A 202,500-nucleotide genomic window follows, 5' to 3' on the forward strand; every position below is an offset into this window, starting at 1 on the left:
TTAGACTCAGGTTCACAATGCTGGAGCTTATTCCAGTTTCTATAACGTAGAGACTTGAGTGTTGTTACTCCTGGTGGAATTGATGTTTGTTCATCACAGGCAGCCTGCAAAGAAAGTTGTGCATGATAGCCTGGAGCTAGTGGATTTACTGCTGGGTTTAAGTTTGTTTCTAGGTCACTAAGTGTGGTGTTTACTTTCTTGACTAATTTTTTTAATATCATTGCAGTAACAAGTACACCAAATCAAAGTTCAGACAGTGTTGAGGGTCTAGGAGGACAATCCTCAGACAGAGATTGGTTAGTCGACTTTTTGCCAAGAACTTAGCTTCAGTAGTACACTATTTTGAAGACAACCAAACTTGTGTGGTTTTTAAAGCAACTTTTCCAGGTGGAGGTGACTTGCTAAGCTGGGTCCTTTGATCTTGTAGTCCTTGGGTAGGGATAGTAATTTATGGTGTGCCAGCAACAAGACTGCTAGGTCCAACACTGTTGCACCACAGATTAAAGTGGTAGGCATTTAATAGCTACCAGGAAATGATAGAAGCAACAGGTCGGTGCCTTTAGTAAGACTTGAAGAAGGGGGCTGCTCTGGTGCAGTATACTTCAGGGAGCAAGAGAGCAGTTCAGTATCAGCTTCCTTTAGAGGGTCCATTTTGAACAAACCCAACATTATACAGTTTAGTTGGAAATTCATGACAGAATACTCACCGTAGACAATTAGTGGATGCTGGCTCTTATTGACAGCAGTGGTCATAGAACAAATGAGTTCTTGAACAAAAACATGACTAAACAATGTGGGTAAACTTGTTCTTGCACAACGTGTTGGATGATCCTGGCAGGAACATACCCAGGCCCTGAACTCCCAGTATAAGGGAGACTTATTTATAGTGATTTGCTATGTAAAAGATAGATTTTCCAACAATAAGTTCTTGTTGTGGCAAAAAACCTCCCATAATCACTATATCAGCTTATAGTTGCATGTGCATGTACTAAGTACTGTCATTTCTCTTTCTGTAGGGATAGTGAGCTGATTAATACCATTGAAACTCTTCAGCTCAATAACAAGCGCCTAATAGAGCAGCACAATGTTATACAGGCCCAGGTAAATGTACATGTAGTTGCATGTAATATACAAGCTGAGCCATAAGTACATTGTATCTGTGGCAAGTAAAATCAAGCTCATTACGGTACAGTAAAGAAGTTCACTTATAAGTCAGTCAAATCATGATTAACAAATATTAATAATATAATAATGACTGTATTCTGTAAATCTTGAAGCATTTCAAAGTTGTTAAATAAATGGAATCCATCTGTGTTTCCTACCATTTATAGGGAACTCATGTGAATTTGCCTCTGATATAAGAGACTCGGAATTTGTATGTAGAAATACATGTACATGTATATGACTTGTGTACTATGTTAAAGTTAAGGAAGCTCACATACATTGACTTGTATATACATGTACATTGTTATCCAAATTAATCAAATAATGCCATATTTGTAGAGTGTTCTTTCAATTGATGTTATTGTTACCCTTTTGCTATAGATGGAAAGTACAGAGGAAGCAAACAGCCAACTTACTGCAGAAATAGAGGGTCTACGAAAGCAGTTGAGAAGGTGATGCACATTTCATGTGCATTCGCATTGTGTAATGTTAGACCCTTACAAACATGTGCATGTTTAAGATTGGGTGTATAATGATATATTTTTGTTTTGTGTGATCATACTCCCAATCTGAATAAAAGGCACGTAAAAACATATTGTAACTGGTTCTATCATGAAATTTTGATAAACTGGGAAGCAAGTTGTTTAAAGTTTATTTATAATTCACATATATATTTCTGTAGCCAAGTATTTATGGTCTCTTGAAGCTCTACTCTTTATGTTGCTGAACTGTTATTTCCAGTTACACTTGTTACTTGTACATGTATGTCTAGCAATTTACTGTTAGTAAGGGTCTGCATGTGTAAAAGTACATGTACTTTGTAAAACTCTGCAGTAAATGAAGTGGGAAGAAAGCCATGTTTTTGCTATAATTTAGTTCTCAGCTGATCATTGAAAAGAGCAAGGGAAACGATAAAGAAAATGCAGAGTTAAGACAAGCAGGTTAGTGACAACCTACATTACTTTGAAATTATTATTGTGTTTAGCAGTGTACACAGGTGTGTACATGTATGAATTAATTCAACACCTTTCTGTGAATAGTTGCAAATATAAGATCTTTTATGTTACATGTGTCAAGAGTATTGGTTACATGCAAATTTAAGTGTCATGTCCCAAGAATATTATGTGACAAACTTTCTTTGACATTAATCCTGAATAGACCTTCATTTGCTTCGGTGATCAACAGTATTTGCTTCTCATTTGTCCTGGTAATTGATCCATGTATGTTTGTTGAATTATGTTTACATACTAAGAACTTGTTATTTGATTCTTTAACCAGTTGCTGATGCTTTGGAGGCAAATCAGCACCTTCAAACAAAAATTGCACAGCTGGTGAGTGGAGTCCTGTTAATATATACAGTTTGTAGCAGTGTCCTTCATGATGTCACGCTTTGGTTCTCTCATTGTGCATATGTATACCCTATTTAACTAATTTAAGATTTCATTGGCAGAGCAGGTGACTGGTAAAATTCATTTTCTTGTGCTTGGCTGGACCTCACCTGAGTTTGCTGCCCGCTTTCCTCAAAAGTAGTTTCTGAGTAATCAAGTAAATGTACATGTACAAGGAAATCGAACTGCATGCATCAGCTGCCTGGTTCCATGATAATTACTTTTAAAAACTTTCACTTTAATATTTTGTAGTTTGCATACATGTATACAAGTGCAGAATACTACCTAATTTTATCAGGTCCATTACTAACTTCTTCCTTCTCTGCCTCTTTCTTATTAGGAGAAAGAGCATACCTTATATGAAAGTAATATAAATGAGGTTGAAGAAAAGGTAGGAAAATAACTTGCTCAATTGTTCACCGTAACTGTGCATACCAACTGTATAATGTACATGTGTTTGTAGGCCTTTGATGATGGTCAGTTTACGTGAAAATATCCAATTATGTACATTGCTATAATTACAGTATGTAGAGTCAATTACATTATGGTACACTTTTGTTGTACCTCCCAGCTTCTGGAGACTCAAGCTCAAATAGAACTACTTGAGGAAGAAAGAAAACGACTTATTACTGATTTAGCTGAACAAAAGGTAACACATGCCTGTACAAATATGTGCATTTTAAAATAAACAACTAGGATACTTTTGCTCTCACTTGAATTTCTAGCTAACAGTCGTACTCTTAAAACATTGAATGACCCACTGTGTGCTTGTGATTCCCACTGTCATAGAAGTAACAATTATTACATTGTTCCTTCTCCAAACGTGTGAATCACTATAAGCTCTATATGATCATTTAGGTAGATTCATGAGGGAGTTACTATTCTCAGATCAGATCATGGTTAAAGTGATCAGTATTGCTGGTTTTAAACAAGTCCTGTATAACAGTGTGATTTCAACTTCTTATTTCCATGGTAGCAATATTGTAGTGATCTCCAAGAGATTCAAGGAGTTAAAAATGACATGATTGCTAAGGTACATTAGTTCCTGCTTTTTGCATGCTCCTGTAAATGAAAGAGTGATTGATTGAAAGTGCTCAATGTTAGTGAAGGGATAAAACCACAGTTTCTACATGTACAGTACATGTGTAAATATGTCTTTGTACTCTGACTTACAGGCTGTACAGTCGTAACATTTTGGGACCAGAGGTGCTGCAAGTCACCAAATAAAAACATTCTGTCAACTTACATGTACATGTATCGAGGGAGGTTTAACCAAGTCATAATTATTATAAGAACTGCAGATCTATGAACCTTCACTAAGGGTCACCACTCTAAAAAAGCCACTTGTTTCGGCCCAGCAGATGGCCCATATGTCTACTATTATTTAACCTCTCTACATGCACTACAGCCACCTCACCACAATGGTTATGGCTACTAATTTGTAAAGTGCATTCCAACTGCTCAAGTAATCTCTCAGTAGCAGCCAGTTAAGCAACGACGGTCTATAGAAGCCCAGTTTTTTACTGTATATGGTTGTGAAACTTGAACTGTACCACATATTGTTGGTCTCTGTTTCTGTTTGGTTTGTTTTACTGATTTATTTTGACTTTGTTACGTATTTATGTGCTTCAATGAGCATTTTTTTCTGAAGTCTGTAACTCATGTTTCTCTTTACAGGAATCATCTACAAACTCTTCAATGATTGCAGGTCTGGCATCAGCAAATGAGGTACAATGTGTATGTTGTGCAGTGGACATAGTGTAGCTTTATTAGTACCTTAATAATGTAATGAATTTTTTTTTTTGTATCATTTTTCGAATATTCAGTTTATACTTCAGTAGTAATAAATCTACATGTACAGGGTATACTGTTAAACAAGTGTAACAATAATACTCCAGGGTACCAACCTGAGTTGAGTCTCTACTTTTGTTTCATCTACATGCGTGCACAGTATGTTAATAGTTGGCTAGCCATTGCACGGTAACAGCGTTGGTCAGTCTGTAAGACCCCCTAGGAACTATGGTGCAGTATTCAATTGAGCATTATTTCATTAAATTTCCTTTTTCACAGAGTACAGGCCACAATACACTATGTAGAGACAATTTGGAAGGAATAATGAGAATGAAAACAAATTCAAGTTACACTCTGGTACAATTTTGGCTGAAGCAAAAAATTCTGCTCCTGCTTACAGTGTTACAAATGACCTTACTTTGCAAACTGGCTGAACAGAAAAATAAGGTCCTTTGTCTAGCTTAATGTAAATATGTTGTTGCTTCTTTCTTTTCCCCAGGTTTTAAAATGCGAAAAAGGCAGATTACAAAATCGTATTTTTCAACTGGAAGAGGACTTACTCAGGTACATCTCCAAGTTTTAGTTTTTAATGGCACCCAGCTCCTTTTTTTCCGAGCTAAACAAAAATTGAATGTTGATGAATTAATGAATTCAATTCAACAAAAACTACGAATCTGGAGGTGGAGGGATCTGATCTATCGGAAGAATTCAAATTGTCAAAACCCTTATCATTCCTATTTTCCTATATCGTGCGAGCTTGATATCAGTAAATAAGGAATTTGTGAAAGACGTGAACAAAGTTATCTTTGATTTTACCTGGAAGGGAAAGGATAAAATCAAACGTTCTGCTCTTATCAGCAACATTGAAGATGGGGGACTTAAAGCTCCACATTTAGATTCTATAATAGAAACTCAGAGAGTTCTTTGTTGCAAGAAATTGGCAAGCGAGCAACTGGAAAAAAATTCTTCTGCATTATCTTGAACCTGTTGGAGGTAAATTTATCTTACATTGCGATTTTGATTTGAAGAAATTGCCTGCATGTATAAAGCTTCCAGCATTTTACGAAGACTGCTTTAAAAGTTTCGCAAAATGCTCTGCAGCAAATCGCATCAGTTTACAGGATCAAAATAGACAAGATCTTTCAAAAGCTATTGTATGGAACAATAAATTTATTTCTATTGGAGGCAAATCTGTGTATTTTAGAAATCTCGCAGAAAAAGGAAATCTTAGAATGGGAGATCTAATCTCTGATAACAATGAGTATATTGTCAAAAGTAATGAAAAGTTGAGAGAACTAAACATCTTGCCATTAAATATCTTCAGACTTATTTCTGTACTCGATGCCTTACCAGCTGAATGGTGTAAATCATTAACCACGTCTGTTTCTATAGTCAGTGACGAGCCTTTCAATTTGCATCATGAAATTAAGTTAAGTTTTGGTAGGAAAAATGTTTTAATAGAAACAGTGGTTTCAAAGACTATCTATACGGAACTTCGAAATAGAATCGTCACTCCACCAACTGCCCAACTGAATTTTAATACCCTTTTTATCATTGACGTTCTAGAATGGAAAGAGATTTACAGCTTGCCATTTTGCACTTCCTTGGACACAAAATCGCGGGAACTTCAGTATAAATAACTTAACAGGTGTCTGGTAACAAATTCTTTTTAAGCAAAAATAGGTATTATTCCATCTCCGGCATGTTCCTTTTGTGGTGAAATGAGCGAATCCTTGGAGCACTTTTTTATTTCTTGTCACTATTCTAATAATCTGGACTGAGGTTGTAAAATGGCTTGATAATCAAGGAGTTAAGATAGAACACCTTTCTAATCTCCTAAGAATTTATGCTGAAAAGAACTTACCATTCTGAAGGAGGTCCACTGTGCTCACCTGATTTACATATTATTTACCATTTGCTTTATAGACATAAAAGAAGCGATCTGTCTGCAGAAAAGAGTCAGTTGGTTCAAAATGGACCAGCTTTAACTAGCACACCATTTGCTCGGCAGTCTTCTCTGCAGCAGGAGCTCCAAGCCCAAGAGGTAAACGAATGAACATGTAAAATGTTAAGGGATGAGCTACATGTATAAAGAGTTTTGTACAATACTTCCACTCATGGTTTGTTTCCTACAGAATAAAAGTAAACAAGGTTATTTATTTGACCTTCCATCTTTTTGTTATTTTTGACAAAATGACAGTAGAGTGCAGTATAGGGTGGTTGGAGAGGCTGACTCTGATCCTGGTGTCCTTTAGATAATTAAGCTAAAATAAGAAAATAAATCATTTGAAAATTGAAACCTCTTAAAATTTAAAAAAAGACAAAATGTAATGTAGTCTTGAGCTATGCCCACAAAATTAGACTCTGATACCTCTTAATTAGACTCCAGGAATCACCCCAGACAAGCTAAATGCACCTAAAAAAAAAATGCCAGAGTGGGTACAGCAAATACATTTTTAATTGATTTTCATGCAGACCAGTGAAACCAAGGGTCTTCCTTCTCCAATGGTGGGTGGTCAATTCAGTTTGAATGATAGCCTGGATGGTAATGAGGTGGATACGTCATTGACTGACTTGGATCAATCATGGCTGTCTGGATTGTCAATAGACTCAACCAGTACAAATGCCACTTTTGAAAAATACAGTATAACAGCAACACAACTGGTATGTGTATTGCAGTTGCATGTGTACATCTTCTAAATTCAATATCTCTTTCTCAACTTTACGTTTACAATTATTGACTTGCTTAACTTTCTCTTTTCAAGGCGAATGAATTCAATGAGAAGAAAGAAAGGGCTCTGAAACAGATCGATGAATTAGCAGCACTGGACAGAAGTGTAGAAGTTAAAGACAAACAGGAGGTAATAAAGATGTTTGTTGTCATATCTGTCTGTTGATAAGACAGTTACAGGTGCCAAGAAGATTTCTTTTTACCAAGTACTTTTTATGACCCTTGAAGAATTACAACTACATGTAACAGGATTTGACTGTGTTAGTTTTAACATGGCAAGTGATTTTGATACATTGTGGGTTTATTTGTGCATGATCATGTGTACTTCTTTGAACTGTTAGGTTCTAAGGGAGCAGTTAACCCAAGAGCTGGATACATTTGCTGACAGAGTGTCAACTCTCTGTGCAAAAAAGAGAGCTGCAGAGAAGAGGTACGTTTTGTGAAATACAGAAATGCTTCGCTGCTCTGTTAAATGCTAGTCTTTACTTACATGTATTGTGGTTATTGTATTAGAGTAACTGCACTTTGCTTTTATTGCCATGTTACATGTACTATAAATAAATAGATACATGTGCACGTATAAACGATTGGTTTGAATGTGTGTATAATTGTAAATAAAGCAGTTTATAGGACCTTATGTAGAAACCAAAAAACGAAATATCCTGTAGCGTGTGTACTCACAACTTTATTTAGGAGCTGGAATCACACTACAAAAAGCTGTTGCACATTTTTCAGTTATTGAGTTCTATGTATTTTATTATCTTTATTTTGAAAATAAATTTCAATGAGAATGTACTTTGTTTCTACCTGTGTAGGACCATGAAACTTTTAGCTACTGTGAAAAAGCTTAAAGGTTAGTTAATGTAAACAGTGCCGTTGTTTGAATTTGCACATCTCATTCTTTCCGTTCGTTTGAAGTCGCATTAACTAAGGAACAGCAATTAATTTTTGGTCTGTCACCCAACCTTTTTTGTTTTGTTTTGACCCGACAGAAGAGAACAAGCAGTTTTTTGAGGAGAGAAGTAAAGCTTATCAAAAGTTAGGAACAATGTCTCTTTGTAATGACGAAATGAGTACAAGGTAAGAGTGACTGGAAGTGAAGAATGATCATCGCAGTAAATTTTCCAAATTCTGGATCTGCTCCCTGGCTCCAGTAAATCAGTCACAAGAAAATTTTGCAAACATGTATAAAATGTTTCACATCGATATTTACATTTTGTAATCTGCAAAGGGATAAACCCATCAGGAGGAAATAATAGGAAATAAATGTAACTAAATCGCTTTGTTATACCCCCAACTCAAATACGTTTTCCGATTGGAGTAAAACGTGTCACGTGTCGTGGGTCAAAACTCACCAACTCTCTAGGGCGAACAAAACTCACTAACTCCCTAGGGAAACAACAACATGAACTTTCGACTCGCACGTGATCAGGTCGTGCTCCTTGAAACCGCGCCGGCAAATTTGTGAGCCAGTCGGCGTAAAGCAAACGATTTCTTCGCAGTTTTTTTCTACTTTGAGTTGGGAGGTCGCCGAGGGGAACATTGAGGTCGAGGGGAAACAAAACTCACTGTCTCCCGCGGGGCCAGTCACAAGTGCTTATTGTTATATAGCTGGCGTTTTTCCCGCTACTTCGCGCCCATTTATCGGCTAGTTCATGGTCACATGACATCTAACAATGAAACTGTTTCCCGCCAAATGCCACGAGCGAGCAACATAGCGAATACTATGACGTCAAACGGGAAACAGTTCACTGTTACCCGCGAAATGTTGACCGCTGTTGCACGTCAATTGTCAATAAAGTGATTATTTGTTTTCCACCGGTTTGACCCATCTGTTTTGCTATATAACAAATTTCGTCTCGGGAAACATTGAGATTCTCGGGAAACAAATTCACTGTTCCCCTCGGGGCCAGGCATTAAGTGTTAAATGTTCCTCCCAAAGATTTATGTAAAACATTTCTTTTAGAATGTTGGAGCTTGAGGGGAAACATGAACAAGACATGAAAACTGTCACACAGCAGAGTGAAAAATTGGGATTTCTTGAACAGCAGGTAAATGTGCAGTGTAATGGATGTCGTTAATTTATCCAGTAAATTCTTGTACCTTACAAAATATTGAATTTTATCCCACAGCTATCAGCAGTCACTTCGGATTTGTTTAAAACTAGGTAAGTTTGAAAAGAACTGTTTGTAACTGATATAATTTTGTAGCAAGGTATTTTAAGTGTTTCCCTTTGAATCACTTCAGGCTGCCACTTAACCTAGATGTGAATGGAACCCCTTCTGTAATATTGTCTGGGCTACTTTATAAGCTTGCAAGACTTAAAAATTTGACCTTTCCTTAGGTAAAAGGGAAAACGATTGTTTTGACAATGGAAACCACTCTGCCTTTGAGCCATCTGGTTTTAAATAACGGCCACATTTTTGTGGGCCAAACCATAGATCAGTCGAGTTAATTAGTGCGGCCAGTTACTGGTCAAAGGGTTTAAACTGCAACTGAAACCTTTTCCCCATTTAAAATCAGGGACGAGAAAGAAAGTCTTACAAGATCTCTGGAAAATGAGGTAAAGGTATCATTATTTACACCTGTTGACAATGAGGCAAGTTGCTACTCTGGGTATTGAATGCATCCGCCAGTCGTAATTCGTTGTTAATACACGTGAACAGCTGCCATGTGAAGAAAATTAATACATGTTTACATAATCACAGTTGAGTCTTACTTGTTGATTTTCTTCACTCTCATGACGTTTTTCTTTTTTTCAGAAACTTTTAAGTTCAACACTGGAAGATGAACTTGTGAAACTTAGAAAGTAAGGGCGTGCTAGGTTTCATGTAGTGTAGATAACAAACTGTTTTCATGCTTGGGTTGGTGTGTAGAGTTTAAGGTGTGCATATCCTAGTCACAAAAGACAAGAGATTTGTGCCTTTTACTTTGTTAAAAGAACGTTATTGAACATTTTCAGACTCTCAAATTATCATTTGTATAACACAAATTTAGTGTAATAGAATAATCGCAATTTTTTGTTGATTGGTTGTATTTACAGAAGCCAAGATGAGTTGGAAAGTCAGCAGACAATTTTGTTAGGTAATCATACGATGTATTCATTTCATACTCGATACTTAGCTACAAGAGTGTTAAACATCTACTTTTGTTGTGCTTTGCTTCTTAAAGTGAGAATAAAAGAACTGGAAAGTGAATTGGTAAAAACGACGTCGCAGCTTAATATGGAAAAGAGAAGAACTTCAACATTAGAGGTGAGTGTCGCGTTTCCCCCTTTACAACGGTATTTTTGAGAGCAAGTCATTAAAATCACCGTGTAGTGAAGCCCTTCAGTAACTACACGCTGGTTTCCATATGATCGCAGACGATCGCGGATCGCTGATCGCAGATCGCAAAAAGTTCTGCGATCGTCTGCGATCATGTGGGAACACACTTCTGCGATCGTCTGCGATCCTGCGATCGTCTGCGATCCTGCGATCGTGATCGCAGACGATCGCAGAAGATAGAACCATGTTCTATCTTCTGCGATCTTCTGCGATCAATTGCGATCGTGCGATCATATGGAAACCAAAGTTCTGCGATCTGTGATCGAAACGTATCCCATAATATTTTGAATTCCGACCCATGATTCAACGCCTAGCAACAAAGCAACCGCTTATTTGTTGTAAACATGGCTGGCATTGAACAGTGTAATATTACTAACGAGAAATTTATGGAGGAAGTTGCGCGATATGAGTGCGTTTACCACCGTAACAGTAAAGATTTCAAAGACAAAAACAAAAAAAATGGGAAAAAATCGGGGAGAAACTTAATTTATCGGCGGCTGAGGCGGAGGTCAAATTCCGCAACATAAGAACTGCGTGTGGTCGTTATCTGAAGCGATTGAAAACGCTACCTTCTGGATCGGGGCGAGATGCAGTGCCAAGGGAATTTCAAAATAGGTTGACTAAAAAAAGAAATCAATTTGTTTGCAGCAAAATTTCCTCCTTGACGTCCGCCATATTGTTTGCTGCGATTTTCCTGCCAGCACAACGCGCGTGTAATTTTGACACTGTCCGAAATGTAAGCAACAGTCGGCTCTGCGATCGTTTGCGATTGGCGATCCACGATCGTCTGCGATCATATGGAAACCAGCCTTACGTGCTATTACAGCTCTCGAATTCTGGAGGAAACGAAAACTCCTACGAAATGTCGGGGGCTGTATTGAAAATATATATCAACTTACATATGAACACATCATTCCTCATCGCAGGGATATAAACAACTTAAGCTGTGATGAATTTTTTTCCGAGGCTTTAATTTCACAGCTGCTTACAATGTAAGTTGTGCAATATCTGCGATGATCAATCATGTCTTCATATCTTTCTCCACAGTTCACACATATGATCTTTTAGTATATATCCACTTGTACATGTATCAACTTACATATGTTACCGTGTAAGTCAACTTGTGATCTAACTTCTGCCATTGCCAAACAGGAGTCTATTCAGCTGTCAGTTTCAAGGCACTCAGATGAGCTGAAGGAAATATTTGAGGCAATACCTAACAATGATACAGAGGTTCTCAACAGAAGTAGAGAGGTACTCTTTTCAGCATACTCAGTTCAAATGCATACTGTATAATTATTGCGGTGATTTCAGTATAGAACGTTACTTGCTATGCCGTTTAGAAACAGCAGTAAAAATGTGTACACTTTTTTTTTATAAGAATATTAATATAGTTTATAAGAATATCGAGGCTGAAGTTTTCGAAATTTTAAGAATAAACTCGAGGCTAAGATTTTGAAAAGAATGTGATTTTGTGTGTTGAAAATTTGTAAATACAATGCAATTACATGTTTTTAACTGAACCGTATAAAATTCTCCCTTTCTGTAAACGGCAAAACTAGCCAAAAAGCGACAAAAACAGAACTAGCCGCACGGTTGATGCCAATAATATTTTTGCAAGAAGTTATGTGTGTCATATCAGGCTTTGATGCCTGCAGGCTGGCTTCAAAATTACTTTAACACCATCCAGACACCAAATACATTCCAAAACAGAATGTCATACGCTATAATCTAAGAATATTCACAAGAATATTTTCAGCCTTAAATCGGCAGAAAAATAAGAATATTCACCCTCGGCCGGAAAAGCAATTTGTTCCGATAAAAAAAAAAAGTGTGCTGTGGTCTATCCCTTACCGTTTTGCGCTTGTTTACACTTGTAATATGCTGTAGCTTGTTTTCTTTCTTTCTTTCCTTTCCTTTTCCTTTTTTTTTTTTTTTTTTTTTCTCATTTTGTACGGTAGGTTTTGTAACTACTTGCGTCGTTTTCGTCATCTGTTCACTCAATGTTTGGATTTTTTTCAGTCACCCCGTTGTTCGTCGCCTTGTATCACTGGTCACATGGTGAGGACAAAGTTGTATGATTATGTTTCACAGTCTGATACAAGCAGAAGGATACAGGTTTGTTGGCTTCTTTTTTCTAATTTCAGTTACTTTCAATGAACAAGGTTTAAATTAGATACAAGACCAAAGTGTGTTTGGTACTTTGTTGGCCAGTCCTGTTACAAAACTTGGCTCTTGGCGAAGATAGCATACCCTGATGTCCTTAATACTCTTCACTGCATGGCTTGGTAGTCGTCAATCGCTGATTTTAAGCCCCTGCTATTCCTCTATAATTGAACATTATTAAGGGCTTTTAAATTATTTAAGTGGGCATAGTCGAAATATTAATGCTGTGGGATAGGGTAGGGGATGAAAGCTCTGATGGACTGGTGTCCGATCCAATTGGAGCAGCGGTTATACTCCTAGTCACTTTATGTGTTCCTCAGTAATTGTGGTTTAGTTGCTTTACACCTGCACTTTCAGGGCGTCGGAAGAGACTCTCCAGATGGAAAGCCTGTGAATGAGTTTGAAGAGAAAATTTACCCTACTTATCAAGAGGTTACTATGGTCCATCAGAAAGAACAAGCCACTGAAAGTTGGTTGAGCAATGACTTGTATAAGCGGCGATCTTCTTCTCTCTCCAGTGACTCTTTAAGTCCAAAAAGTGGTAGACATGAAGTAGATGGTACTTCTGAATCACCTAGTGGTAAATTTTTACAGCTTGTTGAAAATACTGGTCGAGAATTGACAACGTCGAGTAGTCAAACAGAATTAAAGGATTTCGTAACGACAGGCTCACAAACGGACCTTCTAAGGGAAATCGAGTTGATCGAGAGACAGATTAGTGTTGCCGATAAAGCGACGATTACTGACGAAGATACTCCAACTGACGGGAAAAACCGACGACGAAAATCAGGCGTAACGGAGTCTCAAGTTCCAGAAATCAGGACGATAGAAAAGGAAAGTAAGACTGATAAACCTTCATCAGAGGATTCAGGCTCTGGTAAAACGAGTCTAGCTGTCGACAAAGAGAGGTCTGCCACAAAGTTATGGAGAAAGAAGCTCTCTGTGGCATTTAAAATACCGGAAGAGTTTGATTCTTACGCGAGTGAAACAAGCATGGCATTAGAAAGTTCAGTTGGAAGCAAGAATTTTGTGGATGGAGTGTCCTTACGTGTCAGGTAAGGTGTGCTTATCTTGGGAGTCAATAAGTTATGTATATACCTATTTTGTCAGTCTCACCTATTGCATTTAGACTTATAAATTCAATGACAAATCTTATTTATATGTTTTGTTTTGTTTTTGTTTCTTCTAAGTAAGAGTGAAAACGGGGTTTTCTATTTCTGCGTCTTTGCCCATAAGGAGATTCGATGAAGGGTTAAACTTTTCGTGGCACTTGTTAGTTCCAGAGACTATGATCATAATCTCTTGGTTAGTTTTCAATTTTAGCGAAAGGTGCATTTGTAAAACGTAATGATTGTCGTATTATTGGTTGTGTACTTTACCAATATTTTTTGTTTGACCAAGTTCACGTATTATTTGTCTACAGGCCAGCTCCAAGTGAAAAAGAAATCGAGGTAAAGAGCAGTGAGTCTTTCAGCCTATTGGTGTCTTTGATAACTAACGTCATAAGACGGCTTTGCACCATTACAAAATAGGAAGAAATGCCAATTGGCATGTACCTATAAATTCAGTGGGCGGGTTCTTTTCTTTCACTGCAATCTTCTCGCTGGTATTGTTTTGGACCTACTATGAAATTTCAACCGAAACGTAAAGAGAGACGTAAAACAAAAATTCGTATTTTTTTCCATACATCCATGTATTTCTTTGAAAGCCTTCGGGTATTTTGTTGTTTTTATGGGGAGTTTTTTTTTTTTTTTTTTTTTTTTTTTTTTTTTTCCGATAGATAGATATATAACTTTTGAATTGGGTTGGTGTGGCTGATGACAAGTCTGGCTCTACTTGGTCAAAAACATAAGCAGGAGATAAATATTTCACCTTCACTGGTACCTGTTTGACAATTAGTGTATGTGTAAGTGTCATTTTGGTTTATTTTGTTTTCTGAACAGAAACAGTTCAAGACTCTGGTGTTAGCTTTCCAAACAGATCAAGATACACTCAACCGACGACTGGAAATTCAGGTAAACTGATTGTAGGAGAATTGATTTCGTGGCCTTTACTGATAGCTACAATGTCACTATCTATTTAGGCATTGCAATTACTTACTTCATCCTTGTTTTTTTTTTTTTTGTTACGTTTTGCGTACAGGCTCGAGCCAGAGATAAGGCGGAATCCAACATGAACAAAGAGCTGGAAAGCATGTCAAATGTCCTTAAGGTATCGAGTAAAAATATTGCTTCCAGACTCTAGTTGACATAATAAGAAACAAGATGCCGAGGCAGAGTCATATTTTTTGGCGATCACAAGCTTTCTACGTTGTCACAGCGTCTTTATCAAGTGAATCGATTCCCGTCACATTCACTTGAGAAAAACGCCGTGACAGCGTCCAAAACTTGTCACGGTGATCGCTAAAACATTGACTCTGCTTCGGTATCTTATTTCTTGTCAAGTCCGTAAGGTACTTTGTAAAAAGACATCTTACCCATTCATTCCAGGAATGAAACAGTGAGCTAGATCCTTACATTCAACATGCGTGTCAAGTTTTAATCGTTACAGTGCTATCTTAGTAGTCAACAAACAGTGAGATGCAAAGAAGTCTTAAAAAAACGTTTTAAATTCGCTTTGTGTTTTTGAATATCGTTCAGTGTTTTTTGTAATATGTGAATAACGGTAGTGACACTCACGTTTGTTCTTATCTCTTTCGTGTGTTTTTTTTTTTTTTAATTTTATAGGAGTTTGAACAAATGTGTTTTACTAAGGATATGCAGGTACGTCGTGGAAAGGAGGCAGAAATTGTAAACTTCCTTCGTAAAAAAAGCGTTGGTCTGGAGTAACATATTTTTGGTCTAAACACAATCTTCGTTATAATTAACTGCGGTAAAATCTCGCACGTAACGTCAAGCGCTATACTGCTTGTTATAAAGTAGCGACCGGATAATTAGATTAATGGCGAACGTTTTTATGACAGGATATGTTGTCGGTATTGAAGTCTCAAGTAGAAGTAATAAAGAAGTCTTCACAACGGGTGTCAACTCAAACAGAACAACATGGTTGTGTTCAACAGGTTAGCTATACTGAGGTTAACAACTAAAATAACTATCTATAAAGGTGGCACGTAACTCACTTGACTCATTTATAGAATATCTGAGAACCTTTAACCTAAACGTTTATGAAGAGGACGTTGTCGGTATCAATCTTCTCCAATCTTGTTCCCCGATAGACTTAATGATTGAAACAGTCCATATATTGATGTGCGGTTTCCCCCGATTTGAAGAACGTTTGGTGTATTGTAGAAAAGTAACTCAAGGAAAAATAATGCTGGCAACATTTTCTTGTAACTTGTATTACCCGTGTGTCACGTTATGACAACTTTGTGGCACTTGTGTCTGCTTAGCGCAACATACAGGTTGCTTCTATTTCCAACTAGCAAGAACACTTTTCAACTTGCATTTCAACTTTGTCGCACGATAAGTTGCTAGTAATGTTTCCTTTACGTAACCTGACTTTGTTTTAACTTGGCTTATGTAGGAAGCTCGCATGTCATCCGGAGTGGAGGTCATGATAAGCCACGCCGAGAACTTGACGCGACATTTGGAGCGTGTACGAGAAGACCTAAATGAATTGCGTCTGAAGGAAAGATTAGTTGCTGATGAACCCGTGACAGCTGGAACATTAGCTAATGGACCTACCAGACTTGGTAATAATAACGTTGGAATAAATGTTGGCTGTCAATCTCACAAACAAAACTGGAAAAACAATCCCTTGGCAGTTACTGATTGTAATAAATCAACAAAAGAAAATTCAAATTACATGCTCTTCGTGCTGTAAAAATGATTATCTACTGTATCGCTTTTTGGTGTATCATTCAAGAAGTTTGTGAAGGTTACAACTTATTCCCCATCTATAACGGCACTTTTTATTGCTTCCACATCAGTCACCAATTCCGGCATTTATTTATTTGTTTATTTATTCATGTATTTGTTTGGTTATTTATTGGTTTATGTGTTTTTATTTATTTGCAATGTTTAGATTCTCAGAGGGTTGACGGTCCTTCATCTTCCCATACTCGTCAAGTAAGAATACTTCTTGGTATCTTTCCAGAAATTTGGAAAGACTGTTTTGTTTACTTTACTTGTCTATCAGTTTGTCTTATTTTATTTTGCCAACCATTCTACTCTTTAAGTTCAACAGAATGATAGGTCTCTGGTTCATTTCGGTACCATTTTTCTCACACTCCTTCAATGTTCTTCCTTTATTTTATTTACTGTTCTTGTCACGAAATTTTTAAAATCTCTTTCAAAGTCTGTGCTAGCTTGTACATTCTTCTTGTCACGATCAACAACATGAGGAGAATTTTTCAAGATTGGCATTCTTTTGTTTCAGCCTGAAGCAGGAGGCGATGGTACAAAACAAAATAGCCTTCTTAACTTCGTCATGGCCTTTCACACTACCTCAATGCGTGCCAAGGAAGCTCTCCGAAGCTTTAGGCGTCGTACAGAAGCTAACAGACAAGAAAGAGAGGCTTCAGGAGTTTCGCTGCCCCGGGCTGTAGAGCCATCTACAGTGAAAACTGATTCTTTGACTGAGAGCACCTCAGAAGACAAGACAAACGATGTTCCAGAAGTAGTTGTCAGTGGTTCCGAGGGAGAAAAAGACACAAAAGATACACAGGAGGAAACAGACGAGGGAGAAGCGGAACAGGAAGAGCAGGTCGCTCCTGAAGATAATTCATCAGCATCTCCAGATTCGGATGAAATCAAGGAATCCAGTGAGCATGAAAGTGAAGGCGGAGAATTCGAGTCAGAAGAAGATTCAGTGCAGCCAACGTAAGTAGAGACTCTTTTTGTGTAACTGATAGATTTTCCTACTTTCAGTTACGAACGTTGGCGGCTGACTTTTGTTTTGAATTCTACCTGTGAGAAAAGTTCCGGTGTCTTTATTTCTACTGCTATCTTGAGATAAATTGGGATTTTATTTTCTTTGACAGAGTGTTCAGTAATTTGCAAAGTTGCAAGAAGAATAACGGCCAATTTAGACAGAGCGATTTTTGCCTACAGCTGTCACATGCGACGAGGTTACGACACAACATAACAAACGAAATCAGTCCCAAATGCTTCCGGTCCAGACATAACTGGATCAGGTCGGTTTACTCGAGACCGGAAATGGGAGCGGTTTCGGACTGGAACCGTTAGGAAAGGCCCTGTGGGTCAATAGACTGAGTTGCAGATTATTCGTGGACGGAACCAGAATTAAGTTAGGAAGCATGTCTTTAGCATGTTGCGTGCGACAGTTCTAATCAAGACTGATCGAACCTTCTAAATCAACCCTCTCGCAGGGAGTGAAATGGTTGAGTTTGACAGATTTGGAGTTAGTCAATAAAGAAATCTATTTCTACTGGGGAGCAGGGCTGGCGCAGTGGTGAGAGCGCTCGCCTCTCACCAATGTGGCCCGGGTTTGATTCCGCCCTGGTGCCATATGTGGGTTGAGTTTGTTAGTTCTCGCTTTGCTCCCATGGTTTGTCTCCGGTTTTCCTTCCTCCACAAAAACCAACATCTCCAAATTCCATTCCGACCAATGTAGAAGGCCCGCATGAAAACCTGCTAATTAAGGCTGATGTGGCTTCCTCTTTAAACAGTTGTAATTTATTTTTGTTTTATATTTCCTTGAATTGTATGGCAAACTGCCCTCCCTTATTTGAATACTCTATTAAATTATTTTCAGAGCCAAGAGACCAGGTGTGTGCTGGAGATGTTTAACAGCTGCATTCAGGTTTACGGTTTCTGTCATCATCTTGTTGGTGGTTTTGGTGATTGGAATAACCATCGTGAACAGGCACAGCAGCGTCATGGTAGACAGATACTCTATTTTAGCAAGAATACGTGAACTGTTGGAGCCCGTTGGACAAGTTATTTATTATCTTAAACCACCTAATTAAAGAGTTAAGGTTAACTTTGAAGTCAGTCACAGAATACATTATAAATGTAAGAAATTATTTATATTTTCCTTAGCTGTTAGTAATGTTTGATAATAATATATACAAGGAAATCTAAAGTATGTGGTTGTCTAAATAATCAGAATAAGCGAGAGAGAGAGAGAGTAAATAGTATATCAGCAAAGCTGGAAAGTTGTAAAATTACTGACGTGATGAGATGTGTTATATATAGTGCAGAAGGTTTTTATGACAGTTACAACAATCACATTCCTCCATCGTTTTTACACGCAATTTTGTCCCTCAGTTTTCACAACTTCATCGCTATACTAGACCTCAGGATAATGCTCGCGCACGATACCATGTACCGCAATGATTTATTAAGAAGAGGTTAAATATATTTATATATCGCATGTAATTGCAGATTTTATACAACTATGAATTTTGCTAGTTGAGCAATTAAGTTAGACATTATAGATAATTGTGCTATCGTTGTTTTATAAAACGCTTAAATCTCCCGTTGTTTTATGCAGTTTGTAACGAGCTAGCTTTTGCCTGTGGTTCTACAGGTGAAAAGAGACTAATGTAAACTACGATCCAGTGGGTCGCAAAATCACTCTGCTAAGCCATTTCAGTCAGTGTTTGAATGTTTCATGAAAATGTGAAATGACAAGTGTTTCCTGTGGTTCAGCCATCTTGCTGACACGCTAAGCCGTTTTAAATGTCAGCTTCATGACCTTCACGATGTTCGTTTTGTAACAGTGCTCCTGGAAGAGCCTGTAGGTTATTCGCATAGACCATTCTCATTGACCACTTACAAACCACATGTAGGCCATTTTATTCGTAGGAACATCTCACTCTAAACACCGCAGGTCTCTACTTCCTACCGAGAGATGTAACTCTCTGTGTTGCGCTGTTCTGGGAGCAGGTGTAGTTTTAACTTGCCTCAGCATATTAGCACGTAGCAGTCTTCTGTTAGTGAAAATTTACAATGTTTTCTTTATTATAGAGAAACTCACGGTCACATACATGACGACTTTGATTTCACATTTATAGTTCAGTGATTGTGTTCAGTACGCATTTAGCACCCCGAGACTTGTTCCAAACTCAGTTAACTATTTTAAAAATCAGAGCTACTATTAGATACCGATTCACTAATATTAGTTCGTGGCATTAATTTATTGAATAAACAGTTGTGCGTTTTCAGGAGTGCTAATTCGTTTATTTATATTTAGTTGTCATTATCCAAAGATGGTAACTGATACATGCACATATACATCTCTTGCTTTAATACTTAGCGGAATTAAGTTTGGCATTGTTGATGTTGGTGACTGAGTGTACGTTATGGGCATCGATAGATGCGCAGTTAACCATTCGGCTAAAAGGTACGTTTCACTGTACTGTCAAATACTGCTGGGTATGTTGACAAAAAAAAGAGGAGCTGAAATCCCCCCGCTTGCTTGGCATGTTCTGTTCCTGTTTAGCTTTGGCTTACGTGTCAATTCTCGAAACAGCGTGTAACACAAGACGTCAATAGCGTGACGCGATCTCGTTAAAAACGGGAAGATATGAGGTGTCATGGGTCAATTAGTCAATCTTTCCCTCCATTTCAAAAGAAACCTCTCCGCACCAAAGTTCCAGCCTCGTAACTAAGGCACTGACACGAAAGAAATGACAGCATTTAAGCCATGAAGGGACAAGATTTATTTGAGTACTAACAATCGCTGCATTATGAACTTCCTTTCAGTACAGCTCGCTCGAACGTGTCTCAGTGAAGTGAACAATATTAGACAAATCGGCTTTGTGGTAACATCCAGTGAAAACTGACCAATCATATTCTGGTTAACACTGAAAGAAAGCTGTAAGAAATACAGGATGGAGAAATATCTCATTTGGAAGGTGTAATGTTTCACTTCGTGAATCAGTCTTTACCCTTCGATAGAGATCCGCCCACCTCATTTTCAGCCTGCCAGCTGAACCAGTCACACAAATAAATACATTCATATTTGTGACTACTGCCCTGCTTGTACAAACGAGCGAGGAGCGAACCTGACCTCAAAACATCTGAAGAAAACGAAGATGCTGAGGAGGGCAGTTCTTTTGAGGATTGCGACTTTTCTTGTTTCCTTAGTAGCATTAAATCTTGAATAATGTGGTAATTTCGGACGTGCCTCGAAGGACACAGTATCTTTGTGCTCTAAAATGGTTTGGTACGTGATGCCTTTGAAACTGACCAATCGCGTTGTACCAACTAAACACTAGGGAGTTTAAGCGAATTACTACGGCTGGTGCTACTACGGCTGCCGTGACTGAAAAGGTCTGGGGAGAGTACGACTCTGTGGTCTGCCAAATTTTAAGTTTAGCGAGTAAAGCGAAATACAAAGACGAAAGAAACATCGGCTAAGGAGTTTAAAATCTCTTTTATTTAGTTTCTCACAGCCAAATGGCTTCGCTCAAAGGACGATGGCCGTTATTCGGTAGGACGAACAGATTATTTCTGAGCGAACGCGAATGCCATACACTTTGTACCATAACAATTTGATGGATGAAATATGTAATTTCAGAGAGAAATATCTCAAAGAATATCGCCTGAAGGACATAAATATAACAATACTCAAAGAACCAAAATAGCATCGTATAGTTATCCAGATATAAAACATATTCACTAAACCCTCAAACCAAACTTAACCGAAGAAAAACAACCTCGTGCCCAACACGAATATTTCACTTGACTCACTTCGCCATTCCAACACCTTTGCCAAAACTTATCGTAAATTCAGGATACGGATTAACAAGCTTATGAGAGGCAACCTTGACGCAATCTTTGACTTAAATTGAGTTTAAAGGATATAGTATCCAATGGAATTCTTAAAATGCCGAGATGTCCGTTGTCAAGGGCCAGAGAAGCGAAATAAACCCGTCGAGTAAACACTACGGCAAAACATCCTGGATGCAACCGACGTACATGCGCAGTGACTCATTTTGGGGGTAATTTACTTCCGGCAGCCGTATCAGCGCCAGCCGTAGTGATTTGCTTAAACTCCCTACTGAATTAGTAATACGGGATGAAAAAATTCTGAGTCGAGAGCTGTAGGGACTAGTTATTGTAATTGTTCTTTTAGTAGCGAGTACCCTATGAACTTTAAAAATACTTCAAAACATGCTTGCCCGGTACATGTAATTAGTTTTTTCGCCCTACTCAGAAGAATGTCATCAGTTGTAACCATAATGAAATTCACTGATTAGTCTTAAAATAAATTTGTTTCGAATATTTCTAAATGGTAGGTGAACGAATGCAGTCTCTCCAACTGCAAAGATTGACTTTTCTGCCACCTTATCGCGGGAGTTAAGGACTGACAACATCTGGCTGTATATATGTTCCGATTACTGCTAACCAAGCTTTCAAGTTTCTAAGCCTATACACTTTTTGTCATTTTCGCTATTAAAAATATAATTCTACCTATACTCGTTGACTTTAGCGCAGCAAAATTTTTGCACAATATTTCAATGAAAACTTAAACATTAATGATTATCGTAGAAATATCTCCATACCAAAGAAAGCTGTGTTTGATCTTCCACATGCAAGTCACCTGCACGTAAGAATCTCCTTTGACATATTGCCCTGCCACATTTCATTTCACGATACGCTGAATTGTTTCCTTATTTATCTCTTTTTTAAACATTTCCTTATCCATAGCTACACGATTTCGTTTGTTCAGTTTCTGAGGTACCTTGAACCCTGCGACCGGGAAATTGTCACAATCATCAACTGATGATGAATGCATAGTCGATACTGTTTTCTGCCGCCTCCATTGCTTTTAAAAAAGGCATAAATCGACTCATCTTGCTGGAAACGAAACGTTACAAATTCTCGGTATTTCAGTTATGACGTTTCCTCGGCAGGTTGTCCCTGTTTCTGCGGTAAATGTATTAACTAACAATTAGTTTACACACTCACCAATGCTGATGGATGTCAGTTGAAACTCTTCGTCCTTTTTATGATTTCAAAAATAGAGATTGTAATATTAAGTTGATTATACTTTATTGATCTGATCTGAGGTCTGTTTTGTAAATTATGTTCGCTACTTTGTCTTTATTACACGATATATTTTATAGATTTACCGTTGAATTCAATTCAGTACTAGGGTAAATTCTTTCATATACTCAAACAAATGAGAAATTCTTTCAGTTCTTAACTGCAAGAACATGCATACATGTTTATTTCCTATGCAATGGTTTAAAGACATGTCTCGCCCAACTCCGCATAACCTTTAAGAAATATAACTATGATTTTCCACAGAATGCCTCGTTGTATCAGTCATATAATTCTGTTATGTCTGAAGTATCTTGCGAAAAATACTTTATCAATTGGCTGTATCAGGCTTTTTATCGCTCAAAGGTCGCATGTGATACTCCCTCCCCAATAGCGAAGTCTAATGTATTCAATCTTTTGATATCATTCTACTTTGGTTTCTGGTTCCTGAGGTTTACGTGCAATAAAAGTTTTTTGTTTTGCTTGAATTCGGCTCTGGAATAAGAGAGAAAAATCGCGTGTTGGGTACTAAATGAGGAAGTTAAAAATGAGTGTGCCAACTCTCGAGATGTGGTATCGTTATTCCGATATTTACTGCGGGTAATGATAAAAGAATTTACCAAAGAGGACAAAACATAGGACGTAAAAAGAACGTAGAAACGTCCATCTCTCAGTATTGTAAATAAAATCCAACAGCTTTCTTCTGAGACTTCTGACAAACTTTTACTCTGTTCTTGGTTAATTTGTTGGCCATTCCTTTTCTCTGCCTTCTTGATATGGGAGATGCTCCGTTTTTACCGTAACATTTCAGACATTTTACCTAACTTGATAAACAGGACGTGTTGACAAAAAATGGGCGCTGAAATCTGCGGTTTGGTTCAGCGGAACACAAGATTGTCAATCATTTTCTACCGTTAAATTATAAACACCGTGGCAGAAAAACGAGCAGAGCTGATTTCCAACTTTCGAGGTTTATCGCAAAACAATTATTGATTTCAGTTTCAACTTGCAAAGAAAGAACTAACCCAAATGTTATGCTTGAGTTTTCCACTGGGTACAAAGATTTATTATTTTTTTTCACTGCGTGAATACTTCCTCTGTAACTCTCTAGCAATACGTGCTTTTGTAACTTTAGATATCAGCAAGGTGTTGTGTTATACCTTTAAATTAAAACTGGCCAATCACATGTTACTAGATACGGAAAAGCAAAACAGGATGAAGCTTCTAAACAATGTGTTGTTCTTCTTAAATGTAACATTAGCCATGAATATGGTTCAGTATTCACTTCCTCCGAAATAACATATCGCGATCAAATAAACAAGCCGATGAACAGGTAGAAGAAACTCCAAGTAATTCTGCCTTTACATAGCCCTCGAAAATTACAATCCACCTCATTATTAGCGTTGCAACAAAACCAGGTGCATGCACTAACATTGTGTCTCGAACTAACTGGCTCTGCTTGCCGAGAAGATTACAACTAACTGTAGAACTGATTCTCACTGGAAGAGGAGATGTGTAACAGAGCAGTGCTTGTGAGGAGTGTGACTGTACTGGTTTCTTTAGTAGTGCGTACTTTATGATTCTTTCTTCTTTCCTCTCCTAAATTGACATTTCTGTCAAAATAATTGGAGGAAATCGAATCACTTCTTAAAAAAGAGTTGCTTGCGCTTGTAATTACGACGTGATCAGCTGCTCATACATGTCATAACTAAGCGGTAAATGTTTAATTGATGTTTGCAACAGACTTTTCTTAGATGCACTAAAGGGGAAGCTTGTTGTTGCGGAAGTTTATAAACTTTTGACTGTACCAGACACTTATAATGAATTTCTTGTGTTACCGAATGCAAGTCTCTAAAAAATTATGGTTTTATGGTGCTTAAGGTGTTGCATTTCAGTTGTACTGTTCCTAGACATTATGTTCGGTACATAGTAAAGTGAAATTGATGTAAAAAACAAATCTCCTTGGATAGCAGGTCGTGGCCTGCTGACATTCTAGTGGTACTTGAGCCAGGTTTCCTTTTTCCATTACTTCTGCGTTAGTTTTCATTTTAGTTGTTCACGTAATGCTGAAACTTTTCACCAAAGAAAACAAACATTTAGCGAGAACGAGACCGTAAACTTTGCTTAAAGAAACATTAGTGATAAAATCCAAATCTTACTATTGTTTATACATATTATAGAATCCAAAGCGTTCTTTTGATCAAATTTCATTTAGTTCTTGCTTGCTATGATTCTGGATCGGAAAGAATTCACGCGAAGGAATTGAATAAAGCTATCATGAATAAGGCAAGATCTGAGCGTGCCATTTACTCTCGAGATTATCATTTTATTAAGTCTTACCGTGTATTTTATTTTCATGTTTAAACTTACCTTAAGTTTATTCAGCCTTGTACCATAACACCAAAACAGCAAAGTCACGCAAACAGATTTATAGGTTCAAGAATGTAGGATGGTGATTTTTATAATGCAAAACAACAGGATAATAACAAAAGCCGCATGACAACATAAGGAAATAATCTGAACTTTTTAGAGTTGTTATATAGTTTTATGACTTTATGGTGCTAGTCAGTTAGTGTGAACCTGGCTTAAGATTATGCATGAATACTTCCTCTGTAACTCTCTAGTAATACGTGCTTTTGTAACTTCAGATATCAGCAAGGTGTTGTGCTATACCTTTAAAACTGGCCAATCACATGTTACTAGACACGGAAAAGCAAAACAGGATGAAGCTTCTAAACAATGTGTTGTTCTTCTTACAAGTAACATTAGACATGAATATGGTTCAGTATTCAATTCCTCCGAAATAACATATCGCGATCAAATAAATAAGCCGATGATCAGGAAGAAGAAACTCCAAGTAATTCTGCCTATATATAGCCCTCGAAAATTACAATCCACCTCATTATCAGCGTTGCAACAAAACCAGGTGCATGCACTAACATTGTGTCTCGAACTAACTGGCTCTGCTTGCCGAGAAGATTACAACTAACTGTAGAACTGATTCTCACTGGAAGAGGAGATGTGTAACAGAGCAGTGCTTGTGAGGAGTGTGACTGTTCTGGTTTCTTTGGTGGTGAGTACTTTATGATTCTTTCTTCTTTCTTCTCCTAAATTGACATTTCTGCCAAAATAATTGGAGGAAATCGAATCACTTCTTAAAAAAGAGTTGCTTGCGCTTGTAATTACGACGTGATCAGCTGCTCATACAGGTCATAACTAAGCGGTAAATGTTGAATTGATGTTTACAACTGAACAGACCTTTCTTAGATGCACTGAACGGGAAGCTTATTGTTGCGGAAGTTTATAAACTTTTGACTGTACCAGACATTTATAATGAACTTCTTGTGTTACTGAATGCAAGCCTCTAAAAAATCATGTTTTCATAGTGATTAAGGTGTTGCATTTCAGTTGTACTGTTCCTAGACATTATGTTCGGTACATAGTAAAGTGAGATTGATGTAAAAAACAAATCTCCTTAAATAGCAGGTCGTGGCCTGCTGACATTCTAGTGGTACTTGAGCCAGGACTCCTTTTTCCGTTACTTCTGCGTTAGTTTTCATTTTAGTTGTTCACGTAATGCTGAAACTTTTCACCAAAGAAAACAAACATGCAGCGAGAACGAGACCGTAAACGTTGCTTAAAAAAACATTAGTGATAAAATCCAAATCTTACTATTGTTTATACATATTACAGAATCCAAAAGCGTTCTTTTGATCAAATTTCATTTAGTTCTTGCTTGCTATGATTCTGGATCGGAAAGAATTCACGCGAAGGAATTGAATAAAGCTATCATGAATAAGGCAAGATCTGAGCGTGCCATTTACTCTCGAGATTATCATTTTACCGTGTATTTTATTTTCATGTTTAAACTTACCTTAAGTTTATTCAGCCATGTAACATAACGCCAAAACAGCAAAGTCGCGCAAACAGATTTATAGGTTCAAGAATGTAGGATGGTGATTACCATGCAAAACAACAGGATAATAATAAAAGCCGCATGACAACATAAGGAAATAATCTGAACTTTTTAGAATTGTTATGTGGTTTTATTATATGGCTTTGGCTTGTGGCCGATATAACGCGCGCTCTGATTGGTTAATTGTCACTGAATTGTAGGGCATTATTCTCCCGTAATGCCCACGGGCCGATTACGGATTATGCAAATTAGGAAGAGCCCGGTTCTGAAAATTCAAGCGCATTGAAGCGATGAAAGCCGATTAAAATCAGTACGAGAATATCAGTAGCTAAAAGTTTAGAGATATTTCTTTAATAAAATTTATATAGATGACTTACCAGTCGGTAACCTTGGCGGGCACTAGTGAAAAACAATCAAAGTTTGCCTAGTCTTAAGTAAAGCTAAAATCGCTAAGTAAAAAACACCATCGGCAGATCTGCCATGCATCCTGAGCAGAACACCACAAAGAAACTTATAAGTTATCATCTTAGTCACAGCAATTACCGAAGTATTGAACTCCGTCAAAGTTCTCGTCAAATAGATTCCCTCGCTTTGACATAAGCAAGTGTAAATCAGCTTCCAGGATCATCAGATGTAAACAATCGGGCGGTTTCTGTCGGTAGCAGTGTTTCTGATAACTGCAGACGTTCACAAGGCTTGAAATGTTCATCCATAAATCCCAGAATGAAGAAGGCGAAGATATGTTGTCGAAAGCGAATGCGAAGATCGAGTTAAGCTTATTTTGAGCAGTGCATTCTGAAGCATTAGTATCTTCTTTCACCGAAAGACGGTTGGTTTGGACAATTTTGAAGCACTTGCTGTCTTTTCTATATGCGTTGACGTTTCGCCCCAAAAGTCGGAAAAACTTCCCCATCAACTTGTGGTACCACGATACTAAAATACGTTTTTGAGGCTGTGACAGTGACTTTTCCGTAAAGAAATGAGTGTTTTTAACGGAATACGTAATACAGTGGTGAAATTCACTGGCTGTGTAGTTTTGCCCTAGGTTTGAGACGATGAATGAATCGGTAAACGCGCGCATCGCCGGATGTAAATTGACGACTTCCGCTCGAATGATTTTTCTCTTTATTGATGAGCCATATAATAAACAACTTAATAACCTCGACCGTTCGGTCGTTACGGGAAAATCTCAAACCTCGGCCTACCGTATTGACCTCGCTATCGCTCGGTCAATACGGCAAGGCCTCAGTTTGAGATTTTCCCGTAACGACCTCGCTCTCGGTTATTAAGTAGTTATTATAACTTTATGGTGCTAGTCAGCTAGTGTGAACCTGGCTTAAGATTATGCATGAATACTTCCTCTTTAACTCTCTAGTAATACGTGCTTTTGTAACTTCAGATATCAGCAAGGTGTTGTGTTATACCTTTAAAACTGGCCAATCACATGTTACTAGACACGGAAAAGCAAAACAGGATAAAGCTTCTAAACAATGTGTTGTTCTTCTTACAAGTAACATTAGACATGAATATGGTTCAGTATTCAATTCCTCCGAAATAACATATCGCGATCAAATAAACAAGCCGATGAACAGGAAGAAGAAACTCCAAGTAATTCTGCCTTTATATAGCCCTCGAAAATTACAATCCACCTCATTATCAGCGTTACAACAAAACCAGGTGCATGCACCAACATTGTGTCTCGAACTAACTGGCTCTGCTTGCCGAGAAGATTACAACTAACTGTAGAACTGATTCTCACGGAGGAGAAGATGTGTAACAGAACAGTGCTTGTGAGGAGTGTGACTGTACTGGTTTCTTTAGTAGTGCGTACTTTATGCATGATTCTTTCTTCTTTCCTCTCTTAAATTGACATTTCTGCCAAAATAATCGGAGGAAATCGAATCACTACTTAAAAAAGAGTTGCTTGTGCTTGTAATTATGACGTGATCAGCTGCTCATACAGGTCATGAACTAAGCGGTAAATGTTTAATTGATGTTTACAACAGACCTTTCTTAGATGTACTGAAGGGGAAGCATGTTGTTGCGGAAGTTTATAAACTTTTGACTGTACCAAACAGAATTAACTTCTTGTGTTACCGAACGCAAGTCTCTAAAAAATTATGGTTTGATAGTGCTTAAGGTGTTGCATTTCAGTTGTACTGTTCCTAGACATTATGTTCGGTACATAGTAAAGTGAAATTGATGTAAAAAAAAAATCTCCTTGGATTTCAGGTCGTGGCCTGCTGACATTTTAGTGGTACTTGAGCCAGGATTCCTCAGTTTTTCCGTTACTTCTGCGTTAGTTTTCATTTTAGTTGTTCACGTAATGCTGAAACTTTTCACCAAAGAAAACAAACATGCAGCGAGAACGAGACTAAACTTTGCTTTAAAAGAACATTAGTGATAAAATACAAATCTTGCTATTGTTTATACATATTCGGCAGAATCCAAAAGCGTTCTTTTGATCAAATTTCATTTAGTTCTTGCTTGCTATGATTCTGGATCTTAAAGAATTCACGCGAAGGAATTGAATAAAGCTGTCATGAATAAGGCAAGATCTGAGCGTGCCATTTACTCTCGAGATTATCATTTTACCGTGTATTTTATTTTCATGTTTAAACTTACCTTAAGTTTATTCAGCCTTGTAACATAACGCCAAAACAGCAAAGTCATGCAAACAGATTTATAGGTTCAAGAATGTAGGATGGTGATTACCATGCACAACAACAGGATAATAACATAAGCCGCATGACAACATAAGGAAATAATCTGAACTTTTTAGAGTTGTTATGTAGTTTTATGACTTTATGGTGCTAGTCAGCTAGTGTGAACCTGGCTTAAGGTTATATTTTCTTTTCGTGAAAGGCACTGAATGACTTGGCCACAGTGACAGCATCAGGAAGCAAAGGCAATGTGTCTACAAGCGGTACGTGTAGAAAGCAATTGAAGGTCTTCTACTTCTTTTACTGTTGAAAAAACATTGTTTTTCACTGGTCTTTCTGGTTTAACAACTGTCAGCGATTTTGACGCAGCGATCATGCGTGCTGTAGTTGGCTCACTTGAGTTAGCAGACTATTAGAGCACTTGGATAATCATCTTCACTTTTCGGGCCACATTGTTGCATAGGGCGCCGCGATAAATGCGATCAGTTGCTATGGCAACACTAAGACCGAAAATACCTAATTTGTCCTTTGTCAGCAATTCTCTAATTTTCGTTCAGTGTCATTAATATTCAGTTTTTTGATATAAGTATTGTTTTTGCAGCGGGTTTGTGTTCACAGACCTTCTGTAAAAAGGGAAAGATGTGCGTTGAGCGGAAAGTTGGCACAACAGTAACAGCCGAATGCGTATGTCCAACATCATGTGCAAGTGAAAACCTTCCTGTATGCAGTGTTTATCACGTCCAGTTCCTAAACCTCTGTGAGTTACACAGGTTTGCTTGTGCAAATGAAATCCATATTCAAGTAAAACATCAAGGAAATTGCACTGAGCAAGGTAAAATACGCTCTGAGTATATTCTGTGTAACATAACTTGTACCTGTAAATAAATTTAACTTAACCCTTTTGCTCAATTTCAATGCGCCACCAAAAACGTACCAACTTGACAATATTCTCTCATATTTCTAATAGTTTGTAATCACTGACCATTTCTTTAGTCAGATTGGTGCTTAGCATACCACATCTAATAATAGTTGGTAAAATTAGCATAACCGTTCTATAAATAACAGCTTTTGATGAGTTTCGTGCTGCTGGGCAATGCACTTAAATGGTCCCAGAAACAAAATAGGTCTCTTGTTTCTTAACATAACTACCAAATGATATAAGTAAATCCAAATAAGTAGTAACAGGGCTTTCTGTAGTGTGATTCAGCGGTGATTATGCTCATGTTTCCTATCAATTTTGAAATAATTTGGCTGATTTACCCTCAGAAATGTACTTACTCAATTTGGTAATGTTGCCAACCTCGCCCTTTCTCGAAAGCCCCGGTAACCTAACGGTCCCGGAGCACCATATTTTAAGATCTAAATCTAAAGAATGGTAGTGCAGGTTCTAGCTTAAAAAACAGTCCATTCTGTTTCGTTTACTGATATTTATATTGTTTGAATTTAAAAACTACTCAATAATATGTAGATCTTGAATGTAAACAAGGTAAACGAAAAAAAGCTCTTCGGGAGCGGTAACTACTGGGTCTTTCGAGAGTCGAAGGGGCCTCAGGTCAATATTCCCTTTAATACAAATGAATATATGAAAGACCATATATTTGAGCTGCGGAGAAAGATATGAAGACATGACTGATCATCGCGGTTATACACACAACTGAAGTAGTTTTGAAATTAAAGCCTGAAAAAAACTCAGGCCTGAACGGGATTCGAACCCATGACCTCTGCGATACGGGTGCAGTGCTCTACCAACTAAGAACCAGGACGGATTGGAATAAAGTTCTCGACTGATAATGCTATTTCGATACTCATTCCTTTTGTGTTTTGTAATACCGGTGCGGAATGTGATAATTTCTCCATTTATGTCTTCAGAGGCTAAATCAGCTTGCACCAAGGCAGGAATCATCAATTTTCAAGACAAGTATTTGCAAAGAAATTTCAGAACCTACAAAGCCGACAAAGTGTATTCTTTGGTTGAAAGGTTGAGACATGCAAAGGTAATCAGACAATGCCGGTCTTCTTATGTTTACATGTTATTGTAAAAGAAAGAAACAACAACAAGGAAAAAAATAGGTACTGATCAATGCCAAGTTTTAATTACGTTGTTTTATCCAGAATCCTATTAAACAATGAATTTAAATCCAAGTATCGTTCATTACTCGTAAAAATTATAAAATTAAATAAATAGTTATTAATAAATAATAGTTTCGAGTGGTGTACCGTGGAATATCCCACAAGTCACTTGTATGTTCTCAGTAATTTACCCACAAGCCTTCAGGCGCTTAGGTATACCAACCAGTGGGATATTCCTTGGTTGTAATGCAGGCGAATATACGACTTTCCCATACTCTGATTGGCTGTAGTTTCTATGGCATGGTATAAATATATGTATGCTTTCGTAGCGATGAAAACGAAGTAGGTTTCCTTTTTTCGTTTAGCGCGATTTTGAAGATTACTGGGACACAAATAGGAACAAAAGGCTGGACGAGGATGAAATTTTAAGAATCCTTCAGGAGACAATACATATCTCTAAAGCATGTACAACCGGACTTATTAGATCATGTGAAATTGACGGGAATCCAGGAATAAGCAAACAAGAGTGGTTCACCTGCTTCAAAACAGAAGGTACCTCAATTAGACAAATTTGCTTCACTGCTTTGCTCGTCCTGAATTAGTTATATTTAATTTTGGTCCTGTAATCAAACTTGTTTCAGTGATGTCTATTGTGAAACGATATGCATTCCAACTTAACCTTAGGGTTAGGACATTTTGAAGATACATAGGTTATCAACGGGGAGCAGGGATGGGTGGTTGAGATCAACTTCGTTACCAGGGCTTGTCCCTAGCTCCTAGGAACAAGGTTGGGTTGAGATGCCCATGGATGGCATCTTATGTTGACAGCAGAGTAAAAAAAAGGATCAGTTCTCGAGCTATTAGTTGGGTTTTCCCGTAATCTTTCCTCTCAGTCCACACAGGGTGTCACACGCTGACTTTATGTTCCTGGTTTATTGTTTGTTTTATCAGGGGGCCAGTGGCGCTGGTCTCCTTGGACTGACTGTTCAGTTTCATGCGGAGGTGGTAAACAAAGAAGAAGAGGCACGTGTATTTTACCCAGTACAGGGCAAAAACTAGAAAGACGACTGTGTGACGGATACAATCATGAAACAAGAAAATGTTCCAGCGGGGAATGTCCTGGTAAGCTACTTATCAACGATATAATAAGTTTACTTTTTTAGCTCTTTCAGGCAACAACAACAACAGCAATCTTTCTTTGTACTCTTTCTTGTCCAAAATTCATAATTGAATACATAATTACTCAGGAGAAAGTTTTCATGATTACACTCCCACCGATCAAATCTTTTGCAACATTCTTCCCTGCGCAAAACATTATACGCAAGAGAGATATGAAACAAGAAACTAGGGTGCGTTTTTCTGGGATTCTTAAACCCCTGAACACTGGTTTTGCGTTTTTAACTACACAGGCTAAAGAACATGGCATGTTTTAAAAACATCCGGTCATTGGTGAAACTAACTATCAGTTTGTCTTCACTGTTAGTGGCGCTGGTTATCATGGACTGATTACTGATTATCTTATATTATGCTACAATACTGTTTATACGCTTATGGTCCTGATTATAATCTCTCAAATAAACTTTTCTCTGCTTCATCTTTTTACCATGAAAATGTTTTTTTTTTGTTTCCCTCACGACATGATGGAAATTTCACGCAGACTGGATAAGTTCAGCTACCACTGGTAAGTAATTCTAATAACAACTTAAAGCATCGTTTTCTCAACTTTTCACTCTTTGTCAAGCAGAATATGTACAACATAAGAAATGTAGCAGGTAAAGCCGCAAATACAAATCATTTAAAACGAAGTTTCAGTTACGTTGGAGCAACTGTTGTGGAACAAATTGCCTACAAATTTAGAAATGTCGGTTCTGCTAGATAGTTTAAAAAAATCAGCAACATCTCTGATACATCAAAATCCCGCGTGGCAATCATGAAAAACAGTTCTAAACTTTTATCACCGCATTTAAATAAAGCCTATGTATGAACGCGTGTGAGAATGATTGTCACCAACACGCAAAGTGTTCACTTCTTTTATGTGGACCTGTCAATGAATCACCAGCCAAACTTAAAGGTATCAATAGTTCAGCTCTAATTACAGAGAATCAAGGACAAGATAGTTCATCTCCCATACAAGCCTTATTCACACGGTAATCCCTCTCAAGTTGTTTTTAGATCACTCCGGGTTAGGAAACCCCAGTAAAACAGACTGTGACGCGGATTTTGCTCAAGTGGACAACACAAACGACTTGACACGCATTTTTGTTCTCCAACCAACTCGAGTGGTAAACTCCTCGCCGAAGAAAATAAGCTGTCTAAAAATAAATAAAGATCGATTACCTCAGTGGAGGCGCCGTGGCTTCATGGCTATTGCGCTTGCCGCTGGATTGAGCGGTCTAAATTCGAGCCCTCAACGCGGACTCTGTATACTCTGTGTTGTGTTCTTGGATAAGAAACTTTTCTCCCACAGTGCCTCTCTCCACCCAGGTATGCATATGGGTACTGGTGACATTAATGCTGGGGATAACCCTGCGATGGACTAGCATCCCATCCAGGGGGAGTAGAAATACTCCTAGTCACTTCATGCTACAGAAACTGGAAATGAGCACCAGCCTGTTGGGTCACTTGGCTCGTATGCAGACTTTATCTTTCCTTAGGAATAGGGCCCATATGGGAGATTAGCTCTCTGACTAGTCATCCTCTCTGGGTCAGCAACAAAAAGAGGTAAATGGTGTCATCACGTATAAAGACCCCTTTAAGTTAGACTCTAAATAGTTTCCTTTCTGCCCTGGCTTTCTGATAATTTTGACGTCTTTCTCACAGTGTATTTGTTGTTTTTGTTTTAGAAGGCAAATGGAGCCGCTGGTCACCGTGGACTGACTGCTCGCGCACTTGTGGGAAAGGTGGACAGAGTAGAAGTCGCATCTGCAGAAATAAAGTCACGGGAAAAGCCCTGAAGAACGGCTGGTGTGCGGGAAAACCGCTGCAGGAAAAAAATTGTGCTGATTGGAAATGCCCAGGTACGGATTCACTCACTAAACTTCGTAGCTTGAATGTATTTTGTTGGTTGAAGGTTGTAGCAATTTTCAAAACTGCAATTCAACAGCGGTATCACGTGGAGGGTGGGAGTCGCGGTGGCCTCATGGTTAATTCACCCGTCTCCGGATCAAGCGGTTCGGGTTCAAGCCCTAGCCGGGGACTTTGCGTTGTATTCTTGGGCAAGACACTTTACTCTCACAGTGCTTCTCTACATCTCTACACCCAGGTGTATAAATGTGTACCGGCGAACTTAACGCTGGGGGTAAACTAGCGATGGACTGGCATCCCATTCAGGTGGGAGTAGAAATACTCCCAGTCGCTCCATGCTACTAGAAACCGGGATAAGCTCAGGTCTGATGAGCCACTTGGCTCGTATGCAGACTTAACCTTATCGTGCGGACGGATTCGCGAATTTCTTATCAATCACTAGGTCTCTTGAAATCACCGTGATAAATATATATATATATGAAAAATTTTTGTTTTGGCCTTGCATCCAGCTGTGTAGGTGTTTTTCATGTAAATATTAGTCTATATACTTAAACTACATTTTTGCAGACGCAAGGAAGTCAAGGTGTCCATCAGATAAAGAAGGTACTTTGAAGGGACGAGTGTTGTCGTTCCGTGATGCACCTCTTGCTGGAGCTAATATTTCACTGGCTGAATCTCCGTACCTAATTTTGAGTCGGAGTCAAGACAATGGCTATTTTGTGGTCGACCTATTCTGCTTCGAAAAAGGAAAACCTCTTTTGATCACCAGGAATGGATATGTCCCTCAAATTGTTGAAGTGTCAAACTCGAGATCTGTCCTAAAAGTCAAAATGGAGAATGCAGGTATGTTTTTTTATGATGATGGAGCGGTTTTCTAAAGAATAATAAACGGCGGCCTAGAGTAGTATACAGCGACAGGGGTTCAACCAGGGTTCAACAGCCGTTCAAGTTGGTCGTTTCTTTGTCACGTGGTAACCACCATCACATGCTGGATACAATGCATTCCAGTACATAATGTGTCGGGGGATCCTTACATCATTGTTTATTGCAGCATACGACTTTGCGTAGAGAAGGTACGAATGGACTCCAAACATTTTAAAGAGTTTGCAACACTCAGTAATTTTTGCTCTTTGGCTGCAAAACTGAAGAAATAGGGGCTTATATTGAGTTTATGCATTCTTTATAAGATGTTGACTTTTTAAAGCTGACAAAAAAACTATCCAAATCCATCGCAATTTCTATAAACTAATTATTCATTTTGATTAACCAAACAGTTCACCCATCGGTGACATCCCACCCAGAGGACAGGAGGCGTTTCGTAGGACAAGATGTAACATTTTGCTGCCAAGTGGAAGGAAATCCTCCACCAGTTATAGAATGGTAAGCACGTCGTTCCCAAAACTGCCGTTTACTGGTATACAAATCAGCATATCATGTACTGTTCTTGTTTTCGTTACTTCCTTTACGATGGAGACGCTTTGCTGCACGAAATTTATAGGAAAGAAATATTCAACTCATTTAAATTCTTTACTTGCTCTGTATAGGGCATTTAGATATATTTTATAAGGTGATTAATGAAAATAGTAAAAAAAAAATAAATTAGGAAACATGAAGCCGTAACGAAATAAAATTTATATGTGAGCGGTGGCCAAAGTAGCAAGACCTTCTGGTTGGACACCGCCATGGTCAAGTAAATGGCAGCATAAAGAATTAACATCACATTGTCAAAATTGTATAGACCGTGGAATATTATACGAGGCATGGCCCAGGTTACATTAGAATAAAACTCGATCTACGGTGTTTGGTTGATTGACAGGTTCAGGAATGGAAACATCTTGGACAAAGAAGAATATAATAACAATGAAACTTTAGTGCTGACAAAAGTTGGAAAGAACATGGCCGGAGATTTCCGATGCCGTGCAGTAAACGAATTCGGAGCAGAATTTTCGGAGCCAGCGACATTAACAGTTCTTGGTAAGTGTCTTTATCTTCAACGTTATACCTGTTTCAAAGCTGCCTTTCCATCTTATCAGCCCCTCTGCAGTGGTTTGACCGGACAAAAGAGCCCTCCGCATCAATTAACGTTCTATGCATGCATCACATTTTTTCCATAGTGGTAGTTAAGAAGTTTTGTTTTATGTACTTAACGTATGAACTGTTTTAATGAAAGCGAGACATTAACTAATCCGTTGGTCTCAGATCCAGTTGTAGACACCTGCAATTCTACGCCATCCGACCATTTTGTTACTCTACCTGATGGCTGTTTCGAGGATGGAACTAATAAAAACAAGGTTAACATTGGAAAGTGCAATAGTCATCCTTGTCTGAGAGCTGATACACCGTTCCTAAAGTCATGTGACGAAGCAGAGCGTTGCTGCCAGGCTGGAACTGTGAGTGAGACTACCGTTCGCTGTGGTCGTGGAGAATTTAAAATGAAACGAGTAGTGAATTGCCGATGTGATGTTTGCGGAGAGAGGAACACCATAGTTAAAGGTGCAGTTTACGTTACCAGTTGCGTTTTTGAAAAGTAAGCCTAAAAATAACTGAATACGGATCGTAAATTCATGATATCAATCAAACATGGCACGAGAAACCCGCCGATAACCGCTTTTTGCACAGAAATATTAGCACATGATTAATAATGTCTTCACTGCTTAGTTTGTTCCACAGACCGTCTATTTTTTCTTATAAGTTCATCGAGAAAAAACGCGGGGAATTCAAAAGAGTGAGAGCGTAAAGGGGTGAGGGCGGAAATTAGCGAAACACGCAAGCCAATGGGAAGTCTCCTTTCCAGTTTTTCCAAAGAAGTCCACAGACCGTCTATTTTTCTCTTTCCCGACCCACATCCTTCGCATTCTCCTTCGTTCCAATTCCTTTCGGAGTCAGTAATTTTTCCATGATTTAGCGCCGGATGTGGAAATGAAACGTCGATCTGCTAAGATACTTCATAGCAGCAATTGTCACTGACCAAAGCCTTGTATGTTATCTTCCAGGAATTGTAGTAGGTGGACCTGATGAAAAACCAGTGGAATATTGCGACATTTTGGTCAACGGTACTGTTGTTACATTCTCCGATTTTGACGGGACTTTTGAGGTACCTGTGCCAAAGTCTATAAAGCGATTAGTGGCGACATTTCGAGATTATATGGAGGAATACGAAGAATCAACAGTAGTGCTTCCTTTCCGAAAAGGCACGACAACATTTCACAAAATTCACCTCCGCCCGGAAGCGCCACCAGTCGAGTTTGACGCAGAAGAAGAAAAGGCAGTGCCGATTGCGAGCGATGAAACAGCAGAGGTAATCATACCAGCAAATAGTTTGATTGACAAGGACGGAAATCCTAAAAAAGGCAAGGCTAAGGTGAAAATACAGTTCAACGATCCCAGGAACGAGCGAGACATTCTAGAATCACCTGGCGATTTCACTACTGTAGACGAAGATGGTGAAGAACAACTGCTCAGAACGTATGGCCTTTTCAAGATTAAAATACAGGATGACAACAACCAAAACCTTGGCCTCACTAAGAATCTTCGCATTAACATTGATCTTGAACAACTGACCGGTGAGAAGTTTGACGAATCTGAACCCTTTCCCCATTTGTGGTGGCTAGATGAGAAAACCGGTAGATGGGTGGACGCAGGAGAACTTAAACGAAACCAAGAACTAACACAACGTCCCAAGAGACAGTTAAGGAACAGGGCATTTTCTGGAGAAATAACACCTGAGAACTTAGGATATGTATGCAACGTGGATAGAATTCAACAACGGTGTTTAGCCAAGGTTAGAGCTAACGCTGAAGGCGAAGGAATAGACGGTGCAAAAGTCACCAGTATTTTCGTAAATGAAGAGAATAGTGCGCGTCAAGTCCTTCAAGGGTACCGATACGCACACACTAACTCAGATGGGTATGCATGCATCTTGACACAGTGCAACAGCAAAGGCTATCTCGAAGTGGAGAAGGATGGATTGCCTTTACTGCCAATAGAAATGGACCGCCTCCCTCCCAAAACAGGTGCTTCTGTTGTAGATAAGCGAAGAATCAAATTTAATCCAGGCGCACAGACTGATAATGGCCCAGTTTACCAGGAAAGCGAAGAGGGGTCTTGTAAAAGGGAGAGTGTGGGCCAGAGCTTCTTCGCATTTCACAGTCAAAACAACAGACAAGGAGTCTTCAATCAAGGATACGTTGCGGAACCTAATTTCCGAGGGCGATATTTGCTTTCTTCCCGTCGCCAACGATGTTTCTTAAAAGTCTTGACCACTGGAACCACAAGAACCCTGATAAAGGCAGAGAGCTATTCCCAAGATGGGCAAACAAAGTTTGGAGAAGAGACTAAACAAACCGAACCAGTTAATAACAACCGTAATTTATTTGCAACATGCTTAGAGCACAGGTGTCCTGAACGGGATGCCACATTGATTCGCTTTACAGTGTTAACGGGAGAATGCCAAAGAAGTCTTGTACAAGACACTTTAGGTAGCGGTAGAAACAGCGGCCTAGCACCAAATGTGGCGAGAATTTTAACACCAATGGGCGACGAATTGTCCGGCACTTCTTTAGGAATCTGGCAACCCAGGGGTAACTTTGATATGCAGCAATTTGAGACTACCTGTCTCAATTCAAGAATAGAGATTGCCGGTGGGGTTTTTAAAGGTTTTGCGGTTAGATTCAGTTGCAACAACTGAACCCCACAGAGACCCAACTGACAGCGCACAGCTTTTATTAGGGATTGCCATGCATGTTACAGTTTTATCTAATGCTTCAGCTTACTGAAACCTATAAATAGAAAATCATGTCACAAAGGCCAGAATAGGAACTGAACAGATGGTCTACAAAGGATAATGCAAAGACTTAGGGAGACGAATGGTTGTTTAAAAAATGGTTCTCGCAAACTTTTTATCGAATTTTGATGGGTCTCACAGTCTCGATTTTTTTACCAAGCTGTCTCTTGTTTTCGACTTTTTGCAAGCTTCAGGAAGTCTCGAGTCGCTTGATATATTGAATTTCAATAACGCAACTTTTCACAGAGAAAAGGTTAAACCTAAATTTTGCTAAATTGTCTGGATTCCAAAAAACGTACTGTCACATTATTTTCGCTCCAGAAAAACAGCCAGCTTGTTCTAGAATGTGGTGACGTAGCGTCATAGTAGAATTACCCGGGCAACTAGTCTCGGTCTCGCAATTTAAGGGACCGTTCATTTTTTATAAGGTAGGGGGGGCTGGTGGGATTTGGGGGGGGGGGCCATGCGAAAAAAAATGGCTTTCGAGGGGGGGGCCATCCCAAAAAAATAAGGGAAAAAGGGGGGGTCACGTGAAATATTTTAGTAAAACTTTAAAATGGAATAATGTTTGAATATCAAAAAAATTGCTACAGAATAAACATAGAAGGCAGGATACAAATTTATTACAAACTTTCCTACTGCTTTAAAAAAACGTTTGGCGACAAAAAGCATTTGTAGCTACTGAAAAGAAGTATTTAACACTGTTATTTTCGAATGCAACTTTCACTGGCACTCATCTTCATCTTCGCTGTCGTCGAGTTCTTCGTCGCCGCTTGTGCTGCTATGGGAGTCTCTTTCACCAATGCTACAAGAAGCAGCAATGCTTTCCGTCAGAGTGTACTCTTCAGGGTACATGAAGGTGTAAACATAATCTCTGACTTCCTGCTCAAGATTGGTGGTGATTCTGCTTCTTGCAGCATTGGTAAAATAATTCCCTTCCAAGAGCTGTGCGATGTATGGCCCATCTCTTCTAAATAACGACGCGGCAACATCCAACTTTAATACACTCTTCCGGGACGGCCGTTCTAGGAGGGTACACAAGACATTGTGGAAGATCATTTCCTAGCGGGTTTCCAACACAGATTCCATAAACTCGTTGGACGTTGTTTTCAGTCCGCTTCCTCTTTCTTTCATTTGACTTTCTGCGGTTTTCTTTTTTCGTTCTCCTTTTGTTGATTTGTTGTTTGAATATGCCCTTGAATATGCTGTTATAATTGCTCTTCTTATTTTCTAGTGCTTCCATGTCCTGGGTGACCTTCGTCAACTTAGCTTCTATACATTTGATCTGTTTTACATTAAAACTGTGGGCAAATTCTTCGTCCTGCTTTAAAGCAAGCCCATTGGACTGAAAGAGTGTGGAATCGTGTTCCTTTACATCTTTCAATATGGCATTCAACTTTTCCACCATTGCTCTGTGCTCTTTGATGGAGAAGTTCAGTTTTCTTCCATCACTGGGCTTCAACCAGTACCCTGGCATGGAAAACTCACTCGCCCTTTCTGAACAGCCATCCGCACTTAGAAAGATTGCTTCTTTTGTTTGTAAGATGTCAAACTGCCTGAATCGTTCAGCTGTAAACCTTTTCTTAAATGACTCGTCGCTTTCGCCATTATTGCGCATTTTGGAATGAGCCTCTTTCATGATGCTCATGTAGCAATGCGCTCTTTTCCCGATTGGATTAACAATATAGCCAAGGCTTGTTTTCCGGAGACCGTGAGGTATGGTTGTATCATCAGCAGAGGAGGAACTAGTGACCTACCAGAAAAGGAAAGACGATTTTTTTATTTATTATATTGAACTGATATTATCGAATGATCATGGTTCGTGTAACCATTTAATGTTGTATTCGTGTAGTGAAATGTAGACCTAAGTCAAACGATGTATTAAAAGACACATACTATTTTAAAAATGTTCAAACAGTTTTAGGTGCTATCTTTACAATAGGAAAATACAGAAGTTTCTCATTATAAAAGTGAAGCATACATGCGTTTTTAATGTCCAGATAAAAATTGGAACACTGACAAGAAATTAACACTTACCGGCTCATCTTCTTGTACTTCAACAGCTTTCTGTTTTACCTGCACAGGGCAACATTTATACATGCCTATCACTAGAGTAGAGGTAAAAACCTTCCAAATAAAGACATCTGTAAATTAAATGTAAGAATGTGTTTCACACAACACATCAACAGATTTCCAGGTTTTTCACAACACTTCATACTTGGTTCAGTATCACAATGCAGGAGCAAGGAAAGACTCTGTTCCAGGCCACTGTTACTTCCGTAAGATTGAGAAGTTTATGAATGAGCACTATGAGGAGGGGGAGAACAACAGGGAGTTTCTAAAGTTGTCCTGTCAAGAAAAGGTAGGAGAAATTTGTTCTTTTTGTTGTGAATGGACGGGACCACCCATAGAAAGATACCCTAAACCAGTTCCTGACCATTCCTGCCTACCGGAATACCCCTACCTCTCCTACCAGAAGACCCCAAAAGAAGGGTGTGATCCAGATGACTGGCAGCCAAGGGTCCAAGCGAAGAAAGAGCATGGAAGTGGCAGGCTGGTTTTATCTGACCCAGAGAGCGTTGCTCTATTTGCAGATAAGTTTATTGTCAAATCAAAGTTTGTGGTGGATTATCTTCAGCATCTTGAAGTGCTGGAATTTAAAAGAAAAAAGAGAGCAGAAGAAAAGGCAAAGTTAAGTAGGGACGCAAAAGATAAATCATATGAGGATTATCCTTGGACTGAGTTGTGCGAAGATCTAACCAAGCTTAAAAAGCTACGTGTTCCAGAACTAAACAAGTACTTGAACCACCACGGGCTGAAGCAGCATTTGAAAAGCAGCAAGAGTGAGAAAGTAAAGGCAATTGTAAGACATTCATGTTTGCAGCAGAAGAGTCCTCTCAGAGCTGGCCAGCCAACACTGAGAAATGCAAGGACGTTGACCCAAAATGACAACAGGGCAAGTGCTGACAGCAGTGAAACGGATGAAAGTGACAATGATGAGTATGACAGTGATGCCATTAACTCTGGGGGAGAAGATGACTCAAGTGATGTCATTCTTGCATTCATCAATTCGGATGAGAAAGATGCCAATGAGAGGCCAAATGCCACACGCTCAGGGCGAGCCATAACTAGGAGATCCGAAATTGACTTCTCTTTCTTTTGATTTGTTTTTTAAACAACAGCTCTCTGTAGTCTACTACAGAGAGCTGTTGGGATTGTCAATATTGTCTTCATAGTGAGCACAACAACGTGAAGTAGGGGGATAATAGAGAAATATTAAAAAAGTTGAAATCTAAATATTGTTTGTTCAATTTTTTTTTGTGGGGGGGGGGGTCATCCCAAAAAATGACCGCTATAAGGGGGGGCCATGTGAAAAAAATTGGTAAGCTGAGGGGGGGTCATGTGATTTTTAAATGGTGCTTCCCAAATCCCACCAGCCCCCCCTCCCTCATAAAAAATGAACGGTCCCTAAGAACTCAAAATGTCTCAGGCTCATCAAAGAAAAATGCTAGTCTTGCCTTCTCGCAAAGTCTCGCATTTACCATTCGTCACCCCAAAGAGTGAAGACTGGAAACAAAACCCTTGATTCAGTTATATGCATAATTATCGTAGAACAAAGCCTACATGTAACGTAGCATTTGTGAGGAGTGTTCACATGACCGATTTAGAAAAGTCAAACGATAACTTATAGTATAGGAGTTAAACAAATTTCTTTTGAGAACTGGTATCTTGCGCTTCCTCCTTTTTACACCATTTTGGTGTAAATTGTGACGTTTAAAACACCATCAGTCCTGACACATAATGGACGCAGAAAATCAAATGACAAGAAATCAGTTTTTAACAGCATAACGCCAAAAATGAAATCTATCCCATTTGAATCATAAATACTTCCAAGCAGGATCAAGCATGCTAAACTATCAAAAGTTAAACTTGTGCGCAAACATACAGAAGTCTCCTTCTTACGTCACTTTATATCTGATTTTATCGCATTATTTTGTTAATCAATGTGTTACAATCACCAGCTATTAAGTTGTCGTGATATGTTTAGCAAAAACTATGGCAGTCTTCAGTAGTGCATGCAAAGCAGATCCAAGGGTGATCAAATGGAAGAGGGAAGAGGGGAGGGGGTGGTACAAAGTGAGATGGCTCTTTCTTACTCAATTCTTGACAAAATATGTGGTAGAGAATTTGGGCCCCCTCTTGCTTTAATGAAAAGGGTGTGGCAATTTTGGCTAGATTTTAGATTATAAATATACACCTTTTATATATTAAAAATAATGTCAAATAAAGGAGCATGATCGTTTTTATTGACATAGCTGTGTTGGAGAGCCTCATTGTATGTATTTTGAAATCAGATAATGCTTCATTTATTCAGTGCAAGTTCCATGTATTTAGCCTTGATTTCTGCCACTCTCTTGGGTCTGATTCTTGGAGAGTGTGCGCTCCTTTCCCAAGCAACAGCTAGAATTGAGCCTAATGTGCATTACATTTCATGCTGAGCATGACATCAGAACAGGGCCAGAGAAGTTTGAAATTAACCCAATCTGTACAGTGAATGGTTACCCTGTCAATATTAGCATAAAAGCAGGCAATTAAGTCACACTAGCTCAGCGCAATTGAACCGTCAAAAATGTTGAGTCAAAATGTTTGGTAGGTGAAACTAGAGTTTGCCTAGCAGGACATATGGTCTTACGCCTTATGGTGTAATGTTTTGGCTTTTAAGAACCATTTCAAAATGTTTTTACTTAAGTTCAAGAAGGGTAACATCATGTTACATTCCAGAACATTGTTTTGCTGTCATTATTTGGAACATGTTGCAGCCTACCAGAGATTTCTTTTTATCAAAAGGTTTCTTTTGCTTTTCTAGCTATGTGGCAAGAACGTCTTTAAAATCTCTCATAGTTATTTAAGGAAGAAAAAAAATACTGTTTAAATGTTGCGGACGTTATGTAACGTCCACAAATCAGATTTTTGTTATATCTATTTTTAGAAAAGTTCAGGGTAAAATTTATATCTCTTATACATTAGCCCCAGTGAGGGATTTTTTCTTATACAAACGTTTGCAGTCCAATATATTTTCCAAGTTTTATACAGCAAGTTAAAACTTTGCTACTTAATTATACGTTGTCAATTTTTTTTTAAAATTAACCACCGTACTTACTTTGGGACCCCCCTGAATACATAGTTGTCACAAGGGAGCTGAAATATATTTTTCTGTGTAGTATAACTTGTTTTCAATGTAGTACAGGGTATAATTTCAAGTCCAACGTCTTTTTTAAAATCTTGATTCTGACACCAATCAAGTGGGTGGAAATAGACAACAGCGATCTTTAATGAAGATGACTGCTTAAAAAGTGTTACTAAAAAGGGTCAGGTTCCACTTCACAGGTTCATTTATATCACTGGAGCCACACTCTTTCAGTTCCCAGTTCAACCTAAAACTTCTGGCAAACCCACCACAAAGTCCCTCCTTAAACATAAAAGGCAACAACATATATATTTTGCTGCCCAAGGCATAGTAATGTCTGCACTCCACACACCTTGGTTGATATCATATCGCTCAGCCACTTTTCGTTGTTCTAAGGTCACATTAGCTCCCCCAACTCCCCCAAAGACATAAATTGTCTTCCCTATGATAGCAGCCCCAGCAAAGTACCGCGGAACATGCATTGAAGCAACAGATTGCCATTGTTCAGAAACAGTAGAATACACTTCACAACTAGGAAGAGCAATGCGCACATTACACTCGTTACCCATAACAAAAATAGATGACCCTGAAGATACAGCACATGCTCCACCTCTAGGTTGTAACATTGAAGGAACGTCTGTCCATGTGCCTTGTTCTGGGTCATACCTCTCAACAGAGCTAAGATATTCGCCATCTCCAGCTCTCATTCCACCAATCGCGTACAGGAACTGCCCGTCACTTACTGCACATGTGATTTCTCGTGGGACATTCAATTGGGTTCCCAGAGTCCAGATGTTGATGGAAGTAACATAAATTTGTAATGTTCCTCTGTTGACCCTTGAAGCACCAATAACATAAATGCAATTTTTTAAGGATGCAACTGCTGGAAATAAAACCTCTTTTAACATAGGCGACATGGTGGTCCAGGTGTTTATTTTCAGATTGAACTTCTCAAACGCATTTGATACCATGCCATTTCTTTCTCCTCCAACAGTATACAGCTCTCTTTCATGCTCAACAAATCCATGCCAGTTAATTTAGTTTGGAAAATGCTCCAATTCAAACCAATTGTATTCCTCTGGGACACAACACTGGACTGAAGTTTGTTGAGTTTCCCTGCTCCTTTATGCACCGCAAATGGTAATAACAACATCAATGGCAGGTTGAAGACATTTCCTCGGTTTTTGAGAAAACAAAACTTCAGATGAAGCATTACTGTCTACGGCCTGCTCAACCAGTTCTATGCAAGAAGAATAATAACAATGAAACTTTAGTGCTAACAAAAGTTGGAAAGAACGTGGTCGGAGATTTCCGATGCCGTGCAGTAAACGAATTCGGAGCAGAATTTTCGGAGCCAGCGACATTAACAGTTCTTGGTAAGTGCCTTTATCTTCAACGTTATACTTGCTTCAAAGCTGCCTTTCCATCTTATCAGCCCCTCTGCATTGGTTTGGCCGGACAAAAGAGCCCTCCGCGTCAATTAACGTTCTATGCATGCATCACATTTTTTCCATATTAGCAGTTAAGAAGTTCTGCTTTATGTACTTTACGTATGAACTGCTTTAATGACGGTCTATTTTTCTCTTTCCCAAACCCCATCCTTCGCATTCTCCTTCGTTCAAATCCCTCTCGGAGTCAGTAATTTTTCCATGATTTAGCGCCGGATGTGGAAATAAAATGTCCATCTACGAAGATGCTTCACAGCATCACTTGTCACTGACCAAAGCCTTGTATGTTATCTTTCAGGAATTGTAATAGGTGGACCTGATGAAAGACCAGTGCAATGTTGCGACATTTTTGTCAACGGTGCTGTTGTTGCATTCTCCAGTTTTGATGGGACTTTTGAGATACCTGTGCCAAAGCCAGCAAAGCGATTAGTGGCGACATTTCGAGATTATATGGAAGAATACGAAGAAGAAACAGTAGTGCTTCCTTTTCGAAAAGGAACGACAACATTTCATAAAATTCACCTCCGCCCGGAAGCGCCACCAATCGAGCAGAGGTAATCATACCAGCAAATAGTTTGATTGACAAGGACGGAAATCCTAAAAAAGGCAAGGCTAAGGTGAAAATACAGTTCAACGATCCCAGGAACAAGCGAGACATTCTAGAATCACCTGGCGATTTCACTAATGTAGATGAAGATGGTGAAGAACAATTGCTCAGAACGTATGGCCTTTTTAAGATTAAACTACAGGACGACAGCAACCAAAACCTTGGCCTCACTAAGAATCTTCACATTAACATTGATCTTGAACAACTGACCGGTGAGAAGTTTGACGAATCTGAACCCTTTCACCATTTGTGGTTGCTAGATGAGAAAACCGGTAGATGGGTGGACGCAGGAGAACTTGAACGAAACCAAGAACTAACACAACGTCCCACGAGACAATTAAGGAACAGGGCATTTTCTGGAGAAATAACACCTGAGAACTTAGGATTTGTATGCAACGTGGATAGAATTCAACAACGGTGTTTAGCCAAGGATAGAGCTAACGCTGAGGGGGAAGGAATAGACGGTGCAAAAATCATCAGTATTTTCGTAAATGGAGAGAATAGTGCGCGTCAAGTCCTTCAAGGGTACCAATACGCACACACTAACTCAGATGGGTATGCATGCATCTTGACTCAGTGCAACAGCGAAGGCTATCTCGAGGTGGAGAAGGATGGATTGCCTTTACTACCTAATCAAGTGGACCGCCTCCCTCCCGAAACGGGTGCTTCTGTTGTAGATAAGCGAAGAATCAAATTTAATCCAGGCGCACAGACTGATAATGGCCCAGTTTACCAGGAAAGCGAAGAGGGGTCTTGTAAAAGGGAGAGTGCGGGCCAGAGCTTCTTCTCATCTCACCCTCAAGAGAACAGACCAGTAGTCTTCAACCAAAAATATGTTCCTCTGGTAGATGAAGAGGGTTTCCGCGCGTCGTCGCGTTTCAAACGATGCTTCGTTAAGATCTCGACTTCTGGAACGACAAGAACATTTGTGGAGGCAGAAAGTTTCTCCCCAGATGGACAAACAAAGCTTGGAGAAACGGTTAAACAAATCGAAGAAGTCGATAATTTATATGCAGCACGCCTAGAGTACAGTTGTCCCCAAGTAAGGATGACGCTAATTCACTTTACTGTGTTAACGGGAGAATGCCAAAGAAGCAAAGTGCAAAAACGCCTGGGTGCGGGAGGTGTCAGTGGCCTAGCACCAAACGTGGAGAGAGTTGTCATACCAACTCGTGATGTTTTGTCTGGCAGTGCTTTTGGAATTTTCGAATGGTCGTCCGGGGTCGCCAGCCCAAGTTTGGAGGAATTCGACTTAATTTTGCGATAGACGAAAATGGTGGAGGTGAATTAAAAGGTTTTGCAGTAACCTTTATTTGTGCAACGTAAATTCCTTATGGACCGCTAAAACGTCAATTTATAGGCCTAGAGTAAGCTTTTAAAGGCAAAAAATGTTACATTTCTACTAAAAGTGAACGGACGTAGAGATATTAGTTGAAAAGGACTAACAAACGTGTAATTTGATTTGTGTTTCGTGGTCTTGTATCTGTAGAATACAACAGCGAAGTAAGTCATGATCTTCTGCTCCTGTAAGGACGATAGTGTTGACATAGCCCGATTTAGCTTGTTAAACAAAAACTTCCACTACAAACGCCCCAGCAAAACGGAAACAATTAACAAACAACCTCTATTAAGAACTGGATCGTTGGATAATGCAGTTCGAGAGTTTTCATTGGCTTGGCCATCATGGGTTCTGAGTCAATATAGAATACTCTGCAAATATGGTAAGCGTCCGCATGATTTTTTCTGGCGTTTTTGTTTTTATTTTACTCTAGTTTCTATATTTTGGGAGCGTTTTTGACAAAACAATGATGTCACTCGCGTTTGTTGAATATGAGAAGATTATAGCCAATTTGGCGCTACGCGCGTCTTTGGCTATCTGCCATCTCACATCTAACACGCGCTCGTGGAATCATTAAAAATTATAAACAAAAAGCAACTTCTCTTTTCAAAACCTTAGGATTTATTAAAATCTTGCTTTGATTAAGTTGTGCTTCTCCGAAAAGATACAGAAGTTCACTCTATTATTCCTGGATTATACATCTTCCAATTGAAAGAAAAAACCCTCTCGTGAGTTTTCACCCGTTTGCCAAGCGTTACTACCGTCAAAGTTTTGAAAGCTAGGTCTGGTTTTCGAGTGATAAATATGTGTTACATCGACCGCCATCTTCTCTCGCGCGTGAGTTGAAGACACCCTTCCCGGCATGCATTGCGATAACGTCGCATGGACGTGGCATAGTAAACATCGATGAACTCTTGGCAATTAAATATGAAATACGTTTTTGCAATGAAAGTTGACAAATTTAACTTGTCCTGCTCATACGTATTCAGCTCAGCTAAAATTGTTTAATATGTGTCCATGTTTAGCCCCAAACTCTCTACTTACCGAAAAGCTCACATGTTCAAGCTCAGTTTTACCATGTTGAACATTTGCAGGAGCCATAGTCGGGGACGGAGACCGTTAGTCTTGGGATCTGCGCGCACCTATGATGTGGAACAATTTTTCTATGTATTTTTAGAGCAAATTGCGCCATCCTAACGTCATATATCCGCGCGGATCCACGTACATGTCAGGGGCTCTCGCGCGGATGTTGCCACGTTGCGTGATCAAATGGTGAGAGTTGCGAGATTCTCTTGCAGCGTTTTCACAGCGATGACAGGGAATAAGAACCAGGGCTCTTATATGTGGTTTTATGCTCTGAGCTTATGGAAAAGGTAAGTTTTTCAGGGCCTAAAACATGACTTTAATTTCGCGCTGTGAATGAATAATATCTGCTCGCGCTAATTGTACGCGTAAGCTTTTGCGTTTGTTCTGTAAAGAAAAGTTATGTAAGAAAACTCTTTACTCTGGTATCGAGTTAATTTGTGAGTTTCCCAAACAATGCTTAATCCTAACCAAACCCTGTTTTTGATAGTTTCTTATTGTTCCTGTACATGTTTGTTTGGCGAGTTTGCAAAAGTTTTTGAAAGGAAAGTCTCATTTGCATATTGCAGCGCGTGCACTTTCAAATCCGAGTCGGTGTTTTCAATTGTCAACAAATCTTGACAAAGATTTCTTTCGTTGTTTTTTGTGCCGAGATGCTGCAACAATTTTCACCAGCACCAAAAGGCTACTCATTTCATGCGTGTTTCTTTAACATAGTGAAAATTTACACTGCGAAAATAAAATAGACAAGGAGTTTTGATAACTCAACCAACAAAATCGGAATCGTTATTCGAGGTGATTACAGAAAGCGTCATCGCAATTTTGCTGATTATTTCTGCTGTATTCACCTATTTACAGCTAAGCTTTTAATATGTTCTCAAACATTTATCAACAACCTTAAACATAGTTAAAAACTAAGGATATTATATGAGTTCGATGTACGTTTTTATACGAAAGTGGGAAGTCCAATTTGTCAGGGTTTACTGACTGTACAAAACACGCATCGGCGGGCGCTCTTATTCATCGACAACAGACAATTTATTGGATTTTTACACAAAAAAGGCTAAACAGCATCTACACATTCTCCTTTCCTGCTTCCGGGAAGCTAAAGTGATTTGTTTTATTCTTCCTTTGCTGAGTACAAACAATGAAACAATGTCTGGTCAAATTTGGCTGCTGATCTCCGAAATTCTATTCCTTAAAAAAAAACGTTCGTTTTTCCCTTCCTTGTTATTCAGGATTGCGAGAACATATCGTGTATTGAGTAACCGAAGATCTCTGTGACACTGCAATTCGACATTGGGCTAAACTGCCCGCCTGACGGTGACCTGTATGCGTGACTTCCTGTAATATTTTAAAAAGGATTTTTTTAAGGGAAATAAACATCAGCATAGGCATCCAATAAAGTTCTTGTTAGCACAATCTGTTCAAATCCCGAGAATACTCTAACCAGAGAACTAAAGATCTGAGGCACATACAACTCGTTTAGGCGTGTCTCAGTGAATTAGACAACATTAGACATCTATGGGCTTTGTGACAAAAACCAGTGTACCGTAATCCTCGAATTAGCGCCCCGGGCGCTTATTTCAAATTTAGTAGAAGACAGGGAGCACTTATTCAAGGAAGGGGGCTAGGGGGGGGGGGGGGGGGGGGAAGTTATTTAATTTTTCCCAAATCGTGGCCTGACATGATAATTTTTTAATACATCATCTGCGCGTAAACACCAACATAAGTTGTTTATTGACATGGAAAGCTGCCGTCCTAAAGTTTAAATCGCGGCAAAGTCAGTACTTAACGTGTTCAACGTGTTCACTAAACGTGTTTACAAACTGAAACAACGTGCAAATCTAATACTACATGACGAAAACTATACATCCTTTGTTGTCTCATGACTCGTGCAGAAAATGGGGGGAAGGGGAAGGGAGCGCTTATTCGAGGGGGGACGCTTATTTTAAATTTCGGCTGATAAGAGGGGCGCTTACCTGAGGGGGGGGGGGGGGGGGCAACGCTAATTCGAGGATTTACGGTATTTAATTTTTTTCTTTGGTATTCGGTTTATGAACGTCCGGATTGGTCATACTCTAGTAAACCCGTGCATATAAGAAAAACAGGATGACAGAATACCCAGCCTCTAGATGTAATATGTAACTTGTTGAATCTGTCTTACCCATCGATAGAGAACTGCACACCTTATTTTCAGACTCACAGCAACCGAACCAGTGGCACAAATTAATCAGTGCAAAGTTGATTATTTGCAACGCGATATACAGCTAACTGTGTTGACACAAGTGAGGAGCTAAAATTTCCTGCATCTCTGGCATGCATGTTGTTACGTATTTAGTACCGCGGTTTTATGCCTCACAATTATCATAACACAAGATGTGGATACCGTGACTTAATAATACTTCCCAAACTAGCAGAGAAACAGGAAGAAGAAATTCTCGACGTACAAAGCCAATTGAAAAACAACCGCGCACCTCAATTTCAGCCTTGTAGCTAAAGCAAAACAGGAATATAATGACTCAGTTTTTCTGCCAGGGAAAAAATGTTCTTGAAATCTTAGAAAAAATTTACTTCCTTTAAGTATAACTCGTTTGGACGTGACTCGGTGAGTTAGACCGACCAGTTTATGACTGACCAATCGTCGTCGAAGAAAAACGAGCTGAAAGAATACCCAGCTTATAGGTATAATATGACACTTGGTAAATCTGTCTTAGCCCAGCGATAGAGAACTGCCCACCTTACTTGCAGTCTTTCAGCTGAGCCAGTGGCACAAATTATCTACATCGCTTTGCAAGATGTTTAGAGTTTCAGTGCTTTTGAGAAGTGTGGCTATTCTTGTTTCCTTTGCAGTAAGTAGACCGCGAATATTCTTCTTACGAAGATTGAGTTGGGTTTTTTGTTTTTCAACCTTTGTGTTTGAAGTCCTTTAAATCCAGTGAGTAATTTAACAGCGACTGCAACAAAATCTGTTTGGCGAGCCCATAGACTTTATGATGTGATGTTTCCATATAGATGATGAGAGGGCTAAACTTGTCCAGTAAAATTAAGATTTCGTAGCAAAAATTTAAATTCTTTGAAGAAAAACAGTACAATATCTGCTCCACTATAATTCGGATTCGTAGATTATTTTCTACAGTTTACATTTTAAGAAGCATACTTGACAGATCCACCCCTCTGTTAACTTCTCTTGCCAAGAATTATAGCAACATCGACAACAACTGATACACTTGATATACCTGACGCTATGATCGGAATTCTTTCCTGTTACTTTGTACATCAAGCTCATTTAGTGTATCTTTGGTACTCAAGAACCGGTGTGCTCTCCAGACTTAAATATGAAGTCCTCAATTCCGTATTTCAGTGGACACAAAGCTAAATAGTGAGAAACGAATTCTATTTGTCGCTGAAATCAGAATGCGTGTCTCAATACCGGTTGAGATGTTTCATTTCAAATTTCCATATTTGCTATATGTTACGTAAGACCACTCGGTTAGCCAGTTTTCCTCTCTGCACTTTGTTGCTTTCCGCTGTTCGACATCACTGATTTTAAGCTGCCCGACTGACGGTAGCCTGTAGTCGTGGCTTCTGCAATACTAAAGCTTCTTACTTAAGCAAACTAATCTAACAAGACGAGATCGAGTATTGTTAAGATCATTGTTTAGACCAACTTTTTTTTTTTTTTTTTTAGAATGAGGAAGTGTTTACAATGCCTCAGCTCTGTTTCAGAGTCATAGTCATGTAATTAAATCAAAGCAAGTGCGCCGCTTTTATATCAAGGCTAATAAGGCATATAAACAAGCTAGCAATGGCATAATCTGATGAAATCAAACAGATGAATAACAACACTCACTCTCTAGAAGCTTTCCATGATCCCCTCATTAATGCTAGGCTTTAAGCTCTTGATGTAGACAACCTCGAGAAATACTAATTGCGACCAATTGTCATGACGCTCCATGACCTTAAAATTAGTGTGAGCCGCATTACACGTAAAAATTTGTTCGTTGAGATTGACAAATCATTGTGGCAATCAAGTAATTTGTACAAGTGACTACCTCATTGAAGCCATTAAAATTGCTAGGGCGTTTATGCATTGGTTTTTCTGTCCTGGTGACGTATTTACGAAACCCAAGAGCTAACGAGCGGTCTCTTTTACCCACGTATCGTTGTAGATAACCAGGACTAGTAAGTTTATGAATTAAACTAGACTTAAGCAGTGCAGGAAGGTGGTCCTTGTTGGAAGAAAACTGCGAAATGTCAGCTGTATCGTAATGTATTACAGACTGCTTGACCTTTTCTCTAAAAAGTCTATGTAGTTTTTTAATCCTGTTGTTAACTAGCACTGATTTCGCCTCTTTTGCCAGCATAAGATAACTTAATTGTCACATTCAGTTGATCTTTATTTTATTTTTATGTTGTCGATGTTTTTTTCCCAAGACGACTAAGGATAGAACGACAAACTCTACTAGGAAACCCACCCAAGGCATATTAGCGATTCGATCCTTTTGACCTGGTTTTGGAATAACTTGGAATTGCTACAGATTTTGAACACAAAGCTTTTACCCATGCGGTCTTTAATTAAGATCCCAAGGTGTAAAACATGAAAAAGAAATGTATTTCCCAGGGTGAGTTTCTTTATAATAAAGATCAGTGGGGGTTCTTATTACTGTATTCAAAAGAATTAATAAATGTATCTAATGGTCAGGAAACTTGTCAGCCGTAAAGCATAAGTTCTTATGGAAGCAATCAAGCTTATTCTTCGCCATGCCTACCCAGACCATCCTTATATAGAACTTGATTACACGGTTTGAAACAAGTGTAGAGAAGACTTGATTTACTTATTCAGTCATGATAAATATGTCAGCTAAAACGGCGCTGAAGCTGAAAGCTTTCTTACTTCATGAATCTAAACTTGTTGTCTCCAAGGAACTTTTACTTAAGGACGTTGAAAGGAGTTTCGTATTACAGATACGATCTACAATAATATAGACAGTTTTCAAAACAAAAACAAAAACAAAAACAAACAAAAAAAAATTGCGAGACTTTAATCAAAATACTGAGCGTCAATTTAATAAGTCTTTTGAGCTACCTCGAAAGAGTCTTTGAAAGCATATTAAAGAAGAAAACAGTGGCAGGCATGTGCATGTGTAAAGTCAGAGATGAAATCCAAATCATAACAGTATATTACAAGTATTCAATAAAGATCTTGTGAGCATGTTCTATTCCTTCAAGCAAAACAGAACAATTTCAGCTTTAATATTTTATATTTCGGATCTGTAAATTACTATTCTCCTTTACATTTTACGAAGCATATTTGACAGACCCACCTCTCTCTTAACTTCTCTTGCCAAGGATCATTGTTAGATCGACCACAACTGATTCACTTACATGTATATACCTCACGCTACGATCGGCATTCTCTATTGATCGAAAATCGGTGGAGCACTATTTCTCGAAGTTACTTCCGAACTCGAGGTTATAGATTTGCAACTAGAGTTATAATTCTTTCGATCTATTTCTATAACCCTCTACTGCGCTATGGTTAGATAAACCACCAAAAAACGGAACGCTTGCGTTCACGGACGGGAACAGAAGGTACTGAATCCGTTGGATTTCTGAGTTTTGCTACACTTAAATGCATCCTTGGTTTACGGATCGAACTGAACAAACAATTCGTGGAAAAATCGCCTAACTGAAATGCTATATTGAGACTCAGATCACTTCTGTAGCTTTTGAATTCTTCGATAAAAAATAATATTAGTACAATTTCCTTGTACAACTTAGAAAAGTCTCTTCTCACTGACGAATTCTACCATGATCAATAATTTTACCGTGTGTCATATTTGCTGTGCCAGATCTACAACATTGTGGTATTATCGGTGATATTTAATCAAATCTCACGTTTGTGACACGTTATTCTTTGAACGAGTTTTATGGCAAACATTTCGATTCAACTTAATTGAACTGTTTAGCGTTTAACCTACAACGGTCTTTGCATGATGATGTGCTAGGAAACCTGCTTGGGCGTGACACACAACGCGGCTTTTGTATTCAAAATTGAACATTAGCCATAAATAAGGTTTGGTATGTGATGCCCTTGAATCTGACCAATCGCGTTTTAGTATTGAATTACTGAAGCAGATAAACAGGATGAATCCTGAACGTGTAAGTTGTCACATAGTTAACAAGCACGAACCTAACAATAATAAGCTATCCTTGAGACTAAACCAGAAATAGATTGGTTGCACAATTAAATTGCACCGTCTACGAGTAAGGCCCTAATACTCAAAAACGTTAAGCATTGAAACCGAATGTGTCACCGATTACATTGGAAAGAGACGGATAATCATGTCAAAGAGAGAAGTACTTTTGAGGATTATGGCAATTCTTATTCCTTTAGAAATTATTATTCGGTGACTATTCTTGTCATTGTTTAATGGTACCTTGTAGTTGACATTACACCATTTTACAACCTTTTTCAAAGTCTGTTGACCTAAATATTGCTTTAATTTGATTCATATATTCAAACGGAATTGCATCTTACACAATCGAAGCCCTGTTTTAATAAATCGCGAGAAGAGAAGAACTTAAACACTAGCTCTGCTTCAAGACTAGCTCTGCTCTGCTCTGCTCTGCTCTGCTCTGCTCTGCTCTGCTTCTTTTGTGCGAAATCAGTCAAGAATAATTTCATGTATGTTTTTGAAATGGCTGTTGCCAAATGTAACTTGTTCTGCTCGTACATACAGGGCCGAATTAAAAGCGTTTATATCAGTGTTTGGCCCAAACTCTCTACTTAGCGAAAAGCTCGTTCCCGCTTTTACGACATGGAACATTGGAGAATGGCTTCATGCTTAGCGTGCGCATATCGAGTTATAGATGTAGGCGGTCGTTTGAACAGAGAAGCTTCAGTAATGCTCTAAACGTAGTCTAGGCGTAGTAGAAAGTAGAGAACAACCAACTTGTCTAATTTGGCTGCTGATCCCCGATTAGAAATTCTAAAGTCTAAAGATCTATGCTGAATACCAAATCATATAAATTTACGAAAAACGTTGGTTTTTCCTTGCTCGTGATCCCGGATTGAGAGAACACTTCGTGTAATACATTGAGTAATTTTACCAATAATATACTTCTATTAGAAGAAACTACAGAGATGACACCGCTGTTCGGCATTACTAAGCTGCCCGCGTGACAGTGACCTGGAGTCATGACTTCCTGAAATGCTAAGACATTTTACTAAAGGGAACTAAGAATTAGCATATAATGTTAGTGATCAATTCCAAATTATAAAAGTATATTATTAGCATCCAATAAAGTTGTTGAAAGCTAGGTCAATTCAAGTTCAGAGAGTACTTTTTTAAACCCCAGAACAGAAGACGTGAGGCACATACAACTCGTTTAAAATTAGTTTATGACTAACCAGTAATGCTAAAGGATTTTGGAACAAAAACATCAACATTTAAAGTCCAGATGGTACAAGTATATTATCAGGCATCCAATAAATTCTATTCAGAGGATACTTTTAATCCTGAGAAACAGACGAAGACCTGAGGCACATAATGATCATTTTAGAGATAATGGGCCCACCACATTCGGAGATCCACCATGCGTTATCTCCTATTCAATTCTTGATAAATTTGCGTGTTATTGCTATTGAGTGGACTTCTAAAAAAAACATCAAGAAAAAAAAAATATTCGGAAGATGTTGAATAAAGCTGGTCATGTAGTTATTTTTGATACTATCATTTTATCCCGCGACCCTAGCATTTTATCACTTCTTACAAAATATTTTCTCTACTACAGCTACTGGAAATTTACTTCAGCATTATTATATTTTCCTTATAGGCACCTGATGCATCAGGAAGGAAAGACATTGAGATTACAAAAGGTATGGTACAGAAAAAAATATTTTATAGCTTATGATGTCTTTTTTTTTTTTTTTTTTCAAATATTTATTTATGATCAACATTTACCGCTCCGTCTCTTCCGGCAACTGTGTTTTTTTAGACCTGTCAAATCAGTGATTTCGGTTTTGTAGTATACTTTAATACTCGCCCTTTCGCTAGACGATGATACTCTTGATTAAAACTTATCGTCATTTCGCGAAACAAACGTTATCATTATTGAGTTAAGCTAGCTGTATGAGACGAAGTCAAGGTTTTAAATACTCTCGATATTCGCTGATCCTGACGCGAATAGTTGTTTTGGTATAATTTTGTAACGAGTGTAATGTCGAGCTTGACTTTTCATTGGTGTTATCAAGATAATTTAACTCTCCTCCTCGAATAGCGCCTTTCTAGCTTTGTAATTGGTTCACCAAATCTCGACTCCCAGCCATTATACTGTGTTTGACCTTGTGTGGAAAATGAATGCGTCAAGTGTTGTCTTGGTAATCAGCGATGTCGAGCCCTTTCTACGATTTGAAGTCAATTTAATTCATTGCAAAAATGACTAAAACCATTGTGACAAAGTTAGCTAAGAAAACCTTTACTAGATAGGTCTCCTCGAGACTGATTTACTGAAGAAACAGATTTATGCTTTTTGCGTTTGAGAGAGAGATGGGAAGTGCAAAACAAATCGACTACATTTCAGCGTCAATACCTGTGAATATGCAATGTAACTGCGTATGTCAATCTGATTTGAACAGATTTATTAATCGTCTTTTAATATGACGTAATAGTTAATAAGAACAATTCTCTCTAGTAATAACTACATTGATAAAATAATATCTCAAAAGGAGGCCTCCAATCACCTTGTGGGGTATTTTAGGAGGATCCTCTAAAAGATAAAGGTCTAAAATACATTTTAATGTAAAAAGTCTAAAATACACTATAGTAAGAAATTTAAAAACTTTAAGATTACAACTATATTTAAAACTTAAAAAGGGGTGTAAATTATATAAAACGTAAATTGTTCCTATTTTGATTTATCTATTTTTAATCTTTTAGCATTTGGTTGCAACTTCGATACATCCATTTGCGGATTTATTCAGGACAACAATGATAATTTCAACTGGACCCGAAATATGGGAGACACTTCGACTGCTGGTACGGGACCATCCGCTGACCACACCACCGGGAATGGTATGAAAATGTTACCTTGATTGCATCTTCCTCCTTTACTTCTTTTGAAAATAATAAAAAAATGATTTCATTTATCTTTACGCTGGAATTTTACCCGCAAAGGAGGGGATCTAAAAATACGTAGAACGAGGTAATAGACATACCTTTTCAAACAAAATTCCTGTAATTATTTATCATATATATGGTAGGAGGCTCTTTCAAACTCAATAGAGGTTTTAATTGCTTCTATGTGATTGGTAACCCAAACACTATAAGTAATCCAAGTCGACAAGTGTGACATGCAACGACAAGCAAATGGAAGACCAAATATCAGCTCTTTTACGTAGATCCTTCAGTTATGGGTACTTGAACGGTGACTACACGCCTTGGTTAGTATATGTGAGCAATGACAGCTTCACAAGAAAACAGTGTGAAAGGCTAAATCTGTAATCTGGCTCGGTTGACTGAGTCGATGAAAATTAAAATTTGGCCTGGTGGTCCCCCTGGAAAGCTACTGACTGTCCTTTTAAAATCTATACTATCAGATCTGAATAGCATTATAAACACATTAGAATTGGATGAATGCCAAAAACTTTCAGTAGTGTATAAATGCCAAAGAAAATTTCGTCATATGGCATTTCAAGGCACTTGTAAACATTTCCCACTTGCTTACCTCTACAGGATACTACATGTACATAGAAACATCAAGTCCTCGACAGCAAGGAGACAATGCGAAACTAACAAGCCCCTGGCTGCAATTCAGCGGGAGCATGTGTCTCAAGTTCTACTACCATATGTATGGTACAGGCATTGGAACGTTAAAAGTGAACGTAAATGGAACCCACGTTTTTTCTGTTAGTGGGGACAAAGGCAACAAGTGGCTGATAGCGACCATTGATGTCAATTTATCAGGAATGTTCGCGGTAAGACAAATTATCATGACTTCTGTAAGGTGCCTTGTGAGTTACGTGACCAGCTCTCAGCTGGCTTGATAGCTAAGTTAGTAGAGCATTGCACCGGTATTGCAGAGGTTATAGGTTCGAAACCCCTTCAAGCCTGAATGTTTTTTTCTTTTTTTTTTTTTCAGGCTTTATTTCACAGCTGCGTTGTGTGTATAACTGTGATGATCAATTATGTCTTCACAGCTTTCTTCGCAGTTCAAATATAGATCGTTTTCACTGTGACGCAGTAAAAAAATATTAATAAATCGAAAACCACACAGTGGATAAAGTCCAGAAATTGTGATCTTATAGGAAATAGATAGAGAAGACAGTTCTCCAAGTTTTAGGTTTGTGCGTTTTCCCAGACTCCAGATATTTGTCGAAATGTTTCGCAGAAATTTACAGAGCCCAGTATGGAGACGCCATGTTATTGCATCTCTGTGGTGCACCAATATGGCGGCCGGAAAATAGTGTACCATGCTTCTGGAACTCACTTTGGCTATCTAGGCGACTGATTATCTGTACTGAACAAACAAACATTTACATAAGCACTTTTCCTAATGATCTAACTTCTAAAAAAGGTAAAAATCATGAGATAGGTATATATTTCTCGACAAATGCGATTGTAGCTTTGTGTCACGCACCGCCATAACTCTGAAATTAAAAATACGCTGGTTTTCAAACGAAATACACTATTAAGCTGTAACATTGTAAACAGATACAAATTTACCCCCGTTTATACCTGATGGGGATAAAAACTTTGGTGGCTCTTTAGTTTTCGATTTTAGAAAATGATGACGTCACACGAAAACGATCTATATGATCTTTCATATATTCACTTGTAGTTACAATTTATTTAATCAGAGAAACACTTACAATGAATTTAATCATAACAACACTTACAACTTTTACAAAGAAATGTGCTCCAAGGGGCAAGTTTAGCCCCCTGGCATACATTTCTTTGTAAAAATTCGCGAGTTTGGGTCCCATATATTTTTTTCAGTTTCTAACGGATTCTTATGAATCTTCGTATAGTTACTACAGCGAGCGCTAAGGCGTAGTTGTTTGAATTAACAAACCGAAAAAGCGTGGCATCGATAAAAAGGTGCATTGGTCGTGTAGCACTGTGCTCCTACTCAGATTTTCTGTTACAGTTTTAAACGCTAACTTCCGTCTCTTATTATTATTATAGGTTACATTTGAAGGAATACGGGGAAGTGATTCCCAGGGTGACATCGCAATAGACGATTTTGTGTTGGAACCAGGATCTTGTTCTTCAAGTGAGTTTAAGAGAGTGTTCAAAACTAGAGTTTTTAGGGCATTTTCGATGACTGAATTGAATATTTGGAAATAACTGAGTTTAAGAACTGGCAATAATGTCAATAACACGTCCAGAAACCGAGTTTCAGAAGTAAAGCCATGGGAACGTCGTTGCTGCTATACAGTTACGTATTACAGCGATGATTTAATTTCGGTGTATTCTCCGACCTCTTTTGAGGCGGGTGGCGGGTGGCGGGTGGCGAGTGGCGAGTGGAGAGTGGAGAGTGGAATTCTTCTACGCCAAGCGACTCGGTCACGTACAACCACTGCTGCCGCGCTCCACAACGGTGTGAGTCTGTGGGTCTGCAGTTCTGCCTGCCGGGTTAGTCGAGGGATAGAAGCTTGACAAAAGGTCAGCACCTGGTCCTGGAGGTTAGGCTAATCAACTGATCCTGTACCCTGTGATTACGGAAACCTTACACATTTTAGACAGTTTAACAAGTCTCAGCGACACGGTGGTATGACACTCCAAAGTTAAGGCCGGGTGGAAACTCTGGAGCCGAGGATGTTACTAGGGCACCCTAAAACACAGCTGAGGTTAGGGAATTGGAACGTGAGAACCTTGTACGCACAAGGGAAAGCGGCCCAAGCGGCTAAAGTGCTGGTAGAGCATAGGTTGCAGATTATGGGTATAAGTGAAAGTTGGTGGTGTAGATCGGGGAACTAAATATTGAGGAATATTGTTTTCTGGATGAGCTCAGGTGTGGCGCATTTGCTTCCTTTTTTTCTCTCTCTCTCCCGAGCAATCTGACTGACTTTCTCGTCTTTAACCATCAGGGAACGTTGCCATTAATGGTTTTGCAAAACAGTTGTCTAGGGGTTTGCCCGGGGGGAGGGTATTGGGCATTGCCGGGATTGAGTGACGCATTATACCCTAAGAAATCAGTAAATTAAATACATCCTTGTAAAAATGCATTTCTTAAAAATGTTGCCAAAGCGCGAATAATAGGTTCAGGTCACCACAAATAGGATAAAAGGCACCTAGGGACAAGATTACTATAATAAAAATATTAATGCTAATTACTATCAAGATTACTAGCGTGGTAAAATGCAGTGGCCAAATGCGTCAATCAATTATATCATGTAAATTAAAAACCTTTGCCAAGTGGACAGACTCCTTCGTAGGGAAAGCCAACACAGAACTTATTACTCAATGAATTTCACAACTCTGTTGGCTCGTCAGCGCTATTGATGTTCTCACAAAATCAAGAGGGGCGATGTTTACGAGGCCATGTAATGACCCTCTCCAAACCAGAACCTCGTGGCAATTTCTTCAAATAACGTGTTAATTTTCGATGTTTCTTTCTTAGTTTTCTTTCTTTCTATCTCATATGATTCAACTCTACTCTACCATATAGATTAATTACTTTTTCATTTCCCTTTTCAGAGGCCGGGTTAGCTTGCAGTCCGACAGAAATAATCAATTTTTCCGATAAGGTTTTGCAGAGTATATCTTATTTCCGTACCATAGCCTACCGGGCTGGCAGTGAGCATCCTTTGGTTCAAAGGCTGAGAAGTGCAAAGGTGTGTAAAGTGTAATGGGAAACAAGTGATGTAGTCGAGTGCCTTTCGCTACTTCTTTAGTGCTCTACCGCTTCCTAAGTGCTTTACAACAGAACATAGCACAGCCGAAGCTTCTTTCTTTCTGTTTGATAAAGAATCCTTTAATTTCCCCACACATGCATTCGCCAAGTATTTTAAAATCAAACAATATTTTCCAATACCAAACGAGTAAAAACGGCGCAAGCGTATTTTAAAAGTACGCTATAATAAGCCAATTACAATACTTTTTAGAATTGTTCAAATAATTTGAACAACGAGGCAACAGCTGTCAATCAAACGCAAGACTTAGAGAAACTTTAGGTTTGGAGTGACTTTCGAGAGAAGAACAATCGCTTCAAAGTTCGCTTTTTAGTTTAAAGATGATTTCCAGTCCGTAGTGCAGTCTCAGCAGCCCAATGTTTGCGAGTCTCACTCTATGGAATGCGAAATTTTAAATTCTTTTTCCGACAGTTTCTTTGATTTTTACAGCTACGGAGTTTTTTCACCACGTAATATCAGTAATATCAGAAAGAACGACGAATTGAATAAACCTTCGCATCCATAATGGCGGTTGATTTACCTCATGTAAGTAATTGCGAAATGTTACATTTTGTGACGTCTTACAAAAGTTAAAACAGAAAACATGAACGAACTCTTGAGAGTGCGCAGACGGGACTGGAAATCCTCTTTAATTTAAAAATGAAGGATCTAAAAGTTTCTTGTCTAGTGGAATCTGACCGGATTGTGGCTCATGAAAATGCTCACTTTTCTTACGGAAATTACGAAACAAAGAGCTCAAATCTCGCGATGAAAATGCGAAACGGTTTCACAAGCGAAATACTGCCAGTGAAGTTTGAATGATATATAATCGCCTTTTTACGGTTCACACGGCGAAAAACATGGTACGCGGCTCCTGATTGAACATATTGTTTTTTCCACACGTGAAAAACCCGATACACACCATTTGATTGGCTTACAGCTACTGAGACCAGCTTGTGAATGAGAATTTGCTTCGCGCCTTTTCAGTGGGTAAAGATAATCTCAGTATATATGAAATAAGTTGTGTTATTCTGTTTACTACGTGATTACCCTTATACTGTTTTGTGGGAATCTAGCACATTTTTAACTCTACTGTTGCTAACAATGGCCTCCATGCATCTATGCTCATTGCTGACAAATCCGTTTTGAAATTTGAAATTCGGTAGCTTACCGCCCGCGTGCATCTGCACTCTTTTTCAACCAATCCGAACGCGTGTTATTTCGAACGATTATTGTAACATAAAACACGGGGATATTTTGCTCATTGCTCATATTTTTCCGAAGCGGCGACGAAAAATTATCCAACATCAGATTATACTACAGCAAATGCTTCTTTCTCCTTAGCATCTTTGCTGTAGCTGAATAAAATGTCGCGTTATTACTGAAGTCAACCAAGTCTTGTGTCACCTTTCTCACATTACTGAATTCCATCACGTTTGTCTTGGCCTCACAGCTTCGCAAAATGAAGTTCTAAGAGCTATAAGTTTCACCGCCCCTTCACCCTTAGTTCTTCTCGTTCTTTAACCCCCTTTAATTAATTTGGTGATTGTATTACGTTCATCGTGCCACGCCTTAATTCCTTCTTCGGCTAAGTGTATAACTGTCCTTGAGAAATGAAAGAAATAGAATTGCTAATGCCCTTTTAATCTTGTCTGTACCTTTGATATCTGGCTACTTGGTTGAAACTTCACATATCGCGAAGTCCATGCGTTTTTGCATGACTCTTTTATTTATTACAGTGTATTCTTGATTGCTGTGATTCTTCTAGTTAAAAAGTCAAAACTAATATTTGGTCATGGGAACCTGGTAGTTCAGTGGATTCCAAATGTTAATTAATTACTGACAAGCCCATGCATGTGTAAACAATTGTATCGTAATGACTTGAATACCGATTACTATTCTCTATCCACTTTAAAACTTAACCATGGTAGATGCCTGATCCGTAAAGCATATTTAATAAATTTTATCGCAATGTGACACATGCACGCTATCCTCCCGTTTGTTTTCATTTCGTAAGCTTGGGCTTGCAAGGCTTGAAGAGCAAAACAAAAACAAGAAGAAAAAGAAATTAGTAAGCCTTTGAAAAAAGAAAATTAATCAGATTTATTATTTTCTTTCAGTGGTTTTTTAAACATTGCGACTCAGATTGGAACGGATTGCTGGAATTGGGAGAATTTTTTTTGTGCTTTCGGCTCTGGTTTTTTCAAGGCTTGCTACGGTTGCTGGAACATAATCCAAATTGCCTACACCGGTTTATAAAATCATGTGATAATGATGGAAATCCAGGAATAAGCAGACAGGAGTGGTTCACTTGCTTCAAAATAGAAGGTATCTTAATTTTTATTTATTTCACTGCTTTGCGTTATTGTAGCCTTTTTTAAAGAACTTGTTCATGAAAAAACCAAGCAGAACCAGGCAGGAGGTGATACAGCTCAAATTACCGATTTCGCTCAAACTTGGTACAAATGTTGGGTTTGGTGAGTGAATGATAGTGGCAGAACAGTGGGTCAAAATATTTTATTCCTTTCAAGTTAGGGGGACCCCTTGCAAAATTGGCCATTTGACGCCAATTTATGCATGTTTAATTGGCCTTCTTTTGGTTCAGTTTACCTGTTTTGAAAACAGAGAGCGATGTCAAAGGAGCGGTAGCCTGTTCACAGTCCTTCTTTGTTTGGCATTTTATAACCCGAAACAAATAAACGATGCGACCGCCAATATTTCAATTTTAGTTTTTAAGAGAATCTTATAATACTATTAATGAAAATTTTTAGGTAGAGTTAATACAGTTTCTCCAATTAGCCCACATGGGCTAGATACATTGACACTTAAATAAAGTTCTTACATGCTATCATGAGGTTGATTGCACTCTTGTCTTATCATTTGTTTTATAAGAGGGCCAGTGGCGTTGGTCGCCTTGGACTGACTGTTCGGTCACTTGTGGAGATGGTCAACAGAGACGAAATGGCACGTGCATTTTACCCAGTACAGGTCAAAAACTAAACCGACAGCTGTGTGACGGACATCATAATGAAACAAGAAATTGTACCAACGGAGAGTGTCCTGGTAAGCTACATATCACAGACAATCATACATAGTGTACTTTAAACTTTTTGAGTTTACTTTCGTATTGTAAGCTTTTTTCGTTGTTTGTTTACGCCGTCAATGACCTTTTTCCTGTAAAATACCAGGTCGTTTTCAGTTAAATGCAGCTGGAAAAGTAGAGGAAGTTATAGGAAAAAAGAAACACATCTATGGCTTTACCGGCCTGTTCTATGTTCAACTATACATCAGCAAGACTGGTATAAAACCAGGCATGGCGTCGATAAACATTTGAACGACATCGTGGATAATGAAAAGGACAAATCTGCATGCTGTTATCAGTCAGTCTTGACCTCTATTCCCAGTTAAGTACATAAGCAAAACTAAACGAAGGAAACATTGGACCTAACGAACTTGGTTGGTTCTGAGGTCTAGATGAGGTCTTGTTTACAAGAGAGATTATAATCTCTTGTTTTTATTAAAAACTGGATCTTTAGATAATGCATTTCAAGAATTTTCACTGGCTTAGCCATTATGGTATATGAGCCATAGGGGTATCGAATGGTCGGCTTTGAAAGCATTTGCGAGCATGGGAGCAATGCGTTTGTTTTTGCGAACACGAGCGGTGATCAAATCTGTCTTTCGAGCAACGAGCACTTTAGACAATACAGATACCGAGCAGCGAGCACTTCTTAAATTTTCCGCTAGGCGGAATCTCTCGTTTTGCGCCAAGTAATCTGGCTGACACTGTTCAACCAATCCCAGCAGCTTACAGCCAATTATGCCTTGTTGGGTGCAAAATTACTTCAGGTGGCTTCACGTGAGCTTCAGTACGGTACACTGGGTGGAAGCTCAAGGAGATCTATAAAGCTTTCTAATCCGACGTTGTGAACACATCACAAGAAGAAGCTAAAAGTTGCCGGACTTTGAAGTGTTATGACATGGAAGGGTTTTTTGGTTACATTATTCTTCGGAAATGTAAACAACGTGGCATTTAGTCTAACAAGCATTTCGAGTTTCGGTTTCAGTGATAATCTCACTGATTGACTTAAAAAGATTCAACGCAACGGAAGCTTTATTTGGAGGCTTCTAGAATCTAACCAATTGAAGCCATACAGATCTGACAAGCTCTGGAGTTCGAATAGTAATAGTAATACTCTATATATCTTCATGTCCCTAGATTATGTTCTACCTTTGCGGGTGCCTTTCGCGAAGAATTGTTGCGCTCGTCAGTTTCAATAAAACGTCAGCAAAATGATTGAAGCATGTTTCCGGAAACATTCATAATGCGTGCAAGCTTCCCCAATGTTTCCCAGTTTTGCCTTACGGGAATTTAGCAAATCAAGTTTTAACGAGAATCCGAGCATGCGAGCAGTGGCAAAAATTTTGGGAGCTCAAGCAAGCGAGCACTCACCTGATTTGTGCGAGCAATTCGAGCAAAGGCCAAATTTGGCAAGTATTTTAAATTGAATGTGACCTTTTGATACCCCTGGCCATTATACCGGAAATCCTGCGCAAAGAAGGCTTACGAGCGGAGCCCCGTACCTCAGAAAATTTGGCAACCCATCGATCTAAAAAATTTGGTCGTCACGTGACTGTCCTTACGTCCGTCTGCATGCCACTAGCACTGCGCGTGCGCGAGCTGAGCCCGATACATTGAAAAATAAGAAAGTAGCACCATTACCATGGGTACATCTTTGATATTGGACATCCATGTTATGGTCAATTGACAGCTGTCAAATCAAGGTATCCGCTGACCCGTATCACTTGACCACATCGCGGGTTCAGATACCGGTCTTCGATTAGATCGCGGGCTAAAGCCAGGCTATTGCTCTGCATGATCTGAGGGAGAAGGGGGGGAGGGGGGTACGTACAAAGGCAAAATTTCCGCGCGTTGTTGACTTTTCTTCTGAGATGTTCCTTGCATAATCGTCTCTTGCAGTTTCCCTGTCAAGTTTTTAACTGGAAAAAATAGTGAAACCCCACGCTGAACAATTACATTCTAAGAAATGACAGGAGCCCGTTCATTTTTTTTTTTTTTTTTTTTGAGTTTCTGATCCAAGAAAAACACGTAATTTTGGGGATCGATGTTTTTTACTTCAGTTTTCTACATTTTGGCGGCGTTCTTAATAAAACAATTATTCCACTCACGCTGGTTATCTGCCATCTCATATCTTACGCACGCTCGTGGAAAAACTGTTAATTGTTTCCCTCACTGTGTGAAAATCTCTGGCGACAACACTGGATGGATTCAGTTACCGCTGGAAAATAATTTTAACAACTTTCTCGCAGTTCCAGGCAAATGGAGCCGCTGGTCGCCGTGGACTGACTGCTCGCGCACTTGTGGGAAAGGTGGACAGAGTAGAAGTCGCATCTGCAGCGACAAAGTCACGGGAAAAGCTCTCAAGAATGGCTGGTGTGCTGGAAAACAGAAGCAGGACAAAACATGTGCTGATTGGAAATGCCCAGGTGCATTTTTTAATTGAGGATCATTACACTTTATGGCTGTTATTTAAAAATAGATCATAGACTGAACATAGACTGAACAATTTATTGCAAGTTTTACGTTTGTAATTCGACGTTAACTCATGCGAGAGATGGATTCAATCGCGATGTGCAAATTTCTTGTAATGCGCATTACATGATTGAGAAATATACTCCCTTGTGACTGAGAGCAAGCCAATTTATCGTCAATAAGTAATTCACAATGCACTGCAAATTTATGGTAGGTTCTAAGGTTCGTAAGTTTCCCAGCAAATCATTTAGTGATAAATAATTTTCTCAATAAATGATTAACTGTATGGAAGCGCGAACAATTAAGGATTTACTCTACTCGTGCTATTTGAAAATTCTTTCAAATTAGACGCCTAATTAGCTTAAGTCCCGTGCAATTTTGATTTTGGTAACTATAACTACCCTCACTATATTTTGCAGACGGAAGTAAATCAATATGTCCAGCATACAAAGAAGGTACTCTGAAGGGACGAGTGTTGTCCTTCCGTGATGCACCTCTTGCTGGAGCAAATATATCAATGGCTGAATCTCCCTATCTAATACTGAATCGGAGTCAAGACAATGGCTATTTTGTGGTCGAGGCATTCTGCTTCGAAAAAGAAAAGCCCATTTTAATCACCAGGCATGGATATGTACCTCTGGTTGTTGAAGTGACAAACTCGAGGTCTGTGCTAAAAGTCAAGATGGAAAATGCAGGTATGTTTTTTTTTTCTTTTTTTGGTGATGGAGGGGTTGTCTAAAGAGTAATAAAATTGTCTAGAGTTGTATATAGTGGCAGGGTTAAACAGCCGGTCACATTGGTCGTTTCTTTGTCACGTGGTACCCACCAACGCAGGCTGGATACAATACATTCCAGTACGTGATATGTCAGGAAAATCCTTACTTACATCATTGTTCATTTCGCCTCACCAGCATACGACTTTACGTACAGAAGGCCTCATGCTAGATACGAATTGACTCCAAACATTTTAAAGAGTTTGTGACACTCATTAATTGGTAAATGTTTTTGCTTTTCAAGGAAATATTGGTTTATATGAGCTTATACATCATACTTATAAAATGTTGAAATTTTAAGGCGGACACAAACAGTATCCAAATCCATCGTAATTTCTACATACTAAGTATTTATTTTGAACTAAACCAACAGTTCACCCATCGGTGACGTCCCACCCTGAAGACAGAAGGCGCTTCGTGGGACAAGATGTGACATTTTGCTGTCAAGTGGAAGGAAATCCACCACCAATTATAGAATGGTAAGTCGTTCTTAAAACTGTGGTTTACTAGAAAACAAATCAGCATATACTGTTTTCGGTTTTGCTACTTCCTTCACGATGTCGACGAATGATCCATAAATGTACATTGTCGCCTAGTTTCGTGATAAGGCCATATAAAGAACGAAATTTATTGGGAAAGAAAGATCTCATTGTCAAAAATGTATGTGAAGACCGTGTGATATTATATGAGGCATGGCCTAGGTTACATTAGAATAAAACTCGATCTACGGCGTTTGGTTGATTGACAGGTTCAGGAATGGAGACATCTTAGACGAGGAAGAATACAATAACAATGAAACTTTAGTGCTAAGAAAAGTTGAAGACAACATGGCCGGAGATTTTCGATGCCGTGCGGTAAACGAATTCGGAGCAGAATTTTCGGAGCCAGCTGCATTGATTGTTCTTGGTAAGTGTCTATACACACTGCTACGGATCTGCCTTTTCATCTGATCAGCCCCTCTGCATAAGTATGGCCGGCCAGAAAGAGCCCCCCCCCCCCCCCCCCGCATCAATTAATGCTCTATGCATGCATCACATTTTTTTTCCATATGAGCAGTTAAGAAGTTTTGTTTGATGTACTTTACGTATGAATTAATTGTTTTAATGAAAGCACAACATAAAATAATCTGTTTGTCTCAGATCCAGTTGTAGACACCTGCAATTCTACCCCATCCGACCATTTTGTTACTCTACCTGATGGCTGTCTCGAAGATAGAACTAATAAAGACAGGGTTAACATTGGAAAGTGCAACAGTCATCCGTGTCTGAGAGCTGACACACTGTTCCCAGAGTCATGTGACGAAGCTGAGCGTTGCTGCCAGGCTGAAACTGAGAGTGAGACTACCGTCCGATGTGGTCGTGGAGAGTTTAAAATGAAACGAGTGGTGAGCTGCCGATGTGCCGTTTGCAGAACAAGGAGCACCACTGTAAAAGGTGCAGTTTACGTTATCAGTTTCTTTTTTGTATTGAAAGCTATATGATGAAGAAATCCACAAACAAATTGTACACTGAAGATGTTTATTCTGTTACTCGTCCTTCCGTCGGTTCGGTACAGCTGAAAGTTACAAATGTAAAGCTTGCGACTCGAACAAATATTGAATTACAAAAAAAACAATACAAATGAGCGACCACTTACATATTTTTGGGCATCTTCAGGCCTTATCAAGATGTCAACATCGAGAAAGTAAAAGGCGAAGGTAAAAGCAAACTTTCCGCCTACACACAAACAACGCACATCAAACTGCTTAGAGCACATGGTCGCAGAAATCACGTGACCCGCCCAAGCGGGGTACAGAGGGGCACGGTAAGGCAAACTGTCTCTAACACCATACAATGGATCCTAATTTCGTAATCGATCAAAAGCTTTCGTGCGGTTGTATGGTCAAAGATGTGTGGTTAGATATCCACCGATAACCGCTTTTTGGATAAGAAAACTTAGCAGTTACGTGCCTGTAATTTTTCGATGAGTTAGCCCAGGGATTTAGTTCCAGGTGTGGAAACAAAATATCTGCTTGACATACTTCATAGCAGCAATTGTCATTGACCAAAGCCTATATTATCTTCCAGGAATTGTAGTCGGTGGACCTGATGAAAACCCAGTGGAATATTGCGACATTTTGGTCAATGGTACTGTTGTTGCATTCTCCGATTCTGACGGGACTTTTGAGATACCTGTGCCCAAGTCTGCAAAGCGATTAGTGGCGACATTTCGAGATTATATGGAAGAATACGAAGAATCAACAGTAGTGCTTCCTTTCCGAAAAGGCACGACAACGTTTCACAAAATTCACCTCCGTCCGGAAGCGCCACCCGTCGAGTTTGACGCAGAAGAAGAAAAGGCAGTGCCGCTTGCGAGCGATGCGACAGCAGAGGTTATCATACCAGCTAATAGTTTGATTGACAAGGACGGAAATCCTAAAAAAGGCAAGGCTAAGGTGAAAATACAGTTCAACGATCCCAGGAACGAGCGAGACATTCTAGAATCACCTGGCGATTTCACTACTGTAGATGAAGATGGTGAAGAACAATTGCTCAGAACATATGGAGTTTTCAAGATCAAAGTACAGGACGAAAATAACCAAAGCCTTGGCCTCACTAAGAATCTTCATCTGAACATTGATCTTGAGCAACTGACCGGCGAGAAGTTTGATGAGTCCACACCCACGCCCCATTTGTGGTGGCTAGATGAGAAAACCGGTAGGTGGGTGGACGCCGGAGAACTTAAACGAAACAAAGAACTTACAACACGTCCTAAGAGACGATTACGGTCCAGGGCATTTTCTGGAGAAATAACACCTGATAATGTACGTAATGCCTACAACCTCGATTACAGTTATGATAGGTGTTTTGCAAAGGTCAAAGCCTTCAGACAAGACGGAACAGGCGAACAAAATGTTAAAGTCACCAGCATTTTCGTGAATCCTCGAGGCCAAGCAATTCAGGGGTACTTAATCCGAAACACTAACTCAAATGGTCACCTATGCATCTCAACTCAGTGCAACAGCGATGGTTACCTCGAGGTGGAGAAGGACGGATTGCCTTTGCTGCCTAATCAGATAGAAGTGGACCGCCTCCCTCCAGAAACAGATGCTTCTATTGCAGATAATCGAAGAATCAAATTTATCCCAGGTGCACGGCTAAATAATGGCCCTGTTTATCAGAGAAGCCAATCAGGTTCTTGCTATAGTGAGAGTGGAGGTCAGAGCTTCTTCGCATTTCACAGTCAAGACAATAGACAAGCAGTCTTCAATCAAGCATATGTTCCGGAACCTAATTTCCGAAGGCGATTTTTGCGTTCCTCCGTTCGCCAACGATGTTTCTTAAAAGTCTTGACCACTGGAACCACAAGAACCCTGATAAAGGCAGAGAGCTATTCCCAAGATGGGCAAACAAAGTTTGGAGAAGCAACTAAACAAACCGAACCAGTTAATAACAACCGTAATTTATTTGCAACATGCTTAGAGCACAGGTGTCCTGAACGGGATGCCACATTGATTCGCCTTACAGTGTTAACGGGAGAATGCCAAAGAAGTCTTGTACAAGACACTTTAGGTAGGGGTAGAAACAGCGGCCTGGCACCAAATGTGGCAAGAATTTTAAGACCAATTGGCGACGAATTGTCTGGCACTTCTTTCGGAATCTGGCAACCCAGGGGTAACTTTGATATGCAGCAATTCGAGACTACCTGTCTCAATTCAAGAATAGAGCTTGCCGAAGGGGAGTTTAAAGGTTTTGCGGTTAGATTCAATTGCAACAACTGAACCCCGCAGAGACCCAACTGACAGCGCACAGCTTTTATTAGGGCATTGTCATGTTACAGTTTTAGCTAATGCTTTAGCTTACTGAAACCTAAATAGAAAATAATGTCACAAAGGTCAGAATAGAAACTGAACAGATGGTCTGCAACGGATAATGCGAAGACCTGGGGTGACGAATGGTTGTTCAAAAAGCAAAAAAAAAAAATGGTTCTCGCAAAATTTTAATCGAATTTTGCTGGCCCTCACAGTCTCGATTTTTTTACCAAGCTGTCTCTGGTTTTCGACTTTTTGCAAGCGTCAGGAAGTCTCGAAGTCCCTTGATATATTGAATTTTAATAACGCAACTTTCCATAGAGAAATGTTTAAACCTGAATTCTGCTAAATTGTCTGAATTCCAAAGACGTACCGTCACGTTATTTTAGCTCCAGGAAAACAGCTAGCTTGTTCTAGAATATCGTAACGTAGCGTCATAGCAGAATTTGCAGGGCAACTAGTCTCGGTCTCGCAATTTAAGAACTCAAGATGTCTAAGGCTCATCAAAGAAAAACGCTAGTCTTGCCTTCTCGCAAAGTCTCGCATTTACCATTCGTCACCCCACAGAGTGAAGACTGGAAACAAAAAACTTGATTCAGTTTTACGCGTAATTATCGTAGAACAAAGCCTAATACAACTTCGCAATAGTGACACGTAAACGTAGCATTTGTGAGGAGTGTTTACAGGACCGATTTAAAAAAAGTTAAACGATAACTAATAGTATAGGAGTTAAACAAATTTCTCTTCAGAACTGGTATCTTGCACTTCCTCCTTTTTACACCATTTTGGTGTAAATTGTGACGTTTAAAACACCATCAGTCCTGACACATAATGGACGCAGAAAATCAAATGACAAGAAATCAGTTTTTAGCGGCATAACGCCAAATCTATCCCATTTGAATCACAGATACTTCCAAGCAGGATCAAGCATGCTAAACTATCAAAAATTAGGCAGCCTGCTTCAGCTAAGTTAAACTTCTGCGCAAACATACAGAAGTCTTCTTCTTACGTCACATTAAATCTGATTTTATCGCATTATTTTGTTAATTAATGTGTTACAATCACCAATTATCAAGTTGTCGTGATATGTTTAGAAAAAACTATGGCAGTCTTGAGTAGTGCATGCATAGCAGATCCAAGGGTGATCAAATGAAAGAGGCGAAATGGTGGGATGGGATTGTACAAAGTGAGATGGCTCTTTCTTGCTCAATGCTTGACAAAGTCAGGGAAGAGAAATTGGGCCCCCTCTTGCTTTAATGAAAACGGTGTGGTGATTCTTGGCTAGATATTAGATTATAAATATACATCTTCAAGTTGTCGTGATATGTTTAGAAAAAAAACTATGGCAGTCTTGAGTAGTGCATGTAAAGCAGATCCAAGGGTGATCAAATGGAAGAGGTGGGGGGGGGGGGGGGGGAGAGGGTGGTACAAAGTGAGATGGTTTTTTCTTGCTCAATTCTTGACAAAAGATGGGGAAGAGAATTTGGGCCCCTTCTTGCTGTAACGAAAAGGGTGTGGCAATTTTGGTTAGATATTAGATTATAGACAGACACCTTTTACATGTTAAACATAATGATGTCAAATAAAGGAGCATGATCATTTGTATTGATATACCTGTGTTGGAGAGCCTCACTGTACACATTTTGAAATCAGATAATGCTTCATTTATTCAGTACAAGTTCCATGCGTTTAGCCTTGATTTCCGCCGCTCTCTTGGTTCTGATCCCTGTGGAGTGTGTGCTCCTTTCCCAAACAACAGCTGGTAATTGAGCCTAATGTGCATTACATTTCATGCTGAGCATGACATCAGAACAGGGCCAGAGAAGTTTGAAATTAAGCCAATCTGGACATTGAATGGTTACACTGTCAATATTAGCATGAAAGCAGGAAATCCAGTCACACTAGCTCAGGACAATTGCACTGTCAAAAATGTTAAGTCAAAATGTTTGTTAGGTGAAACTAGAGTTTGTCTAGCAGAACATATGGTCTTATGGTGTAATGCTTTGACTCTTAAGAACCATTTCAAAATGTTTTTACTTGATGTCAAGAAGGGTAACATCCACAATGTAATGTCCAGAACATTGTTTTGCTGCCATTATTTGGAAAATCTTGCAGTTTACCAGAGATTTCTTGTTATCAAAATGTTCCTTTTGCTCTTCTAGCTGTGTGACAAGAATGTATTTAAAATCTTTCATATAGTTATCCAAGGAAAGAAAAAAATTATTGTTTAAATGTTGCAGATGTTATGTAATGTCCACTAATCAGGTTTTTGCTATATCTATTTTTAGAAAAAGTTCAGGGTAAAATTTATGTCTCTTATGCATTAGCTCCAGTGAAGGATTTTCTCTTATACAAGTGTTTGCAGTCCACTGTATTTTCCAAGTTTGATACAGCAAGTTAAAACTTTGCTTCTTAGTAGTTGCTCATTTTTTTAAAAAAAATCGAATAGTCCCCTGAATACATGGTTGTCACAAGGGAGCTGAAATATATTTTTCTGTGTAGTATAACTTGTCTTCAATGTAGTACAGGGTATAATTTCAAGTCCAACTTGTTTTTTAAAGTCTCCATTCTGACACCACTCATGTGCAATTGCCCCTCAAACAAAGTGGAAATAGACAATTCTAGTGACCTTTCATGAAGATGACTGCTTAAAAAGTGTTACTAAAAAGGGTACGGTTCCACTTCACAGGTTCCTTCATATCACTGGAGCCACACTCTTTCAGTTCCCAGTTAAACCTAAAACTTCTGGCAAACCCACCACAAAGTCCCTCCTTAAACATAAAAGGCAACAACGCAAATATTTTGCTTCCCAAGGCATAGTAATGTCTGCACTCCACACACCTTGGTCCATGTCATATCGCTCAACTACCTTTCTTTGTTCTAGGGTCACATTAGATCCCCCAACTCCCCCAAAGACATAAATTGTCTTCCCTATGATAGCAGCCCCAGCAAAGTACCGTGGGACATGCATTGAAGCAATAGATTGCCATTGTTCAGAAACAGTGGAATAAACTTCACAACTAGGAAGAGCAATGCGCACATTACACTCACCACCCATAACAAAAATAGATGACCCTGAAGGTACAGCACATGCTCCACCTCTGGGTTGTAACATTGAAGGAACATCTGTCCATGTGTCATGTTCTGGGTCATACCTCTCAACAGAGCTGAGATATTCGCCATCTCCAGCTCTCATTCCACCAATCACGTAAAGGAACTGCCCGTCACTTACTGCACATGTGATTTCTCGTGGGACATTCAGTTGGGTTCCCAGAGTCCAGATGTTGATAGAAGGAACATAAATTTGCAATGTTCCTCTGTTGACCCTTGAAGCACCAATAACATAAATGCAATTTTTTAAGGATGCAACTGCTGGAAATAAAACCTCTTTCAACATAGGCAACATGGTGGTCCAGGTGTTTGTTTTCAGATTGAACTTCTCAAGTGCATTTGATACCATGCCATTTCTTTCTCCTCCAACAGTATACAGCTCTCTTTCATGCTCAACAAATCCATGCCAGTTAATTTGGCTTGGAAAATGCTTCAATTCAAACCAATTGTTTTCCTCTGGGACATAACACTGGACTGAAGTTTGTTGAGTTTCCCTGCTCCTTTGTGCACCGCAGATGGTGATAACAACATCAATGGCAGGTTGAAGACATTTCCTCGGTTTTTGAGGAAACAAAACTTCAGATGAAGCATTACTGTCTACAGCCTGCTCAACCAGTTCTATGCAAGAAGAGTGCTCTTGGACGAGCGAATTATTCAGGATATGTGTTTGAATGTATTCACGTGACACAGAGCAGAATCGAATGCATTCTAACAAGCTGGGAAAATAACATTCCCGTTCATCTCGATCGTGTTCAATCCAAGTTAGAAGGCTCTCGTAGACCATTTCTTCTTTCTCCACAAAAATATTATCGCTTGAAATTATATCTTTGACTTCCTTAGCACCAAGTTTGAGAAAATCCTCGGATAGCGTGACCTCCTGAAAATGTTTGTCAAGAAATACACGGCTCGCTTGAGCAAGCCTTTCACAGTTATAACGCTCAGCAAAATCAAGATAAAAAAGGCAGTTAGAGACATCAACGTTAGATACTAACTCTTCTGACGCCATTAACTTCGCCTCGGGGATAAGAAAATAATCTGCTGATATTAAAATTTCTTCGGCGTTACGTTGCGTGACATCGATGACGCCAGTGTAAAGGTAAGTCAATAGTAGGTCAATCACATTTGCAGAGACTTCCAGTGCCTCAAGGTTAACAGTTTCAGACGTCTTTTCTCTCATGTCACTAGTGAATAGTTTGTAAAAATAGGGACAGCTCACAGCCAGCACATTTCGGTGGGCGAGAAATGTCTCCCCACCAGCGAAAAGTGTGACATCACACAGGACTTTCTGTTTTCTCAAATCGTTAAGTTTCGCCGTCAACTCTAGGCAGTACCTGTTTTTTTCTGTTGTCTCACTCATTCTTCATTCAGGAGAGATTAAATTATCCACCAAAAAGGAAACGTCTAGAAAAAATATAAACAATCTTGCCTGTCACAAATCTCTCTGTCGGTGTTGAGCATTATATCCCAGCACCCTTTTCGCGACGAGCACGACGTTCCCGAACGTTTTCCCGTCGTTCTTTGCTGTCACTTTTTTCCGCCATTTTAGTTGATTTCACTGCTGTTCTTGAACATTACCTTGGTCAAAACGGATTGAAAATGGCGTACAAAGGACAGAAAGTGCAAAAAGTCATGGTGCAGCCTATTGTATCCTTTTTAATGGTAGTGAAGGCGCTTTTCTTCCCGCTACAAAGCGTTCAAATGGCGAGCCATCGGAGCACGTGTTTGGTTTGACATTAGCTTTGCATTAACTATCTTAATTTACGTTTTGTTACTGGAACGACTGCGAAGCATTTCAAGGCTTGCATGATATTGTTATCTTCTTTGCATTGTTTATTTGTAGTAGAACGCTTATCGTGTGTTTTAATTTAACACCTTTCAGTTTGAATGTTTGCCTCATGAAACTACAAAGCAAATGTTTGTAGCATAAGTAACCTCTTTTCACTGGTATTACACCAGTTTCTACATGTACATACTTTCAAGTTTGAAGTGATATTCCTAGGTCTTTGCTAGTCAGCATTCTCCATTTTGATTCTTGAATTACGATTCTATGCTGTGTACTGTATGACCTGTATAGATTTCCAATCAATTTTGATAATTTGTGTGGATTGTTCCTTAACTTTTGCCTCAATAGAATTTGATCTTTAGGTATTTGCAGAATGTAAGTAGTGTTTGATTGTACTGAGTTGTTCCAATCATTTTATTAACCATCCATTTATAACCCAAGTGATAGTACGTTGTTAAAACAGTAATGTTAAAATAAATGTAGTGAATTGAAAAACTTCATTACCATGCTCTTGTATTTGACAGCAGTTAGAATTGTTGCAGTTGTTTTTTAGAAATTACACATGTTGTCAACATATTTAATATGTTCATTCAGGGGCTTCCTTAAGGGCCGGGTACCGGGCAAATTGACTGGCTGTGAAGACGATTTTTCCTAGCTAGTTTGACCACCTAGTGAAAAGCTTTTCTTAAAAAGAATTTCAGATCAAATAGTTTTGCCCGCCTGTGAAAACCAGTTAACCTCCTGCTGAAAATGTTATAGACCGCTGTCTGTTCAATGAGTATTGTGGGAGATATACATGTGTTAGGAGTTACAGGTATCCCCTCAGTACCTAATAATATTAAATTGTCTGTGCAAGCTATTAAAGTTCTGGGAGCCAAGGTTACATGTATTGGAGTAGCATGGCTGTACCATGCTACTTGAAAAAAGCAATGACAGTTGTAGTTTTGCTTCATTGAACCCAATCTTGTACAGACTTGTCTGTATGGAGTAGCAGTAGTAGAAGAAATGGCTTTATAAATTGCATGACCGTAAGATTTTCAGTATTGCAAGAGCATAACTATTCCTAATAATTATTAATAACAAGACAAAGCTTAAATTTCTGTAACATATCAAAAATTCTAAGCTACATCATTTCCATGTGATAATAATCTACCACATATAATCATGCATGAGGAAATAAACTGTATTATTTCATGAAGTAGTGTAACCTCTTTGAAACTGGACTGTGCTCAGGCCTGTATGTTCTATTTTATGCAAATTCCTATGTGTTTATTTATTAGTCTGTTTGTTATCTTCAGAGATCAAGAATTCAGATTTGGCTTTATGAACAAGTTAACATGAGGATTGAAGGACACATCATTGTAAGTGTTTAGACTACAAAATTAATGTTTGTCTGACATTGAAGTTAGATTGAAGTGCTTGTGCAATATTTTTGCCCACAGCTTCCAAGGGTATTTTCCACAAGAGGTGAAACAAGCAATGTGTCATCCAGAACTGCACTTTTTATTCATTGCTATACAGATGGTCAGCCATTTTTGTTGTATACATGTGTGAATATATTTTATGAAAGGTCCACTAAGCTTCTGGACATGAAACACAATTGACTCATTCCAATTCCAGTAAATTTCCACAGATATTTCTTTTCCATCAAAACAATGTGTGACATACACGTGTACAGTAATACAAATAAGGAAATCTAGATAGCCTGTGTGACTTGATAAATGCGGGAAAGCACCATGGTCTATGGTTACTTGTAGCCCTTCAAGGGTGCCTTCTGTCCTTATAATTTCAAGGTGATTTAAATGTTATGAAGTAGCCTGACAATACTTAGGATAATTCTTAGTCACAAATTAATGTGAAATATTTTGTTTATAAAGGGTTTTGATGAGTACATGAATCTTGTGCTAGATGATGCCGAAGAAGTCCACCTTAAGACCAAGAAAAGAAGACCACTTGGTAATAATGTAACTTCTTAATATATCTAAAAAAAAAAAAAACGAAAACAAAAGCCAAAGCCTTGTCTTTTAGCCTAGTGCAGAATGACATTTGTCAACATGAAGGCATTGCAGGTCTCATGCTTAAAGTTTCAATGAGAAATTCAGTGAAGAGCATCAAATATTGATTTAGGGCTACGTGTAGGTTACAATCTATCCTCGGCAAAATAAATAAACTTTAACCATGTGGCTTTTTCCTCATCTGGAGTTCTAAACAAAGAGCTAAATCTTGTTTTTTGACTGTCCACTTAATGCTTAATTCTCAAACAAGACTAGCATCTGACAGTATGTTACTGGTACAATACCTTTTTATTATGGTGAAACTGGTTGTTAATTTTTGCTTTTTTATTGTTGTTGGCTCTTGTAGGGAGGATTTTACTCAAAGGAGACAACATCACTCTTCTAATGAATACACAGTCAAGCTGATCATAGCAGGCTCCATCGCCGGACATCATTTGTTGTCCAAAAACTTTTGTAACTCCATTTGGAGTCTGTAGAGTTTGCATAGTTCACTTGGTGGTCTTTACTTAAGATATTCTCTGTTTTGAGGAGGATTTATTTTGAAAGGCTTGTTTCATGTGATGTTTGTTAAAGCGCTGTGTCACTTTTTAAATATTACATATGTTGTATATAAATGTATGACAACAGATTGTTATTTGTTTGAATATGAGCAAGCTTTTCCTTTTGCCTCAACAAGGACATGGCAGATTCTTTGATCAGCTTTGACAAAGGATCTTGTTGGCATATACTGTAGGTAGTGTTTTGGAACTAATGTAGAGTCATTAATTGGCAATAATAATACTTTCATATAGTGTTTCTTTAATTTATGTCAGATCTACTGCATTTTTACTAATAGAAAAAGGCAGCAAGAATTTGCAGACATATATTTTGTAACTGTTGCATTCCCTTCTTCTCGTCGTACTTCTGTCAGCTTTCATAAGCTGTGTTTCAGATTGTTTAGCTACTGTGCTGTTAAACCTGTCATCTTTTTGCCAATGAAAAGTACACTTGGCCATTAAGTTGATTCCATCCCAAACAATAAATTATGTTAATCCCACAACAAAAATGAATACTGCATGTACATGTACTTGTCATTTATAATCACATATTTAAACTGAATCACTTACGTGAATTGTCAAATGGCATCTCTTCACACAAGAATGTGATTTATGTGTCTTCTTGGGAGAAGGGTCACCCACTACCTCTTAGAGTGAGGCCCATGACTGACTCTTGGAACAGTTAAATAGGGAACAGGTGACAACGCCACCAAATTGTGATAACTTATGTTTGGAACAGAGGTTTCAAAGAGATTGGGGCTACTGCAGGAAACTGCACACACCAACATCCAAAGAAGCGAGCCAACCAGACAGGGTACAGGAACAAAGAAAAATAGTCATTAGCTTTTAGTTCCCCTTCTCTTAATCTCTTAGAACCATCAGGCGGTACCTACGTGTGCTAGTGCATGCGTGTTCTGAGCTCTAATAAAAATGAGGGACCGAGGTCCCTCCCTTATAGGATTCCTCAACACGTTACGGGTTGATCCTGCGGGAACTCAGAGACTGTTAACGATTGGCTTTCTGGATGAAATTTGTTCGGTTTAAGTTATACAGTAGATCTGAAGGATATAAATTGCTCGTAGCATGCCGCCTACAATAAAAAGCCGTCAGAGATGGCGTAATGGTACATTTATACGAAATCACGATTCTGTGAGGCGCAGATTTTTTTTTTAACATCTGTACTTAGCGCCGTTTATGGTGTCTCACAACTGTTGTCTCCGAGCACCCACTCCTCCCCCAAGGTCTATTGTCTTCACAAAAGGATAAACTTTGTCCTTTCACGCGTGTTTACTAACAGCTTTACTGAATAGCTGAGCAGTTTTACAGTAGTGTATCAAGCCAAACAGTCTATCACAGTCGCCTACAACGTCACGTTATCTTATCGTTGAAACTAAAAAAAAAAAAAAACCACTCGTACAAGTGAAGTGTAAATTACACATCTGATCAACTGGCTTTTACAGCATGACGCATCACACTAATCTGTATCTCATAGACAGTACGAAACATTGAACTCACGAATAGCAGAAAGCTATGGCAGATAAGTTCCACTACACACGAAGATTTTCGTGTTTTCACGCCTGTGGTTTAAATATCTGTTTCCAACAAAACAAGTTCATTAACCGAGCGGGTACGCAACGATAGTTCCGACCACTTCGTGAATCCACTTAAGAGATGTTTGATCGCCATGCCACCAGATCTGAAGGAGGTATCCCTGTTTTTCGTTTCTTGTTGTCGGTACTTCTTGAAAAGTAATACCCACAGGTGTATTTTCCAAGGGTGCTGAAAGGCGCCAGCGAATTAACTTGCCTCGTCCATGGTTCCGCCAGGCAGTGAACTGGAATATCAGGTTTCTTCAGGGCTTCTCCGTGCGACTTGGTGGTGTTCTCGGTGCGTTGACTGGAGACCGATTTCGTGGCTGCCTCTCTGAGCTCGTTGGAAATATGCCTGGAGTAGGGAGCTTGCTGTGTGCCCCATGCTGCGACTCGACAGCAAACGTTGGTTGGCAACCACACCGCCTTAAAATCCTTTCGACAGTCTTCGCATTTCCAGCACTGGCCAATTAACTGTCCAGTATTCGGCATTATGCCCGAGGCGAAGGCTGCTAGACTCAAGAAAACTCTCACACCAAATAGACTGACTGATATTTCTGGACAAAACCTATTTTTTTTCTTGTGCAGTCGATACCAACAATATATCAGATCTCTGTTGGCGCTCGCGACGTGGAATCGCGAAGCATCATAATTAAGGTGGCGACATATTGACGTCACAATTGTGTTAACTAACCAATCGACTGATTAATCATTGACGACTTTTTAAGTAATTACGCGATTACTTTGTGACTGGAACTGTAAGCGATATTAAAACTTGTTTCAGGGGTAGGAAGCGTTTGCGAAATCAGAGCCTGAGCAGCCACATTTCTAAGCTAGACAGTTTAAGCATTTTTGAGTCTGGTTTGTAAATAACTTAATGGCTTAGAACAACGCACTAAAATAACCTTTCATATTCGAGATTTATTTGCGTTCCAAATTGTAAGGAAGCCAGGTGTCAATGGATTCTTTTGTTTCCTTTGTTCATTGGAAGACTCTCGCTAATCCGTCTCCCAGGAGTCGTTTGAATAACTGACACAGGTTTATCACTTGGAGAGCAAACATTTCTAATATCAGCAATCACCGTCTTGAAAACAAATTCAGTTCACAATTAAACTTTTCACAAGGATTCTTAATTTACGGCATGAATTCGAGGAGCAAAGGAGACCAAAGGTGTTCTAGATTCTCGACCTGAATAGAGAAAACCCACTGGGCTTGTTCGGCGATTATTTTTCAAGTGAAAAATAAGTGGTATTTCAAAAGTCCAAGGCAACAAAAAAATGGTTTGTTTCAAAACGCACTTGAAAAAGAAATCATGTGAAATTTTTGAAGAAATAGTTCGTTTATTTAAGCACTTTGCGAATGGAATTTTGTCAAGTAGGTTGGCTGACAAAGAGGCTTGCACAATTAAATTGTGACAAGCCCAGAGTCTCTCTGGCTCGGGGAGACTCTGGGAGTGAGATTATGTGGGTGCTTACCATTTGTCAGAATAAACCGGTTGGGATGACCGTTGAATAATGGTAAGGGTTTTTCCAAAATCAGCAAACCAACCGAACGAGATGGCGCTTGCCATTTGCTATTCGATTTCTCGTAATTGTTTTCGGCTGATGAGAGACTGGAAACTGGAAAATTTAGCAAATGGTAAGGAAATTTCCACCGTTCCGTTCCGAACAGAAAAAGAGGACTAACTCTGGAGGTAGTCTACAATTTCCGAACGGATTTTCCACAAAAGTACTGTTCCATTTGACTTTCAACCGAAATTTCCGGATTTTTTCGCTAAATGGTAAGCACCCTGTGTTTCACTTTGGTCAGCGGTTTTCAATTTTCAAGTAACCTTGGCAACGGCAGTAAATTTAGCCGCCATTTTGTTTTTCTATCCGTATCAGGCTAGACTGTGTATTTTACGCAGTTTTGAGACGTAAAAATGCCTGAAGGAGAAAAACCCGTGATACCCCCTCCTCCAGCTATACATATTGAACGGACCTTAGCGTTAATTAAGCCAGATGCTATTCACAAGAGCGATGAGATCGAAGAAATAATTCTTCAACATGGATTCACGATTCTACAGGTACGCAAAACTTACGACTTATCTAGTGTATTGTTTCTATTAAAGCTAGCTTGTTTGCCCTTCGATTTAATCTTGCTTTGATAAATCATTCCTTGGCAAATCGTTTGGTCTTTAGGCAAACATGAAATTGAACCTGATGGCTTATATGCCATAAATTACACTATTTGTCAGTAAATGTGACCCATTTTCACACAAAGCTGAAAATGGTAGAGATTTGACTGCAGCTCATGTATCCTAATAAATATGATTGGGCTAATTTTGAGACTTACAACTAACATTATTTTCCGAGCTGCAGAAAGCCAAATCAAAAGAATATATAAGACCTAGTATATTGTAACTTATGCACAAGAGAGTAGAGACTAAAAATGTTCGGTGTGTAGCCAGGCATGTTAAAAATTGGTAAAAAAGGAATTAAATGGTTGTCACTGGCTAAAAATATGGTTATCGGACGTATCGGCCACTACTGTTGCCTTCTTCAGCAAAAGATGGAAAATGCAAATGTTAAACGGCGTCCTACTAGAATATGTAAAAGATGTGTGATAAAACTAAATGAGCAATCGTCTCTAGAGTATTCTTAATGAGTGTAAAAATTCTTAATGCCATTGTACACGTTCGGTAGCGCTATGTGTTCGTTTATAGCGTTCCTGTCTCGCACGGAATGCCAAGCTTCAAGAATTAGTCTTTGTTTCATAATATATATCATGTTTTAGAAATGCACCTCTGTTGTGTGGGATTTTCAGTTGCAAGTGGCCAGTCACTATCCAGAAATAAAAAAAAGCTTGCTCTTTTGAGAATCTCAGTTGTTTGTTAGACTTGGTTCCTAAGAAACAATTTATAATTGCCTCAAGAATCAAGGCTTGTATCAAGAGGGAACAAAATATTCTGGCAAGTTACTTTTCAGCAGTGTGACTTCACTGATAACAATATCAGTGGCGGATTTAGGGGAGGGATCTCGGAGGGCCCGGGCACTCCTTTATTTAGGGTAAAAAAAGTCACAGAAGGAAGAAAAGCTGGCAGGGCAAGCAGCCCCCTCCCCCCTCCCCTTAGCTAAGGTCTGGATCTGCCACTGAATATACAGTATAAGCATGTAACTTATCGAATGGCTATGCTATAAATTATAATCACACAAGATTATATTCTTTTGGCCCTGAACAGAAAAGAAGAGTTCACATGACACCAGAACAGACAAGTGATTTTTATGCTGAACACTATGGTAAGATGTTCTTTCCAAGTCTTGTGGCCTACATGAGCAATGGACCAATCTTAGCAATTGTGTTAGCAAGGCAGTCAGCTATTTCATACTGGAGACAGTTGATTGGACCAACAAACACACAAAAGGCAAGAGATCAGGCACCAGAAAGGTAATTAACCTTGAATAGTAACATGTTTAAATTGTTTTTACTAATCTGACCTTTGTGATTGGTATAATTTTTGGGAAGAGTGGTTGTTTAATGGTTATAGCAATAGCATGTTCAACTTAAAAGTAGAATTACTGCATGCATGCACAAGCAGTAATTCAAAACTACCTGTAGGTACTAATTATGTCAATGTGAATGTCTGGAATTTTTAAACTTAAAAAACAAAAATAGCACTAGGTTTAGTCAATGAAGGCTCGCATGTAGTTACAGTATCTAGTTGGGTTCAAGCCATCGCAGATATCCTGTGGCAATACAGTACCATTGGCATTGTCGTTGGTGCTGGTGCTGGCATAAAGGTGCCATTAGATCTTACAGCTGACTTGGTATTAAATGTAGCCAAACTTTCAACCAGCTGGGATGGACAGCTGGCTATGGGTATTCCCTGAAACTTTAGAGTATCATTGTCTTCTTTACAGAGCCAATATTAATAATAGCAATTACAATAAACATAAGAATTATAATGCATAAAAAATAGACGTGGAACAAAGTAAGTCAAAAAATACATAAAGGTTTGTGCACATGCATGAGCACCGTTTTAAGGGTTATCTGCTGGAAGTATTTTTTGTTTGATTTCATTATTTTTAGTAGAAAATATTTCTTATACAACTTAAGATAAGTAAGGCTCAATACTTGACAACTTCTGCTTTCAGTCTAAGAGCAATCTATGGTACAGACAGCACTAAAAATGCTCTTCATGGAAGTGACAGTTATTCCAGTGCAGAACGAGAAATACATTTCTTTTTTCCTGACAGTAAGTACAATGTAGAAAGCTAATTGTCAAGAATTTTGAAAACAATTTAAAAAATACCCAGGTCTTAAAGATTTACACAACCCTTACTACGGAGTGAGAAAGTTATCATAATATTCCAATATATAAAAATTTCTTTTTTGAACTTCACTTAAAAGCACAACTTTGACAAGACTTCCAGCATCAAGAGGCATGGGGAATATGAGAATATACATGTATGTTGTACTATAAACTGGTAATCAGTGGTTGGTGTGCCGGACTCCGGATCAAGCAGTCCAGACTTGACCTGGCCAGGGTCATTGTGTTGTGTTTTTGAGTGAGACAAATTGTTGAGGCAACCTGACAAAATGCTTAGGGGTAACCCCGGGGATGGGGGGGGGGGGGGGGGGGGGACTCCTATTTTAAAAGGACAGGGGTACTTGTTGTACCTTTTAGTAGCCTGCAGAACAGGCAGATTAGCAGGACAGAGCACAAAACCTGATACTCGAACGCAAAGCAGAACCACTTGCATGTGAATCACACTTTGCGGTCTGCTGCACTAATCCGTCTGTTCTGCAGGCTACCTTTTAGGGGCTAAAAAAGTGCTTTTGATACCTCTTAGGGTGTTCAGTCTTGAAAGGTGCATAGCAGGAGCTTTTACGGTACTTCTTAGGGTATTGAGCTGAAAAAATATCGTGAGATTATTTGTTGTTTTAGAATTGGTACCTCTTGAGGGCCAAAAAAATTTCAAACCACACCCACAAAACAGGATCTTGGTATCTTTTAGGAGTTTTTTTTCAAAATTTCCAATGCGCAGCCCCTGTCATTTTTATATAGGAGTCCTGCCCCCCTCCCCCCACCCAGGGTGTAACTTATCATGGACTAGCATCCCATCCAGGGGAGTAGCAATACTTCTAGCTCCTTCATGCTATAGAAACCAGAGTTAAGCACTGAACACTTAATGAGCCAGTTGGGTTTAAGAGGCTTTACTGACTTTTTTTTTAACTAGTGAAAGCCTCATTACTCTTGGTAACTACAATATAATAATAATTATTATATTGTAGTTATTATTAATAATAATAATAGTAATAGTAATAGTAATAGTATTAGTGATAGTATTAGTGATAGTGATAGTGATAGTGATAGTGATAGTGATAGTGATAGTGATAGTGATAGTGATAGTGACAGTGACAGTGACAGTGACAGTGACAGTGACAGTGACAGTGACAGTGACAGTGACAGTGATAGTGATAGTGATAGTGATAGTGATAGTAATAATAATAGATTATAAGTATTTGATTGTTTATAACCAAGTGTTGAATTTTCTAGGTATTGTGGAACCAGTTTCAACAGGGCAGGCAGCAAACGATTACCTCACAAGAACAGTAACCCCAACATTACTAAAAGGGCTCACAGAATTATGTAAGATGAAACCTGCAGACCCAATTGTAAGTTTGCATTGCAATCTGTATATGGATTAAATTAATTATTATGCAATAAAGCTTTTTTTCATTTCAGTTTAACTTCCTCTTACATGTATAAGCATTTGCAAACACCCATCCCACCCTTAAACAAACAAATATTTGATGTGGACTACTACAGCCAGCTGTCAATCAACTAACAGCCAGGCCAAGCAAAAACGCTCCACAAGGAATTCTGGGACTACCTGTACACCTGTACCTGCTAAGTTTTGAGTGAACTGTAGCCTTGATCTTCACACCCATAACTTGTTACCTGTTAGGTGAATTGTATCAACTATAGTCCAGTTCACCCGTAACATCAATGGCCCATCAAAGATATACATCTGTACTCGGCCGTAGCAGGTGTTACGGGTAACAGCCCTTAATGACAGCCCTGCATCATTTACTCAGTCCAAAAATTTGTTGACTTGAAAGATATTTCATATCTTGAATGCTCAAAAAACTTTTTAGTTAATTCACATGCATCCATTCATTATTTCACACTCCATGGTGTATTTTTCTTGTGCTAAATTTATAATTTGTTTCATTTATTGAATATTTTATTCAATGTGTGATAAATTATTTATCAAACTGATGAGACTTCTTCTTTGTAGTCATGTTGGTCAGATAGAGTGACCTGTGTTCAAATCAATTTGTTTGTTGACAGATCTGGCTGGCAGACTGGTTAGTAGCTAACAATCCAAACAAGCCCAGGGTGCAGGAAGGTGACTACATTGTCGAAGAACCAGACGACTAAAGCTTTATCTGAGTTTTTTATTTTAATTACAACTTGTAAATACACACGCTTGAATAAATAACAGTACTTTGAACTGTAGTAAAGAGCAAAACAAACAATGTTATAGAGAGTTCACTCTCTCAGTGATAAAGGTTATTCCACATCTTATACATTTATGTCCCATGTGATGTATCAAATAGAAGGTAGAACTTTCTTCTTTAAATTATTTAAGACTTACTGTGTACTGCAAAAATGTATTTTAAGCGTTAATGTTAATTTGTAGAGAAATACAACTGTTACAATTCTTGTTGTTGGATACTCTTCAACACTAATAGTGAGCATTGCTTTGAGCAGTGATTTTTATTATGTAGAGTTGTAAATACATCTATTGGTTAGTATGCCTGGAGACAAGTAACTGAGTACACTTCTTTTTTTCGTGCCAGTTGTAACACCGAGTTGTACGACATGGAAATTATACTGTTTTATAGATAAATTAATCGAAATCGTTTTTTGCTCCATTGTTCTCTTAAATTGCAAGTTAGAGTCAATAAGGTTCAACTACAGGGTCACTACAATAATAATAATAATAATTGTCGCGGCTAATCTCCGTCGCAAAGTACAGCAACGACGCAGCTCAACAAGGTCGAACCGAAAGCATACATTGGCGCCTCTGGCAGCCGCTATACGGTCCATGTGTGACCTTGGAGCACAGCTTACAGTCAGCTGGAATCAGCTGTATGTTGGTTTTTCCTGAGGGGGGAAAACCGGAGAACCCGGAGAAAAACCCTCGAAGCAGAGAAGAGAACCAACACAAACTCAACCCACTTATGGCGTCGGGTCCGGGAATCGAACCCGGGCCACATTGGTGGGAGGCGAGAGCTCTCACCACTGCGCCATCCCTGCTCCCCTAAACAGTAGTTGGGTTCAAAATTTGTCATCTGAAAAGAGACTTTCTATACTTAACTAGCTGCAATTTTCTGAATATTTTTCTATCTTAAGTGTGATATTAATTCCTCTTTTAAATTTAGCTGTACATCCGGTGCTGACCTAATTATGCGCTTACGTCCACTCTCCCAAGACTTTACCCCTGAAGTGCTTTTTGTCTACTTATGCTAAAATCACCCACGCCAGGAGAACCTATAGCTGACCTATAACCTATAAGTTCTTTAAGCTTCTTGTTTACAAGCCGAGTTCGGAAAGTGGAATGTCTGCGATGCTCGAAACGGGTGTACTAAGAGCGCGAGGTAGAGGACGCCGGGAGAACCTATAGCTAACCTATAACCTCGATACCGTAAAATTCCCACGTTAAAGCCCTGGGCTTATATAACTTCATAAGGGGTTTTGGGTGGGGGGCTTATAAATGGGAGGAGGGGGGGCATATAAGCGGAATAAAAAAAGTTTCGGAATGACGAGATAAAACGTATCTTGGAAACGAGTTAAAGCTAACGTACCATTACATTTAGAGCTGTCACCTCATTACCTTATTATTACCCTATTACCCCGTTAGCCTACAACCTTCCATTAAAAATTTTGATCTTTGTAAAGAAACGCAAAAGGAACGCACTTTAAAAACATTAGATGGGCTTATATCCGGTGGGGGCTTGTACCCGGAATATAGAAATGATCCTTTTCAAATAACAATTATTCCATTTATTTACCTTTGTTATACACGAATTCGAAGATAGGAGTAAAACTGCCCAACGTTTAGAAAGATCTAAAAATGTGGACTCTTTTATACTCGTTCAAAGTAAGCCACCAATGCAACTTGATGATGTGGATGTTTCAGTTTTACCTGTATACGAAACGCGTTCACTGTGTCTCGTTCAGACCATGGGAACGAGGTTGTCTTTTAATGAGTCGACAATTTTCTTCCGACATGTTCCTCGTTACCCCGCGAGACAGTTGAATTCCAAGAACAGTTTCTTCTAAAGTAGTACCTGATATCCTCGAAAACTATGATAAACGATTATGGTATTCGGAAACACCGGGAACATATTTTGCTGCGGAATAATTATGTTCCTTGCGCAAGTCAAAGGTTCGACTTGGTTTACTCTGTCATCTTCAACTGAGCTCAGAATCTGCCAAGTTCACGGAAGTAAAGTCAAGACCCAAATGCAACTGAGGTAACAACAATTGCTAAGCCTAATTTTATGGAAAAAATCTGTTTTCACTTTTTGAACGAAACTGTTTCGGTTTTCAAAACTTCCCGCCGAGAATTCTCATGAATCTAGTCACCTTTTCATATTTCTTCTCAGGAAGAAACTCATCATCCATCGATTTGCCAAAAATGGTTAGGTATACGGTAAAAGCCGATAGTTAAAACAACACACCAAAACTGTAAAAAACAAGACCATAGCTGGGTGGCTGATAAAGGGCAAATTGAAGGGATTTAAAAACTGACGGAGGTAGTCAAATCAAATCAAATCAAATCAAAATCAAGACTTTATTTATCCACGGTAAAGATTAAAGCTATAGGCTTATGGTGCCGTGCACTAAAATAAAAGAAAAAATAATAAATACTGTAACCTACTATTATTATAATTAATTCAAAAATATGTTCTAAAAAAATCATACAATTAAACCTTCTATCTACAATAACTAAATCTTCTTTTTACCGTTCCCACCCTCCCCTAATCTATTTAGTTTATATTCCACCCTTCCACCGGTACCTCCCCGAACAGTATATATTAAAAATACGCAAAATCTGGGTCCATTGGTTGCATGAAAGAAGGTGACTCGGCTGAAAAGTTCAAGTGTATAAGTTTCGTGGACTATACCAAGCCTTCTTTATGAAGGCTTTGATTCCTCTGCCATTTACAAGAGGTGAAAGGAGGTTCCAAAGTCAAAGAACTATACTTTTTCTTTTGATCACAGCCGGCCGCTACTGAACAGATTTTTTTGTATTTTGACCTTTCCCTATTTTAGGGACTTTGGAGGTTCAGGTGACGATTACTACAGAACTTATTTTTCGTCTCATATCGTTATCTACTTCGATCGTTGCACAACGTTTACAAGTCCCTATAAAGCTTCGAGGGTTTTACCAAGCCGTACTGACCTGATTCTTATGCGCATCTAAAGTGTTCAGATGTTGAATCCCTTCCTAGTGTAACTAACTCCTTTATCGTTTATTGAGACGCAAACGGACTCTTCATTGGAATTTTACGATATGACAAAAAACAGTCGATCATTCAGATAGCCACTGTTGCTTCTCAACGGAATAACCGTAGTCTTTTTGCTCGTTTTTTTTTTTTTTTTTTGTTTGTTTTTTTTTTTAAAATTGATGCTTCCAGTCACGATCAGTCTATGTAGTGGCATATTTTGATGAGCGCTTGCCGCCTCACTATACTGTTATGCGCTCAGACGCACGAATCGAAGCCGTACTAATCGGCGAAAGCTCGAACTGAACTGAGAACACGTGAAAAATCAACTCGCGCACGACTCTGTCGGTGAAAAATTTGGTTACACATTTTACTTTACTATTCTGTCGTATCTTTGCTAAACATAGTTGCTACTTTAATTTGCAATTGTCGATCGCGTCTAACGTGCATGACAAACCTAAAATCAGCGAGAGGTTGTGTTCACACAGGGTGCAGAAAACCAACATTTCTGTTACTGTACGGGAACTTACAACTACAATATGAACCATACCAAACTGCAAAGGGTATTTTAATTTGTCTTTCCTCATTATAATTCACTTATAAACCACAATTACACAAATAGGAAGAAAATCGTCTCATCTCTTATGGTAAATTTAACAACCAAAGGAAGAAACTCTAGCGTGACTAGCGACACTGGACCTAGCCTCCCAGCAGGCTCTTCACGTGGTAAGAAAGAAGGAGAGGAAGGGGGAGGAAGACTTCTTCTCTTTTTCCTTTCCTACTTTCTTTTTCCGCTACTTTTTATCTCCGCGAAGAGCCTGCTTGCAGCCTATACTGAATTCGAGACTGGAGCCAGCGATTTGATAGTTCTTTGGCATCTTAATGTTGTCATGTTATTTTATACAGTTCGATACTCGGAATCGATACAGTCAAATAGATTCAATTTCTTCCAAGATAACCATTTTAATTGTTCCAGTGGTAAGTTTGTGACCGGAGGCTTGTGGTTGTCTCCACTTCAGTACAACGAACGAATGACGCCATTCCGGTCCTTGCTTTTCTTAATAAATTAGCATATAATTTCTCTCCCTTTTCACCCTGGGTCACGTTTTACCGATATTATGATAAATTAAAAGCCTCATGACATTGTATTAAACTATTGTAATCAATCTTCGCACATCCTCAGACACATTTGTATATTAACGCAACGTGAGTTTTGATTACGAAGTCCTTGGCATAAAAACTTCAATAAAGAGTCTTTGTTGAATAACTGTAATTCTAGCCCCGTCCTCCATCACTGTAGTAGATTCTTTATCACGCGATGACTTGTTCTCATTGCCAAGATCGCTGCCCGTCTTTGCTGGTGAGTAATCCTGTCCATTTGGTAGCTTATCTAACGATTTCTCCGACTTGTTATCAGTCCGCAAACAAGAGGGACAGTTTCCCTTCTTCAAAATGAGCGGTAACCTTCTTGATCTGCTCTCCTTCCTAGAGTCAATTGTTGGTCGAGCAGCTGAGTGGCTGTGATCTTCTTTAACAGATTTACAAGAGAGAAAATTACACTGTTCCTCTTCTTCTTCGCTTTCAAGGTCAATCAAACGTTTTGTAGTTTGTTGCCTTGGGCCGTCCTCTGGAGTTAGAGTTCTTCCAGTAAGTGACTCAGGTATCTTAGGAAGAGAGACCTCTGAAGACGCAGCTTTCGTTCTCCGTTTCGCGTTGAGTATCTCCTTTGGTCTTCCCAAAGAACATCTGTAAGGCGTATGGCTCATTAGAAAGTTGTTCAAAGCATTCTGCTTTAGTTTCTTGTCGAAGCAGACATGTAAATTCACACCATCACCTTTACTCCGCGTTCGAACAGGCCGATTTACCGCGAGGTCCATGAACACTTGTGCTGCTGGGAATTCGTGTGTAGTCTCACGAGCCATTTCCATCGATAAACAAGATGTATCCTGCCACGGAACAATTAACGTGGCACTGCCATAACAGTGCTCGGGGTCTTTAAACTGTTGTTATCCATTTAAACCATCCTCGATCCCTTAGTTACACGTTGTGTTGTCTATTCTGGTTCGCGTGTTGCGGTCCGACTAAGCCAGAACTAAACGTAACAAATAAGATCACGCACAACATGACCTTTCGTTGACACGAGAAGTGTTCGTTACCGAGTTCTCAATGGACGCTTACATGACACTTCGTCACTGAATAGTAAACAATTCCACGATAAGTCGTCACTCCTTCGCTCTTGTTGACTTTACTAATATTACTGGCAAACTCCTCAATAATGCAGTGTATCTCAATCCTTCCCGAAAAACTTCCAAGCTTCGTTTCACGTAGACTGATTTCACCAAAAGCGATGAATTGCTCATTCAAACATTGTTTCGATCGACTTGGCCAGAGGGCAAATTCTTCTAAAATGAACAAATTGTCGACAAATCCCGTAATTATCATAGCCACGATGTTTGGTTCGGTACCGACACGGGGAACAATTAGCTCATTCAAGCACTTAAAAGTTTCTAAACAAAAGGAAGGCAATTGTTGAAATAATAACTCCAGTAAGACTGATAAGATATCGCTTTGTCCGTTGTTTCGTTTGGTCTTTCTTTTGAGTTTGATCGTTAGCGTGTTCAGGCACGGTATCACTGTAACTCTTAGTGACGATCTATTTAGCATTTTTGATCATCCTTTTTAATTAACTTGTTTGCCTTTTTCGATTTTAATTTCATGCAGCTCAGTCTTTGAAAATTTTAACAAAAAGCAATTAGGCAATCGGATCAACTTCATTGCCAATAAAAAAAGGCTTACGGAGTTATCAGCGGGACGTTTGCAAACATGTACAAGAAAAGTGAGATACAACTTTTGTTGTTCATGTGTGCAGAAGGCTCGATTACCACCCGCTGTTCGGGAAAGGAACCCAGCTCACAAACTATAGAGCTTAATTCTCCACACGTCATGCTCCACACCGTCACCCCAAAACGCAGACCATGCAGACTGCAGATTACGGACCGTGCAGACCGGACTAATCTGACAACGAAACAAGAAAGGGGATTTCTTGCTAGCTTGAAACACCCAGTACCTATTATAATATGAAAATTACACCACAGAAAATTCTTTACAATTTTTATTCACTTTGGCTTTACAAGAAGACAATACCTTGTTCTTATTGTCATAACTTGAATAAAGATCGTATGCGCGCACTTTTCCTATTCAAGAGAGACGACTCTACAAAATCAGCAGACGGATCAAGTTGGAGATTTTATTGACGCCACGAGATTAACATAGCTCATAAAGGGTTAACAATAGATTGCTATTTCCAAATAGGTGGAAGATGAAACTTGTTAAGTTCATTTAAGAGCATATCACGTGTCATGTCACGTGGTAAGTCGTAAAATCTTGAACACCTCCCAGAACTATCTCCGGACTTCACTGACGTCATAGAGTCGTTATTTAGGCTGTGTAGAGCTGATGGGGATTCTTGGAATGATACTGGAGTAGCTGTGTTAGGGGGAGGCGGAAAGTCTGTGAAACTTCCGGGTAATAAATTTCCATTTTTGTCCAAGAACTTCTTCTTTATAATGTTCTTGTTCCTTATGAATTCACTAAGTGCTGTCAGGGAGTCCTTGTTATGCAGTCTGTTCACCGCTCGGAACATGTCTAGCTGTTTCTCTACAAACGGTTTTACTTCACGATGAGAGAGAGGCGGGACACTAAGCGATTTTGGAATTTTAGGTTGAGAATTTTGCTTTCCTTTGTCTAATATGTACTGTTCCTTGAGTTCAACTGGTTTACCCGAGAGTTGAGGAACATTGTTCGTTTCTGCGTTGTTCGGAGTCTCATCATTTGCCTTTGGAAGTGGCGTTCCAGCCCGCCATGTTAACTCCATTATTCCAAAGTGACTTTCTCCTTCAATCTTTTTGCCTAAAGATGGATGAAGTAAAACTTAGCCGTGTTTTTTCACTGCGTGGAGGTGTCGAGTAACTACAGTAATTTATCAGCGAAGCCCCTGCAAAGCGTATACTTAAAGGTTGAGTTTCCCCTCAGCAAACTTACAGTGGCATACAATTATAGTGAAGTTTGATGTCAGCAATCTAAGAGACTGGTCGCGTTCTCTTACCAGTTAATACACATATAGCCATGATGTTAACTGATGTGACAGCCATGATGTTACAGCCATAACTGCATCTGTACATTAGCACAGCCCGAGTAAACTTAGGATGAATAACACCATAAAAATCTTACCAGTGTGAACTGAGAGCCTATGGGGGATTGAAGTCACCACAAAATGTCGTGTTTCCTTTGAAGACTGCAACCGGAAATCACTTAGTGCTCTTCCTCTGATCAATGTGGAGTTGAGCAGTCGCTGACCGTGAGTGCCTGGACCCAAACTATGTTGAAGCGATAATTGCTCAAAAATTGGTCGAGTTTGTTCCTCCTTTTTCTGATCAAAGAGAATGAAAATAGAGAGAAACCTTTCTTTTTCAAAGTCTTAGAGGTGTAGGCGTTAAAATTTTAGATTTCATGTACTACAGCATGTCTTCATTACCAGCAAGAGAGTGGAAAAGCCCATGGAAATTTCTGTTTGATAAAAGGCAAAATCAAGCCGGCAACTTTATTTTGCAATCTAACAAAAAAATTTAATCCAGTGTTGATTGAAACGTGATGACACGTTATTCTCTCATTTCGTCGTTTCGCTAAAAGTTTGCAGCTTTTTATTTTCATTTAATTTTGAACCACGCTTAACACTCCATCGTTAATTTTTTTTATCGCTCCGTTAAATGAGCATCTATTAAAGCGCACGATATGATTAGTAATCCTACGGTGCTGTTATGGGCTATACTTTCCAAGTAAGTCACGCAAAATAAAATTGAATTAAACACGTCTACTTCTTATAAACAACAACGAAAAAACATTGATTCTACAGTTCAGCTTATGCCGACTCTTAAGTTTATTTCTACCGGTTTCACCGATTTATCTTTCTAACAAACTAGCAACTAAGGCATGCCTAACCTTTTCATCGCTCATGTTATATAGTGAGGAAAGCAACGCAGCTAAATTCATTTACACCGCTTTGAAACGGCCTAAACCACCACATCGTGGAGGAGCAGTGGCTTCATGGTTAGTGCTCTCGACTCTGGATCAAGCGGTCCGGTTTCCAACTCTAGCCGGGAACATTGTGTCGTGTTCTTGAGCAAGACACTTTACTCTAACATTGCCTCTTCCACCCAGATATATAAATAGGCACCAGCGAATTTAATGCTGGGGGATGCGCCTGCGATGCATGGACTAGCCTGCCATCCAGGCTAGGGGAGTAGAAATACTTCTAGTCGCCTCAAAGCAGAAAACGGAGATAAGCGCTGGCCTGATGGACCACTTGGCTCTTATGCAGACTTTACCTTTACCTTTACCCGTCTTGCCCAACAAAAGAAATACACAAGGGAAGCCGGCGAGGAAAGGCGTTGCTTGTTATTTTTCCCGCCTTATTCTACGAACTTAGCTTATATTTACTTGTTGCGCAGTATCTTACACCGTCGCTTGCACCTAAGTGTGAACACGTGACGCCGAAACATGCTCTAACTGGGTGTTTAACGTGGCATGATTGGTCATCAAACATTTTAAGTTTAGCAGACCGTAACGCGAACTTTCGCGCTCTGAAAGACTCTGAAAGTCTTGCTCCCGCCAATATTTCATGGCTATACTAGAAGTAAAACCACTTTCGCGAAAGGCGTATGTATATTGACACAAGTCAGGCTCAATTTCTTTGAAGAAGTCTTCAATTCCCAACCTTTCTCCCACTTCGTGTGCTGAACTTTGAGCGCGAAAGTTCGCGCCACGGTCCTCTAAACTTCAAATGTTTGATGACCAATCCTGCTACGTTTGACACCCGATTAGAGCATGTTTTGGTGTCACGTGTTCATGCTTAGATGCAAGCGACGATAACACCAAGCATTCACTAATATTTCATAAACGCGTCTCACTGCAGCACAATGGTAACTTACCTTTCTTGCAACATCAGTCTCTTGAATCTCTGCGATCGTCGTATACTCTTGTTTTCGTTGCGACGTCAAGTTCGACCGAACAAAGTGATCATCCTCTCCGTTGTCAGGTTCTAGAATGGCGCTAAACCAGAGGCCGCTTTTAAGCAGACTTATGAATGATTGAGATACGTCAATGCCACTAGGAGAAACCGAATCACCATTTCCTAGATATCCGTTAATGCTTTCAAACACATTACGCCTGAGGTCCAACAGACTTTCCAAGTAATTTAACGGAAGTCTTCCAATGCCGTTTAAAACAACGCGATCGCCCCTCTGAAGGGTATTTAAGGACTCCCACCTAAAGAGAGTTCTCATGTTCATCAAGATTTCCTCTTTGCTCTTCGACGTGTTATGTGCCAAACGTAAAAGACCTTCGGCAAGTGGGGACATTTGGCAAAGCACTTCAAGTAGGTCACCCATGGTATAAAATTTTTGTATGGTACCGTCTTCCTGCGCAATCTGTTTCGGGGTTATTCTTTTGGTGCGCTTCAACTTAAGCAAAAGCAACATAGCACTTGGTTCGGTTAATCCAATGACACAATCCATGACTTTAAGGATTTGTGTTAGAGAAAGCAATTGTGGATGACGGTTTAAAGAAACTCCTGTGCTACTTTCGTCGTCGAAGCATCGATTCCACGGTTTTCGTGTGGGTTGTGAAGGAACCCGTTGCAGACTTGAAACCTTAGACTTTGGTAATCTCTGTTTGTTGCATTCTTGTGGATAACACTTTTCTGACAGGACTAACAATGAAAGAAAACAGTTCACTTTTAACTACTTGACTTCAGCTGAGTTGGTAAAAAATTGAACGAGTAAGAGAGAGATCAGAATGGACTGATAACGGCTGCCAGATACGCTTTGTATTAAAAGCAAGCGACCTCTCTCGTTATCCAGGCTGTAAGGTGCATCAGTGTTAAACATATACGTGAACATGTTACTGTGTAAATGTGTTTCCTTAACCGTACTTGCGAAATAAAATTGAAGTATGTTTAAGAGTAATGCAAATAAAATATCAGAAATTATTTTAAAAAAGAAGCATTTTTTAGCGCTTTTTAAGAGCTTAATGGCTTGCGGCCACTGGATTTCATCTATTTTGCCATGTCCGAGAAATATGGTAAATTGATCGTCCTCCCTTATCCGGCAGTTTTTGTTATTTCTTTATCTACTTATCCCGGACTCATTCATTTGCAAAATGAAATCAGCGAGATTTAGCCGATTATTTCATGGCTGTTTTAATCAAATAATTTTTCCACTCATGCTTGTTGGATGCGAGATGGTTATTGCTAATCCGTTGCTACGCTCCTCGTTGACTATGTATCATCTCTCAGACAACGCACTCTCGTGGAGAAGATGCAAGGGGCGTAGCCAGGATTTTTAAAAGGGGCGGGGTGGGGGGTCACATTGTGTCAAAGTGAGGGTACACACCAGATTGTCATGTCGTTTTCGCCACCTGTTGCAGGTTGTTTGCTTAAAAAAAGCTTACAAAAGAGGGGTCACAGGCACCCCAGGACCTCGCCCCCCTACCTACGCTCCCGAGATATAATTCATTCGGTAACGCGGTAAATAGAGTTTGAAAGGAGTATTTCCTAACCCAGAGAAATTATAAAGTTTATAGTGCAGTGAATACTTAGTAGACAATAATTACGAAGCCTGCTCATGTTTTTCAATGAAATTTAACACCAGCTTATCAAATACCTTATTTTGCACATGGAGAATAAAGTAGGTAAAGCATATCGTACCAGGCTAATTTGTAACACTGTTTATTTCACTTTGATCACTTCATTACCTGAATCTTGATCTCTGGCAGGAGAGGTTTGCAGAGATATACTAGTCTTTTCTTCTGGAGTGATTGCTAAAGGGTTTTTAGCTGAGAACATAAAAAGAGGACAGAAAACTTATTCTTGTCTAGTTGGTTGACTGGTTCTTCCAAAACTTCAGTACGTTTCAAATTTCCACGAAATATAAGTAAAGATATCAAACTAAGTTTACTAGTTTTAATCTAAGGAACAGTTCAGCATCTTAAAGTGTAGAGGGAAGCTGGAATGCTTCATTTACGAGATGCTGCTAATCAAAGAGAAAACACACGAGCGGACTCTATATTCGGGCAAGAGTGTTAAATTAACTGACATTGTTGTTCATTTTTCTTGACTTCTTAACACCTAAGCTAGTATGTATCTGAACTGAACGACTTAAATCTGCGTTTGATAATGGCGATGAGATGACGCCGAAAGGTCATGTTACAGCGTTTATTTTATTATTATTTTTTTGTTTATGTTTAACGTTATCGCCTAAATTCGCCTTTGTATGTGATTGAAACACTTGGTACTAAAGGAGTTCCTCCTGCTCCAGCGCTGTAACTGAAAACACAGGGCAGAAACATCAATCATAATACGTTTCACGTCCTGCATTACATATTTTCAGGAAAAATGATGTACAATAATCTCACGTACAGAAACTCTGCGACTAAATCGTCTGCTTATAGAGACAGCAATGAAAGGTCCTTCCTTTTTGCAATCGAAGAAGAACTGATATCTTGAAAAAAAATACCAAAAATTTGCGGAGTCGAACAACTTTCTTCATTTTTAAATCAATGTATAAAGGCATCAAAGTACAAAGAAAGATCACTTCAAATAGTGTTGCACGTGAACACATTGGTTGCCTGTCTCATATCGGATCGTGTTTAAGCATCTTCTTTTTGTCTACAAGTCATTGAATAGTCTCTGCCCACAATATCTAACAGAACTCCTGGAACAACGGAAATCAACTAGGTCTCTTCGCTCGAACTTTCAAGACCTGCTAATGCAGCCAACTTGTAAAACCAAAACATACGGTGATAGGGCTTTTTCTGTACGCGCTCCGAAGATTTGGAACACTGTTCCTTTGGAAATACATCGATCCAGTACAGTTTTATTATTTACGAAAAAAAGGCCAATACCTTCCTTTTTACTAAATTTATTAAGCGTAACTCTTTATCATATTCTTAGGTATTTTCCTAGTGCTTTTTTTTTTCTTTTTCAGTTTTAAGTTTCTTAGAGTAAAATTGTAGTTTTTAGGGATAGTTTTGTAAAGCGCCTCGGGCAAATAGTGGATGTGCGCGCTATATAAATGAACTACTATTATTATTATTACTATTACTATTACTATTACTATTACTATTACCGTTACCGTTACCGTTACCGTTACTGTTGTTATTATTATTATTATTATTATTATTATTACTATTACTATTACTATGATAATAAATCATTATTATTATTATTATTATTATTTTGATATTATTATTACTATTATAATTACCGAAAACTTAAGGAACAACAGAATTTCTGAATTTTTTACCAGATACATGTAAGATTCAAGTTTGTATGAAAAGTGCTCAATAAAGTTTGCTATTTAAAAAAAAAAAAAAAAATTACTATTACTATTACTATTACTATTATTATTATTATTATTATTATTATTATCACTATTATAACTATTACTATTACTATTACTATTATTATTATTATTATTATTATTATTTATTATTATTGTAGAGTGAAGGCTTTCCCTTCAGGCTAGAAATATAAAGGCGTGTACACCCTAACTAAATGAACACCTTTTGAATCTACACGTTATAATACGTGCTGATTATAAACCATTTCTGCACTTTGCTGTGATAACCCAGGCACCGTAGCCTACTGCTGTTGAGTACACTGACTTAGCTACCAGAGTTTTTAATTGTATTTGCAAATAGGCTTATATACTTGCTGATTTGATTTCTATTGCATACTGAGGCCATTTCGGAAAAAAGGCTTGATAATTACTTCACAAAGTATCGTACTTAATTTCCTACTTTGTCGTATTTTGACATCCTCTCTGCTCCAGTCATCCTCTACTTTAGCCTTAGTAACAGAGACAGATAAATGTTAAGGCAACCGTCATAATATCGACACCAGAGTGCTGTGGTTAGTGTTAATTCAGCTTACAACTTCAATGTCAGTGTTCATGGAATTTTTCCGGGAATGAACACCTTTAGGGCTTTATTTAACCCCAGTTATCCCATCGGGGCGTGGAGTGGGGAACAAAATGCCCGCGCTGATTTCAATCGTATCTAACTAAGACAGAATTAAAGCTATAATCGTCAAACAGTATGACCTTTCCTAAAAATTGTCAGGGAGCATTCGGGCACATCAATTGCTTGGTCTCGTGGCGACGTTTCTATGGCAAACGCGTTTTCAAAGGTTAATTTATCTGTTTTTATTCAAATTTGGATTTTATGCCAATTTTATTCCAAATTCTTCTCATATTTTTTCTGATTTATCTAAATCAATTTTGGAGCTGTTCTAACAGATTTGAAAAAGTTTTGAAATCCAGGATGGCGATTATGTAATCTGTAGCGTCAGTTTGGTGTTCTTTGACGTCATTATTGACACACGCTAATGACTCAGTGAAATAAACAAGATTGGACACTATACACAACATATAAGTTTGATCATTAGTGAGTTTATACTAGTTTGGTCATTAGTGAGTGTATACTAGAAAAACGAGGGATGGGAGGGTGGTCACAAATTCCCCCCCCCCCCCCCCGCCCTTAAGGATCAGGAGCAAAATAAAGGGACAGGTTAAATAGGGTTAAGTTCCACCTTGTTGAATTACAATTAACTCCGAAAAACTCATCTGATATTGACCTTATGCTAGACCAAAGATCTGGGCCAAGTTGTTTCAGTGTGATAACTTCGTAACGCCTGACCTGTTCACGGCCCAATCTGCCTTCAGGTTTCTTTTAAATAATCATTTTCCATCCGGAAGTATTAAAGAACAACCAATATAAACGCAGCAATAGCAATAACACTGAATAGTGGACGGTCACTCTCGGCACTAGCTAGAGCACCACTTTTCCTAAAATATATTTTATAGAGAGCATACCTCAATCCCCGTTGAGCCTTCTCCATCTTTTCCTTCGGTCAGTGTGATAGCATCCTTAAAAGGCTCCGTTTTCTGTAGTAGCTTGCATCCCAATGTTGATTCTTTCATCTTATTCTTAAGTTTTCCTGTGTTAGATAAAGATGCTGGTTCCTCTAAGATGGATGCCCTGCGCGTGTGCGGAGTACGTGTTCTAACCTGTCAGAAAAAGACAAGAAACAACTGTTCTTTCATAATCACACAAAACAACTTGTTTCTATCGAGTCGTAGCATAATTCTAGTAGTATACTGATCCAAATACTGCAACCTGCTTGACTGATGGAGCCATCGTACACTTTGGCCCTGTCCACACTATGCCGGAGAAATATGAAAACGGCGTTTTCACCTTCTGTCCACACTACTCCGGAGAAATTTGAAAACGCAACAATCACCGGCAATTTGGATTCGTGCTTGAGGAAGACTCGGGCAGTGGAATCACATGACTATCGTAACCTCATCGCTTTTGAAAAGCTCCGTTTTAATAATGTTTTCCGTCCACACTAAAAGGCTAAGCTGGCGTTTTCAAATTCCTCCGGTTGGGCCTTTGACTGTCAATATTGTGCAGTGGCTAGAGACATCTTCGTACTAAAAAACATTTAGATTTTACGCTCTCAGTTTCTACCATCGTGAAAATATCCTTGTGGAAATCTCGAGTACATAATCTAATTGTTTAATAGCACCACGAGCGGGAGCTTTGGGAGAACGAGAAATTCTGTACAAACATGAGCCTTGGGCAAGCTGTACAAAAATGGCCCAAACTTTCAAGGGTGTTTGTATAGCTCTAAAAAAAGGAGATTCTTACAAGGATTTAACAAATAAAAATATAAAAAAAGGGATGATTCGAATTTAGTTTTCATGCTTTAGTGACAGAGGCTGCCTGAAGCGTTATCACTTTGCTCCAATTGAATCACCTTGGCAGGACATTTTGTTTTCAGGAATTCCATAGCGCAATCATTTTATTATATCTTATTTCATTTATATCGTATTTCATTCAATTTTAGTATGCAATTTAATTAGGCTAGTTTGGGGCCGCACTTAAATTTAAATTTTATTTCTTAATTTTTTTTAGAATGTTTAATATCGGAGAATTTTCTTTGTATGGGAATTTAGTTTCCCCCAATTATTCTCCGGTCATGTACTTTTTGTTTTTCATGACGAAGTATTATTAAACTTAAACTTAAACTTTTTACTTGGGGGGTAAACCGAGAAAATAAGTGAAAAGATACTATTCTTATTTGTCCACTTCCCAGTGGGGCTTTTCTAAGCCATTGGAAACAAACAATGAAACAAATCATGCAAATGAGCGTAACATGATTAAAAAAATCCCAACTGACAGGAGGCAGACCAGTTGGGCATACCTAAGTGTGGCAGAGGCGTTGAAGCTGGGGCTACCGAGAACAACACCAGCTAACGCTGGTGGTCAGAACGGGACTTAAGCCCGTGACCTCTAGATTTCAAGTCTGGCTTTCTAAGCACTCGACCACGCTGCCTGCAATAAACGACGGAGAATGGTGCGGACCGACACTACAACGTAGTGTCTTGAAGAGTTTCTCTATTTAGTGGAGTACATTTTCCAATTTGGCCTCGTCCTATTTATTTGGCCTTAACAATTCAGTTATCATCCCTCAATCTTGATCGGCGTCTCATGGACACCCTGTCGTAGACCATTCACAGCTGCTGCAAGATATAACAAACCAGTCTGGTTCACGTACCATGATTTTCGCCGGGTGCCTGAACTTGGCCTTAAAGGGTCTTCTCCTCAGTAACGTCCTCAAGTTGTCAATGTTATCGTCGTCTTCTACCAATACTGTCTTATTCGCTCTTTTCTTCCACTTGTTTATTTGCATTCTGTCAACCAGCTCAAGTAAGACGGCATTGTCGTTGCATGGAAGATAAAGAGACACCACCCCGCTTGTTATAATCAGACGGCTAAGTCCCTCCATGGTGTCCACACCTGAAGACGGCAAGTATGAAAGTAACTGTCATGGACATTATCTGTTGTTTTGACAACTCTACCTTCACTGATTTATGTTTTAAGTATCTAAAGCGGACCTGCAATATAGATAGCAACGAGCACAGTCTTGCATGTTCAAATGGTAAAATAAGTCTTGTTTCATCAACAGTTTATGCACAGGACAAGCGATAATTTGGCAGTTTCTTGGTGTTGCTATGATCCACAGTGTTACTAGCGATGAAGAGTGAAATATTATTTTCAAAGAATATTAGAAAATGTCTACATTGAAAGTAAACCACTATTTCCGCATCACCAGATAATAACGGATTGTTTGAATTTGTCATAGATTACTGGACCAATTATAGGAGCACATCAGAAAGTGAGGTTGACCTATACACTCTTGATCCCTGTATTTGTTCACACTTTTCTTTAAAACTGACCTTTGAGGTGCTTGCATCATAAAGTAAGTTGGATTCGTAAATTTGTTGTAGACAACTACAACAACAAATGGTTTTTTAAAAGCTTTGTAGATGGCGTTGCCTTCAATTCATTACTAACGAAGAAGGATGACACGGTTCTTACTGGATCTCATATAAAATACCTGTCAGATTCTTTAGAACTCTTTTTGCCTCCTCTCGGGTGTCCTTATCATCGTCGATGAGTCTGCGTACTACAGCGAGATAAGCATCCTTGCGATGAACGTTCAATTCACCTAGTGCCCAGACGGCTGCCTGACGGACTGAAGGTTTCAAGTTGTAGGTCAGTTCAATGAAGCGATCTTGGATTTCGACCATCTTGTCATCTGGAATTCCAAACTCTCTGAAAACAGACCATAACAATTCCATTTTGTGTTATTGGGTGGTGATCCTTTCAGGAATGCGGCGCTTAAGCCTGGTTTTCACTACGACGTTAGCACAAGCAAAAGCATAACGGCAATGAGGACGCCCAAAACACAAGCAGGAGCACGTAGGCATGCGCAGAATGAATAATTGCGTTATTTTCGGTTGAATACCTCCTCGACACAGTGAAAAAGATGGCAGACATAACGGTTATGCTTTTGCTTATGGTTACCGCCGCGCGTTCTTACTTGACACAAGTATAAGCACAAGCACAAGAAGAAGAAAAAAAACGTTTGTCCTGCTTGCGCTTATGCTTGTGTTGTGCGCGTCCACACTACTGGTCGTCCCCAGTTCCGTTATGCTTATGCGTGTGCTTGCGCTTATGTCGTAATAAAAACCAGGCTTTTTTGTTGCATATGGTGATGATACGTAGTAGACAAAATTGAAACATTGCGTAGGCCGGGAATCGAACCCGGGTCAGCTGCTTGGAAGGCAGCTATGCTCACCTCTATACCACCGACGCGACATGTCTCTAATCATTTTGATTTGTTTGGAAAAGACTTTACATCCATTCTTCTCCTGTTCGTTTTCTCTTGTCAGGTGTCTCTTACCTATGAACGTTCATGAACTGCTCACAGATATCCTTAATGGTCTCTACACTATCCATTCTTGGCAGGGTTTTCAACATGTCGTCTAAAACCTCCTCCACTTTAACATGACTTGATTGCCCGGAGAGGCTCTCCAACGTCGGATACCACTCCTTACGTTGGATGCGAGTCAGCAAAGGCACCTCAACTGGTGTGATCTCAAGCTGGGATGAAACAGAATGAAATCAACTGCATTGTTATCTATGTGGTTGTTCGATTTATAAAAACGAAGTAAAAGCCACGTCCAAAAAGAGAACGATGTACAGTCACTATATGATAAGCACCAGAGAGCAGTTAACAACGATCAGTATGTCTGTAGAAGCATACTTTGAGATAACTTGATGTGTATTCGGGGAATTCCATATTTCAAGTATTCTGGAGATATTTTGACTTATAATGTAGCTGGTTGAGCTTAAAGGTTATAAAGTTGCACAGTGTAAGGCTAGAAAAACTTGAACCTCGCCAGGGAAACTTAGATACCAAGAGAGATCAGAATCTGTGCTCACATGTAAGGTCTTTTGAAAGTGAAGAATGATCATCGCAGTGAGGTCTTTTGTTGGGAAACCAATTGCTTTTTGAAAGGTATTTCTCAGTTGTGGGATCAGAGAAAACTGTAATTTACTAATTTATGGACTATTTGATCAAGGCGCACGTACTCATATATATATATTTTTTATACTTTCAAGCACACCTGGATACTAATCAGTTTCATGAGCCTCATTAAAACCCTTGCTTCGTTGCCTAGTCCCAACACCTTCAAGAATCTTTAATTTCTAATGAACTTTGCCAAGGCAAAAGTTGCCCATTTCTTCAACTCTCAACGGGAATCATCTCCAACAGAAACAATGCTATAAACTTTCCATCTATCGAGTTGTATTCTTCCATCGGAAAACAACCCTTAAAGTTATTTCTCATTATACAAGTTTTTGCAAGTTCAAAGAAATCCCAGCTGACAGTTTCCATTTTTCGCATAAGAATAGTTTTATCTCTGAAAAAGAAATACCAATTAGCCATACGGGTTACTGAACTATGAACCAAGCCTGCTATTGTTGTCAACGAGCGTTTCGATCATACGAGGTTTAATGGCCGTAGAGTCATATCTGCAGATATCGAGGGTGAGTAGGTTGGACTTGAAAGAGTATTTAATATGAATTACAATTAAAAATATAACTTTTTTGATGTTAAAATAACAAGGAGATCCCAAAAAAACCCTGGAGAACGAGAGATTTTTTAGCATAGGTTAGCATAAGGACTGAGAATTTTCAACAAAAAGCATTTAGTTATCTGGACTATGAGTAGTCGGTTTTTTTCCTGAAATCCTCCGCGCGCGGAACTTAGTTACATGTAATGTTATGCAGAATAAAAGAAAAAAAAAAGAATGAGAGAAAGAAAGAAAGAAAGAAAGAAAGAAAGAAAGGGAGAAAGAAAGAGAGAGAGAGAGAGAGAGAGAGAGAGAGAGAGAGAGAGAGAGAGAGAGAGAGAGAAAGAAAGAAAGAAAGAAAGAAAGAAAGAAAGAGACTGCTTGCAGTCTATTAGTTATCAAACGTCATGCAGGTTCCGTATGATTATTAGGATACACTATACACTAACCGCGAAAGCTTGAATCAGTTCGTTACCTTCATAACACTTGCCGTGCCTTCACTTTCACTGGAAGACTGAAATTCTCCATCTTCAAAAGATCCGTCTCCGTCTTCATTTTCTTCTTCGTCACTGACGTCTGCAATTGTTTCTGGTGATTCTTGTGCCTCTGTCACTGACCATTCGGGACTGCTAGCTGGACTCTCTTCGCTGGTTTCCTCCTCGTCCATTTCTTCCTCCTCCTCCTCCACCTCCTCTTCCTCCTCTAAGAATTCATCAATCTCTTGAGATTCCTCCTCCTCTTCCTCTTCCATTTCTTCCCCTCCGTCAATTTCTTCGAGTTCCATCAGTGGGGTTTCACTAAAAGGTAAAATATGACTGGGTCCTGTTCTGTTTTCAATCCACAAAATAAAGGCTAGACAGTGTTGTTTTCTTTCCTGTTTCATAGAGATAAAGGAAACACGCTGAACCAAAGGAGAATGAAACATTCTAACTGCGAGTTTCACGAAAGACTATGGCATAATTTAAATTTTGTTTAACTTAATGTACGTGAAAGACAGTGGAAGCATTTATCTGTATTGAGATAGCGTAGCGCAACCCAAACAAATATACTTGTCTAGATAATATATAAAAACGGGTTTGAAACCGGCTTAAAAACCGTTGAAACAAACGGTTTTGTTAAAAACACTAAAAAGACTTTTCGACCGAAGAACTTCGGGCTTATCGGTGGATTATATAAATGGTCCAAAATTATACAAATATGCCGGGTGTATGATCATGACCGGGATTCATATTTTTCGTGTATACTTGCCTAGAATCAGGGTGAATTACAAAATCATTATTTCAGTACCTAAATTTAGACCTAGGAGATAATCGACGTCCTAACTTGGAAGAAGCTCGCCCAGGAACTCTGCGTCTTCTGGACTTTGTACTTCCTTGCTCCTTTTTCGTAGCACTCTCTTCTCTTATCTTGGTCTTGACCAGTTCTTTTTGCATTGTTGTAAAAAGAGTCCAAAAATCTTAAAAGAGAAAATAAGTTAAAAAAAAAAAAAACGTGCAAAAATCGCTCGTTACACCATCCTCAAATGTCAAAGTTGAGAAGAGGATTGGGTACACATCCAGTTAATAATGCTGATTGCCATCAGTTCTCTTTGAAAAGTTACTTTTTTTATTAGTGTGACCAAGGTCAATTGCGGTGGAGATAAATTTTCACCTTTATAATCGGCCTGATATTTAATTCTTCTCACGAGCGATTGGTCTAAAAGTGGAGAAAGTCCAATGATATCCCGTAGTTTTTAAAGTTTGTGTTTTTAGTTAACCTGTTCAAAAAATCTGGTCAATTTGAATACAAGTAAACGTTTTCAACAGGCTAACAAGGTTTTTGTCCAAGAGAATTATTTTTTACATTAACTACTTGGCCACAAACTGACAGGCTCAATATGAATATACTTGAAAGATAAAAAAAACACAATAGTCTCCATGTGGTTCAAAAATATGAAGGGATGTACCGCAAAATCATTTTGTTTCAATAGCGACAAATAATCGTGTACGTCTTCACACCAATAGAATAGTACGGAAACGAAATGCGAAAAATATATTAACCTCTAATTCTTTTTCTATCTTGAAGTTTGTCATCCCCTTCCTCCTCTTTGGTCTCTTCCTTTCTCAGTTCTCGACGTTTTATCCGGGGTATTAGCATTGGAGGTGGTCTCCTCGGTTTGATGAGATTTCGCACAACAGAATTAGGAATGTAGCCGTCTGGTGCGCATGGCCAATAAACTCCAGTGGTGGCCTTTTCACTTTCTAACGATGCTGGAACTTGGCCAAGCTGAGAATCTATCTTGGTTGCTGGTTCTTCGTCTACGTTTCCCTATTACAGGAACAAACATCGTACACAACTTAGAAATGAAAGGTAAAGTCTGCATACGAGCCAAGGAGCCCATCAGGCCGGTGCTTATCCCGGCTTCTGTAGCATGAAGCGACTAGGAATATTCCTACTCCACCCTGGATGGGATGTTAGTCTATCGCAGGGTTACCCCTTAGCATTAGATTCGCCGGTACCCATTTGTTCACCTGGTTGGAGAAAGGCACAGTAAGAGTAAAGTGTCTTGCCCAAAAACACAACACAAAGTCCCCAGCCAGGGCTTGAACCTGGACCGCTCGATCGGAATTCGAGCGCACTAATCATGAGGCCAACGTGCCTTCACCTGTACACAACTAAAACAGATGTACAAATAAAGCCTGAAAAAATCATGTTTTTACATTCACGTCTTTACATCTTTTTCCGCAGTTCAAGCATATGATCTTTCATATATTCACTTGAAAGAAAAAATATCACTTTATCAATAAATGGGCAACGTTATCGGTTCCTAAAGAAATTCTTGGGCTGCGTCGGCGAGAAAGTGAAACATCTGGCAATTAGCATTTTTTTTGCGCAAGTTTAGAGTGGACGTGCCAAATGGCACGAAAATTTGTTTTTACCTTAACTGACTTTATTATCTGTGAGATGTTCATAGTTTTTGAACGTGATTTCGTAGAAAGACGCTTCAAAGCCATCATCACGTGAACCTGAAGAATTGAAATTTGATGATTAGACCATCTACATAGACTGTTTACAGCCCTCTCTTTTGTCGTATTTTTATTCGATCGTTGAAGGCGCGGATAGAATCGCGAGAAAACTGGACGCCAGCGCAAACCGGGAGACCTGGCGGGTGAGGACCGAAGCTCGCTTCGCTCACCTCCCCGTCTCCACCCCCGCTTGCTTCGCGCTTGCTTCAATCGCTTTTTCTTTCGCGTGTGTTAAAAATAGAGAGGCCGTGAACAGTGTACTATCTACAAACCAACCAGATTAGAAGATTAGATTTAATGATACTTGACGGTTGACAGTTACTTACTGGTGAAAACTGTTTTGACGGCGTTTAAATGTCATTGCATTTTCATTGCTAGAGATAACAGCTTACCAAACTGAATGATCGATATAACAGTCGTGTTAAAAAATGATTACATTCTATTATGTTTTTAATAATAAAAATACTAAAGCAATACTCATGCCTGAGTCGACAGCCTCCTGGATCGTCTTCTTTTCTCAAATACGTCCATTTCCCCCTCTCCTTCCTCTGTTTTGGGTTTTTCGATAGCTACCTCTTTCTGTCGGGAAAATAGAAGTTCTTTTAATATGGCTGTTATCTCCTAGCGCCTGTTGTTCTACGGGTTACGGTATATAATCATTATGGTGCACCGCATTGCTGCACTATTGTATCAGTTCTAATCAAAAGTGGGAAGAGGTTTCCCAGTTTGAGAAGGGAAATTTCCTTTGGTCCTGACTTGAGTAGCCCTCTTGTAAGTCAATCAGTTTCGTAAAAAGGGGTTGCTTTCTGAGACAAAAAACTAAAATTGCATGCAAGCAACATTTGCCACATACGGCAAGAGAAGAACGTAAACTGATTGCAGTAGCTGCTCTAATAACCACAAATCAGAGTTAAATAAATGACATGTTTGCCTAACTATACCTTTTTCCTCTTCCTGGTTATTTTTATTTCGGGACGTTCAAGCGACCGTCGCTTGCTAGCGTCAAGAGGCGTCCTGGGAACTCGTTCGGGATCGTACCAAAACTTCAACATATCATTGAACTGCACGTGCTCTTCAAACGGATCATTGTCGAAATGCATCTTAGACAGAATTTCCAAATATGGCAGTGGCAAGTAGTTTATGATAGTCACCACGCTTATATGAGACTGGAAACCCACTAAAAGGTCTCCTCGTGAGTTTGCGAAGCAAACACCGCGCAAAGATTCGTCAAAGCACATCTCTCGTACCAGCTGATTGTCAGTGTTCCAAATTTTGACACTGTGATCTTCACTAGAAGTTGCAAACAAGCCAAGTGACGAGCAACAAGAGAGCTGTTGAAGACAAGGATAATATTCAATCGCTGGTTTGCAAAACCGCAGGCATTGCGCTGCACCTTTACAAGAAAGGATTAGCGTGATCAAGCCAAGGGGAGAGAGATCTAGACAGTAAAAGTGAAGGACTACTCTTGAGTCAACCTCTTGAGTCCACACTGCTGACCGGAGATTATCCCGAGTTTAACTAGCAGGTTACGCAATGCAGTATTTCTACTCCTTCTGGATGAAATGCTAGTTAAGTGTAAGTGTTTCAATGCATTTTAGCCGTTGTTTTGCTTGGTAGCATTAACGGTACTGTTCTTAGAGGCAGTGTTTCCTTACCCCATTGATTGGCGCGGTGTGCCGCTCATCTTTAGAATGCGTTAGAAATTCGTGAGACTTTGCCACGGTATTGAGTATGCTGTTTCTATCTTTTCTCTCGTCTTGGACTCTGTAAATAATCAAATGAAGATGAATCACAAACGGATCGAAAAAGTCTATTAAATCATCTGCCAACTATGATTTAAACTTCAAGATTTTCTTCGGCTTTTTTGCATACTGGTCTCCCATATTATACAATTTGTTTTATGTACAGTATGTACAAAGAGATGTAAGTTTTTATTCAAAATATACACAGTTAAATATAACTCGCCATTTGCACCGTAACTTCTCTACATTGTCTAGAATAATCTGAAACTGTCAACTTTGATGTAAAATTTGCTTTGCTCTCAACAAAGGGAAACAAAGGTGAGTACTATTATTGCGTCTCTCAGGACAAGAAAAAAACCTTGAAAATTAACCTGCACATAATGACGTTGTTATCTGCCATTGCCATGCATAGCGTGTTGCCTGCCATTGCAAGGTCCCTTGGGGATTGCAGTAGTTTGACAAGGGCCACTTGTTGAATGGAAACTCGATTGATTTCAGGACGGATAAGCTGCCATATTCTGACGGTACGGTCTGTACCGCATGAAACCAGGTGGTCACGTGATGCAAGTTTGTCAGGTGACTCGGTGAATGAGTTGGAAACTCTCAGGAATGTAACCTGGCCTTGGTGGGCTTGGACGTTTTCCTTCATGTAAACATCTATTTAAGACAAAAAAAATACGTCTGAATATGATTTCTTTTGCAAGGAGGCAAACCGTTTTCTCTAGCCAGATGTGACTATAATTAAATCGCTGAGAAAAGTTAAGTTTTTTAACTAAGGAAGCTTGGGATCAAGTAATAATCACGTGGTTCGCCAGTGGAAAAACTCAAGGTGTTAGTCTGTTAGCTTTTATTAATGAAGTCAATGTGCCCTGGTAGCAACATTTCTACAATCTTCTCCCAACGACGTCATATAAGTTCTGAAAAGTAAAACCTCCTCTTTGGTAGCTTTGCCGGGAGACATAACTTCACTTTCTATGAAACACGTGGTTATATGCAACAAAGCGAGTCAACGTGCGATTTAGATTACGATCTAAAAAGAGTTTTGCGCCTATACACGAGCCGATAACACCTTAAAAATATATTGTTTTTACCTTTTCCGCTGACCAGTGATATTTGTCCGTCGTAGTGTCCAGCGAAGAGCAATCCAGACTTCAAATTTATTTCATTTTCATGAAGGGCAAACTCTGCATTGATCATCACTAGACTACAGACTCCTTGATCAGGGCTCTCTGGCACCCACAGTTGATAGGCGCTGTGAAGAAAGAGAAGGAAAGTTACCACAATTGTATCCTATGAGAAAGTTGTTTTTTTTTCAGTGTTTATTTACATTGATAATGAGGTACTTATACTGTTACTTTAAACCTTGTAAAAGCAAAACAAAAATCCCTTTGATAGCACTGTTGTTGTCATGTCTAGGAGAGTGTGGTAAACAAATACAAAATATATTTTCTACATGGCCCATGCAGCTTCTTAAGACTCTATAAACGGATACACACTTTACTCTACGAACACTTTTTCCAGACACGACGAAAATCTCGTGTATCTTCTCCGTTTGAAGTTTCTAGTGATAGAAAAAAGTGTTCTGCGAGATATCAGAATTTTCTTTCCACTATATATCTTCAAAGCTTTATAGTTTAGGGGAGTTTTCGCTCGTAATCACAGCCTTGCGCAGTGTTCGCTATAATTAAACTCCGAATAGACAACGACCTTTGTTCAGCGTTGGACTATTCCGTTAGCAAATTCAGAAATTTTATGGTTTCCAAATATACTTTTTGTATGGTATTGCAACCCTTCCTGTCCGAGAAAAGCTCAAACCGTACGTCCGTTGTATTCTGCCTACTTTAGTTAATTAGTTCTGTGTAAACAGCTTCTCTAATAACTGTGGTTTAGTGACGAAAGTAACCGTAGTAAACCTCTCTGGTGAAAACTAGGCAATCCGAGTCAACTTGCACGTGGAATGTTATTCAGTTATTCAGATTATTCGTCTCGTACAGATGTGATTTCAGATTCACCTTGGCTTCACCTTTATCCTTAAAGATAACATTTACTTATATCAAGAAAGACGGAATGGGGATTATCTGCATGATAACTCATTCTTTCTTATAATAAATGCTAAATGGCAAAATTGTACCCCTCTATTCTTTACAAAACTGATAACGGTCACCAATTTGTACAATTTGATAACAAACAAATACTAGGAAAATGAATTTGTCGACTTATGAATGACTTTATTGGAAAAAAGTAAACAAATGCGTCGGCCGGGAATCGAACCCGGGTCAACTGCTTGGAAGGCAGCTATGCTCACCACTATACCACCGACGCGTTCATGTTCAACAAGTGAAAAAAGTTCAGTGAAAATTTGCTTCGTTGATTACGTGTTTTTCAAACTCATTAATAATTTTATGGTTTCAATTCTCCGTTTTCTGCTTAGTTTAAGTTTCGATTGAGAAGATATATCAAACACTCAAGACAGTGTTTGACCACATTTCCAAACACGTCGAAGTTCGTCAAAAATTCTCCGCTGCGCGTCGTATGTTCAACTCTCTTTTCGGTGTTGGAAATGTAGGAAACACGGTTTTTCGTGTTTGATAGATTACTTCATTACTTTGCTTACAAAGAGGATTGAAATTTAGTTTTGTTCTATTCTGGAAAACCGGTAAACGCACGATGACTTCCCGTCTCTCGCAATTTTGTAAATATTGCTCAGTTTGTTCCATTTAGCGTGAGGTAGAGGTAAAATTGCCAATCATTCAGTTAACCTACGGATCAAATCAATCAATCACCGAAACTCTTCCTTATGCGCTTCTTTTAAGAAACTAACCCAGTTAGCTGGCCCAGTTTTTCTTGTGCAACGATCACAAATAACGATTTCCAAGAAGTTCATTCCTTCCTTTGTTAGGAAGGGCACAACATTATCTAGAGACAGTTTAAACTATTAAGTATTCCTTGTGGGTAATCACTGATATTTAATATTTTGTAGGCGAAAATAGAATATTGAAATACAAAACTGACACTTTCAGGTGACTCTTACCAACATGGGTTGGTATCGCTCTCAAATACAAGAACTTCTCTTGTTCCAAGCACCAGGTAGATCTTTTCCTGTCTCGGGTCATGAGCCACGTCAACTATATCCGTTGTCATGGTAGTGATGGGCAGCACAGTCGTAAGTTCGTAACCATGAACGGGAGAAACAAGCCGCACCCCACCATCCTCAGCATGGACCAGTACCCTTGCGGGATACCCTGGGGATTTCACTCTGGTCCATCTTAAAATGCGCGAGCTCAGAGCGGTAAAAAGACTATGAAACAAATTCAGGCTCCATATCTTCACGTGATGGTGCGAGTGATAGTATAGCAGATCACCACTGAGAAGATCCATTTCGATAATCTCTTCGCCTGTCTCCAGTTTGAAGGTCTGTGCGCATGTGTCCAGGTTCCATATCCTGATAGTTTTGTCCAAGGAGCTGGAAACAAGCAGCGGTTCCTGAGGGTGTACCAGCAGTTTCGTGATCTCAGCAGTGTGGCCTTTGTGTAAAATCAATACAAGCCTTTGTTATTTCAAGTAGCAATTGAGTGAGACAGAATTATCTGGCTTTCAAAAGATATACAACTGAAAAAAAGTAAGTAAAGAATATATAGTTGTGGTCAAAAAAAAGTTGTAAATTAGGTTGGACTGGAAAAGCATAATTGAAATACATTTGGTAACAGCAAACATATCTATTGGTAAGTAGGGGTACAAATTTTATTAATGCCTGTTGAGGTGTTAGGTCTCCCCTCATGGACTGTCGCCTTGTAATGGTAGGGGAGCTTGTGTGTTTCTATGTGTTTCTATGATCCCGAGACTATACCGGCTGTGAGATCAATCTCCCTGGCAGATTCAGTCATGCCGGACAGGTCAGAGGATAGAAACCAAACTAAAGGACAGTCACTGGCAGTCACTCCAGGTTGAGGGTTTAGCGTTGGGCCAATCACCCTGCACAGTAAAACAGAGCCTGATTACGGAAACCATCATGGCCTTAGGTGTCCTGCTGGGCACGATAAGGGATGAGATGAGATGGAGAAGGTGTTAGACTAAAAACTATACGTTTCCTACGCTGTTAACCTTACCTAGAAATTGTGTTACCATTGGAAAACTGTTAAGACTCGTACTCCATGCTCGAATCGATCCATTTTTGTCACCTAAAGAAACCCATAACATGTGAAATCAAAAAAATCCTTTGAATATGATTCATGGTAGAATTGAAAACTGCTTTATTAATTGATTGTCTAAAAATCATCATTTTAAATAATGATTGTCGAACAAGTTGTTTTAGTCGAATTTCTCATAGTAAAACAGAGCCACTCGGTTTCAAAGCAGTGCAAGAAACCAACTCCGAACATTTACTGAACCTGAGACCAGCCGGCAGGCCCAACAAATTGTGTAGCATCCCGCTTATACTGCAATTTGGGCTCTCGCATGGCACTCGTGTTATTTCGTGCTTATCCCGGTTACTGTAATCTGACGAGTGATTAAAAGGAAGAAATATGATCACACTTTCCAGAACAAGGAGTAACTACCCCGGTAGTAAGCTGGTCCTGACAGAAGAGAACATGTCTATGAGTGTGTACTTACATTTCCTGGACTTACCTGTTATGAAGTAGCTTGCAGGGTTATAGAACACACACGTGGTAAAAGAAAAGTCGCATTTCTTTTGAAAGAAACATCTTTCTCTGTGAGTTTGAAGATCTATCATGGATATCGTCACATCTGATATTGCTAATATCTGCTTTGACGCCTCATCAAGCGCTAATGACATTACCCAATCAAACGGCGTGAAAGAACAACTTATTAACTGACCGGGTATTAACGAATCTGTTTGGCCAATCGGAAACTTCCATGTCATTATTCCGCCGGCAATTCCAGTAATGATTTCATCTCTCATTTCATTGTAAGCGAGGCTGAGAACAGTTTTGTTCGCCGAAGTCGTGGAAAGAATATGGAACTTAGCACTGAAAATTCTCATCGACAAATCCGTGCAATATGTCACATAAACCCAACGTCTTTGAGCAAACAAAATGTGCAAAAACTTAAGATCTGTGGGAATCGTTTTAAAACTACCATTTGTTGCATTTCCGGGTTGTTTTTCCTTCGAGAAGTTCCAGATGTTAATTTCGTTCTTCTTTCCAACGCCGTGGTGTGATACAAAGCTGTGTCCTGAAACGGAGTTAACATGAGCTACTATTCGCAAGCGTTCAGGGTTCCAGATATCGTTTTGTAGTTGAAGTCCGTAAGGAATGCCAACGCAGAAGGGTGTGTCCTTTTGGTCTGCCACCATGTCCTCAATCTGAGGGAAAACCTCACCCCACGGAGGAATTTTTGCTTTGAATATAAATGTCATCGTGAAACCAAATTCTGAGTAGTTGTCTTCTTGTTTTTTCCTGAATGTGTGAAGATCTGCTTTAGTGGCTTCCTCTTTAGCGAAAACTCTGATTCTTGTGGGCGCTTTTGGCGATGAATTCTATGCCCATTGCTAACAAACCTTTAAGTGAAGTCACTTTCAGCTGAATTGAACTACTGTATGAAAGTCGTTGGCTAACGTTTTTAACTCGAAGCTCAGATACAACAAAGCATTGTGTACGTAATATTCTAATTGACTGGAAAGCATTAGATGTGACTGCTGTGACATAGCTTGTGCATTCGATTTGCGGCGCGCGCGCGTAAGCCACGCCAAAAAACAATTCTTTCTTTTTAAAAAAAAAAAAAAGAGAGAGAGAGAGAGAAGAAAATAATACTAGTCATTTTTGCACAAGCTCCATGAGCATGGTTTTGGACAAAGCTTTCCTTAAGGTGATTCCTCAGAAACAAGTTGTCGAACAGTTTTTTTGAAACTATCTCTGAATGTTTCCTACCAAGTCCTGTTTCGAAAAATATTCTTAAAATGATAGGTCACTATGCTTACAAAAGAGATATGAAGAAACAATTTTACCCATTTAAGCCTAATCACGTGCGTTTTTTCAGGGGTTCACGTTACATTTTCCGGTAGCTGGAGGCAAAGTTAAAAAAAAAAAAAAATACTTAGCAAAAAAACTTGATAGTTAGAAAGAATCGAGCATACCGAACAATATGATATAATTTATGGATCACTGCACAATTTTAATTTCGCTGTCGAGCCTCGCTTGAAGGAAAACTCTTGAATTTTTTACATGTACAAGCGCTTATGAGCGCGCGCTAATGACGCGAAATCGTGCGCAGTACTTCGTTTATGTCTCAATAAAGGCTAGAATAAAAATAAACTTTAAAAGGTAGGTTAATTTAATTTTCCTTTAATATAATTGAAAGTTGTCTCAGTCCCGATCCTGGACGCATACTGAAATCTCATTTGACCCGCCGAAATTTTAGCAATGTTACTGGTTAGCACCAAGAATCGAGAGAGATCTGGGGGAAATCCGAAGGTGAGCCAGCATTACTCACAGAGGTTACTCTCTCTACGCTAGCCCAGTACTTTAACGCATGCGCACAACACAACCGGAACCGGAAAAACATTTCCTCTTTTTGATTTAATCACGAGGTCGTTGTTGACTGAAAGGACACGAGATCGGCATTTTAGGCGTTACGTTTAATCCAATTAATCACGATAATAAGAAGGCTTGCGAACGCGAAAATCCGGGATTGTTTACATATAGCTACAGATTGTAGTTTCATTGTCACATAACCATCATTGAACAAAAACGAGAATGTGGTCTGTGATTCTTGGTATCCCGAAAGTCGAGACCTGGAGAGGGATATTCAAAAGAAGACGAAAACGTGGAACTTAACATACAAACAGAAGGACAGCATGCTAAGAACTGGTCAGTGGAATTACTGTAAGAAAAAAAACTGAGTGGGAAAGTTATCAAATAACTAAATTACGTAGTTCGAAGTTTTACTGAACTACGTAAATCGATTTAGTCTATGGGGAATTCCCTCTATGTTCTAGAACACACCTTTCTACGTAATGACACTGTTGCCTTGGGATGAGAAAGCATTCATGACTATTAATTAAATACGATAAAATTAGTCCGCCGAGAGTTGCTAACAGTATTTAGGTCTGCTACATGTCGGAAAAGTGTAGAACGCATATGAAAAGATTTCAAGCGGAACACACCCCTAAAACTCCGAAGAAAAGCACGTTCTTTTTGTGGTTGCTCTGCTCAGGTTTAAAGAGAGTGCGCCAAGTGATGAAGGCAAACCAATTGCCAGACATGCTTCCTTCTATCAGTTGAAATTGTATTCTCGCTTTCCGTTGAGCACGAGACTCAAGGTTCTCAAAGATAACGATCAACAATGCAGGTTACTTCCGACTGTAGCCTGAGGCCTTCTAACCTTCTAAAACTACATGTTAACAGCATTAAAAAAATGCGTTTAGGAATGTTTCATTCTCCCACTCTCTGAACTGAAGCAAGTAGAGCTTGTAAGCTACTTCAGTGAAAGTAAAGTCGTTACTATTTTCCGGAAATGAGGTTGTTGTGGTTTGACTTATCATCCTAGAGATAACTGCGGTTGTGATCGGCATATAAACCACATCACCTGTAGTATTTAGACAATCACAGCTTACCCATTGAGTATGTTTCTGGTCTAAGGCAGCCGGACAAGTTTTGGAGGGGTCGGGACCTAGCTAGACACATAATCAACACCGAGCCTGCTAGATGTAGTATGCGTCAGTCCCTTTCAACAGGTGATCACTTTTATTCGTCCTTATGTCGTTCTATTTTAGCATATAAACACGACAATCCGGTAGCTTACAAAAATACAAATTCAGTGGATTCCTTTTTGGGAAACTCAACTGACTAAAGTAACGATAAGATTGCATTGCGTTTCCAATTTGCTATTTTTCAGTCATATGATTGTCGGCATGTATTCACATTGTCAACAGCCTCTTGTCTCTTTTTCTGATTCCATGGTCAAACATTGATCCAGGCGCGGTCGGGAAGTCGACATCGCTATATATGACGCTCGCAGTGAAGAGAGGAACAACAACAATAAAATCTGAAACCTGACACTTTGGTTTGTCGTTCAAAAATTCATCGCAGATTAGTAAGGCAACTTAGTATCAGAGCTTTAGATCCTGTCTTAGAAGCATCTTCATATAGTCTACATTCGAGTGCTTTATAAAGCTTCCGGCAATCAGCGATAAACAGGCATATTCGCCTTACTTATCTTCCCATATTTGCTAGATACTAGCTGGGAGAATTTGAGAATGAGGCCTTATAGGTCATCATGATCAGTTGCAATTCCCACAATATTCAAACAGCAAGTTAGGTGTCCAGAATTCTTTTATGTCATTACTTAGGCAAGAAGAAAGAGGAAATTTAAGTGAACCTATCGACTTATTGCTTGTAACAATAGCAATGTCGAGTGTGATCGCTTGTCTTAGAAAGCAATTACCACCAAATATTTTACACGGTAATGTACGCTGTGTGAGTTACGGCAGAAACGAAATCAGAAAACCCGATGATAAATAGTCAGTTGAGTGTGGTGTAGTTTTCCTGTTCGTACTTTATGCAAAGTCAAACACACGATTAAGGATTTACAATGTAAAAGGAGGTCAGTGCTCTTCGAGGCTCCCCATACGTGATGTTGCTGGTCGCACCACTCAATTGAGATTGCTGCATGCATCAAGTACCACGAGGACCTTTGTGGCTAGGCACTTGATGCAGTCACGTTTGGAGGATTGATAGTGTTGATAAGAAGCTCGGATTACCCTCGCAATCCGAGGTCGCCAACTCCTCGAATTTTAGTCTTTTGGTTTTTTTTACTGCTTAATAGAAAGAAGTGCATGGGTTTTGAGCTTTTTTACTCAGATAGCCAACGTTGTAGATCAGAGTTTTTGTCTTAATTTCCTAAGGTCTCCACGGAAGAGAGAATGATAAAGAGCGACCAAAAACCGCATGTTTACCCCGCAATCAGAAAGCGTAAGACAAGAGAAAACCGCGTAGCATGTCTTCCCTCCGTCTTCAGCCTGCAAGCATAGGTTACGTCTCAGTTTCTGCCCTCGAGAACCCAAGAATTCAAATCTACCCACCCTATATATAGACAACCCAAGGCTAGTGATTGGTTAACTTGTCTTTCAACCCTTTGAATCTGTTCAATATTATCCTTATCCTTTCTTGGGGGAGGCGGAAGAGAGGGGAAAAAAAATGCCTTTCTATGCAATTCCGCCCAGCAAAAGAACAAAAAGAAGGCCTTATGTGAGGTCTGATGCCAGGTTAGATAGACAGCGAATACGAGCTAATAAGGCGATAAGGCACTTTCTCTCCTTTCGTGCCCGCTAGTATCTTTATATCTGACCTTACTGTCCTTTCTACTTACTTAAAATACACTATAAAGGAATAAGCAAACTAGATAAGTTTGGGCCGGAGTGGTAGGGTGTTCCGGAGACCTTTCTGTGTTTTTTTTTTTTTTTTTGTCCACTTGCCCTTGCATTTAATTTCGAACCATGAAACCTAGCAGCCGTTCTCTGTGGTGATTAATTCAATGAGACGAAAGCTCTATTTCTCTCGAAGGAACGTTCATATCTGTGCTCTTGAATTAACGCTCTTGGGAGAAGTTAATTTATGGAAATAGAACAGATATGAGGATTCCTAATCTGGTCGACCATGTCGTTATGTAACGACTCAAAACTGTAAGTTTTTATCACGCCCGAGTGCATGAAATCTGGTTTTTCCTAGGGATAAATGAACAGTGTTGTGGTTTATTACTCAACATGTTATTCACGGTATTTTTGTTTGTTTTTTGCTGAACAAACATCAGCAACTTTAACTTCTCCAGGTATGACAGAATGCAATAATTGAAATGACACAAGCACGTGCGCTAAAGAAAGCCATGTTGTCTGTCATTGCTTCTTACACTGAATAAAACTTTCAGAACTTTATTACCGAACACTCTAGAGAATAGATGTAATAAGTGGGTTTTCTAATAAGTAATTTACTGTAGGTTCCATTGCCATCAAAGCATAACTTTTGAGAACAGATACCATGTTAATTCTTGTTATCAAAAAGAAACAGTCACGGTCGTTATTTATACACATGAAAATTGAATCACTATGCAATAATAGCGATTTGATACGGCTGAGCTACGTGCCTTTATATGTCCTGGTCCCGTTATAAAATCTACTTATCTTTCTCAGATGCTAAGTTGGCGTAAGGTAAGGTAACCCTGGAAGGGGTTTCACGTTGTTTATTGCTATAGGCCAAAAGGCGCGTTCACAAATGTCAGATTTGGTCGTGTAAATGAATTCATCCTTCAAAGGCTTCCCTCTAAGCATCCTGTGTGTGCTCGCAGTGACCCCGCTAGTAAACTAATTTTGTGGAATATAATATGATGAGTGACAGAGTTGCCCATCGCATTCAATATCGAATTTGTTTCAGTCATGTTTGTTTACGATTAGCAAAGCTGTCTGGGTACATTTAACTTGCGACGGTTCAAGTGCGGAGCAGAATCACTTAATTAAAGCCGACTAGTGCTCGTAATTCCAGCGGCGAAGACGTCGTGATGTTTGCTCGCACGTTCGTTCACCAGAAGAGTAAGAAGTCGCTTACAGACGGCAGAATAGCAGATGCGATCGGTAAGAGCCTATCTAGACTATTTAGACTATTTATTTCAGCTTAAAGTGATCAATTCGTGAGCATCTTATCTGCAGATGAGACCATCGCAAGTGTGAATGAAAGTTGGTGCCTTTTCTTGTGTTTGGAAGCATACTTGCAAAAGAAGTTTTACGAATTTCTCATTGGATGCAGTAAATTACATGGGAAGCTTAAACATGTGCACTTATGCGTAAAATCCAGGGTCATCCAAAAGAGAACCTGGGGCACTCAAAAAAGTCTTATTTTAAGTTGCAAACAATGCTTAATCGACGACCGCCATAATTCTTAAATTTATTGGTCATAAAACTCTGTAAAAAGATGGTGTAAAGAAGATTGTATCCTTGTTAATCCATGGAGATCTGATTATTTTCTCACTTAACTTGAGGGAGACGCGATCAAGAGGTCCTTTTTCGACATATCTTGACCATCCATTCTGTCGCGTTCTTCCCATGGGCAAAGTGCTCAGTTTACTCTCTGTAGTCTCCAAACAGGAGAATAAATGGGCAGTGACAACTTTGGGGCAACCTGACAACACTTAGGGGTACTAGCATCCCATCCAGGGCAAGGACAATACTCCTGGTCGCCTTATCCTACGACCGAAAACCATAGTTACAGAACAGGAGTGATGAGCCATGAGACTTACAATGATCACCTCAATTTTAGCACTGGCACGGACCTAAATTACATAACAGAGACTATTTTTACAGCCTAGGTCAAGCTGGTCAACTATTTTCTTGTTTATCATGTACAGGAGGTGAAATCTTGACCAATGTGTTGCTGACAGGATGTTAAAACTATAAACGAAATAAAAAAACAGAGAATTCTGGTTTACATTGACGCATGTAAACATTCGAGGGCAACTTAGAAGTAGACTTCTCGCGTGCACCGGCTGGGCTCGTTTAGACATTAAACGTTTCGATCCTACTGCCACAATTCCATTCTTACACGACTGATTTGCACGCTATGAACATTTCATTCGTATCTTCAGGGATCTCCGGGAGTCTATATATTCGAAGTGGGCATATAATGAGTATGACGGACGCCTTGACTAAAACTGAAATCCTCCCAATGAGAAAATGCAGCAAGAAACGATGCATGAGCTAAGGAAAATTTAGAGATTTATCAACATTTGAGAATTAAAAACTATCAAGATCCGAAAATTTATCCGTGCCTGACCTGATAGATTGTCAAAAGACAAGTCAGTGAATGAGAAAGAAAAAGAAAGATCGAATTAAAGAAAATCTATTGTCATATATTGTTAGGCTTTTTAATAGTTCATTAGAAAATAGTAGTAGGCTATTAATTATATTCAGTAAGTGTCCCCAATTAGTGGAGGGTTTTTTTCCCCATCGGCTAGATGTTAAGACACATCAATAAAGTTTTATGTATGTATGTATGTATGTACGTACGTACGTACGTACGTAAAAGTGTTGATGTCAATATTGCCAAACTCTAAGAACTGGCATTAAAAGAAATGACAAAAGAATCTAAATCTTGCATGTCTTATGATTCTAACGATGGGTAACTCGATACTTTTATAAAATTGTGATCACATAAGGCTAGTTCTGATTGGCTTGACGCGGTCAAGTCATTCGCCATGAGGCTAGGTAGATGTAACTATAACGACTTAGTTATAATTAGACTATCATGATTGTATCTTGTTGGTTTTATCAGTTAAAAAACAAATAGAGTATCAGCTGCTTCCTGTTTACATGCTCTGATCGAAACTTGAGAGAAACTTTCTCTTGAAAGCACTTATGGCTAAATCGATAATTGTTTGTATAAGTCTCAAGTACTTATCTTTAAATGAAATAATTGTTTATTTATGCTATATGTATCTATCAAGAACTTCATCTTCGTTGATGCTAATCAACCCGCCCCCATGTCAAATGAGCAGTTCAGGTTCGCCAATTTTTTCAATTTCGTGTGAATTCCACCGGAAAATATTAAAACATTCTTGGTCATTTCGTTAGCCGAAAGCGTCGTCACTGCTCGATCATACAAAATGACAGTTCTACTTTACCACTTCTCAAGTTTTACCTTTGCAGTCCCTGTATATCTTCAGGGGCTGTTGGATAAAGATCGAGATAATAAGTGCGGTCACAGTAGAGAAGCTTGACCTTGGGACGAAAAGTCACTTACGCGTCAAAACTGTGCTCACTCAAAGCACATGTTTACTTGTTTCTGCGCTCCAGTTAAAACAAGAGCAAAATTATCCTCACGTCTCTTACAAAGCCCGATTTGGTCAAGATTGTCCATTAACAAATTCAATTCAAAATCCATCGAGCTTATTCACTTTTCAAGAGAGTTCAAAACCCAACACAAAGGATAGCATAGAGCAAGAACAACAAACGGGCTCACATACCACGACTAAGCACAATAACTACATCTACAAGATCACAAAAAGACTTTTGTATCCTTCCAAAACAAATAAATCAACCGGGCATCTCAATTGAATTCCACAGAGACAAAGCGATTGGATGCCGGCTAAGCAGAGCTACCCGCATCGAAAGGAAACGAAATGAAAATGATCTCTTCGACGCGTTCACGCTTTCGCCGCACAAATTCGGTTGAACATTGACGCCCATGCAAACAGAGACCGAGTCTGTTCGTCTCGTTCGAAGTCCAAGTGCTCAAAGTTTCAACAAAGAGGAACCGCGCAGGCGTACTTCGCGTGTTCTTACAAATCCTGGTGAGTAAATATTCTCCTTTTCGAGCTAGAACGCGCATAACTCGAGTCACTTTTCTGTGCTCGTTCGTCTAATTTATTTGTGGGCCAGTCAGCTCTCCACAATCCTCATAAATTTTATCTCTTGCGCCGATGCAGCTCTGATTCAATACATGGATTTCTGAGCTAAACTTTTCGCAGTGTATAATTTGAAGTTGCCTAATTAAGGTTACAAAAAAAAAGCCTAAGTAAATTCAGTGTACCTCTCGAGTCCATAGCACATAAGCTTTGTTATTCCACTGTTTCGCGACACGGGTCGCCAATCAAATACTTGGTCCGAGACCAATGTTATACTTGATAAACCGCTATCCCGGGAAACAAGTCATTGTAATTCCTGCATGATTCAGGGTTGTCAAGCTGAAACGTGCACAGCGGAGCACTTGATCCTCTACACGATTACTTAATGGCGTCAGACGTTTAATCATCTAAATATAGCGCTTTCTCTTTTCCTTTCCTCTACCTGGGAATAAGCAGCGGCCAACGCGAAACCTCTGCTTCTGTGGCTGCTGCACATGTATTCAACTAACTTGCATATTTATAAGTTATGTAACTTGCAGTTGTTTACTACTGTTTTGTGAATCTTTATCTTTTTAACCTCTGTAATCAATTTGGTATGGATAAAGATTTGATTTGATTCTGTAAGAAGCCACTGATAGAAGGAACTAGTGTTTCTTTCCAACTAGAAATTGGAGCATCTACTAGTACAAGTGTAGAAAAAAAAAAAAAGAGCGTAACTGCAGTGATCGACGTTTTTCGGTAGGACACGAAAGAAACTTCTCGGTTCGGTTTTGACGATCGCTTAATTAATAGGCCACGTTTGATATATCAATATCGTATCATGGCTCTGAGGCTTCCAGGACAAACTTCTACATTTGGTGTTGTTTTCTTTGTATCTAAGTCTCTTTTGGGAATTGAGATTGACCCGAAAGCCTTGGAGCCATGTTATAATATTGATATATCGAACGTGGCCTACAGTGAACTGAAAATGCTGATGAAGATTCGTTGACTTAATTCGTCCAATTTGCAGTCTTACAACCAGAGAGGAAATTGACTGACACAATGCGCTGATGAAAAATTGAGGCTTGTTTTATTATATAAATAAATGTCTGTCTGATTTATAAGGGAGCACAATTCGAGTTCATTGCTTTACTCATCTAGTTGTTTATGAAAGAAAACCCAGCCTTGTCAAAATAACGACTTGGATTATCTTTAATCCGCATTAATGGTTACATGATTGGATGACTGGGTCGGGGAGTGTCGAAAACAAAGATTTAATCACGAACTGGCACAGCTGGCAAGTCGAAACGAAGTAACCAAAACCCGAAAAAAAGCAATTAAAACTCAAAAACCATCGAGACTTTCACCCACAACTCGAGAAGGAAGCAAACGAAACGCAAGAGAATAACCATGGCAGAAAAACTTAGTCACATAATGAAAACTCTCTTCCAGTTATTTTAGCGGCTCTTTAATTTAAGTTTGACCAAGAGGCCAGGTCTTTCCCGCCCAAAGATTGATGCGTATCAAACTGCGGCTTATGCTGATTTTGCAAGCGTCGACTGAAAGGAAAAAAACAAACAAACAAAAAAACCAAACCAAAACAAAACAAACAAACAAAAAAAAAAAAAACAAAAGCAAAAACAAGAAAAAGTTTGCCCTTTAATGTTTCTAACTAGGTTGGCAAGGTCCAATACACGACACTTCAATTCAAGGCCCCAGTCGGCACCTTTACCAGTCGTATAATGTGTCTTTCTTACACGCTTTTGTAACTAATCAAGAGCACCTTTAATAACCTTTGACGTAATCAAACTAACATAATCCAGCACAATTTTGCCATCTTTGATCGAGTGTATGGCCTTCGTCCTAGAAATTTTCCACCTTTTGTTTTCTCAAGCAAATTTGGGTTGCAACAGTGAGACGCTACTGCGGACGACTCTTTTTGGTTGAGTTGAAGACAGTAGAAAGAAAATGAAGCAACTGAAACTTCTGGAGTGAGGCCGACTTATAAAGATAGTTTATTGCGTTTACTGGCAGACGGCACTAAAACGCCTCGGAGGTCTTGTTTATGAATAGACCCCAGTGGGGTTTAGGGCGAAAAAACAAGAAAAACAAATGGTGCACAACAGAGGTTTTCAAAAGATTGCCTTAGTAGGAAAACTGAAAAAGAAAAAATCCGGATGGTAAGATTCACTTCAAAACTGTAAATTGCCACACCTTAATGTACACATCTCTAATGAAGCACGAATAACATTTGACAGAACTTGGCTAGCTCTGCATATTTTCTGCAAAAAAAACTGTATGAAGAGGACACCTCTATTACGAGGACATGACATAAGTGAGGGTCCCGTGCGAGTCCGCTTAAAACTGGTTTCGCTGTGATGGGAAAGGGCTGCTTTACGTAATTGGAAGATTTAACAATGCATTACAGTAAGGGACTTTCTGAGTTACTGCATAGCCCCTATGTTTAACGTGAATAAGAGGTGCCACGCAGTTGAAAAATACAGGCACGACTAGTTATTAGTGTTTCAGAAAATAAAGAGGCTCAGTGATTCGCTGGGAGATAATTCATGGTAGGACACATATATAGTTTGCTTTTATTTACTGCCGTTTGCTTGCGGTTAGCATTTATATACTGTGTTTGCTTGCGGTTAGCATTTATATACTGTGTTTGCTTGCGGTTAGCATTTATATACTGTGTCTGCTTGCGGTTAGCATTTATTTACTGCTGTTCACTTGCAGTTAGCATTTATTTACTGCTCTTTGCTTGCGGTTAGCATTTATTTACTGCTGTTTACTTGCAGTTAGCACTTATCTGCTGCTGTTTGCTTGCGGTTAGCATTTATTTACTGCTGTTTGCTTGTAGTTGGCGTTTATTTGCTGCTGTTTGCTTGCGACCACTCGGCCCTGCCCTAACGTGAAGAGGAGGTGCTGCGCCGTGGAAACTGAATACCGGTACGACAAGTAACTCTATATCGGTCATGAATTGGAGACAGCTAACTGACTCTTGAATCGTCAACTAATTGATGTACGTTGACGGTTAAAGATATCACCAGTTTAGAAGAACAGCTTACTAGACCTACTAGTCTTCCTATTCAATATTTTTTCGTAAGTGAAAACCTGTATTCACTTTTTGGTATACGAGTAACGAGAAAGCTTCCGTTCAGTTCGATCGCCTTGATAACATCCACTTCCTAAAGTACGTGCAATGATAGCTGTGAAGTTAGTCAAGTTAGCCTCTATGAGGGGAGGCCTACAATAAAGAACGTTTTGTGTTCCTGAAGAAGTCTTAGTGCTTACTGCCTTCAAGATGAGGAGCAGAACTGAGCTAGAGCCTATACCTCTGGCATTGAGTAACGATTGCCGGCTTCAAGTTAGTTGCGTTACAGCTTGTAGTGATTGAAGACTCTCTGAAATAACAAACCTCACCCTGGGAACGAGGTTGGGAAATAATTATAAGTTTGTCCACGAGTGGCCTACAAAAATTCCAGAAAGTTCCAAGGAGTCCTGCACAAGACTAGGCTAAGTAAGACAAAATAGCCTGGGACCGAGATCCTGAAACCGGTATGCAAAAATCGCGCATTTTGTGCAGCGGACTGACTAGTAGACAAGATTGTTCAGTGCAGACTTCGTCCATTGGGCTTACAAACCGTCATTTAATTCTTCTTCGCGTGCTTTCAGTTTTCTCTACTATTGTCAGAGAAAATATACCAGAAAACAGAGCAAACAAGCCACAAGTAACTCAAGAACGATTTTCGTATTTTTTTTTTTTCAATAAGCAGCTGCAAATAATCAAGATAAGCAATGCAATCAACCTTAAAACGACCGCGTTCACAAGGTTTTCATGCAGGTAATCGCTAGCGACAGTTTTTTCACCTGGCAATTATCGAGTTTGTTTTCTTGAAATATTTGTAATGGTTAAAATTTTTCAATCTGTCCTACAGTTATTACCCAAAAGTCATTGCATAAAAAAACCAATTTAAAGCATTTTGTTGACAACAGATGAACCCTAACGCACGCAGAGTTGGTCGTGTGTAAAGCGAAACACAAGTGTGACGGGCCTTCATATGTTCTGTTAGTCTGTGTGAATTTCAGCGATAACCTGAAGATCACTAAAGTCCTGAGATACGTAATGCGTTGTTATGCAGTGCACCTTAAACCAAGGTTGGTAAATGCCTTCAATTTATTTCTATTTTATCAAAGTAAATAGCAAATTGCAGCTGTTTACTTTGTGAACACTCGTCTTGAATTGAGCACCGGTGTCAGTGAATACAAATTGAATTTGTTTCGGGCATCAGCAATTTGATCATTATTGAGCAAGGTCAGTGGGGAACATGGTTTGGCTGAAAAGATTTCCTTTTAGTCGATCAAAGGTATATAGCAGTTTAAAACAGTTCATTTGGCCACCCACTATGTTTGATCTTCACGTGATAATACAAATCCGACTGGGGCACTTGTTTCTTTACAATATTTTGCCCGATTCATTTCATTGTGCTTTCAACTTGCATTAGTATTCAACGGCGTTAGTCAAGCACTTGTCGTACCAAGAAATGAGTGCAGGATATTTTTTCAATATTTTGCTAAGTTCACTCCTTTTGGAATAACCTGCATTTAGATGCACCCGCGGTTGGATCATGAATTTATTAGAGTAGAGTGAAAATTACATGTTCCCTGATTGGATCGTGTATGATAGAGCAAGAAAAAACGACAATTGAGTCTGCAGCTTTCATTCAGTGCACGGCCATCATGACATTAGCTCTCTCAAGCTCTTATTCCAGTAAAAAGGTTAACTAGAAACTAACTACTGTATCACAATTCCCTAAGAATTCAGTGATTGATGGTATGTTTGTGATTTTAACAGTAACAAAAATGTCAGGGGCAAGGCAGATGACCCTCAGATCGGCTTTAAGCATTTTATCACAGTCTAAATGAAGCGAAAAATCGATTAAGTTTCAAGTTACTTTATTGACACTGCAGTATGTGTTCAGCAAAAGTATCAAAAAAAGCTTAAGTGAAGAACCCTTCATCAGAAATTCTCAAGATGTTGTTAATTAAGTGATGCAAATGGTCGGCGAAGCATAGAACTCTTTGGTGTTTTTCGCCAAGGCTTTTAAACCTTTTGTGACTCTTCCATCGAAGATTCTAGAAGGAATTTGCCGATGCGTATCGTAGCTTCAGTTTGATACCAAGCGATAAACAAGGTATTAATACGAAACGTAATCGGGTTGTTGAGCTAGTCGATAACCACGTTGTCGTTCATTGTCATCTAATGTTGTAACGCAATAAGTCAATCTTGTTTTTCTGCAAAATCGAACAGAAAGCGTGTTTTGTTGAAACTGCTAAAGCTACTTAAAGTAAGCGGGAGGTCTAAAAAGCATTTGTGTTTTGATCTATTTACATGGAAATTAATGTAATCCCACCAAACTCAGTTACTGTACCGGACGAGAGGCACTGTTGATTACGTGTGGTTTTGTTTCTATTTCTATTATTAAAGACAGAAGATCCAAGGTTACCTTTCACTTTTGTTCACAAGCTGTTTTAATGACAACTACGTTTTACCTCTATAAGAAAAAAAAGCTTACAACAGAGTTTTAGTTTCATTCAATTTTTTTGTATTTCTAAGGGAGTTGAGTTGAGATAGCTATTGCCAATTAATTAATTTCTTCACATACCGTTTGAAGCGTCGCAGTACAAGAACCAGTTACTCTGTTAACTTCGTTTTGAAAAGACAAATTAAGTGCCATTTCAAGTAAAACAGTCGACAAACTAAGACTACTTTGAGTTGACAACATTTATAAACTATTAATCCTGAAAATTTTAAAAGAACGCTTCATCAAATTGAAAGGGATTCAACACGGACATCAAGTATGGACTACAAGGTAAACTATATGCTGTTTTCCTTCAATTATATGCTGAAGGGTTTTAGAGATTATTCACTCGTGTGTGTTCATGTTGCTCGCACGCTGAGATTTCCAAAAGACTTCCATTTGTGGGGCAAATCACGCTGGATTCAACAGCAAAGGCAATATCGCGTAAACAGGTTATTAAATTCCATTAGTCGGTCTTATTTTCAAGGCAGTTCATTGTGATTAAGGAGTTCGATTTGAGAACAAAAGAAATCAAGGAATGGGATTAAGGCGGTTTTGTCTGGAGAAATGAGCGTAAGTGAGCGACGCTTTCCAATCTCGAAAAGACGAAAGCAGCTTATTTTAAAGGAGATTCCAAACTGCACTGTTAATTCTATTTTTTTTATCTTTGTTTCCATTTCTACCTAGGAGCCATGTCACGGTCTATTTTGAGTAATGCTTTTTTTTTCTTTTTTTATAAGGGTTAAAAAGTGAAGGAAGTACGTAATAATGAAACAAAAAGGAACAAGAATAGTGTTTATGACGGAGATGGACTACAAATGACAAAATTGAAATATCTAGTGTACATTTCTCTGGAGGCGCCATCCGTGACACATCGCCGAGACACATCAATTTCTTGGTTGGGACATCCAAAGACCACGAGAACAATAAGCATCGATTTGTAGGCTAATTAGCGTGGGAAGCCACTACTGAAAAATTTACTAAACTGCACACAAAAGGACCATCAACAAAACTAACGAGGATTGTGTATGCAGTTTGAATCAAAATTATTCAGGGGGCAGAGTTATCTGGCCTTTTACTTCAAGAATTCAGCAGCAATAACAAATTCAACCGAGATTTTTCTGTCCAATCGTAGACCGCCAGAATCACGCTAGAAAGCAGAGGCAATATCACTCGGTAGGTTATATTGTTGTCAAATTTCTTGACTGACACTGCATGCAAAAGAATTAAATTCCACGACAAAGAGTGGAGTGAGATTAGACACGGCGTATGTGTCCAAAAGTGAATTCGACCTTTATTTTCAAGCACATTCGCACAGGGAAAAATATAACGGAGCGTTCGACTTCACTTCACTTCGCTATCATGCCTAATCTTGCATGAATGCTCTTCGACAAAAAACCCTCCAACTCTTTGATCGATTTTGTTTTTGTTATTAATCAAAATGCATTTCAATTGTTTGGCCTGACAAGGTGACGGCACCGCTCCACACCGATGGTTTCATATGCGATTTGCGACATAAATGGCTCGTCACTCACTCGTTCGCTGACAAAAGACACGTTCGATAGCCGATACCACTAATATTGACTGCTGCGAGTTAATATTTAAACCGGTAATGTGAAAGTGTTGTTTGCGCGAGTTAAAGCGGTGCATGTTACCGGAATGATAACAACTTCTCTCTAATTAAGGTTGATTCTAGATCGATGCTTGAGGTGGTGAGTGTTATGTATCGTCTGTGGTCGAATTGTGAAGTTTCCGAGCACCACCAAAAACAGTAATGCACAATGCCAATATCCAACTAGGTACAGACGTCTCGTTGTGAAATAACTTAGACGTGTAATAGCCCTGAAGACCTGTTGCTTGTCGACGAACAGGACGAGTTGTTGGTTATTCACGCCGTACGCTTTGTTTTGCTTACAGGAGAAATGGGAACAAGCTTGAGTACACATGGCGCAATAACGCTAAGACTGAAGAAAAGAGACATAACTACTCAAGCTGCGCCTGAAGAAACTAACAAAGAAATCGATCGAGAAGTTTCCAGTTCAGGGGAAAGCGGAGTACAAAATTCCTCCGGTCACGGGAAAAGTCACTCTCCAAATAAACACCGTCGAATCGTTCTCAACGTGTCCGGATTCCGATATATGACTTACTTGCAAACGTTGGAAAGATTCCCTACGACTCTCCTAGGAAATAGAGAGAAAAGGCAACAATTTTACGACGAGGAGCGAAATGAGTATTTCTTTGATCGAAACATTCAAGTGTTCGAATTAATTTTGTATTTCTATCAATCAAATGGTCGATTGGTCTGCCCGCCGGAGCTGGCTCCAGAGATTCTACTGGAGGAGGTCGAGTTTTTCCAGCTTGGAGAGCTCGCTATAAATGCTGTCAAGGATATCCTGAACGAAGATGAACCTCCCGATAAACCAGTGATAATGCCAGAGAAAAAAGCACAGAAGTTTATATGGAGATTATTTGAATATCCTGATTCGAGCAAAGCAGCGCGTGTGTTAGCATTGCTGTCTGTTTCAGTAATAGTGGCATCTATAGTCGTTCTGTGCATAGAAACTCTTCCCCAGTTTATCGTTCTACCAGAGGATGACATTCATAGAAATGACACCGCCAAGATGCAAGAAATTCGCGAACACAACGACCTAGCGTCAAGGGTGAAAAACGTGTTTGGACAGCTTGAAATTGCATTCATAAGCTGGTTTACCTTTGAATATCTGGTGCGATTGATGTCTAGTCCGCAGAAATGGCTGTTCGTTCGTTCTTTCCTAAATGTAATTGATTTACTTGCTATATTACCGTTTTATGTGGAACTAGGGCTCAAGAACAGCAGCGAGCAGAATTTCTCGCTGGCGTTTCTCCGAATTCTAAGACTGGTGCGAGTGTTTCGTATTTTTAAGCTCTCGCGACACTCTAGCGGGCTACAAATTCTCGGACTAACGTTGAGGAAGAGTTTGCGCGAACTCGGCCTTCTGATTTTTTTCTTGGCAATTGGCGTGGTCATTTTCTCCAGCATGGTTTATTACGCAGAAAATGGCGACGAAGAAACCTTATTCACAAGTATCCCGGATGCCTTCTGGTGGGCGCTAGTTACTATGACAACGGTGGGCTACGGAGATATGTATCCCAAGACACTTTGGGGTAAGCTTGTTGGGTCCGGTTGCGCTCTGTGCGGCGTACTAGCGATTGCTCTGCCTGTGCCAGTCATTGTCTCCAATTTTGATGCGATTTACAAAAAGTACCGAAGCAGGAAGCTGAAGCAGCAAGGCTTACAAGACGCAGAAGACGACAAGTCGAGAAAACTGAGTCTAATGTTTGGTTCTAGGAAGACGTCTGAAGCTGTACTGAACAATGACTCCCTGAATTCTCGAGAAATCGAGCTTAAGTTACTGAATGGAAAGGATGTAGACATCAGTGATGATAAAAAGAACGGAAATGTTCTCCAAAGAGAAGAAGAGAAGGAGGAAGTCTCAGAGAGCTCGTGGCACCAAAGCTTGACAAATGGAAACAAGAAGAGGAAAGACCTCGAAGGAGAGGCGGAGAATCCTTCCGAGTTCCTATCACTGCTTGAAGATGACGAGTCGTCTTTCTCTAAGCTAGATCAAACAAATGTTTGAAAACGAGCTCAAGATGAAAGTTAGCTTCATTTTTCTCGTAAATTCACTTTGTCGGAGAATATTATTCCGAAGCGTTCTCTGTATGAATGGGGAGTACAAACATTTTAAACATCTACGAGTCTTCGCTGGCTTCCGCGGGCTTTTTAAAACACAAACAACAATAACAACAACAACAACGACAAAAACGACAAAAACAACGACTACGACAACAAAAGTAACACGACCGTGTCAACACCAAACTAAAGGACAGTTTCTATGTTGACCTGGACATCTATAGTATAGTTTTCCAGAAAAGGACAATTTTGCACTACACTAACATTGATATTGCAGGCAAGCTATTATGTTTTTCGGTGAAAAAACAATCAATGATAGTATTTTTTTTTTGTGTGAAAACAAAATTGCAGTTGTTATTGAAATCTCCATGTTATCTGGAAATCTAAACAAACAGCCAATGAAGAGTGTTCTACAAAAAGAGTAGTTTTGAAACGTGATAAAATAGTATTTTTCTATTTATATATGACGCCTCGTTTTCTATTCCAGTAAGAATTTTGTAAAATAATTTAGCTCGCAGCACGAGGAAATAAGAATGTTTGACTTGACTGGTTTAATTCCTTCTCTCCATTTGGTGAATAGGGCCATTAGCAGTAGTGTGGATAATTTGCTTTCCATGTAGTATTACTAGGCGATAATTACTTGAATTAGAGCTCTGGGTAAACTTTAGGTTTGGAACAGTTTTCATTGCACAACGTTTGAAAATTAATGACCATAATTTGCAGCAACGGGGAGTGCAATGCAAACGACAAATTTTTGTAACTGCGGGTGGTCATTCTGATGTAACATTAATTTATGGAGTATTTTGTAGCACAAGAACCGAAGAACACTATTTTCTGAATTGCGGAATTTGCGTCTCGTAATAAAATGTCAGTTTTGATATATTGTAGTCCCTGGGCCTTGGACTTTTCCTCTCTGTCAAATACAAAACTGAATCAACTAAACGGTTCGGAAACAAGCCAATCGCCCGCGAGAGGTTAGAGAGTCACGCACGGGTGAAATGGCGTAACGGACAAGCTGCTTTAAAATAATCCTTGCCGGCATTTAAGCATGTTTTCAGTAGGCTCCGACACATACCTACAACTAAACTTTACCGAACAGAACCCTACAAATGATAAGTATCGCAAAATTTTGGACCGACCCGCCGAAAGTGACATCAAAAAAATCGTCGAAAGTAGCGAGCCCACCCCTATCCCCCGAAAATAGCGAGACCACATTTATTTTTTCAATCAACAGCCAAGTAAAAGTTACTTACGGCAACTTAATAACGATGATTAAAGGTCCGGTAATACGGGCAACATTTTCCTTCAACTTGTCTCGCAACACATTGTTGCGCGTATTACCACGTTTGTGACCAACTTGTCTCGCAGTAAAATACAGTGTTGCAAGTCTGCAGAATTCTACACGTATAATTACTTAATCGTGTGTAAATAAAGATGGCGCCTTCTTTAATATAATTTAGCATTTCGACGAAGTTCCACGTCGACTTCTGGCCGTCATTTTCTTCTTAATTTTCCGTGCCAGCGAAGTTCTCTCAGTATGAAGCTCAGTGTCGTTTCAGGTAGCTAGGCGAAAAGTTGCATTTTTGCGACAGTTCCTCCAAGCCTTTTGCCTTTTTTCCTGCCTGTTTTGAAGGGACAAACGAGGTGTCCTAAAGACTATGATAGCCCTCGAGGACTTAGTAAAGGACAAAGTTATGACTTTCCGAGAGTTACTGGTCCATTTCGAATTCAGGCTCGCCTTCACCGTCCGTCTTGTTTTTTATTTGCCGCGCTTCGCGACAGCCAATCACAAGCGTTGAATTTAAATTTGTTGCGAGACAAGTTGTAGCTTCAGTAGTAATACGAGCAGCAAAACTAAAATTTGTTGCAGAAAGTAGAACTCGAGTCTACTTTGCGCAACATGTTGGCTCACCTTGCAGCACTGTATTTTGCTGCGAGACACGTTGGCCACAAACGTGGTAATACGCGCAACAATGTGTTTCAACCTGCAATGCAACAATGTTGCGAGACAAGTTGAAGAAAAATGTTGCCCGTATTACCGAACCTTAACGCGCTCTTAACAAGGGAAGGCAACCTTTTTGTCTCGAAACGTGATGAAGTATCACCAACGTTATGTAACGGTTTTTGCTCCCCGGAAGCAACGACTCCCCGAAAGTAAATTCACCCGAAACTGAAGTCCCCCAAATTGGCGAGCTCCAAAGGCTAGTAGTTCCGAAAGTAACGAGGGTCGTTATTTTGGGAATTTTACGTTATTTCTAAATGAAAGGAAAAAGTTCGTTGCTTATAACACACACGGTGACAGTCGCCTCGTTTGCAAGCGTTACTTGCGTCGTAACGTAACATTTCCCTTAGAAAGAAATGATACGTGGCAACCGAAATACCGGCTGGACTGGTATTAAGAGCTCCTCACCTAAATGCCTCTACTCTTATGGAGAGCAAATCAGCTAACCTATCAGATTTGCCACAAGCCGGCTTCTTAGTTGAGTTATGATGGAAAAGACAAGATTTACGTCGCCCAAGAACGACGAAGGAGTCTAACAAGCTACAGGTGAAGGGATCCTTGATATCTGACGACGGTTGACGGTTGACAGAACAAACAAATAACAGGGAAGAAAAGAGACGAATAAAACAGAGAACGTATTTCTCGCCATGCCCATCAATGGACTTTATTCACGGATAAGAACTGTCAAATAGTGATTTGAGTTTAGACACGTATAGGAAGTTCTGCTGTTACCACAGTTACTATTACTAATACATGTATATCTATAATCTTACGCAGTGACGACGGCGACACCGAGTACAACGCCTATTAGAAAATGTATTCATATTTCGCTTAAGAATTTTTCAGTTGTTTACACGGTTTGTAGGCAGAACAATAGCTTCCACAGGCTCAATAATAGAAAGCCGTAATGGTTCACGTTCTCCAAAATACTCGGAACGTGGACATTTCCTGACGCTGTTTTGTAGAAGACGGCAATTACAGAGGTACATAGTGCACTCTGCTCATTAAGCATTTTGTTTGGCGATGTTCTCGTTGCCGTTGCCCTCGTGGTTTGCGTAAGGTCCGTCTTAAAAATTCGACAACGTCCCGGACGTTTCCCTGTATGTCCCATATCCGCGGGTGTCCCTCGGGTGTCCTTCGGAAAGCACGCGAACGGACGAGAATAACTAACTTATTCGACGCAGCATGATATTTACACACTGAGCGTTCAAAATAGTAAACAGGCGAAAAACGTTTTCAAACTTCTATTTACACTACTTTTACTACGAGATAAAAATTACGAAGACGCCGTCCAGTTTCCACGGGACGGAACAGCGCGATAAAAATCCGATTAGGGATGATAAGTTACGTGTAATCTCCGCACCCTGAAAACACCGCACCGTCAAGTGAAGGAATCATTCTGTCGAGACAAACAGGGCAACGAACAACAATCAAAACATAGACACATGTAACAAGACATGCCAACAGCAAAAACCTGTAATTCCAATCTAACAACATGCACAAAATCTCTTTTATTGCGTTACGTATCGTGTAGGTTTGCCTCCCTATATCAAGAAGTATTGGAAGGGGAGGAGAAGGGAGTGGAAAACGTGTATGCTGTTGGTTAGAAGAAGTGTAACACAAACAAGCAGGTAGAAACAGACTTGCCTTTAGTTCCATTGGCTGTATGAATGATCTGTAGTAAGCACCGTCCAAATTCTTCAAGAATCATCTTTTCGGTCACTGCCTGAGACTTTCCCACCTGATGATAGAATCACGAGGCAAGTCTGAGGAACGCTCAAGGTTTGAAGGAAAGGGCAGAGGGGTGGGTAAGGGAGAAGCAGAGAGTAGAACCTCTCACTCTGCTGTCGTATGGGGAGTTTCGACGTTTTCTTGTTTTCCAGGGATAATTGACTTCAGAAGCTCAAGACCACCTGACATATTCCATCTACACGGATAAAAAATAATGACAAGGAGAACCTCCAGTGATGTCATTTGACTGGAACAGTTTAAGTAGCGTTTCTCTTCTCATCTGTTCCTGTTGATTTAGTTTTCAAATCAAGGGCGCAAACAAAGAAAAAAAAAGAACATACACTTTCCGCCTCTGAGGCTTGAGCCAACAGACACTGACAAGTGGCTTGCACTACTTCGTCTGTCACGAACGAGAAAGGAAGTCTGCAAAAATAACACACAAATTGTTGCTGAAAAGCTATCCAGCAGATACTATAATACAGTCCAGTTCTCTAAACCACAAATTAAATCTGAAGCCAAGCCCCTTGTCAAGTTTACAAGTCCTTCCTGGATGCAAAGGAGATTGTGTCCCACTGAGCACTGTTTCGATCATAGCCTGTGGCAGGGATTTGATTAACTGGGGAACGTGTTTTTAAGCTTCATCCCAACAACGTAACACACGGAATAGGCTATGATTCAATCAGTGTTGGAACACGCTAGCCGAGTTTGATCAACGTTATATAAACGATGGTGCGATCTTTTGATTAGCTCCACTCACAAAAAACTATGAAACTCGTATCATTTTAAAGCACCCAAATTACATGAGCCAATCTTGAAATGCTACTACGAGCAATGGCACAAAATGAAAATCTCCTGCACATACTAACCTCTCTCCAGAGCTGGACAAGAAGGTTGGTCGGGATGGCAGGTCTTCTATTTGAGACTCCAGTTTAGTTCTGGCAGCATTCTGTTGCTTTACACGAACCTCTGTAAAGAGCAACAACAACGTGCGATTGACTTCTACGTAAATGAAATAATTAACTGAGACAAGACCTCTCAACCTTTAAAACAGGATCTCAGTTGAAAAGCTGCCTGGTTTAAAATTACTTCCTAACTTAACATTTTCCATGAGAGGGTTCTCATTTATTTAGGGAGTAGAGGGCTACTTTCATGAAGGAGACGGCTGACACCACTTTGAGTGCCGAAGTCAAAAGCCTCTAGGGAGGTTCCCTCAGAAAAGTTTGAAATTGAGAGGCTCCAACATGCGATTTTCAGCATTCTCTTGGAGATATTTCCTTTTCCAAAATCAATTTTGGAAATGCTCAAAATGCCAGGATTATTAAGGGATTACAAAGACTTTTTTCCAATCTTATCCTACAGTGCTGGTGTAATTGAAAACCTACACCACACCCTGACCCCATGGCCCGTCTCTAGCTACAGCCTTGACTGTGTACCTCCAAAAAGCCTGTGTTTTCCCTAAATTACTCTTTACAAATTACTAATCAGAGCAAACCATCTTCCATGGAATGCTACATTCTGAGTTCTGATCAGCTAACGTACCTGCGGCATCTGCTAAGTGCATTAAGGTTTTCCTCTCAGGACTTTCTTCAAAATTCTTGCATCCTGTGCATTTACAAAGATTTGTACACAAAATCTTGGCCTTCAAAGATAAGAAAAAAAGAGAATGAGTCAGACATCTCATAAAGCTAACTGTATCTTTATCACATAAAACAAACTAGCAAGCAAAGTTAATGTAGAATAGGTAACAACTTGCAGTCAAGTCTCTTGCACATTTGAATCAAGGTTTCCTTTTCCTGTATCCATTTCAATGTATGCTCCCAAGTGGAAGAGACACTATAGGAGTCAAATGTTCTGCTCTAGAATACATCCGCCTGGCCACTACCTGAACCTGGATTTCCTAATCCAGAGTCCCGACCACTAATACATGTAGTTAGGCCATGATGCCTTCCACAGCTAGTGTTGAGTGCCTGGTCTTTATAAAGTGACGAGAACGATGAACCAGCTGCAGGGACATGTACATGTAATACTTTACTCACAACTTCAGCAAATTGAGAAATTGATCATCAAAAACCTAATCAAAATTTTTAAACCTCAAAAGCAAAGTGTCACGCTGAATCCAAGAAAGAAACAGTTCCATACCTCATAGCATTCACAGTAGTTTTTTAGGCATCCTGAACGCTTACAATGGCAACCTGTTAAAGACAGTAGGATAAATGAATCAAGCGCCTATGAATCAAAAGTTGTCAGACAAGGATAAGTTCCAAGCATAAACTGCTTTACCTTTGTTATGCCGTCTGTCAGCATCACCCTGAAAATCAAAGGAAAATTGTGAGGCATTATTATATTACATATCATGCCAATGAATTGTCATGTATTATAAGTAGTTATCAATTTGTTTACAAATACAGAAGAAGCTCAGTCAATCAACCAGATTATACAGTCATATTCAGTTACTACCACACTTTCTGAGGGAGCACAAAACAATGTGCAAGTCCTAATTTTGTCTAGAGATTAGTAAAAACCCATGTTAATAAGAAAAACTGGATTTTTCCAAGCTAGCCTAAACAGGTTCCACATGTACATATAAATTTATCATATTGCTAGCTCCATGAGTGGGCAAGATGAACCAAGTCATGCACCGTGATTGGCTACCCCAGCATGCAAGATTTCACCACCTTGCCTACTCAAGACTACCTGCTGTGTCCCACAAGAAAAATTTCCCTGAAAGCCATATAAGAAATCCTTTATTTTCCAAGCTTGTTAGGTCAAGATGGCTGGATATTGGCCTTGTTCTACTTTGCATTATCATGGACCTCAACTCCGTCTCCATTCCTAAACAAGCAAAATAAAACTTGGCTAATATCCAGCCAGCATAACCTCACACTTGGTTATTGACCAAGTGTAACAGGTTCCTAAGTGGAGAGGGTCTTAATGGAGAACCTTCACATGGCAAGTTCTTTAAATCCAGGTTCTTAATATATAATCCATGAGCTTTTACTGTAATGTAGTTGGGGAGGCATGTGCCACCCACAAGTGTGACCCATGTACTATAGCAGTAACATGTAGGACACAATTCTTAGAGTGTCACTAAAATCCATTGTAAGATGCATACAGTGCTTGTAACATTAACATACAAGTTAAAACATGACAAACAAACGTCTTACTTTTCCTTTTCCAATTTTTGGGTGAAAAGCTTGAGGATTTCTCTCCAAACAAGCCTGAAAATATATAACAAAAATTATTGTGAGATAAGTTTAATACACTTCAGGTTCATACATGTAAATATAGTACCTTTCAATGGTCTTCACAAGTCAAGAGCAACAAGAACACAAAACAAACCAACAACAACAACAAAAAACCGGTGCATCAAATAGAAGAGTGGATGCAGGGTTTACATCTGTTTTTACACCAAAAGTGTAAGGACTTTTCAAAGACTTAATCTAGGAATTTTTTGTACATTTTTGACCACCAGAAAGATGCCCCTATTCTTATTTAGCTGTTCTTTGTACAGTTCATACCTTGATTGCCTTGCTCCTCTCCTTTTCATGCTCCATGTTATTAGAACAATTGACACAATTACAATTGCTACAAAATTCACCATTGGCAAAACAGTCACAATACCTGTGAGTAATACAAGTAGCGATTACAATAATTTATATAATCATTATAGTATATACTCATTTCTAGGTAAAAGATTTACATTTTGGAATTATACAATTATCAGATTTGCTGAAAACGTTCCCAGGAATTTTAAGTATATGTTCCATTTGTCCCCCATTCCTAAAGCTGCAGAATTTGTGGTTAAAAAGAAACCCTGAAAGTGCCCCATGTACATACTACAAGTCAACAAACTCCACAGATAGGTAAATGAGATGTGCGAAGGTCTTGTTACACATTGTTGTATCTATACAATGTGTTATTTTAGCAGTTTCTATTTTATGTCACTTAGATGTGAAAGAGCTTAACTTACAGTTTAAGACACTGTGATTTGGTGCAGTTACAGGGCTTGCGAGGTCTGTTTGGTGGTGAGGATTCAGGAGAACTCCTAAAGAAAAAAAGGTTATATATTGTAAACCATTTGATACTGCCACTATCGTTGAAACAGCAGGCCAATGAATGCTTCACTCACTGCTTATGTTTTGATAAAAGCCAGTTTATTTATTTATTTATTTATTTTTTTGGTTTCTTTGTCTGCAACAAAGGAAAATAACCTGCTTAGTATAATAATTATTGTAAGTGAAGGCTGTAATTGGTTGTTTTCCACAGTCTAACTTCAAATGATAAATTATCTTCATTGTCCCTAGCATAAATTTTGGGCTTGGATCATGGATGTTCTTTTGTGGGAATCAAATGTGCCTTTCATACACTTTGCAACATGACATTTAGTAACCTTGCAAAGCAACTTCAGGTGCAAATTTACTTATAACTGTGCTAAGCTGAATGCCCTTACCCATTAACAGTCATTCCTCCTTGTGGTCCTGTATTTAATGCATTCGCCTGCAATGGTACTGCGATAGGAAAACCCCCAGAGGTCAGAGCTTGCTGAAAGATGAATTTAAAAAATCCAACAGCAGTTTAACAAAGGATTATGCACCTCTAAACCGGAATAATGATCCCTAGCATGGTTCTTGCTTTCTTGACAACATCACTAACCTGAGGAAGATAGACCACCCCTCCACTTATTACACCATGAGGAAATTGAATGTTCCCCGTGGCCCCTGCACCAGTCATTTGTGGTAAGCTAGAAGGCAATGCTGGCACAATAAGTCTTGGCTGCTGAGCTCCACTTGATGCTTGAGCTTGGACAGGCTTTGGTGCCAGCTAAAGAATACAACAAGAAAGCAAATGGTGTAGGCTTCAAAGAAGAGTGTGTGAACTCTGGTTTTGGATGGATGTCCATTCTTGATCAACATACAGTCATGTAGATGGCAAGTGTGAAATGATTCAGTGGGTGCTGTAACTGGGTTACTCTAGACAGAAAAGCCAACCAACATTATTGGATTTCTTATGATCAAGGAATATTGATGGTTTTTAAAAAAGTTACATTTATTACAGGACAGGAAAGTTTCCCTTTGTTTAACAATCAAAGTATACCTGTTGAGGCACTTGAGCTGTCTTCTCAGCAGGGGCAATGTTCCTGACCTGGATTGTAGGTGTTGTTAATTGAACAGCCTGACCACTAGGAACAGCTGCTGACACAATATTGACTTTAGGAGCGATGTGCCGCACATTGGAGACAGGTCCTGCAGGGGTAGCTACGGTGAACTGAGGTGCTGTTCCTGTTTGAATCTTTCCAAGACTTGTAGTTGCAACACTTATGGGAACCAATTTTTGAAGCTGCATTGGAAGAGTTTGTTTGTTTGGAGAGCCACCAGATTTGGGCGCAATGTGCTGCTTGGCTGCAGCATTAAATGGCTGCACATGAACTAAAGTACATGTAATATTGCCTGCAGCACCAGAGTTTGCCTGCCCACTTGTCAAAGCAGCGCCTGTCCTTGACAAGGGAGTCAACTTGATGGGGCTACCTGAGATGACAACTAAAGGTGGTTTTGACTGCGCACCTGTTGTCACTGTCCTGGCTGTTGCTGTTGCTACAGAAGTACCTGTTTGAGACATGGCAGTTTATATAAAGAAAACACTGTACTTCGAGAAGGTAAATAGTCCGATGAGGTGACAAGCTGCCCTTTTCATTATTTGCCTTTTTCCTGTTAATTTTAAAAATCTGTCACAGTAGGTTCATGTCGTGTACCTTTACTTACAGTAGAAATGTCACGTTGACTAATAACTCTGCTGGTAATTCATGAAAAAGCCTCAACATAACAGTTTGGATCATTTCATAACCAATTTACAATTTATTTGGAGCTTTCCAGAGCTACTCTGCTTTGCCAAAGTCTTGAGTGATCAACACCTGTTTTGTTTCCTAAATAAAAACATTAAGGTAGCTTATTACAGTTTTGAGGGAGTAAAACAGCTTAACTTCCAACTTTACTATTACTGAGTGCCAGAAAGAACTATAGTAAGCCACCTTTAATAAACATGAGCACATTATATTGTCAACAAGACACTGACAAGGATGAAAATGAAAGAAAAGAACATCTTGATAAGCCACCAGTATCTCAAAGAGACATTATGAAAGATAGGCATATCATTAAAGAGCATTCAAATCCATAAGCATGGGACGTAAAGCATCTGGATCTTCACACCAACCTTGTGTACCTGTTCCTGTACATTGTGGTTTTTGAGCTTCTGGTTTAGGCTGTTGTATAAAGAATATCTGAGTTTCAGGTGATGCAGTTATTGCAGTCGCTACCACTGTTGTTGCGGTTCCTGTGGACAGCGTTGCTACAGTAGTAACTTTAGTTGTTACATTTTGAGCTGTTGTTGTAGTACTGATTGTTGATGTTGCCGTCACTGTGGTTGATGGTGGTGTTGGGTATGCATCATCAATTGGTTCTTGCTTGACTGTAATTATTTTCTCCATAAAAGATAAAAGTTCCCTGTTTGAGAAAATAACACAAACATTTAAGATAACTAGGCAAGGTTTGATTCATTTTCCCAACTGTTTCTTGCAATTGTTTTTGCCAAGTTACAATTTTAAATACTTAAGTCACAGCAATACTGAAATACAGAATGCTGAAGCACTGTGTACGTACAACGTGGCATTGTCCAGCACAAATGGAAAGGGGAGTGGAAGTTGTGATGAGCATTACCATGAAACCATCTGTTGTTGAAGGTCACCTGAACATAATCATAGGATTCTCCTGATTTCCAAAATTGAGTGATGTACATGTATGATCCATTTATTTTCTAGATCATTTAATCTATATTAACTTCAAAACTTTAAATACAAGGTTGCATTTTGCTAGATTTGAAAAAGAAGACAAAGGTCTGCCTGGTGTGACTAAAAGAACGAAAAGAACAGGTTAAGTTACATTGTTTACATACAAGTTTAAACGAAGGTCAGAGTTCTAACAAATACAACTCATAATCCGTTGCCCTTAGCTGAAGTCGAACTCGGCGAGTTATCTGCTGTTAATTGTAGAATCATTTAGCACTATTTTAACACACTTGGCTGGAATGTGTACATGATTTATTTCACTTCCTAGGGAAAGCGCGATGTTTGACTCGCAAAAAAAAAAATACGGATTTTATTGTCCCCAACATATACTGACTACTAGTTGTAATAGAGTGTGCATAATCTAAATAGCTTTGAACTTATTATTCTCGAAAACAGGCTAGTTAAATATGATAAACTTTACTGCTCCTATGATAGTTGTTCGAGATATTATGTGCAATATACATCAAATTGAGATCGACGTCGTTACAACTGCAGCATGTAAAGAATGGCAGACATTTCACTCTATAAAAACCCACCATGCGAGAATCGCAATTTCCCGATCAGGCAAATATAATTTTGTAAACAGTTGATGCATTTGATACTCCCAAATATTAACTCTGCTTGTCTTTAAAAAAAACGTAGCAATTCAGTCATTGTATAACAGTTACGGACGCAACGGGAAGGCCGCCGGCTAATGCAACAAAAAGAACTGACGACAAAAGGGAATAAGCATAATCGAGATTCAAAGTTTACTAATAAAACATGAATTTTTTGCAGCGTTGTAGGCAGTCATTCAAGTCTTAAAATAAACACATACATTCAGGCAATTTATTATGAAGTTAAATACATAATATTCCAAGTTAAAGTCTCTGGCAAAAAGACTCTAACATGATAATCGCAAAAAGAAAAGTAACACTTTCGCCACTGAGCATGGTCGCTAGGCGAAACACTACGTATTCCCTCACGATTAACAGTCCTTCGAGAGACACGACACTTGAACAACCACTAATTACCTGCAAGATACATCGATCTTAAACAGCGTCCAAACCAAGCGTCTGTTCCATGCCAAAATCCCATAAAAATCACGTAGTAAAGACACCCAATTTACTCCACTTTGCAGACATCTTGTTGTTCAAAATCACGCGCTTTTGCCAGCGAAAGAAAATCATCCCACAATGCATTGGAGCTAGACGTAGTCTGATTGGGCTAGAAAACAATGGTTGTGAATTTTGGGCGTTTCGATTGGTCCTTTGTCCACGGTGGAATGTAGCCCTTCCGATGGAAGTGTGTCGAATGGAAGGTGGAGGGGAAGGTTTTGGATAGTTAATTGGCGGTGGTTTTGCTGGTTGACATGTACATTTGGTGATAGTACAACGTTCCTTCAAAGGTAAAAGACTATTTCGTCATACATCTATACATTTCCAATACACTTTCGTCCTGGATCTTTTCAGGTAACTTGCAAGCTGCAACTGAACAGCTGATAACAACTTGAGCACTTGTACTGAAGACTTAGCTAAGCTTATATTGCGTTTACGCTTTCATATATTATTCTATATCCCCAACCATTGCACGCATTGGGAGGACAGTCTACAAGACCAAAATTTCAACGTTACGGTGGTGTTTAAAATTTTCTTGAAAAAAATTAAGGTAAGTGCAAAGAAGGTTTTGGCAACTTCAAGGGGGCTTGCATTGGTTGTTTGTTTATTTAAGCTTAATTATATAGGATAACGAAGGACGAGACACTTTTGCAATGCATGCATGATGCAATTGTATGTCAAGTGCAATGATACTGACCTTAAAAAAATTAACAACTGCATCAAGTTGTATGAAAAATGGCCGGGTACCCAGGATGTCCAGGGCTTCCACTGAGATCAGCTGGCCCCTAGCTAGACAGTAAAATGCTCCCATGGCTGGCAATCACCACAGTCCAACTATGAGCTCCAACACATAGTCACACTGAAATAACAATAGAAAGGGGGATGGAGAGGGAGGTGCAGAAAAACAAAGTCAAAGTAACCTATGCCATTCTACTATAATGAAGCTGCTGACCACCTGACGAATGCCAGCTTCTCTTCAGTGTTAACTTAGTTAAATTGCATTTAACTGCATTTAAAAGCTGCATCGAGTTCTTTAGAAAATGGGTTCATGGAATGTCTGGGGGTCTGCACTGAGATAAGCCAACCCGTGGACAGTAAAACTTGCCCATGGCTGGCAATCCCCACAGCCCAGCCGTGAGCCCCAATGGCTGGCTGATAGAACCTCTGGGGTTGACAAAAGAGCAACCCTGGGTCTAAGGAGATTGTAGCTGGGAGAGCCTGAGCCTGAGGGAAGAACCACCAAGTCCCACAGCATCAACACTATAAGTAAAATCAGTGGCCTGTACATACCAGCTAAAGTAGCTTGAAAATTATGGCAAGGATAGATTACACAGGAGTCCTGATATACCGTACAACTGATAGGCATCACTGGAAACTATGGTCAAACTATGGTCTTGTTTGAATGAGTATGGAGACCCTGCTGAGTTGCTGTGGTGTCTGCCCCAATGCAGGAACTGTGGCCTGAAAAGGATCTGGTGCCCCCCTGCAACAGGCAAAGTAGATTGAAGAAAATTACACAGCTGAGCAAGCATCAGTGGTTGATCATAGAGAAAGAGAAGACCAGGTACCAGGCCAATTGAAGGTGCAGATATTCTATAGCTGCTGGAATGGGGTAGATTGACATGAACAGTGACCCAGTAGATGAATCAGCCTTGGCGAGAAAGGGTTCGACTCTGTTTTTGAGCGTTCAATTTGCACCCGTAAACAGGTTGGATTGGTTGTGGAATCCAGTTGTAAATCCTGGGATGGTTGAGGTGAATGTAAGGGTCAAAAGGCTCATTAATGGTGAATGGTGAATTTCCCAGCAGGCTGCTCATAGCATGGCCTGGCCTCGCCTGGCTTGACATAGCAGAACGCTCTGAATAACTGCCATCAAGTCACCTGTGACTGATTGGTGTGGGCTTGTGCACGTGTGTGAGCCTTGGTGGGTACTCCTGGGTACTCCTGGGTACTCTAGGAGAGTTGGTAGGGGTATAAGTGCTTAAACACTGGCATGTGACTTTTGTACAGGTTATGGCCTACTGGCATTACATGTATATTTGTATTTCTCTACTAAATTTGTGTCCTCTGAAGTACTGCTCTTCACAACATTGTGTTGAACTTGGTAAAGGTCAAAGTTTCTTCATGACTTAAATTCAATGTTTTTTGGCCTTGTTGAGTTAAATACCTCTTACTATTTATGCTGATAGAAAGATTATGCTTATTTTTATTGCAAGATATGTGTTAAGAGATGTCTTGCTTGAGTGATACAGTACATACTTGTGTTTGTTTAACATTGCAAGGTGCGTTGTTTCTGGAAGCACATTTAGTCTTGATCAATCTAATTTAGACAGTCAGACTGTACCACTGCAGCTTCTTGTGGCTTTTATGTTATTTTTATGTCCAGAGCTTGTCATGTCTCACTGAAAAACTGTTGCTTACATGTATGTCAATTTGGTTTTCTGTCTCTAGGTTGATTAGAGCTCAATATTTAGCCTATTCCCTTGTTCTCTCACTAGTTGCATTGAATATTTATCATATTTGTGTCTCTCTCTGTTATAAACGTAGGTGGAATAATTATAAATGGTCTCTTATAAATGTTGGTGGAATAATTATGAATAGAATACTTTTAAATTTGCTATGGACCTCAGCTGTTGTTAATTCTCCCCGTCTTTTGTAAATATTCTGTCTTAAAATTGACTGCATGTCCTGGAGATTCCAATACAACCTGCTAAGTGTGTAATATAATTGTTGTGTTGTTCGTCCTTCATAGTCGAAGATGACCATGACATCTAGTTGGCTGTTGAGCTGGTACGGTGTGTTCATAGGTGGATGATGAGGCCAAACTGGGCAAGGAAGCCTCTCCCGCAGGCAGGGCAGAAGTGGGTACATGTAGGTGCTGTACTGTTGGCGCTGGTGGCTCTAACCTTGCGTGTTGCCCATTTCTGCTCAGCTTGAAGGGACCTGTGCTCCTCTGCTGCATGGGCTCCTTTGATGATGTGATGGTGCCAGGGTCTGTCTGAAGTGAGTGACTCCCAGGAGTCAGTGCTGATGTAAAAGTCTTTCAGGGAGACCCTCAGGCTGTCCTTGAAAAGTTTTGTTTGCCCTCCAACTGTGCGCTTGCCCTGACAGAGTTCAGCGTAGAGAAGCTGCTTTGGAATGTGATTGTCTGGCATGCGAGAGACGTGGCCTGCCCATCTCAGCTGGGCCTTGCGCATGATGGTAATGATGCAGGGGAAGTTTGTCTACTTCAGGACCTCCATGTCAGGTGCTTTGTCCTGCCAGCAGATGTGGAGAAGGGTTTGGAGGGATCTTAGATGGAAGTGCTTTAATTTTTTTTCATGTCGTCTAATATATGCGGTCCAGGTTTCAGAGCCGTAGGGGAGGGTGGTGTGGACAACTGCCCAGTAGACTTTCAACTTGGTTTCAAGGCTAATTTCTCTCCTCTCCCAGACTTTCTCCCTCAGTCTCCCAAAGGTGCTACTTGCTTTGGAGATTCTGTTGTTGATCTCGGCATCAATGTTGGCGTTGCAGGAGAGGGTGATGCTCAGGTAGGTTAAGGTCTCTGTCGCTTGAAGGGTCTGTCCATTCACTGATATCTGCGGCTTGTGATACTGCTTTCCTGGAGCTGGCTGAAACATCACTTTGGTCTTTTTGGTGCTGATGGTGAGCCCAACCTGCCAAGTGTGTAATATAATTAATACTTTATGGCGTACCTACTTACTTAGGCCACTCACTCCAGGTGGAGCATACATGTAGGCCATCATCTCCTCCATCTCACTTGACTCTGGGCTGTCCTTCCTGCATCAGCCCAGGTGGTGACACTTCTCTTTAGTTCTGACTCCATCTCATGCCTCCAGCTATTTCTGGGCAGCCCCTCTTCCTCTTCCCCGGCGAGTTCCAAGTCAGTGCCTGGCGAGTGATGTTAGATGTTGGCCTCCTGAGTGTGTGTCCAATCCATCCCTACTTGTTTTGTAGGGTCTGCTGGGTGACTGGTTCCTGTCCTGCTCTTCGCCATGTAGCTTCTCATTGAAGATCTTGTCCTGCCACTTGATCCTGAAGATACATCTCAGACAGGTGTTGATAAATGTCTGTATCTTCTTCAACATCAGCGTGGTCATTCTTCAGGTCTCTGAGCTATAGAACAGGACCCCATTGACGTCTGAATTGAAGATATGAAGTTTGTGGCAATGTTGATCTTCTTTGAGGCCCAAATGTTCTTCAGCATGGCAAAGGCTGCTCAAGCTTTGCAAATCCTGGCTGTGACGTCTTGGTCGGTGCGCCCCTGCCTGTTGATCAAACTCAAACTGGGTGTTGTCTAAAACTCATTTATAATGTACGACAGGTAAATCATTATTTTTGATTATGTACTGCAGGTTGCATTTGATGTAAGATGGCATGGTTTCTTGGTGCAGGAGGGGTAGCGGCTCTGACAGGTGTTATTATTGCTAACTGGGATTGGTACAAGAACAGTCCAAGACCTGATTTAGCGTACTTGAGTTCCATTAAACTGAAGGCATTAGATGGTACTGGTAAAGAAGTGATGGCATCTGAGCTGTGGAGCAAAGCTGGAGCAGTCATAATGGTGGTCAGAAGGCCAGGATGACAGATGTGCAGAGAGGTACAAAAGTTTGCAAAATTATTACTTACACCACTTTACAAAATAATGTTTATTCAGTTGATTTGTTTTCTTTGTATCATTTTAAATAATGTAGTGGTTCAGGTTATGAAATCTTTAACAGCACTGAATGGAAAAGTGGAGTTTTTAATCATGTTAAATATTTATACTGATGAAGGAGTACTGATGGTTCTGGGTGATGAGGAGTATTGTCTCTGATGAGAATAGAAATCAAGTGTTCCATATTCTCACACAGAAAATAGCAGCCACTAACCATTCAGCAACATGACATTCAGATATCTGCTATGCCAGCTGCAGTACGTACAATTTCTTTTTCTTCTGACATATAGTAGCTGAGTGTGTGCTTTCACTTTATTTATCATTTTAGGAAGCCCTGGAGCTTGCCTCTCTGAAACCTGAACTAGACCAGATGGGTGTAAACCTTGTAGGCGTGGTTCATGAACAAAAAGGAGTGAAGGAGTTCCAACCTTACCTCAATGCTTCAATTTATTTTGATGAAAAGGTTAGACCATCTGGTTGTTTTTGTTTGTTATTCCTTAATGGGGTTCTGTTATTTGCAGTATTTTGAGTTATTTTGGCCACAGACAAAAATTTCCTTTCAAATTAAAGGAAACCTAGCTTGCGAGCAGGGTCACATTGAAGCACAAGTGCGTGCGGCGTAGCCTCGAGTGCAAAATCAAGCAGCAAAGCCACAAGATGAGAAGATGAGCCTGCTCTGATCTCTGCAATTTTTTTATTTCCACCCTGGAAACCACAGAAAAGAATAAGTCAATTAATTTTCACTGGAAGTATGAACTTTGACAGCTCAGATTTCTCAGGAACATTTTCATAACAACATGTAGGCACAATATCCGTTGTTGATAAAGTTTTGCTGAAGAAAAACTGTCAAAGTTTAGGTCTACTAAGGACACACACTTGATTCCAAGTGATCTTGCTTCGGCAATCTGGTTTTTGACAATGCTGGTAAATGGGCAAACACCTTTGTGTTGTTTTGTTGCCCGCTTGCAATCACATAGGTTTGTAATATATAACTCTTCCCATATGTAGTCAGCAACACGACAAGTACATCTTGAGTCATTATCATACTTTCAACTGCTATTTCCTGCTCCCTCTTTAGTTTGAAATTTAACCAGAAATAGACAGGAACTTTGTTAAAACATCACACTCAACGCTTCCTCTGACTCCAAATGTGGACGCCTTGTTTTTTTATAGTGTGGTAAATTACTGACTCCATGGGGATTCAATCACTCCTCATCAATATAGATTGACAGTTTTCTCGCCTTTCCCACTTTTCAACCAATGGTATTTCACTTCGCTCAGACGAAGCAGCAATGAAAAAATACAGAGATCAGTGCAGGCTCACTTTCTTGACACCTCTTCACCAGACTCCTTCCCCCTGGATCGTATTGCTCTTCGCCGCTCATGCATGTGACTTAAAGGTGAGCCTGCTTGCAGGCTAAAGGAAACCTGAAAGTAGTAGTTTACTAACTAAAAGATAAAAAAACACACCAAAGAGATAATAGTAAACCATAAGGAACAAGTTTAGTTAAGGGTGGAGAAGATTAACACAGATTATGAATGACAAAATTGAAAAATTTAGGCTTAACTTTTCAAGATGCACAAACCGTGACATATTGTAGCTCCCTTAAGGCAGGGTTCTCAGTTACTTAAATTTTAATTAACTAATTAGGCTAATGAGGTGGGAGGCGTGGTGGCCTCATGGTTAGTGCGCTAGTCCCTGGATTGAGCGGTCTGGGTTCAAGCCTTGGCCAGGGACACTGTGTTGTGTTCTTGGGCAAGACACTTAACTCTCACAGTGCCTCTCTCCACCCAGGAGTATAAATGGGTACCAGTGAATTGTTGGGGAAACCTAACAAATTGCGGGGGAGCAACCTGCGATGGACTAGCATCCCGTCCAGGGGGAGTAGAAATACTCCTAGCCGCTTCATGCTACAGAAACCGGGATAAGCTCCGGCAGCTACGAGCCTGTCGGCTCCAAGGCTTCACTTCAGTTCACCAGGCAGGTACTCCTTACTCTTTGTTTCAGCATGTTTGGCACAGCTGTAACTCTGAATAACTAGTGGGAGCATTCTGACACCTGTCTTAAGCATCCTTTGTATAGGGGAACAATGAAAAGGGCCAAATGAAATGGTATTGATTCCATGGTGCATGGTCTCAGGATAGTAACAGTAATAGGGTTTAGATTTGATATAAAGTAGATCAAGCTAACTGTTGTCATTTGTTGTGGCAATTGTGGTGTACATGTATATTACAGTTCAAATTATTGTAAAATGAATGATTGATTTTTGCCAGTAAATCGTGGGGAGATCATGTGCTGTTTCCAGTAGCTGGCCATTATTTTGAGTTATATGATTGAGCAAAGTGCTGAAGTGGCAAAATTTCCCTCTTTCAATTGTAACCAGATCAGTTATATCCCAATGATCATAGACTGATGTCTGACTGAAGGCACAACTTTCTTCCATGTGACTCACTTTGCCCATCCTTCGGCGCTCAATTTGTTTAACCCATTTTACGTTAAAAAATTGCATCTATACCTTTTTTCGTGCCTTTTCACCGTGTAAGAGCCTGCACATGCTATGCAGCTGGCGACACACAGCCAACTGGCAACTCCAGGACTCACATTCTTTCCACACACATTCTTTAGATGTTTATAATACAGGGGTTTCGTTTTCTCCAGAGTAGCCTAAATTTATTGTAAAAATGTATACTGAAATCATTCCCTTTACTTTAGAAAAAGTTCTATGGTCCTGAACAAAGGTGGATGTTTTTAAGTGGTGAGTTTGGATTGAGATATTTACTGATTACTTTGCCAAGTTGACACAGAATATTTTCCATTGAAATCTGATTGGAAATATCATACAACCCTCCATTTATTTGTACTGAATCTTGCTGACAATCTGTGAATCCTTTTTAACTGTAGTTAACAACAGAAAACTTTTGTGAAGAATTATAAATTAAATAACATGTTTTCCAGCAGCTAATTTTGCAGAAGAACATACAGGAATGCACTGGAACTAGCCAGTGCTCAAACCTGGAGCATTCAGTTTTGACTCCAATGTAGTCCTTTAGGCCACCTTACCACAGGTGTATTAATTATTGAATTTTAAGGGCCGATTCCTGCATGCTTTGCTGAGGAGGTGAAATTTCACTTCCTGAAAATTAGGAATTTTCAATATTTTAAAATTCTCTCAAAATTTGACATGAAACAAAATCTCCGCATTGCGTAATAAAGATTAAAAATAGAAACAACTCAGTGTGACTACTCCAACCAAGGCCACCCAATGAGATTTTCCTCAAATTTAACAAATAAAAATCTTGGAGTTTAACAGTAGTTTTCCAACAAACTATCCATGTAATCAAGTTGCACACCGCAAAGGCAACAGATTTGTGGTCATTTTAGATAATTTGTTGGAAAACTATTGTTAACCTCCACAATTTTGATTCATTAATTTTGTGGAAGATTTTGTCAGGTGGCCTTGGTTAGAGTAGTCGCAGTGCAACCAATGAAAAAAATCCCGTTAAAGTAATATGCTTGGGAGCCTTTACATTTTATCAGAATTAGTCACAAGACCATGGGCGTGACCTGATGACGTCATCATTGGTGTTACTGATCATGAAAAAGTTATACGTAAAACACATAAAGTAACTCTAAACTAACTAAAGATGACGAGGTTGGATGAAAATAAATTTTCTTTACCAATGGCTCGAAAAGATCAGTTATTGTTCCCTTAATATGAACGTATATGATATTATATGTTATTATTTCTTTGTTAGGTTTTTTACGCTATAGTGTGTGGAAGTCGATTTTCCGATCAAAGAGCAAGGGTGTTGAAGGCAACTTTGTTGGAGAAGGACGGATACTGGGTGGAGTGTTTGTAGTAGGACCTGGAGAGCAAGGAATTCTACTTGATCATAAAGAAAAAGAGTTTGGTGATAAGGTTGACCTTAAAGATGTTCAAGATGCTATTTTGAGAATGAAGTCAAGTTATTAGAGACAAAGGAAAAAAAAAGTCATCAAGATAATTTTTTATCAATCAGAAATGTGCAAAAAGTTCGAGGAATTTGTAATGTAAATGTACTCTTAAATGTACTCTTCTTGAATTCAGCAGGAGAATCTGGTGGCGATCAGATAACTTGTTGTGGTTTTGGACATAAATCCCCTATGCAGAGGCTTGAGTAAAATGCCTTATTCAATGCTCGATCTTGTTATTGTGTGATTAATTAAACCATGACAGATCAGCATGTTTCTGTGTAGTTTATTATCTTGCTTATGACAGCTTAGATTTAAGTACCTTTAGTACAATCTGAGCTTGATGTTTTTCTGCAAGGGATAAAGCAGTCGCACGGTCTAATGGTTTAAACAATGAATACATTAAACAGAGAAAAGTACAATATTGTGAGAGACAATAAATTGTTACAATTTTAAAGTTTGTATTGACTGGTTGGGTATAATAACAATAATGATAATAATAATAACAATAACAGTAACAATAACAGCCGAGTAACAGTAACAGTAACAGTAATAATAATAATAATAATAATAATAATAATAATAATAATAATAATAATAATAATAATAATAATAATAATAATAATAATAATAATAATAATAATAAAAATAAAAAAAATAAAAACTGGCTATCCCCTAGTGCCCCAGGACCATGGTTTGGTCTCGGCCCTAAGGACTCTAAGCAAACATTACGTGAGGACGATAATAATAATAATAATAATAATAATAATAATAATAATAATAATAATAATAATAATAATAATAATAATAATAATAATAATAATAATAATACGTTTCTACATTATTTGGACGTAATATATCAAGTTGGACCACATTCCAAACACCAAGAAGAGAGTTGAAAATACGACGTGCAGCAGACTATTTTTGACGAAATTCGAGGTGTTTGGATAGCCGATGAAACACCATCTCGAGTGTTTGATATATCTTCTCAATCGAAACAAAAACTAAGGAGTAAAATCGAAGTAAGTAAAGTAAAATCGTCAAAATCTATGCAAATGAAGACCGGGTATCTAAACCTCTCTCACGGTTGTGATTTTCTTTGTATTAACTTGAGTTTGAGAATGTACGGTATAACATTGACGGTGAGTAGTGTTATCGCAAATGTACAGTATAATATTGATGGTGAGTAGTGTTATCGCAAAGTTGTGATGCATGTGGCAGTATTGCTGGAGTAGATTGCTAATTTTCCAGTTCTCTATATAAAGAATTTGGCAAATTACTTAGCAGAGTAGGTGGTCGAGTCCATGATTGAAATAGATGCAGTGTAGATGGTCATTTTCATCCGTAGTTGACTACTTTTGATAACGCTGATCAGTCTTGTAAGCCTGACAAGGGCTTATAATATTGCTCTGTAAGGGGTTTTGGCTGGGAATAACTGAAGAAACTTTCATCCAGAGGTGAAGTTGAACAATGTAAGAAGCACGAGAAAAAAGCCTTTGGAAAATAATGAGCCTACAAGAACTGTCTTTTTAAACAGGCTCTTTTGAAGTTTGTTGTAAGAAAGCCACTTAGATTGTTTAACAAAATGTTTTGTTTTGTACCATAGTCGCAATTTCATTCATCAGTTCATCAATAATTTCTATTTGTTTTCTTTGAGGATATTACTTTTAGGTTTGCTGTTTCATTAAGCAATTCAAGTGAGAGGTATATTAGCTGCTGTCATGTCATGTAATATCCTACACCCTATGCCATGCAAAATTTTCATGAGGTTGGAAAAATCATTACCGCTTTTGGTGCAAAAGTCGAGCTTTGATGACGCTGATTCTTATATTAACTACTTATTAACCGAGGGTGAGTTCTTCATGGGAAAATCTCAGAGCGAGACCTCGCCGTATTGACCGACTGCTAACGAGATCAAGACGGCAAGGCCGAGGTTTGATAGTTTCCCATAAAGACCTAACATTCGATGATAATAAGTAGTTTATATTATATGACTTTTTGTCTGGTTTTTGCAGGCCCGTGAACGGCCCATGGGCATTACGGCAGAATAGGGCCCTAGTATTAGCCAATCAGAGAGCGCGTAATATCGGCTACAAACGCAAGTTATAATAATTACCGATATTGGCATGTTCTGCAATGGACCCTTGTTTGGTTTGTGAAAGCTGATTCGTTTCTCTTTGTTTAAGAGAAGAAAGTGAAAATTTTGCGGACAGGTCAAGTCTGTGTCAGGCCAGAGGCTCGTATAGGTAGAGCTTTTCACGGTCTCTGTAGCATGACCCAACTAGGAGTAGTTGTACTCCCCTCCCCTGGATGGAATGCTCCATGGCAAGGTTTCCCCACAACCCCCTACCCATTTATACACCTGGGTGGAGAGAACTCAGAGAAGCACTGTGAGAGCCGTACAGCGTCTTGCCCAAGAACACAATACAAAGACCTTGACCCTGACCTGGACTTGAACCAAGACCACTCGGTCCGGAGTCCAGCTTGCAAACAAATAGGCCGACATCGCCAACAGAGTGAAAATTTTTAGTGATCAAGACCGAGTGTCATTTCTTAACCTGAGCCTGAATCTATATAATTTCTTAAATTCGACGTTTAAGTTAGCCGAGGAACCTTCCTTGTGAAAAAAAAAAATTTTAAACTAACTGAAAATTGGAGGAAGTTTTCTAAAATATAATTCAATTTAAGATAGGATTTTTTTTTTTTTTTTTTTTTTTTAAGGCGCGTTTTTCACGGGGTGCGAATTAAGAATGCCCAAGTCTTGCTAAAATTGACGGCTTGCGTCTGTGGATTTCCTTTTCTTTTTTCCTTTTTTCTCTTGAAAACTAAAGATTATTTGCCTTTTTTCCCCCGGAAACAAGGTATTATGTTTGATGCACTAATTTATTCCTGCACGCGAGTCCCACAAAAATTATTGTAACCAGTACTGCTCAAGTTACTGAAGCCCGCGGGGACGTGGTATCCAGCAGTGATTCCAAGATGGTGGTTCTGGTGCTTGATAATGGCGCCAGTTCAGCAAAGATAGGATTTAACACCACAGACAGTCCAAGGTAAGACATCAACAGAACAAAACCACAAAAACACAAGTGTTATTTCCCTAAGCTAATCATTGGCGTCTTATCTTACTTCCTTAGACTAATTCCGAATTGTATTTTCAAAGCGAAGAGCGAGAGAAGAAAGTTGTTTATAGGCGACCAGCTCGAGGAGTGCAAAGATTATTCGGGTCTGTTTTATGTGCTTCCTTTCCAAAAGGGCTTCTTAGTCAACTGGGATGTAGAGAAGCAAATATGGGACTACATGTTTGGCAAGGAAGTTATGAAGGTAGCTAGAAATATACTGCAGCCTTACTCTACTGTGTGTTCCGAAGGAAGAAGTTTGACAACTTTTTAAATTACAGTAGCACGTTGTAGGAATAATCACTTGAAATGCACTAATCATTACACTTGCGTAGTCGTAGGTTTTATGCTATTGAAAAAGGTGTTAGCATGTCCATTAGTCCACTTTACCTCATGGCTGTGTCACACAAGGACTGGTTTTGTTAAAAAAAATACATAATTATGTTGACTATAGTCTAGATTTCTCAGTCTGGACTGGTCTAGCAGCTACATTTGCTGTGAGAAGGGTACAACTGAAAATACAAAAGCATTTGCCCAGTTTTAGATGGGTTGGACAGGGAACTGAATGTTCAAATTTATGAATACTTATTAATAAATAAAAATGAAAGGGCCAAAAGGAGCAAAAGGTAAATAAAACAAACAACTTTGGCAGTTCAGACAATCAAATGCCAGCTGAAGACAAAATAGGTGAGTTTTGCTGACCAAGAAACCAAACTGGCTGCATGATTGGTTTTCAGCAAATTTAAGTTGGTTTCTCAATTGGGTATACAATAATCACTGTGTTACCTAACAGGAGGTCTGTGTGGGCAAGCCTTTGCTCTAAGCAAAATTGTAAGGTGCCCAAGGGTTCTTATGTAGGAAATCTTGGGTACCCAGCCCTAACAAGCTTTCATAAGAATGAAGTTAAACAAGTTGCCCAAAGACAAAACTTAGTCACCTGAGGCACCCGGGCTCTGCTAGACCACAGCCCTGGTGGGAGAATCTTGACCTTGACAAGATTCTCCCATACAGACCTTCTGCTCACTTATACGTAAGAACTAACATTTGCTTTCTTATTAGCTCCATTAAAAATTGCTACCATATAGTATTCAATAGTCTTGTTGTACCAAAGTCATGGTGGGTTTTGTTTTTGGTGCCACTCAGGTTGCCAACTTGGGACCCTATTTTAGATTTAGAATTTACATTCTAGAAACGGGCCAATTTGTAATACGCCTTCCTGGAATGTATTAAGTAAATTTTGAAAACTTCACTTTGCATGACAACTTCTTTTTGATAGCTTGCTGGATGTAGCACAAGGATCACAACCTTTTGTTCCCTGTATAATCACATTCCCTTGTAATAATTTAAAATTGCTGTTGATAACAAAGCTCTTGTGCATTTGAAGTATTCTTGACTAGAAAGTACCTCTTGAATATGGACTGGTGTAAATCAAGGGCTATATACCCCTAACCCCATTGTGCAGCACTTACCATTCAAACCCTCCCCCCCCCCCCCCCTCCCAATTTTCCTGGTGTAATGTGCTTGAATTATGTTTTGCATGGTCACTTGACCCATACCTTAACAAATGACATTTACAGTTGAACCTGCCGTAACAAACATACAAATCTATGCACAAAACTTGTTGCTTTAAAATGATAAATTTGTGTCCTTCCATTTGTAAGGTTGACTTTCCTGAAACAATTCTTCTTCTGACTGAACCACACTTCAACTTTACTTCCATCAAGGTATGTTTGATAATATTATATAGAATAAATTGAAATTTTGCAGGTATTTTTTTAAATTAATTTGAAGTTAATTTGTTTCATAAAGAAGTCAAAATACCCAGTTATTTGTAGATTCACAGTCGGATAAGAAAACATCACTGGGCAAAAGGGTTTGTTTCATTTCATTTTCCATAGATTGATTCAGGCAATACAAGTCATGTAACCTATAACTAATATATATGTACGTCATATACATGTATGTTTTTGTGTATAAATGCAAACTTCAGTTGATAGATATTAGTCATGACATGTATGAATGCAAGTGCAACAAAATTTAAGGATTTACACTACCCCTCTAAGTGCATCTTGGTACAGATTTATATTATTTGTAGGTACTCATATATCATAAATAGTATAGACTAGGGGTTTTAAACCCACAGCCCTAATTTATTGTAGCTTTACCAGTCACTACACATACTCTCCTACCAAAGTGTAATCTTGCATTCAGAATTTATGCAATACCTAGATCTTGAATAAGTCTGTTCATAGTAATTTATAATACAATGCAAGAAAATATGTATTTTTTAGCATATGACATGCACTCTTTGCTTTTAGGATGCAACAGATGAAATTTTATTTGAAGAGTATAACTTTAAGGCTCTTTGCCGCTCATCAGGTAAAAGACATGCTTTAAACTTTACTTTGGTAGTCAAGATTGCTGCTTCAAGTTATTTCAGGTAGCTAGGCCCCTAACTTTGCAAAAAATATTTTTTGTTAAGTCGAGAGGAAACAAAGGTTGTTGCTGTTGTTGTCAACTACTCCTTTAGTTTGTGTTATATGACATTAAAGTCACTGGCCCATCATTCCTCTTTTGCACAAATCTGACAGGTGCCATTCTATGCATTTGAATAAGAGGAGACAAAAAGGATTAACCAATGATACTATTTCTCAGTTCATTTACAGTAGATAAATAAATGTTTCCATTTTCAGTTCAACACTTCCAAGAATGGCCAGCTACATGTAGATAAACTTCTCCAATAAACTTTGTTACATATAAATGACATATGTACTACAGCAGTTCAGTGAACTTTGCTATCTGTTTTTTGTCTCTGAATTTAAGCTGCCCAATTAAGTGCCTTCAAATGCCACAAGGAAGAGGTGGAAAAACATCTTATGTGCCTTGTTGTAGACTCAGGATATTCCTTCACGCACATTGTACCAGTTTTTAATGGAAAAGTCTTAAAGAAGGGAGTAAAAAGGTAATTTTGAGATTTGGTTATACAGCTGTAAGCAATTTGTGTAGACAAAATAGATAGACTTTATTGCAAAGTAGCTTAGTTTGAGTGTGGTTCTTTCAAAATGTTTTGGGGTCTGCGTATTTTGTTGTATTTGTCATAATCAGCTTTTTTTTAGTGTGTGGACAATGTCAGTTTAGTAGATTGCAATTTAAATTGTCATTTGCAAAAAATTGGAAGGTAGCCACAGAATGACTTGTTCTGAAACTTTGTATGATAATTAAGCACCTGATCTGTAAGAATGATTTATTTAGTCATGTCAGTTACTGAAGTATAAATTATGGTCTTCATTGTCTCCATGTGCAGTGACATGGTGCAACAAGAATGCATCATATGTTTTGCTTAACAACTTCATTGATGAAAACCAAAGGCTGAGCCAATTTTCAAACACTGGTGCCACAAAACACCCTTTTATACATTTGTGTATTTAATAAGAATGTCTAACAGTTAATTCATGAGTGTCTTTTGTCTCAGGATTAATGTTGGTGGTAAATTGTTGACCAATCATTTGAAGGAAATCTTATCATACAGGTAAATTATAAACCTTCAAGTTTACTTCTAATATATGTAGCCTTGCATGCATTTGTATTTTAACAGATATTACAATGTTTACAACATTCATGCCATGAGTGAGGATGAGTAATGTACAGTTTCAAATATTTTTATTTCAAAACATGAACATGTAATTTGATCAAAATATAAATACTACAGCTCTTTGTTTTGTTGACTTACAGGCAGTTGCATGTCTTAGATGAAACATATGTTATTAATCAGGTAAGGGGAGATTCTCTTTCCCCCAGGACACTAAATTGTGAACAAAATGTTTTGAACAAATTGTTAGATGTATATTGTTCTGACCAGTATACATTTTATCAAAGAATTTTTCATCAGAGAGATTCAAGTGAAAAATGGCAGTCATACACCATGTATTAATAAATTATTGCAATACTTGTCACAGTTAATACTTATACAAATTAAAATACTTATACAATCATTTACATATTTGTCACATTTGTATTTGTTTGTATTTATTTTTAATGTGTATATTAAGTGTATGTTGAGTGTAGTAGGTGGTTAGATCGCAATTGGGACACTACATGTAGTTCTGTTTTTTTCCCCCTTTTCATCCCGTACTATTTTGAATATATTTGCCTGTTTGAAGTTACATGTAGTTGTTTTGATATTTGAATTTATTTGGTCTTGTATTTTGGTGACAAACTCATTAAACTAAACTAAACTAAACTTGACTAAAGTACAACTTTGATATCAAACAGATTCTTCCTAGTAGATGTTCACAAGCTCATTTTTGTAGTAAGAAAGTAACAAAGCCTAACACTTTATATGTGATGTAGAGATAATTGAATTTTATCAGGTCAAAGAGGATACCTGCTATGTGTCAGACAACTTCTACAGAGACATGAACACTGCTAGGTAATATGTAATACAAGACATTGAATCTTTTAAATTGAAAAAAAGTTGTGTACAACCAGACAAAGAGTTGCTGACTGCACGGAGTAACTTGCACACGAACTGGTTGTTTAATGTGTAGTCCATCTGAGGAATCTTAGTATGTTTCTATTAATAATATTGCTGTTCGCAACTGGATTATTTATCTCACATTTACCACAATCATGTTTGCTGTAGGTTTAGAGGTGCTAAGAATACAGTTGTGAGGGACTATGTTTTGCCTGACTACACTCATATAAAGAGAGGATATGTTAAGGTAGATCAATTGTTTTAAACAATCATTTAATTATTGTGACACATTAGATTCAATTTAACTTGCTGGATCAGTCATTTTACTCTGCCTTGCAACTAACAACAGTGTGGTGGATGCTGCTGTGCAGTCAGTGAGCTTGTTGGTAATTGCTAAGTAATGCTGAAACATACTTTGCTCTTTTCTTATAATTATAATTTGAAGTCCATGGAACCTTCAGTTGACTCCTCTCTCTTTTTTGGCTCCAGAGTATTCAACCAACCAATCAGTTTAGTTGAGTGTTTTGAAAAATTCCTGGTGGTTAACGATTTTGTCAATCAGTGCTTTAGGCACTGATGGGAAATGAGTGCCTTGCTTTATTAAACACTTCAACCACTTATGAGAAGCCTCAACTTTTTGCACCTTTATTTTTGTCCACATTTTACTTTTCTTGTTTGATGATGTTCAGTCATGACATGTTGGAATGACTGTAATTGTATTCTAAGTTTTGTACATGTGTTGAGTGAGAATGTTGTTATTGTTTCAGTCAGCAACAGAAATGTGGCTTGGATCTAAAAAAGAAAATGAGCAGGTTTGTGCATGTATTTAACTAACTGCAGTTCAAATTACAATTATAAACAAGTTAGTAATAAATACATAATTTACTTTCATGGTAAAGATTTTTAGTGATGAATTATGGCAGCCATGTTATTTTTTAAAAATTTGTAATTCCCACTGCTAGAAATGAGAAGAAACCTAATGCAAGTCTATATTGCAGAGCAGTAATGATCCTTCAAGCGACTGTGTTATCAAACATGCCCCAGATTTCTTCTTGTTTGAATTCTTAAGCGGCAAATGAGTCTGAAAGTAGAGTTTTCAATCTACATTTGAATTCTCTTCTCATCCCAGAAGTCAACGACTTCATTTTTCCATGTACACCTAAATGACTATACTTGTGATGTTGACCTTACCATGTAAAGGATTAATGAGCCTAGATAGCAGTTTGTGTTCTTAACTCTCGAGCTATGTCAAGGCTGTTGCCTAAGGAAATTTTTAAGGAGCCCTTCGGGCTTCTTCCACCAAAAGTTAGGAGCCCAGGCCACTTTTTTAGAAGCCCAAATAAAATTCTCCGTGTTCAATCCGGGGGGGGGGGGGGGGGGGCTGGGGAGGTTGAGGAAGATGGCGGGGGGTTAATTGTGGAAATTTTGGGGAGGGGTCCTGGGGCAGAGATTTTCCATGAGACACTAATATGGTCTAAAATCAATCAAATTTTATAAATAAATCATTTAGCAAAGTGATCAGGTCATGACTGAGAAAGAATACTATTTCTGGTCAAACTCAATTATTGGTGTATCCATGCAGGTGCTGCAGCTTTTTTTATAAAAATTTATATTGCTGCTTTTGTTTTTGAGTTTTGGAATTCTATTTTAAGAAGACGAAATACGTTGTACAAATCATGAAATGCAAGCCACAAATGAAAACAAACAAAAATGAAAGAGGCATTTGGGGGGGTTTGAATTTGGCCTCACTGAAATGTGCGTTCCTTCCCCGGGCTTGGGACATTAGTATAAACTAAAGGTGATTTTGAGGCAGCATTACAGCAATATTGGCCACTTCTTTGGAGAAAATAAATTCTTGTATATTGGGCGAAGTCGCGACAATTCAGTTGATGATTTAAAATATAGAACCCTAGTATGCAAAGAGAATTGCAATGATGTGTTCTTTTTGCTGGCTAGTTACTTGAATTATCCTTTCAGAACCTAAAGAAATTCATTCAGTACATCTAAGTGAAGTTTTCTGAAGTACCAGACAAATATTTAGACACATTTATCTTTTTTCAACTGTAAATATAATGTCAGCAGGATCATCACTCCAATTCCAAAAATATTTGTTATCAAAGTAGTTAATTTGCAACTTGGAATCAGTAAGGCATCAACAGAGACACAATCCATTGGCATACATAATGTACAGTTATTCAATACTGAGCTTGCAATGCATTATAGGGCGATTTTCAAACATGGCAGTTTTCGGCTGTTTCGTGAGCGGACGGAGACTTTGTTGCCGTGCTTTTGCCCAGATTTCTCGTGATAAAAGCAAAACAGGACCAGAGTAGCTGTTGTTTTCCGTTTAATTTATTGTGTGAACGATTTTTTGACCAATTTCATGAGAAGAGTGAAGTCATCGGACATATTACATGGGAAACAAAACTCCATGTTTAGGCGCCCACTGGGGCTCCTTGAACAAAACTTTAGTCGCCCGCATTCGTAAGTTAGGCGCCTCAGGCGACCGGGCGCCCGTTAGGCAGCAGCCTTGTATGTAATAATAAAAATAAATATGGTTAATGAGAAAACTAGACTGATCACAGATGGTCATTTATCATTGTATTGTTGTTCCCAGCTCCTGGTCATATTTAGAAGTAACATATGGAGGTACAAAGAAAAATAATTTAATTTTGTTTGTGTTGATGGGTTGTTAAAGCTTTTGTAAATGAATTCTTATTGATGCTGTGTGGTTTAAATTTTTTAGATCTTAAGAATGAACAATGAAAGATTTGCCGTCCCTGAGTTGTTATTTCACCCATCAGATATAGGTAAGGCAATTCATAAATGTCCATTACCCAGTTGGTCACAGTAAGATTAAGTTATCATATTTAACTGGAGTCAGTTTTGAGTTCCTATGTTTTAGGAATTCAGATATTGATGATTAGGAACTTTGTGGGTTCCGTTTGGCATTTAGTTGAAGCTACAAGTGCAACTTTGATTAGCACTGTATTTAAATCATACTTTTTAAAGGAGGGATTGGAACTTTGCTTGACTTCTGATCCTGATTTAGTGCTAAATGTCTGGGCAACTGACAGAGGAGTGTTTACTGGAACAAATGAATTTAATCCTGTTGGTACAGAACCACACAATATTTTGATTCTAGTTTTGTATTAAGCAGGCCTGAATTTTGTGTTTTAATTCGTCTGCTTTAGGAATCCAAGAAATGGGAATACCAGAGGCAATAACCTATGCTATAGAACAGTTACCAATAGGTGAGTCATTAAAGTAAAGTCTACAAGATTTTGAGAAAATGTGCAAGGAGTGTGTAAGTGGGGGGATACACTGTACATTGTATCATAAATCTCTCCATCCCTGAGGAGAGTCAGTCTTCAGTATAGTAATGAACCTGACGGTACAAGCCATACTGATCACCTCAAGATTGTTAGCCTTCATGTTTTTAGTTTTTATTTGTTTTACACTTAGCATGCTCTTTCATTGTTTTCAGAAATGCAGCCACACTGTTACATGAACATACTGTTAACTGGAGGGTGTGCTCTCTTACCAGGGATGAAACAACGAGTGTAAGGAAATTGCTTTGATGCTTTTATCAAAACAAGTTATTTGAATTTCTCTTTCTTTTAGCTTAATAAAAAATATTTGAAAATGATATAACGCAAAGTATTTTTTCAACTGCGCAAGGTACTTTGCAATATATGGTTGAGAACTGTTTCCTATAAATTAAAGTAAACTTAGAGGCCAACAAGTACACTGTTCTAAATAAATGAAATTTATAAGCCTGTGATCTGTATTAAGGTAAAATAAAACATAAACTTTTAGGGAGGCCGTCAGTTAAATCAGACAGATCAATGTAAGTCAACACGTTCATTTGATCTCTGAGGATAAAATGTAACAATGAGAAATGTTTAATTGACTTAATTGTTCTTTCTTTTGAAGTAAAGCTTGTACTAACTTAAAAAACGTCAGTCTATTATTACCCATGGTACTTCTTGGAAAACGTGGCACCAAACTTAAGGCATTTGTGTAATGCATGCTATGGCTAGCTTTTGACGTTAAAAGTTGGATGACAGTGTGAACAGAAAGCTCGAGAATAATAAGCGCAAGCTTCTGACTACTGTTATGAATGGTAAATACTCTATGCTGTTTTCCTTAGCTTGCGGCTTCCATTCACATGATATCTCAGTAGAGTTATGTCAATTCGTTGTTGGATTTCTTGCCTTTATTTAGGTTCACCGAAGTCCGATCTCTCGCTCCTTGTGATCTAGACGTAGCAGTCCATTGCCCATCAAAGTAAGGATTGTGCCATATTTTATATAATGTATAATGTTGTTTACTGTGGTAGCATTGTTGTTACAAATTGGATAATGAAAAGTTAAGAGCGCGCCTCTCATATATTCAAATGATATTTGTGAATTTCTCATTGATTCTGAGAAAAGGTAGGTGGGGTTAATTTGCCTTTTAGTTCAGACCACGATCATGGGTTCCGACGAAGTAAAACCAAAACTAACAAGCACAGTAACTTATACACAGCACTTTTGGACAACTGGAGGAAACTTTACGAGTTTCACCTGCAACTCCCTTCGACATCTTTTTCTGAGCTTGCACGGTTTGTACAATTTGACCAGTTGATTATCTCCTTTTCAGGCCTGTAACACATGCGTGGGAGGGCGGATGTGCTCTGTCAAAGACAGACGTGTTTGTTAACAAGATGTGCGTGACCAAAGCCGAGTACGACGAGCATGGCAAGAATATCTGTAGAGAGAAATTCGATTCATGATGCTCGCGAGATTGTTTACATAAAAGTGGATGTACGCAAAGTTAGTGGAGACGTGGATGGCCACTTGAGAACTTCACAGAAAGTGTTGTGAACCCTTGGTAGCTGTCTCACTGTAAAACGTCTTCGCGCAAAGTAAAGTCAAACTTAACGACACAAAGCATACTGCAGTCTGACTTCACCCAAGGCATTGCGTGACGATGTATTGGTACAGTACTATACCCTGGGTCACTATACCAAGCACTGGATTACTGTCAACTGATGACGGCGTGGTAAAAACGTGGGTTGTTCACGGTTTACCAGATGTGTAAATCCACACTGACAACACTAAAACAGTGCGTTATCGCCCTCATTCATGTAGTCAAGGCATTACCTTCAATTAAGTGAACCAACCAAATTATTATGTTGTTAAAAAAAAAAAAAAGAAAAAGAAATGGCAAAAACACCACAGGCTTGTGACTACGAAAACTGACCTAAAAGGTGATGTTGTCCGACCGAAAGAGGTCAAATTTTATTCCCTACTTCTTGTGCTTAATAAACTCGGTTATAATAAAGACATTTGTACCTTGGCTAACTGTGCTATTTGCGTGTTTACCTACTCTCTCGATACTCTCTGTCCGGGCCGGAAGCAGTTGGCGATATGTTGTAGTTGCCCTTGACACTGCTTGATGTGAATTTACTATTCTTTTTAGCCGACATTATCGCTTCAATTGCTGTTCCATTAAGGCTTCTCTGTCTTAATACCTGGATTTGCATCATATAAAAAAGTTCAAATAACACAGGACCATCAACTTGATGTAAGTGGTCGTTGGAAGCCTTATAAGAAGAAGATAAACACCCCCGGGGGGAGGGGGTTACTCCCTTATGTGGGCTATATAGGTATGTGCGGCCCTAAGGGGTCACGCGCACGAGCGGCGAAGAGCGAAGCAATCCGGCGGGAAGAGTCTGGTGAAGACACTTTCTCGTCTCGCGGCTTCGCCGTTCGATTCGCGCTCGCGGCTACGCCGCGCACGCTTGGGCACGCTTGTGCTCCAACGTGGGCCTGCTCGCAGGCTATAAAAAAGGGTATAGATTTGGCCATTTCGGTCTTTAATAGGGTATGGTTTTTGTACTCTAGTCTTGAATTGGGTATGTTTTTTAGAAGAAGCTATTCTTTCATCATTATCGATAAGACCATCAACAGGTTCAGTTGTGTCAGCCGCAACGATCATAAATAGGGTATCGAATTTTTGGTCTGGTCATAAATAGGGTAGGGAAAAATCGCAGATTTTAGCCATAAATAGGGTATGGGTTTTGGGAAGTGGGCCGCACACCCCCACCAAATTTTGCCGGTAGTACACCCCACCTCCTCCCCCCCTTCGGGATAAACACCCCATCGCCACTATGCAATCTTCGGGATACGGAGCGTGGAATCTAATGTTTAGCGGGATCTATATGTATATTGGTCAAACTGGGATGTAAAAGCAACATTCTAACACATTCTTTTCACCTACATTATTTCAAAGAGACCGAGCAAACATGTTAAAAAAGACAAATACGATTTAAAACACTTATCGTTTTGTCTTGTTCTGTAGTTTTTCAGTTTAAATAAATCTAAACTCTGTTTCAGTATGTTCTGGGAAGAACGCACCAGAGCATTTTAACATTATGTCACGGCGTTCATAACGATAAAGATTTTCAGTAGGGAGCGTTACGCGAGCATTACGTGAAGCGTTACTTACTAGGCGCTTGCTGTGTGACGTGTTAACTGAATATTGAGAGTAAAATCTACTCAGTAAACATGGCTGAAAGAGCTTTCAGCGAGGAAAAACTCATTTCATCCATGTTCTGTGGAGTATGGAAGAGCCGTTGTTTAAGTGTTTTAGTGTCTTTAGGAGTGCCAGAACTGTTGTGTAATTCTTGCGGTCCAGTCAGCATTCAAGAGATCGTTGAAAGAACGGGCTGCCGCACAGACGACAAGATCTACAAGATCATGAGAACCATGGCTCAATGGGGAATTGGAGAAGAATTAAGTGAGAAGAATTTTCAAGCCAATAGAGCCATGGAGTTGCTTAGGAGGGACAAAGGACCGAGTCTTGGGTACATGGTTAGCTATTATGGAAGCGATGAAATTTGGACCGCCATGTTGGGTCTTCCAGAAGCGATCAAGCATGGCGGAGATACAGCGTTTGAGCTCGCTCACGGCATGAATCTGTACGACTACATGTACAAAGTTGAAGAATTGGAGTATTCTTCTGACAAAATGAAGCTAGGAGATGTGGCTTCTGAAATGGGCACAATGGAAAGGAGGCGCGAATTTGCCGATAGTCATGATCGGGCCATGAACATGTTGTCTCAACTGGAGTTACACAATGCGCAGCCAAGCGTGTTCACTGTGCACCCCTGGGACAAGTGTAAGCGAATTATGGATATCGGGGGTGGAGAGGGTCAGTTCCTCTCTCGCATTCTTAAACTACCCGGATGTGAACAGACGCACGGGTTATTGTTTGACTTTCCGGACGTAATTGAACGCGTAAAGGAATTCCTTGCCAAAGAAAACATCTCTGACAGTAGAGTGACTTTGATTTGTGGTGACATCCTTAAAGATGCCCCGCAGACCAAACAAGTAGACGCAATAACTGTGAAGAATTTATTTGTCATTTTTACACAAGAACAGATGATCAAAGTTTTAGAAACCTGCTGCCAAGTTCTCACAAAAGAAGGGAAGTTTATTATCGTTAACAGTTGCAATCCTGAAGCTGGTGATACAGACCACAATGTTGCCAGAACAGGTTTACATCCGGGTTTTCGAGGTATTCATATCATGACGCTTTGCAAGATGGGAAATTTTCGAACGAAGAGTGAGTGGTTGCATTTGATTGACTGGCTGTGCAATAGAGTGGCTTTTCAACTAAAGCAAGTCTACGAGACTGGTGATGGCCCTACATTGTTTGAATTAATAAAGTGCGACTAGGTGACCTTCAGTTCTTGTCCCTTCCAAAATGATCCTCAGCATTTGAGTGTAAAAAGTGTGGTCTTCATGGCCCAATCGATCGTCGCATGATTTTAAAACCGTACGTGACACGAACTCGAACGATATGAACGTGTGTCTGCTCAAATCGTCTCAGCCAACTTTTGACTTCTATGTTGTGATTTTATAATAGTTGACAGAATACAACAGGATTTGAAACTTTAGTTGCAACCCAATGCTCAAAAACAAAAGAGATTAAAAATAATGATAACATTCTGAAGATTAAGGGGTAAGAATGACGACAATGCTCAGAAGTGGTGTAGATCAATCCTTGGTCAGGTCAAACGTATTTATTCTGCTTTCAAATTGCGCACGTAGACCGAGTCAGCCATAAGACAGTGAAACAGTTGTACTTTAACGAAATGTCCGTAGCCGCAAATGTAGCGTAAAAATGGTTATGATATACTTACCACCAGCCTCACAGGGGAAAGGGGGGGGGGGGGTGCATGCATAGGCCGGTTGCATATGGAAACTTGTTTCATCGTAGCGCGTGGAAGAATTCTTGGAAGAATTCCACCTTGAAAAACTGTCTTAATCTCACATGTGATAGGTGTCACATTCTGAAAAAACGTGGCGTTATTTCTAAATTTGGAACATATGCTTAGGCCCGTTCCCTTCACAATTTTGATAAGTTAGCCTTGGCATACCCACGTGACTGGGTTGATCAAATCTGATATTCTCGGAACTCGTGGAAACTGTTAAAAATCAATTGTTAATACTCGTTTTTTCCCTATCTGATTTCGTTGGAAGTGTATTTTCTCCCGGGTGCTACCCGGAAAGAAATGAAGAGAATATTGTTTTTGGTCACTTTTTAGAGAGGTCTATAAGGAAATTTTTTTAAGACCTTTCGTCAAAAGTGTGAATGACACTTGATGCACGCAAGTTGGAACTCTTGTGGCTGCAGTGCGTATTCTCTCTGCAAAATGAGGTTGTTCCGAGATGTTCAACTATTGACTGTACTTTTGGTTTCGTGCACTCTCTCGTTCTTAGCTGAAGGTAAGACTATTGCAGTATTTTAAACAGCATTCTTGTTTTTAACTTATTGTGGAGTAAAAATGAAAGCGTGATGTGATCAGATGCATATTTTGAGACATAAAAAAAGTGATGCTGCATGTTTGAAGCAAATGGCTGCTGTCAACGTTAACTTCATTCTTGCCTAATAGGAAATAACATGTACAGGCTACCAGCTATTAAAGACTGATTAATTAATTAATTAATTTATTTATTTTATTTTATGAGGACAAAATCTGGTCCAAAATGGAAAGGTTAACTTCACAGTGGTAAATGGGGACTTCGTTTATTGCACAACCGTGCAATACCCTCGTTCATTTTCTAGCTCTCGAAACGTACGTGTCCTTGCATCGATCAGCCATGGAAAAGAATCACTCAGTGTTCATGATTCGGCAGTTGTGTGGACATCAGACGTGACACAGAGCAGTTTTCGTGTATGTTTGTTGGAATCGGGTCTGGGTACAAATGGATCCTCTATCGTAAACTGGATCGCGTTTCGAGGCACTCCCTCTGGAATGTTGGACGGCGCCGCCTCCTTCAGTACATTCACCAGTGGTACAAAATGTGCAAGAGTTAACTTTGCACAGGTATGGCTCTTATTTAAATTGATAATCACTAAACGCAAATAATATGCGCATTGTCGGGTTTTTCTGAGAATTTCTTTCGGCATATTTGTGATAAATGGGAGAAAGTTCCTGTTTTTTTAGGTACATGTCAAATTTAGTCAAACCGTTGTGTAAATACATTGCTTTTATTCGAGGTTTTCTTGTAAGCTGGAAAGCAACCATCCACAACCAGCAGTTCTCCATACTGAGAATGTTTCAGAATTATTCGAATCTGGCAAACTTCCTGTTGACAGTGAACTGAAATTGCCATTGAAAAATATCCCCAAGGGATAGGAAAATATCTTTTAATTAATTGGTTCCGTTTAGAGTTCACGATTTTATCTGTTGTTCTTAAAAAAGACAGTACAACGCTCCATCAGAGTGGGAAAATGCCTCTAAATAATGTATAGCTTTATCGTTTCTTTTTGTACGTTTTTTTACCTCTGGGAAATTGAATCAGCAGACTAACTTCTTTGCCAATGTATTTTGAAACATTATATAGTTTTAAGGCGATGAGGTGACTCTAAAACACATAAATTTCTGAAAGAGAAGAGGAGTCTGAAGGAGAGAGAGTTAAATTCATAAATTTATAGTCATTTTTTGGTACTTCTAAGATCCTTTAAGTGAGCTAGAGATTGCGATTATCGTATGGCTGGTGGTTGTCGTTCACGTATAGTCATTTGTGTCTATGCAGGATTATAAATCCGTGTCAGATGATTTCCAAGCTGTTTATTTAACTCTGATCTGACTGGGATTTCTATGCCTTTCTGATTTCGGCCAACCGAAGTCGTTAATGTTTACTGTCAGATTATCGCGTTATTGAGTGCAACATTTGTTAGATTTCATATGTCAACGAGCCCGGAGGGGTTAGCCGATTAGGAAAGAAAAGAATTAAATTAGTCATTTTCCTTTCTGAAAAAGGGTCGCGGGGTTGAAGCTATAAGGCAAGAACGGTGGAATTAAACGTGGAAAATGTATCGAATTTCGTGGTTATTGCGTTGTACCCAGATGTCAGCTGGTTTTTTAAAATACCATGTCACACAATTTAATCATCTCCACTTTTCGTAGCTTTGATAGCGTGACAGTTGCTCCTTTTCCTTGCTAAGCACAATGTTTGCAGGCTATGTGAGAACTCTTTGCAAATTAATCCGAGTGAAAGTAAACATTTTTTTCTTTCCTTTCCAGCGCTTTTCTTCTGTCCCAAAAGTTCTCGCCACAGTACGTCACTCTGTCAGCAACAGGCCACAGGACGCCATGAGTATCTGGATCGAAGAGCTGAAGGGAGATTATTTCAGAATCTGCCTACGAGAAGTAAAAACATTTGACGGCAAGCATCAAAATTTGAAAGTGGTAAGTTAATCCAATATGTTTTGATTATATAATAGTTGTAGGAGCTTTAGGAAAAGAAAATGTGTCCTGGAAAAATATATCATGGACAGTTATGAAAAATACTTGTAGGTGTATCCGGTGTGCGAAAGAATTCTGTTACCAACGTAAAATAAAACTAGAACTGGAATTCTAGAAAAAACAGCAACATTTATTTTCGATTTTCAGTGTTTTGTAAATGAAGCTTTGGGTACCTGTCCTTGTTCCAAGATTTACATCTCCTTATCAGAAACGCTTGATCTTACAGCTCATTTCTGATAATATTTCTCCAATCTTGAACAAGACTTGCTTTTATTGTCGCTACGTCAGTTTATAAATATGATGGTATTTTTAAACTTTTGATCTGTAACATACTAGCTCAATTTTCTTTTTTTCAGGACTGGCTGGCATTTGTTCGGGGAGGCGTTCAACTTACATTCCAAGGAAAACTGCAATTTGAAAATGGTGGCGCTCCTCTTGAGCAAGACAATTTCGCATTTTGTAAGGTAAAGCTACCTTTTCTTTTTTCTCAAAGCTACAGACAAGTTAAAAGACGAGCTTGTTGAACATGGTAAACAGTTTGAACTCGTCCAGTGCCATCTCTGACATCATTGTATTTTTTGACAGGTGCATAATTTTACAGAAGAGTTTTATGCACCTCCAGTTGTCATGGTAACAGCTAATCATCTTTATGATAGCCAGAATGTGTATTCTTACAAACCAGAGAACAATGTCCTTAATGCGTGGATTGAGGTGAGCTGTCGATACATTAGTATACACTTAACTATCTAAACGAAGTGATCTTTCTTGTCATGAACCAAGATACAAAGGCATTCCAACGACATGTCATAAAAAATATGACGCTTCAATGAGATTTCCATCCACTGAAGACCACATGCACATGTGATGTTGGTAACTGGTCACTGTAAAGTAATTTTTGGAAGAGTTTAAAAAGCATAATACTTCTGTTTGCATTTGTCACCTCTTGATATTAATGGTTCGTTTATTTTCTTATTGATTGTACAGACTATTGGAAGATAGGAGCCTTGAAACTCGCAGATTCTCGCAAATAAACTATAACTGAGAGCAAAACAAGAAACTGATTAACAGGCTGTGACTAATAGTGGGACGGAGACTTGGGGACTGGGACGTGGGACGTGGGACGTGGGACTCGGGGACGCGGGGACGCGGGGACACGGGGACGCGGGGACGCGGGGACATGGGGACGTGGGACGCGAGCACGCGCGGGGACTCGAGGACGTGGGACGTAGGGACAGGAGGACGTGACAAACAAACATCACCTGATTTTTGCGCTGAATTTGTAAAATACAATTTTCGGCGGTCAAGTGAAAAGTAATAGGGACCTTAAGCACCGACGATGAATGAGACGACGATGATGAGTAAAACTTCTATAAGACTGGGTCGAGGATGTTGTTCAAGGCGTGAAAACCAAGTGCAAGTACATGTAAATAGAGCTCAGTCCTTGCAAACATCGACCTAAAACTATCGAAAAATTTTGTTATGTCTTCCTTTCACGAGCTCCTCGACCAGTTTCGCTTGAGCTACGAAAACGGTACTATCGGTGACAACGAACTTTCAGTCCTACATGAGGAATTTATGTCGAAAAATCTCGATTTCTCATAGGACGAACATGACAGGTTTTCACTCGGAGAGATTGACTAACCCGAATTTTCGGGCCGATATAATCTAAAACGACTTTCACGGTATAGAATTCTATCCTAAAAACATAAGCGAAAGCCTACATGTAGATAGGAACCAGAAGAAGATGAAAGAAAGAGTCATTTTTCAATTTCTGAATTCATTTAATTTCCTACTTTCGCTGACACGCAAATTTCACAACGGACAAATCGACAAACCCAAAATAATGTTATTACCAACGATTTCTACATCAAACTCGCCATAAAATCTAGTTAATACAAAGCTAAGAGGTTAAATAAATAACCAAATTTCATTTCAATAGTTTGATATAAATTTCTGGGTGAAACACTGCGTAAATAGATTAATACATACCCATGTTCGCTCAGGACGGCAAACCTGACGTTTTGACATTCTGAACTTCACATGGACGACGAGTCGAGCATGCATAGTAACACGGTAAGGGGAAATTTTACTTCCGGTCGTTGTCCTCCGGGTTCGTCGTCGTCGGTGCAGGGCCCCGTTTCTCGAAAGCCCCGGAAAGTTTTCGGGCCCGAAAAGCCATTTTTAGTTAATCGGTCTCAAAGACAGAGAGGTGTATACGCCTGAAACGTCTTGTACGAAGAGAACCTCTGTTCGTATTAAGAATATATGAATGAAACAGCTCTGCAGTCAAAACGTTTGAGATGTTGCTACGGCTTTTCGGGTGCGAAAACTTTTCGGGACCTTCGAGAAACGGACCCGTTGTCCCGAATATATGCTGGGGATCATCAGCTTCTGGTCTGCTGACAAACTCTCCAGCATATTAGATTACCTTTCACTTGACCGCCGAAAATTGTATTTTACAAATTTAGCGCAAAAATCAGGTGTTGTTTGTTTATCACGTCCTTAAGTCCCTACGTCCCGCGTCCTCGAGTCCCCGCGCGTGCTCGCGTCCCACGTCCCCACGTCCCCACGTCCCTGAGTCCCCGCGTCCCCGCGTCCCCGCGTCCCCGCGTCCCCGCGTCCCCGCGTCCCCGCGTCCCCGCGTCCCCGCGTCCCCGCGTCCCCGCGTCCCCGCGTCCCCGCGTCCCCGCGTCCCCGCGTCCCCGCGTCCCCGCGTCCCCGCGTCCCCGCGTCCCCGCGTCCCCGCGTCCCCGCGTCCCCGCGTCCCCGCGTCCCCGCGTCCCCGCGTCCCCGCGTCCCCGCGTCCCCGAGTCCCACGTCCCACGTCCCAGTCTCCAAGTCCCCGTCCCACTTTTAGTCACAGCCTGATTAACATGAGAATATCGTTTGTTACGTCTGTATGACATTTTGCTCGCCTAGACCTCGCCAATTCGAAAACTAATACATAAAAGTAGACAGCAATCCTCACCTTTTTGGGAAAGGATTGATGATTCACGAGTATGAGTTACTAGTCTATAAATTCCAGTTGCTTTTCTGTCAACAGGAAATAACAATTTCATCTTTTCGTGTGTGCGTGAAAGACTTGGCAGGAATGGAAAGTCGGCACGATCCTGTTACTGTTGATTATGCAGTTATTGGAGGTAATTAAATATTTGACTTCACTTCTACACATGCGAGACAAAAGTCAGTTATAATACTTCTTTGTGGACCATGTTTGAGTCACTTTGCTTAATCAGAAGAGAAATATGTTCGTAAAGCAATAATTGGCTAGAATACATGCCTTCCAAAAACGTTGTTGGAAGGAGGTTGTTGCTCTGGGACTCAAAGACTGCTAAGTTGTAAAATTAAAAGAAACTGGTTGGCAACCCAGTAAATTACGTATTGTTTATATATTTCTTTCACAGATCTTGATCCGTGTATCAACGTTTCCTGTAACTACTTCGCTGTTTGTAAGGCATTTGGACCCAGGGATGCGCGGTGTATATGCGTAGATAACTGTCCATCATACGAAGAGCCCGTATGTTCCTCTAATGGAACCACATACGACAATGAGTGCGTGTTCCAGCGAGAAATGTGCCATCTGAAAGCTAACTTCACTCTGTACCATCCGGGTGACTGTACAGGTAATGAGAGTAAATTTACTCTTGATAGAGTTACAAATGACAACCAAGAATACCAACGATCATCTACAAGGATGAAACCGGCTTACATGAAATGTAAAGTTAAAAACAATTAACAGACAGGGCAAACATAAAGTGGTTCTGTCGTTTTTTTTTCGAGTAATCAACTCACTGGGCAGGTGCAGAGTCAAAATGTGGATGGAAAGAACTGTTAAGTGTCTTCAGTAACAATTTATCTACAATGCGTTAGATTTTGGTGAAAACAGGGAAGTGAAAGAGTATGTTTATGAGTCTTTCAAGACTGAAAAGGTGTACAAATAATGCTACTAAAAGCGGCGTTTGGTTCAGAACTCTTACATCTGAAGCGATCAAGTTGTCGTTATGATATTATAAATTGTAAGAGAGAAACTCATGGAGTCCTATCTTGAGCAGTTTCATAGCTACTCTCACCTATGTTGTCATAGTTCCATTCAAATTAATAAGCCCTTTAACTAGCATAAAGTTGAATTTTTCTGGCACTTTCTTTTCCAGGATTCCCTTCTCAAAAAGGCCGTCATCGTCTCCGTCGCTCCCCAAGCTGGGCTGAAGCAGTTTGTGAACAAGTTCCACTAGCTCCTTATGTCTTCTATCCTGACAAACCGGTTCACATACAAGTTTCCGTTAATCACGTCAACTTCTCAGATCCCAGCTATGTGCATGAAGCCGTGGTGCTCTGGGTTGAGGACATCAGAGAGAACAATTTTACAGTTTGTGTTACACAGGCGGGAAGAAATGAAAAGAAAAATGGACAGGAGCTTGCCACAGTGGACTGGTTAGCATACCAAGGGGCCCCTGACGGGGGAGTGTCGGGAAGCTTGGACATGCCAACTTGGTGGACTGGAACAAACTGTCTTGCAGTGTCACTACCTTCGGTGAGATTAGCTGACTTAGTACGCCAGTCAAAATTGCATTTATGTTGTTGTTTTTTTTCTACATAGAACAAATTTTTATTGGAATACACATATCATTTACAATACTAACTAACAATACTTACAATACTGTACTAACATTACTTTAATTTGATTCCGGCTTACACTACTTACAGTATTAATGCAGTTACTTACACCACTTACAATGCTAACACTTACACTACTTATATTACTTACGATACAATACGCGTACTTCCGTTACTAACAATATATTATTAAGAACATAATTAGATTAATTGCGCTACTTACAATTCTTATTGTTGTTGGCGTCCGTCTGTCTCGGGAGACAATGGAACTTCGCACCATGATCCAGTTTGCGGTTGAGTTGCAGCGCCTGCTGTGGCTGTACGGGCCAATTGAGGTTGTGCAGGTGAAAGGTTTTGAGCCAGCTTTATTGGCGGGAATAGAGAGTCCAGAGTACTGAGCACACAGGCTCGGTACACCTGCATCTTGGTGTTTATGGTCAGGATGGGACAGACACTTATTGCCTGTCGGGCCGTGGCCTTTGCTGCTTTGCCGATCGGCTTGTCAAGTTCGACATCCAGGGAGAAGTTGCTGCAGATGTTGGAGTCGGGGTACGTGAAGTCCTCGACTACCTCGAGTGTGAAGTCACCGATGGAGATGCTTGGGGTGCTGCTAATGTCTTGGGACGTGATGTTGGTCTTTTTTACGCTAATAGTCAAGCCAAACTCTCTTCACGCATGGGCGAGGCAATTAATGAGTCACTGAAGCGCCTCCTCGGAGTGAGCTGTCAGAGCATCTGCGAAGAGCATCTCGCGTATGAGAACCCGTCGTGCTTTGGTTTTGGCACGAAGGCGGGACAGGTTGAAGAGACTGCCATCGTTTCTGGTTTGAAGATACATTCCGTCCTCTGGCTGGCTGAAGGCGTAGGACAGCAGCAGCGAGAGAAAGATGCCGAGGAGAGTTTGCGTCAGCACGCAACCTTGCTTCACCCCGCTCTTGACTGGGAAGGGATCCGAGGAAGATCCATCGTACTCGACGGTGCCCTTCATGTCTTTATGAAAATTAAGAGGTGATCATCCTCAGGAGCTTGGGGGACATCCGATCTTCTGTAGCAGACTGAAGAGGCCTTTCCTGCTGACTAGGTCAAAGGCCTTGGTCAGGTCGATGAATGCGACTTAAAGCGGCTGTGTCTGCTCCCGACATTTCTTTTGCAACTTCTGCTAGGAAAAGACCACGTCAATTGTTGATCTTCCAGCTCTGAATCCGCATTGTGCCTCAGGCTATACACGCTCAGCAAGTAATCGCAGTCTGAACAGGACTACCCGGGCAAAGGCTTTCCCAATAATACAGAGGAGTGAGATTCCACGGTAGTTGTTGCAGTCACTGCAGTCACCCTCGTTCTCCTACAGAGTGATGATGTTGGGGTCGCAGGTCTCGTTGGGCACATTCCCTTCTTCCTAGCGCTGCAGTGGCAGCTGGTGCAGGTAGTGGAGGAGAACTGCCTTTTTCCAGCCTCGATGACATTAGGCGGAATACCACCTTTTCCTGGAGCTCTTCCGCAGGCAAGGGAACCGATGGCCTAGCTGCGTTCCTCAACAGAGGGCGAGATTTCGTGCTCTACTATGACTGGCAGGTTTACGGTGCCCTCAACTGCTGCATCTGTGACTATGTTCTCTCTTGAATAGAGCTCCTGGAAATATTCCGCCCACCTGTATATCTGTTTGCTCCGGTCTTTTATGATAGTGCCGGAGGGTGACTTCAGTGGCATGATCTTGTTTATGCATGGGCCGAAGGCATTTTTCATTCCATCGTACATGCCACGGAGGTTACCATAGTCGGAGGTTCAGCCAGTAGTCGTTGGCACAGTGTTGAGCAATCCGTTCGGCATCGTCTTTGGTCTTCTTGGTTGCAGGGAATGTCTTCTCATAAGGCTCCCTCTTGTAGTTCAGTGATGAGTGCCATTTCTCTGACCTTTATTGCTGGTTCCATATCGGCAATGCTGGCTTCAAACCAGTCTGGATTCCGCCTTTCTCTTCTGCCGAAGGTGTCCCTGGCGGAGTTCTAAATGGCATCACGGACGTAATTCCACCTCTTTTCAGAGCTGTTAGCAGGGCAGTCTTTGAGGGCATCCTCGATGGAGTTGGCAAAGCGCCCGCACAGATCTGGGATTGCTGTTTTGACAGTGTTGATGTGAGGACGACCAATCTGCTTTGGCTGTAGACGCACTTTGCAGCCAACCAGGGAGTGGGCAGTGACGTGGTCGGCACTGTGGAAGCTGCGTGTGACGAGTACGCAGTAAGAAAAGTGTGAGTGATCTGAGTGATGATGAGGTCCAGCTGGGGCCAGTGGCGGGATGAAGGGTGCCGCCAGGAAGATCGGTAGTGGGGCTGGGTGGAGAAGAACATGTTAGTTATGCAGAGGTTGTGGTAGGAGCATAACTCTAGAAGCCTCTGTCCGTTATCATTCAAATTGCCAATGCCGAAGTGGCCGATGCAGCTGGACCAGAAATCGAGGTCAGAACCCAATCGGGCGTTAAAGTTGCCAAGTACGTAAGTTGTCCTATGGCAAGGTTGCCTCGATGGAGATGTCAAATTCCTTGTAGAACTGGTCCGTGGTCTTCCACAGAAGCCAGAATGTAGGAGCGTAAACACTCACTAGGTTTGCTGGCCCCAAGGAGGTTGGTGGCCGGGGAGGATGCGGACTCTACCACTGGATGGCCGTTCCACAGAGGACAGAAGGAAGTTCCTCACGGCGAATCCAATGCCATGCAGCCTTGGTTCCTTAGGTTTCTTGCCCTGCCAGAGGAACGTGTAGTCCTGTTCCTTGGGGCTGCCGTTTGAGGCTAGTCTTGCTTCCTGTGGTGCAGCAATGCCGATGTTTTCCTGGAATCATCAACTTGTTGCAGATCATTGGAGAGGCGAGGACACATTGCCTTGACATTTCAGCTTGCTAAGCGCAAGATGGGAGATATCTTCTTCCTGTCTTTGCCTGGTGCAGGCTTACAGTCTGCCTGTCGGTTTTTGCCCTAACTCCCCCAAGCACGCATTTAAGCAGGCAGACTGTGGTGAATCAGCACCTAACTGACTGGGTGCTGCCCAGCTTGGAGCAGGCGGTAGCTGACCAATAGGACTACGATGGTCCCATCCACTCTTGGAGACAACCCGTAGTGCCTGGACCTACGCCAATCGGTCCTGGCTTATAACTCGTAACTGCCTCCTCCTGTGTTGATTCTGTCGCTGCAAACGGCGGCACTGGAGTTACCTCTCCAGGGCCCAGGCCTGGATGAAGTATATGGAGATCCTGGGATACCCAGTCGTCAGAATTCCCCTCTCGCCCCCACCGATGTAGTCAAAAGGAATGCGGAACGATATATTGGCACCGGCCTGGCTGCAAGAGCTGCCGGAAGAAAGTCGATGCAACCACCTTAGGGGGTCCACTCCGGACTTTTCCTCAGGGTTGACTCCCGAAGCCTTTCCTGTGAAGGGGTATCCTACAAGGCAGCGGACGTTTGAAATCAGAGTTTACCTTCTCCTAGATGAACTGACTTTCCACGCTGACGAGTCCCACCAACCCGAAGCAACTGGTTCAGAGGCGCCTGTGGCCTACCTTCAAACCTTCTCCTGACAAAAGAAGCAGTTCCACCGGGCCTAGAGACTAAGCCTCACGAGCAGACCAGGAGCTGGGCTGAGTTGTCAGAGGCCTTTTAAGACGCACGCCATATGGGAGCATTTTATAAGCAGTGGCGCTTATCTCCACTGCCACCCAGCGCTATCACAACCTTGGACCTATAAGTATATCCTACTAACCAAGCGCTAGAGAGACATTTGAGATCTGTACATAAAAGACCAAGGGTCGATATTCTTAATGAGAGATTCCTTATGCTACCGAAAATGTTTAGAAAATACGTATCTCACCGGATCACAAACAGTAAGAGCACAGATGATCAGTGCACAATTCGTATTAAGAGTCAACTCAGCGTTTACAAACGCCTAACATCTTTCAAAAAACGAAGAAAAATTTGGAAGAAACTGACCAAAAAGTGTTCATTAGCTCTCACAGAAAAGCAAGCCTTCAAAATTGCACACTGGTAATCATCTGGTTCAGTGTTCACCTCCATTACTTAAAGAAGATTTAACCGACAATGGAGCAATCCGATTGTTTCATTTTAGTGGTTGGTCCACTGAATTAGCTTATTCGTGCAATAAAGCACTGAAGGAATAATATCTTTATAGTCAATCGATCACGAGAGAAATCCGTCACTGCTTTTTCACTTAACAGAATGCCTTAATCTATTACTTGGTGTTTATATTTCGCAGAGCAAGTTCAAATCAGTGCCCACTGTGCTTGTGTCAGCGGAGCATGAAAGACGTGGTGTGAAGCACGATGCCTCGTCTGTGTGGGTAGAAGATATCACAACAACGTCTTTCAAGATCTGCATCAGAGAATTACAGAACTTTGATGGAGCTCACCAAAGCATCCATGTGGTAAGCAGTTTGCAATTATTCATGGTTAATTCAGCGATTTGTATGGCTGTAATGAAGAATATATTCAGTTCTGTGAAGGGTAATGAAACGATTGAAGATATTTTAATCATCTCGCTCTCCCCAACCACTGAATAGGATTTAATAGCTTTTAAGTTCTTTCTTAAAACTTAATTTTCGATATCGAGAACGTCATTCAACTTGAAAGAGTTCTGCCTTGGCCGCAAAAATAACTTTTGCTTTTTCTCAAGCTTTTATTCTTGGCAAATTTGTTCCATCAAGGTGACAATCTGAAAACAATGATCTATTTGTTTTTAAAGAACTGGATGGTATTTGAAGAGCTTCATCGACCTCTGTTTAGAGAACATGGGTCTATCTACTTCGCTAACGGGAACAAGCCCTCCAAAGAATTCAACTATGCTTTTTGTGAGGTATGTTTTCCATGGCTTCAGTTTGTATTTGCTCGCTCGTAAATTCCCTCACCCTTGCATTGTCACTCCGCTCAGTAACTCTAGCACACCTTCCCTCACCTTAGCCTCCTCCGATTCGCTCCTCTTGCAATCGTTTAGAAATAAAAAATGCGAGATTCATTCTAAATAAATATGCAGTATACCTACAGCTTTTTCTTTCGTTTCATTAGGATGTTGTCTTTGCGAAGCGCTACAACGACTCTCCAGCAGTTTTGGTTTCTGCAAACCACTCAACAAACGGAGGAAACCTTAATCCTGCGTACAACTCCATATCAGCTTGGGCGGAGGTAAGATACCGTTTATCTTTATAATATCTAGGCACGATGCATTCTAAGTTATCGTAACTTATCTTCTGTTGTAATATTAACTTGTGGGTACCCCTCTGTGGAGTCCCTTACGTTTTCGTGGGCCGCCCCACATCTCGCGAACATGTGAGTTGGCTTATGTCGGACATTGTGTTGACAGTGTTTAACGTTGCGTTGAGTATTTGAGCCTTATCTAAAGCTATCTTACGACATGGTGTCAGAAGTGAAAACCTTTTAGAGATTGCAAGGAGTTTATCAGGGCTTGGCTGAGCGAGATACGAGAACTCCAGGTCCTTTGGTGCTCGATGCAAACGCAGCGGACAACTGGAGAAAGTTTTTAATGCAGTTTGAAATTTATCTTGTGGCGAAAAGCAAAGATGACAAACCGGACAAATTGAAGGTAAACATGTTACTTCACTGTGCTGGACCCGAAGCGATTGAAGAATATAGTCATTTTGTTTACAATGCTGGAGAAGACAAAGAATGTTATGCGGATGTTTGCAGCAAATTTAAGGCACTCTGTGAGGGAGCAAGGAATGTCATTTATGAGAGGTTAGTGTTTAATAAGCGTAACCAGAAAGAGGGAGAGCGAGTTGATAACTTTGTCAGCGAACTGAAACGGTTGTCGCTAACATGTGAATTCGGCGAACTGCGAGATTCGCTAATAAGAGATCGAATTGTGGGAGGTGTATTATCTGATGAGCTGAGAGGGGAACTGCTAAAGAAACCTGATCTAACCCTACAGAAGGCTCATAATTACTGTCGTACCTTTGACGCCTCAGAATTACAAAAGTCAAGCGAGCGAGCGTCATTCAAGCGAGTGCTGGAACTGAGCATTCATTAGGAATTCAGCCTGTTAGAAAGTCAAAAGAAGCTGACAAGACAGCTGCTCGTTCTTGTAAGTTTTGTGGTTACAAGCACCCATTTACTCGACCATCTCGTTGTCCCGCATTTGGAAAACAGGGCTTAAAGTGTAAGAAAGAAGGTCATTTTGCCTAAGTGTGCCCAGGGAATGTAAAAGAAGGTTCGAAAGTTAATTTAGTGCAACAAGAAAGTCCACCAGACCTAGACACTCAGAATATGAATAAGGAGGTACATACCTATTTTGGATCTATTGAACTAGACAGTGTTTCCGATTCCAGGAAATCAACAAAGAGCCTTATCACTCTTAAGATTGAAGGGCAGAATGTTGAAGTAAAAGCAGACACAGGTGCAGAGGCTACCGTCATACCCTTTCATCTGTATAAGAAAATCTCCAAAAAACCTCTCCAAAAGATTCAGCAACCCTTGAAAGGCTGGCTTGCAACTAAGCCCATTCATCCAAGAGGCTGTTTACGCCTTCAAACATCAATACAAGAATCGTCAAATGAACCTGTTGTACCTTGTTGTTGACGGGAACTTTACACCCTTATTGGGATGTGATGCCTGCTTGGATTTAGAAGTCCTTCAGTTTATGAATCTCCAACTGATAGATACACCAGTACCTAATCCAGCCATGCCGGATACGCCAAGAGCACGTGGAGACCAGACCATCTTCCAAAAGGACCCAATATTGAGGGAGTACCCAGATTGTTTCAGTGACAAACCCGGCACACTTCCAAACAAAGTACATCTGGAAGTTGATGCTTCAGTACCCCCAGTTGTTCACCCTCCCAGGAAAATTCCAGTTGCTATGCTGGAGCCAGCACGAGAGAAACTCAAAGAGATGGAAGAAGATGGTATTATCGTGAAAGAGGATGAGCCTACGTCGTGGGTCTCATCAATGCTAGTTATTGACAAAAGAAAGGTGAAGGATAAAAGAAAGGACACTCCACTGTCAAAGGATGAAGTCAGAATTTGTATTGACCCAAGAGATCCAATGGTTACCGTAGAAGAAGTTGCAAACCGACTTTCAGGTGCAAAGAGTTTCACATCACTTGATGCATGCAGTGGATACGGGCAACTCCCCGTAGATGAGGAGAGTTCCATGCTCTTGACTTTTAACACACCGTGGGGGCGATACCGATTTAGAAGACTCCCTTTTGGTATCTCACCAGCCCCTGAAATCTACCAAAGGGAGATGGACAGACTATTTGAAGGGGTTCCTGTTGAAATCATAGTGGATGATTTCCTGATACATGGTAAAGATCAGCTTGAAGTTGATGACAAATTGAGAAGAGTACTTGACAAGAGCAGGGAGGTAGGATTGAAGTTCAACCCTAAAAAGGTGAAGCTTAGAGTACCAGAAGTAAGTTATGTTGGACACCTGTTCTCATCTGAAGGTTTGAAACCAGATCCGGAGAAGATCAGAGCCATTAATGAGATGCCACCCCCAGAAGACAAAGAAGGTGTACTTCGCATACTAGGAACTGTGAATTACCTGGACAAATTCATCAAGCACAAGGCTGACATACAAGAACCCATATCGCAACTTACCCAAAAAGATGCAGCATTTGTTTGGGAAAAGCCACAACAAGAGGCCTTCGACAATCTGAAATCAGTCATCACGAGTGCACCTGCACTAGCTTATTCTGACAACAGCAAGGAAACAGTGCTAAATGTAGATGCAAGTAGTAAAGGCCTTGGTGCAGTGATCTTACAGGACGGCAAGCCGGTTGCATTCGGATCCAAAACACTAACTAACTGTGAGAAAAGGTATGCAAACATCGAGAGAGAGCTGCTTGCAATCGTCTGGGGCGCACAGAAATTTCACACCTATGTATATGGGCGCAGAGTAATTGTAGAGACAGATCACAAACCCTTAGAGTCTATCTTCCGCAAGTCTCTGAATGATGCTCCCCCCAGGCTACAAAGGATGCTATTGAAACTTACCAAGTATGATCTTGATGTGCGATATGTCCCTGGAAAACAGCAAGTCATCTCAGACTGTCTTAGCAGAGCACCTCTCAGTGATACGGAGCCAGTCAGTGAACCAGAAGATGTAACTGGGATCAATCTTATTGAGGAGCTCGGATTTGAAAGCAGCACACTGAAGAGATTTAAGGAGACCTCCAGCATTGATGAAACCTCGAGAGTAGTGATGGAGTATGTCTTGAAAGGGTGGCCGTCTGAGAAAGAACAGGTTGATGAGTTTGCTAGAGAGTACTGGAGTTTTAAGGAAGAGCTGAGTGTGGAGGATGGATTGCTGTTTAAATCAGACCGAATAGTCGTCCCAAGACCACTGAGGGCTGAGGTGCTGGATGAAATCCATGGAGCTCATATGGGAGAAAGTAAGAGCCTTAGCTTTGCCAGAGATTACGTCTTCTGGCCCTCAATGACAGCCCAGATCAAAGACAAAGTCAGCTGCTGTTCAATTTGTAATGCCTTCCGCAACCGACAACAAAGAGAGTCATTGCATCCACATGACATCCCTGGATTACCTTGGGAGGTAGTCGGGACTGACTTGTTTGAATATGGAGGCCAAACATACTTGTTGGTCACTGACTTCTATTCAAAATACTTTGAAATTGAATTACTGCGTCAGAACACTGCCACCTGTGTCATTAACAACCTGAAGAAAATATTTGCAAGGTTTGGAGTCCCGGATAAGGTTGTGACCGATAATGGTTCCCAATACAGCAATACCAGGAATCTATTCGACAGCACTCATGAGTTCAAGCAATTTGCTGAAGATTGGGGTTTTTGCCACACAACGAGCTCTCCAGAGTACCCCCAATCAAATGGTGCAGCGGAGAGAGCAGTGCAGACAGCAAAGCGCATTTTGAAGAAGGCTGCAGCTGACCAAAAAGACCCTTTTGAAGGGCTGTTGAAGTACCGCAACACTCCATTTGAAGATATCGGCGTGTCACCTGCACAGCTGCTGATGAGTCGGCGCACACGCACAATGATACCAACCCATCGACGTCTCTTATTACCGCAGGCAGTGGATCCTGATAGAGTAGTGAAAGCGCTGCGGCTACGTCAATTTGTCTCTAAGAAGAATTACGACAAACAGAGTAGAGATCTGCCTCCACTTGAAGCTGGGGACAAGGTGCGAATTCGGCCAAATAGAGATAGAGAATGGCGTGAAGCAGAAGTGTTGCCACGATCATACTTAGTACAGGATGAACGAGGGTGTGTCTATAGAAGAAATCGAAGGCAGATAATCTCAGTCCAAATGATCATCCAATGAGACCACGGCTGCATGATCCTCCTTCAAGTCCCCAGTGTGCTGACTCTCCAATATGTCCATCATCACCTTCTATAAAGGACTCAGCACTAGAACCAATGGAATCAGCAGAAGGACCAAGAAATGCAGAACGATCACCTATTACAACCAGATCCGGGCGACAAGTTAAAAAGCCCCAGAGACTCATTGAATCCTGTTAGAGGGGAGATGTTGTAATATTAACTTGTGGGTACCCCTCTGTGGAGTCCCTTACGTTTTCGTGGGCCGTCCCACATCTCGCGAACATGTGAGTTGGCTTATGTCGGACATTGTGTTGACAGTGTTTAACGTTGCGTTGAGTATTTGAGCCTTATCTAAAGCTATCTTACAACATCTTCGCTTTCGTAACGTGTTTGAGCGCATTTGTGTGATAGACTGAGGGAAATTATAAATAAATTTACTGAAAGGCAATGCTGATAAAGTTAGCAAGACCGAGCACAATCTTTCAATATCAAACGGAGCATTAATTGGGTGAATAGTACCGAGGTGCAACGTCTGGAAATTATTGTGTCAATTAATGAGGCATGCTTTCTTTGAAATCAATTTTTCTGGTGTTTGGGCTCAGTAACGCTGGTCATTAGGTGATTTTGTGGCTGTAAGACCTGCGTATTGAAGATTTCTTCTTTCTTTGCAGTATGTAAACAAGACTGGATTTAGAGCTTGTGTGAAGGAGTTGTTTGTGAACCAGCATGATCCTCTGTCAGTCTCATATGCAATCATGCCAGGTAGAATGTAAAGGAAGAATAACGCTAGAAATGAAATTTCGTTTATCATCTTTTGTTCCTATAAGCTTGGTTGACAGGCACTACGAAAACCGTAGCGCAAGACAAGCTAATGTAATCGGGGGCGACACAAGCATAAGCGCAAGAACAGACACAAGCACGAGAAAATAGGAAATATTTCCTTTATCTTGGGCTTACTATTACTTGAGTCTTCGCGTCACTGTAGAGTTTTATTCGAAGGTAATCTCAAGCTTTCCTTTATCCTCCTGGCAGCGTCTGAATATTGGTTTACAAGTACGACGCACACTGATTTCTAAGTTCGATTCTGATCAAGATCAGATGGCAGCGAGCGTGCATCCTTATGTCACTTGTGCTTATGCTTTTTTTTTGTACGCGTTACCTTTGAGCTCATACTTGCGCTTTCTACCGTAGTAAGGCCGTACGTGTAAACCAGACTTCACCCTGGCTTAGTTGGACGACGTCTGAGTTTGCGTTTTTTTTTTCTCGTTGCAACTGCTGAGAAAGGAACAGCTTATAGTTACATTTAAGAGAGGCCCCTTGTAGACGATGACAGAAACCCCTATAAACATTTTAACCTTTAAGGATGGTGCCTACTAAATACAAGGTTTTTGCGCCAGGTAAGGACCACGTGAGAAAAGTAGACCTTTGCAAGGGTTATTAGTATCCACAAAGAAAAATTGGGGTAGCCACGCATTTTTTCGAGATAATTAGCTTTGAATCTCAATAAAAATGCTGACATCAGCATTTTCTGAAAAAAGAAGGAAAGGATATTTCTACAAAGATTTCCTTCGAATTCGCCTTTACTAACAGAAAAGCAAGCACATTTATAAAGATCTTAAAGCTGCATGGTAAATGGTAGCATAAAAACCATTTTGATAGCAAAATCGTTGCAACAGCGCTTTTAGCGTCTTTGACATCCTTCCTCTAGTTCAGCTAAAATATAGTCTAAATACCTCTTGCTCACAACCAGAAACTAATCACGTGTTGAATAGGCTTGCCACTTCCATTTCATAACATAAAATTTTTCATTTCATTTCATAACTTTCACGGTACACGTTACATTTTTTCCTGTCACCTCCCCGGTAAGTAAAACATTTGCGTATTTCGCACTTTTTTTGCGCGGACACTACGCCATCTGCAGGTACATGTTTACAGTTGGATTTCAGTAGAATTCTCCACAGAAAACAGCTAGTTTTTCAGCTGGATGACGTTAACGTTAGTGGTTAGCGATATGCTGCTAAATTTGTGTTCCTGGTTGAAGTATGGGCTCATTAAACTTGATTTGGTCACAGAAGGAAAATTTTGCTTTCTTTTAGTCGTGTACTTGGTAGCGTAGTTGATTGCGTCAATGTCAACCCCAGCGCGCGCGTGGTGCTTAAACCATGCCTTACGTGATGCGCAGAAAGACAAGTATGCGCATTAACAAAAGTAGGCACCGTCCTTAAGTAAAGTTTGATTTTCTATGCTTTTTCTCTTCACTAAGATGTGTGCGAACCGGGCTGGAGTTTCTACAATGGCTCCTGTTACTTTACCAGTGAAACTTGTGAGACATGGTCCAACGCCAGTACAATCTGCAGGAACATGGGGGCTAATCTACCCGCCATTGAAACTCAAGAGGAAAATGTGTATATACAGCACAGACACAATGGTGATAAGGCGTGGATTGGTTTGAATGACATTGCCACAGAAGGATTGTTCTCCTGGGTAGATGGCTGTCCAAATAAATTCCGCTACTGGGCCGAGAAACAACCGAACGACTTTAGAGGGGAGGACTGCGTACACACTCTTGGTGCTAAACATGGATACAGGTGGAATGACGTGGACTGTTCTACATGTCATCAGTATACTTGTAAAAAAGGTAATAAAACTTTAGCTACTGTTATTAACTTGAGAAAAAAAGCAACATTGTACATCTCCGGTCAAGTTAACTTTTTCAACAGAAATGTATAAGCAGCGTCTTTGTATTTGCTTTCTCGATTATTTTCGTTTGCTTAAATGTTGTGCTGCTTTTGAGTAAGGCACCCCAGTCGAGGATAGTACACTTTTCTCATCGACTTGATTCAGTGGTTCTTTTATCACTCTACATGGAGGAATTATAAGATCTTAACACAAGTATCAACATTCTAAACCGAAAAATCCCCAGGGATAGAGCCTTATTGGCAAGGGCGCAGCGACCATATACGCACGTACCATTTGCATACCTCGGGAAATCCAGAAAAAAATATAGTTATATTTCTTTATAGCGGAGCCCCATGGCCATATAGGAAAGAAAAGTAAACCCATGAATTGATTTTCTCATGGTTATCATGGCTAGCGGTATTGCTCGTGGGCGCGTACGGACGACAACGACGGAGTCGCGCAAGATGGCGGCCATGCTAATAGGCTGACAGAGACATGCACCCTCGGTTTGTAGCATCCCTCTTTAATATTGGACATCCATGTTACGGTCAATTGACACCTGTCAAAACAAGGTATCCGCTGACCAGTATTACGTTACCATATCGCGGGATCAAGTTTAGAGCTCATCGAGTTCACGTTTTTTTGAAGTTGACTGCTGTCCAATTGCTGGTTTTCGATTAAATCGCGGGCTCATGTCAGGTTAACTTGTTGGCCGGGTTGTTCGGAAGCCGGCTAACGCTAACCCGGGATTACAAAAGTTAACCGAATTATAATTTTTTTTGTATACAAATGTTTTCCCCTGCTTTTGTGTTGTGTATTTTGAGGACCTTGATTATTCAAACTCAAAACAGAAAGCCAAACAACAGAAACGGAAAACCTCACCGTAAAGTTACAAAACTCAAATCAAAATTCTCGCATATCCTGAGTTAGCTTAATCGGGCTTTAAACAACCCGGCCCAGGAGCTCCGCTTTTAGGCTTGGCTAAATCTATATATATTAGGCCAAAAGCTTCTTTGATAATTCAATAGACTGGTTTGACAGCCTCAAGTCTCTCCTAGTGCTCCTACAATCAATCATCCAAAAGGTTGAAATATAAACAACATAAGTTACTAAATACCAGGAGCCATAATTGGGGACGGAGACCGTAAGCGCGCGCCATTTCAAGTATTGGGGTTGTCCCCATGATATGGGACAATAATTCCATTTTTAGAACAAATTGCGCCATGACCTGAGGCACACGCGCGTACATGCTGCGAGGATTTCTGCGGATGTCGCACGGGGGAAATGGCGTCCGAAATTCCCGAAATGTTTCATGTTTTTGCCCCACAACTCAACGCGTTTACGTCTGTTGGAATTTTGCTTAAGTATTTTCGTCGTAAGCTGCTCATGTTTGAGTGAAGTAAGACAGTGTCGAATTTAGGTATGTTCCGCTGTAAGCTTATATATATCGCTGACCAAGTTGTGTTCCGACGGATGCTTCTTTTGCATGAGCTGTACATTACTCCACTTTAAATTTCACATATGTTGAAGATTAACAGCTTTTCCATTACACAGCAAAAAAAAAAAAAAAAAAAAAAACTAGCTGGATATGTTTAGATATAGCAGAGCTTCAGGACTTCATGGTTTCTTAGCTCCTCTTACCACACGCTTGCGAGGAATAGACCATTTTACTGTTCTCTGCTCAGTGACCTGGCCTTTGAATGGCAGCGAGGCTAGAGTTGACCTTGTTTTGATATAGACTTCACTGCTTTTGTCATGTAAATGCACCTAATTAGCATCAGAACAACTTGTTTTACACAACAAAAGCAGTTAGGTCTGTATCAAAACAAGGTCAACTCTAACCTCGCTGCCATTCAAAGGCCAGGTCACTGAGCAGACAAGGTAAGGTAGGTAAGGTAAAACTTTATTTATGCAGGGTGGCCCATTCAGCACAGTGGCTGGTATCCAGAGGGACCCTGCTAAATACAATTTCTAAAAATATAAAACGTCTAAAACTGTAAAATGGTCTATTTGCCAGTCTATCGCGACCGAAAAGTAAAACAAAATAATTGCCAGTTTGAGTTTCGCTTGAATTGTAAGCAACGCCTGTTGTCTCATCAAGGCCCAATAACTTTACGTCCGTAGATGCTACTCAGTTTTATTTGTGTAAAAATCCAGTAAATTCTCCGTTGTCGATGAATGAGAGCGCCCGTCGATGCGTGTTTTGTACTGTCAGTAAACATGACAAATTGGACTTCCGCCGCACTTTCGTGTGAAAGCGTACATCGAACTCAAACAATAACTCTATAGTTTTAAATATGTTTAAGATTGATAAATGTTTGACAACATATTATAAGCTAAGCTGGAAATATTTGAATAAAGCAGAAATAATCAGCAAAGTTACAATGACGCTTTCTTTAATCAACTTCGAATAACGATTTCGATTTTGTTGATCGAGTTATCAAAACTCCTTGTCTATTTACATTTTCGCAGTGTAAAACTTCACTATGCTTATGTTGAAGAAACACACATGATGTTAGTAGCCTTTTTTGCGTTAGTAAAATTTTTTGCAGCATCTCAGCACAAAAGATAACGAGAGAAATCTTTGTCAAGAATTGTTGACAATTGAAAACAATGACTCGGACTTGAAAGTGCACGAGCTGCACTATGCAAATGAGCTAATTGTACGCGTCAGACTTTCCTTTCAAAAACTTTCGCAAACTCACCAAACAAGCAGAAACAATCAGAAACCATCAAAACAGGTTTTGGTTATGATTAATCATTGTCTGAGAAACTCACAAATTAGCTCGATACCAGAGTAGAGAGTTTTCTTGCTATATTCTTAAGTCAGAACAAACGCAAAAACATACGCGTATAAGCTTACAACAAGCGCGAGCAGATCTTATTATTCATTCCCAGCGCGAGGTTGAAGTCTTGTTTTCAACCCTGAAAAACCCACATTTTCCGTTAGCTCACAGCATAAAACTACATATAAGCGCCCTGGTTCGTATTCCCTGCCTTATTCCCTGCCATCGCGGGGAAAAATACGCAAGAGAATCTCGCAACTCTCACCATTTGATCACGCAACGTGACAGCATCCACGCGAGAGCCCCCGACATGTGCGTGGATCCGCGCGGATATATGACGTCAGGATGGCGTAATTTGTTATAAAAATAGAAAAATTGTCCCATATCATAGTTGCGCGCGGATCCCAAGACTTACGGTCTCCGTCCCCGATTATGGCTCCTGTAAATACTCAACTTTTTCTATGTTTTGATTTATGAAACTGTTTCCTGGAAAGCGTGTGAAATGGCACTTCCGAGCCCTAAAACAATTTCCTGGGTGGGGCCGGGAGGGAGAGGGTGCATGCCCCTAAACGCTGTTAACGGAGACAACATTTATAGAGCCGTTTGGAACTGGCCCCGTCAGGTTCTGTCTCAGGGTCTCTTTGCTTTCTTTGCTCCTTTTTGACGCAGACTTTTTCCTTGCCGATTCGACTTTCCGTCTTCCCCATAAATTTCCTCCAAGCTTTCCGAGGATGTGTAAAGCACAAAGTCATAAATGCCGCATTGAAAACGTGTATGCCATCAGCACTGTTGAAACATCCAGTTGGTTAGTTAGGTCTCATACATTACGTTATACGCCTGGTAACAGATCAGGTACGAAACTTATGTATTTTTTTGTTATATCTAGATTACGATGATTGTACTAATACTCCGTGTGAAAATGGTGGAACATGCATTAATGGTAAGGGAAACTTTCGCTGTGTCTGTCCTCGCAATTACAGGGGAAGCAGGTGCGAGGGTAAGTATCAATCCGAAAATTCATTTTCCGATATATACTTAAAAGTTGTTAATAAGTAGGATGGTTGTGAGGCAATCAGGGTTAGTCAAAAATTTAAAAGAGAAATACTTGCATTGCAGATTTTAACTCATGTTCCAGTAGTCCCTGTCTGAATGGTGGAACCTGCACTGATGGAATCAATGGCTACACGTGTTCCTGTCCTTCGTCATTTCATGGACAGCAGTGCCAAGGTTTTCTTAGAATATAAAATACATAATATTTAGTTTTGATGTTGAGCTAGTTGAACCCCCCACCCCCCCCCCCCCAAAAAAAGCAGCAGTTTTTCAACTTTACAATACAGATTACAAAAAATTGGAAAATGCCCATGATATCCAAGACTGATCTATATGGACAATCTATCCTTTTGTCCGACCACGATATCAATAGCCAATGTTATGCGCATGTTCCTCTTGCTCAAGTTCAAACGTTATCGTGCCTTAAGACCCTTTAGCAGTTAGGGTAAATTAACACTGTTCTCATGTCACATTATCCGTTAACAGATAGAAATGAATGTCAGTCCAATCCTTGTCAAAATGGCGGAACTTGTGTAGATGGAGTCAACAGCTTCACGTGTTTGTGTGCAAGTAATAAAGCTGGGGCAACATGCCAAGGTATTTGAACGCTGTCAGAATAGTGATTTGTCTCGGAATTTTCCTCTATTCTAATTCTAAAAATGAACACCCTCTTTCTTTTCGCATCAAAGAGGAGGCACAGATTTCCTGTAAGAATCATCAGCAAGCTGGACGAAGCTCATCTGGGACTTACATTTTGAAAGTTGCCAATGCTACATTCCAAGTAAGTATTTTCTGAGATTTTTCTTAAACTTTGAAAGGGTGATTGCAGGCACTATAAACTAATGAAAAACGCACAAACCTTTATCTAGTAGTAGTTTAAGTTCTAAATGTAATTCGTGAGAAATAAAGTATGTTGTTGGCCAATCGATAAACTGTAAAAATATTAAGGCTTCGTGCTTAAATCTTCGCCGAGTTTAAAGCGTCGTCTACACGAGCAATTTTTATATGTGACAATTTTTATATGACCAATATATTTGATCGAGTAGATGAAACAGCAAATATTTGTCAACAGTTCATAGTCTAGCGCGCCACTAATGACTTTGGACAGCAGGGATACGCAGAAACAGGGCGGACCTGCTTAGGTCGCCTCCGAAAATCTTCGCGCTTACAAACGTATTTGTCACATTTTATGTGACGAGTCGTCTACACGAGCAATTGTTTTGTTTGTGACAACTTTTATTTGTCACATAAAAGCCAGCTTTTCAGCAAATATATTAGTCACATAAAAATTGGACAATTTTCCTCATCTACACGAGCAACTAAGAACTGTCGTATAAAAATTGTCACGTAAAAATTGCTCGTGTAGACGAGGCATAACTGCATGTGTTGGATCTTTTCAACCCATCGGCAGGGATATGAGTTTTCTTGTACCTCTGAGGGTTGCATAGAGCGATTTCTAGATCTTTGTGTAATAGTTGAAGAACGAAATTCTTGGAAGATTCTTAAGTTAATAAATTACGACTTCCAGGTTGCTGCCCTGGGGGGCTTAAAAAATTTCCTCACAACCCTTTAGAGTTTTTAAGAGCTGTTCGTGTACCAAGACAATAGAACGACACTAGCTCCCTCGATTCTCCGGTGACATTTTTTCTCAGTGTCATCAAATTAAAAGTTTCTCTCTTATAAAGTGTATATAGGCATTTCTAGTTACATTTTTCAGAATTTTTCAGTTTAAATAGATTCACTTAAGACTCACTTTGTCTGCTACTTCCCATTTGTACAATCGTACAAGTTGTAGTAACTGCTATCCGTATAATGAGCATGGTAGCGAAAATTATCAAGGCTTGAGTTTTCTTCCTAATGCGAAGTTTTAGGTGTATACTCAACCAATCACTTTCGAAACCAAAACCAGTCCTGCCTTTATTGACGTCACATGCGTTTTTCGGCGCTTAGTTATAGTGCGGGTTTCCAGTATCCGCACCGAGTTCTCATTGGTTAGGTTTAAGTTTGTTTTGATTGGCTACCAGTTGTGAGAGTTTTCTTGTCGAAACTCAGTGGGCCTGATATCTAAATAATTTTACCAAAATGCGCACTCACGGGGTTACGATAATCTGTTTTTCTATCAGGTTTATTGCGACGGTGGATGGACACTCATTGCTCGGTTTTCAAACGCTGACACAAAAAACTGGATGAGAGATGATGCTTACTGGTGGTATGACATCCAGACTTCACAGGGGTCCCCTACAAGCACGTCAAGTAACTATGACATGATATCTGAAGCGTTTTGGAGAGTTAAAGGAAGTGAGATCAAAATCACTCGCAGTGACGATGGCTCAAACACTGCTCTCCTTCGTACGTATTCTAACTGCCTAGCTGGAGACACGCTCAGGGGATTTTTGTCCAGTTATGGTAAATTTAGTTACAGTAACGTTTGGTCAGACGATCGATGTCTTGGAAGCTGTCCAGTGTATTATGGAGGCTCGTATAGCTCTACAGTTGGCTTCAGTCAAGCAAGTTGTAGCAGCAATATTCAGGGAAGCCAACTCATTGGTTTCTGGTGTCAATGGAGTACCGGTGATGGTTCGGTGATGATGATTGGAGGAGGAGGTGGTGGATGTAGCCGTGCAGATCATGGTATCGGCATCACGGAAGCCAACAATGGAGGGTTTGTGTGGTCACAGTCAGGAGAGCATGATTTTGGAGATGAAGCCAACCGCACACCCACCTCCTCTTACTCACTGAATTTGTGGATTCGTTAAACATAAGAATATTACCAAGTTATTAACGTAGCTCATGATCTTTTAATTACGCACCTTTTTTGCATGGCCACATGACAAAAAAAAAAACAAAAAAAAAAAATACAGAAACGTTCATATTCAAAGAATGTATTGAAGAGAACGTTAATGAAAACGAAATTGCTTACTCCCTGCCAGTGATAAGTAGTACTTTCGATGTTCATTAGTTTTAAGATTGAGAGTCTACGATTTTTGACGAACAAGAGTGTTTGCATTCCAGTACGAGTTTCACTTTTAAATTTTTATCTGATTTGTTTTTCGGAGTCAAAATTTGTGCTAACGGGGTTTTTTATGATGGCAGAAATACATGGTATATTTACTGCATACAACAATGATTGTACCAGTTGTACAACTTAGCAGAACACAGTCCAGTCCTTGAACTCCATCCCCGTTCTGGGTTCAACCCCTACATAAAAGAGCGGTGAAAGGAGAGTTCAAGGACTGCGCAGCTAAGCAGAACACCACACAGCTTTACACTATTTTTTGACTTAACGAGCACAAAACCGAACTTTCATTTCGCTTCTTTTTGGTAGTTGATAAAATTACTTCTAAAACTATGGGTTTTTGGCTTGGATCGAACGTCGATTTTTCTCATGTTTTAAATCTAGTTTAAATTAATTTGTTCCATATTTTCAGCTTTTAAATCATTTATTTTGCATTAGATCTGGCACCAGTTAAATTTTGAGATGTAACCTAGTTTAAGCCAGTAGAACAGGAGCTGGATTAAATTACTGTATCGAACTGTAGCTGTGATTAGCACAGTGCCATTGACAATATGATTAGTCTTTTGTCGTGTTAGAGTTAGTTAACCTTGATAATTACCATGATTGGACTAGGTAATCAAGGTATTGAGTTACGTATAGTGCAACACGAGGATGACGAAATCGTATAACGCGATTTTAGAGATATATGTATAGATCTGGCAGCCATTTTACCAGTGAACATATTTTAAGGAACCAAATTCCGTTATGCAAGCTAGTTCAGTTCGTTGAAGTAGCATTACATTGCTCGTTCCGTTGTATGATGTGATTGGCTAATTCAGTGCCACATGTTGAAGAGTTTTCAAAGTCCTTGAGAAAGGCAAAGCTTGGTGTTATTGAGACCAAACGGGAAGTTTACTATAAATATGCGTGGATCATTTAGCGCTATTCATAACATTTCATTAAAATAGTTCAATGTAACACTACAAGTTACCGCCATAGAAAATAATAAAAGAAATGCTCTCATTTAATTTCTGTTTTTAGGCTTGATTTGCGCTGATCTCTCGAGTACGCGAGTCGGGTCTACAAGTGCGCGAGGGATCCTTTCTTGAACAGTGGCTAGTAATCAAACCTATTTCGTTTTAAGTGGTATCTTTTAGGGGTCTAATAAAGCTCAATCAACTCCCATATTAGTCTCCTTTAGGAGTTAAATTCAAATTTTCCGAAGAACATCCCTGAACTTTTAATATGGGAGTTTCCCCGGGGGTTCAAATGTCTAACAGGAAGTGAAGGAGTGAAGGAGTGATGGTGTGAAATCGCTTCACCACTACAACTTGGAAAATAATATTTCTCAAGTATAAAATTGTGATGTACGGAAATAAAATTATCTTTTGGTTTCGCATTTTTCGAGATATTCAAAAATCCCATTTTGCTTCTATCACAAAGGACGTTGAACTCATCGCAATATAGTTATTCATCTTTCTATTTAATATCTACGACACTGTTGTTCCAACTTGTCCATACTTGTTCCCAGATACAGCTGTCCCTCTTAGCCGGTGGGGCTTTGGTTCGAGGAAAAGGTTGCATTGGAGACACTTGATCTGATTGGCTAGAATCTAGGACTACTTCCGTGGACTCTGGTTTCATTGCCGAAAATATCCACCTTTAAACTGGCTTGCCGGGGAAATTTCCGTGAAATCCTCTTTAATGAAAGATATTAATGCCCTTTTCGTCTACAATTTTTGTTTTGTTTTAAATTTCATTTCTTTTAACGTCGATAGGAGCTGTAATCGAATAGATTTAGTTGGAGAAAGAAAGGCAGTTCTAGTTCAACTAGTAGATATTTTCTGGAAGGAGCTTACATTAAATTATTGAAAGTTTTTGTCTAAGAAACTAGTCAATCAACTCATGTGTCTTGAGAGCCAGCTTTCCTCTTTCCAAGGCTTCTCCGGCTGAGAGGGATGGACTGCTCTTGGGACAAACTGGCTCCGCCGTGGTTGTTTTGCCTGTTCCACAATACAGATAGTTCTTTGACTTGGCTTACAACATCTAAAACTGGTCTGAAGGAGTTGTGAAAAATATGGCTGAAAACTATCCATGATCTGAAAAATAAAATGAAATACAGTAAAAATTCGCATAAAAGAACACATGTTTTGGGGTTTCAGGCTGATTTTGTCCTTATATATCGGGTGTTTTCTGCAAAATCAGCGTGAAAATGGTTTTAAGGTGTTCTTAAATACTGCATAGACTACTGACAGATGAAATCAATATGCAAGCACAACATTTTAATTAATTAATGGATAGCATATATTGATCTACTTAGTACTGTACTTAGTATTGTACCCTAATAGGTTATTCTAATCTACTAGCAGCCAATTTTTTTTTTTATCGGAACAATTTTCATCCTTCAGGCTTAATGTGTTCTTATGTATAAGGTACCTTTTTGACCAAATTTCAGCCTGAGTGTTCTTAATCCACTTGTTCTTTTATGCAGGTTTTTACTGTGGTCAGTTCTGTGGACGTAAATGACAGTTATCATCTCAGAAAGCATAGTATTATAGCTAGTCTGTGGAGGTGTGCATCCTTTAAGATACCCCACCGCAGAGAATAGAGAGAGAGACTAAATGATCGCAGAAGTACAAAAATATTAAAGTATATGAAACGCTATCGCGTTCAGGTTATGCATTTTTGTGAGCAATTGCAATCTTGAGGACGGTGATACAGACAATTAATATGGCTGCTAGCTAGAACCCGTTTTCATCCGGGTATTTGAGGAATCAATATTAAAATTAGAAACATCAAGAACCAAGGATTGAGTGACAATACGTGATCGGCATTTGCAGTGAGGTGGGTTTTTTCTTTTGTCAAATTCTCCCGCACTGATCTAAATTTCTTGGCTGAAAAGATGCTTTTTAATGGCTTATATAATCATCTTCTTGTGTCATTATCGTGAAATGGTAAGAAGTGTTTCAATTAATTTATTTAACCAACTTGCGACCTCTCATGCGATATTAGTCTATATAAGTGGTACTGAAAGAAAACAAAGTGTTGAAACAAAAGAAATATCTCGAGCACTACAGAATTAGAATTTGTGCAAAGGTCAGGCGGATTTATTTTCTTTCCGAATTACTGTATACAAACCGAGTGAGCCTTAAAGTGACAGTTGAAACTGATGGACATTACTCTGATCAGAACTGACCAGTAAAACACACTGACGAAAACAAACTGCCGTAATGACTCAATCAGTTCAGTGCACCTGGGTAGTTCAAAAGAGGGAGGTCGTTTATTAGAGAGGAAGAGGGGCTTGTCAACAACGAGGTACTTATATATTTTTTCGACATAAACATCGGAATTCAATCAGCAACACCAATATTTTAGGTCAAGAGGGGAGGCTCTCTAGTCATAACATCAGTATGCTGCTTATTCCAAGCTAAATATTGCGTGCAGATGACGAAGTAGACTATATAATTCACTAGTCTAATCAGTGTATTTCATATCATTGTCGAGGATTCCACTTTCGCAATGCGACGCCTATTGGAAAGGGGTGCTCTTTAGAACTGAATATAAGAAAGCGCTTATTGAAAATGAACACTTAAGGGAGGTGCTTATTAAAGAGAGGGCGCTAATTGGAGGGAGCTAAATCTAATCGTTATAGGGCAACAGCAAGTTCAGAATGGGATACAAATGAAAAAAATCATCAGAGATGGCTTTAATGTTTGCATAACCCTCATTGACACACTGCTATTTGCTGGCCAAAATACACAATGAACATCTTTTTGTCAGAAGATGTACGACTGGTTGTCTTTGTAAACTATCAGTTTCGCTGGTTTCATCTGTATAGGAACGTGACAGTATTTCTACGATTGAGACATGCACAGACCCGTTTTCTTTAAAATATTTTCAAGCACGTAAGTTTCACGTGACTAGGCTGATTAAATTCAAAATTCTTGGAACTCCTGTGAAATTTAACACGATATCAATTCAAAAGTTGTTGGCTCTTTCTTCCTCACCCTGTCTTGATGGGGTCGTAGATTCTCTCAAGCTCCTATTCGAAATGAAATAAGGAGAATATAGTCTTGATCTATTTCAGTGGGAAGTGGTTATAGAAAAAAAGGTTTAAAACTGTCATGAAAAGTATAAATAATAATAATAATAATAATACACGAGGGACATATATTAGCGGGAACCTTTTGGTTTAGTTTGCGGTCTCTCGACAAAATGAAGTTATTTTCAGGTGTTCAACTGTTGGCGTCTGTGCTTGCGGTTTTGTGCAAACTTACTTCTTTGTCTGAAGGTAAGGCTGTGATCAGTATCCTAATCGAGGTTTTATTTTAATTGCTTTAACAGAAAGAAAGATTCGTGATGGATTTCATTTAATCAAGCTAACATTTTCGGACAAAAGCTCCAGAAAAGTTACAGAGACAAATTTTAGCCACGACGTTGCAGCGTAAAAAAATACTTACAAAGCGCGTGACCATTTTCAAGGAATAACCTGGATTTAAAACCTTTTTAAACACGGCATTTTTATATTTATTTCAGGACAAGCTCTGGTACAAAATGGAAAGGTCAACTTTACGGTAGCATATGCAGACTTCCTCTATTGCACAACCGTGCAATACCCTCGTTCATTTTCTAGCGCTAGAAATGTACGTGTCCTTGCGTCGATCAGCCATGGAAAAGAATCTCTCAGTGTCCATGATTCAGCAGTTGTGTGGACATCAGACGTGACACAGAGCAGTTTTCGTGTGTGTGTGTTGGAATCGGGTCTTGGTACAAATGGATCCTCTATCGTGAACTGGATCGCGTTTCGAGGCACTCCCTCTGGAAGGTTGGACGGCGCCGCCTCCTTCAGTGCATTCACCAGTGGTACAAAATGTAAAAGAGTCCATTTTGCACAGGTTAGCAGCAGTAAATATAGTACATGAATATCCCAACTGTCGTTGACCTAGAATTAATTACATTTCATAAGCAATACATCAATCCCGTGCAAACCTGCTGCCTGTTTCATTGGATATGCCAATATTGCGTGAGTCGATCAATTCTAATTATCTGTAACGTATGCCATGAAGTGAAGAGTAATGTGAAACGTTTTAAATCAATGACCGTCAGAAAACTTATGAGGGTGTCACATTTGATATTTGAGATAAAAAATTACATTTTAAACTTACTGACAAAGTTTTCGCCCCATTTATTTCCGCCAACAATACAGCGACATTCCTGAGACCATCACACGCGTATCAATTTCATCATTCAAAGCGTTAGGACTTGTTGTTCGATATAGCGGCAATTCTCATCTTTTGTGAATAGATCGAGTTGGAACTTTTGAACAACTATTCACGAAAGCTTTCAAACGATTAACAAAGGTTAAATTTACTCTCGAGCGAAAATGCACTTTGCTGCATGTACTGTAATTTAAGGTGAACATCCGCGATTGAAATCTGTTTATTTTGTCGTTTTGAAATGGCTGATGAAATTGACTAGGAGAGGACTCTTTTAAACTTCAGAAAGATTCCAAGAATTTTCGAATATACCGGCTGCTATGCAATGGAGATTGTTTCAAAAGACCTGGCGAAGAAAACATTTTTGGGATTTTGGCTCAGTAGAGAAATTCTTATAGGTTCCTCGCTCACGATTAGCCTTGTGTTTTTGGCATGTTTTGTGAGTACAAATCAAGTTAATAGGTCAGGTTTTCATGTGTCTTTTATTGATGATGGGCTTCGTCAAAACATTGTCAAAGTAGCTGACTACTTTGACAATGTTATGACAAAATTCATCATCAACAGGAGGACGGGCACATGAAAAAAAAAATATGAAAGCAAAAATAAACTGAAATTAATATGTTGGAAAAACACTGCAACGATTGGAGTACTTTGATCTGTTTGTTCGTTACTTCTGCACGCCATTGCGTTGTTCTTTCGATGTTTAACCAATAGCCCTTTTTACGATAATGTTTTGTTTTTCACTTATTTTTTTTTTATTAGGGCAGTTACACTACTTACAATGTTATCTTTTTTAGCGTTAACTTTTCTCTCTTGCATTGCAATATACTCCAATATGTATGTGAGGCAATTTCAGGCTATTTTGTAGTTTCAGCCCGAAACTGCCTCGCATCCACGTTGCATTACATTGTAATGTAAATGAAAAAAATCTAACCGTGAACAAGGCTTATTTAAGCAATACATCCGGAGTAACACTGGCAAAAACAAACTGAAGATAAATACAAAACAGTACCCTTTTGTTCAAAGTTGAAGAGTTTGTTGATTGTGTGTCCTGCAGAAGTTTATACTTTTGACACATGTATGTATGTCCTGTTCAGTCCTATTATCTCATTTACTTTACTGATAATAAAACTTAGCTTTCAGACGCGGCAGCCGACTGATAAATATAATATTTACTTTTTGATTTTGATAGCGATAAATGTTTAGTTTGGCACCATTTGGTAAACACTAGTAACTGCAATTCGTTTTCCTTTTCTTTCCTTTCCAGCGCTTTTCTTCTGTTCCAAACGTTCTTGCCACAGTACGTCATTCTGTCAACAACAGGCCACAGGACGCTATGAATATCTGGACAGAAGAGCTGAAGGAAGACTACTTCAGAATCTGCCTCCGAGAAGTGAAAACGTTTGATGGCAAGCATCAGAATTTACAAGTGGTAAGTATGCAAAGCAAACTGGAAAACTGAAAATGTGGGAAAACTGAAGAAGGCGATATTTCAGATAAAAAGTAAAGCACTGAAGTGTGATGTGGCTGAAATTCTTGTGTCCAGTGAATATTTTATTGCAACGCCGGTCGGCGGTCACCTGAACGATATAAACCAATAATTAATGAAGACGCTGGGACAACTTCGCAACTGATTACTATTTAACATTTCTCCTGAGCAGCAAATTAACCTTCTCAGTAGATTATTTATTAACTGAGGTATTCGAAGAAGCCTTTTTCCTTATAATCATCAGCTTGTCGGCATAAGCACGAAATCATAAAAAGCTGACTTAATCAGTTTTGAATGTGCAAAAATTTCTCGTTTAGACTTAATTCCAAAATTTTGATTTGAATAACGGAACTGAATATATTTTTCAGGAATGGCTGGCATTTGTTCGGGGAGCCATTCAACTTACATTCCAAGGAAAACTACAATTTGAAAATGGCGGCGCTCCTCTTGAACAAGACAATTTCGCCTTTTGCAAGGTAAAGATATTTTTTCTAAAAAAAAAAAACACAAAATACAGGGAGGCCAAAAGTAATTGTTAAACGTGGTAGATAGTTTGAAATCGTCCAGTGCCATCTCTGACATCAACTGTTTTTTTTGGACAGGTGCATAATTTTACTG

The 202,500-nt window shown here is 39.5% G+C and overlaps 17 protein-coding genes, 1 long non-coding RNA gene, 2 other non-coding genes and 3 pseudogenes across 34 annotated transcripts in view; 14 read left to right on the forward strand and 9 right to left on the reverse strand.

The window, feature by feature from the left end:
- Nucleotides 1-19,695, forward strand: part of LOC110040987 (inositol 1,4,5-triphosphate receptor associated 2-like) — a 28,890-nt gene extending 9,195 nt beyond the window's left edge. For both annotated transcript variants that reach the window (XM_089298971.1, XM_089298975.1), the window contains 34 exons: nt 227-296; nt 1,017-1,101; nt 1,546-1,616; nt 2,041-2,105; nt 2,443-2,495; nt 2,893-2,943; nt 3,124-3,201; nt 3,529-3,585; nt 4,230-4,280; nt 4,843-4,907; nt 6,270-6,387; nt 6,819-7,007; nt 7,109-7,204; nt 7,416-7,504; nt 7,890-7,927; nt 8,067-8,154; nt 9,041-9,125; nt 9,207-9,241; nt 9,598-9,637; nt 9,837-9,883; nt 10,118-10,158; nt 10,246-10,328; nt 11,553-11,654; nt 12,423-12,518; nt 12,924-13,621; nt 13,990-14,017; nt 14,510-14,581; nt 14,709-14,777; nt 15,293-15,328; nt 15,529-15,624; nt 16,089-16,257; nt 16,590-16,633; nt 16,944-17,386; nt 18,282-19,695. In XM_089298971.1, the coding sequence (XP_089155097.1) occupies nt 227-296; nt 1,017-1,101; nt 1,546-1,616; nt 2,041-2,105; nt 2,443-2,495; nt 2,893-2,943; nt 3,124-3,201; nt 3,529-3,585; nt 4,230-4,280; nt 4,843-4,907; nt 6,270-6,387; nt 6,819-7,007; nt 7,109-7,204; nt 7,416-7,504; nt 7,890-7,927; nt 8,067-8,154; nt 9,041-9,125; nt 9,207-9,241; nt 9,598-9,637; nt 9,837-9,883; nt 10,118-10,158; nt 10,246-10,328; nt 11,553-11,654; nt 12,423-12,518; nt 12,924-13,621; nt 13,990-14,017; nt 14,510-14,581; nt 14,709-14,777; nt 15,293-15,328; nt 15,529-15,624; nt 16,089-16,257; nt 16,590-16,633; nt 16,944-17,386; nt 18,282-18,495 (3,662 nt within the window). In that variant the 3' untranslated portion in view covers nt 18,496-19,695. The remainder of the gene's footprint in view (nt 1-226; nt 297-1,016; nt 1,102-1,545; nt 1,617-2,040; nt 2,106-2,442; nt 2,496-2,892; nt 2,944-3,123; nt 3,202-3,528; nt 3,586-4,229; nt 4,281-4,842; nt 4,908-6,269; nt 6,388-6,818; nt 7,008-7,108; nt 7,205-7,415; nt 7,505-7,889; nt 7,928-8,066; nt 8,155-9,040; nt 9,126-9,206; nt 9,242-9,597; nt 9,638-9,836; nt 9,884-10,117; nt 10,159-10,245; nt 10,329-11,552; nt 11,655-12,422; nt 12,519-12,923; nt 13,622-13,989; nt 14,018-14,509; nt 14,582-14,708; nt 14,778-15,292; nt 15,329-15,528; nt 15,625-16,088; nt 16,258-16,589; nt 16,634-16,943; nt 17,387-18,281) is intronic.
- Nucleotides 19,696-23,905: 4,210 nt separating this feature from the next.
- LOC149118650 (cartilage intermediate layer protein 1-like) lies at nt 23,906-39,137 on the forward strand. Of its 3 annotated transcripts, none has more exons than XM_089299005.1 (13): nt 23,906-24,091; nt 29,326-29,370; nt 29,703-29,933; nt 30,971-31,095; nt 31,537-31,723; nt 32,123-32,293; nt 32,829-32,852; nt 34,015-34,188; nt 34,763-35,038; nt 35,470-35,575; nt 36,012-36,169; nt 36,395-36,688; nt 37,189-39,137. In XM_089299005.1, the coding sequence occupies exons 1-13, from the start codon at nt 24,034-24,036 to the stop codon at nt 38,880-38,882; spliced, it is 3,543 nt and encodes a 1,180-aa protein (XP_089155131.1). In that variant the 5' UTR covers nt 23,906-24,033; the 3' UTR covers nt 38,883-39,137. The 3 variants fall into 3 exon arrangements, with proteins under 3 accessions (XP_089155131.1, XP_089155116.1, XP_089155123.1); XM_089298990.1 differs by lacking the exon at nt 23,906-24,091 and adding an exon at nt 25,369-25,595 and having other exon boundaries at nt 29,304-29,364; XM_089298997.1 differs by lacking the exon at nt 23,906-24,091 and adding an exon at nt 27,999-28,261 and having other exon boundaries at nt 29,304-29,364.
- Nucleotides 39,138-39,585: 448 nt separating this feature from the next.
- On the reverse strand, nt 39,586-41,078 carry LOC149118651 (uncharacterized). Its single transcript, XM_089299036.1, has 2 exons — nt 41,016-41,078; nt 39,586-40,731 (listed from the first exon to the last, which is right to left on the reverse strand). Exons 1-2 carry the CDS (start codon nt 41,076-41,078, stop codon nt 39,949-39,951), a joined length of 846 nt encoding a protein of 281 aa, XP_089155162.1. The 3' UTR covers nt 39,586-39,948.
- Nucleotides 41,079-43,895: 2,817 nt separating this feature from the next.
- Nucleotides 43,896-45,224, reverse strand: LOC149118652 (kelch-like protein 25). Its single transcript, XM_089299060.1, has one exon. It carries the CDS (start codon nt 45,135-45,137, stop codon nt 44,409-44,411), a length of 729 nt encoding a protein of 242 aa, XP_089155186.1. The 5' UTR covers nt 45,138-45,224; the 3' UTR covers nt 43,896-44,408.
- A 146-nt stretch (nt 45,225-45,370) lies between these two features.
- On the forward strand, nt 45,371-47,488 carry LOC149118653 (cartilage intermediate layer protein 1-like). Its single transcript, XM_089289143.1, has 3 exons — nt 45,371-45,542; nt 45,913-46,168; nt 46,258-47,488. Exons 1-3 carry the CDS (start codon nt 45,371-45,373, stop codon nt 47,486-47,488), a joined length of 1,659 nt encoding a protein of 552 aa, XP_089145269.1.
- A 3,794-nt stretch (nt 47,489-51,282) lies between these two features.
- On the forward strand, nt 51,283-73,067 carry LOC149118654 (cartilage intermediate layer protein 1-like). Its single transcript, XM_089298983.1, has 14 exons — nt 51,283-51,495; nt 56,486-56,528; nt 57,589-57,723; nt 58,384-58,625; nt 59,836-59,923; nt 61,351-61,487; nt 63,665-63,872; nt 64,437-64,607; nt 66,876-67,052; nt 67,518-67,793; nt 68,245-68,350; nt 68,620-68,777; nt 69,011-69,304; nt 69,938-73,067. Exons 1-14 carry the CDS (start codon nt 51,442-51,444, stop codon nt 71,629-71,631), a joined length of 3,783 nt encoding a protein of 1,260 aa, XP_089155109.1. The 5' UTR covers nt 51,283-51,441; the 3' UTR covers nt 71,632-73,067.
- A 243-nt stretch (nt 73,068-73,310) lies between these two features.
- On the reverse strand, nt 73,311-76,232 carry LOC110040988 (kelch-like protein 21). Its single transcript, XM_020746262.2, has one exon. It carries the CDS (start codon nt 76,127-76,129, stop codon nt 74,381-74,383), a length of 1,749 nt encoding a protein of 582 aa, XP_020601921.2. The 5' UTR covers nt 76,130-76,232; the 3' UTR covers nt 73,311-74,380.
- A 37-nt stretch (nt 76,233-76,269) lies between these two features.
- LOC110041017 (small nuclear ribonucleoprotein E-like) lies at nt 76,270-79,615 on the forward strand. Its single transcript, XM_089299078.1, has 5 exons — nt 76,270-76,416; nt 76,904-76,930; nt 77,854-77,916; nt 78,433-78,511; nt 78,917-79,615. Exons 1-5 carry the CDS (start codon nt 76,369-76,371, stop codon nt 78,973-78,975), a joined length of 276 nt encoding a protein of 91 aa, XP_089155204.1. The 5' UTR covers nt 76,270-76,368; the 3' UTR covers nt 78,976-79,615.
- A 759-nt stretch (nt 79,616-80,374) lies between these two features.
- Nucleotides 80,375-81,423, reverse strand: LOC110041016 (uncharacterized). Its single transcript, XM_020746295.2, has one exon. It carries the CDS (start codon nt 81,185-81,187, stop codon nt 80,771-80,773), a length of 417 nt encoding a protein of 138 aa, XP_020601954.2. The 5' UTR covers nt 81,188-81,423; the 3' UTR covers nt 80,375-80,770.
- Nucleotides 81,424-82,536: 1,113 nt separating this feature from the next.
- LOC110041008 (nucleoside diphosphate kinase 5-like) lies at nt 82,537-87,594 on the forward strand. The gene is made up of 5 exons (XM_089299090.1): nt 82,537-82,760; nt 83,916-84,121; nt 84,829-84,929; nt 86,235-86,353; nt 87,033-87,594. Exons 1-5 carry the CDS (start codon nt 82,617-82,619, stop codon nt 87,120-87,122), a joined length of 660 nt encoding a protein of 219 aa, XP_089155216.1. The 5' UTR covers nt 82,537-82,616; the 3' UTR covers nt 87,123-87,594.
- A 3,156-nt stretch (nt 87,595-90,750) lies between these two features.
- Nucleotides 90,751-92,546, reverse strand: LOC110041007 (uncharacterized). The gene has a single exon (XM_020746284.2). It carries the CDS (start codon nt 92,125-92,127, stop codon nt 91,417-91,419), a length of 711 nt encoding a protein of 236 aa, XP_020601943.2. The 5' UTR covers nt 92,128-92,546; the 3' UTR covers nt 90,751-91,416.
- Nucleotides 92,547-93,264: 718 nt separating this feature from the next.
- LOC149118655 (uncharacterized) lies at nt 93,265-116,658 on the reverse strand (annotated as a pseudogene). The gene is made up of 24 exons (XR_016201114.1): nt 115,118-116,658; nt 114,598-114,669; nt 113,523-114,015; nt 111,583-111,743; nt 110,863-111,148; nt 110,405-110,513; nt 109,691-110,080; nt 109,233-109,328; nt 108,663-108,749; nt 107,784-108,051; nt 107,032-107,200; nt 106,220-106,541; nt 104,568-104,767; nt 103,719-103,936; nt 102,876-103,117; nt 101,128-101,322; nt 100,034-100,103; nt 98,658-98,710; nt 98,615-98,624; nt 98,503-98,559; nt 98,009-98,074; nt 96,187-96,965; nt 94,430-94,628; nt 93,265-94,108 (listed from the first exon to the last, which is right to left on the reverse strand). The product of XR_016201114.1 is annotated as an uncharacterized LOC149118655 (transcript).
- Nucleotides 104,408-104,479, reverse strand: Trnag-ucc (transfer RNA glycine (anticodon UCC)). The gene has a single exon. It is a non-coding gene; the product is annotated as a tRNA-Gly (tRNA).
- Trnag-ucc (transfer RNA glycine (anticodon UCC)) lies at nt 112,742-112,813 on the reverse strand. Its single transcript has one exon. It is a non-coding gene; the product is annotated as a tRNA-Gly (tRNA).
- Nucleotides 116,659-117,110: 452 nt separating the features above from the next.
- Nucleotides 117,111-133,955, forward strand: LOC110041003 (shaker-related potassium channel tsha2-like). 8 transcript variants are annotated; one of them, XM_089270511.1, is made up of 2 exons: nt 117,111-117,318; nt 131,320-133,955. In XM_089270511.1, the coding sequence occupies exons 1-2, from the start codon at nt 117,306-117,308 to the stop codon at nt 133,020-133,022; spliced, it is 1,716 nt and encodes a 571-aa protein (XP_089126637.1). In that variant the 5' UTR covers nt 117,111-117,305; the 3' UTR covers nt 133,023-133,955. The 8 variants fall into 8 exon arrangements, with proteins under 8 accessions (XP_089126637.1, XP_020601936.2, XP_089126649.1 ...); XM_020746277.2 differs by lacking the exon at nt 117,111-117,318 and adding an exon at nt 120,818-121,073; XM_089270523.1 differs by lacking the exon at nt 117,111-117,318 and adding an exon at nt 123,200-123,784.
- Nucleotides 133,956-135,715: 1,760 nt separating this feature from the next.
- On the reverse strand, nt 135,716-144,807 carry LOC110040978 (protein lin-54 homolog). The gene is made up of 15 exons (XM_089270531.1): nt 144,660-144,807; nt 143,016-143,305; nt 141,903-142,411; nt 141,462-141,629; nt 141,259-141,350; nt 140,779-140,853; nt 140,327-140,429; nt 139,973-140,026; nt 139,089-139,116; nt 138,948-139,000; nt 138,348-138,447; nt 137,675-137,774; nt 137,150-137,231; nt 136,725-136,818; nt 135,716-136,476 (listed from the first exon to the last, which is right to left on the reverse strand). The coding sequence occupies exons 2-15, from the start codon at nt 143,287-143,289 to the stop codon at nt 136,472-136,474; spliced, it is 1,737 nt and encodes a 578-aa protein (XP_089126657.1). The 5' UTR covers nt 143,290-143,305; nt 144,660-144,807; the 3' UTR covers nt 135,716-136,471.
- Nucleotides 144,808-144,905: 98 nt separating this feature from the next.
- On the forward strand, nt 144,906-153,809 carry LOC110040977 (peroxiredoxin-like 2A; annotated as a pseudogene). 3 transcript variants are annotated; one of them, XR_016201146.1, is made up of 5 exons: nt 144,906-145,097; nt 149,099-149,343; nt 149,729-149,863; nt 152,114-152,156; nt 153,157-153,809. The product of XR_016201146.1 is annotated as a peroxiredoxin-like 2A, transcript variant X2 (transcript). The 3 variants fall into 3 exon arrangements; XR_016201144.1 differs by having other exon boundaries at nt 144,907-145,033; XR_016201147.1 differs by lacking the exon at nt 144,906-145,097 and adding an exon at nt 145,209-145,293.
- Nucleotides 153,810-156,027: 2,218 nt separating this feature from the next.
- Nucleotides 156,028-166,290, forward strand: LOC110041015 (actin-related protein 6-like). The gene is made up of 15 exons (XM_089270545.1): nt 156,028-156,402; nt 156,487-156,673; nt 158,130-158,192; nt 158,787-158,847; nt 159,292-159,430; nt 159,941-159,997; nt 160,201-160,240; nt 160,839-160,897; nt 161,111-161,189; nt 161,710-161,754; nt 163,689-163,752; nt 164,137-164,196; nt 164,430-164,505; nt 165,170-165,232; nt 165,587-166,290. Exons 1-15 carry the CDS (start codon nt 156,332-156,334, stop codon nt 165,717-165,719), a joined length of 1,197 nt encoding a protein of 398 aa, XP_089126671.1. The 5' UTR covers nt 156,028-156,331; the 3' UTR covers nt 165,720-166,290.
- Nucleotides 166,291-169,162: 2,872 nt separating this feature from the next.
- Nucleotides 169,163-196,205, forward strand: LOC149118657 (uncharacterized). Its single transcript, XM_089270592.1, has 18 exons — nt 169,163-169,722; nt 169,966-170,324; nt 171,528-171,692; nt 172,106-172,213; nt 172,335-172,460; nt 174,793-174,889; nt 175,154-175,372; nt 175,901-176,280; nt 180,618-180,785; nt 181,103-181,213; nt 181,423-181,539; nt 186,339-186,429; nt 187,931-188,305; nt 192,019-192,129; nt 192,249-192,359; nt 192,669-192,779; nt 192,872-192,963; nt 194,306-196,205. The coding sequence occupies exons 1-18, from the start codon at nt 169,599-169,601 to the stop codon at nt 194,936-194,938; spliced, it is 3,498 nt and encodes a 1,165-aa protein (XP_089126718.1). The 5' UTR covers nt 169,163-169,598; the 3' UTR covers nt 194,939-196,205.
- LOC149118658 (uncharacterized) lies at nt 181,576-182,568 on the forward strand (annotated as a pseudogene).
- Nucleotides 196,206-199,383: 3,178 nt separating the features above from the next.
- Nucleotides 199,384-200,099, forward strand: LOC149118659 (uncharacterized). Its single transcript, XM_089289211.1, has 2 exons — nt 199,384-199,468; nt 199,714-200,099. The coding sequence occupies exons 1-2, from the start codon at nt 199,393-199,395 to the stop codon at nt 200,097-200,099; spliced, it is 462 nt and encodes a 153-aa protein (XP_089145337.1). The 5' UTR covers nt 199,384-199,392.
- Nucleotides 200,100-201,663: 1,564 nt separating this feature from the next.
- Nucleotides 201,664-202,394, forward strand: LOC149118660 (uncharacterized). The gene is made up of 2 exons (XR_016201183.1): nt 201,664-201,825; nt 202,251-202,394. It is a non-coding gene; the product is annotated as an uncharacterized LOC149118660 (long non-coding RNA).
- A 95-nt stretch (nt 202,395-202,489) lies between these two features.
- Nucleotides 202,490-202,500, forward strand: part of LOC149118661 (uncharacterized) — a 7,082-nt gene continuing 7,071 nt past the window's right edge. The window contains exon 1 of the mRNA XM_089270699.1: nt 202,490-202,500. This exon is cut by the window's right edge and continues 110 nt beyond it. The gene's annotated coding sequence lies outside the window, so the exon portion shown is untranslated.

Source organism: Orbicella faveolata, unplaced genomic scaffold, assembly GCF_042242905.1.
Source record: "Orbicella faveolata isolate gen_17 unplaced genomic scaffold, um_ofav_v1 contig_1, whole genome shotgun sequence".
NCBI classification, from domain to species: Eukaryota; Metazoa; Cnidaria; class Anthozoa; order Scleractinia; family Merulinidae; genus Orbicella; species Orbicella faveolata.

Excerpts from the sequence above, each read along its gene's own strand:
- LOC149118650 (XM_089298990.1), top strand. The coding sequence starts at position 25,542 with ATGTGTAACAGAGCAGTGCTTGTGAGGAGTGTGACTGTTCTGGTTTCT. Across the intron at positions 31,096-31,536 it reads AAAGGTTGAGACATGCAAAG|CGCGATTTTGAAGATTACTG; the intron begins GTAATCAGACAA and ends TTTTTCGTTTAG. Across the intron at positions 35,039-35,469 it reads AGTCAAAATGGAGAATGCAG|TTCACCCATCGGTGACATCC; the intron begins GTATGTTTTTTT and ends TTAACCAAACAG.
- LOC149118651 (XM_089299036.1), bottom strand. The coding sequence starts at position 41,078 with ATGTATAAATGTTGCCCTGTGCAGGTAAAACAGAAAGCTGTTGAAGTA. Across the intron at positions 40,732-41,015 it reads AAGTACAAGAAGATGAGCCG|GTCACTAGTTCCTCCTCTGC; the intron begins GTAAGTGTTAAT and ends CTTTTCTGGTAG.
- LOC149118652 (XM_089299060.1), bottom strand. The coding sequence starts at position 45,137 with ATGGTATCAAATGCGTTTGAGAAGTTCAATCTGAAAATAAACACCTGG.
- LOC149118653 (XM_089289143.1), top strand. The coding sequence starts at position 45,371 with ATGAAGCATTACTGTCTACGGCCTGCTCAACCAGTTCTATGCAAGAAG. Across the intron at positions 45,543-45,912 it reads AGCGACATTAACAGTTCTTG|GAATTGTAATAGGTGGACCT; the intron begins GTAAGTGCCTTT and ends GTTATCTTTCAG. Across the intron at positions 46,169-46,257 it reads GCGCCACCAATCGAGCAGAG|GAACAAGCGAGACATTCTAG; the intron begins GTAATCATACCA and ends CAACGATCCCAG.
- LOC149118654 (XM_089298983.1), top strand. The coding sequence starts at position 51,442 with ATGTTTAGAGTTTCAGTGCTTTTGAGAAGTGTGGCTATTCTTGTTTCC. Across the intron at positions 56,529-57,588 it reads AGACATTGAGATTACAAAAG|CATTTGGTTGCAACTTCGAT; the intron begins GTATGGTACAGA and ends TTAATCTTTTAG. Across the intron at positions 68,778-69,010 it reads AGCTGCATTGATTGTTCTTG|ATCCAGTTGTAGACACCTGC; the intron begins GTAAGTGTCTAT and ends TGTTTGTCTCAG.
- LOC110040988 (XM_020746262.2), bottom strand. The coding sequence starts at position 76,129 with ATGAGTGAGACAACAGAAAAAAACAGGTACTGCCTAGAGTTGACGGCG.
- LOC110041017 (XM_089299078.1), top strand. The coding sequence starts at position 76,369 with ATGGCGTACAAAGGACAGAAAGTGCAAAAAGTCATGGTGCAGCCTATT. Across the intron at positions 76,931-77,853 it reads TCTTTAGGTATTTGCAGAAT|AGATCAAGAATTCAGATTTG; the intron begins GTAAGTAGTGTT and ends TGTTATCTTCAG. Across the intron at positions 78,512-78,916 it reads CAAGAAAAGAAGACCACTTG|GGAGGATTTTACTCAAAGGA; the intron begins GTAATAATGTAA and ends TGGCTCTTGTAG.
- LOC110041016 (XM_020746295.2), bottom strand. The coding sequence starts at position 81,187 with ATGCCGAATACTGGACAGTTAATTGGCCAGTGCTGGAAATGCGAAGAC.
- LOC110041008 (XM_089299090.1), top strand. The coding sequence starts at position 82,617 with ATGCCTGAAGGAGAAAAACCCGTGATACCCCCTCCTCCAGCTATACAT. Across the intron at positions 82,761-83,915 it reads ATGGATTCACGATTCTACAG|AAAAGAAGAGTTCACATGAC; the intron begins GTACGCAAAACT and ends GGCCCTGAACAG. Across the intron at positions 84,122-84,828 it reads AGAGATCAGGCACCAGAAAG|TCTAAGAGCAATCTATGGTA; the intron begins GTAATTAACCTT and ends TTCTGCTTTCAG.
- LOC110041007 (XM_020746284.2), bottom strand. The coding sequence starts at position 92,127 with ATGGAAATGGCTCGTGAGACTACACACGAATTCCCAGCAGCACAAGTG.
- LOC110041003 (XM_089270523.1), top strand. The coding sequence starts at position 123,679 with ATGCAAACAGAGACCGAGTCTGTTCGTCTCGTTCGAAGTCCAAGTGCT. Across the intron at positions 123,785-131,319 it reads GCGTGTTCTTACAAATCCTG|GAGAAATGGGAACAAGCTTG; the intron begins GTGAGTAAATAT and ends TTTTGCTTACAG.
- LOC110040978 (XM_089270531.1), bottom strand. The coding sequence starts at position 143,289 with ATGGAGAAAATAATTACAGTCAAGCAAGAACCAATTGATGATGCATAC. Across the intron at positions 140,854-141,258 it reads GGAGGAATGACTGTTAATGG|GAGTTCTCCTGAATCCTCAC; the intron begins GTAAGGGCATTC and ends TTTTTTCTTTAG. Across the intron at positions 139,117-139,972 it reads CAAAAATTGGAAAAGGAAAA|GGTGATGCTGACAGACGGCA; the intron begins GTAAGACGTTTG and ends TTTGATTTTCAG.
- LOC110041015 (XM_089270545.1), top strand. The coding sequence starts at position 156,332 with ATGGTGGTTCTGGTGCTTGATAATGGCGCCAGTTCAGCAAAGATAGGA. Across the intron at positions 156,674-158,129 it reads TTGGCAAGGAAGTTATGAAG|GTTGACTTTCCTGAAACAAT; the intron begins GTAGCTAGAAAT and ends TCCATTTGTAAG. Across the intron at positions 159,431-159,940 it reads TTAAAGAAGGGAGTAAAAAG|GATTAATGTTGGTGGTAAAT; the intron begins GTAATTTTGAGA and ends CTTTTGTCTCAG.
- LOC149118657 (XM_089270592.1), top strand. The coding sequence starts at position 169,599 with ATGCACGCAAGTTGGAACTCTTGTGGCTGCAGTGCGTATTCTCTCTGC. Across the intron at positions 172,461-174,792 it reads TCCTTAATGCGTGGATTGAG|GAAATAACAATTTCATCTTT; the intron begins GTGAGCTGTCGA and ends TTCTGTCAACAG. Across the intron at positions 188,306-192,018 it reads TCAGTATACTTGTAAAAAAG|ATTACGATGATTGTACTAAT; the intron begins GTAATAAAACTT and ends TGTTATATCTAG.
- LOC149118659 (XM_089289211.1), top strand. The coding sequence starts at position 199,393 with ATGAAGTTATTTTCAGGTGTTCAACTGTTGGCGTCTGTGCTTGCGGTT. Across the intron at positions 199,469-199,713 it reads ACTTACTTCTTTGTCTGAAG|GACAAGCTCTGGTACAAAAT; the intron begins GTAAGGCTGTGA and ends TATTTATTTCAG.